The sequence below is a fragment of the Lepisma saccharinum genome, chromosome 21 (genome assembly GCF_977018435.1).
Source record: "Lepisma saccharinum chromosome 21, izLepSacc3.1, whole genome shotgun sequence".
Lineage (NCBI taxonomy): Eukaryota > Metazoa > Arthropoda > Insecta > Zygentoma > Lepismatidae > Lepisma > Lepisma saccharinum.
In genome coordinates, this window is record NC_139249.1 from 62944177 (window position 1) to 63232534 (window position 288358).

The 288358-nt window shown below is 37.5% G+C and overlaps 2 protein-coding genes across 4 annotated transcripts; both read left to right on the forward strand.

Moving 5' to 3' along the window:
- Nucleotides 1-13057: 13057 nt before the first annotated feature.
- Nucleotides 13058-132108, forward strand: LOC146004036 (uncharacterized). 2 transcript variants are annotated; one of them, XM_083142615.1, is made up of 4 exons: nucleotides 13058-13290; nucleotides 99353-99611; nucleotides 114149-114214; nucleotides 129348-129434. In XM_083142615.1, the coding sequence occupies exons 1-3, from the start codon at nucleotides 13280-13282 to the stop codon at nucleotides 114164-114166; spliced, it is 288 nt and encodes a 95-aa protein (XP_082998741.1). In that variant the 5' UTR covers nucleotides 13058-13279; the 3' UTR covers nucleotides 114167-114214; nucleotides 129348-129434. The 2 variants fall into 2 exon arrangements, with proteins under 2 accessions (XP_082998741.1, XP_082998740.1); XM_083142614.1 differs by lacking the exon at nucleotides 114149-114214 and having other exon boundaries at nucleotides 129348-132108.
- Nucleotides 132109-167359: 35251 nt separating this feature from the next.
- LOC146004349 (uncharacterized) lies at nucleotides 167360-257079 on the forward strand. Of its 2 annotated transcripts, none has more exons than XM_083143137.1 (3): nucleotides 167360-167499; nucleotides 244336-244623; nucleotides 254321-257079. In XM_083143137.1, the coding sequence occupies exons 1-3, from the start codon at nucleotides 167467-167469 to the stop codon at nucleotides 254522-254524; spliced, it is 525 nt and encodes a 174-aa protein (XP_082999263.1). In that variant the 5' UTR covers nucleotides 167360-167466; the 3' UTR covers nucleotides 254525-257079. The 2 variants fall into 2 exon arrangements, with proteins under 2 accessions (XP_082999263.1, XP_082999262.1); XM_083143136.1 differs by lacking the exon at nucleotides 167360-167499 and adding an exon at nucleotides 222142-222288.
- Nucleotides 257080-288358: the final 31279 nt, after the last annotated feature.

Here is a 288358-nt window from a genome sequence, read left to right on the forward strand (position 1 = left end):
AAAAAAAAAAAAATCTTAAAATTTCCCAGAGCACAGATCAAGTGAGGTGAGTAGTACCACATTAAGATGTAATGTACATAATAGGAGCTTTTTAAAATTTAGCTACTAAAAACTAGCTTCTCTGAGTGGAATTATCTTATGTCTGTCAAATTATTACAAAAGGTACAATTCAGTTCAAAGAATTTGGGGGTTACAATGTATTTGTGTAACCCCTTTCCTGCGCCACTGTATACTTTGTTTTATATGAGTGTAAGGTACTGCACTACTGTATTGTGATTTGCAACTTGAATCAATTAGCAAGCAGCCACAAAGTATATCTTATTGCATTATTTGTGGCAGGAGAAGACGTGGGTCTTAAATTGCAGAAATGCTTCTGGTCTGTCTATATATGCACAACATAATGTCATTACACAATTAACTGAAAACATGTATAATTTTACATGTAATGCTTAGGTAGTCATTAGTATTATTTTTTGCTTGGGAGAGATTGCTTCCCATATTATATATTTAACAGAATATTATATGTTTGTGGTTGTATTCAGTTGTTCAGCATTGTGCAGCATGTACAGAGGCGCAACCACGATTTTTTTGTCTGCGGGGGGTGGGGGGCAAGTACCAGGATAAACGTATAATACCAATAATAATAATACGTAATAATAATAAAAATAACATTAATAATGGCATTATTATTATTATTATTATTATTATTATTACTAGTGGTAGTAGTAGTAGTAGTATCTAAGACGTTATTATCCTCATAAATTATGCAAAAATGGGGTATTTTTTGAACACCGTCAATTTCACATTAGCTAATAACATAGTGGTTCGAATTCGACTTAAAACTCTAGGTCCAGTCCCAATTAACCTTACTGTGCATAAAGTGCACTAAAAACACCAACTCAATCAATCAATCAACATTAGCTAATAATGGAAAACAAGCACACAAACTGTATTTTTGAATGGCAGAAAATGAGTGATAAATGCATTCCGAAGATAATTCTTTTTGTACATATAACATGTATAACTTTCATGTACAACATATGTTTTACACATATGCAACATGGAGCGACATAAAATAAGATGATACCATAAGCAACATGCTAACACTGAATTGTGTACATATTCAAAGTATATTCAATACATATATACAACACATATTATTTAAATACATTACATTACAGAAAACAATTATATTGTAAACGAAGCGAGCAAGAATATTTTGAGATCCAATTTTTGCAATTGAAAACAATATTGATTTAATAGGGTGAAAATTATTTCACTGAACGCCGGCATTCTCTCTTTTAGAACTTTATTTTTTTCATTTAGATCTTTCGGCATCCACGGCCGACTCCCGCCGTCCCCAGTTACTGCTCTGAACTTGACGAGACTAAGAAGCGAGCGAAGCGAGCAAGAAAATTTTACGAAATGTATTTTTATTTCCATAAAATTTGAAATTGAGGGGGGTAATTGCTTCTCTGTGCCCCCCCCACAGTGCCCTTGGCCGTCAATAATTCCTCCCCCCTATTTGCCCCTAATAGGGTGCAATTAATATCACGGGGCGCCAAGGCATTCTCTCTTTCACAACTTTCTTTTCATTTAGATCATTCGGCGCCCATGGCAGACTCCCGCCGCCCCCTAGCTACGGCTCTGAACTTGACGAAAATGAGAAAAGAAGAAAATTTTACGAAATGTATTTTTATTTGGATAACATTTGAAATCAATGGGGTAATTGCTTCTCAGCAAAAAAAATGCAGCACATTTGCCATTACTATTAATTTCATAAATATATAAAATTTGCTTCTTCGAACATACGACAGCAATCTATTCCAACCCTGGATCCCTATTTTTGCAAAACAATATTGTTCCTGTTTATGGTACTTCTTCTCCAATTGTAGGTTGGAATTGATTTTCTGTGGGGTGAGATACCCAACTGAAATTCGCCCCTACCAACTGTAACTTCTCTGGATCCGCTACTGTTTTCCAGTTCCGGGATTCGAACCAGGGACCTTTTGCATCATAAAGCTGTGTGCTAACCACTCTGCAACGGAGGCTGGCACTTTGGTATTTCATAAACGTAAGTATTACTTAATAATCAAATTTCTCATTAAGCGTTTCTGTGGCGCCTATGTATGACTCGAAAAGGAACTGCAGTCTGAGACGCGTTGAAGCCTCATTGGACAAACTGCTGGTGGTTGAGCTCCCAGGTGCTCAATGAGCATTGATAGAATACTTATCGCGCTTCAAGCGATATGCTTTACATGTAAAAGAACAACTGGTTGATCGTTATGGTTGGAATCATATTTCCAAAAATGGAGGACATTTACCGATTCTTAAATATCCGCCCGGACGCCGGACAGACACCTAAAAAGGAGGACATGTTCGGATAAAAGAGGACGTCTGGTCATCCTATACAAGGTGCAAGTTGTTTCATAGAGTTTTCGGTGACTTCCGCTAGAGTTAGAACTTCCTTACTCATAGAGCACGTCTCTTATTCGACAAAGATATCCCGGTTGTAGTTTGGCGCCAATGGTGGCAAGTGAGTGGACGTTGCGAGTGTTTTTTTTTTTTTTTTTTTTTTTTTTTTTTCACTTTTTTGGTTTGAAAGTAATTATTAAGGGTTGCGTTCTAGTTGTGATTTTTACATGAAGAAGTGAAGGTAAGTTTCCGTTTTTTTTTATGTTTGAATCACTAATTATTAACATTGATTTCACGGAGTTAATGGTCACTTTCTTTTCTTCGTCCAAGGACAGGACTACATTGAAAGTAATGGCGTCACGCTGGGCTAGTTGTTACATCGTGTACGGGGCATGTTGTTACATTGTAACAACTGAGCCCATACCTTTGAATATTATTTTTTCTGTTTTTCTCTTTACAGAAGGGTGCGAACATACAAGAAAATACTAACGGAGGTTCAATAGATGATACAGTGTATGAAGAAGCAGCAAAGGATGTTAAAGAAAGGAAACTCTCTCTCAGAAAATCTGCAGATATCCATAAAGAAAATTTCATGACACTTCAGCGTTATATGAAAAGAACACAGAAATGTGAGGATGACCGTACTTAAAAAAATAGTTAGACATAGATAGGTATTTTCAGGCGATCTGGAAGAAAAATTAGAACATTATATTATTCACAGTAGCAGGAGCTACTACGGATTGACTTCCAAGTCAAACTCTTGCATATGAATATGCCGTTGCTTATGAAGTTGATTATCCTATAGGCTGGGATGATGAAGATTGGCTACTGAGTTTTCTCAAAAGACATCAAACCGCAGGGACGGCGCCAGGGGTGGACACGGGTGGGCAAGCGCCCACCCAAAAATTCCTGTGCCAACAGATTGCCCACCCAACCAAATTCAATAAGTACATATACTTGGAGATATATGAATAATTCGATATATAAGTGTATTCTGGTGTTCATAACATGTATATTTTATTTGTGAATATTATCTATGCTAGAAATATTCACATATTATCAACCCATAAAAAGCCAATTTTGTCATTAGAAAGGGGAAGTAAATACTAGAGCTATTGAAACAAAAATTGTGATAAAATGAATACTTCCATGATTAAAAGAAGCTAGTAGGCTTAGGAGGCTCAAAATTATGCAGGGTATGATCAAAATTAGATCAGAATTTAGGGTGAACTTGAGGACTGCAGCTCCGGGCCTCCACATACGTATATAAATCCTGGACTGGATATGGTTAATAAATCTACAAATAAACAAATAAAATCATCATCTTAGCCTTACTTCCTCCGGCAACACAATACATTATTTTGACTTTTTAAATATTATTATTAGAATAATTTAATCAAGAAGACTTAGATGGGCAGGCCATGTGACACAAATGGCAGAGGAAAAAATAGTTTACAGGATTCTTGTTGGGAAACCTGATGGTAAGAGACCAGCAGGAAGGCCAAGACGAGGATGGAGGGATAACGTTGAGATGGACCTAAAAGAAATCGGCAAGGATCGAAAAGATTGGATTGATCTTGCCCCGAATAGGGACAGATGGAAGGCTTCTGTTGCTGAAGCCATAAACCTTCGGGTTTAAGTATGCTAGAGAGTATAATATAGTTTGTATTTAGCTCGGCATTAAAATTCCAGAAGTGTCCCTTTTTTATTTCATTACAATTTTTATATACTTGTTATCTTCAAAATTCAAATATCAATATGGTATGCGAAATATCAACTTTATATTCATTCTACTAATAAGAAGGAATCACAATAATCACTACAATACTGCAGTGAATAAATTTTAATAAACCAGTTATGTATGGAAAAAGCTACATAATTATTCAATTTCTAATGAGTGGCTTATCCTATTTAGAAATCCTCTTTCCACACATAAATTTTGCCACATGAATCAGCCGAAAATGTCAACAGAATCTGTAGATGTAGCTGAAGTAGAGAAAAAAAGTTATGTCACGAAGTATCCGGAAGACGATTTTATTAGTTTGTTTTTAAATCCACTTTTATACTCAGATAGGCTAATCGGGACTAAATCTACAGTTTAACGTGGAACCAGTGTGCATTGTGCTTCCACCAGAGGAGGAGGGAGTCGAACACAGGACCTCTTCATTATAATGCGACAGCGTTATGCCTTTGTGGAAAAATATACAGAAAGAACTCGCACCAAACGTGGCATTTTATCACTACAGAAGATGCGTCCATTTTAGGAGGGCGATTGTCTGAGACAAATATTTGAGACTTTCGGAAAACAACATCATTGTTCACGGAATTAGCTGCCTTGATCTACTAATGAAACGCTGTGCAATTGAAACTACCATCTCAACTTTCTGAGAGGTATGAACTAATGCAACTCCATTTTTGGAAGAGTAAGTTGTGGTTGATTTGTTATATTTAACCTTTAAACCTTTCGAAAGTAACCCCTCTCTCGCCGCGGCCTTTGCGCGCGATTTTTAAATTTTTACACTTATTTCAGAAAAACGTTATATCTCTGACACTATTTGAGCAATCTACTTCGGATAACTTTTGTTTGAAAACAAAAACATCGGAGCACGCGACCGTCTACAATTCAAAAAGCCCAAGTGAGAAAAACGGGGTTGGGAGGGGCCAAGTCCCCAAATTTCAATGAAAAAATCTGACGTTCGCCCCCTCTTCTTCCGTTATTTTGGAAAAGGGCGCAAACTTTTGCATTGTTTTCAAAGAATAGATTTTTTGCAACAAAGGGAACTTAACTTCTTTCAAGTCTCTAGTCCTCATACAGGCTGAAATATGACACAATATGTCATATTAGAGAATAAATTAGTATATCTAGGAGACTATTTGAGCAATCTACTTCGGATAACTTTTGTTTGAAAGCAAAAACACCGGAGCACGCGACCGTGTACAAATCAGAAAGCCCAAGTGAGAAAAACGGGGTTAGCCTTTCGTTAGCCTAGGAATACTTCATGGACAATGAACAAAGAATTTGATTTCCGTGTGTGTTTTAAATCATTCCTAAGAAGACGTTCATTTTAATCCAAACATTCAGTGGCGGCGACTAGGAGGACCGGGAAGTGGGGGATGCAGTTCCATCGCCAAATTTTGCCACTTTTTGCCCCCGCACTATGGCCTCTTTATGCTAAGCCTTTTTTACCAAGAAAAAGTATATTGTCTTTGCCCCTCAAATGTTGGCACCCAATCGCCGCTACTGCAAACATTGAGATAGATTTCTCAGTTGTACAAACCTTGTAAGCTAAGAAAAGTGACCCCTAAGGAGTAAAAAAACTCTTTCAGTTAAAAACCCATACGATGAAAATACTATGCTCAGGAACATGCATTTAAATTACGAGAAACTTCACGATTATCTACCGTCGCACTTTCTATCATTGTCAAGTATGTGCCTTGTATTTGCAACACAAACTTAAACCTAATTCACATTTATTTCACTGTATTAACATGCATGAAAGAATGTGATTAGAATGTATGGCTGCGCATGGGTAAACACTTCCTTGAAATGATTGTGTCCATCAGAGACAAAGCGAAAGGAAATGGAACAAGATGCGAGAATAGATTAGAAAAGAATAAAAAGAAAACAAGAAAAGGGAAGGGAAAAGAAGTAAGAAGAAAATCGGGAGTGTAATAGAGAGGGGGATACATACGTCTTACATACACCATATAAACTATATATGGTCTTACATTTATACTGCCCACCCTAATCTATCAATAAGGAGCTTCTGCCCACCCGGTCGAAAATTTCTGGCGCCGCCCCTGTCAAACCGTATCCTTGCAAACACCGGAGACGAGTCTAGCCCGAGCTATGAGCTTCAATGGACACAGCGTTGGCAAGTTTTACGATAATTTGGATGATGTTTTGAAAAGACACGAATTGGAAGCACATAAAACCTGGAACATCGATGAAACAGGGGGTCACAACAGTGCAGAAACCGAGGAAAATTTTTGCGGAGAAAGGCAAGAAACAAGTTGGAAGGATGACCTCGGCGGAGAAAGGGACAAGTGTAACTATTGAGGTTGCTGTAAACGCTATTGGAAACTCAGTTTCTCCACTGTTTACTTTTTCACGCGTTCATTATAAACCTCATTTCATTACACAAGAACCATCTGGAAGCATTAGCGCATCTCATCCTAGCGGATGGATAACTGCAGCAATTTTCTTGAAATTCATGAGACATTTCCATAAACATGTCCCGTCCTCTGTTGACTCTCCAGCGCTTGTTATTTTGGACAACTACGTTTCACACTTATCAATTGCAATGTTACACTTTTGCAAAGAGAGGGGCATCATTCTTCTCTCTTTTCCGCCTCATACCTCTCACCGTCTCCAACCACTTGATCTGAGCGTTTACGGCTCTTCTGACTGGATGTCCCATATCTATTTATAACATTCCCACAATTGTTAGGGAGGTTCTTCCAAGTGCCTTGACTCCTAAAAATATAACAGCTGGTTTTCAAAACGCCGGCATCTGGCCTTTCAATCGCGATGCGTGCTGCGAACAAGATTTCCTTTCATCCGACGTGACTGACGGAAGTCAACACAAGTCTGAACCCCACGTGACCTCAGGAAGTTCCTGTCCAATGAATCAGCCATCAGCATAATTTGTTCCAACGCCTGAAAGAAACCTTGTGGACAGGAAGGGAGAGAATTCAGTCACCCCCGAAAATGTGGGGCTTTACCCTAAAGCTGGTGCAAGGAAAACTGATGACCGTAGAAGAAAATGAAAATCCCTCATCCTTACCAATACACCAGTAAAGGAACAACTGAGTAAAGAAGAAGAAGAAGCAAGCCTTCATTAAAAAGGAAAGAAGATTGCGAACGATCGAAAGAAATTTCTAGCAGATTCTGCGAAAGGCAGTAACCTAAACAAGAGGTTAAGAAAAGTACAGCATGAAATGAATTCAGACAGTGAAGATGAAGACTGCTTGTGTATGTATTATTTGCTTTCATCCGTTTTCCGAAAGTAAAAAGGGGAAAGATTGGGTACAGTCTGTAAGAAATGGGCTCACCTACGCTGTGGCGGAGATGAGCCATTTTATGTTTGCATTCACTGCACATCTGATGTGTCTTTTTCTGATAATGAAGAACAGGCTTAATAACTTTTCCAGATTGCGTTCTTCGGACAAAGTGATTTTATGAACGCACGATATTATTAACATCTAAGAAATTGAAATCTCATTGGTTTTATTTTATTTTTGATCCTTGAAAGTTGCAAGGGAAAAGGTAACAAGTGGATAAAATGTTTGCCTCTCTCTTAATCTTTATTGTTATATGTATGTTTTTACTGTATAAAACTTTGTTGTAACAACGTGTCCCGATACTGTAACAACTTGCCCCACTGTAATGGGCAAAAATGTAACGTTTACAAGTTCATAATGTAAAGCTATTCCACTGGGGAAAATATATGCTTTGCCCAAAGGTATGATGGTTTAATACTGAAAATTTAATTATTGCATGTGCAGTAGGAAGCTCATAAAAAATTCCGAAGTTGAAATTGTAACAACTAGCCCCGGTCTCCCTACGTGCAAATGTTAAAAAGTTGGTTAAAAACGGTCATAATATTTGCTTGAATAAAGTAGGGCGGGGGAGGGCAAATTATATTTTTACCTTGACAGTGAAATCTCCATATGTGGGTCATTTTACAATCGTTACACTTGCCATGAAGTTACTTTTATTTTACACTCATCTACTTTCGTATAAAGGTTTCAGATTAATAATGATAATGTCAAAGAAAATTGTTAAACTTTTTGAAAGTAATTTAATTTTAACTGTAGCTGCTGTTACTGATTGAATTAAAGAGATTGATTATATCAGCTAGAAAAGATAAGTTAATTTACAACGTCTTAGTTTCGAATATTTCATTTTTTCTGTGTGAACGTTGGTAGATTTGTTAAGTGTGCTTCTACATAAAAACGTAGTATCATAACTAAGAGTAATATGACTAGTTTTGTGGTCAGCGGCTGCACCAGAATTAATCATCTAGGGTGCTGTGGGGGTGCGGAAATTTAGGGGGCGCGATGCTGAAAATAAAGAAAACACGAAACACTCATGCAAACTTTGAAAACTGGGGGGTGGTGGGGGCAAGGACAGTTTACTTTCCCTAGGTAGATAAAATTTAGTATAATGCGGGGGCAAAAATAGCAAAAAGCAGTGGCAACTGCACCCCCAATCGCCGCCTCTGATTAACCTAAATTACTGACTGAAATGAAAGTAGGGTGTGAAGTATATAACTTTAGATTGACATCCATTTTCCAGGGAGGCTCTGCCCCCTTGCCCACACCCTGGACGTCCATGATGATATGTATTGAGTCTTACAATCCAAGAAAGTGGTCATACAATGTAAACATTCGGATACACGTTGAAGTCTTATTGAACTATGTAGTCAAATACAAAATGAAATTATCCTTGCTTTTAAAAACAATTTTTAAACCTTTTCAATGTAACTAATGGAGGTACAAAATATATAGTACATTAATATGTACCTTCCGTCTGCCACTTCAGGACAAAACGGGAAGTGCACAGCAACTTTGTCTTCGTTAAAATCTCTTCTGCCGCACTATACCAAGGAACTGTAAAATTTCTTCGTAAAGATTGGGCCTCTTCCTACCAGTTTTTGAAAAAGCCTGAAATTGTTCGTTTACTAGGAATGTTACGTGGAACAAATACACGTTACAACTCTCATTAAATACAATTTTCTGAGCACGACCTGGTGATACCCAATGTATATAGAAGATTCCTTTGAAAGCAGCTGCAATTCTTGCTTCAGTGCGAGGAAGAACAAGCAGGCGGAAAATAAACCGTGAATGAAAAGAAGAAAAAAAAAAAACATAACTCACATTAAGCTATAAGCAATTATCGAAAAGCAAACAGACCACTCAATATGTTTCAGTTGAACGTAGGGGGTACTGAAGGGAGTGTGGAAGAAAATGAAGGGGTGCGCAAGCACCCCCTCGCGCCCCCCTGGCGACGGCCATATTTGTGGTAAAAATTTCTCTGTGATTGGTACATTCTATATGTCCTGTGTGTTCATGATTTTAGACAGACATCATATCATGCATGATGTCGGTAAAAAAAAACAAAAAAAAAAAACGATTAGTTAAATAAAAATGTGCATGAATTCACACTACATTTCATCCCTTTATTAAAAAGTTATCTGCTCCAATCGTTGCCACAAAATATAACTTCAGCCTGTGTTATCTAAATTCAATATCTAAGAAGTCGAAAAGTTACTTTAAATGAAATACAATTAATTATACTCAATTATACACAATTAATTGGTTAACGAGGCGGTAAATAAATAGATTTCAATACAACGGATGATACTTATTGCAGTTTCCTTTATTATTAACATTATTTGTGGTGGATGGTGCCAGTGGGACGAACAAGCTGAGTTTTCTTCCATTCTGTTCTGTATGTAAGCGCTTCCCCGATGGCGCAGTGGTATCGGCGTCGGCTTGTAATCAAGGGGTCCCGGGTTCGATTCCCGGTGGAGGCACATAGTTGTTCGGATCCCACTTTAAACTGTAGGTCCAGTCCCGATTAGCCTTACTGTGCATAAAGTGAACTTAAAACACCAAGTCAATCTATTTTGTATGTAAAACACACTCCACGTGCACTCACTTTTTGTGACGTCACAAGTTAAGGGACGGGGCTTGACTAAGAGGTTGTTTGAGTCTTGTGCGAGAAGTGAGACACACGCCAGAAACTGCGCAGGGGTCTTCGTTATCGCACAACACTACTGCAACCTTGTGTTCTGACGTCAGACAAGGAATGCCTAAGTTGTTAGGTTAGGTCTGTTATATTTGGTTGTATTAGCTTAACCCTTAACAGGAAGTATGATTTTTTATTACATAATTGGAAGTATGTGTCTGACAGACACGGAACGCCGAAACTTTTGTTTCCTTGCAAAGTATTACATAGATTTATTCTTATAATCCAATATTATAAAATTTATTTCAAAATACATACACAACGCAAGTGCTACGTAAGAAAAAATAACTATTATTGAGAAAAACTTTTCTTTTTTTATGAAAATGCAACTTTGTTTGTCTCCTTCCGTGTTTCTCTTGTTTCAGAGTCGTCAAATCAGAGGCAGAGTAACAAAATTTAGAAACGCTTCACTGACATAGCTGATCTAAATATGGGTCTACCCATAGAATCAGTAGAAAATAGGAAAACCATATCCTCATGTCCAGACTTACAAATTGATGTAAGCATAAAAAGAGCTAAAAGTGCCTTTATTTCACATTTATGAGTTGGTCTGTAATTGCTCTTTTGATGCTCTTTGACTTTAATTCTTGTTTTCTCTAATTTTATATTTGTCCACAACAGAATATGATCAATAATGTCGTCATCAAATATTAGAGACCAAATATCTTCCATTTGAGGATTTTCACCTAAATTTCTAACAATCTTTGTCAAGCTTGGAATTCCTCGTATTATATTTTGACGAGGAACACGTCTAGTCTTTGTTGGTTCTTTAGATTCCCAAGAATATCCTTCCTTACCTTGAAAGAAAGCTGGAACGTCATTCTCTTTATTTGTCCTGCAACTTACAGACGAAATACTAGCTTCGATATTACGACAATCTTCATCATCAGTGGAAGAACCATATGTCACAAGAATGAACATGGAGTCCACATCGGAATCATCATCAGAAAATAGATCTTCCATCTCCTCTTCTAGCCCGTCTTCTTCTTCCATTTCTTCCCACATTTTTGAAACCTTGACGCAAAAATTGGGTTCACCCACTTTCGCTACATCGCTTAGTTTCCTTTTCCTAGATGTAGAAGGTCCTTCCTCCATTATAACTAAGTTCTAATCATCAACATCAATAATACTTGTGTGCAAGAAAACTCCACTACTGGAAGTATGTGTCCAAGGGACACGCAAAAAAACTTACGTTATTGGAAGTATGTGCCTCTCAGACACGGTAGGTTACAAAAAACCTCTTATCAGCTAACACACAAGCGCGACCGACAACAATGAATCACACCACCAAACTAAGAAAAAAAAAAAATGAAGGTATTGAGGAGCTCGCTTCACAGAAACATACAGGAATGCCAGCACAACGAGAAAAAAAACCATGCGTGTCTGTCAGACACATACTTCCAGTAAAGGGTTACACTGCAAGTTTATTAATTATGCTAGGGCCAGTTTTTCAATGTCCTGTTAATCTTTCTGTTAACTAATTGCCAGTTGGAGATAACAGCCAGTCTTAACCAGCACCGGGTTTTTCAATGTGAAAGTAACTGCCAGTTAACTAAACCATGGTTTGTTCTCCGAAACAGTGTGTTGGCAATTCTGAAGCACGGAAATTACTGGAAATCGATCTGCGCGCCATCTGTTAGTATAGTTTCAAACCACGTCGACTGGCACACAGCCTTGCGTTTAAATATAGAACTACAAGCACGCCGCGCTCAAAAGCACGTTATTGCATTGTGAAACGATAGGAACAATGGCTGCTTATCCATTTTGTATGCTTACGAAATAAATTAACGAAATACAGCACTACAAGTTTGGTTTTCTTCTAATAAAAGCCAATTCCACATGGGGGAAATGATGTTATGAGGCGCAAGCGCAGATACTTTCTTGTAGAAGAAGCGTGAAGAACTCGAAAGTCGAGACATTAATAATAACGGTTTGTTGATATAAACACTATTATTATTATTAATATGTAAATATTGTACATTTGACTGCATGCTTTGTACCTCTCTATGCATGTTGTTGAGCGAAAAACCTGATGTTAATAGTAAGGATGCTTTCTAAACTTCTAAAAATAGAAGGTACGAGTAAAAATAATTTTAAAATTTACTCTAATATTAATCCGAGAAGATCATTCAACAATAAAGCGTGAATTAAATGCAACACACGTAATAAATAATTGACAAGAAAAAAAATACCCGTGACCAGGACTCGAACTCGTATTACAAAACAACACGCTCCGAAAGGTGGTACCGCTAACCACTACACCAAATTACCGATTGGAGATTGTCCCGCCTAGTAGACCAGATATCGCGACCACAAATTCTCTAACACAACCTTACCAAACGAATTCTAGCAACTATGCTGCTTAATTTCCATATTTGCATGGATGTTGGTAAGCTCTGCCAAACAAGACGAGTCTTTTTCTGTACCAATTTAAAAGTTTTATGAATCATATCTTGTTTAATCTGACAGTGAAGTTGCGAGTGTGGAACTTCGATAGCTGCACGAGGCATCCATGTTGCATCGTAACTTCCAGTTAGGCTGGTAACTGCAAGAAGAAGCACCAGTAAAGATAATCGCTACCAGAGTTCCAGTTACGAGCTAACTGTACATTGAAAAACCGAAATTTTCACTAACTTCCAGTTACGTGCTAACATGAACCTTAACTGAACATTGAAAAAACGGCCCTTAGAGAACTAACCTAGCTAGTCTAACCTAACAAGTTGGGCATTTAGCCTAGAAATAAAATGAGCCTCTAGTGACGTCAGAACGCAACGTTGCAGAAGTATTGTGGGAAAAGGCAAACCCCTGCGCCCAGGGATAGCGAAGGACATACAGTAGCGCCGCAGTACCTGATAGCGGAGAACGCATGAAGTTGTCCGACCGAGTCTGAGGGAAGTAGTTTTGGTTTGCTTTTGAGAAGAAGCGAATTTGATAAGGCGCGAGGTTGTAACAGATGTGTGAGATCGACGCGAAGGACTGTTTTGCAATAACTAGTTTTTGAAGCCAACAGCGTGAGGGTGCATTGCGTTGTCAGTGTGAACTGTGTTACTTTGGATGAGTGTGAGTGTCCTGTTCTAGTGCAGCTAAGTTTGTTGTGTTTACAGCGTTATGAATACCAGGTAAGCAAAAACTTTTTCATTATTCATCATCTTGTTTTGCAAGTGAAGTAACTAGAATATTTCCATTATTTCGTGACCTTCCTCTTTGAACTTAGAAGAACAAAGTGACGGTGCTAAGATAAATGAATGAGGAGGTAGAGGGGTGACGATTGGGATATTTTCCCAGAGGAAGCATTTAGTATGCACCAAAATACCACCATGCATAGAACATTTGGGCAAAAAGCTAATTTCTTAACCAGGCGCGGAACCACGGGGAGGGCAATAGGGGCGTTCGCCCCTCCCAACTGCTAGTTTGTTCAATATATTATGCCTATATGATGCCTAATATATTTAAAGACTCAAATGTTTGATCACCAATTTTAACAGGTTCGAGAATATTTTTTAAAGTTTCATTTCAATCCACTTTATGCTCATGACTGGCTAATCGGAACAAACCTACATTTTAAATTTTGATCCGAACCACCGTGCAGTATGCCTCAAAAGGAGAGAGGGAGGAATTATGATAACTAGGGAACGGAACTTTATGTGCTAAAAAACTCAGAAATATTTTTATGTGTCATAAATGTTAAAAATATGTGATAAAAACAGGAAAATATGTGACACTAATAAAAACATTTGGTAACAAAAACAAAATACATGCATTTTAAACACCTGAAAGCAGTTTCTAAATGCTTACCTCTTAGCGAGCTATTTTCTGGAAGAGTTGCAGTGGATCACCATAGATTTTTTTCTAAATTCTCCATTGTAAATCTGTGACGATTATCTCTAAAAAGCATCTTATATTGTGAGAAAGATCACTCCACGTCACAAGAAACAATTCTTGCATATTTGAAGCACGAAATGACACTAACGCTGAAGTTTTCCAAAGCTTCCTCTTCCTCCATTTCATCTTCCAAAACACGTGCAATTTGTCACAAAGTTTGAAAACCTTGGTTTTTCCACCAAAATTCTGTACATTTAGACATTAGCACTTGTGCGTTAGATCCGGTGAGTTCTTTCAGTTTCGTTCCTACTATACGGACTTCACCCACGGAAGCTGCCAAAGTGTTCGCGGACGATTCAAGCTTTCTTATGGAATTAAAGAGAAAAGACAGGTTTGTTGAGATGTATGCAATTCGACTTTTAAGGAGGGATCCTTCAACAGTTCTTGCAGAATTTCTATAGTCTGTCTTCTTTGTCGAGATAATTTACAAGAGATACAACTTTTTCAAAGTTCTGGGCATAATATACAGCTGCATCCAACCAAGTGCCCCATCGCGTAACTACAGGTGTAAGGGGAAGGGGAACCTCAGGACATTTTTGTTTAGAAATGTCTATTCTTCTAGGTGACTCGATAAAAAATTTCTTCCCATTTGAAACCAGTTTATCGACATTGGGATAAAGAGCTCATATCTTTTCACATATTCTATGCAACTCATGAGCCACACATGTAACGTGCACCATTTTGGGGTAACTAACGGCAAGGCCTACTGCAGCTATTTTCATGTAAGCTGCAGCATCTGTCACGAGGAGAAGAACATTGTCAAATTTTATGCCTTCCGGCCACAATAGCTGCATTGCTTCGTTAAAAAGCCTTGCTATCGTTACATGTGTAGCCCCAGCCAGCTCTCTACACACTAACAAATATTTTTTCGTTGAGACAGTTTCGTCATTATTTAGCACTCCCACAATCACATTTCCCACAATTCTACCGGTGGAGTCTGTAGTTTCGTCAATACATACCCAAATATTTTGATGCGCACATTGTGAGCGAATATGTTGTAAGGTTTGCTCGTAACACCTGTGCAAATACGTTTCTCGCAACGTTGATTCGTCAGGCGGTTCGAAGTTCGTATATATCGCGATAAAGTTTCGTAAGTGAAGGTTCTTTAATTTGAACAGTGGAATATCTGCGGACACAAAAGCTCTGCACAAGTCCATTGAAAAAGCGGACAATTTTGACGGTTCTCCAGAAGTAGATGGAGTTTGTTGCCCGATAAGTGCCTGTCTGCCGCTCAAACGCGAGGAAGCAACAACATGCTTGTTGCTATCTAAATGCTGCGTAATTTGCGAACGTTGGTCAGCTGTGATAGATTTACCATACGGTTGGCAAAATAACATTTTCCCCAACAGGATCATAGGCGAGGCGCCAGAAGTCTGCCAGCGAGCGTGCTCAAAGACAAAACAAACCTAGCACTCTCGATATGAAAGAGGTGCGGAAAATATAAATTTTCCCTTCGAGGATTTCGAGGTAGCTGAAGTCAATGAGCGATTTTATGTATTTAAAATGAAAATTCGCAAAATATGTATTTACATACATAAAACTAGAAAATATGTGTTTTTATGTAAAATAAAATTTGCTGTGTTGACATATAAGGCTATGATCAGAATTTTGGCAAAAACGAGGGTCTCTATCTTATGGCAGAAAAAAACATTTTTTTACCTAAAGTTCCGTTCCATAACGACATACAATAATAACCGTCTATTCTAGGACTGCACTAAAAATATTACCCTAATCTCTAAAACATGGAAGCTAGCTTGGTTCACGTTTACAGTAGCTACTATATATAGTTTATAAAACAGTGAAAGTGTAGCTTAGCTTTTCAGGGTTCGAATCCCGGCCAGGGCATGGGTGTTCTATGTGAGCGTCCCATCATTAATTTCATCATATCATCCTTACCTTCGCGATTAGCCAAACGTTGCAGAAATTCGATGTAAAATAAACCAAATGAATGAATCAAGTGTAGCTTAGCATTACTCCTCTGTAAGGTTAGGTACCCGAGTTAAATTCGCCCCTCCCAATTGTAACTTCTGTATCCGTCACTGTTATTAACTTAGTTTGTTCTTGTTCGCTAGAAAGAGGAAAGATTTGATTTTTGATTTGATTTGATTTAGTTTATTTTACTTCGCGTTTTGTGCCTCTTAGCTAATTTGCGAAGATGGGGATGAGTGATGAAATGATGAAACTGATGAATGGACATTCACAAACAACCAAGCCCGACCAGGATTCGAACCCGGGACCCTTGGCGTCGCAGCGCGATGTGCTAACCACTTTTTTTTCTTTTTAAATTTTCTTTATTGAAATTAGCTACTACTTACACAAATTTTACATTTGGACGTCAATTTCAAAGTATCACATGTAGGAAATTTGCATACAAGGCTTTACAGGTTATCTGATCATTGTGATAATATTGTTCATTGGCATAGAATTTGAATGACAGTTTTTGTACATGAGGTTGGTTGCCAAGCACATAATAGACGTAATGTCCTATGAGAAATTGCACTGCACGTGTTCTTGTGAGAGGAAAATACTGAAACTCTGGAGTTAATAAAATGGTTCACAGTGAAGTCGTTCGGGGAGCGGCGGCATATGATTCCAAGTAACGTCTTAAGGTGTTTCCAATGTTCCACGACTGTCACACATGTCGTCAGTCGATGCACTAAGGTGTCGTCCTGTGCACATTTGGTACAATGGGAGTTGTCTGCCATAAGGTATCTCTGCAATCGTACTCTAGTGACGATAGCATCGTGTACAGTTAAGTACCATATGGAGCGCACTCGATTGGGGAGGTGGGTCGCGGCTATGTTTCTCCACACGATATTCCAGCGCACACTGGGGAATAATGGGACAATACGCTGAATATGTTTCATCCGGGTTTGCAGCATTTTTGATAGAGATTTGACTGTTATATCAGAAGGATCCACACTTGGAAGGAGCATCAACATGTAACAAATTTCCACTATGGTTGTTCGTAAATAGAGAAATTTAGTGGGTATAACACCTGGGTAAATTGGGGCACATAGTTCCACTTCATCCAGCATGGAGCGTAGCACACGAGCCGTAATGCTATCTTGATGCTGGACCATCATGGTGATATGGCGGTGCAAAAATAAGGCTTGCGCTTGTCGGTCGATACTCAGCAGGTTTAGTCCTCCAAGGCGAGTTGGTAGGCATAGTGTGTTATGAGCTACATGGAACAGGTGACCGTGCCAGAGAAAGCGTGTGATCATTCTCCGGATTCTCGCAGCCGTTTGGGTAGGCACGGGTAGTATTTGCGCCACATACCATAGTTTCGAGAGTGCATAAGTGTTGACATATTTGATTCTAGCGCTTAGTGACAGTTGGCGGAGTCGGTTGAAATGTAATACTGCTTGTATTTTGGGCACTATGGTTTGAAATGTGTGGTTGGAAGTCTCGACCAGATTTCTCGAGAAGTAGATCCCGAGTACTTTCAATACGTCCGTCACGCTCATTGGGACAGATTCTGTCCAGTTCCATGAAATTGTCCCCAAGGGTAGTATTTTTGATTTTCTCAGGTTGAGACACAAGCCTGTATTTACTCGTAATTGTTCCAAGATTTCCATTAGGTTAACATAATCCTGATGATCACGCACCGCCACTGTGACATCGTCGGCGTATGCAAAAACTCGGTAGGTCATGCCATACGCTTGTATTCCTTGTAGTCGTTGATTTATTTGGTGTAGGAAGGGACTAAGAGCTGTACAGAAGGCGAGGAGTGAAAAGGGGGCAACCTTGCCTAACAGAGCGCTGAAGAACAAACGGCGAGGATAATGTTCCATTTACACACAAATGTACCCGAGCCTGGGTGTATAGGCTCTTTATCGCTTCTACGAAGGATTCTCCGCATCCAACCTGAGTTAAATGCCGAAATAGATAATGATGATACAATGAGTCAAATGCTCCTTTGAAGTCCAGGGCTACTAGAGCTGCTTCCGAGTCAGGGGCTTCATTCATTACAGTAACGATGTCTCGTATGCTAGTGAGAACGGTAGTTATATTGCCATTAGTTCCGTGCACAAATTGATGAGGGCCTAGTAGGGTAGCTGCATAGTGTTGTAGTCGGCGCGTTAATATTCGTGCCAATATTTTATAATCGGCACATAACAAAGTGATGGGGCGAAAATGTTCAGGTGTTAAGGGATGTGTCACTTTCGGGATTAAGACCATGACCCCTGTCGAGCTTGTACGACCTAACTTCTTCTGCGCAAAACAGGCATTGAGCCACCGCATAAGCAGGTCTGCCACGGTAGGCCAAAATGTTTGAAATAATTCAATCGGTAGTCCGTCTATGCCCGGGGTTTTTCCTTTTTGAGCTTGTTGGATGGCCGCTTCCACTTCTTCCTTAGTGAACGGTTGGTTTAAGATGGCTTCATCTTCCCCTGATAGCGTGGGGATATCGGGGTATGTCACGTGTTCTTCTTCCGCCTGGGGTGCCTTAAATTGTGCTGCAAAGTGTTCATATAGGCATGCACGAATGTCCGAGGGTTGTGTGAGGCATTCGTTCCCTTGTTGCAATCTCGTTATGAGTTTCCTTTTCCCACTTCGCTGTTCTGCGCTTACATGGGCAATACTGGCTTGTTCTTGGGGGTCAATTGTTGGGAGACGACTTCTCACCACGAAACCTGCCATTCGCTCGTGGTGCATCCTTAGTAGGACCGATTGTATGCGTTTCAGTTCATGCAGGACTGGGTCGCCCCGTATGAGTTGTTCCGTCAACTCGTGGAGTACGCGATAATAGAAGTTGTATTTCTTATGGAAATCCGTGTGCATCATACGTGTGTATGCTATACAAAAATGCTTGATTGACGGCTTCAGGAACGTGTCCCACCATGTGATGATATCAGTTTGGCGCCTGCTCATATTTTCCCATCCCTTCCACTTTTGTTTGAAGGCTGTTCGAAATTGTTCATCTTGAAGAACCCGACTATTAAGTTTCCAGTATCCCCGTCCCCGAACTGCAGTTTTGGCGTCCATTGCCATGTCTAGTTGCACACTGAAGTGGTCGGTGAAGCAAGTGGGAAAAATCTTTACAGATGACACTTTGGGTAATAAGTTCGCACTTACATAGAAACGGTCTAATCGACTGGCCGAGTCTGGACGTATGAAGGTGAATCCTTCCAGTTGTGGGTGCTTGGTTTCCCAGACATCTTTTAGGTGAAAGGCCTCGACCAGGGTAGAGAGACTAAGGGATGAGTTAAACCCTGGATATTGATCTTGTCGTCGTAACACACAGTTAAAATCCCCAGCAAGGACAATATGTTGGTGGTTGCCCCCTAAAGCTGTCGCCACTTCTGTTGCATAGAAAGTGTTTCGTGCCTCGCGGGCCACTGATCCTGAAGGCGCATAGATATTACAAAACCAGATTTTACCTATTTCGACGCACGTAATTCGCCCAGAGGGATGCAGGAAAGTTTTGTTAACAGGTATACCTTGTCGTACCAAAATGGCAGTACCTGTGGCGTTGTATGTGAAATTATTATATATAGTGTAGTCGTGGCCACATGTAAAATCGTCTGTACCGACCTCTTGAAGGAAAAGAAGATCGAGAGCACTTTGCTTTATATAATCAGTCAAGGCATGGTGTTTGACTGTAGAGGATAGTTTGTTCAGATTTAGTGTCGCAAAATGATACACGGGAGCCGTCATATAACACACTAATGATATAAACAACCAAAACATTGCATGTACTTACAGGTTTCCTGAAGACTCGGTATTTAGAGTGGTCGTCATCGTGGGGTTGGGGGGTGTTTCCAAAGGGTTGGGCACAATTGGGGTCAGGGTATACTTCACTGGCGATGGTGAACGCTGTTCGTTCGTTTTCTTCGCCGGGTGGGTGTGATTCTGGTCCGTGCTACGTTGCTTCTTCCTCTTCTTCTTTCCCAGTATGGGTGAAGATGGGGTCGGCAATGATGGGGGTTCTAGAGTCAGGTCCATGTTTGTCGTCTGCGAAGAATCTGCATCTACTGGTGGTGAGTTCTCGATGGTTTCCACAGGAGTCATATGCGTGGTATGGATACTTAGCGGCATGATTGTAGTCTCGTCATTGGCAGATACTGGAACCTCCATGGGATCGACACTAGGCAAGGTGCTGTTTTCTTCGGTCGGTGTTAAAGGGACATCCTGTATTGTATCGGAACTGGCATCTACGGTTGATTCAGTTTGCGTCTTGGTTATTGGAGCTGGAAGTACTGTCCGATCATTGTGTATCACTTCTTCAGCGCTGTTGAGGTTGAATGGGGCGGGTCGCACTCTCCCTGCGTACGAGTTATCACTTGTGCGTGCTGTTGGCCTCTGGCGACTAGGGCATTGGTTAAAGAAGTGATCGACCGCGTCACAGTAGGAACACGTACGCTCTTGACCATTGTACGTGACCCAATATCGGCCGCCACTGATCGTAACATATGAAGGTATCGCACGGGACAAGTTCATCTTTACTAATTTTCTTCCGGTTCTCACTGGGTATATGTGGTCTTTCGAATACGTTTCGTCATCAAGGAATATCACCTGTCCGTAGTTAGTTAGTACAGAATATATTGCTTCATCTGACATTTCACTCGGCACGACATGCAGCCGCACTATCACATGATTTTCATCTGCCCACGTCATTATCACTTCATGTTCGCCGTCATCGTCATTATACATATACACTCCTTTCGACTCGCGTATTAACTGTTCACCCGTTACTTTAGACAATAATTTCACAAAAACACATTTTCGATAATAGTCTACTTCTATACTTACAACCTGTTCTGGTTTCAGTTTCAATTTCGTACTTATCCAGCGATGTAGTTCATTTGACGCTGGCTTATATCTCACGTCTCTAAAGTTCAATTTCAACGTGTTCACTCGCTTGATGGCCATTTTCAAGACTTCAGTTTTGTTCGACTGGACGATTACGTAATACACGCGCGCTGTCTCAACTACAAGCTACGGGAGAGAGCACCGATCCAACTTCCTCCTTCCGCGGTTCGCGCGAGACTTCTGACCACTCGGCCACAGGGTCGGGCTAGAAAGGGGGGAAAGAGACGAACTGGTCGAACGCGGTTATCCGCACACCCCCCCCTCTCCATCCCCCGCTCCCTCTGGTTCTGCTACTGGATGCACGCATTTTAACTTATTTCTTGTGGTACTTTTTCCGACTGCAGCGACCAGTGGGCAGTGGAGGCTCGTGGTCTGGTTCTATGGGTGTGCACTTTAGTCTCGCGTCCAGAAGTGTTATTTCATCCCTGTAAATTCTCGCACCCTTTTTGCGTACATAATGATGCTTAATATATTGGCAACCCAAGTTTTGATCACCTTTTACTGAAAATGAGGCTATGACAAAGTTATATTTCATGACTTTTTAACACGGATTTTTTACAAATTTCAAATGTTCAGGAAAATATCCAGCCAATCACGAGAAGAGCGATGTCATTGTGCAATATGTAATTCAGCATCGATAATCTGACAAAATCTCTCAAAACATAGAAATACCGATCTACTATATCAATACTATTGTCGATTTGCAAAATATTTCATAAAACTTCCTCCTCCGCTCCGCTGATATTATTGAACAAGGAGAATAATAACATTGGCGTACACCAAAGAAGCCGATCCAACTACCACATGGAGGAAATCAATTGTAATCTATCTAGGTGTTGTTTATTTCTAATGACAGACTGATCGAACCAAGCAAGTCAAGCTAAATCAAGAGAATAATGAATCTTAAAGAAAATTACAGTACTGACTCAGTTCACACTGCCCTGCTTCGTACTTCAGAATTTTTCCTTCCCTTCCACCGTATTCATATATTGCTGCAGTTGCTACAGGCTCAGTAACAGACACACACAATGCAAAACAGCTGGCTGATTGATGTACGCTCCCTTCGCGTTGATAATTCGGCTACTGCGCCACAGAGACAGTTTATTTTGGCCAAGATGCACTAAGCAAAGGCAATATGAGGCATGTTTAAAACACCCGTCTCGCTTTCAGTTGCCCTCCTCACCTTCCCCTTTTCTTCCCCTGACATGTTCGGGACAGAATCGGAGGGACAATATACCATCTCTACTCTGCCACACGATCTCTAATGGAATGGGTTAGCAACACTACATTTGCTAGCACACCGATCGCTGCGTTCAAGGCTTTCCTAAATGATGCGACCTCCCCTCACACGGCGCTGAAGCCAAAAGACCCAATCAGCGTCCTCTACGCGACTGCTACAACGGCGTCATAGGGAGCGAAACTAACATTGTGTTCAAGCCCCAAGCGCGGATCGGTCTACGCAGGTTGATATCACTGATGGCAGGCTTCTCCACCATCTCCCTTGCTGGAGCGGCGTGGGAACACTTGATGTTTCGAAGGAAATAGAGTTCAATAAATAAGTATAATAATAATGATTTGCATTACAGATTTATTTGAGTGTGCACTTGCGAATATGCAGAAGCCGCTACTGGCAGCGGGACACATTGCACGCTGTGCAGTAGAAAACATTTCCTGAGCCATAACGCACTTAGCGGTTGAATACACGAGGAAAAAGCGTAAAAATCACCCTATCACTTCACAGTCACCAGACTAATAAACGGGCCACACAATACAAAACAAGTACCTTTATCACTTCACAGTCTCTTGAGTTGAGTTGGTGTGTTAAGTCCACTTTATACACAGTAACACTAATCGGGACTGGACCTACAGTTTAAAGTGGGATCCGAACCACTTGTACCTCCACCGGATATCGAACCCGGGACACCATGATTACAAGACGGCGACGCTAGCACTGCGCCATCGGATATGCCCTTCACAATATCCTGTCTACTTTCAGAACGTCCGTAAAAACCAGTTTCTAGCCCCCTTCGTAGCGGGTGTCTCAATAAAGATGTATCAGTAATGTGTGCGCATCGAAGGCGACTAGTTTGAACACCTCCTTAAAAAGAATTTCGCTTTTAAAATAATTACGGAAACTGTTGTGCACTTGCTTCACCGACACTACGATGCCGACAAACGACTGCGAGTGTATCGCTTGCCGATTTCGCGAACATTGACGCGGCGATCTATACTTCAATGGATTTCTCTTTGATTGATTGATTGATTGAGTTAGTTTATTTTACTTCGCGTTTTGTGCCTCTTGGCTAATTTCCGAAGACGGGGATGAGTGATGAAATGATGAATGGACATTCACAAACAACCAAGCCCGACCGGGATTCGAACCCGGGACCCTTGGCGTCGCAGGGATTTCTCTTTGTTTGAGCACTGTAAATATTCATGCGATACATACTTCAAGTAATGCTCCATCAGTTCCGTTTGTTTGATATTTCTCTGACGCAATATTCATCAGAAGCCAGTGCCATAGTCAAGATTCTAGAGGCTTGTGTACGAATATTTTTTCAGAGTGAGAAATTCCAGATACATACACAGGTGTAAATCGACTTGTAAATTTCTGGGTGGGCAATTGCTGACAGGGTGGGAGATGCCCGCCCTGGGTTTATCTAGGTGCCAGAAGATCAATGATATTCGGTTGATGGAAGCGATTTAAGACTAAAACTTGTTTCTTTTCAGTTTTGCGTCATGATTCGTGTTAACACACATTACGAGAACTTTGTGGGAAAATTGGCAACACTGAAATCGCCTGACTGCCATCTTTCCAGACTGTTCCTCGAATCCTATCGACCCAATATGTTAAATTCTCCAAAATCGCACTTTGGCCCCCAGATGAGAAATCGCCATATCCTTCATTCGACCAATGGTCCACCGTTGCTGATTGAAAAGATCATGTGCTTTTTGGACCTTCATACTTGTATGTGAGGTTGTAAACGCTGACAGATGTTCAGATAAAACTTTGAAATGTCATGTAGAATACCCCCCCCCCCCACTTCAAAGTTACGTATGGAAGCTGGCGCGAATTTTAAATTTGTACACTTATTTGACAAACAATGTTATAACTAGTAGACTACTTGACCAATCTACTTCGGGTAACTTTTGTTTTGCAGCTAGAACATCAGGGCATGCAACCGTGCATGAATCAAAACGCCAAAGCCAATAAGAGGGGTTGGATGGGCCGCGGCCCGCAACTTTCAATAAAAAATCATAAAAATCGGAAGTTTCCCCCCCTCTTCCCCCGCTATTTTTGGAAGGGGAGGCAAACTTTAGCCTTATTTTCAAAGAATGGTTTGACGTTTTAATTTCTACACGGTTGCATGTCCTGATGTTCTAGCTGCAAAACAAAAGTTATTCGAAGTAGATTGGTCAAATAGTCTACGAGTTATAACATTTTTTCGGTTTTGCCGATGCCTTTTGGCGCGAATTTTAAATTCGTACACTTATTTGACAAAAAATGTTATAACTCGTAGACTATTTGACCAATCTACTTCGGGTAACTTTTGTTATTCAGCTAAAACATCAGGCCAATAAACCGTACAGGAATCAAAACGCCAAAGCCAATAAGAGGGGTTGGGAAGTTTGCCCCTCTTCCCCCGATATTTTTGGAAGAGGAGGAAAACTTTAGTTTTATTTTCAAAGAATGCTCCTTTCTCAACCGAATGAAAGTCATTTCATGTTATTGGGTGCATTACATTATAGAATATGTGAAGAAACTCCCCATTTTTATGATTTTTTTTCATTGAAAGTTGGGGGCCGCGGGCCACCCAACCCCTCGTGTTGGCTTTGACGTTTTCATTTCTGCACGGTTGCATATCCTGATGTTCTAGCTGAAAAACAAAAGTTACCTGAAGTAGATTGGTCAAATAGTCTACGAGTTATAACATTTTTATCAAATAAGTGTACAAATTTAAAATTCGCGCCAAAAGGCATCGGCAAAACCGAAAAAATGTTATAACTCTAGCTGAAAAACAGAAGTTACCCGAAGTAGATTGCTTAAATAGTGTCCGAGACATAACGTTTTTTTCTGAAATAAGTGTAAAATTTAAAAATCGCGCGCAAAGCCGGCGGCCAGAGAGAGGCTACATGCGAAAACCCGCTCGGCGACTAAGAAGCCAGTGTGCCATAGTCAAGATTCTAGAGGCGTGTGTACGAATATTTTTTCAGGGTGAGAAATTCCAGATACATACACAGGTGTAAATCGACTTGTAAATTTCTGGGTGAGCAATTGCTGACAGGGTGAGAGATGCTTGCCCTGCCCTGCTCTTCCCCTAGCTGCTAGAAGCTCAATTATATTCGCACACCCTTGGCGCCGCCAAAATAAGATCCTTAGGAAAATCTTTGGAAATAAAAGGGATGAGGAGACAGGTGAGTGGAGAAGGTTACATAATTTAGAACTACATAATTTGTATTCATGTCCAGATATTGTTAGAATAATTAAATCAAGAAGACTTAGGTGGGCAGGACATGTGGCACGAATGGGAGAGGAAAGATTAGTTTACAGGATTCTTGTTGGGAAACCTGATGGTAAGAGACCTGTAGGAAGGCCAATACGAAGATGGAGGGACAACGTTGAGATGGACCTAAAGGAAATCGGTAGGGATGGAAAAGAGTATATAGATCTTGCTCAGGATAGGGAAACATGGAAGGCCTGTGTTGCTGCAGCCATGAACCTTCGGGTTTAAGAAGGCTAGAGAGTTAGTTAGTTAGTTGGCGCCGCCCCTGCCACTTGGCTAAGCAAGAGCTCAACATATTTTAGTCAGGTTCAAGCTTCTGTTTCACTCAATGGCCGAGAGATGAATCACATTGAAATATGCTTGCATTTCTACTTCGGTAAGCCTTACTTGGAACTTGTATTGTTCTCTGTAATCTTATGTAAGCAAACGCCGTGCAAGGAGGAGTCAACCGCGTCACTTACTCACCCGCTGTCGTCGCAGAAGTAGCGCCGGAAACGAATTGGAAGGGAGAATATTTTGGGAGGGGTCGCATTATAATGACTCCTAACAGGGGTGCCCATGCCCCCCAAGGCTCATGACGAACTCCCTCCCAAAACGTAGAACATCCCCCCCCCGCCGTTTATGGCGAATTAATTACTCAAATTATTTTTGTCAGACAAAATTTGCGGAAAAATATAATACCAGAGGTGCAACCACGAATTATTGTCTGGGGGTGGGGGGGGCAAGTACCAGGATAAACGTATCAATAATAATAATAATAATAACAACAACAACATTAATAATGGCTTCATTATTATTATTATTATTATTATTATTATTATTACTACTACTACCAGTAAAGCGACATAAAATAGAAAATACATATGCAACAGGCTAACACTAAATTGTGTACGTATTCAAAGCTTATTCAATACAAATATACAACACATATTATTTACATATATTACATTAGAGAAAACAAGCAGAGTGCGAGCGAAGCGAGCAAGAAAAGTTTTAGATCCAATTTTTGCAATTGGAAAGAATATTGATTAAATAGGGCGCAAATAATTTCGCTGGACGCCATGACATTCTCTCTTTTACAACTTTGTTTTAGATCATTCGGCGCCCATGGCCGAGTCCCGCCGCCTCTAGCAACAGCTCTGAACTTGACGAAAACGAGAAAAGCAGATAATGCGAGCGAAGCAAGCAAGAAAATTTTACAAAACGTATTTTTATTTGCATAAAATTTAAAATCGAAGGGGGCAATTGCTCCTCTGTACCCCCGTGCAGTTGCCCTTGGCCGTCAACGTTTGTCCCTCCTTGCTACCCTAGAATTGACTTCCGTCCAAGGTTGGGAGGGGGGAGGGCAATAAACCCTGCCTTCGCTGCGGTTGCGTCACTGTATAATACAGACATATTTAAGTAATATATGCCCCTGTGGGCACCTTTGACCCCTAATGCATATAAGCCAGGAGGGTTTGGGGCCGGAGAGAAGGCGAAAATGCAATTGATTTTCTATTTCTCTTTTTGTTACATTGCGCCGATTGTGTCAATGACGACGATGATACTATAAACATAATTATACAGGGTGACTGGTAATTAGATGTATTCCCTGAAAGGGGTTAAAGTAGAGACAATTTGCAATAAATTTGACCATATGATACCCCGTCCGAAAATTAGTAGTTTTCGAGATAATCGAGTTTCTATTGCTTTTTCTAAAAATGACAATTTTCCACATAAAAAGATGAATTGAGAAAAAACTGATAATTGTAGGGAACTTATTTAAGCGTTTTCTGATAGCTAACAAACAAGTGGTTCGTTTAGAAAAACGTTTTTTCCAAATAACAATCACATGTAAGTACCGGGTGGGTCTAAACTTACAAGTGATGATAAAAAAATGCACTCTTAGTTTACTTGGCAACGTATTAATAACAAAAATGGTATGACACGAACCGTACAAATTACTTAAATTACTTCCTTGAGTCATCAGCTATCCAACAAGGTACGAATGTTGCTAACATTCACAATTGTGTACAAGAAATAATACTTCATTCATCTTCATGTGAATGGAATCAATGAACAATACAATTAAGAACATTACACGTCTTGCTCAAAGTGGGCACCTCCGTTACGAATGCAGGCACGCAGGTTTTTACGGGTCATTTGGTCTCTTAACTCGTGATGTGATGGTGGCCTTGACGTGTTGACCAGCTGTTAATATCCTCTCCCTGAGCTCTTCTTGCGAGTTTACCGGTGCCTTGTCATGTGGCTCCAAATGTAAAAGTTGCAAGGCGTCAAATCGATCGGGGGATCGAGCTGGGCAGTCATCATGCTGATAAATCATGTCACGTCTTGTAGCTAGAGGCACATCCTCCAACAACATTGCCATCCCGTTCCGCAAAAAATGTTCATAAGTGATGCCATTTAAGATTTGGGGCAGGAAAAATGGCTCGATGAAATGATTGTTGATTACGCCCATCCATACTTCTGCCTGGGCGTGCGACAGTGGCTGGATGAAAAGTACCCAAAGAAATGGATTGGCCGAGGCGGACCGATTCCCTGGCCGGCTCGATCCCCCGATTTGCCGCCTTGCGACTTTTACATTTGGAGCCACATGACAAGGCACCGGTAAACTCGCAAGAAGAGCTCAGGGAGAGGATATTAACAGCTGGTCAACACGTCAAGGCCACCATCACATCACGAGTTAAGAGACCAAATGACCCGTAAAAACCTGCGTGCCTGCATTCGTAACGGAGGTGCCCACTTTGAGCAAGACGTGTAATGTTCTTAATTGTATTGTTCATTGATTCCATTCACATGAAGATGAATGAAGTATTATTTCTTGTACACAATTGTGAATGTTAGCAACATTCGTACCTTGTTGGATAGCTGATGACTCAAGGAAGTAATTTAAGTAATTTGTACGGTTCGTGTCATACCATTTTTGTTATTAATACGTTGCCAAGTAAACTAAGAGTGCATTTTTTTATCATCACTTGTAAGTTTAGACCCACCCGGTACTTACATGTGATTGTTATTTGGAAAAAACGTTTTTCTAAACGAACCACTTGTTTGTTAGCTATCAGAAAACGCTTAAATAAGTTCCCTACAATTATCAGTTTTTTCTCAATTCATCTTTTTATGTGGAAAATTGTCATTTTTAGAAAAAGCAATAGAAACTCGATTATCTCGAAAACTACTAATTTTCGGACGGGGTATCATATGGTCAAATTTATTGCAAATTGTCTCTACTTTAACCCCTTTCAGGGAATACATCTAATTACCAGTCACCCTGTATAGCCAGCCATACCTGATAAGACTTCTAACCTGAGACATCTAGCTTCGTACGTTACTCTTGTCATTCCAACAAGTCGGTCTTTCAGTTTCCAAGATATTGATAGTTGATATGGACGGACGGACGGACAGAGAGGTTGACGGACACTACGGGCATATAGGAGTGCCTTTTTTCCGCCACTAAACCCGCCATGAAAACCTTCATGTACAGTGGTATCCATGAGTATTACCGTGCAAATTGTCCATGACTATTTTCATTAATTTTTATCTTACATCATATGTATTTTTAAGCGATGGATTTTTATGTATACTTGTGCAAAAGTTGTCAACAGCTTGTTTTGAGTTTTCTTTTAATTTTTCAAGCTGTTATTGGGTCAAACAAAGTCCACGAACATGGCGATGGACAATTTGCAAGGTAATACTCATGGATTCCACTGTACGTAATGCATGTTCATCAAGATGCTTTTCTTTTATCTAGGAAAGCTTTACACTTGTATCAACTTTGTTAACCGCAACGAAATTGATGAAGGGACATTCACAAAGAACACCCATGCCTAAGCTGAGATTCGAACCCAGGATCCCATGCATCGTACCGCGCTGTGATAACCACTCCGATACGGTAGTCGACAGAAAACTTCATTTTACTATATTTATGAAATTAGAGGATATAAGGAACATGTATAACAGAAGAGATGTTTTACATCAAACATACTAATTTGTAACGATCATTATGGTCCGTATGTTTTACAGCATGTGAATTTGATCTCAACCCAAAATACAGTGTCTTCACAATTCGGTTTCATTTCTAGTGATGGTAATTCTTCGCCCTCTGACTGATAGCTCAAAACTGCCCCATGCCCCCCATTGTCCTAGATATTCATTGCGATGGATTTTACTAAGCAATGCCGAGTCAGTTACCTTCAACTTCTTCCTGGGTTACGCCTGTTTAAGTGTTTACGCCTTTGGTGACCCAGTAAAGCTTAGGTAATATCTGACACTACATTCCTTATTGTCGAGTTCCTGTATGGAACATGATAGCTAGTGTCTCGGATTTGAAAGTTATTTTGTATTAATGTATTTCCATTATTTGTGTATTATTACGATCTGACAAATATGAAACATTCAAAGTATTCTGTGCACATTAAGAAATTGTTTCCTAGAAAATTCAGAAACTTATTCTGGATATCTTTAAATACTATGTGAATTTTATTTTGTTGTTGGAGTAGCTAGTCTGTTACACTCCATGAACAAACACCATTTAAACTACTAACACGAAACTCACATCTGCCCTTCCTCAATTTGGCACCTTTTCGGACTTTGGTCACTGATAGATCTCACAACTTTTCTGTCTGGCCGTGAGAGACAACAATCGATGAAGACTGACGTGTAAGTATCTCAGAAAGTAGCAAATGATGCAAAATTCTCAATTTTTGTACAGTGCCTTTCACGACCGAGGTGGCAGTGCAGTGCGGCCAGCGCGCCGGGAGGTAAGAGCGCGTCTACCGACAAACTGGATGCAACATCCGCGTAATGAAATAAGCTTGTACAATTACACTGACAGTTACAATTGAAATGAGCACGTACCTTGTTACAAAAGGTGTTGGAAATTATGTCTTCCTGCATCCACCAATTTACGGTATATTTTATAGGAAATTTTCACTAACACGCATCCTCTTCCGAAATTGCTTCAATTTCTAACCTGATATTTTCTTTCAATTCTTCTAATGTATAATGTATGGTTTCAGGTTTAAAAGCTTGGTAGCTCGCCAAGCAGACGTAATGAAAATGTCTGTTTCTTGTGCAAGGCACCTAAGGAATTTTTGAGGAGTATGTTCCAATCGTGCTCCAACGTCGTCTACAGTGCCGAATCTACAAGCCCCAAAACCCCGCAGTGCGGGGGGATGGGGGGGAGAGAAAAGTAAGCCTTTAGGGGGCCCTCAGCCATTATAATAATAATAATATAATAATAATAATAATAATATCGTCTTTATTGAGAGGGCGTGTTTCGGCCTCGCGGGCCGTTCTTACAACAAACCCTTTAAAAAAACATATTACAATTGACACTTTCCACTTCTTGAAAATCTTTGTTGCAGTAGAAAGAATAAAAATAATAAAAATACAAAAAAATACAAAAAAAAGAAATTAAAAAAAAACATTCCTACTTATAATGTAAACAATTAATGTACTGAAGGTACAGAGTTAAATACCACAATTAAAATACAATTATTACAGCTAAAACTACAACCAATACCTCATTCCCATTCATTACAGAAAAGACAAAGCCAGGCACTATTGTTTGGACAGCAGATGTTTCTTTAGATTTATTTTGTATGTTGCAGGGTTAAGCTCCCCTGAGGTCAGTGGTGGGGGGAGGTCATTCCATTCTTTTATTGCGGTGACTATGAAAGAATTCCCATAGAATGTTGTTCTGTGTACAGGAATCGTGAAGTGTGTTTTTTGACGAAGGTTAATTTGTTTTCCTTTCTTCCTGTACGGAGCAATTTGATCATATAAATATCTTGGTTCCTTATTGTTCAGGATCCTGTACAATAAAGACAATGCCAAAAATGTTCTCCTATTCTTAACGTTTAACCAATTAAGTTCCTGTAAGTACGGGGATATGTGTTCTCTTCTTTTGACATTCAGTATAAATCTTATGCAACTGTTTTGAAGTTTTTGTATCTTGTAATTTAGAGCACTGTGGATGTTTATAAAAACTGGGGAAGCATAATCAATTTTTGGCATTACAAGTGTGTTGACTAGGTGAGTTTTCGTTTCTTTGCTTAGCATATGTTTTAATGGAAAAAGTGATTTCAGGTTGGCTATTGAGTTTTTAATTATATGTGTGACATGAGAACCCCATTGTAGATTCTCGTCCAATATTATGCCAAGGTTGCGTGCTGTTTCTACTTTCTTTATTTTGGAATTATTCAGTGTAGGGAGGGGGAGTTGTAATTGTTCTAACTTTTTGAGGTTACTCGTTGTGCCTAAAGTTAAAATGTAAGACTTGGATGAATTCAATTTGAGTGCATTACATTCAGACCATTTAGATATTGAATTTAGGTCCTGTTGCAATGCTTCTAGGGCCATTGCACTGTTTCTTAATGGTGTTTGTATATATATTTGTGTGTCATCCGCATACTGGTGGTATTTGCAGTGTTTTAGTGAATCATTAAAATCTTTGATGTATAGCGAAAATAGGATAGGTCCTAGAATACTTCCTTGTGGTACTCCTTGTTTGATATCAAGCCATTTAGACATGCACGATTTATTCTCATGTACTAATTTTACACATTGTTGCCTGTTCGTTAGATAAGACCGAAACCATAACAATTCCTTATTTCTTATGCCGATAGATTTCAATTTCTCTGCCAAAAGGTTGTGGTTTATGGAGTCAAATGCCTTGGTGTAATCAAGGAGTACCAGAAACGAAATTTTACCATTATCCATCCCCTTGGCTATGTCATCAACAACGCTAACTAAAGTAGTTACCGTGCTGTGCTGTTTCCTGAAGCCTGATTGATGTGGAGAATAGTGGTCATGCAACATCAGATGGTCTACTAATTGTTCTTTTACTATGCGTTCTATAACTTTAGACATAATTGGCAGTACGCTTATTGGTCTTAGATCTTTAACATCAAGGGAAACAGTGGTTTTCGGTACGGGCGTCACTACAGCCTTTTTCCAATCTTCGGGAAATACCCCTTGAGAAAGAGAGCAGTTTATGATGTGAGTTAGGCTCTTTAGGCAATGCGGGATGCAGAGTCTCAACATTTTTAGACTGATGCCATCATGACCCTTGGCATTGGAGTGTAGTTTTTTGACCTCCTTCAACACGGTAGCCTCATTAACCTTCTTCAGTTTGAAGGTTCCGCTTGTCTGCCGTGTTTTATATGACTCGATTAATTTCTCAACCTTCGTCGTGTTCGTTTGCTGACAAGCAGAATTTACAAAAAAGTCATTTATTGCATCCGCATTGAGTACACTTGAGGGTAATTTTTGGTTAAACTTATTAGTAACAACTCCCTCTCGTTTTAATGTCTGCCAAAATGCTCTAGCGTTTTTTACTTTTTCATTGAGAACCCGGTCATAATGGTGGAATTTTGCGTTTCTCACGGCTTTTTTCGCACGATTTTTAAAATATTTATAAGAGAGAAGCGCGTCTTGATCTCCGGTGTTAACATACTTCAGGTGAAAGTAATCGCGTATTTTCCAAAATTCTTTTACTTTTGCAGATATCCAAGGGGCGGGTGGTCTAGTTACTCGAAACGTTTTTACTGGAAAATGTTTGTCAGCCAACGCAATAATGTTGCTGTTCAAGAGAAAAACGGATTCGTTTACGTCGTGTTTGCTGCATATTAAGTCCCAATTAATATTTACCGCGTCTTTGTTAAACTCGCTTTCGTTAAAGTTCTTAAAGCTTCTGACTTGAACCAATTTGTTATATTTTTTGGTGCAGTTGATTCCGAACACGGCCATTGGCATAGTAGAAGGTTTGTATAGGCTATGCGTAAATAAAACAATAAACGTAGTTACTAAGGGATACGGAAACGAATACAATATATACAGGTAAAGGTAAAGATCCCCGTGCATATAGCACCGTGCCATGAAGGGAAGGCACATTTATGGTATGTTTGGGGTGAGGCAGATGTTTGCCATCTTGGAGGTGATGTAATCAGCATTACTCTCCGGCCACCTTTAGCCCCTCCAGTTCCCGTCAATTTGAGGCAGGGTGGGCCTTGGAGACGCTTTATGCGGGGACAACGCAGGAAAAAGTCCGACCTTAGGTCACCCACCCCGGGTTTTCCGCGTGCCAGTCAACCTAGAATCAAATCAGGCTAGAATTTCACGAGAAATGCAGTGGTGAAGGTTTTTTAAACCTATCCTTAATCAGAAAAAAGTTTTGACTGCATGATTGTAACAAATGTATCATTTTCCAGGTGTGAGAAAACAGTGTTACGTACATGTCACATCAATCCCTTCTCATTAAAAAAAAAAAAAAAAAAAAAAAAAAATAGTTGAATTCAATATGACGGACGTCCACTTGGAACACACCAATATGGTTCCCCCTGGGCCTAATCTGTTTCTATCCTCACCAATTTTACCCAGGCTTCCTTGCTCCCTTACTTTTTGTAAGGGATGTTGAGGTACTTTTGAACAGTGGCGCAGGAACGGGCGGGTACAGGAGTACATTGTACCTTCCCAAATTTTTGAAGGGGGTACTGTACCTCCTAAATCCGTAAATCGAGTTGTACCCCCTGTACCCCCCTTTGGTAATTTGTCAGCAGACGGAAGGTGCTACTGTTAAAATTATCTATTATCAATTCGTCTAATAAAAATGTATTATTGTTTATAAATTATAAGCATTATAGTCCTTACCACAGAAATTCAAACCATTTAATTTTAAACTTATTCTACTACATTGTGCTTGCTAGTATGTAGTAAGGAGATGAAAATTGTTTAAAATCTGTGTGGAACGATGTAATCAGATTGACACTCAGACAATTACGCTGCAGACGAATGCTGCTTTGCGGAAGGGGGGAGGGGGTACACTTTTCTAAAGAAGTGGTCGCGTCGATTCGAAGATAAGATACAAATCTTCATCACAAGAGTATATGACTGACCTAATTTTCTTTTGAATACTTAAAAGGGAATTTTCCAAAACGAAATACTTACACTAAAGAGACGAGACACTACAGACCAGACCAACTTGGGGGGTTCAATGTACTCCTCTACCTCACCCATATATTTCATAACTTTGTAAGAGGGTGTTCGGAAAACTATACTTAAACCTATACATATATTAAGAGACTTTGAAAATAGAATCCCGATTAGCTTATCTGAGCATGAAGTGAATCTAGAATAAGTTTTAATAACTTCAGAGTGGAAACCGAACAAAAAATAAGGACAAACAAGAACGAGAAGGACCTCACCACACAGGAGACGAGATAAGGCTGTGCCAATTCTCGACTCATCGCATCGCGATATCATTCCTAGGTGAAATGAAATTTTTCCTAGACATTTAATCAGGGTGCAATTTGCGATTTTATCAGAGGGGGGACTTATTTTTACCTATGTATTAGGTATACTTATAATTGGACATTAATTGCTTAAAATCTAATTGTGATATCGAATGCAACACAAACACAACGCCATTTTATGTTAAACTCTAAAATCAAATTGTAAGAAAATTATATTAGTCAGATGAATGCACGAGATAAATGAGACTCACTGCATGTTCTATTGGTAGATTTTGGATTGGATTCACAAGGTCTTTGGGAGTAAGATGTGAATATTTCATTGATTTATGTGGTTTATTTTACTTCGCATTTCTGCCACTTTTGGATAATCGGGAAGATGATGATGAGTGATGATGATATGATGAAATTGATGGACACTCAAAAATAACACCCATGGGCAGGCCAGGATTCGAACCTGGGACCTCAGGCGTCATAGCGCGCTATGCTAACCTCTCGTTTTTATTATTTCCATTTTAAATCAAACAATTACAGTAAATCTTTACAATTCTTACAGATATGTTATTCAATTATTACATTTAAAAAGTTGGCATAATGTAATTTTCTATAATCTAAAGACATTTGTTCATATTCTTGTATTAGAGTTAGTCCAAAATCCAAGCAATTATAATTTTTCCCTCAGGAAATAAAAACATTAAGTATTGTGCTATTAACCACTGAACTGATTTTTGCTTTGTACTTGGGAACAAATGAAACTGTGGTAAGGTAATGTATTTTGCTAATACTTCCTTTGGTGAAGTACGACAAATTCTACTGAGCATTGTTCTTAATTTTGACCAAGCTGTGGCTGCTTTCTGACATTCTGTTATCTTATGGGTAATCGAATCTGCTGCTTGGCAATTATAACAATTTGGAGAATTACTAAAACCGTATTTATGACATCTATCTGCCGTTAAAATTACTTGTTGAATCACTTTGTACCATATAGATAATGCCTTGTTCGTTAGATGTTTCGCCGATACATTGTTCCATATTTGTTTCCAATTACATTTTTTTTTGGATTTTCTCTTTCAATTCGAACGGTTATTATATTTGCATTAAGTTGCTCTCTGTAAATCTGTTTGACAGTAGGACTGTCATAGGTGTGTTGCACAGTGCTATAAAATGTATGAATAGCGATCTCGGTGTAAAACATTAATTCTCTGGGAATAATTTTTATATCCATTGGTGCTGTTAATGGTACATCTTTTAACAGTGTGGTTATTATTTGTTGCGTGGTGGAGTCAATTGGAGAATATATCGCTGAAAGACCGCTTTGAATGAATAAAGTTCTTGATTGTATCGCCACACTCTTTTCCCCTCTTTTCCGGGAGATATAGCTCGCTCATAGCCACGCGGAACACCGAGTCATGCCAGAGAAATTTGCCAACCTGTTGCTTTACCCTAGCTATTTGCTTCGCTGAGAAGGTCAATATCACTTTTTCGGTCACTAACCGACTATTATGTTCAATGGTGTCTCTGATATTTGTATAAAAATGTATACCTAGTATTTTTACTGACTGTGCTACACGTACACTAGTGTTATTACTAAACAAATTGTTGACTCCCAAGGGTAACAAAAACGTTTTGTTTAAATTTAGCTTTGCACCCGAGACATCTCCGCCACGGAGTCCGGCAAGGTGGTAATGTGTTTTGGATTTTCTTTGTAGATGCGAAAATCTTTATCTGTGACGCGCACATGCCTTTGCTTACATTAAAGTTTACCTTTTCACATAAACGAGAAATTGACATGTCACCCTAAAACACACGCACGTATCTGCATTTAATACCACTACATACGAAAATAGACCTTGGCCGGCTCTTCACATTGTCCACCAAAAATTGAAAAGAAGGAATAAACGTTTGAGCGTATGGCTTTCCTTGCTACTTCGGAGAGCTGAAGGATTTCGGTTTTGTAAATGAATCGAATGATATTACTTTCAGTACTTGAAGAGCGTCATTAGGTACAGCTAATTATATTACAAATAAATGATTTGTCAAATTTTTCACAAATATTTCAAAGTTAGACTTCTTACGAGTTGATTGGGAACCATCTGAACTCATTTTTATTTATTTATTTATTATTATTTTTTTAATACAACGCCCTATAGATGTCTGAGAAAATACCAAATACATGGCTTCTAAAAGGCATTGGATGTGCCACACATCTGCCATAAATTGTTTAAAGATATTTTTATGCGTAGCTATGGGACCCTTAAAATTAGAATGAACTGAACTGAAGTGGAACTTTATATAATGTAGTTTCTATATCCAGTGGGTGGGAGATGATTATACCTGGTTGGGGTGGTTCAAGATCCCCCTCACTCCTGATTTTCCGTTCCAAATAAGCCCAGAATGAGGTCCAGCCCGGAAGTTTGGCAAAATGACTCTTTTTATCTACTGCATATATTGATAAACTTTTTCCGGATATACTTTTTTTACGTTGTTTCGAATCTTTTAGAAGTCTTTTGATTTTGCCTATTTGGGACCCCACTGCCTATTTTTAATTATAATGCCTTTTTTTGCCTTTTCAATGACATTTGTCCATTTCTTTTTAAAAAATGTGTAGAATAAATTATTTTTCTTCCAAAAAACGTTGTTGGCATTTATTTTTCTTCCGTTTATTATGTGAATAATTTTCGCCTTATTAAAGTAATATTGAACTCCGGTATGTTTCAACATTGCTGAAGGAGAAAAGTGTGAAAAACAAGTATTTCATGCTGAGTTAGGATATTGCCTTTCCGTTAACATTACCTTGTGCATGATTGACTGATGAATACCTATTGCAGAACAGCTGCACAATTACGTCATCACGTCAGCTTCCGTGTCAAGAGGTCATTGACAAGAAACAGCACTAATGCCCAAGGGCCTTTCCTTTGCATGGATTCCAAAGTCAAGTTCTCTATCTTTAGTTTAGTTCCTCACTTTGGAGGGAAAGGATCGTGTAGTTGTCATCATGCCGAAATTTAGTGTGCCATTAAGTGGTAATTTACATTGTTACGTGCGTGAATTTGGTGAAACCACATTTTCGACAGACGGTACTATTCTTCTCTGCAAGATATGTGAAAAAACAATCAACCATGAGAAAAAATACTTTATATCTCAGCATGTGTCAACAGCAAAACATAAATCTGCAGCTGCTAAAATGATCGGACAGAAGAAGATATCCCTAATTTCAACAGTGGGCACTTCATCCAACAGGCAATCTCAGTTTTCTCTTGAACTGTGCAAAGCTTTCATGGAAGCAGGAATACCTTTCTGGAAAGTGGAAAACAAGTCACTGAGGAAATTCCTGGAGAAATGCACTAAAGAAACGGTGCCGTTGGAATCTTCGCTGCGGATAACATATTTAAGCGTCTGCTACGAAGAAGCTCTGCAAAGAATTCGTGCTAAAGTTGGTGGAAAAAATATCTGGATTTCAATAGATGAAACTACTGACGCTAAGGGACGCTACATAGTCAACGTCATCATAGGGACTATGGAACCAACATGCCGAGAATCCTCGTCATATCATCTCACGTCAGAACAACTAGAGAGAGCCAATGGTTCGTCAATAGCTCAGTTATTCTCCAATTCCCTACTTCTGCTCTGGCCAGATGGTGTACATCATGATGACGTGTTACTTTTTATCAGTGATGCAGCCCTATATGAAGAAGGCTGCTATAGCATTGAAAATTCTCTTCCCGAACATGCTTCATATCACATGTGTAGCCCACGCAATGCACAGAATCGCCGAAGAAGTTAAAGTGTTGCACCCAGAAGTGGACAGGTTGATTTCGAATACAAAGAAGATATTTCGGAAAACTCCCTCTCGAACCCGAAAATTTCAGGAAGTTGCGCCTGAGCTTAGTTTATCTCCGCAACTAGTCTTGACGAGATGGGGAACCTGGATATCAGCAGCTATATATTATGCTAACAACCTTGAACAAATCAATGAGGTGATTGATGATGCTCTTCCAGAAAATGAAGCGGCTTCAATTCGTGAAGTGGAAAAACTCCTGAGCTATTCAGAACTGAAGAATGAACTGTCGTTTATTTTTGCACATAATGGTGCATTGCCAGAGACAATTACAAAGCTAGAAAAAAGAGGTGAGACTTATAGCATCCATGAAAATCTTCGAGGAATCTATGCAGCACATGATGGAAGTGCCAGGAGAAAAGGAGTCAGCTGTTGTGGAAAAGTGCAAACGGGTAGTGAGTGCAAATGAGGACCTGAAACAATTGAAAACAATTTGTGATATTCTAAAAGGTGAAAATGCTGTTACCGAAATGAGTCCAGCTACATTAGCTTGTTTTATGTATGCTCCAATAACTTCTGTCGAAGTAGAAAGATAATTTTCTATTATGAAAAACATTCTCTCTGACAGACGACTGTCAATGAATGTTGAGAACTTAAAAAAACACCTTGTAGTTATGTCAATCAAGACGGAGAAAATTGAAATGCTCTTCCCAACTTAGATTTTAACATGTTGCCAGAAATTATAGATAAAAGTAAGCGACTTCCAAATGTGCCTTTTTTTTTTTGTTTATTTTGCCTTTTTTCATTTTTTGTGCCTATTTTCCACATTATAAGTGCCTTTTTGCCTGCCTATTTTAACGAAAACAAATGCCTGAACTTTCGGGCTCTAGTTTCAGAATTGTTATCTGATTTTAAAATTTGTTGAAAAATATTTATGCAAATTTTGCATTAAATAACAGGACATTCGTGTGTGCTGTTCTAAAATAGAATATTTCTCATGGTTTCACATTATACTTAGGTATCAAGGACGTTTTTGTGGGGTTCCAGGGGGTCCGGACCCCTTCCCCCCGAAAGACTTACCAAGTAGTAAAAGTAAATTATCAAAATATAATTGTTTAGCATTTGTTATACACAATTTCCATCAATGCCAATGCCATGCTTGAACAGCGTAACAATTAAAAGTAAGGGTGCGGCAGAAATATCTCCCGGATTTCATTTGTGAATAACAAAGCAACGATAGATGTTATGCAAAACTTTATTGCACAGTTGGAGAGAACAAGGTTTACCATTTTGTTGCACATTTGCAAAGAACAAAATGTTCCAATTATTTTTTGTCAAAATTGCCACATGTCACCATTTTGTGTGACATAGTTGACTTTGTTTTAAAATGATATTGTCCAAATGCCGATCTGCACAGTGTACGTATTTCTGAAGTCTCGCCCTGAAGTTCTGCATTACCCTCCTAGTCATGTCTGGTCGGTATTGCCGCTCTTTCCTGTCTGATACCATCTTTCAGATCATTGGCTGTCCTCGGCCTTTCTTGGTAAACTTTAGCCTTCAGGTACTCCCAAAGAAAGAAGTCGCAGGATGCGAGCTCGGGGGCTCGAGTTGGCCATGGAAGGTCACTTCGAAGTGAGATCAGACGCCCTGGAAACATTTCACGTAGCACGTTCATCGATACGCGTGCTGTGGCACCATCCTGTTGGAACCACACAGCCAATTTGCCACGTTCGTTCGATTGCGACTGCAGGAAGTTGCGTAACATCAATACATAACGGTCAGATGTTACATTAACTGCGTACCCTCTTCCTCAAAAAAGTTGTCTCGGTACATATGGGAAACAAAATGGTAATCTTTGTTCTTTCCAACTGTGAAATAAAATTTTTGCATAACATCTATCGTTGCTTTGTTATTCACGAATGAAATCCGGGAGTTATTTCTGCTGCACCTGTATACTCGATGGTTTTCTCCGCTGAACTTATTGGAAGGATAGGAATTTGGCTCATACGGCTTTGAAGGGTTTCAAAGATTTATGATAATGTCCATAAAATATTGATCAGCAACTTCACTTTTCGTTAATTGAATCTAACTCCTTTTTTTGTTATTCAATAAATATTCAATTATTTTTCTATTTGACATTAAATCCCTTGCCAGGGCAGTTGTGTTTGAATCTTGGTGATCTTAACTACACGTACGCTAGATAATGAATACTTGCTGTTATATTTCTATTCTTTTACTATCTTTTACCTATTCATGTAATACTAACAATACAATATTAATTAATATACATATTTAATTAATTAATATATTAATTTAATTAAATATAATTATCCTAATTATTATTATTGCAACACTTGATTGGACTTCCCCGAAATGTATTTCTAGGTACGCACCTGTGAAGTAGTATATGTGTATGGAAGGCTGAATTTTGTACCCCCCAAATGAAAAACGTTCTTGCGCCACTGCTTTTGAATCACCCTGTAAGACATTATATGTGACTTTGTCAACATGAGTTCAAGAATTTCACACTATATACAGGGGGGTTCAAAAAAATGTACTCACTGTTTGATAGTCCATATCTTCTGACAAAATTGACTTGACAATTTTTGGCACTGAGAGAGAGTTATATTAGATGTTCAAAATGACCACCAGCAACTTGTAAACAACTCCGATGGCGCCGAACTGCAGACCGTACTACTGTCGTCAGTGTATCTCGCGTAATGGCAGAACATGATACTATTATTTTTTTCACGTAGCTCGTTGAGTGTAGTTGGTTTTTGGCGATACACGTCATTCTTGACGGTCCTCTACAGGTAGAAGTCCAGTGGTCTCAAATCAGGGGACCGAGGTGGGTACTCAATAGCACCGCGTCGACCTATCCACCGTCCGGGGAGAGTGTCATCCAGGTACGACCTGACATCGCGATGGTAGTGAGGCGGGGCTCCATCTTGCTGCAGGTAAAACAGTTCATCTCCAAACAGGGTTCGGATGGCTGGCAAAATCCTTGACTGAGGTTTATCAAGATACACCTCACCGGTTACGGTACCCTTGAAGAAGAAGGGACCAATCAAACCACGCAATGACAGACCACACCACACGTTAAGCCCCGATAGATTGACTGCCTTCTCCACATAAACGTGAGGATTGACGGGCGACCAGTAGACACAATTGTGGCGGTTCACAGTACCGTTAAGTTTGAATTACACCTCGTCAGACCACACAACTGTCCCTGCATTTCGCGAACCATGTGCTCAAACCATTCGCAGTATTCGACCCTACGATCCGGATCGTCCTCGTTGATCGCGTCTAGCAGTCTTGGAATGTACACTTTCCACTGTGCACCCTTCAGAAAGCCTTACGTTTGACCGGCTCACCCCACTTTCGCGTGCTCCCTGGTTCACTGATTTTTGCGATGATCGGGTGAAATATTGCAACACCGCAGCACTGGACTGGACTGTTCATTGTCGGATGGATCTTGCCTTGTGCAGATCATGAACAGTTCCGTTGGATTCGAACTTATCACGAATACGGGCTATTGTTCGACGTGTTGGAGGCCATGTTCCAAACTCATTCTGCCACTGCCGTTGAATCTCTTGAATGTTCTCGTACTTCCAGAACCATTTCAATAAAGCCTTGCGTTCCACAAGAGATAATCGTACGCAGCCATTGTTGCTACTCGACTGTCTTCCGCTGTACTGGCGTCACCGCTCCAACACTCGCGCATGCGCGGCGAAAATTGCCAGCGCTACCTACCGGTGACAAATTAAACAGTTACACTACACGTCCGCATGAGATTCAAATTCAAATTCTTTCAAATTCAAATTCTTTATTTACGTGGGCGAGGTTCAGCCTGAGGCTGTTCTGCCACCTAACCCGTGCCATCGATTACATTTAAATTTACATTTCTTATGTTGTTACAGTATTAATACAGTGTACAATAAACTGTATGATTTAGTTACAAAATCTATTGATAAAATAATAGTAATAATTGTATGAATAAAATGATACAAAAATTGTGAAAGACAACTACATAAAAATAAAATAAAATGAATGAAAAATAAGTAAAAATAATAACATGTAGACAAAATACATAACATAAACATACAAGTTACATCATAGTATTTGAACACAATCTCTGCTCTGCCAAAAGAAAATTCTTTACTTCATTTCGGAAAGATTCTATTTTAGATATGCTCGACATGGTCTTAGGTAGGGCACTCCATATTTTTGCAGCAAAATATGAAAACGACGACTGATATGCCTGTGTGTTGCAGAGTGGAAGGTTAAATTTGAAATTATTTCTTGTATGGTGGCTGTGAATACTGGTGCGAGGGATCAACATGTCTGCCAGATACGACGGCTTGCCAGATGTAATAATTTTATGTATAGTGCGTATAAGTCTGTTTGTTTCGAAATTGTTGCATTACAAACAGTGAGTACATTTTTTTGGAAACCCTCTGTATATATCCATTAGAGGTAGGGTGAGGGGCAAGATTTGTAATTCCGGCACTGGTCGTCTAGTTTCTCCTAAGTAAGAAAAGGCAGTTTTACCCTTCGCTTCTAATCAAGAACAGACTCTGTGTGAAACAAGAACATCTGGGGATTCTGCTGCAAAACGCATTCTTTCCTACAAGAATTCTAATGACGTAAGAGTCGTACATAAAAAGTCGTTGTTTTTAATTGCTCGTATAGCGTGCCATTATTATGCTGCAGAAAAGCAATTGCTAAGTTTTTAGAGCAACATGAATAATTTTCATTGTCCCATCGTCTAGCTATGAGGGCTAGAGAATTGATAGACAACAATAGAATTACTTTTAATGCTGCACCACCTTTGGAAACATTTCGCGCTCTAATAACGAAATTATCTGTTTAAGGGCATGCGATACAGTCTCCACGGGAGTTTCTCAAGCTCTTCCGTCCGTGACAGTGTGCCAACTTAGCTCTCTTGGAGCCAGATCTGGCTCTTTCTTGCACTCGTTCGACTGGGAACTAGGATGCCCGTCCCCGTGCCCCACTATGATGCCATCACTGTTTCCTGCACACATAGACCAACTTTTGTCATAATTATACATTTTGCACGTGACGTGATATTGATATATTGGCTGCGTCGCCTCATTCCCTCTTATCACCCCAGCTACTTCTTTATAGTGCCGTGTTTGATGTGAAATTGACATAACATTTTTATCAGGAAATTCTTTATTTCCGATTTCATACCACCATCGGTGGATTATTGAGATGGGCGACGCCGCCGGATCTAGATGTTGAAAACTAAGAATAAAATGTCATCAATTTGACAACTAACATTACCCTAGGAAGCACTTTATCCAGCCTTATCAACCTAAAATATCGAAAATGATTTATCATATGGGTCATTTCGGGATGCGAGGAACAGGAAACGTCATGTACCGAGTTGAAAGACGACATCTATTTTCACGTGGTGACCCCCCTCCCACTCCAGAGGAAGTATCTAAGGGTAACTTCATCACTTGAAAAGTCTTGAATGGGAACAAGGGTCAAGTACATACCGTATGCTTTCCTTCTTCCCTTGCAAAGCATGCCTCTGCCAAGTGTAAATTTCTCCGTAGCGTATTTTGACTATGTTGTCCTTTTTTTAAAAAAAATCATAGTGTCCTATACTTCACCATCCCCCCCCAACCTAGCCTACACCTCGGCCTGAATTACTGAGACAGAAATAAAATTATATGTGTGTGTGTAATTGTATGTGTGAAATATATAATTTTAGATTGACATACATTTTCCAGTAAGGAGCGTACCACCCTAGCTTATCTCTTTCAATATATTTTTATGAAAGTTCATTTTCTGCCTCTTTAGGCTAATCGTAACGGTGAGGATGAACACCGGAAGTCGAAATTAATGAAGGTAAAAACTAAGAGAGGAACACCTATGCCCAGGACGAGACTTCAACCCAACCTTTCGCAGGCAGGGTTCTTAAAGGTCCAGGAATTTTAAATAAATTCAATTCCATTCCAGGAGAGAAAATCAGCAAGCGTAAATGGTTTCTGGACCGTAAAGAACCTTTTTACCTGTAAAGTATTTCAATTTTGTCCAGATACCATTTTTCTGGATGAACTTTTAAATACGGTCCAGGAACTTTTTCTGGATGAACTTAAATACGGTCCAGGAATATTTTTTCCGGATGAATTTAAATACTGTGCAGGAACCCTTTTTCAATGAAACAATATGCAACTTGTACCGAATTTTAATGGTCCTGTTGCGGAACCTAATAGAATCCAATACAATGTATGGGTTCCTGGACCTGCTTTCAGCAGCGAGTGAGATGAAGATATCACTTAACATGATGGCGACGCTGCGGTGTGAATAGCTTCCGGTCATTCATAACGTAACACGATATCACATAATCATTTGGAAAGAAACAGTTCTCAGCTCGAGATTCTAGAAACATGATAAGGTTAAATAATATGGTATGCGACAAATGCCGATGTTCGCAGGAAGCTTCAATAGGCATTAAACACCCTTGTGATGTTCTTCCAGAGCCAAAGTCCAGAAGAAGAATGCAAAGCGTTCGATGCGGGTGACCTTGAGTGTAGCACTTCCCCACAATAGCATTCACTTTCATTATAGCGGGCCCGCATCATGTGTTGCTAATGCACTTGTCGTGTAACTACAGCTGTCGTTCCTAGTAACACGTACTATATCACAACTTTGGAAAGAGTCTACAGCAGGGTGGATAAAAATCATGTTTTTTTATTTAAAAAATCATTTATGATGTTTTTAAAATTTAAATAGATTTTTTGAAGAAAAAAAACACGCTTAAAATTGCTTGTATGGTTTTTGGCACCATATATAGATATATTTTTATAGAAAGGCATTTTCTAGTAAATTGGCCTTTAAAATATTTGAACAGTTTGATTAAAGCAAATTAAAATTATATGTAAATATACCTAATATACATATTTTCTGTTTCTGATACTACACATATAAACCTACTAGGGAAATGTTTGTTGAACGTGTTAATGAAACTATAATAATTTCAGTAACTTTTCTTCCAGTGTAAATAAAACATTCTGGATGTAGCTACTATATAATTGTAACTTAAAATATTTCTTATAGTCTTTGTAGCTGAATTTTGTCATTTTCGTTAACGATAGATTGCAAAATATCAGCTGCCATGTTTATTTACAGTATAATGATAATTACACTAATTACTGTTTAACATTATTGGTATTTTGTATATTATTCTACACAAAATGCTTGTTAGTTTTGCCTATAAAAAATATTGAATTTTAAATGAAGGTAAATTTAAGTGTGTTTACAGTTTCCTTCTTTCGTATGAGCTTCACCCCATCAGTACATACGATATTTTGTTTCCTTTCTTAGAGCCTAATAAACACCATTAAATTATTATGAGATTAATGTACTTCCACCAAAAGTTATTCTGATATCTACAAAATCCTTATGTACATTATTCTCTAAGTTCTTTCCTTAAAATGATTTAAGGACGCCAGGGGTCCCGGGTTCGAATCCCGACCTGGGCATGGATGTGAGTGTCCATTCATCAATTTTATCATATCATCACTCATCCCCATCTTCGCAAATTGGCCAAAAGTGGCATAAAACCAAATTAAAATAAAGCAAATCAATCAATCAATCAATCTTTAATTGATTTAAATGATTTTTTTTTACAAAAACACCTGCTTTAAATCTTGATTTAAATGGCGATTAAAGCCAACCTGATTTAATGTAGGATATTTAGGAAGGGGGGGGGTTAAAGTATGCCAGGGACGTGGTGCTGATTACATCACCCCCACCTTCGGCCATGATCAAGGAAGTGTGGAGCTCTAACTTCACACCCCCTATACGCCTTCATGGCGTCGCGCAAAGCACAAGACAGCACTTTATTTTGTAATAAATATAAATATACGAAGACTTATATTATGTACCAGTAACGTAAGCAAAGGACATGTTAGTCTTCACAAAATATGTTATTATAATTAATGATCGATTTGTGTAATTTGGTTGCAAGAAAATTTTTTGCAGTTACTTTTGAAGTATGGGTAACTGTAACTGAGTTACTTTTTAAAACGAGTAACTGTAACTGTTACTTTTTTAAGCAAGTAGCTGTAACTATAACTAGTTACCTTTTTAAAAGTATCTTTCCGAATACTGCGTATTAGTGACGAAAAATTCCTTGATTGCCTATGTTTAAGAGGCGCGTTTTTGTTTATAATAGTATGTTGTTGTTCAAACCGCTTCAGTTTTGAAATATGAAGTGTAATCGTTGATTATCAGCACTTTAGTTACTAATTATCATATTTCACGGATGTGGATATATGGGTTGTATAAATTCCAGGGGCAAAAACACAAACGAAGACTGAACCATTTAATGCCACTTGAAAGAGTCTCCTGTACATCAACAACGGTATTAAGTGTTATCCATCAATCAAATTATTTTAATTTTCAAATTATTGCTTATAATCAGTACCTGAGAAAATATCAATACGGTCAATAAATGCTCTTAGTAACATCACGAAATCATAAACGACATCTGCAAGGGTGTCTTGTCCTTCGTCACAGCCAACGCATCTGCATAGTTGAGAACACGGAAGGTTTACAGGGAATCAGTAGGAAAATGATAGAATTGATCTCTTGTGAAGCTTGAAAGACTAGGAGGACAAGTTGCATCAAGGAATCGAACACTCAAACGCCCACTTTATGCTACTCGCTCTTAAACTCCATAAAGCTCAGCCTACGGAGCTCACAACTGAGCTCGAACGTCGAGAGGATCGGATCCTTGCTGGAAAATCACTTGCACATTTATCGACATAGCCGCACTTCAAAACTTCCACCCATGCCTTCCTGTCTGGTGGTAGTGTTAGCCATTTCGGTTTCCATTCGCCGTCTTTAACAAGCGTGGGTAGTTCTGGAGACTTTTCAAGGGCTCGATCCCATACCTGGATAGCCTGGTGGGCCACACTCTTGTACAGGAAGTGTGTTCAATTTATCTTCCTTTTTAACTCTTCAGGAATCGTTGACGTTCCCCGATCGTTCTGAGCTATGATGTAGCGCTCCTTCTTACATGGAAAGTATTCTCACCAGGTGGTGCCATTAGTAAGAACTGGAACGTATGTGCCAGTTCATCAAAGGTGCTCTAGACGAAATAAGCGACTATTTTCGGGACTAGACAGAATTTTCTCGAGACGAAACGAGATGAGAATTACGAAAGTCCCATCTTGTGGGCAACGCTAGCTGAAAGTGGTGCGGCACCCACTTATGGCACGCAGAGCTGAGATATTACCGCACTTTGACTGACCTCTATGTTTGTCCATTTTCGTGTCATCCAGATACGAAATTTTAGCTAGTTCGTTTGTCACTATCAAACGTTCACATCCAAGCTTCTAAGCAAAACGGATGGCAAGGCCGATCACTACTGTGTTCATTGCTCGGAGTGTACTTTTCTAGAATATGCAGGCAACACAATCTAATGCGTGCAGGAATATCAGAGTGTCTGCTGTTCCTGAGAGCACGGTCAAAGTCAATCAGTGTTTGGCTCCACAGTGGCGTTCCCTTAATATGCGCACGTAGATACAACGATTCGAGTAGACTGACGCTAAAGAGGAAGTTGAGAGAAAATTTATTTCATTTCCTCATCCACACGAAGGAACTGAAGCAAATTTTGGAGAACAAGCCTTTGCTCTCCTACACCCCTTCGAATTGTCTTTCCTCTTTTGCTGTTGTGAGGCTCGTGGTGCGATACATGTCAAAAACCACGTCTACTAGTCGAACTGACTTGAACTGCGATGTATGTCAGATGCAAACAAAGTTAATTACTGCCGCATCATCTATGGCAAGCATATCTACTCGTATTTCAGGGTGATAAATAATTTTTTTCTAACAATTCCTCTAGACATGGAAACAAATCGGACTTAGCTCCAAAGCTGCATCCATTTACCGGCAAAGGAGGCCATTCGTCACATAACCGAGATCAAATTCTATCATGTTTTACGGGGAAGAGCTGCTCCTTTTCGCGCGATTTTGTTCTCACAGGAGGACGACTGAAGAGAAGAAGATTGCTTTGTTAAGTAAGTTATCGAATAGCATAGTTCGATGTATTAGATACTCTTGGAAGAAATTACTGCATTTATTCCGTCCAAGTTTCTCGGTGTCTCTTGCAGACTGAGCAACAGCTATCTGCCACTATTCGTGTGTCGGTTTTCTAATTCCACTCGTAGGCGACACGTAGGATTTGACATGCTTCACAAAAGATGCTTGTTTGCTGCATTAATCTTCGTGGTGCCGATTCTTCTCGGTCTCTTCAGTTCAGGTACCTTGAGTGCAGCGAAGAATTCTTCGACGACCGACACTATTTCTGGACCTGTAACCATCCACCTATACTACGTCTAAGGAGTCTGGGGAGCAACGCCGCACATAACGGTAGAGAAGGGAAGAAAGCGAGCGGGTGGAGCTAAGCAGTACTTACTACTGCTGATAGCTGCAGCTCTGTTGTCCCCTCCCTGTAATCTCTTTCCCTGTCACGAGTTCGTTGGTCGAACCCTCTCGGGTCACTACTTGTGCAGAGGACTAGTTTTCGTTCGCTTGCTCCACAGACCCTTGAGACAGAGTAGAAGTAGATGCGCTGGGTTCTCCGTCAATCCTCCAGTCCCCTTAACTAACACACTGTTTTGTTCGTGAGGCTCTCTAGGTTTTTTGCACTGTAAATTTTCCTTCATAAAGCAACCACAAACAAAAGAACCTTCTGCCAGAAGCCTTCGCGCATCTTCCCCTCCATCCCTTCAGCTCGGCCAACGGGGAAACCTGATCCAGTCTGCCCTCCGAAAAAAAATCACGAGATTTCAAAAATTCAATTTGCAAGTATTTTCACTCTGTGTCACTTTTAATGTTCTGCTTCGCTTTTCTGTAAGGTGCTTTATCTCACGCCGCACTTGTTCGTTTATAGGACTACCAAGATTGTGGGTGGATTAGGCTCCTCCTTCGACAGAAAACCAGGAAAATGGAAAAAATGGACATTAGAAGTCTGTAAAGTGTATGTTGTACACAAGGTGTGGGTTCTGTCAAAGTTTATAGTCATTTTCTCCCTGATAGGTACAATGATAAAGCGATAAACAAATATAATGAGTAGTTATGTTCCCGGATATGGGTCGATAAATCAATTGATTGGAAAAGATCGATGAAAGATCAATTGATGATAAAGGGCAGTGGACAAGCAAGCATTGTTTGTGTTTTGGAGGAAGGCCAGAAATGGGCGGGGTTTGAGATATGGGGATGTGTTTTGATTGGGTTTTGGGGTATGGGGAGATGGTGGCGTGGGATGGTGAGTGAGAGTGTTGCCCGAGAAAGGTGAAAGGTTACAGATGAAAGTTTGAAATGACGAAATCAGGATGTGAGTGTGGGACTATTGGATGATATGGAAGTGGGGTAGAACAAAGGAGGTATTGTGGACGGTGTAAAGGTTGGAGATAAAGTTCGTTGTATGTTTCCGGGAAATGTTTGTGCGTGTTTATCAATAGTGGCGTCATTGCATGTGTGGTCGGTATAGGGTAACGACCGTATAGGGTAACGACCGATGGAGGGAGAAGTGAAAAAGGAAAAAGTTGTGGAGAAACAGGGAGTAAATAAAGTAAATAGAAAAAAAGTACAATTTGCGTTAGAGGATAGTGTATATAGTATTCCGGGGTGGGAAGAGGATAGGAGGGGTACGTGGGCGTTGGACGCTTTGCGCGAGAGGATGCGCAGAGAAAATAGGTGCGTGATAAACAGGGAGGATGAGGTATATAAGGACGATTGATCTGTTTATGTTTACATCACAGTGAGCACCCTGTGTGACCATCGTCTTCTTCCAGAGATCCAGAGACTACCTTTCAGAGTCGATTTCGAAGTGATTTACCAGGTATATAACGGTATCCGGAGGTAAGTATAAAATGGGTATAGTATCGTGGATGATGAAATTTATTGGAGGAATGATCGGGATGACTTCATCTCCTGATCGATCAGAGAAACCGGTAACTAGACAGAATTCTCGTCCGTTACCGACTCCTCCACAATCACCACGATCATCGATACGGTCAGGAATGTTATCGAAAAAAGAGACATATGTGAATGTCCCTAAATATTTTACGGAGAATGAATTTCGAAAGTTGTGGGAAGAAAAGAACGCTGCCCAACACGGGTACGAAAAAATTAAACGTTATAGAAAGAACAGTATCGATGATGCTGGTGAATTGTCGAGGAAGAGAAAACGTGATATGTAGAATGTAAAGTGTAATCCTATGTATGGGTATACAGAGTGTTCTCCCGAAAAGACTGTGTATCAGACATATCCTGTAACAGTTAATAGATCAAAGAAATTTAAAAGTTGTAAATCGGAAATATTTGGACATCAGAATACAAAATTGATTATTTTTGACGCCCCTGTAAGGTTCAGAGAATCCTTTTTAATTACCGTCTACAATCAAAATTTAGTGTCTGAAACGTTTTTGGAAGTTGAAAATAACGGTTTTCCGATCAGTATGCGTTTTATTAATAATCGCAGAGCCGGTTTATGTGAGACACACTATCTGTTCGAAAGAGCACCTGTATACGGGCATTTGTCGTACGATATATGGACGAGTCGTGTAGCTAGTGAAATAGCGACACACAGATACAATGCAGGACCTTTTATTTTAGTATCAGGGCTTTCCTCATTGGATTGCATCTGTATAGAAACAGAATCGGAATTAAATTCGGAGTATTTAGATACATCTGAGTTACATGCTCCTCCACGTTGCCGGGCAACAAAATATATCATCATGGCAAATGAAAGACTGAATTGCGACCGTACCGATGTCGAATTGACACGGTACGAAAATTTGGAAGATCTGCTGAATAACGAAATTCCTCAATTATATAGGGTCGGCTGCCACGGTAAGTATATGATGGTAGATTATTGCGATGTTGCAACGTTAATGCAGATATTTCGGAGAGAGTACCGAGAATCTGTATTAACACTGCGGGAGATATTCCGGTGGTTTCGATACAGTGTGTCCCCTGAGGACCTGATAGGTGAAATATTAGGAGTAAAAGGCCCTACATTGGATCTGGAAGAATTATCGGATTATTGTTACAATCCATTACGACGAGATGATGTAAGAAATAAATATTTTTTTATTTCTAGCCTTCACAAAGTAGAAGAAAAATTTACCAGAACTTTGACCCCACCTCCCCGTGAATTCCCTAACATCATCGAGGAGACCGATACATCAGAAGTGGAAGACGTGTAAAAATAAAAGGTAAGAAAAAATATTACCTATATTTATTGATAGATTATAAATCGCCGTCCTCTTCCTCCGTGATATCTATAATTGAAGGCGTAACAGGAGGAGACGGTGACGCCACAGCAGGAGAAGGTGGCGTAGCAACAGGGGACGGTGGCGTAGCAACACGAGGGACCGGCACAACGGCGGGAGGAACAGGCACAGCGGCAGGAGGGGGTGGCACAGCAGCAGGAGGAGGTGGTGCAACAGCACCATTCCGGACGAGTTCCAGGAGAGGCTCCGGCACCAACCCGAAGAACTGAACGCCTCGTTCTTCGTGAATACGACGGAGCCTGAAAAAAAGAAGGGAGTTAGAATAATAATATTTCATATTCACACATAAATCGGAAATTGTATAGATAGGGGTGATGATGTAATAGATATAATTGAAAAAATATATTACCTTTCCTGGATCTCGCCGATCTCTGCCTCCAACTCTCTCCTAAACTCTTCCCGCCTGGCTATGAATCCGTTGTTCGCGGTAACGGCACGTTGGAGTGTTTAAACCAAACGGTGTCCGATACCCTCTAATTCAGCGCCTAAACGGTCACCAGTTGTCTGCGCCTCCACATCGACTCCTGCCACTCTATCCGTGTACCGGCGAAATGCCCTCTGCATGTTTTGGATTTCTTCCTGCACATCGGCGTTAGCCATATACAGAAGGAAGGCCTCTAAAAGAGCCAACCCCCGATTGTTCTAAAACAAAAATGTATAACTGTAATCAAGGTGTACGTGCGATATATCTAACATATTTTCTTTATATTTTCAGATATGGCATCCCTACCATTTGAATTCAATGTATTGCATGGGAATCTTAAAGATGCAGAACATTCCGGGGAACGAAGGAATCTGTGGAGCAAGGTCCAAGCTCGCCAAGTGGAGAGACAGATCGCATGCTACATAGATTTCTGCGAGGAGAACGGGTTAGCAGAGAACCTGATGAAGAACCTGGAGGAGGTCTGCCGTGATATGGAAGTCCAAATCGACACGCTCACTAAAATGTTTAGTTACATATCAGAAAAAAAGAACACGTCCCCAGTATTTGGGGATTTTTTGGAAAATGTAAAACAGGCACAGTATGTGCCATCTCATTTATCCCTTCGTGTATGTTTCGAAATGATGGAGGTTTTCAAAAATATTAGAAAACAAAAAACTGAGGAGACAAAAAAGAACGATGAAAAGGAGATGGAGAGTAAAATGTCAGAACTTCTAAAGAAAAGAAAATTGGACAAATAAATACTAACACCACTAATACACTAACACTTTTGTCCGATTTTCGTTTGTCTACACCCGAAAAATTAAATGAGAAAGTGTATAGGTGATTTAGTAAATGAAATGTATATATTTTAAAATATAACTAGATGGATATGAAATGTTTGTAATAAAATATAATCAGAAAATATGTTATTTTTATATTAATATGAAATACCTGTATGTTAATTACGTTTTTCTCATAATACATTGGTGACATAGCTGTTTTATAATCAGAGTTCCGGATCTGCTATTCCATAAAAATGGTTCGAATCCGATTTTACTATGGTGACATGTCTCATAATTAAGGTCCCGGGTTCGACACCTGGTAAAAATACACAGTAATTCGAACTCTTGATTTTGATTGGTTGTTTAAAGTCCACTTTATGCACATTAAGGCTAATCGGAACTAGACCTACAGTTTAAAGTGGGATCCGAAATGTGCCTCCACCGGGAATCGAATCCGGGGTCCTTGATTACAAGACGATGACGTTACCACTGTGTCATCGGGGAGGTCTAACAATTCGAACCCCGGTGTAAACTGGAGGTCTAGTTGTGATTAGTCTCTTTACATAAAATAAGTTAGAAACAGACAAACATGCAAATTACTTACCAAGTTTCCGTTCTCCATTTCTGTTCTGTTGCAGACGGTAAAATGTGAAGAAAGACTGCTATAAATATTCCATATATTGGCGGTATAGTTTGATCCAAATTTTGTAACATCCTCCGTGTATCATTTAAAGGTTAGCGGTCAAATTATAATTGGGAATCGGAAAACATATTTTACAAGTCGTTTTGACATTCTAAAGGTTATAGAGGTTACGTAGCAATTAGTGGGAAACATATTTCACAAGCTGTTTTGACGTTCTCTGAAAGTATCTCTATGTATCATTCTAAAGGTTAGAGGTTACGTAGCAATTAACAGTCTCGAGAAGAATTCCACAGTGATTCTCTGTTACATTTGAGAGTATTGAGAAATAATGAAGGAGTCGATAAACTCTCGAGTCTTTTTCATTCTCCGGTGTTTATAAATTCTGTGTTTCAATATGTCGGTAGATGTAATGTTTAAAAGTTAAGGATGAAATTGTAATCAACAGTTTTGAGATGAGGTTAAAGGTTTACAAGAAGAATAAACCCTAAGGAGGTTATTTGTGGTCGCTCTTTTACGAAACTACACAGAACAGACATTTTAAAAATATGGAACCGGGTTTTGTGTCAAATGATGTTTATTGAAAACCAGGGCCGGCCCGGGCCCCCTAGGAAATGATGAATAACGATTCCTGAAGTTATCACTGCATGTTAAAACCAGGGCCGGTCCGGACCCTTAGGAAATGGTGAATAGCCATCGTAACGTTATTTCTGTATGTATATCGAAAACCAGGGCCGGCCCGGACCCCTAGGAAATGATGAATAACGATTGGTGAAGTTATCACTGCATGTTGAAAACCAGGGCCGGTCCGGACCCTTTGGGAAATGGTTAATAACCATCGTAATGTTATTTCTGTATGTATATCGAAAACCAGGGCCGGCCCGGGCCCCCTAGGAAATGATGAATAACGATTGGTGAAGTTTTCACTGCAAGTTGAAAACCAGGGCCAGTCCGGGCCCTAGGAAATGATGAATAACGTTTGGTGAAGTTATTACTGTATGTTAAAACCAGGGCCGGCCCGGGCCCCTTGAAAAATGGTGAATAACCATCGTAACGTTATTTCTGTATGTATATCGAAAACCAGGGCCAGCCCGGGCCCCTAGGAAATGATGAATAACGTTTGGTGAAGTTATTACTGTATGTTAAAACCAGGGCCGGCCCGGGCCCTTGAAAAATGGTGAATGACCTTTGACCCCAAACTTTGATTTTTTGAACTTTTTTTTTTAATTTTTTTTTTGATTTTTTTTTAAACTTTTTTTTGGAACTTTTTTTTTTTGAACCTTTTTTTTAATTTTTTTTTTTATTTTTTTTTTTTTGAATTTTTTTTTTTTGAATTTTTGGCAAATTTCCAAATCGTTATATCTCCGTGCCTAATTGAGATAGAAGGATGATCGATAGGTCGTTGAACTCGGAATGAAGTCCTCTTTCTATTGGAAAAGGTTTCATCATTCTAGGATCAACAGTTTCCTACTTCCTTTATTACCAATCGAAGACTCCCCTTCCGACCACTCTACTAAAAGGTCTCGATGTGCAGATTCCGAATCTGTAACGGTTTTCAGGCTAACTCAATCAGCAACACGACTATGTCCCTTTGAAATGTTTAGGTTTTCTGAAATTTTGCCAAGTTTTAGGTTATCAGGCAATTCGACCTCTACAATTATTGTTCTATTTATTAGAAATATCTTTTCATTATCGAAGACTTTAACCTTGTTTATAGATAAGAACCAGGAAACCATTACACATTTCTAGAAAGTTTACAATACAACCAGGAAACCGTTAGATAAATCATTAAAACAAAAGGGGTCGTAGATACCGGAAAGATTGTTACTTATTTCCTGGAAACCTATAAATCAGACAGTAAAACCGTTAGAATCAGTATTGTGATGCTGAGGTATATAACATAGACACCCTCTTTCGTGAGTAGTTTCTGGAATACTATTATCCTCCTATCATGGACTTACAGTTATCTGCTGACGAATTGTTAGTGTTATATCGTAACGGGTATTACAAAACAGCTGACCATTTACGAAAACTGCTGGCGTACATTGCACAAAGGATAATTGAAGGAGAGACTGTCTCTTTAGTTGAAGAGTATGATCAATTACTACGGGCAGTAACAACAACAACAACAACAACACCCGAACTTTTCGGAAAAGGAGTATCATCGCCACCGAATATTCACACATCCGATACTGCATCATCTCAAGGAACTTCAAGGAATGCCGTATCCAGACCAGACCCGGAACCTCTACCTGGACCGTCTTGGAGAGAGGACCCCTTACCGACAGTTGAACAGTCACCTCAGAATATTTCTGAATCACATAGAAGAGGTAAGAAAAGAAAACGTGATACAATACCTCGTGAACACATAGGAAATAGATTGTTACACAATATTCAGGAACGTGAATACCCTAAATTTCGTTCCAAGGGACAACGTGTGGAATTCAGTTTCTCACATCCTCCAGAAAATGTTGACCCTCACAGTTGGATTCGTCAAGGTGTTGAAAACCTTCTCACCTATGTGAAAAAGAATGCTAAGGACGGAGATAAAATAGGTTTAACACTATCTAACATATCCGACCCAAATGTAAAAGATATTTATATCGGATGGCATAGAAGTGATCAGTTACATAGTGATATGGTATGGACTGTTATGCATAAAATACTACAAAGTGCAAAAACATTTTCAAGTACAGACCGTCTAATTTTACGGGCTGACCGTGTTGATATACCTGTCGGAGGAGGAGGAGACGGTAAGCGTGCCTATTGTTTACCAAATTATATCCTAAGTACACTGAAGAGAAGTGTTGTCAGTGTACCAAATAGAAAAAACCTCTTTGTTTAGCTGAAGCTCTGGTTATAGGGAAAGCCCATGTAGATAAAGATCCATCGTATACACAATATAAAAGAAATAGAAATCTTCTTAGACCTGTTTTTGAACTAATGCGAAAGGCAGGTGTAAATCTAACAGACAATACGTGTGTCGGAAGTGGAATTCCTGAACTCAAAAAATTTCAACAAGTTCTTACAGAATATAAAATCACTGTGTACAATAACCTTCGTGATGTTAAAGATATTCTTTTTGAAGGAGAGGTTGAGAATGTCTCCAAATACATATATCTTCTATACGACAGTACTCGGCAGCATTACGATGTTATTGTGAACCGTGTTGGAGCTTTTGCAGCAAAACAGGAATGCCAGGGATGTAACGAACTTATATTTTGTAAACCACATATTCATCAGTGCAAACAAATGTGTTCCATGTGCCGCGCAATCCCTCCATGCGTACCTGAAACAGGAGTTTATAAAACATGTCAAACATGTCACAGAATTTTCAAAAATGAGAAATGTTTTACAAATCATGTTTCTACACTATTTCGAAACGGTACAGTATGTAGTGAAATCCAACAGTGTCCTCGATGTTTTAGAATTGTTCTCACAAATAATTCGTATGAGAAAGTACATAGGTGTAACATGAAATACTGTACTGTCTGTAACTGTGTGAAACCTATAAATCATATGTGTTACATGTCCATTCCAAAAGCTAAACAGAATTCGAAATTTCTATTTGTGTTTTATGATTTCGAATGTTATACTGATATTCCGTACTGCGATAAAAAAAAACTTTTCTTCATGTTCCGAATCTAATCGTGGTACAAACAGCCTGCCATGCATGTCATAACGAAGAGGATTTAACAGTTTCGTGTTCTGTCTGTGGTACAAGACAGTTTATATACTGGGATGATCCTGTAGAAACATTTCTCTCCTATCTCGAACTGCAACATAAGTTTTCCAATATAACTATTTGTGCACACAATGCACGAGGTTATGATTGCACATTTATATTGAGAAAAATGTTGGAAAAAGGGATGAAACCTCGTATAATCTTGGATGGAACCAAAATCATCAGTATGACGTACCAAAATCTCTACTTTATCGACAGTCTTAATTATGTTTCAAACGAATCTTGCAGGGTTTTCAAAACTGTTCGGTCTTCCAGTGCAGAAAGGATATTATCCGCATTTGTGGAACACATACAAAAATCGAAATTACATAGGACCTACACCTCCTCCTTCTGCATACGGATATGAATATATGAAAACAATTGAAGATCAGACAAATTTCATGTCTTGGTATGATACTGAATGCAAAAAAAATATGCCTTTCAACAACAAAGCAGAACTACTCCAATATTGTATTAAAGATGTTACTTTGTTAAGACAAGGATGTCTGAAACTGAGACAGAATTTTCTGGATATATGTAAAATAGATATTTTTAGGAATTGTATCACTATAGCATCAGCGTGTTCATTAATTTACAGACATAAATTTATGCCCGCTAACACTATAGGAATAATTCCTAAAGGAGGTTACCATCATGCAGATAAAATGTCAAAATTTGCGTTGAAATGGTTGACCTATGTTGAAGAACAAAATCACATAATACTTCTCCACGGCGGACGTACTCGTGAAAAATATGTTTTAGGAGGACGTTATAAAGTAGATGGATATCACGAGGAGACAAATACATTGTACGAAGCGCTTGGTTGCTTCTGGCACGGCTGCAGACGATGCATATCAACAAACAGGGATATGTATCCTAAAGATATCACGGAAGATGAAAACACCCAGGAAAATGACGGTCAAACCAATAGTGACATGCTAAACACTGCAGCTTTTAGATACGAAACAACATGTCGTAAACTTGCAGCTTTACGTTCTGAAGGTTACCATGTTGTCACAATGTGGGAATGCGATTTTGATAGAATATTAAAAACTGATCCTGAACTCGATAGACATCTATCTACACACCCTATTGTCTGCTGTATTCCTTTAAATCCGAGAGATGCCTTATATGGCGGAAGAGTTGAAACAGTCAGAACTTATTACAGAATCAAGGAAAATGAGAAATTACAATACAACGATTTTACAAGTTTGTACCCTTATGTGAACAAATATTGTACCTATCCTGTAAACCATCCTACCATATTTTTAGGAAATTCTATTCCTCCAGTCGATGAAGTTTTAAACATGGAATGACTTGTTAAATGTACAATTCTACCCCCTACAACCCTTCTCCACCCTGTTTTACCCTCCAAAATAAATGGAAAACTGATGTTTGTATTATGTAAAGAATGTGCTATCACACTAAAATGTGAAGGTATTTGTGAACATTCAGATAAACAGCGTGCACTTTCAGGAACTTGGGTTATCGCAGAAGTACGTAAAGCTTGCAGTTTAGGTTACAGAATATTGGAGATGTCGGAAGTGTGGAAATATGAAACATCTATGTACAATCCTGTTACACAAACTGGAGGACTGTTTGCTGAGTATGTCAACACATTTTTGAAAATAAAACAGGAAGCCAGTGGGTGGCCTACTTGGTGTCAAAACAGAATGGATAAAGAAAAATACCTACAGGACTATTTTGATAAAGAGGGGATTCTATTGGAGGAAGACAATATTGAGATCAATCCTGGAAAACGTACTTTGGCTAAACTTTGTCTTAATTCTTTATGGGGCAAATTTTGTCAACGAGATAACCTTTCCCAAACATCTATTATCAAGGAGTCGAAAGATTTCCTCGATAAAATGACCGATCCTAATATAATTATCGGAGGAGTTATATTTATCAATCAGGATACTGTTATAGTAAACTGGAAATATGTTGAAGAGGCAATCACCCTGAACAGAAAAGTAAACGTTCCTATTGCAGCTTTTACGACATGTCATGCTCGTTTGAAACTGTATGAACTTCTTGAAAAATTGGATGACAGGGTATGTTATTGTGACACAGATTCGGTGATTTACATAGATAGTCCTGAAATGGAATATCATCCCCGAACAGGTGATAAATTAGGGGATCTCACCGATGAATTAAGTGATTTCGGTCCCGATGCAATTTGTGAAGAGTTTGTCTCAACAGGACCAAAAAGTTACAGTATGAAAATTAAAAAACCTCTTTCTGAACCCCAATATATCTGTAAAGTTAAAGGGATCACTTTAAACACTTCCACATCAAAATTGGTCAACTTTGATACTATGTGTGATATGATGAACAATGAAAAATCTGACGTTACAGTAGAAAATATCTTTAGAATTAGAAGAACAAAACAGTTTCAAGTTATCAGTACAAATGAAAAGAAATTGTTTCAGCCAGTATTAATGAAACGTTTTTTTGACCACCGACATTTATCATTTCCTTTCGGATACCGTACAGATTAGGTTATAAATATGTCTGTAATCCTAATCTGTAATAGGTATTGTAATAGGTTTTAGGTCCAAAGTTCAAATTTTGTTTCAGTATTTTTTATATTGTATACTTGTATTATATAATCTTGTACAAAATAAATATAAAATGTAGTAATAGTCTGGTAAACCGTCATTTTCTTTCAAGTTCCTGGATACAAATCTGTAAAATTTTTGCTTAATATAAAATGTTTCCTAAACTTATCCATCCTTTTACAATGATGGTTTGTGGAGCATCAGGAAGTGGAAAAACTACTTTTGTAACAAAACTTGTCAATTCTATTTTTTCTTTTGTCGAAAAACCTGTTAAAAAATAGTGTGGTGTTACGATCAGGAAAATAGTATCCCAAAAAATATTGGTGATGTGGAATATCATAAAGGAATTGTTAATTGGCAATCATGGAACGGAAAAACTCCTACCCTTATAGTGCTAGATGATCTTATGATGGTTGCTGAAGGAGAAAAAGTTGCAGATCTTTTTACGAAAGGTAGTCACCACAAAAATATTTAAGTTGTTTTTATAACACAGAATCTTTTTCACCAAGGAAAAAATTGTAGAGATATTTCTTTGAACGTAAAACATTTTGTTATATTTAAAAATCCACGAGATATGAACCAATTTACTGTTTTTGCACGACAACTTCAACCTCATCGCATGAAGGAACTTGAAAAAGTATATATAGATGCAACAATAGAACCTCACAGTTATTTGTATATTGATCTTTCCCAGTCAACACCGGATCCTTTACGTTATCAAACAGATATTTTTAATACAGATCATTCAACCATATATCTTCCTCAGGAATGCCTGAAACCTCGAGATGAAGAAAACGAGGAAGAGACGTACCAACTTACGTTCTAAACAGAATATTTCTTTTAAAACACATTCACCTTTTTGCACATATTGAAAAATTCCCCAACAAAAGTTCGTAAAACATTATTGAAAAGTGCTCCCAAAAAAACAATCCGTTTTATCAGTGAATGTTGTCTGAATGTTTTAAAAGGCAATATAAAACTTCGTCCGTCTGTAAAGCATCGTCTAACACCTTACAAAACTGTTTTACGTAGACTTGTAAAACCTAAAGTAAATATCGAGAAACGAAGAAAAATTCTTGTTCAAAAAGGAGGGTTTCTACCCCTACTTTTAGGATCTCTATTATCAGGTCTTCTCGGAACTCTCATTCCACATTAAAAATGACACCTGTTTACAAAAAAATGATTGTTCTTTCACCAGAACAATTGACACGTATTCGCGGTTCCGAACAGTCTATAAATCAAAAATTATCTGTTCTGGATAAAAAAATGAACGAAATTTTTAAAATGAAAAATATACCAGATGACCAAAAATGGCGTCTTTATAGAAAAGAATTGGATGAGTATTTATGGTTGAGTCGAAAATCGAAAGAACCATCAGAGATTCCTATTATCCAGGATAATGGTGATTCTAGTATTTCACCAGGATCAACATATTTTCCTCCAAACCTGGTAGAAACATTACCACGTAATACAAGACAGCAGTTAGAAAATATTATTGATGAGTATCAATCTACAGCCCAACGTCTAATCGAAAAAGATCAGGAAAAAACGCTTCCGGAACCGAGATCTTTAAATTTTTCATCGTCATCATCACCAACGGAGATTCCTGGTCCGTCTCGTAAACGAAAACCTGCGAAAAAAAAGAAGAAAAATGTTGTCTTACGTGTTTCCAGAAAAACTTCACCATTTTTGAGAACACCTGATGCATACAAACTCGTTCCTTTAAGAAAAAGTCGTAGACAGAGAGACCAATCATGGGAGTCCCTAAAGTAAAACATGATAAAATTCTTGCTAGAATATATTACGATCCTCAACACAGAGCCTCATTTTCATCTGTGGATCGTATATGGAAAGCTGTAAGAGATAGGAATATATCTCGTGATACAGTAAAAAATTGGTTAATGCACCAGGAAACATACACTCTCCACAAAAGTGCACGAAAAAGGTTTCCTCGAAACCATTACAATGTATGGAACATAGATATGCTCTGGGAAGCCGATCTTAACGATATGACATCGATACAAAAACATAACGACGGATTTAAATATCTCCTAACAGTGATCGATGTATTTTCAAAATATGCTTATGCATTACCCCTAAAAAATAAAACAAGTAATTCTGTAACCGAAGCTTTCAGAACCATTTTTGAACAAAGCAAAAGAAAACCTGCCACATTACAGACAGATCAAGGAACAGAATTTACGAATTCTGTGTTCCAGAATTTTCTGAAAAATGAACAAGTAGACTTTTCGATCGCAATTAACCACCCTGTAAAAGCAAGTATAGTGGAACGTTTTAACCGAACGTTAAAAGAACGAATGTGGAAATATTTTACAGCAAAACAGACAAGACGTTACATAGATATTTTACCTCAACTTCTTGAAGGTTACAATACTGCGATCCATCGTTCCATAGGAATGGCACCTCAAGATGTAAACGAAACTAATGTTTACACAGTGTGGAAACATCTCAATAGACACAACAACCGTATCTCACACACAATTTCAGATTTGAAAGTTGGGGACATTGTGCGAATTTCTGTTGTTAAAGGACATTTCGAAAAAGGATACGAACAATCGTGGTCACGAGAACTTTTTAAGATTCATTCCGTTGTTCAACGGCAGCCTGTACCTGTTTACATATTGGACGACTTAAATGGTGAACCTGTAAAAGGAACATTTTACAAACAGGAGGTTCAGAAAGTATATTCGAATCCTGACGAAGAGTATAAAATTGATAAAATTTTAAAAACACGAGGTAAAGGTAAAAATTTAGAATACCTTGTTCGTTGGCTGGGTTATCCCTCCAGTTTTGATTCATAGATCAAGGCATCATCGCTAAAACCGATAGCAAACAACTAAACCTCAATATATATCGAAATATATCACCATTTCGAATCAGTGAGTTCTTCTTGTTCAGTCAGAATGGATGATAATTTCTATATCTACCTCCCATCGTCTTCATCAGAAAAATATTTTTCAAACAACACATTAACTCATTTTACTGTAAAATTGGCAAAACGTATCGATCTGCCTCCAGATTTGTGGGAAGTCGGTTTAGCAGAATTATGTCATTCAACTCTTTATGATAACGTTCTGGAAACAGATTCAGGACAACTAACATTTCCTGTTCGAACATACACAAATGTTGACGACTTGATTTCGTCGATCGTAACTTCCCTTCCCGATAATCGAGAAATACGAAAATCTGTGCTTTACAAATTCTGGCATCTTCTGGCTAACCCGCAATGGAGTTCATTCGAGTCATCTGTTTCTACAGATAACACACTATATATTAACGATCAACCGTTTTATTTTCTTGCAGCTACTTATACAATAGATGATCTTATTTTTTTCCTGAAAACCAACCCTGCAAATGTAGCTATTCCTACTCATCTTCGATTCTATTTTAAAGCTGCCGTATATAAACACTTGTCCGAAACAGGAATGCTCGACCCTGAACCCGATGCCTCTGTAGACAATACAATAACACCGATAGATTTAACAGACGACTATGCTAAATTTCGATATGATATATTAAAATCTATCTACTCTTCGCACGTAATATCTAATAACGTTGTCGATAAAAATCCTTACATATTTGTATATTCAGATATTGTAAAACAACAGTTGGTCGGTGAAGAAATGATACGTCTTTTACGTCTTACTCGAAAACAATGTTCAGAAGTAGATACCACATGTACGATACCTGTAGCTCATCACACATTCAATCCGATTCACTATGTTTCTCTGGATAAAAGTTATTTTGAAACAATAGAAATTACTTTGAACGATCAAAAAGGAAACTTTTTTCCTTTAAGAAACGGTTCCGTTCCTACTATCGCTGTTTTACATTTTCGTAAAAAAACAAAATCCTTTTAAAAAACCGACATAACACTATTTTCTCAGTCTATATTGGTAAACGAATGAGTCATCATGAATTCGCAAGCAGAATATTACACAACCCAAATACATGGAGGAATCGGACCCATTTTTCGTTCTAACAGAATTCAGAAAGGAAGAGGATTAGGTTCTCTTTTTGCTGGACTTTTCAGAATGGTGAAACCTCTTCTCTGGAGTGGTGCAAAAGCTATCGGAAAAGAAGCTTTAAAAACTGGTGCTAATATTGTTACAGATATTGCAACAAGTCAGCAAACCCCGAAAACTATTGTTCGTCAGCGAATACGTGAAGCTGGTCAGAATCTTAAAACTAGAGCACAACAAAAAATCGATTCTCTGACAGGTTCGGGTATAAGAAGAAGAATTGCAAGAAAAAATACCCATTCGGTGTTAAAACGTTCAGGTACCCGTGCTAGAACCTCGAGAATCAAGAAAAAACGTACATCCGTAAAACGTCGAAAAACATCATCGAAATCTAGGAAAACACGTAAAAGAAAAATCAGACAAAATATCAAAGTCAGAGATATTTTTACATCATGATACAAAACAGCACCTGGGTAATTTCACAGTTCGACCTTTTTCAGAAAAAACATACTATTCCGTACAAACCTATTGCTTCCTTCGATAACCAGAATGTAACTTCGTTTCTCGAACCTGTCTATCTTCGCTTACAGCTGAAGATGATTAAACAAGATGGAAGTCGTATGAGAACTCTACCGTCCGATAAAAAATCGATTCTCTGACAGGTTCGGGTATAAGAAGAAGAATTACAAGAAAAAATACTCATTCGATGTTAAAACATTCAGGTACCCGTGTTAGAACCTCGAGGATCAGAAAAATCAAAAAGAATATCAAAGTCAAAAATATTTTTACACAATGATGCAGGACAACACGTGTATGATTTCACAGTTCGATCTTTTTCGGAAAAAACCTATTCAACAAAATGTCGAAAAAACCTACACTGTTACCTACAAACCTATTGCATCCATCGATAACCAGAACGTGATACCATTTCTCATACCTGCAACAGCAACAGATTTTCTGGATCTTGCATCTGTTTATCTTCGTTTACAGGTGGAGATGGTCAAACAAGATGGGAGTCGTATGAGTGCTTTGCCGACCGATAATGCAGCCACAAAAAATTGTGGGGTAGTAAATTATCTCCTCAATACTATATTTTCACAATGTAACGTTGCTATCAACGGTATATCTGTAACAAATGCTGACAACAATTATGCATACAAATCGATTTTTGAGGTACTTCTCAATTACGGTACTGATGCTGCAAATACACATCTTACTAATGCTTTATGGTACCTGGACACACCTGGAAACCAAGATAAAATCACAACCAATAACGAAGGTTTTACCACCCGAAAATTTTTTTTCCAGTACGTTCCGTCATCAGGAAATCCTATGGAAGTAACAGCCGAAATTGAACTTATGGGAAAACTCCACATAGATTTTTTCAATCAGCCTAAATATCTACTCAATGGTGTGGAAGTACGTATCGAACTTATCAAGTCACGTGATGCTTTTTATATCTGGGGAGATCAAGATTCACCTAGCGTACAAATAAAAATTTTAAAAGCTGCTCTCGAAATAAATCACGTCATTCCTACTCCTAGCACCAGTTTGGCTATAGACAGAGCACTTTCTTACGCTCCTGCACATTATCCGTTCACAAGAAGTATTATCAAGGCATACTCTTACGTTGCAGGAACGCAACAGATTTCTATCGACAATGCTTTTCAAGGTCCTTTTCCGAATGTTATTCTTTTTACTATGGTATCCACCGCCAGCTTTCTCGGAGACAGTAAAAAAAATCCGTTCGACTTTAGAAGTTTTAACCTATCTTCTTTCCATCTTGTAAAAAATGGAGAGCTCACACCTTCTGAACCTTTACGAATCAGTACAGGAGGAAATGGTGGTTTAGTAACACGTGCCTACCAAACTCTCTTTTCCGGCACAGGTATCCATCACAATAATTATGGACATCAGATAACAAGGAAGATGTTTGAAAACGGATCATTTTTTCTAATTTACGACATTACACCAGATTTTTCAGGAAACGATACGCACATCAGTCTACAGGAACAAGGTACCTTAGGAGTAGAAATGCAGTTTTCTCCACAACTGTCGGAAAATGTTACCTGTCTTCTCTATGCTGAATTCGAAGTGGCCTTGGATGTGAAAAAAGACAGAGGTGTTATCCTTCACTAATAAACCTAACAATTTTACTCTATAAATTTGGTGTGTTCCTGTTTTCTGCCACAGAAACCTACCTGTATCTTAATAGAAAAAGACTACCGTGTTTGTGTACTTTATTATAAACGTATCCGACATGAACACATCACAGATCAGACATATTTTATCTCACAACTGTTCCACCAAAACAATTTTTTGTGGTGTTTACCCGAGAGATCTTCTGCCTCGAACGTTCTCCACCCCTGCTTTGATAATCGCAAACACGGATACTACCGATTCCGAAGGAACACACTGGGTTGCTTTCTATTTCGACAAAAACAATAAGGCAGAATATTTTGATTCATACGGTTTCCACCCCTATTACCTAGAATTCATAACATTCTTGAACCGTCATTCCTCTATCTGGACTCACAATAATACCCCCTTACAAGGAATATTTGCTACAACTTGCGGACATTACTGTTGTGTATATGCTTATTATAAAGCACATCACGTCACAACCAGGGATTTCATCCGGATATTCCCACCGGGTGTCAGTAAAGATGAATATATTTTACACCGTTTTCGTCAGATCTTCAAATGTTTACCGCATTCAAAGTGTCCTAAAGGAGCACAAGTGTGTCGTTCCATCAAACCAGTTCGGGAGTGTATAAGGTGATTTCTATATAAAATATGTATGATGATTCTGCTCACTCTCAGTATCATCTTGACACCTTTAGTGAAAACATCATGGACCCGGTCAAAAATTCTACAATGGAAAAACATGATCAGCTTCTAGACCGTATTACTCATAAGGATGGTGTTTCTAGATGCAGAAAACGTAGACGTCTGCCCCCTACCAAAATTGAGATTCCTGTTATAAAAACTGAACCGATCGAGAGTGAACCGGATGTGACAAAGGATTGTGATTTCATAAAAATACGTCAAGAAAACAGTTCTTCCCAAAATAAAACCGAATGTTCGGAACTGCACAACATAGATGTCTGTTTGGATCTTTATCTTGCAAATATATACTTTCTGAACACCGAAAAAACCAAATATGTAGCAGTAGGATTCGAAAAACAAACACCTTTCAATCTGGTATGGGAGTTTTCGCAACAAGGAAGATTACCGGTACGAATTAATTCTTCACAGATTAGAGAATTGTGTGTTTTGAAATCTGATGTACTTGATTACATCGAAACAGGTCGACGATTTAATTATCTCGTCACAGGGAATATTACTGTCAGTGCTGTAAATTTTTTCGGAAAACGTTGTATTTCCATGTATCAACATTCCTCACCGGATGCTTTTATTTTTACACCCCCGGAACTACATTTATTTTTTTGTGAACTTTTCACACCCTTAAGAAAATTAACGAACGAGCGTTATCATAAATTACAACCACATATACAGACTTTTGTGCATTGTATCGAAAAGAATATGTTTTCAGAAAGAAAAGAAGTACCGGAAAACCTGATAAGCCATTTTCACGTTCTCTGGTACAACGAATTGATGATTGAAATATATCTTCAACACAATCTTGGACATTCATTGTTATTATAAATAACTTTATTATCCATTATGTATTTTTACTGTAAATGTATATCTTTATATGTATATTATTAAATTGTAAATAAAACATTTGAAAAAAGGTTAAACAGTTTTTTATTTTTCTCTATTACAGTAGAAATGGTACATTTTCCAAACATTTTCAACTGCACAGGTTTTGTTCACATTTTTTGATTCACTATGTTCTCTACATTTCTTTTTCTCTACCGAAAGTTTCACACTCTCCAATTTTGGACACCCAAATTCTTCAATATTATCTACGGTTAACGTACTCATACGTTTTTCTCCGATACATTTTTCCAACCATTTAGTTTTTTCAGTACCTTTAACATACACATTTTCATTTACAAGTACAGAATATAAAAGATCTCCTAACTTCTCATACGGTACCCAACCATTTTCCCAGGAGAGTCCGTGTTTGTTTGCACGGAGCCAATAATTCACACGACGATATTTTTCACTTAACAAATGTAGACCGTATGGAGGTTTTACTAAATAATCAAATGTACATTCAAAAGGAGACTTCAATATTCCGACTTCTTTCCACACAAATTCACCGTCTTTTCCTCGTAAACCTTGAACGTCCAAAAAACATACATCCATTGTTCAACAGGTAAAAACTGTCAATGTATTTTTAATAAATCCACGACATATAGCACACTTATCGAGTTGTGAGGCACAGGATCGACAACTGACAAAATGTCTGCACGGGAGAAACACTATATCGCAAACATTCAAAAAACAGATTTTACAAATCATTACAGAATCTGCATTTTTTTCAATAACTTTTTTTGCAGACTTTTCTCTATTAGCACAATATTTACATTCGACCTTATAATGTAGTAATGCAACACTTTGTATAAAACTACAATGGGGCACTGCTGCCAGATGTCTTATAACAGGACAATCTTCCGGTGTCCAATCACAAAAGCCATAAAAACAATATGAACACAGTACTCTATCACCGTGGCCTGAATAGTAACATCCTGCAGTCACTAACTCTTCAGGTGTCTGTTGTAATCCTACAGGCCACTTTTCGTAAGTTTTGTATCGAGAATCGACTGATAGGTAGTTATTACAATGCCCCGAAAATCGGTAGCAGGGGTAACTGAACACTTTCATAAATCAGCCAAAGAAAAACAATCTGATACAATAGGTGATGGGGTTCCAGGTATTGGTGATAACGGTACCGGCACAGTATCTTCTACATCACTATCGAACAGGGCTCTGGAAAAACCAAGACGATTCGAAGATACCGCTGGAAAACAGGGATGTCCTTCTAATTTACGTAGTAGAGAACGGTTGCAGGTAGTACACCACAAAATAGTTTTGTTCACTAACACGGCAAGCCACTCTTTCACTCTTTGTTTTAAAGCTTCAGCAACCTCATCTTCATCCTTCCTCTGAATGAGTTCACACGAACATTTGTGACTGGGAAATCCTGTTCTCCCATCCGTAAACTTTTTTCTTTCCACTATCTCCTTCAACGTCTCGCAGGAATGATGGACCGCTTCTCCCGATCTATTGAACAGGTAACATCCGCACCATGGAGCTTCACGTAGTGCTACGTACATAAACGGGAACTGTTTCAACACTCGCTGTACAGCCTCACGATCGGTATCGATATCGCCGCAGGATTCTATGACTTCCCAAAACTCTTCGTAACTTATCTCGTAGAAATTCAGAGCTTTCTCCGGAAACGTTATGTAATACTCTGCCATTGTGACACACTCTCGTTCTTTTTATACCGTCTACATATATATATACCCTTCTTCCTATTACGTCATTTTCCTTAAACATGTCCAAATAAATACTTTTTGTATTCTTAAATTAATACAACGATCTTTGAATCAAATGAGTCAGCAACATTTTCCCGGCTTCTCAAAGACAGGTTGTCGACCTCTATACTGAATGCGTCATTAAATTCGAAAACCTAAATCAACCTCTGTACCGAAAAACAAACATAATAAAATAAAAAACAACAGTAAAACATTCCCATCCATTATCTATAACCTTTTAACCTCTATCTCAAACTCCACACATTTTTGGAACCCTGCCAAATAATAACAATGTCTGCTTGTTCACTCGAACATTAACCCGAGCCGGGAATTTCCGGTCACGTGACTTTCACGTGATTTTGGCGGGAAATTCTCAGAATCGACCCGAATCAACAATTTCCTATCACGTGATTTTCACGTGATTCACACAACATTTTCTAAACCTCAACCTCTTATCTATAACCTTTCACCTTTCTCAGACAACATTTTAATCATCATTCAACTGACTCAGTAATTTCCTGTTGAAATCAAGCTCGGGAATTTCACGTTCCGGGGTCAAAAAACTCTTCAACCAATCAAAACTCAAAACACCTATGACGTCATCATCTCCTCATCCAAACAACCAATCAAAATCCATCCCCATATCTCAAACCCCGCCCATTTCTGGCCTTCCTCCAAAACACAAACAATGCTTGCTTGTCCACTGCCCTTTATCATCAATTGATCTTTCATCGATCTTTTCCAATCAATTGATTTATCGACCCATATCCGGGAACATAACTACTTAATGACTTCGATTTCAACATGATTCAAATCAGATGTAATTAATGCTATTACTATAGAGCTCACCAGGCGTTGATGCAATCCATTATTCTCATTGTGATACTACAAAGACGTTATTAGTTATCGATGACATCAAGACAAGAATCTGCAGGTTTCATATCGCTGCTTGGTTATAAAAAAAAACGACGCACGGTTTTAGAAGCGATATCGGGCGGAGCCACGCAGAGGGTGTGCGTGGCGACCAACCAATGGCAGGAGTGCAACGTTGTACAGTTAGGAAACTGCGGAGCGCGAGTTAAACGCCGTGTTCTGCATTTTTCTTGCGCGCAAGAATTTTTCATAAAACTCCCCACTTTAAGGTTCATTATAAGATGGGGCACGACATTTTGAACCTGACTGTCCAAGTCCCATGAAATTCCGTCGCCTACAGCCGGAGTTATCGTTTCTCGAAGAAACACGGGAAACAACACGTCTCTGCACACACACGCAATAACCCTTTCGTTTTCCTTCCGTGTTCCGTCTGTTGTTTTTTCGTTACCACAGTGTTGACCCCTATGAGTTGTTGTGTCTTGGTAAAGCTATGGGTGTCAAATTCGGCTGAATATGCACAATGACCTTTCATTGTCTTGTGTGTTCACAAACATTGCGAGTCTGGGTCAGTTTTGAGTTCAGCGTTTTCATAACAAGGGCTGTGTAAGATAATTTTACTCGTACGGCGTGAAGAACAGCTGTGAGAGGATTCAATACAGCCCTTATTGATTGATTTATTTTACTTCGCTTTTTCTGCAACTTTTGGCTAATTTACGAAGATGGGGATGAGTGATGATATGATGAAATTGATGAATGGACACTCACAAATATCCATGCACGGGTCTGGATTCGAACCCTGGCGTCGTAGCGCGATGTGCAATACAGCCCTTATGCTCGATATTTGTGTAATAGTGTGTGTGTTGCGTGAGTGTTATTTGATAATGTCGCGCCTGCGCCATTGTGGAGTGGTTAGCATATCGCTCTACGACGCCAGGAGTCCCGGGTTCGAATCCTGGCCTGGACATGGATGTTTATGAACGTCCCTTCATCAATTTCAGTATATCATCACTCATTCCCATCTTCGCAATTAGCCAAAAGTGACAGAAAAGCAATGTAAAATAAAGCAAATCACATCAAATTAATAATGTCACTCTCGAAACCTAGAACGTACCAGTAGTACAGGCACCAAGGGTAAATACTCTTATTACGTTCACAAGACAGAAATCGTAGTTTTAAAGCTTATTCTTACTTCAAGGAATTGGCGTTGGTTAGACGTGCATGCTCAAACAGTGTTTTCTCAGAGTCGAGAACTTACGGCTAAAGCGTGTGGTGTATGTGTGCATACTGTGTTGAGCATTATAAAACAGGGTAAAGTATCTACCACAGAAATCGACGAACCCCTATTCAAATCTCCTGGGAAACATGCCAGAAAACAGGAACGAGAGCGATGATGATGACCTTGCAGTTCCTCTAAAATAAATCCGTACCTTCAAACTTCTTTCAGGTACGAGTTTCTTTTATATGCTGCAGTGATATGATACAATCCTGTGTAGAATTCTTCACTATATATTTCATTGTACTCAAATATCACGTGCACGCATAATGCCCATAAAAAGCAGAATATTGGACACAGCGAATTATCTGTGTTTCCCTTCCGCTAGCAGTTGGTTTGGCAACAGCGCGACACCACTGGCTGCGTATTGGCTGAACTCATGTTCCTTCTAAAAGCGTACGCCGTTTCTGACATCTCGGACACGATGCCCATTAAATATACACAATATTACACTTCGTCTAGAACCCAAAAAAGGTCACTTTAAAATGCATTTTTTTTTTGCCACTTTCCAGGTTTTAGGTCATTTTCCCCGATTTTCGGTATTTTCCGTCATTTTTCGCAATATTCGGTGTATTGTTTCGTCATATTTTATCAATTCTTTCATTTCGGTAATATTCTTGGGTCTTTTTACCAAGGTGAACATAGGCAAATATATATCTCGCAGGATTGCAATTTACGAGCAAAATAAATGCTGAACTGTTGACAGTCTTTGTTGTGTCGGGAGAAACCACCAGGTGTCCTTCTGGGGCAAACTCAGATTTAAGTTCAGGTAAGGAGAGGCTGGAAGTAATTAAATTGTTTTAAAATTATTCGGTTGTTTCCTTTGGAAATCCTGGTTGCATATTTTAATTGAATATGCATGTGGTATCATTTGGTGCTTTTTTTAAAAGCAAGATTGTATTTTGTTTAATTTCCTTTTCATTTCAATTTTTAACCTGAAAATAAATTTAATGGTCATTTTTTGCATTTTTTACGTCATTTTCTCCCATTTTTTAGGACATTCTATAGGTCATATAGATACCTATATTTTTTAGGTCATCAACTTTCGCTCCGTAGTTATAACGTTATTATTTTTCTATAGGGTCCTTCGCTGAAGAAACCTCAATGAAAATGGCCTAAAACAACCTTTTATTTATTGTTAAAATTTCAACTATGCAGATATAACTGTCGTACGACGCAGGCAAATCATAGGTTATCAAAATTCAATAATCGTCCCTGCAATTTAGGGAATCAGCATTTACCTGTTATCAGACGTCCTTGATATAAGTATTAATTACTTTTATGGAGTCTCCTGCATTATTTTCCGTGACGACAATATGAAGAAGTGACGATAGTATCATAATGTAGCCCATATGATGTATTGAGGATCCCTATGGCGGCCATTTTGAAAATGCTCCCTCACCCACCTCTTATGGGGTGCCACCAACCTTCAAAACGAACGTTTGATATGATGTTACTAATTTATATCACAAAAATGCACAATTCAGCAAATATCTGCACATATTACCCTAACTATAAATGGTTCTGTCTTTGTTTGTGTTTTGCCCCTGGAATTTATACAACCCATATATCCACATGCGTGAAATATGATAATTAGTAACTAAAGTGCTGATAATTAACGATTACACTTCAGACTTCAAAACTGAAGCGGTTTGAACAACAACATGTTGTTATAAACAATCTTGAAAAACGTGCCCCTTAAACATAGGCAATCAAGGTATTTTTCGTCACTAATACGCATTTATAATGCTTTCGTAGGCCTTGTTGGAAAGTTTTCCTTTCATTTGACCAATAACAAAGATAAATCTTCAAACAGGACCAATAAAAGTTAATTTAATTTGTGTCAAGAGATATACTAATAAAACGTCCGCCATTACTGACCAACAGGGTATTTTAAATGCCTCCAATCTTTAAAACGATATTAAGACGGATATTAAACTACAATATAAGTTTCATGCTTTTATCACTAAAATGCACGATTTTACACATATCCGCCGTACTAAATCCACAATGAAACCAATTATAACGTAATCATTGTATTTGAATGTCATGTATATAATATCTTCACTGCATATGCTTGTACCTATTTTGAAAATCATTGTTAATTATAATCTAATGTACTGACATGATTCATTCCATACCATCTGTGGAAGAACAACCACTGGACAATGGTCAACGAAATGAAATAAATCGTATCATGTCATAACATACGAACTGATGAAATTGGTGAAAAGACAAGCACAAAGAAACATGCCTTAACCCCAAATCTTAACTACAACCCACTGGCTTTGCAAAACACTATGTTAATTACTCCATCACAGACTTTGCATTATGTATTGTTGTGATAATAGTGATGTCACGTGCCAGTTTCGACGACACAATGAATGTTGCAAGGAGGATGGTTTCTCGGAATCGACAAGAGATGGCAGCACGCTATGTAAAGAGGAGTGAAGGAAATTATAAAAAACTTAGAGCGGAGAAGAGGGATTATATATATTATAGTAAATTGAGAAATATATAAAAGAAGAATTCAAATACTATAATAGAAGTAAATAGAATGATGTATATAGTAATTTAAAAGAATTAAGAATATAGCCGCATATGAAACGTTTAGGAAATTTATTAAGCGAGCAAATGAATTCAGAAATGTATCTCAATTTCTTTTTGATTCTCTGACGAGGAGAACATCGTCAGCTTTTGCATTTGTCCGTTCCCCGGTGGCGCTGTGGTCAATTAGACGCCCCGAAGCACTTTACGGTTGCGCTTCTTATTTAGTCGCACTGGGCCATTGGCAGCGCTTGTTATTAGCGATCCTGGTTATTCCCCTTTGGTCGTTACATAGGAGGTGGCGCTAGTGTCAGTTTAGTCGACCCTACTCCTTTATATAAGTATAGCTTGTATCGTTTGCCAAAGAAACGGGGAAGGGAAAGAAAACATATATAGGGCATAAAGAAAAGGAAGCGAGACGATGCAACTAGATTTCTTATATATAGAAGAAATAATAAAAGAAGTCTTTTCAATAATCAAAGAAGAAGAAGCTTATTTCTATAATCAAAAGAAGAAGAAGCCTATTCGATAATCAAAAGGAAAAGAAGAAGAAGCCTTTTCCATAATCAAAGAAGAAAAGAAGAAGAAGCCTTTTCCATAATCAAAGAAGAAAAGAAGAAGAAGCCTTTTCCATAATTAAAGAAGAAGAAGAAGCTTATTTCCATAATCAAAATAAGAAAAGAAGAAGAAGCCTTTTACATAATCAAAGAAGAAGAAGCCTATTCTATAATCAAGAGAGAAAAGAAGAAGAAGCCTTTCCATAATTACGAAGAGAAAGAAGAAGATTTCCTTTCAAGAAGAATGTAACCGATGTAAATTTTCGATATATTTCAATGTCGCTGTATATTTTTCTCTGTATTTTGTATAGTTCTCAGAATATAGATCCGCATTTAACTATATCCTCTTGGCTATAAAACGCTTTCTTATTTGGAATTCTCAAACAAAGAACCTATCCCCTGAGATTAAGATATCTGTAGCCGTGGTAAATAACATGTAAGTACGTACCCACAAGGGGCGTAGCATTAGTGGCGACCAACGTTGCGGCTAGCAGAATTGTGACTAAGAAAGCGAAAAAGAAAGAAAGCCAAAATGGAGGAAGAAAATAAAATTGAAGGCGAGAACAGAGAAACTATAATGGAGGAAATGGAAGACAGAAAGGAAATATTAAACTGTTGTGGAAAAGAGGGAAATAAGGAAGAAACTATCCTATGCAGCTCATGCAAAGAAATGAAACATTGGCTATGTGAGAAGATAAGAAGAGAATAGTACATAGGAATAAGTGAAAGAGGAGATTACGTATGCAAAAATTGCAAGGAAGAAAGGATAAATGAAAAGGAAGAGAAGAAAAGGGAAAAGGAATAAGATAAAATGAAGGAAAAACTAAAGAAGACAGAAGAGGTGAACATGATAGAAATGTTCCAGAAGTTATCGATGCAGATAGAAGAAAGTAATAAAAAGAATAGCAGAGAAGCAAAAGAAAATAGCAGAAGATTAGAAAGAGAATTAAAATCACAGATGGAAGAGAATAACAGAGAAGCAAAAGATAATAATAGAAGACTCGAAGAAAATATAGATGAAAGTAGTAGGAAGGCGGATGAAAACAATAGAAAGATGGAAGAAAAGCTGGAAGAAAATATTAGAAAATTAGAGGAGAAGTTTGATGAGAATAATACAAAGTTAGAAGAAAAATTAGAAGAAAGTAATAAAAAGATGGAAGAAAGGTTCGAGGAAAGCAGCAAGAAATTGGAAGCCGTGAGGACCGAAACCCATGAGATGTTCTTGAGATTGAATGAAACGTGTGAAGGAAATAGAAAGTCGCTGGAAAACAAGATAGAAGAAACAACGTTGTTAATCGAGAGTACAAGTTTAGATATAAATAGAAGAATAGAAGAGGAGGTTTCGAATCTCAGAGAGGAAAATAAACAAAGAAACGAATATTTGGAGAGAAAGTTGGTCGAAAGTAAATCTCAAATAGAATTAGCCGTTTCAAGAATAGAAGAAAACGAAAGCAAGATAGAGGAAGCTAAGCTCCTGATAGAAGATAGAAGTTTGGAAATTAATAATAGAATGGAAAGGGAAGTTCTAAAACTCAGAGAAGAAAACTCACATGGATTTCTAGAAGCTGAAGAAAAAATTCTGAGTATAGAAAAGGAGATTGTGGAAAATCGAGCCAAAATGAGTGCAGCAGATAAGAGAGGAAAGGAAATGGATAGAAAAATAAACGGAACAGTATCCAGGATGGATAAGACAGAGAAGAGAATCGAAGAAGTGGAAAAAAGATTATGGAATATATTAGTAAAAGAAAGGAACGATAGATCCAGCTTTCGATGCAGCGAGGAAGAGACTTATATCAAAAAAGAGATAAAAGAAGAAAGCTCTAGCGATGAGTCTACAACAGAAGAAGAAAGGAAAAAAGATTTTTTCGAAAAGAACTCACCAAAGGAGAAAGAGAAAGTGGAAAAGTAGTGAAGAAGGCAGCAACAATGAGAAATTTTTAGATACGCTAGAAGAAGAATACAAAGGCTGTGAAAGATATAAATCAAGGATACCTAGACCACAGGAATTACAGCATATGCCTAAATTTAATGGAAATATATCAGAGAAATGCCCAAGGAAATTCCTGAAGGAGCTTACCACGAACATACGTTTAATGAGAATCCCAGATCACATGACTCTTAGTCTCATTGACACGTGTTTCGAACAGTCAGCAGCCGGGTGGTACCAATTAAACCAACACAAATTCAAAGACTTTCGAGAATTCAGTAGAAAGTTTTTAGATTACTATTGTAGCAAAGACATCAAGGAAAGGCAATTGGAAGCCCTAAAACGAAAACACATCGACTGGTCGAAAATTGAAAGTTTGGAGGAACATACATGGGAAACTTTGAGAAGCTTTAAGAATTTGAAAGAAGGATGCAGTGAAGAGGAATTAGTAAAAAAGAAAAAAAAAGGTAAAGTGCTCCCCTGTGCATAGCACCACGCCATGAAGGCGTATAGGGGGTGTGGGGGTAACGCCACACACTTTCTTGATCCGGTCGTGAGTGGGGATGATGTGATCAGCATCACGCCCCTGACCGCCTTTACCCCCCAGGGTTTGCCCCAGGTACCCATGTTATTCGACGCTGGGTGGGCGCCGGGGCCGCTTCCATCGTTAGAAAAGTTCCCGGATTTGAACCGGCCGGGGATCGAACCCGGGACCTTTAGCATGGTAGTCAGACGCGTTACCGACTGAGCCACCGCGGCCAGAGGAATTAGTGAAACAAGTAATCCAAACGCTACCAGTAAGAATCCAAAGAGCCATAGCAGCGGTGAAAATAAAGAAAGTGGATGACTTAATAGAATACCTAAGGACAGAAGATATGTTGAAGAAAACTCTTGGGATAGAGAGAGGAATGACAGGGATGGTCGACCTTATTCAAAGAGACGTTATGATGACGAAGACAATAGGAACAGGCAAAAGTTCCGAAGACAAGAGCTCGAAGTTAGAAATCTGGATTTGAGAGGTCAGGACCAGGATAGAGGAAGAGGAACCAACTTGAGAAATATGAACGATTACGTCAGGAATCAAGAGTTTGTTGGAGATGGAAGGTACCAGGGATATGATAGGACCTATAGAGGCCGAAATAGGTTCCAAAGATATGGCAGAAGGGGAAGTCCTAGATGGAGAGAGGAAAGAGAAGAAAGACAGCAGAATGGACGAGCATCCAATGATGAAACTGAGAGAAGAAATATATCTCAGGACGAAGAGAGAAACGAGGCAATGGAGTTAACAAGAAGCTATTGTAATGATGTAAGGTTCCAAGAAAGATCGCACGGAGGAGAACATTTGGAGAACGCCCAAAGTAATCGAGCGTCAAACATGTAATGCTCTTGCAGCAATCCCCAAGTGTGAGAGCTAATGAAAGGGAACATGAAATGAGGGGAGAAACAATAGAGAAACCCAGCGACAGTCTAGAATTATGTTTAGTAGGAGAACCAGACTTTGGAAGACTAAAACCGGGGAGAACGTTTTATGTTAAAGCTAAAATAATAGAACTGGAAGTTAAATGTTTGGTAGATTGTGGAAGCGTAGTGGAAGTCATGAGTTACGAATGCTGGAAGAAAATAAGAGAGAAGTACCCGCAAGCTAGATTAGATACATGCGAGAAAGACAGGATTAGATTGGGGTCATGGCAGCCGGCAAGGATGAATACAAGATACAGGGATCGATAAAAATCATGATGAATATTCAAGGTGAAAATTTCTCAGTAAATTTCTTAGTGGTGAAAGGATTACGGTGTGAGATTATTTTAGGAGTGTCTTTCCTAGAAAAATATGATGGACACATTCATGTCAAAGAGAGAAGGCTAAATGTTGAATTGGAAGAGTCGTGTAGACTTGATATTCCTATGGAGACAATGTGTGACGAGTCAACAAAAGAAATGTGTGTTCGAAAACAAGGTCTTGTGGTTAATAAAAGGGACGTTATGTATAAAGAAAGTGAATACGACGAAGATAAACTTAGAGAAATAAAGAGAAAAGAAAATGAATATGTGGCGTCCGTTAAAGAAATACAAGATAAAGTGAGCGAATGCACAGAAATCTCTGAAAACGAGAGAAGAGAATTGAGAGAAGTACTCGTCAAGCATAGGAACCTATTTAGCCAGCGACCTGGACTTACGGATGTGTATTCATATAAAATAGAGGTCGACACAAATCAGCCCATAGTATCTAGGCAATATTCTATACCGTTCACAAAGAGGAAAGCTGTTGAAGAAGAACTACAGAAATGGCTGGAATGGGATATCATTGAAGATTCAAATAGTATTCACATAAGCCCCATGCACGTAGTGGATAAGCCAAACGGAGGCGTGAGACCTGTTTTGGACCTGAGAGAGCTAAATAAGCATGTATTACTACCACGAAATCAAGTAGAAAAAATTAATGAGCTGTTGCATTCATTTGCGGGAAGTAAGTACTTCACATCTTTTGATTTAACGCTAGGATACTTCCAGGTGGAGATTGAAGAAAGATCTAGAAAATACACAGCATTTAGGTATGGGTCCAGGTTATTCCAATTTAGGAGACTACCTTATGGACTAAATTCATCGGTGTCGGCGTTTACAACGGCACTAAACAGAATATTTGGTCTGGAAACAAAGTCATGGTTAGTAATATACGTAGATGATATGTGTATACATTCAAAGGACTGGATGGATCATATAAGCAAAATAGACTGGGTTTTATGTAAATTGAAAGAAGCAGGACTTACAGTCAAGTTAGAGAAATGTTATTTTGCAAAGAAAGAAATCAAGTTCCTAGGGCATATAGTGTCTGGAGGAAACGTAAGACTTTGTAGCGATAAAAATGAGGCTATAAAATGTTTTCCAAAGCCTACAACCAGGAAACAATTGCAAAGATTCCTAGGGATATGCAATTGGAGGAGCAAATTTATTAGGAATTTCGTTTCAAAAGCCAAGCCTTTATACGATCTTTTGAGAAAGGATGTGAAATGGAAATGGGCACAAGAGGAGGAAAAGGCTTTTAATGTATTAAAAGAAGACCTGACATTTAGTCCAGCTATAGGCCAGCCAGATTTTAATAGACTTTTCATCATAGGAACAGACGCATCGAATATAGGTCTAGGGGCCTATCTCTTCCAGAACACAGAGGATGGAGAAGATGTTGTAATTCAATATGCGAGTCGTGCACTGAAGGCGTTCGAAAGGGCGTATACCATTAGCGAACTGGAATGTTTGGCCATCATATTCGGTATTGAAAAGTTTGCAGTTTACGTGAAAGGAAGAAAATTCAAAATTCTTTGCGACCATAAGAGTCTTATATGGTTAAACTCTGCAAGGCAATGGAATCCTCGCTTGACAAGATGGGCATTACTTCTCCAGGAATACAGTTTCGAAGTAGTGGATATTAAAGGAAAGGACAATAAAATTGCAGATGCCCTAAGTAGATCTCCTTTACATATGACACAGGAACCAGAGGAAGTGGTGAAGCTATCCATAAATGCCATCATGGATGAAGAACTCGGGAACATATCCAGACAAGAATGGATAGAAAGCATGAAGAAAGACGAAGAATTAAGCGTCATTCTAAATGTTTTGAATGGAGATAGAAATGAAAACGAAAAGAAAATGAGAAGAGCGAAGATAGAAGGAAAATATGTAATTAAGGAAGGAATGATTTTTAGAGTAAGCATAGAGAAATCCAATCAAGTGCAACTTTGCGTACCTGGAGCACTAATTAAAAAAGTACTCGCAGAAGTGCATGAGAAGTCTGGACATTTCGGGATTGATAAAACATTGAGACTTGCCCGGAGGTTTTTCTTCTGGAAATGTATGAAGAGAGACGTAGTGGATCATGTAAGAAATTGTATGTTATGTATAAAAACTAAACCTTCAAAATTAAAGATGGAAAGAGAAGAGTTACACGTAACTGCAAAAAATCCTCTAGATATGATATCTATTGATCTGATTGGACCTCTGCCAAGATCGCGAGGATTTATATATATTCTCACATGCGTCGACGTGTGCAGTAAGTTTGTAATATGTTATAACCTGAAGAAGGCTACAGCAAAGGAAATAGTAAAATATTTAGAAGAAGGATTTGTCAAACACTATTTAGTTCCATTAAAAATTCTAACGGATAATGGTACACAATTTGTATCGGAATACTTTAAGGATTCAATGAAGTTTAAAGGAATTAAGATGATAAACGTTACTAGGTATCATCCAAGTTCGAACCCGATAGAGAGATATAACGGGGAAATAGTAAGAATTCTAAGAATGTTATGTCATGACAATCATACGAAGTGGTCTACAGCAGTTAACAGAGCCATACGATGGATAAATAACTCTATATCTGAGGAAACAAAGAAGAGTGCCGCTGAATTGTTTCTGGGATATATGGAAGAACCCGGAATCTTCAAGGAATTTGATTGGCCGAGGGAAGTAACATCCAAAGAAGAAACTAAGGAAGTATTACAAGACATATACATTAAGAGAATGAAGATAATGAACAAGAAAGCAGAGAATGGTATGAAAATAAAACTAAAAAAGGGAGACTTAGTATTTTGCAAAACACACCCAATGAGCAAAGCATCAGAGAAAGCAATCAAGAAATTGTTCTTCATGTATGAAGGTCCATACGAAGTCATGAATTTGTTTCGGAACACAGCGGTAGTAAAGCATACAGAAACAAAGATAGAGAGAAGGGAGAACCTGGAGAATATCAGGAGGTACAACTGCACGAAGGAAGTAAAAAAGAGCTTAGTTAATGAATAATAGAAACAGTAAGAGAAGTCACATAGAACGAGGGAAAAATTTATAAATTTACAAATGAACTTTCGAATATATAAATTTTTCATCCTCAAGGAGGGGGATATTGTGTCACGTGCCAGTTTCGACGACACAATGAATGTTGCAAGGAGGAATGGTTTCTCGGAATCGACAAGAGATGGCAGCACGCTATGTAAAGAGGAGTGAAGGAAATTATAAAAAACTTAGAGCGGAGAAGAGGGATTATATATATTATAGTAAATTGAGAAATATATAAAAGAAGAGTTCAAATACTATAATAGAAGTAAATAGAATGATGTATATAGTAATTTAAAAGAATTAAGAATATATCCGCATATGAAACGTTTAGGAAATTTATTAAGCGAGCAAATGAATTAAGAAATGTATCTCAATTTCTTTTTGATTCTCTGACGAGGAGAACATCGTCAGCTTTTGCATTTGTCCGTTCCCGGTGGCGCTGTGGTCAATTAGACGCCCCGAAGCACTTTACGGTTGCGCTTCTTATTTAGTCGCACTGGGCCATTGGCAGCGCTTGTTATTAGCGATCCTGGTTATTCCCCTTTGGTCGTTACATAGGAGGTGGCGCTAGTGTCAGTTTAGTTGACCCTACTCCTTTATATAAGTATAGCTTGTATCGTTTGCCAAAGAAACGGGGAAGGGAAAGAAAACATATATAGGGCATAAAGAAAAGGAAGCGAGACGACGCAACTAGATTTCTTATATATAGAAGAAATAATAAAAGAAGTCTTTTCAATAATCAAAGAAGAAGAAGCTTATTTCTATAATCAAAAGAAGAAGAAGCCTATTCGATAATCAAAAGGAAAAGAAGAAGAAGCCTTTTCCATAATCAAAGAAGAAAAGAAGAAGAAGCCTTTTCCATAATTAAAGAAGAAGAAGAAGCTTATTTCCATAATCAAAAGAAGAAAAGAAGAAGAAGCCTTTTACATAATCAAAGAAGAAGAAGCCTATTCTATAATCAAGAGAGAAAAGAAGAAGAAGCCTTTCCATAATTACGAAGAGAAAGAAGAAGATTTCCTTTCAAGAAGAATGTAACCGATGTAAATTTTCGATATATTTCAATGTCGCTGTATATTTTTCTCTGTATTTTGTATAGTTCTCAGAATATAGATCCGCATTTAACTATATCCTCTTGGCTATAAAACGCTTTCTTATTTGGAATTCTCAAACAAAGAACCTATCCCCTGAGATTAAGATATCTGTAGCCGTGGTAAATAACATGTAAGTACGTACCCACAAGGGGCGTAGCAGTGATAATGATGATGGTGGTGCTGCTGGTGATGATGATTATGGTAGTTACTAATGTAATCATGGTGGTATTTGAGGGAGCTGAGGGGAATACCCCCTCTGGTTTTGGCATCCCCTCTCTCACATTTTTTTTTACTTTTGGAGGAATTATATATATAATTTATTAATATTCTGTTGATTCGTGGCAGTTCCTTAAATCCTCTCCCTCCCTGCTGTATTTTTTTCAAAAATCTACTGAATGTACGTAATGTAATTTAATTTACTATTGATTGTACAGTTCGAAAAACACTAGTGTAGCAAACACAAAGCACTCCACCAAGTACATGGTGATTAGAAGAGGCAGGTTGCACTACATTTTAAGGTTTGTCTCCCCTAAGTCGTGGAGCACAATCCCAAATGTGATGTCACGGTTGTCATGGCAAACAACGTAACAAAGCTACCTTGGTGTACAGGGATATAGCTATGCAAGCTAATGCTCTGCAGTCGAGGGCATGCGCTGGATAACAGACAACAGACTACAATGCACAAATGTGTTTCTTTCAATACTAATATACATGATCATCATCAGAAACAGATTGTTGAAATGTATCTGATTCTAATATAGGAGATAAATCAGAAGTAAATGAAGTCCACACAGAAGAACCTTTAGTTCCAGAACCTAACTTGATTGAAGTTAAGGGTGCTATTAAAAGGCTAAAGAATAACAAAGCACCTGGCATTGATTTAATACCAGCTGAGTTAATTAAATATGGTGGAAATTCATTAATATGTCAAATTCATCAATTAATTTGTTTAATATGGAATAAAGAAGAAATCCCTCAACAGTGGAAAGAATCCATAATTGTTCCTGTGTTTAAAAAAGGTGATAAAATGAACTGCAATAATTACCGTGGAATTTCTCTACTCTCAACAACATATAAAATATTATCTAACATTATTTTAACAAGACTAACGCCATATGCTAATGAAATTATAGGTGATTATCAATGTGGATTTAAACGTAACAGATCAAATTTTTCACATCAGACAGACACTTGAAAAAAAGTGGGAATATAATCAAAATGTCCATCAGCTATTCATTGATTTCAAAAAAGCATATGATTCGGTCAAAAGAGATAAATTATATAATATATTAGTAGAGTTTGGAATACCTAAGAAGCTTGTTAGTATGATAAAAATATGCACCAGTGAAACAGAAAGTAAAATTCGTGTGGGTATTAATATGTCTGACAAATTTACAATTCATGATGGGTTAAAACAAGGAGATGCATTATCTCCTTTGCTCTTTAATTTTGCCTTAGAATATGCTGTCAGGAAGGTAAAAGAAACTAAAGAAGGACTAAAATTAAATGGTGTGACTCAGTTGTTAGCATATGCAGATGATGTAGACTTACTGGGGGATGATGTGAATACAATTAAGAATAATGCTAAAATATTTTTCAAAACTGCTAAAGAGATAGGTTTCGAAGTTAACAAAGAGAAAACTAAATATATGCTTACAGGCCGAAACCAAGTGTTAGGTAATAATCAAAATCTAATTATTGATAACAACTTGTTTGAACCAGTTTCCAAATTCAAATACTTAGGAGTAATATTAACAAATGAAAATTATATTAAAGAGGAAATAAAAAGTAGGCTTAATTCAGGAAATGCATGTTACTTCTCTCTTCATAAACTTTTGTCTTCTCGTTTAATATCTAAGAAACTAAAAGTTAAAATATACAAAACAGTAATTTTGCCTGTAGTATTATATGGATGTGAAACTTGGTCCCTTACATTGAGAGAGGAACATAAATTGAGAGTATTTGAAAATAAGATCCTTAGGAAAATCTTTGGACCTAAAAGGGATGAGGAGACAGGTGAGTGGAGAAGGTTACATAATTTAGAACTACATAATTTGTATTCATGTCCAGATATTATTAGAATAATTATATCAAGAAGACTTAGGTGGGCAGGCCATGTGGCACGAATGGGAGAGGAAAGAGGAGTTTACAGGATTCTTGTTTGGAAACCTGATGGTAAGAGACCTGTAGGAAGGCCAAGACGAAGATGGAGGGACAACGTTGAGATGGACCTAAGGGAAATCGGTAGGGATGGAAAAGAGTATATAGAACTTGCTCAAGATAGGGACAGATGGAAGGCCTGTGTTGCTGCAGCCATGAACCTTCGGGTTTAAGAAGGCTAGGGAGTTAGTTAGTTAGTTCTAATTGGGGCATTCAAGAATAAGATAAAATGATGGGTCTGTATTTTTACAGGGTGACGCATCTACCAATGTCAGTTAGCAACCCTGTCGAAACAAAGCCTGTCGCATGCGCAGAAGCCTCTTATCCTTAGGCAGCATTAAGTCTGGCAAGTGGCAATCAGTCTGGCATGGAATGTTCACCTGTTCAGACACGAATCTTGGCAGTGAAGCCGTTCATCCAAACGATTTAAAAACACTTTATTATTAAATACATGGAAATAATTTAATTTGTTACTTTTACATATACATCAAATATTTATAAAGTAGCAAAATTATTCCTTTACTAACTGATTAAAGATGTCAATAAATTACAAAATAGTTGAGATACTTATTTAGTTTTATTATTTATTGATTGAAATGAAATTGGTTGTGTTTAGTTTATATTTCGAAAGCAATTAGATTTCATACTTTTATTTGTTTTGCATTCTTGTTTTATTTTTTTTGTGTACATATTGTTATTGGTGTTAATGATCTCGTAGCGATAGTATGTACGAGGGGAGTTCAACAATTATTGTCCCTAACATAGAAGGAATGATTCGAAACGACTGATATTTTTTATGTGTCATGTATAAGTCTTTGAATGATTACACACAAAATTTCAGCTATGTAGGGTCTATAATGTTAATGTTATGTTATGTTTTTCAGGACAAGGTGAGCCCTGACTGAGAAAATGGAATGAGAGCTGTCATTAACTACCGCTGTTCACAGACAAATTTGGATATTGTTTAAGAGAAACCCGGGTAACTTTCTTGGCAATTGTATGACCGTAGATGAAACCTGGGTACACCATTATGACCCTGAATCAAAACAACAGCGCATTCAGTGGCGGCACCATGATTCTCCGCCCCCCAAGAAATTCAAGACAATGCCATCAGCTGACAAGCTTATGACCACCATTTTTTGGGATGCCAAGGGAGTATTGTTAATTGACTACCACCAGCACCAAAAGACGATCACAGGTGACTGACTATTATTCGCAATTCGAGTCCAAACGTGAGGGATGCAATCAAGGAGAAACGCGTCACAGGACAGTGTTGCAGCTGCAGGACAATGCTCCAGCCCACAGAAGTCATCTTACAGCCGCCACTGTTGCTGCTGCTGGAATTGAACTAATCGAGCACCCTCCCTACTCTTCAGATCTTGCCCCGAGTGACTTTCATTTTCCAAGGCTTAAGCAGTACTTAATGACGGCTCTCACTTCCGATTTTTCCATTTTCTCAGTCAGGGCTCACCTTGTCCTGAAAAATGTAACATAACATTAACATTATAGACCCTATATAGCTGAAATTTTGTGTGTAATCATTCAGAGTTATACAGGACACATAAAATAATCAGTTGTTTCGGATCATTTCTTCTATGTTAGGGACAATAATTGTTGAACTCCCCTCGTATTTCAATATTATCCTTAGTAAAGTATATTTGAAGTCAAAACTAATTACTTATTTTTTGTTGTTATAACAAATCTCTCCCCTCCCGGAAATTTGTGGGGGGGGGATTTTTGGAATTAAGGATTTGGAATTGGATTTAAGGAACTGCCACGAATCAACAGAATATTAATAAATTATATATATAATTCCTCCAAAAGTAAAAAAAATGTGAGAGAGGGGATGCCAAAACCAGAGGGGGTATTCCCCTCAGCTCCCTCAAATACCACCATGATTACATTAGTAACTACCATAATCATCATCACCAGCAGCACCAGCATCATCATTATCACTATTATCACAACAATACAGGATGCAAAGTCTGTGGTGGAGTAATTAACATAGTGTTTTGCAAAGCCAGTGGGTTGTAGTTAAGATTTGGGGTTAAGGCATGTTTCTTTGTGCTTGTCTTTTCACCAATTTCATCAGTTCGTATGTTATGACATGATACGATTTATTTCATTTCGTTGACCATTGTCCAGTGGTTGTTCTTCCACAGATGGTATGGAATGAATCATGTCAGTACATTAGATTATAATTAACAATGATTTTCAAAATAGGTACAAGCATATGCAGTGAAGATATTATATACATGACATTCAAATACAATGATTACGTTATAATTGGTTTCATTGTGGATTTAGTACGGCGGATATGTGTAAAATCGTGCATTTTAGTGATAAAAGCATGAAACTTATATTGTAGTTTAATATCCGTCTTAATATCGTTTTAAAGATTGGAGGCATTTAAAATACCCTGTTGGTCAGTAATGGCGGACGTTTTATTAGTATATCTCTTGACACAAATTAAATTAACTTTTATTGGTCCTGTTTGAAGATTTATCTTTGTTATTGGTCAAATGAAAGGAAAACTTTCCAACAAGGCCTACGAAAGCATTATAAATGCGTATTAGTGACGAAAAATACCTTGATTGCCTATGTTTAAGGGGCACGTTTTTCAAGATTGTTTATAACAACATGTTGTTGTTCAAACCGCTTCAGTTTTGAAGTCTGAAGTGTAATCGTTAATTATCAGCACTTTAGTTACTAATTATCATATTTCACGCATGTGGATATATGGGTTGTATAAATTCCAGGGGCAAAACACAAACAAAGACAGAACCATTTATAGTTAGGGTAATATGTGCAGATATTTGCTGAATTGTGCATTTTTGTGATATAAATTAGTAACATCATATCAAACGTTCGTTTTGAAGGTTGGTGGCACCCCATAAGAGGTGGGTGAGGGAGCATTTTCAAAATGGCCGCCATAGGGATCCTCAATACATCATATGGGCTACATTATGATACTATCGTCACTTCTTCATATTGTCGTCACGGAAAATAATGCAGGAGACTCCATAAAAGTAATTAATACTTATATCAAGGACGTCTGATAACAGGTAAATGCTGATTCCCTAAATTGCAGGGACGATTATTGAATTTTGATAACCTATGATTTGCCTGCGTCGTACGACAGTTATATCTGCATAGTTGAAATTTTAACAATAAATAAAAGGTTGTTTTAGGCCATTTTCATTGAGGTTTCTTCAGCGAAGGACCCTATAGAAAAATAATAACGTTATAACTACGGAGCGAAAGTTGATGACCTAAAAAATATAGGTATCTATATGACCTATAGAATGTCCTAAAAAATGGGAGAAAATGACGTAAAAAATGCAAAAAATGACCATTAAATTTATTTTCAGGTTAAAAATTGAAATGAAAAGGAAATTAAACAAAATACAATCTTGCTTTTAAAAAAAGCACCAAATGATACCACATGCATATTCAATTAAAATATGCAACCAGGATTTCCAAAGGAAACAACCGAATAATTTTAAAACAATTTAATTACTTCCAGCCTCTCCTTACCTGAACTTAAATCTGAGTTTGCCCCAGAAGGACACCTGGTGGTTTCTCCCGACACAACAAAGACTGTCAACAGTTCAGCATTTATTTTGCTCGTAAATTGCAATCCTGCGAGATATATATTTGCCTATGTTCACCTTGGTAAAAAGACCCAAGAATATTACCGAAATGAAAGAATTGATAAAATATGACGAAACAATACACCGAATATTGCGAAAAATGACGGAAAATACCGAAAATCGGGGAAAATGACCTAAAACCTGGAAAGTGGCAAAAAAAAAATGCATTTTAAAGTGACCTTTTTTGGGTTCTAGACGAAGTGTAATATTGTGTATATTTAATGGGCATCGTGTCCGAGATGTCAGAAACGGCGTACGCTTTTAGAAGGAACATGAGTTCAGCCAATACGCAGCCAGTGGTGTCGCGCTGTTGCCAAACCAACTGCTAGCGGAAGGGAAACACAGATAATTCGCTGTGTCCAATATTCTGCTTTTTATGGGCATTATGCGTGCACGTGATATTTGAGTACAATGAAATATATAGTGAAGAATTCTACACAGGATTGTATCATATCACTGCAGCATATAAAAGAAACTCGTACCTGAAAGAAGTTTGAAGGTACGGATTTATTTTAGAGGAACTGCAAGGTCATCATCATCGCTCTCGTTCCTGTTTTCTGGCATGTTTCCCAGGAGATTTGAATAGGGGTTCGTCGATTTCTGTGGTAGATACTTTACCCTGTTTTATAATGCTCAACACAGTATGCACACATACACCACACGCTTTAGCCGTAAGTTCTCGACTCTGAGAAAACACTGTTTGAGCATGCACGTCTAACCAACGCCAATTCCTTGAAGTAAGAATAAGCTTTAAAACTACGATTTCTGTCTTGTGAACGTAATAAGAGTATTTACCCTTGGTGCCTGTACTACTGGTACGTTCTAGGTTTCGAGAGTGACATTATTAATTTGATGTGATTTGCTTTATTTTACATTGCTTTTCTGTCACTTTTGGCTAATTGCGAAGATGGGAATGAGTGATGATATACTGAAATTGATGAAGGGACGTTCATAAACATCCATGTCCAGGCCAGGATTCGAACCCGGGACTCCTGGCGTCGTAGAGCGATATGCTAACCACTCCACAATGGCGCAGGCGCGACATTATCAAATAACACTCACGCAACACACACACTATTACACAAATATCGAGCATAAGGGCTGTATTGCACATCGCGCTACGACGCCAGGGTTCGAATCCAGACCCGTGCATGGATATTTGTGAGTGTCCATTCATCAATTTCATCATATCATCACTCATCCCCATCTTCGTAAATTAGCCAAAAGTTGCAGAAAAAGCGAAGTAAAATAAATCAATCAATAAGGGCTGTATTGAATCCTCTCACAGCTGTTCTTCACGCCGTACGAGTAAAATTATCTTACACAGCCCTTGTTATGAAAACGCTGAACTCAAAACTGACCCAGACTCGCAATGTTTGTGAACACACAAGACAATGAAAGGTCATTGTGCATATTCAGCCGAATTTGACACCCATAGCTTTACTAAGACACAACAACTCATAGGGGTCAACACTGTGGTAACGAAAAAACAACAGACGGAACACGGAAGGAAAACGAAAGGGTTATTGCGTGTGTGTGCAGAGACGTGTTGTTTCCCGTGTTTCTTCGAGAAACGATAACTCCGGCTGTAGGCGACGGAATTTCATGGGACTTGGACAGTCAGGTTCAAAATGTCGTGCCCCATCTTATAATGAACCTTAAAGTGGGGAGTTTTATGAAAAAGTCTTGCGCGCAAGAAAAATGCAGAACACGGCGTTTAACTCGCGCTCCGCAGTTTCCTAACTGTACAACGTTGCACTCCTGCCATTGGTTGGTCGCCACGCACACCCTCTGCGTGGCTCCGCCCGATATCGCTTCTAAAACCGTGCGTCGTTTTTTTATATAACCAAGCAGCGATATGAAACCTGCAGATTCTTGTCTTGATGTCATCGATAACTAATAACGTCTTTGAAGTATCACAATGAGAATAATGGATTGCATCAACGCCTGGTGAGCTCTATAGTAATAGCATTAATTACATCTGATTTGAATCATGTTGAAATCGAAGTCATTATATTTGTTTATCGCTTTATCATTGTACCTATCAGGGAGAAAATGACTATAAACTTTGACAGAACCCACACTTTGCGTACAACATACACTTTACTGACTTCTAATGTCCATTTTTTCCATTTTCCTGGTTTTCTGTCGAAGGAGGAGCCTAATCCACCCACAATCTTGGTAGTCCGATAAACGAACAAGTGCGGCGTGAGATGAAGCACCTTACAGAAAAGCGAAGCAGAACATTAAAAGTGACACAGAGTGAAAATACTTGCAAATTGAATTTTTGAAATCTCGTGATTTTTTTCGGAGGGCAGACTGGATCAGGTTTCCCCGTTGGCCGAGCTGAAGGGATGGAGGGGAAGATGCGCGAAGGCTTCTGGCAGAAGGTTCTTTTGTTTGTGGTTGCTTTATGAAGGAAAATTTACAGTGCAAAAAAACCTAGAGAGCCTCACGAACAAAACAGTGTGTTAGTTAAGGGGACTGGAGGATTGACGGAGAACCCAGCGCATCTACTTCTACTCTGTCTCAAGAGTCTGTGGAGCAAGCGAACGAAAACTAGTCCTCTGCACAAGTAGTGACCCGAGAGGGTTCGACCAACGAACTCGTGACAGGGAAAGAGATTACAGGGAGGGGACAACAGAGCTGCAGCTATCAGCAGTAGTAAGTACTGCTTAGCTCCACCCGCTCGCTTTCTTCCCTTCTCTACCGTTATGTGCGGCGTTGCTCCCCAGACTCCTTAGACGTAGTATAGGTGGATGGTTACAGGTCCAGAAATAGTGCCGGTCGTCGAAGAATTCTTCGCTGCACTCAAGGTACCTGAACTGAAGAGACCGAGAAGAATCGGCACCACGAAGATTAATGCAGCAAACAAGCATCTTTTGTGAAGCATGTCAAATCCTACGTGTCGCCTACGAGTGGAATTAGAAAACCGACACACGAATAGTGGCAGATAGCTGTTGCTCAGTCTGCAAGAGACACCGAAAAACTTGGACGGAATAAATGCAGTAATTTCTTCCAAGAGTATCTAATACATCGAACTATGCTATTCGATAATTTACTTAACAAAGCAATCTTCTTCTCTTCAGTCGTCCTCCTGTGAGAACAAAATCGCGCGAAAAGGAGCAGCTCATCCCCGTAAAACATGATGGAATGTGATCTCGGTTATGTATATTACTTGCCAAGTGACGAATGACCTCCTTTGCCGGTAAATGGATGCAGCTTTGGAGCTAAGTCCGATTTGTTTCCATGTCTAGAGGAATTGCTAGAAGAAATTTACTTATCACCCTGAAATACGAGTAGATATGCTTGCCATAGATGGTGAGGCAGTAATTAACTTTGTTTGCATCTGACATACATCGCAGTTCAAGTCAGTTCGACTAGTAGACGTGGTTTTTGACATGTATCGCACCACGAGCCTCACAACAGCAAAAGAGGAAAGACAATTCGAAGGGGTGTAGGAGAGCAAAGGCTTGTTCTCCAAAATTTGCTTCAGTTCCTTCGTGTGGATGAGGAAATGAAATAAATTTTCTCTCAACTTCCTCTTTAGCGTCAGTCTACTCGAATCGTTGTATCTACGTGCGCATATTAAGGGAACGCCACTGTGGAGCCAAACACTGATTGACTTTGACCGTGCTCTCAGGAACAGCAGACACTCTGATATTCCTGCACGCATTAGATTGTGTTGCCTGCATATTCTAGAAAAGTACACTCCGAGCAATGAACACAGTAGTGATCGGCCTTGCCATCCGTTTTGCTTAGAAGCTTGGATGTGAACGTTTGATAGTGACAAACGAACTAGCTAAAATTTCGTATCTGGATGACACGAAAATGGACAAACATAGAGGTCAGTCAAAGTGCGGTAATATCTCAGCTCTGCGTGCCATAAGTGGGTGCCGCACCACTTTCAGCTAGCGTTGCCCACAAGATGGGACTTTCGTAATTCTCATCTCGTTTCGTCTCGAGAAAATTCTGTCTAGTCCCGAAAATAGTCGCTTATTTCGTCTAGAGCACCTTTGATGAGCTGGCACATACGTTCCAGTTCTTGCTAATGGCACCACCTGCTGAGAATACTTTCCATGTAAGAAGGAGCGCTACATCATAGCTCAGAACGATCGGGGAATGTCAACGATTCCTGAAGAGTTAAAAAGGAAGATAAATTGAACACACTTCCTGTACAAGAGTGTGGCCCACCAGGCTATCCAGGTATGGGATCGAGCCCTTGAAAAGTCTCCAGAACTACCCACGCTTGTTAAAGACGGCGAATGAAAGCCGAAATGGCTAACACTACCACCAGACAGGGAGGCATGGGTGGAAGTTTTGAAGTGCGGCTATGTCGATAAATGTGCAAGTGATTTTCCAGCAAGGATCCGATCCTCTCGACGTTCGAGCTCAGTTGTGAGCTCCGTAGGCTGAGCTTTATGGAGTTTAAGAGCGAGTAGCATAAAGTGGTCGTTTGCGTGTTCAATTCCTTGATGCAACTTGTCCTCCTAGTCTTTCAAGCTTCACAAGAGATCAATTCTATCATTTTCCTACTGATTCCCTGTAAACCTTCCGTGTTCTCAACTATGCAGATGCGTTGGCTGTGACGAAGGACAAGACACCCTTTGCAGATGTCATTTATGATTTCGTGATGTTACTAAGAGCATTTATTGACCGTATTGATATTTTCTCAGGTACTGATTATAAGCAATAATTTAAAAATTAAAATAATTTGATTGATGGATAACATTTAATATCGTTGTTGATGTACAGGAGACTTTTTCAAGTGGCATTAAATGGTTCAGTCTTCGTTTGTGTTTTTGCCCCTGGAATTTATACAACCCATATATCCACATCCGTGAAATACGATAATTAGTAACTAAATTGCTGATAATCAACGATTACACTTCATACTTCAAAACTGAAGCGCTTTGAACAATAACATGCCATTATAATCAATCTTGAAAAACGCGCCCCTTAAACAAAGGCAATCAAGAAATTTTTCGTCACTAATACGCAGTGTTCGGAAAGTTACTTTTAAAATGGTAACTAGTTACAGTTACTTGCTTAAAAAAGTAACAGTTACAGTTACAGTTACTCGTTTTAAAAAGTAACTCCGTTACAGTTACACATACTTCAAAAGTAACTGTAAGTTACTTTTACAGTTACTTTCTGCTGAAAATTTTCTCCAACCAAATTACACAAATCGATCATTAATTGTAATAACATATTTTGTGAAGACTAACATGTCTTTTACTTATGTTACTGGTACATAATATAAGTCTTCGTATATTTATATTTATTACAAAATAAAGTGCTCTCCTGTGCTTTCCGCGACGCCATGAAGGCGTATAGGGGGTGTGGAGTTAGAGCTCCACACTTTCTTGATCATAGCCGAAGGTGGGGGTGATGTAATCAGCACCACGTCCCTGGCATCCTTTAACCCCTCCCCCTCCTAAATTTCCTACAGATACCCACTTTATAGGACGCTGGGTGAGCGCTGGAACCGCTTCAACAGGTGGAAAAATATCTCGGTTCTCCCCCACCAAGGATCGAACCCGGGGTATCTCGCATGGTAGTCAGGCACCCAAACGACTTTTTTTTTTAACTGAATACCCTATGCGGTAGTTTCCCCCGTTATCCATATCTTCTCAATTTTCACGTATGTCAATTTTCTGTTTTCTGTATTCTCATTGGAACAAACACAAACATCCATGTCCGAAACCAACCAGAATCCGGGACTCCTGACGTATAGTGCGTTGTGCTACCCACTCTGCCACGGAGGTTGGCCTGAGCTATTGCGACTTAAACATTTGTATTTATTATCATTGTTGTTCTTAAGGAATGTCCATTGGAGTGGGGGGATTGTAGAAACTGTATAGAAAGAGATAGAGATATCACTCAAGTAGAATATATTCTAAGAAGGGAGGTCTGTTTCGCATAAAGGGCGTGTCAGAGAGAAATAAATTTTGTTGTATAATTTGAAGTGTTTATGAACCAATGATAAAAATTATAATGTGGTAGCCTATAAGTGTGCATTATCAATGAAGGTGAAAATGGCATTTTAAATTTACCCCTTCAGTTCTCTCTGAGAGGATTACATAAACAAGCAATAATGATGGCTAGGGTCTTCATAATTCGTTAGTTTGCCAATTGAGTTTTGTAATTCACTGTTGTATCAATAATAATGGTGAGATCTGTCGTATCTGTTATTTCAAGAAAACGGTTCTCATTTAAATCTTAAACGAATAGCACTTACCAAAATATATTACTATTTTCAAAATGTCCAGAAATGCTGAATAATCGTAAATAAGCGAATTCTAAGCGGAAATATTTTTACTTTCATTTTTAAATTATCAGGAACTCGGATAAACGAAATCACCTGGAAACAATTGGATTCTTTTCCATTCATATGCGCAATTGCTATCTCTCGTCTTCTTCAGTTTCGTTCATACTACCAGTATCGTTGAATTATTTCATGAAAACACTGAAATATTGCAGTACGTCCCTATTCAGCTTAATCCGATATTATAGCAAAGGAAGAAACTATCGGATGCTGCTTACAGAAGGGGGAAGTTATTAGGTAACTGAGGAACAAACTACAGAAACAAGAGACACTGAAAACGGCAAACTGTCAGCAATAGGAAGGAATTCTCCTCCTAGAAGCTTATCTTCCCGCTTCTGGGAAATCCACCCCTCTTCCGAGGTGTGTATATCGCTTTGGAATTCAGGTCTACCAAACGAGAGATGAAACATACGATAAACCTTGAAATTCCTGGCACCTGGCTGGAGCCTGCCGACTGACCACCGCCAGGAGACAAATTTACTACAACTACTTTCTCTTTTCCTCTTCATCTATTGTTTGCAAGAATTAATGTATCAAAGATGGGCTTTTATGTCACAGCAGGAACTAAATTACAGCTCACTTTGAGTTCTAAATCGCCAATAATTTATAACACTTACATAGCAATTTAAGTGTCGCAAAGTAACTGTAGAAGTAACTGTTAAAACGTTACTTCTATCGTACAAAAGTAACTCAGTTACAGTTACTCACTTTTAAAAGTAACTAGTTACAGTTACATTTTCTCAAAAAAGTAACTGTTACTTGTAGCCCTCCCCGATGGCACAGTGGTAGCGTCATCCCCTTGTAATCAAGGGGTCGATACCCGGTAGAGGTACATAGTGGTTCGGATTCCACTTCAAACTGTCGGTCCAGTCCCAATTAGCCTTTCTGTGCATAAAGGCAACAGTCTAAAGTGTGATCCAAACGGAAACTGTTTCTAAGGACGTGAACAAAAGGTCATTTTCACCCTTACAAAGGGCAAAGTGAGCGATATTTAAATTTGGTCAGCTTTTTGGGACGATTTCATGGGGTGTCGTAATCGGGCATTTTTTGCCTCCGAGGCTTCCTTCATGGAGAACATTTATGTCAGTGAGTCAGTCAGTGGTGGGATTGGGGCTATATATATATATATATTGGATATATGAAATTATCTCGACTTGAGAAAATTATTTATTATTATTATTATTATTAAAACAGCTATTTTCCAAAGGAAAATAGTATCAAGGTTAAGGGTAGAATGTTATGTTTTGCAGGATAATACACAGGTTGCATTGCACACTAATGAAGTGTATTCTGAGTATGTAAATATTAATTATATTGTTTCTTCATCAATACTGAATACTGTTTATATTTATTTACATTTTTTAGACTTAAGATCGCTCAACAAGATTGATGTCTACTTAAACATTCTGCCAAACTGAAACATAGGTATTTAATTCTTGCTGGGCCATATCCTACATAAACATATAGTGTCATTGGTAAAGCAAGTATCACAACTTATAATATATATCATATTTCTGATGGAAGTCTATTTTTTCTGTGTTATCCAGATATTGTTTTTGGAATTAATAAGGTAAAAAGGAGAATGAGAAGTATATGAATTGGTTTTGGATGGTAGCAAAAGGGGGAAAAAGTCTTATCTTTGATTACACAAAAAAACACTGTGGGTATATGTTTTGTTGTTACTATAAGGAAGACGGGAGCAGCGTGATCCCCCTTCCTACGCAACACATTTTTTTGGATAAGTATATTGAAACTGTGCACAGATGGAGCCACATTTTCTTATCTTATGTTAATATATTTTCTTCAAAATTTTCCATGTTGAAAATAAAGAGGAATTACGTAAAATTTAACGTTATGTTTGGCAAAATATATATTTTTTTACAGTTTCAAACTCTACAGAAATATATTGAACTAACTAACTCTCTAGCCTTCTTAAACCTGAAGGTTCATGGCTGCAGCAACACAGGCCTTCCACCTGTGCCTATCCTGAGCAAGATCTATATACTCTTTTCCATCCTTACCGATTTCCTTTAGGTCCATCTCAACGTTCTCCCTCCATCTTCGTCTTGGCCTTCCTACAGGTCTCTTACCATCAGGTTTCCCAACAAGAATCCTGTAAACTCCTCTTTCCTCTCCCATTTGTGCCACAGGGGCTGCCCACCTAAGTCTTCTTGATTTAATTATTCTAATAATATCTGAACATGAATACAAATTATGTACAGTAGTTCTAAATTATGTAACCTTCTCCACTCACCTGTCTCCTCATCCCTTTTAGGTAAATTATATTTTCCTAAGGATCTTATATTCAAACACTCTCAATTTATGTTCCCCTTTCAATGTAAGGGACCAAGTATCGCATCCATATAATAATACAGGCAAAATTACTGTTTTGTTTATTTTAACTTTTAGTTTCTTAGATATTAAACGTGAAGACAAAAGTTTATGAAGAGAAAAGTAACATGCATTTCCTGAATTAAGCCTGCTTTTCGTTTACTCTTTAATATCATTTTAATTTGTTAGTATTACTCCTAAGTATTTGAATTTGGAAACTGGTTCAAACAAGTTGTTATCAATAATTAGATTTTGATTATTACCTAACGCTAAATACGTATATTGAAAACAAGATGAATTTAATTTTTTTAATTAAAAACTAAAATATATTGACTTCACTGCAGACACAATAAAGTAACATGATTTGCTCTGGCCCACTCGATTACATCAAGATTTTTTGTGTGGCTTAGATGACCATCTAAAATGAGAAGAACAGGATCGTTTTCTGTTGGTTTGACATGACTGAGGAAGTGATCAAACCAAATTGTGAATATATACATGTTCATCCAGCCAGATGTGTTACATGTAAATGCAGTTCTTGGTGGTGCTTCATCCTTTAATTCAGCCTTCATACGCTGCTGCCTGGTAAAGTTGGTCATGTGTGGAATGAGGTATCCAGCAGCTGACATGCATATGACTGCGGTACTTGACTCACCACGATCTGCAGATACAGTGCGGCCTACCTGTTTTTTCTCCACTGCTGCTAACACATCAGAGTTTCGAGAAGGAACTGTGCCAATTGACGTTTCGTCTACATTAAAGAGTTGGTGTGGTGGAAATGGCCTACCATTGATCTAATTTGCATTTTTAAGAAGTTATTTTTAACGAAAATGAACAATAATCGAATTTGAACGGTGGGAATAATATAGTGGGGCAAAGTGATCCCCTACAGGGACCGGTTTGTCCCAACTCCTTGCTGGCAATTGTCAGCCATTATAACAGCCAAAGAGCTCATTTAAGTAGAAGTGTTACCATTCTAATCAGTGGTGATTTATTCATTTTAGTTTTTTTGACTTTTAACCACTGTTATTTTTTAAAAGAGATTTACCTCGTTTCAGAGGCTGAATCTGCCTCCGTCTTCAGGGTAGCGTGTAGTCTGTTAGGTCACATAAATGGTTGCCTAGGAGGATTATTCTTGGTGGCCTAGGCTTCACCGTGTTACCATGTTTATTAAAGCTTGACCAATGCTCTTTCATAATAAATTTTAACCAGTACATTTAGTCAGCAATGCAATAAACAAAATTAAATCACGTAAACTGTTTACCTTAGATCAGACATTCCAAATGTGAGTTTTTGTTCAGAGCGACTTAGTAATAACAAAACGGAAACCATATCTGTAGTACATTCGTTTTGGCTGCTGTGCAGTTCACATGTTTCACATCAAAAAACTTCACCATTCAGTTCACATTTCAAGGGGGATCACCTTACCCCAGGGGATCACGCTATCCCGGTTTCCCCTAATGCCATGATGGATAATTTATTCCAGTATTGATTATAGAAAATAAGTGTAACACACCTCCATATTACTAAAATAATAAAAATATACAGTAATGTAACTTCTTTAATCACAAAAAATAGCTGCCTTGATGGCCAAGTGTGTTGAGTAGTCAATTACAATCTACCCACTGAAGTTTCAGTCTTGGCTGGGAATACATATACTTGTGTGATTCCCTTTATCATATTCATATAATCAGGGTGTGAATTCCTGAAGGGACAGGGAGGAATTCCCCCATCAATAATGTTGGCCTCAAAATCCACCCCCACCAAAAATTCTGTGGGGGAGAGTTTTTTTACAACAACAAAAGATGAGCAATTACTTTTGACTTCAAATATTCTACACCAAGGATAGTATCAAAAACATCCTCACAGTGGTGTGGTTGTGACTGTTGAAATGTTTTTCTCCCTCTCTCTTTCTCTTTCTCCCCCCTCTCTCTCTCACACACGCACACTCTTTCAAGAGATCATTAACAGATGTACACCATTAAAAATATGTGCACAATAAAAGTAAAAGATCATAATGGAGATGCATTACTTGAATAAACTTGGACACTTGGAACATAGTTGGACACTTTGAGTAATTATAGCAAAGAAAACTAAATCTTAATTACTTTTATTCTACCTTTTTGTGAATTTATGTGCAAATAGAGTTATGTGTTAGGCCAGAAATAAAGAGGAAGGTGTGAAAATAAATTTCATTCAAAATTTGTTACCAAATATGACATTATTTAAATTTTAAGGAATCTCAGGTTTAATTTGGGAGGATGAAATATGTAATTACTTTGATTCTTCAGTATTTTCTTCCCCAAAATAAAATTAAAATTGGAAAAGTTTCACAATGCAAGAAATATATTTGGGTCTTGATTTATCTACTAGTTACTAGTAGCAATAATTTATTCTTTCTTTCCATAAAGAATATGAAAAATATGTCCATGTATACAAATCACTATTTATGTTTTTATTCATATTCCAGAATGTCTCCATGTTCAAAGTTGAAGTATGCATTGGAACCATATCTTGATGGTATTGCTGTTGTCATTGGATTTCTGACAATATGCATGTTGGCCTTAGGCTTGGCCAACTCTTTAAGTACACACCCAGTGACAGAAAACAACACTGTGCTTTTTGCAGTTGCTCTTGGATTAGTAGTTCTAGTGATCTTCATATTTGTGGTTTGTCGAATGATAGCAAACTGCCAAAAAAACAGGATGCATCAGAGACCGGAAACTGAGGTGAGCTTGATACAGTAAATTCAACTGGACTTTTTTCTTGTGTATCTTTCCTAATTTTATCTTTGTAAAGCTATCACTAAGATATTTTAATTACTAGGATATCTGCCATTATTTGAATTGCCTTAATCCTGCATTAGGTACATAATTTTTTGTAACATATTTAGACATGTGGGTGATGCCTGTCACCCAACACTTTAACTATCTTTAAAGTATGGCATACACTGTGAACTACACTGCACATGTGTGCTGAAAGTTGTTTCTCTGTCCTTGTTCTAATTTCAAGTGCGTACACTTCTAAGCAATGAAGCTTAATATTGAGTGGCAGTTATCTACTATTGGGCTAAATACATAACAACCAAAGCAGTGTCATGTTCACTTTCATCACTTACACACACCTGTGTGTACTTATCTTCTTTATTAACCCACCTCCGTATAACATCTGAATCTGCTGTGTGCCCTATCTATCAATGCCTTGACATTTTTCTTGTTACATATTTAGTTGCATGGTTGACATGGTTGCACCCACACATGCAACTGATGTGGACTTTATAATATTACATCACTGAAAAGTGCAGCCAAATTACACAGCTGAGGTAAAGAGTAAAGTTCCCCATGCATATAGCACTGTGCCATGAAGGCACATTCTCGATCTCGGCCATTTTGGAGGTGATGTGATCAGTGCCATGCTCCAGCCACCAGCAACCTCAGGGTTGCCCTAAGGTTTGAGATTGATTTGAGACTGGGTGAGCCCCAGAGCAGCTTTATGCAGGGACAAAGCCGGTAATAGTCCAACCCACATCTTAGATCACCCACATCAGAAATCAAACCTGGGTCTCCTGCATGGCAGTCAGACACTCTACCAACTACAGAGCAGAAGGAATTACTTGGCAGTGACGTCATCTCTCCCACCCACGGACGACAAGGTGATGTGCAAACCAATCACAATCATTCCAAGAGGGGTGATGCAGGCGTGCAAAACCCCCAGACTGCTACATTAGTCTAACAAACCGCAGCTACGAACGAGGGATTGCAGGCTATTTTGTTTCTTTGTTAGGGAGTTTTTTTTTTGCTGGTTTTGTCATTGTACAATGAGCAGTGGCATAAAGAAAGGTAAGCCCTTGCACAGCGATGCAAGAGAAATAGTTTTCAATGTGTATAGGTACTTTGATTACGATGAAAACAAAACTGCAGATGTTCACAGAATGTCCATGGCGACAGGTGTCAGTGAAAGGTCTGTGTGGAGAATTTTGAAGGAGAAAGACAAAAGTGTTGTGAGTGCGAGCGGGAAACCTTTTTCAACGGTGGGCAAAAACCGACCGAACGTCCAGCAACGTGTCACAAATCTGGATTCTTTTGATGAAGCAGTCATACACCGAACAATCCATGATTTATAAAAGAAAGGCATTGTTTTCACCATACATAAACTGATGAAGGAACTGTAAGAAAATATTAATTTTAAGGGTTCGCGTTGGTCGTTGTATATGATCATAAGAAAATTAGGATTCAGATTTAAAAAGCATACTGTAAGCAGCAGGAAGCTAGTCCTTGAACGAAACAGCATCATTGCGTTATGGGCAGCGATCATTTTTGCATGAAAGTACAGAACTGCGCAGAGCAAACCGCCAGTCTTTCATTTACATGGATGAAAGATTCATGAACACACACCACACTGTCCTCAAAGTTTGGCTGGACTCCAAAGATTCGGGGAGGGGGTGGGAGTAAAAGTGCCAACAGGAAAGGGTATCAGGTTTATTATTGTGCATGCCAATGGTGAAAGTGGATTTGTAGAGGGGGCGAAGATAGTGTTCCTTTCAAAAACAGCTTCTGAGGACTATCATGGGGAGATGAACACTAACAATTTTATGATGTGGTTCGAAGAACAGCTTCTTCCCAATCTGCCCCCAAACTCTGTTATTGTGTGTGACAATGCTCCGTATCACAACAAGCTAGTGGAAAAAATCCCAACATCAAACAGCAGGAAGGATGAAATGAAGTCGTGGCTGTCATCTCACAATATACTGCATACAGAAGGTTTGCTGAAAGCCGAATTATATGAAATAATTAAAATAAACAAACATAAAATAAACATCTAGCAGTGCTAACATTAAATTGAAAATTGGTAGTTTGCACCGCGATCCTTACTGCCGTACTCTTACTTGTGCCATGGTTCCTTTCATAGTAGTTGGCAACGCTGACTTAGCAGGGAGTAACGTTACTGCCAGGTTATTCCTTCCCGGCTGTAGACTGACATGGTTCTTAGCTGACTTTAGAACAAAGATAAAGAAAGAATGTCCAGTTACACAAAAGCACACAAGTGCAGATACAGTTCACAGTACTGTAATCTCGCAATGAATATGGATGGGTGGCACTGATTATCCAAGCACCTAATGCAGGGTTAAAGAAAGTACTTTGCTTTGAAGCATATGCATATAGATTGTTATTTTATTATTTAAATAATAACTTGTGTAGAAAATCTAATATAAATCTACTCATATTAGAAAAATACATTGTTATTGGGTGTCAACCACCACATGCTATCTTCTTCCATTATTTCTGAACTCCCCATATTAATCTTAAGTAGACTGTTCAAACGAACATATCAGTTTTACAATTTCACATTTATATAATAAAAGTATTTAGCAGATCAGGTTCAGCTACAAGTTGTTTTACAACCTAACCCTTTTCAGATAATAGGTAATAAAGACATAGAAATAACATTAAAGTTAAACAAACAATGAAGACATGAACCTACTTTTAAGCATATGCAAAATAGCAATAATATCATACTATAGTACAATATTATAATAGGTGCTAAATTACTTGGATGTGATGTCCATTTTCTTCTAGCATTTATCATTCTCACCCCCGCAAGAGGTGGAAATGAATTTGACAGTCTAGGGGAAGCATTGGGCACCCACAGAAATTTTTCTAAAGAGGATGAAAATCATAATTTCAGTTCTGATGTGGCATATACCTGCATTGAAAATTGTCTTATGCCAAATTTATAATTCATAGTAAAACAGATTTGTTGTAAGAGAGGGGATATGCGTGTGTGTGTGTGTGGGGTGTGTGTGTGTGTGTGTGTGTGTGTGTGTGTATAGTGAGAGGGAGAGAGAGGGGGAAGAAATAAATTAATGAAGAGAGAAAGCGAAAAGAAAGAAGAGGTAGCGGGAGATGGGGAGAGAATAATGAAGAAAACAAGTCAGAAAATGGAGGAGATAAGATAGTAATAGAAATAATCAACAAGAGGAAGTGTCAGCAAGCACACATTAAATGCAAAGATCATAAGATAGAAAAATTTGCACCATTGTTAGGCTTCTTGTTTAGTCATTCTCACATTTTGAATCCTTGTATAAGAATAGATGAATGAACTAAATTTTTGGGTGTGTTGGCACATGTGCCCATTCAACCTTTAAAGTATACAAGAAAAATCCTCTTACCTAAACAGTGTGAGAGGCCCTTTCTTCTCGAAAAGCTAGAAACATTTGTTTTTACAGACACTGTCATCATCTTCCAACATGGAAAACAAACAGTTGTGAAGATTAAAACATTACATACACAACACAATGGAGGGTCCAGTCCTTGCAGCAATTGAGCATGTGTCCACTTCGAAGCTCAGTTAAAATGACCTCTTCTCGATGGAAGGGACTGTACAAGGAATGCCTTGCACCAATGATTGACTTGATAGCATGAAACTTGTTCCCCACTTCTTCATCCCACTCTTCCTGCCAAGTATCAAGAAGGGAGAAACAAAACAGGTCCCTGATTGGCAAAAGGTGGACCAGAACATTGTTGTCTGCATCAGCAGACTTGGCGACAGCATCACAGAGTTGATGAACTGCTATTGATAGTTCATTATTTTTTTAATGATAATTTAATTTCAATACTGGCTCTAACAATTTATTGAACAAGAAAATGACTAATATACTTAGGGGAAGAGGGACAAATATGAAATAGGGGTACAAATATGGAATACCATTATATCTCGCCTGGTAAGTGCTGCACTCTAGCAAGAACTACGTGAAATGCTGGGCAGTGTTCCTCACCACCACAGGAAGCAATTAGTTTGCATCTCGAGGTTGAACAGGGAAGGTTAGAACGATTATTGTGGTTCCCGCCCAAAGTGAAAAGTTTGGAGGTAAGTACCTTTTTGCCTTGCGCTTCTTATTAGTACACAGAATGAAAATACATGGTATACAGTTTTGTAGCATATCAATCAGGCTTTATTCTGGTATTTTGCGTATATTGTTGAGGTGAGTTTGAATACACTTTTGGCCCTCGATACTCGAAGGTAACAGTGGCTCAAATATGGAATAGTAGTATTCCATATTTATACCCTATTTATGAACAAAAATTATTAACGTGGAAGCAATGAGTTTGTTGTTCCTAAAAGTTTCTCAAACGAATCGGATTTGCATCGTACATTGTCAATTGTATTAGAAATTCCAGTACCTTAAACTGTACATAGGATTTCATGGCAAAAATAGTGTCTTCTCTCTCCGCTGGAAGGAAAGCGGATTGGTATGTTTGTTTCTTGTGTGTGTGTTCATTGTTAGCCAAAATAATGATTTACAGTCCTTCGCGCAGCGCACTACAACTGGCTTCATTGCCAATCCTACTGTAACCAACACTCATGTCCTTGCTTTGAAAGGGAAACAACAAGTAGGAGCAATCAGTTCTGCAGAGCAGGGATCACTTGTTACAATTGTAACATGCATGAGTGCAAGTGGGATCTTTGTACCTCCAATGATAATTTTCCCTCAAGAAAACATGAACAGCCAGCTAATGAGGGGAGCTACACCAGGATTTATTGCTGCTTGCCATTCCTCAGGGTGGATACAGAGTAATCTGTTTACCATCTGGTTCCATCATTTCATAGAGAAGGTACAACCATCAGCTGAGTCACCAGTCCTCCTAATTTTAGATGGACATTACACCCATTCGAGAAATTTGGCTCGCGACAACAATGTGTGCATGTTATTTCTACCTCCGCACTCCACTCACAAGATGCAGCCCTTGGACAGGACATTCATGAGTCCTTTGAAAGCGTACTACAGCGAGGAATTGCGTATTTGGATGAGGCTGAATGTTCGGCCACTGACAAACATGGACATCGCCGAACTCTTTGGTAAGGCATACTTCAAATGCCAGACCGGTGAGATTGCTGTGAATGGGTTTCGTGTGGCAGGACTGTACCCAGTGATTTCCAATGTTTTTACAGATGCAGATTTCCTTGCATGTAGTCAAGGAGACCACAACTAGAACACAACTGATTTCACCACACATGACGTCACCCTAGAGACAGTAGCTGGCAATAGATTTGCATCTGGATCCAAACCCGAAGATGGAACAGGACCTTCTGCTAGAAGTGAAGTGGCCACCCCATGGGACATCTCACCTATTCCTGCAACAATTAAGAAGAGGCAAGGAAGTAGGGGAAGGAAAGCAGGGACCTCTCATATCCTGACTTCATCACCATATAAGACTTCCATTGAAATGTCCACTGCTGTTAAGAAAAAGCCTGTTAAAAACAATGGAAAAAAGGGGAAATCGCAATTACCAAAAGACTGCGAATCATCAGACTCGACAACAACGGCATATTCAGCATGCGAGATGACTCTTCTGATCTCAGTATGTCAGATGGCAGAACACCAATTTGTGATGATGCTGAATGTCTTTTCTGTTCTGGACAATTTTCTGATGATAAGCATGGAGAAGAATGGGTTAAGTGCAAAATGTGTGATATGTGAGCTCATACTGAATGTGCAGGATATGATAATGGACTTTACATTTGCGATTTTTCTAAGTAGGTAAATAGTGCCATCATAATCATAGTGATACAGACATGTACAGTTTAGAAACTTTCTCATATTTGTGACTTTATAGTGTTAATTTATTTCATGTTTTCACTACAATTGTGTTTAATGTGTATATATGTTCATTTTCTGCACAATGTTGTCAGTATTCCATATTTGTACCCCATTTTCTTTTGGAGCAATCATGTCAACTTTTAGGAGAATGTTATTTGCAAATACTTACTATAATGTTACGTAGTCTAAACCTTATATTCTATTAAAGAACTAATTAAGGAAGAAGAGGGTAGTTTCTCACATAAATTCTTCAAAAAATGTGCCATTGAATGGTCAAAAACAAAATGGTATTCCATATTTGTCCCCCTTCATCTACATATTATTAAACGTATTAAAAATTCACGAACAATAACAGTGAACCTACAGGGAAAGATATTTATGGGTGAAGAAATGAAAAAGTCTTTGTATAGCTTAAAATATTTCAATGTTTTGCTCCACTAAATGCTAATGATGATGATGATGATGATAAGTGTTTCTTTCAGGTACCTTTCTATCGCCCCGCCCCCCCCCCCTCCCCCGGACAAAATTGTACAACAAACCAAAGTATAAAACTTTTCTGCTACCGTTGTTTCCCTCGCATCGGACCGCATTACTTTGTGTGGCGAATATTTTTGCCTTTATATTTCCCTCTGTAAATATTAACGCCCACACTTATCCAATCTTACAGAAGAAACAGAATAAAACTGGCAACCACACTAGCCTTATCTCCTCTCTCTCCCATCTCGAATGCGCAGTAGTGCTTTCCACACCAAAAGCGCCAACTCGTTGTCATCAAAGCCGACGTGGTATTTTCTTTATAATTGATTCACTGACACAACAGAATATTTGGAAATGATAAGAAAATCGATTGTTGAGTCAAAGGTGGACTGACTGAAAAGTGTTGAGTTAAAAAAAAATATTTATGTGATTGTTAGAATCTAGCCACCACATTGCTTTTTTGCACCTTCGAGAATGTAAATGTTACAGACAAGTGGTGGTATACAAAAGACAAGATGCATTTGAGCTGCATTGCAGTTGTAATAGTGGAATATTACAGTTCTTTGCTGCACGACAAAAGAAGAATGAAGAGAACATTAGACTCTTACTTTACTGTTTCAGCGGCATGACCTAGCAAGAAATCGCGGGAAGTTGTAGGCACGTCTCCTTCAACACAGTCTACCGTGGGATCTTCCAGTTCCAACCTGCATCCTTCGAAATCATCAGGTGCAAGAGAAGAACATCATCACTACAGCAAACAGTGGGAAGAAAATTACAGTTGGCTGTAGTATAGTGAAGAAAAAGGAGGTGTGTTTTGTAAACTATGCCAAAATTTCATGAAGAATATTGCAAAATTTCTGCAAAGGACAGGTGGCATGTTCATAACTGCTCCTTTTACATCTTTCAGAAAAGCTTTGGGGGAAAATGGGAAATAAGAGAAACATGAACACTCTTCAGCTTATACTGTAAGTGTACAAATGAAAAACCTCAAACAGGCTATGAAGAAACCCGTTTATGCTCAAGTTGTTCAACAGAATGAAATTGAAAGAGTGTTAAACAGAAAATGTTTCAAAATACTTTGCGGGGGTTTGTACTTTTTGGTGAAGGAAGAAGTAGCTTTCACTACTAAATATGAAAGCATCATTGAAAGTATTTTGGATGTAATGAGTGATGAATTTAAGGTGTGGAGAGAAGCTCTAAGTGATAGATCGAATTACAGCAGCAAGGATACAGCATGTGATTTGCTGGTGTGTTTGGGCGAAGTATTGAGGGAGAAACTGAAGAAAACGTTGGAAAACAAGAAGTTCTCCATTTTGGCAGATGAAAGTGTCTCTTTGAGAAATGAAACGGAGTTAAGTATAATGTTCAGAGTTGTTGAAGATAAGGTCCCGGTGGAAAAGTTTTTGTTAATAGTCAAAATTCCTAATGGAAGGGCAGAAACTATTGCAAATACTATTGACAAAGAGCTTGCTGCTCTTGATCTAACATACGATGATATTGTTGCTTTCGGATTTGATGGTGTCTCAAATATGGCTGGGAATGTTGGAGGTGTGAGAAAGAAGCTTTCGGAAGAGGCTCACAAAGAGATTCTGTATATGCACTGTAGAGCACATACTTTGTCCCTTGCAGCGGCTTCCTGCAAGAATAAAAACGAAAAGGTAAAAATATTTTTTCATGTTTTGAAAGACATTTACAAGCTGTTTAGCAAGTCGCCTAAAAAGGAAAATATTTTGCAGGATATTCAGGCAATAATCAATGACCCAGTTATCAAGATTCCAGAATGTATGGAAGTCAGATGGCTATCGCACTACAGAATAGTCAACTCTGTCTCCAGAAGCTTGAAGTCAGTTTTGATGGGTTGTGACCATATCCACAATGAAGGGGCGGAGGCATGTTGCTGGATATCAGAAATGAAAGTTTCATTATTACCTGCAATGTGATGAATGAAATCCTCAGTGCACTTTCGATCCTCAGCAACGCTTTGCAAAAGAAGGATTTGAGTCTGGCCAAAGTCATCCCTCTAATTACTTCAACCAAATTGCATTTGCCGGATAGGTGTTAACACATCAACAGTGATCTGCAAAAAAGTATTCAGACCAAACTGAAGAATATCTGGCCTGAAGCGCACCTGGTTGCTGATGGAGATGCTAGGAAAACTTTCTGTGGGATTAAGGAATATGCGGAAAGTGTAATTGAAGAAATGGAAAACAGGTTCAACATTCAATCTATTGATACCATGAGATTTGCAAGCCAATTTGAAACCTTTCAGTCAGTAGTAAACTTGCAAGACACCGAAGTCGAAAGGTTTTGTGCTAATTTTCCCATGCTTAAAATGGAAGGCATTCTTGCTGACCTCAAGTCCTACAAATTTTTTGTCAAGTCCGATGCTTGATAATGAATTATATACAGAAGCTGACAGTCCATTGTTGAAAATCTTAGAAGCTGACGTGGGATATTGCGAGTTGAAAAAACTCTGTGCACTCCTTGTCCTAGTTAGTATCCTATTCATAGCACTGAAAGACTTTTCTACACTGGCTGTCGTTACGGGAATGGTTAGGACAAGAACTAGAATGCTACCAGAAACTGTAATGCATTGCATGATAATAAGCATTGAGGGACCTAAGATTCCAACTGATGATTTTCTGGAGAAAACAGTAGATTTAAATGGCACAAAGAAAGCTCGCAGGATAAGATTGCTGTAAATTCTTCATGTCATCTTAAGCTTTGCATGATGTGTTCTATTGAGTTTAATAATTGTAATATTTTTCCTGGTTCACCATTGTGGAATTTGTTCTGGATGATAAAATGTAAAAGTAGGAGGTGATGTTTTGTAATTTACTGTTTACTATTGTAATGCTAATTTCACAAGATAATATATTTATAAATGTTAGACAACAGGCTAATAAAAAGAAATAGAGACGTATAAAAAGAAAAACCTATGTCCTTCCACATTGAATTACTAAGTATACTTAGGTCACCGCATCCTACTTTATTTTTGTTACTGTACATCATTTACCACCTGTAACGCTCAGCATCAAGTTCATTAATGAACCACGAACAACCACGGGCAATCCTGAATGTTAAACGCACATATGTTGTATTTTGCATTGAGATTCACAATGCCCTCTCGGTTATCTGGAATGCCCCATCCCACCTGGAGCAAATTTTCTGAAAGAAACACTGATGATGATGATGTGTAATTGGGCCTCTCCAATGGTAATGTCATAACGCTGGCACCTTGTAATCAAGGGGGGTCCTGATTCCAATCCCAGATCCAACTTGAAACTTCCATTCCTCATTAACCTATCTGTGCATAAAATGGAATGGACTTAAAACTAACTAACTTTGGCAAATAATGCATTTATCTCCTCTCAAAAAGAGTGCTAATTTCCCATCTGAATCTAGAAATGGATGGCAACCCTACACCCCCAATGCAAAAGTTTAATTTATGCAGTGGGGAAACAGTTGAAATAGGAGTCATATTTTCCCTAGGTATACCACTGGTTAGTACATCTGTTCAGCTTGAAGAGATAAAGAAAGTAGTTCACTTGATGATGAGAGAAAAGATGACCTGTTCAAACAATCGGGAACACTAGTAATTTTATTATAGTAATAGTAATATTTAATTAAGTTGTATGAAAATTGTTTTTTTTTTTACAAAGTGAAATATCCCAAGTAACCACACCGTTGGACCAACTGCAGTTTTTACCTGGGAAAGGTTGGCTTTTTACGTTGGTTGGCAAATTGAAGTTGGTCTTACGTTGGGCCAACGGTTGTTGCCAACATTCGCTCAACATGGAAAATAGAGTCAAAATCAGTTTTAAAAACTACTTTCAAATGGTAAGACAACTTTCAAGAGTATGCTGTAAATTCCACGTAGATTGTAAAATAAGTGACATGTAACAGTGTTTTTCTTCGAATATTTCAGTCACTGTACATACTGCAAATATAATATTTTGTTAATGAAAGTAGAAGTTATTCTTAACTTGTAGTCAGTCACCAATCCTTTGTCAGCTGCCATGGATGAAAGATATGTTGGGAATTTCTTATTATTTGTCTCTTGAGCTGTAGCAGAACAAGTCTTACAGGTATTCTTGTGAAAGTGGTTCAACAATGTTACAGACTAAATTCCATGAAAGGTGGAAAATTAAGTAAACTCTACAAAGTGTTTTGTGCTACCACTTTAAGGTACCTTGAAATCAATGGTGCCATGTGAATTAGAAAGTGCTCTGTATTTTTTTATATTTTACACAAATAATTTGTAACTATAGTTTATATTTGGCCTCACAATAAATTATATATATCAGAAAACAAATCTATCCAGACTGTAGTTTTCAACACATTGACCCAATGTAAAAACCACATTGGCCCAACATAAATACGATAGATTGGAACCATGGCCAGAATTACCATTGCTCAATGGGTCTTACGTTTTGCCAACCATTTTCAGTACGGTTGATCCAACCACTTTTGGTTACTTGGGATATATGTCTCATTCTTATTTTCCTGGAGAACAATAATTACGTTGTACAGTAGGGATGTTTGATGAAGTTAAAAGAAAAATAGTTGATCAATTAATTAAATTTATTCCTGCGAAATTTACCAAGATATTTTCTTTAGATCAATCCATTACATTTTGTTTAAAATTGTTGTAATTGAGGAGTCATTTGATATGCATGTACAAAATTAGTTTGTAACAATGAGGTTCCGCACCATGGCCATGTGGTTTAAGAAGCCATGTTTGATTCTCCTGTGGCGGAAATGTAATAACTTTTCTCCCAAGATCGGCCTATGTATGGGACCAGTGGCCACCCACCATCGTGAAGAAATTAGGAAGCTACGAATGTGTAGCCTAACGCAGTCATGGAAACCTACAACAACAACTTGGGGTTTCTGTAACTGGTTGGGTGATCTTCTACCTTAGCAGAGGAGTAAGGCCAGCAGCCAATAGGTAGACCTTGGCCCTCACAGGCTGCTGTGACACAGGCTTATAACAATGAAACTGTCAGTTTCACGAGCTATTTGCATAAATGCATTATTACCAAACTTTTAATCCAGCATAAAAAACACCCTATAGTTTCTTGGATACCGAGAAGGGACACAGACCTATTATGTAAGGCTTCACACAGTCTTAGGCTAAAAATAAGTATTAATATAGTGTATATCAGTTTTATTTCTGTCAAGCTTAATTAATAGATAAATGTGTATTTAAATCATGATCTCAATTTGTAGAGAAGAGGTGGGTACTGACAGACACTTGAGCAAAATGGTTATTTACGTAATGTAAGATATTTAATGTATCATAATGAAATTCCATTGAACTTCTGAGAACATTTACTGTATGAATACACAAGAAACATCAAGTAAAAGACATGGATATAAACAATGTGTAGTAAAAGTGAATTTATGATGGGGATCCAGGGTAGGGTAAGTAGCCTTGGGCACATTTCATGGTCAAGACACAAGTCAAGCAAGATAAATGTCATGTAACCAGCAGTTACATTTACAACAATAAATATAGTTTTCTTCAAAAGGTTCACAGCAAACTATAGTTTTCTCATCTGAAGAGCTGATTCAGTAGAGATTCCTTTTCTTGTCTTTTCCTTTGATTGAGCCCATGCAAGATGCACATATTTTAGGGATTTTCCATGGCTTGTTGCTTGAAGCTTTTCTACAAAGATACTTGATAAGAGCTTAAGGTTTTTTCCCCCTTCTTTTGCGGGATGTTCTCCTCTTGTTGCTTGCATCTGTCATAGGTGATATTGACATATTTCACCAATTAAAGTGCAATATGATATTAAACACTGTCCTCGCTTGTACAAGTTTTTGTGTATGAAGGTCCACTTATTAAAAAAAACAACAATGAAGTAACCATATGTCTTATCTGTGTGGTGTAAACTCTTCATAAATGTAAAAATGCACTGACCTTACCATATAGTACCTAGAGGATTTAGATTAGGTTTCATGGTCTGGACTCTGGATTCTCTAGTAGAGGGGAACTTGACAAGGGTACTCGAGGTGCTCTACTAAGTGGAAAATACTTGAATCACCTACTGTAAGGGGTGACTCTTCCCTAGCTTCTGTGGTCCATTATCATATCTCTTTCGGTGTTTTAGTTCCTCAAAGGTATTGCATTTAGAAAATTAAAGGGCTATTTAAGAAAAGCAGCTCTCACATTTGTTACTAGTCATTATTTTTTATTAATTACAAAAAGCACTAAAGACTTTGTTATGTTGCTGAGTTAAGATCAGTCGTTTTCAGCAATTCAGATTTGAAAAGTAAATTAATGCCTGCCTGATTGCATTTCTTTTAATTGTTGAAGACTCTTTGTTGCAAAGATGTAGCAGAAAACGTAGCTCCAAACACATATTGCACTCTACTGCAGGACTCTCTACCACACACATGAATAATCAAATTGAACCCCCAAAATTACTTTTTCAAGAATCTAGTGTCATTTCAGATCTTTGTATTGTAATATTACAAATAATTGCCAATATGATCGTTGAAGGTTCATGTTGCATACATACTTACAATAAATAATAATAATAAAAAAAAACTTTTGATTTAAAACCATTTACTTGTCTAGTTGTATCGTCCTATCTTTCTGTTTGGTGTTGCATGAAAGCATATTTCCTTCTCATTTCACCTAAATGTTATATATTTAATATCATGAGGTAACCATTTGTGGTTAATTATTTAAGTTATATATTTTAAATGTCTAGTAGTTCATTATCATGTAGTCTCCAGCATTCAAACACCCATGTAACCTCTTCCCTTTTAAGAAAAATACAGTGCTTTTCATGGTCGAGTTGGCCATGAACTGGCAGTTAGCACCCTGGGAAGTAAGAGTGTATCTGCTGTAATTTAGACCCACAGATGTACGCTGACATTGGCATTGGATACGTCAGTGCTTCAGTATCTAGATAGCTGGTGTCCAGTTTGCACATGTTTGTGAAGTGTTAAGGTGTTAAAAAGTGTTTTAGATTGTTTTGTTTTACTTTACGTATTACTGGTGCTTTTCTGCAGTCTAATACTATTGCACTATACGTACAATTTAAAACAAAAATGTATGACTCTTACATCATTAAGAATTCTTGTAGGAAAGTTAGAATGTGTTTTGCATCATAATCCCCAGATGTTCCTGTTTTACATAGAGACAGTGTTCGAAAACTTGTGAACAAATTTAGGGCAACAGGGTCTGTTCTTGATAAGAAGCGAAGAGTGAAGTGGCATGTGCTTACAGAAGAGAAAATAGACTACGTTGGAGCAGGATTTGAACATACTCCTCAAAAATCCCTCTGGCACCTTGCACAAGAAACAGATGCCCATGGGGTCTGCATGGTAAGCTACCAAGCTTTTAAACTTAAAGCCATACATTAGAAGAATTGATAGAAAATATCAGGAGAAAAATTGAAGCAATTTTGGTAGGTTTTAGTGAAAATTACCTATAAAGATGCTGTAAATGTGTGGATGCAGGAGGACATCATTTCCAACACCTCTTGTAAAAGGTATGTGCTCATTTTAATTGTAACTGTCAATGTAATTGTACAAGCTTATTTCATTACATAGCTAGCGGTTTCAGTTACGCAGATGTTGCATCCAGTTTGCCAGCAGACACACTCTTAGTTCCCGGTGCACTAGCTGCTGCTTCATGGCCAACTCGACCATGAAAAGCACTGTATAAATAAACTGATATTACAATTACATTTTCAGAATATGTAATTTTCCTTCCTCACGCATGTGTTGACTAAGTAGTTCAAATCTACCTTCAAATTATATATTTCATAGAGAGTAGTTAATAAACAAATCCAGTATTTTTTGTAGATAAAGTAATAATCAAAGTATATTGAAACCATGTATCAAATGTAAACACAATTTAATTCTGAAAACAATGGAATGTTGACAACAATGCAATTACAAGCAGATGTGAGTTGTTCAGGAAAAAAATGTGCATTGGCATTTCAAATGCAAAAGAACAAATTATCATAAACAGTTTTGTTTGTATTATTTTCAGACAATTCATGTCAATGTGGTAAACATTTATTTGTTTCAGTGAACATTCCATCATCCATATTATTCATTTAAACTGCCCCTAAAAAGAAAATAAAGTTGAATTATATCTGTTTCATTCAAAGCTTTTCCATAGCCACATTTTTATAGCTTGAATTTAGGCACGTATTATTATTTCAGGATGCGTCTATGATTTAAGATCCAAAAGAAAACTTGGTTTCATGTCGTGGACTGCACAACTTTCAGGTTAGCAAATCTATTTTCATTATAATACATGAGCAAACAGTAAAAAATGCTCTTAGGAAAGCTGAAGCTGAGATGAAATTACAGGATGAATAGGTTTGGCTACACCAGTGTCGTACGCAAGGGGGGGGGGGTACGGGGTTTAAACCCACCTCTTGAGCTTGTGAAATGTTAAGAAAAATGCTGTGGAAAAAATAATTAAATGGCCAACTTACCACAGTCAAAGATCTAGGACAATACTATTACTATTACTACTACTACTACTACTACTAATACTAATAATAATAATAATAATAATAATAATAATTTGAATTATTATATCCAATTATATCCATGCAGCACGAAGAAAAGCACAGCATTCGAAACACATGCGTCTTTCAGAGAGAAAGCTTTGAAAATTAACAAGTATTCTTGAAAATAAAATATGAGGGCAACTATGATTTAAAAGAGAGAAAGCTTGTTTTGTATCTCAGTTGCAACAATGTTCAATACACTGGCGTATGCAGGATTTTTTTTTTCGGGATGGGCTGGAATAGTAAATGTGGATAGCACATGCCTTCGTTTTAGAGGGCAGGATGCATAATAAAATATTTCGTATTTTTGGAGCTTTTCAGTCTACTATAATTGTATTCAAAGACAAAAATGGTAATCGGGACTCACTTTAAAAGAGGTTTCGCATTTACACATTTTGATTTTTTAAAGTTCTTAACGGATTTTTATTTGAAAATTCTGATTTTCTCAAAATTTTGGTAGGGGCTTTAACCCCATCAGCCACCCCTCTATGTTCAATGAACATGTATTATTTTGTGTGAACAATGAGAATTAACTAAAGAAAATTCTTGGTTCGTTGTAAGCGGCTAATTTATAGACAAAGGCTAGGCGGACAAGAACAGTCACCAGTCCACCTTCCCATTGTTTACCGCAGCATGTTTGAATGTCTCTCTTTTAAAATGTCTCACCTTGTTGACTAGACAATTATTCAAAGAACAATAAGCTTAACTATTGTAAAATGTTTTGTTGGCAAGAACAGAGAGACAAGCCAGATGTGAATTATCGGGAACATTTATGAGGAGAAGAAACCGGAAAAATTCCAACCAATTCTGGGAGTCGAACCCAGATCTCCCGCATGGTTGTCAGATGCTATACCGACCAGACTACCGCAGCTCCTTGGATGAGTTCCATACTTTAATTATTTTAATATATTTTCTTGTTTTTATGGATTTTCTTCACACTTAAAATGTCTCACCTCGTCTCATCTCGTTGACCAGACAATTATTTCGTAACAAAGAAACAAAAAAATGCTCCCAGAATTTGATAAAAATCGAATGACTAGAAAGTGATATTGTTCTGTTGCTTTTGTAAATACTATATTTATGTAGATCTCGAGTACTTAATAGTAGTAGTGGTATTAGTAGTATTATTATTAGTAATTCAGCTAATTAATTCATTATAAGTATTATTAATTAATTGTGATTATTATTATTTAATTAAAGTATAATAAAACAATAGTAATGTGAATTTGGAGAAAGTTTTAGAAATAACCTCCCCCCTTGATAAAATCCCGCGTACGCTACTGGGCTACACATGATTACAACAATGCAATAGCATCCAGACCACTTTAGGAACACAAGACAAAGTAATAGAAACTAGAATAAAACATACTATGGTCAACTTTATCTCACCCAACTTTGAATAAATTAAATTTATATTATGTCTAAATATATATAGTACATTTATGTCTTTTTTTTCATTTCCATATCATTTCAGCTCTATCCTTTCTACTACAATGGTTAGCATTTTGATATCTAGCTTCTAAAGTCATGGTTTTGGTTTGATTATGTCACTGCTAATCATTTTTCAAGTAAAATATAAATTTTATGATGTACAATAGTATCTGAGAATGACCATAAAAAGTAAACCCAAATTTGTGTAAAAATCTTGTGTTCAGAAAAATGAAATGAACAAGACACTACAAATAATAATAATTAACAAATACAATAACAAAAACTAGAACAATAAAAATGAAGGCAACATAGATGCCATCAGAGTCTGCTAAGATCCCTTGCGGCAACAACACATCTCTATGTAGAGATGAGTTAGCCTGTTTCTATAATGATCTCCTTCGTGATTAATAAAAACTTGAGTTTTGTCTTCATTTGGGTCATAAATAATTGTGGAAGATGGAAAGTATCTGCAAATGCTATACTATGCACTATTAAAAGGCATTACAATTTAATTCACTTGGAAAAGGAAATTTAGTGAAATATTAAAACAAAATGTAATTTCTTTCATTGAGATCGCTCGGCATCCATGATCGATTGATTGACTTGCTTTATTTTACTTCGCTTTGTGTGCCACTTTCAGCTAATTTGTAAGATGGGAATGAATGATGATATGATGAAATTGATGAATGGATACTCACAAATATCCATCCCCTGGCCAGGATTCGAACCTGGAACCCCTGGTGTCGTAGTGCGATGTGCTGACCACTCTGACATGGAGGCTAGCATGCGTCCATGGCCCACTCTTGCCACTTCCTAGCTACAGCTCTGAACTTGACGAGACTGAGAAAAGCAGGCATTGCAAGCGAAACAAGCAAGACAGTTTTACAAAATGTATTTTTATTTGCATAAATTTTGAAATTGATGGGAGCAATTGCTCCTCTGTGCCCCCCTGCAGGTTCCCTTATCAGTCAATGTTTTTCCCGCCCCTAATAGGGTGCAAATAATATCACGGGCTGCCAAGACATCCTCTCTTTCACAATTTTTTTTTCATTTAGATCATGCGGCACCCATGGCTGACTCCCGCCGCCCCTAGCTATGGCTCTGAACTTGATGAGACTTGAGAAATGCAGGCATTGCAAGTGACGCAAGCAAGAAAATTTTACGATATGTATTTTTATTTGCATAAAATGTGAAATTAAGGGGGGTAATTGCTCCTCTGTGCCCACTGCAGGTGCCATTAGCCATCAACATTTGCGCTTTGTAGAATTGACTTCCGTCGAAGGTTGGGGCACATCCTCTGACATAAGCTCGTATGCTATCAGAGATTGGAATGATGATTAAGAATGATGGTTTGCAGAAATTGAAAGGAGCTGCATATGCACAGGCTGAGATTAAAATCCAGATCATTTGGTGGAGACATCATGAGTCAACCAATGAGTGCTCTTGACCATGAGACAGCTGCATTGCATTTTTGGATATTTTTCACTTCTATTCCATGAAACATGTTCATGTAAATGCCCACATACAGAGCACCAGCTCACAAGGACCCAGTCTGCATGAGAGGTAGAACCCAAATGAATGGGAGAAGCAGTTTACTTACTCATGGATGACAGCCAATTTTTCATAGCTCTATATACATATTTTTTACACAGTTTTTATGCACTTAAATACAGCATATGCCTAACTGTAGTTATCTGAAATGGCCAGTGGGGAAGCCCTACTAAAAATTCTTTTTACCATTTTCAGTAGATCGATAGGTGCTTTGAAACACCTACTGTTTCCAGTATATGAACTGAAAACAGTACTTCTAATGTTTTCTACTGTTTTCAGTAGCTGAACTGTACTGGTAATGTTTTCTACTATTTTTGGTAGTCCAACTGTGTCTACTGTCTTAAGTAGTTGAACTGGACTCTTAATGTTTTCAGTAATATAATTGTACAACTAACATCTTTCATTGTGTTCAGTATATTGCTATGTGAAAACAGTACTATTATTATCAGTAATGAGAAAAATCTTATCTTCAACTATAAATGTTATGGAAAATCATATAAACAACTATTATAAATGTATGGTAAAGCTTGTGGAATTTGCTATTTTGGAATGCTTTGACACAACAAAAAATCAAATATAGTGAACACGTTTTTTAAGTGTGTAGCTTCATTGTGGTTAACACACTTGTAGGAAATTGAAAAACATACTGTTTTAAGCATACATTGACTTCTATTAACTTATTCATTAAGATATATCTGACCTCAGTAGAATTAATTAGGAAAACAGTAGAAATTCAGTTCATGTACTGTTTTTTCAATCCACTACTAAATCACTGAAAATGTGGTGTCAAGAATTAAACTATATATTCCTGGAGTCAATAAATGATTTTATAATATAATGTAACAAGTATTATTATTCACATTTTTTTTCAGTACATCATCCCTAATATTGGTGTACAGTAGTTGTACAGTAGACCTACAATTGGATTTCAGTAGATTTCACAGTACATTGTAGAAGGCATTTGAAAACAGTATAAATTTGCTGGGGGGGGGGAGTAGACCCCCTCTTTGCAGCCAAGCAATAAATAAATATTTACCTCGAATATGAATTTTCATGTAGAATTTTATAGCATGACAATTGTGACTGCTTCCACAAATTTTCCATGCCCCTTTACCTCACTACACACTTTGGGCTTGTGAAGTTACTGTTATCTAAGTAACAAAGTTTTTAAAAACAATGTACCTGTTTTCTAATTTACAATTTCAAATGTTTAGCTAAGAAGTAATGCATTTTACTAGTTATTAATTTCAACAAAGGAAATTCACTTAATATAAAACATACATAGAGTAGCTATCAATCCATACTAGCAAATGTTTCATACTTCCTTTTGAAACTTCCTTTTCAAGTATATTTGAGTTGATTTATATTTAAGTTGCATTGAAATCACATCAGCCATCTATGCTTCCAAGAGAATATAACCTTTACTGAGATGAAAAATGTAATTTATTTTTATTCTCTCACATAGCATTCATCCCATGTGAAAAACAAATATCGAAATGGATGATATTCAGCAATCAACTTCACCCACAATTCATTGCACAATATTTCAGACAAATAGATCAGATCCCATATTGACAACATGCTGAGCAAGCATTGTGCCTATTATTATTGTGATCATATGCAGAATGTATACGTTTTTTCAAAGCCCCTGTAAAAAGTGTGTAAAGTGGTTAAATAGAAATGGTTTCACTGTAAGAACACTTCTCATTCTCTTTCCTTAACAAACGTGTATCTACTTGCGCCCAATTTCTTCCCAGAGTACACAGCGTGATGATCTCAAGGAGAGTTTAATCCATTGATTGGGACCATTCTTATCCACTTACTAATCACTGTCAGACAGTCTCACATGTATTAAATATTCAGAATAAAAAAAATATATACATAACATGAATCTTATGCATGATTATCACATAACATAAGTAATAATAATAATAATACATGAACTAGTTTATGCACATGCTAACTAACTAACTAACTAAATCTCTAGCCTTCTTAAACCAAAAGGTTTATGACTGCAACATCTGTCCCTATCCTGGGCAAGATCAATCGAATGTTTTCTACCCATACTGATTTATTTTAGGTCCATCTCAAAGTTATCCCTCCATCTTTCTCTTGACCTTCCTACAGGTCTCTTACCATCAGGTTTCCCAACAAGAATCCTGTAATCTCTTCTTTCCTCTCCCATTCGCGCAACATGGCCTGCCCAAATAAATCTTCTTGATGTAATTATTCTAATGATATCTGGACATTAATACAAATTATGTAGTTCTAAATTATGAACCTTCTCCACTCACTTGTCGCCTCTTTCCTTTTAGGTCTAAATGTTTTTCTAAGAATTTGATTTTCAAATACTCTTTTTTTATGTTCATCTTTTAACGTAAGGGACTAAGTTTTACACCATATAATATTACAGGCAAAATTACTGTTTTGTGTATTTTAACTTAGTTTCTTAGATATTATATGAGAAGATAAACGTATATGAAGAGAAAAGTAACGTGCATTTCCTGAATTAAGTCTGGTTTTTATTTCTTCTTTAATATAATTTCCATTTGTTAATATTACTCCTAAGTACTTGAATTTGGAAACTGATTCAAAGGAGTTGTCATCAATAATTAGATTTTGATTATTATCTAACACTTGGTTTCGGCCGGTAAGCATATATTTAGTTTTATCTTTACTAACTTCCAAACCTATCTTTTTAGTTGCTTTTTAAAATTTTTTAGCATTATTCTTAATTGTATTTATATCACCCCCTAGTAAGTCTATATCATCTGTGTATGCCGAGTCAGACCATTAAATTTTAATCCTTCATTAGTTTATTTTATCTTTCTTGCAACATATTCTAAAGCAAAATTAAAGAGGAATGGAGATAATGCATCTTGTTGTTTTAACCCATCATGAATTGCAAATATGTCAGACATATTAATACCCACATGAATTTGACTTTCTCTTTCATTATTGTACACTTTTGTCATATTAACAAGCTTCTTAGGCATTCCAAACTCGATTAATATATTATACAATTTATCTCTTTTAGCCAAATCATATGCTTACATTTAAATCCACATTGATAATTCACCTATAATTTCATTAGCATATGGGGTTAATGTTGTTAAAGGAATGTTATGTAATATTTTACATGATGTTAAAGTGAGAGAAATTCCATGGTAATTATTGCAGTACGTTTTATCACCTTTTTTAAAGATAGGAACAATGATGGATTCTTTCCACTGTTGAGGAATTTCTTCTTTATTCCACGTTAAACAAATTAATTTATGAATTTCACATATTAACAAATTCCCACCATGTTTAATTAACTCAGCTGGTATTAAATCAATGCCAGGTGCTTTATTATTCTTTAGCCTTTAAATAGCATCTTTAATTTCAGTCAAGTTAAATCCTGGAACTAAAGGTTCTACTGTGTGTACTTCATTTCTGCTAATGTATCTCCTAAATGAACATTTAGGTCATTAAAGTAGTTATGCCATCACTTGGATCAGACAAAAATTCACAGATTTTATCTTTTATCAAGCTTACTTTAGGTTGCCAACCCTTTCTAATTCATTTACACCTTTATATAAATCTCTGAAATTTTTATTTTTGCTGTTTGTTTCAATTTCGTTAATTTTGCTTCTCAAGTAATCTCTTTTTATACTTCTAAACAAGTTGTTAACCTTTTGCTTTATTTTGTTATAATAAAGGATTATAATGATTTCCATCCTTTTATATTATTTTTCTTGTCTGCTTTTGCTCTTTCTGCTCAATCTACTCTGCTATGTATCAGGAGGAAACCTTCATCTATCTCTTCTATTCCTTTACCCCATTTATGCCTCTAACATTCAATGTTCCAAAAGTCTTTGTACCAAGTCCTCTCCAGTTCGTCTGCCTTGTAGTCTGTCCGGCTACCTCTCTTTTGTTCTTTTAATAATTTAAAATTCGAATGTATGGGGATTGGCCTACAGGATCCTATCCCAGTGGAGGGGCTGCCTCCTCTTTGCCTCTGCACTTGCACGGAGCATTATATGTTGGTGCTCCTGCTCTTGTTCTATTTTACGGAGTGAGCCTCATTACTAACTCCAACCCTCCTCCTTTTTCATTCGGGCTTGGGTCCGACTATGGCAGAATTATATTTATATTCATGTAGTAGAAATCTATTGTCTGAAAGTGCACTAGGACTAAACATTGATGAACCCCATTAATACATGTTTTTCCGATATCCCCATTTCTCACACACTTTTTGATATTTCCTGCTATTTACCTTTTCAGTTTTTGGTGAAACTAGAAATTCCATTCGTGGGAAATTTTCCTGCTGGAAACAGCTCAGTTTCTACGTTTAGCACAGACATAATGAACATCAGGGTATTGACAAGAGAGTTATGATAAATCAAGGAGACACTAGCCAAGGGAACAGCAAAAGATCTGGGTTGAGGGTGTAGTGGATAAATGATGTAACACTGTGGAAACTGTCCAGAAAAGATTAGTTTGGCTGCTCAGTGAGCACACTTGAGAAACAGTTTTCCTTCTCCCTTGACAAGGGATTTAACCCATAACGATCATGGTGCCAGATTTTAACACAAAGGGCATCGCATGGTCCCGTGGACCAGCAAATTGAATTTACTATTTCCAAGAGTTATCAAAACACTTGCAAACTTTTTCACAAATTTTCATGTATTTTGGAGCTTCTTTATGGAATTATGATAAAATTTTATCCACTAATTCCTTTATTGCCGTTTTTATTACTAAATTTATCTAACGGTACAAGAATCTGCAGCATATTCGTAAACGGCTTTATAAATACATTGTCATGTGACATAAGATTCAAAAAATGCTTTCGTTGGTCTATTATCACAGAACATGCATGCATTTACCCAAAAAGAACAAAATCACATAAAAAAATCACACACACACAATTTCTGTTCTGAAACTTCACTTTCGCCGCCAACTTCTTCAAGTGTGGCAAGGACATTTCCACTAAATGACAGATTGTCAACTCTGATTCTTGCATCAGGTTCCATGCGAAAAGACTTAGGCAAAGGGTGTTGCATGGTCCGTGCCTATTGCTTCAAAACTAAAACACAACAAGCAAAGTGGCGCTGGGGGGTTATGTGATATTCCATAATATGAAGCTACCGAAAAGGAGAGGGAAGTGCATGTTATTGGTTCCAAGAACGAGATCGTTGTTCTAGGCCGAAGGGACCACGCCATGCTCATAATGGGTTTCCCAGGCTAGAGATAGCATCTCTTGCATTCATGGGCAAAATGGTTGGAAATACTCACACACTGGAAGCAAAGAAATGCAGGAATCAAAGATTGGATTTGAAGGAATATCATGAAAAAAAAAATAGAAAAAAAATTAAAAATCACAGCCATGTCACCTCTGATTGCCTAGAGTACCCAGAGTATATGCTGCTGGTATAAGGTTTTTGGTACTATATTTTGCATAGATTTTTCAACCAAAAATGCAGGCTTGACCAGGACTAGAACCCAGGCCTCTGGCATACTGTGCCATTGCTCCACCATCAAGCTATAGGTCTGCCCTGGCTTCACCTGATTTTTCGCTCTTGCTGTTTTACCTGTGTGGAATCATCTCTGCAAGTGTTACTGTAACAGGATATGTTGCCTTTGAAACACTGTAGACGTTGATGTTGCCTCGTTCCTCCCAGTATAGAGATATAATTTTTTTAAAGCCAGGTTGGCTCGGTAGCTCAGTGGGTGAGCAATGGCACGGTATGCCAGAGACCCAGGTTTGAGTCCTGGTCGATCCTGAATTTTTTTGCTGAAAAATCTATGTAGTACATATCTTGTGTGTGCCTATTTTTTTAAAAAAAAGAATACAATATTTTTGTATTGTAATGCACTCATTTATACACATTTCCTCAGAATGATGTCATAGTGAACAAGGAATTATATTGCAAATTGTTATCAAAGATAGTGGCAGTAGGTTTGAAAACAAAATCCATTAAATTTTAAAGAGGTTGATCTTTTTCTACAACAATAGCTGTCCCCATGCTATTACCAACAGTGTGAAGAATGCTAGAAGTACTTGAACATTTTTGGTAGCCAAGATGTGTTCCTTTACAAACCTTCATATGATGGGCTTATGAAATATCTAGCCAAACAGGTATTTAAGGGAATGAGGAAATGTTATCATGAGAGTTGGTAGTTGACTACATTGTCTGCACACCACACTTGAAGTATTCTATTCCAATGCAAGGCACGTTTGAAAATCCACGGGCCAGGGTAACTCTCGAGTTAGGATCATTTTCCATTGCACCAATCTAAAATATATTGGTTCATTCCACAGTCACGTATGTGACAAACATACTTTTGCATATTGACACTAAAAATGGCAATCTTGGTGACAAATGAAGTATTGAGATAAAACCTATTTTATTGCATAAATTAGAATGTTATTAACTGTATATAATATCAGAGAAAGATTAGATTAAATGTTTGACTCTTTCAATTGCTATTTTTATTATGATCATGTACGTATGTGACAAATAATAGAAATTTCATTTCACATATATTTCTTCTAAATTCTGTGAATTATACAAAATAACATGCATTTTGAAATATTTTGCAAACTACTAAAGGACTAACAAATAAATATCACTTAGCAGAATTAACAGATTCCTATTTGCATTTTTTTTAATGTAGTAAAATTGTACCAGTCATTCATGTATGTGACAGGCGATCAGGTCCGAGACATTGTATGAGAATACATAGATTTTGGTTACCTGGCAAACTTTTGGTATTAATTTTACTTAACTGAGATAGGAAATACCATGATTTCATGATTGTTAATTATGGGAGTAGGTAATCTTTGAATTAGATCATCCAAGTGTATGGTGCCTACATCATTTTCTTTATATGTATGAAGTTATGTTCAGACTGTTTCTTAATAAAAACTACACTAGCATCAGACATATGCACTGCAGACACTTGTTCAAAACATTGTTCCATGTTTCATTTCTTCATCTTTTCACAGCAGGAAAGCACCAGGTGAAATATTTGAAATGCATATTGTAGCAGATGATGACCGAAGATTCAATACTGCTTGCACTACTTTGACGATCTCAGCATGACTCTTTATCCTTACAGTAACAAAACCTCTTGTATCAGGGTGTTCAATGACTTCACTGCTAAATGAACCAACATGATCTCTGGAACAGGGATGCCAAATTCCTTCTTAATTCCTGGAACTTCTTTCCTGAGATTCCACTCAGTTTGGACTTGATCTATACCTTTTAACATCACTAAAATAAGAATTATGCTCACATTTTGAACAACTTTGCAGTTGCTGCAGCTCATGTCATGACACCTACATACACTCGAGACTTGCACTGCACTGCACCAAATACCATCAACAACCCTTTCCAAAGGAAAGTTGCGGAATATTTTGATTTAAAACACAAAAATCGCTCTTGTGATCATGTAGACAAGGTAAGATATGAACTTATTTTTAAATTTACTCCAGATTATCAATTTCGGTATATAAACTTGAAACCTGAGAACTTCAATGATTTGCAAAATGAAGGCAAACATGGACTGCTTTGATCTGTCTTTTGTATGACTAACAATATGATAACATTGTGTCTTTTGCTTGTTTCAGAAAGAGCAGCAGTTAATAAGGCCCCACACTGTCTACTCCAAAGTGCTGATTATATTTCAGATTGTTATTCATGTGAATAATTCATGGCAAAATCAACAGTATTGCTCTTTGCATGTCAGATTGAAAGGCCGGAGTTGGAATTCTTCTTTATTGGTCACTAGGTGTACCTTTATTTTGAACATATTTTCTAATGCCATCTCCTTTGTAATCAAGGGGTCCTGAGTTCGATACACAATGGAGGCACATTGCACAGTGGTTAAGATTCCATTTTAAACTGTAGGTCCAGTCCTGGTTAGCCTATGTGTGCAATAAGTGGACTTAAAGCAACAATTCATTCAATCAATTCAATCTCATGCCATTTTGAAATATAGTCATTTCATCATGCATATCTGGAAGAGTACTTACAACGTCCAAACAGTATAAAAACACTATTACTCATACCTGTTAATATCACTATTGTCACTGCCAGTGTTAAATAGAAAATAAAATACACTATTCTAGTCATTAATATCTGCATAATAACAGTGCCACATACATGTCTCAGGTCACATGCATGACCATCATAAATTGTAATCTTAATTAAAATTTTAATTAATTTGTTTGCATATTTTGACAACCCTATATCATTGCGCTTTGCACAAAGTATTTGGAGATTTACATTTGAACTATGTAGTACATAGTGTGTGGGGGGGGGGGACCTGTTAACGATCAGTGATGACACCAGACTGAAATAATTGGGGGGACCCCACAGATTCCGGAGTCAAATTCTAAGGGGGCTAACTGATAGCAGCTAAAATGTATTTACATAATATTTTACTCATATTTTACATTCAGACACAAAGGTAAATCACTATGTAAGATACCGTATTTGGTTCCTTCACACACAAAAGTACTTTTAGGCATGAATGTTTTAGGCCAAACAAAACACAATGAATATATATTTTTCTTAAGCTATTATTTAATGGAATAATATCACAGACTTACTATTGAGATTACAAAATACACCTTAAAAACGACATTCACTCTCAACTTTGGATATGCACATTAATACTGCTTGTATTTCAAAGTAAGGAGTGTGAATGCTCTTTTGCTGAAGTGAGAAAATAAACCAAAGTAAGAACGTCTGCTCATACAGAGCAGAGGACCAATTTTGATCTTTGTAATTCTTAACATTTAAGAATTTCTCTCTTGCTCTCGGATATTTGCAGACATAAGGACAGACATAACGATGAAATGGATGAGACAACCTCATCAACACCCGGTACTGGAATAAGGAACTAACAAACAGAAAATAAATTTGTCTGCTCTTTATATGTTGAACGTCCTCCTACTTATAAAAATTCATCTTTCACACTTGTTAGACCTATTTCTAAAAATAGTGATACGATTTAGAGATGCTAAATAATCCAGACAGATCTACAGCTCCCAACTAATGATTTTAGAACTGATCGTAATAAACTAATCTTGCGATTTTAATAAAGTAAGAGGTGCACTTAGTGGCCGTGGTGGCTCAGTTGGTAACGCATCTTGACTACCACGCTCAAGGTCCCGGGTTCGATCCCCAGCTGGTTCAAATCCAGGAACTTTTCTAACGTTGGAAGCAGCCCCGGCGCCCACCCAGCGTCGAATGACATGGGCACATGGGGGAAACCCTGGGGGGTAAAGGCAGTCAGGGGCGTGATGCTGATCACAGCACCCCCACTCATGACCGGATCAAGAAAGTGTGGGGCGTTACCCCCGCACCCTCTATACGCCTTCATGGTGTGGTGCTAAGCACAGGGGAGCACTTTACCTTTTTTAAGAGGTGCACTTGAACATTATAATGACCTTGCCCCAATGGAAATTTTATAGTGGAAAATATTACGGTAGGAAACTTTTAGTTTTCCTTATTTTCAGTCGAAATGTGTCTACCATACTATAAAAATCTGGGGAGGGGCTACAAGGGGGGCTGAGCTCAGTTTTGGGCGGCTTCAGCATTCCTAGCCCCCCCCCTCCCCGTCCCTGTTAATGATCATGTTTGTGACTCCCGAAAACATCTACACTAATATCGGATAAACAGAACACTCAGAATGATCCTAAAGTTTTGTAATGGTGTATTATCGTAGAGAATGTATTCAAAATGCAAAATAAGTATTTAAGTGCAGAATAGATGGAATAGGGTATCACTAACTGGGTCATATTTCAATAGAAGATTTGTGAACAGCTATAAAACATTTGAAATATGCAATTTATACCAACATTTGAACTTCTGGAGCTAAAATAAAGTTCACTACCAAAAAGATCACATATTTTTAAAGAGAATAAAGAGCTTGCCACTATAATTCAATGAAACAAAAATTTGGCACATTTGTTTCAAATTCTGTGGAATGAGTCTATAGCAGACCTCATGAATCACGAAACCACGGCTTTTAATCAAGGGGTACCGGACCGGGTTCGATACCCGGTAGAGGCACATAGTGGTTCGGATCCCACTTTAAACTGTAGGTCCAGTCCCAATTAGCCTTACTGTGCATAAAGTGGACTTAAAACACCAACTCAACTCAACAAAACCTTGGCTTTACTTCAGGATAGTAACTTGCCTCAAAGCAAGTGCCTAAATGTCATACAGATGGAAACACTTGATTGGTTACCTGGTTCAAGAACGGGTGGTTCTATTTGTGGTATGACTGAATAACAGAAAAGAAGGAGAAAGGGTGGAGGTAATGGGGCATTGGTATCTCTGTATACAGTGACAAGGGAGAAAATTTCAAACACGTGATAAAGGCAGGGAAACATATTTGCATGAATAGATTTTGATATATTATTGCAGCTTATCTTAGTTAGTAGTTTTACAAATGTTTGTATTATATGCATCTACCTTCACGTAGTTTTCATTATCGTTTTATGGCTATACTGTTCCACTTTCTCTGGCTAGTGGAGGGATGTTTGTATTGCACATGCAATTCTATAAACTGTATACTGCAGAATGTGCACAGTAAATTAACATCAAAGTATGTATATTTAATAACAGACTATATATTTCTCACTTTTATGTACACTACTTCCCATTTTAAATTTATTTAGTTTTGAAATTCTGAAGTGATACATTACTAGTTGCAGATGGCAGCCATTATTACTGTTTTTACTCACCAATCTCGGAGGGTAAAGTTGACCCTTATTTTACTCTAAGCTTACCCGACGTATCTGTTGGTGCAACAGATATTCAGCCAATTCATGGGTAAACTGTGAAAAAAGGACTAGTTTTTTTGCACTCCACTAAAAATGTTATTATAAATGAAAGTGCAATATATACTATTCATATATGAAAAGGGAAACATTAATATGAAATTTAAATTATTAATTATTATTTTTAAAAAATATAGTCCTTTTTAATGTCTTTTTTTTAAGGTAAAATACAGCGAATAATCTTACCATCCATTTCAATAAAATCTTCCTTGAAACAGCTTACCACATTCCATAACTTGCTGCCAGTTGTACCTGGCTTTGCCATTTCACTGAGACTTTACACTGTCACACAGTTAAGTTAAAACTATTGTAAAAAGAATCAAAATAAGAGTCTAAGTCTAGCAGAGAAGTACACTTTCAACCCAACAGGCATGCCATTTACTCATAGAGGGAAGGTAAGTTAGATGGCGCTTGTTCTTTCTTATCTCTAAAATGCACCAAATAGACAATTGTTGAATGTTTTGGTCAGGGGAAAAACAATTGTACATAATATTTAATATCTTGTCAATAAAGGCACGAAGGAACATGTTTTTTTAAGAAGGGGAAAAAAGGAATGTAGGCTGAAAAACTAGTCAATAAAGGGACCAGAAAGTATAATGTTTTAAAAAAAGGAAAAAAAGGAAATGTGAGGTGAAAAAGGATAAGAAAAGGGAAGTGAAAATCAAAATCTTGTTGGTGGAAGATAATTATCAGCACTGTTGTTATTTATTCCATGATCAGTGTTGTAATATAAAATAGGATTTCCCTTTAAAATCCAGTCTCTACTTATGATGTTGACAACATGAGGTGTAAAATTTTATCTTTTTTTATATAAATGCATCATTGTTTTAATAAGCCGCCACATTTATCTTTTTCATGGACCAACTTTGACATTTATTGGTGAATTTTGATGAAGTTCAAGTTATCAGTTGCCTTTATTACTTTTTGGTCTAAATACTATGTAGTTCTTGTCTATAAAATTATAACCTTTGTTTTTTCAATGCTTGTGCTACACTACAGCTATGTTGTTTCCTATCTCTAGGAACAGTCAACAGTTACATACAGTGCTAAAGCTACAATGACAGATGAAAGCCCACATCGAAGAAATAAATCAGATGAAGATCATGTGGAAATTTATGAAGAGGAAGAAATAATGAATGTTTGCATTTCTGCTAAACGAACTGTGACAGGTCGGGTGCAAGCTGATGTAGTTCCTGCTCCTCCCAAGAAATGGTAGTGTTTCTACAAGTTACATGCTAAGGAACCAATCCAACGAGTCTGAAATTGCATTGTAAACATTTTGTTCATATTTTATTACTTTTACGTATCATTTTACTAATGACAGTAATGTGGCATAGTACTTCAGAGAAAAATGTTTTAACTGTTAAACTAAAAACTGGAAAATGGATGAAGTAGGTATGTTGAATAAGTAATACAATAGTAGTGAGCTGCTTTTGAATACCAATTTTAAATTCTGTTGAGCCACAATCACTCATTATTTCTATACTTGAATTTTTATATATATATATATATACAGTTAACAAAGTGTGTGGAAAAAACTGATAAAAATTGAACCAGTTACATTCGATAAAGCAACTTTAATTTATGATTTCAAAATATTTTTAATCAAGGTGATCCAAAATTGATTCGCAACCTTTCCTTAAATTTCTCTTTAAACTGGCATAACGAGTGCTCGAAGTAAGGGTGTGCTGCAGAGGGGGAATCCTCACAGCTAAGAAAGTTTACACAAAACCCCTTGAACTGTCTCATTGTCATCATGTTAAACATGGGAGCATCCTCTCAGCTAGCCCTCAGGCTTAAGGAAACATACACCATTGCTCATGACAGGTGTGAAATTGGTCAACTGGAATTATTTAAACCATAGTTGTTTTTAATATATGCACAAAAGATGTAGTTTAAACTTGTGTATTTTAAGTAGTACAAGTATTCATCATGAGCAGCTTACATAATTTTTTTATTTCCTGCACCATAACATATTCATGCATCTGCTTTTGCTAATGCAGGTATTTTTGTACACATAGTATGACTATTTACACATTGTTTTGCTTCTTTGCTTTATTTTCTCTGATATATGAATTTAATACTAATATATATAACATATATATTAGTGTTTTATATTGATACACAATTTGTTAAACATTTCACAAAAGTGAAATTTACACCTGAATGTAGTTTTCCTGTAAAAAGTAATCATAAGAAGCTATTGAGAACTTTAAAATTCCTTTCATATTACATAATTGTATATTTATTCAATGAATTGGAGGCACTGAAGATACATTTTTCCTTATGGTGATGGGTCATTGCATTTGCCATAGGATGATAAAACAACACTAGTGTGTGTCCTGGCTGATAATTCGCATTGCAACTTTCATCCAGAATATATTGGATACATGATAGTGGGATAAATTCTTCAATTACTACAAAAAAGAGAAGTACGAGCTATCCTTTATCCAACATATACTTTTCTTTACAATCATTTCATTCTTGTAGTGGATGGAGAATAATGCACATGAAGCACACGGACATTACCAGCTGGGAATGAATTAATTTGAAAGTAAACATGCAAAGAAAATCAAGATATACAATTTTAAAATATTGATCGATATTTCCTGTGTTGTCTTATTTATTAGTTTATGTGCGAACACACACATAGACATAAATGAACACTGTTTTTCCAAAACTATACATTTAATTTATTATTAATACTATATATGAAGCATGAAGAACTTGCATTGTGAGTACAATATCCGATATGAATCAGGTGTTAAAAGGAAGATAAAATTAAATTATTTTTTAATCAATTTTTATTTTTCATGTAAAAAAATGCAAAAGTTTTAATTAGCATCTATTCATAGTCTACCTTTTATGCACACAATTTTATTTTATTTATGTGATTAATTCTTTCTATGTAGTTTACAATTCCAGAAATCTCATTTGATACGTGTGGGGGAGGCAGGAGGGGTCATGGATAACATATGAATTCCATCAAATTGATTTTAGTCACATTTCTTTCTATCGTATTTATAAGAAATTTCCAAGAAAATAAGAATAACCATGGAATTTTTAAAATTATTTTTCCTATTAGTTAGGAACAGTACTTCAATTAAATGAAGTAACTTTATAGATAAAATATACGCATTTGGATACTAAACAAACTGTCTCAGAGTTCTGAATGAGAAGGTAAATTGATTTATTACAGATGCATGACAGGTTGATGTTTCAAAATGACTGATAACAATTTGTTTCAGAAATCAAGCACAGTTATTTATGCAACAATATATGCATATGTTGATAAGAGGGTATAATCTACCTGAATTTCAAGGTGGTTTGTACTGCAGAGCCAGCCTTTTTAATTGCTCACTTAAGTTGTATTTGTGATGACTTATTTGCTGACAAATGCTACTCATTATCGATTTTATGCTGACAAGTTTGAACTTTACATATGCAGTTGAAGAGCAATTGTGCAAAGAAGTGTCATGCTAGACAATGTTTGTAAGACTTGATCAACCAAGGCATTGCAGCCAAACAATTCTCACCTCAGTTAATCCATATAATCTTTTTATTTGTTGTCATATTTTGATTTTTTGGTGTGTATTCCTATATATGTAACACATGAGTTTCGTTGCATACTCTCAAGTGCCTTAATCTGGGTGTTCCTTCAAATTGTCACCATTGTACAAAGACAGGTAAGTGCCATTTGATTCTGTGATATTGAGCTAGATATTAGATATATTTTTGAACATATCATGTATTGTATACTTGATGTCATAAGTAGAATGCTGTTACAGAAAATGTTTACAAATAATACCATGAGTATTATTTCATGAATTTATTTTTTATGTATATGATGTGTATGCAAATAAAACATCAATCTGTAATTATTTTAAAATGATCCAAATCCTTATTTTTCCAAATATAGCTTAATGAATCATAAAAGGAGCAAGAATGTGGTGTAAAAAGAATTTCATAGAAGTGTTGTCATTATTATTATTATTATTATTGTTCAAATTTTGTTTTAAGTTCACATTATACTCAAATAAGCTATTAGAGACTGAACTTACAGTCATTGTTACCATATTTTGTGAAGTGAAAGAGGTTTTTTTTTCCCCCTTTCTGATGAGAGCCCCAATTTTATATGCATTGACCCAGCATCGCAAAAAGAAGAAATAAAGAGCTCCGGTCTTCAAAGACAGAAATCAGCAGTGATGGGACTCGATGTGCTGACCATGCATCACCAAATGAAAATGCCACTGTGGCACGCTGTGCCCATTAGAGGGCTGTTGCACCATGGAGTTTAGTATAGTTAATGTGTGTATTACATTTCTATGAAAACATGCTTATATTTTATTAAAATTTTGTAATAAGTTACCTTTGCAGTACCTTCTTACAGATAAATACAACTATTCATAAAATATATTAAAACTCGATTTGAGTTGGTGCCGACAATCACTCAGGCTTTTGGCCAATATAAAATATTTAAAAAAGAACTGTATTTGTATTTAAGTTCATCTGTAAATTTACCTTTTTGTTTTGGCATTTTTATTTTCTAATGAAACTATAAAAGTTGAAAACAATACAGTACATACAATTGATAACTCTGCCATTTGTGTTTTTTATGTCTATGACTCAGTCAATATCAACAAATATTATTGAATTTTAAATACAGGGTACACACAAATGAATGGTGCGGTTACAAATGCCAATAAAAATTTTATTTTTCAACTTACATGGTTGCAGCAAACACTGTTAAGGGCAAAAACTGTCCCACAACACATATCAACGCGGTAATCAAACTCGTTCCAGACACGGTGTAACATGTCCACTGTAATGTCCTGCACTGCATGCATTATCTGATCACGAAGTTGCTAGATGGAAGTTGGCATTGGTTGTGCATAAACCTTGTCTTTAATTAGCTCCCAATTCCCTGCTCGCTCTTGCCACTGACTTGCGAGAACTTTGCTGAAATGCCTGATGCACTCTCTCCACATTTTCAGCAGTCACATGAGGTTGACCAGAACTTTTCCCTTTATGTCTTCCCGACCTGCGACGCCATCTTGCAAACTAGGCACACAAGCTAACAGGATCCGCAGTGAGCATGATAAGCTTTAAAAACTGGGACAGTTTCTGCCTCTAACAGTGTTTGCTGCAACTACATAAGTTGGAAAACAAATTTTTTATTCACATTTATAACCTCACCATTCATTTGTGTTTGACCTGTATGTTATTTTTTACTACATTTGGACTAATGGGTTTCCTGACAACATGATTGAGAGATATCTGTATATTCTGCTTTATGGATAATGGAATTGAAGTGGTGGGTATATATGTAGTTATCCACATTATGTACACTTCTCCAATTGTTTTCTAACCACCCTGAAATATTTCTAAGTTCAAAAATCGTTAACGTGGCAGCATAGCTCTTGAGCACCAGCAGAGGGTAGCCAACTTTACTATAGGTCCCTTTACTAGATGAGAATCACTGTGGTAAAAGATTTAAATGATTTAGAAATATTTCAGGGCAGTCAGGTAACAAATGGAGAAGTGTACAAAATAATGAACAATAACATCCAGGCACAACATGTAGAAGAACAATTACACATATGTGTTTCTGCGGATTACCTCGTGTAATCACTGATCCTCACCTTCGAAATTAGCCAGAAGTGGCAGAAAAGCAAAGTAAGATAAACTAAATCAATCTATCAATCAAACACACCTGTTCCTATCTCCGATATATACCCCAAAGGGGGTATATTTTTCTGTAAGCAACACAAAATCGAACATTAGAAATAAATCACCTATCAGGAGAATGTGTCAACTATACAATAGGTGCTCTGAAAGGGAATCAAAATTAAACATATTTTACATCAACAAGCTATTTAAACTGTGGAAGAATAAAATTCATATTGAAAATACATCTGAACACATGGCTGGCTTTCAAAGCCAATATTTTCACTGAAATGAGACTTACTTGTTATAATATGATGTGATCCAAATATGTGCTAATTTAGTACCTTTTACATATAAAATGTTTCTGAATTTGAAATATGTTTTATATTTTAACTTAAGGCAAGCAACCTAACCACACTAAATGAGCATTGCAAGTGTTAGATAGGCCTACATTCTGATTAAGGCACCGCGGAAAATCTTGAAACACTAAAGGCTCCATGAAACGAAAAAGTTTGGGAACCCCTGCTCTAGGATATAAATTAACTACAGGTTCTAGGCACTTTATCACCTAGGTTAGTGCTATTCTTCATGTACTACTTTTATATTGAATGCTGTAATTAGGTTCACACCTGTCATATTCTGTTCAATACATAAGTAATTTATGGGAGCTAAGTATACCTGAATAACAAGATGAATGAAAGGTATTGGCCAATCCATGACAAAGTGATCCTACCACAGCAAAAAGTAAAATTAGTACAAATACTATTTAAACACCATTAAACTTAAGCTTTAGCTTAGTTCAGGACACTAAATAGTTACTTATTTGATATTTACATGTCCTTGAATGGCTTTAAGAATACAGATTAACAAAGAGAAGTGGAAAATGTGATAAAGGTTGTCTTACTTACATTAAGACTTTAGTATATAAGCAATGCTTAATAAATTTGTAATTTCACAAATAAATTTTGTTATTATTAAAATTTATGAGTTGAGGAGGTTCTTTTCCCCTTTTATATTGTTCTGTTAAAGTATTAGGTGAGTAATATGGTATTAAATGGAGTTAATTAATGAGGTATTCACATAGGTCACACCCGGAATTTTGAGTGGTCACACCCGGAACTTTTTTTAAAAATAATAATAACAGTAAAAATAAAAATGTTTTCGCTGGAATAAAAGACTTGAGATGAAAGGTTACAATCTATATTTCCCCCCAAAAATTTGATGGATAAAAGATTCAAGTTGTGTGGTGGTAGGTGAGTCAATCCCGGATCTCCAGTTATTCTTGAATTGCCAAATAACAACCATGTTCACAGAGCTCACTCTTCAGGACAGTACCAATGTCATCATTTTTAAGCTATAATGATGTTATGGATGAGCACCGACATAACATGAATATTTGTAAAAGTGTTTGGTAGTGACTAGTTCATTCTAATGTAGTTCCAAGTAACAGTTATTTTTTTAGAAATTGTAAGTGTAACTACCTACATTTAAACTAAGTAGTTGTAGCTGTAGCAGAGTTACTTCTTTGCAATAGAAATAACATAATCGACAGTGACGTTTACAGTAATTTTATGACACTTAAATTATTAACTTCAAAATTTCGACCATGAGGAGAGAGCTAACTTTCACTACTCTCTTTTCAACCCAACTATGTGCTAAGGTGAAATTATTGGCACTGTTTACAATTGCTTTATCAAGTTCAAGAAAGGAAGAAAAATCATTCAAGATGAATCATCTCCATCACCACTCAGAACTGTCAGAACTCCATCAAACCTTTAAAAAATTACAAGAACTAGTAATGTCAGACAGAAGTTTGAAAATATCTATAGTAGCAGAGACATTGGGCTTTCCAAGATCGACAATTCATTTGATGGTGACTGAAGACTAGATGATGAGAAAAGTGTCCACACAATGGGTGTCAAAGTTGCTCACTACACTTCAAAAGCAAGATCGCGTCGACATTTTAATTGAAAATTTGGAATTAGTGAAAAGTCAGAAAAAAAAATCTGTCTAACCTAGTGACAAAGAGACGAAACATAAGAACTCTTCATCTCCCAAGAAGGCAAAAGTTAAAAAATCAACACTGAAGCTGTTGTTGACTATTTTTGGGGACTACAAAGGCCAACTGGTTACCAAGTTCTATCCCGGTAATATCACAATTAATGGTGCATCGTATGCAGAAACTTGAACCAAACTGTGTCAAGTCATTTACAAGAAAAGGAAGGACTACAGACAGATATTGGGTGAATGTGTTGCATGGCAGTACATCACCACACACGTCTCGCATTGCCAGGGGTGCTGTAGATGAATGGATGTTCAGAATAACGAAACACGTCCATTATTCACCAGACCTGGCCCCCAGTGATACTTATCTGTTTCGACATTTCCCAAGTAACCACCATCGTTGATGGGCCAACGTCAGTTTTTACATAGGAAAGGTTGGCTTTTTACGTTGGTTGGCAAATTGATGTTGGTCTTACGTTGGGCCAACGGTGGTTGCCAACGTTTGCCCAACCATGGAAACGTGAGTCAAAATCAGTTTTATAAACAACTTTTTAATGCTAAGACAACTTTAAGGAGAATGCTGAAAATTCTAGAGTGTAAAATAAGTGACATGTTACAGTGTTTCTTTTCGAATATTTCAGTCATAGAACATACTGGAAATATAATATATTTTTAATGAAAGTAGAAGCTATTTTTAACTTGCAGCCACTCACCAGTCCTTTGTCAGCCACCATGGATGAAAAATGTGTTGAGAATTGCTTATTGTTTGTCTCTTTTGCTGTAGTAGAACAAGAACATTCTTACAGGTATTATTGTGAAGGTTGAGCAATGTTATATGCAGACTAAATTCCATGAAAGATGGAAAATGAAGTAAACTCTAGAATGTTTTTGTGCTACCACTTGAAGGTATGGTGCCTTGAAAACAGTGATACCATGTGACTGAGAAAGTGCTGTGTACTTTTTTTTCATAAATAACTTGAACTATTGTTTACATTTGGTCTCACAATAAATTATGTATATATCAGAAAACAAACCTATCCATTCTTTAGTTTTCAGTACGTTGGGCCAACCTAAAACCATACGTTGGTCCAACGTTGGAACCACGGCCAAAATTACCATTGGCCAACGGTATGTTTTTGCGTTGGGCCAACTGTTGGCCAACCATTTTCAGTACGATTGGCCCAACGTTCGGCCAACCACTTTTGGTTACTTGGGTTGAAATTTGAGTTATTACATAAACAGATAGAAAGAAGCATGAATTCGTTATCTGGCTTAAGACCACTAGCATTTGTATAAACAACGTTGTCCTAGCAAAAGAAATTCATATCAAGTTTTTTAATGGATTATTTATGAATAACAAAAAGGTTGTTGTTGATGAAAAGCAAAGTCCCTGACCAATATATTTGTGTGTATTGGTAGTGATACGCAAAAATTTTCAGCTGCATATTCACAATCTAATCCTTACCTCTGTGAACGTTCTGTGCAAAAATAAATCAGCTTCCTATTACACAACAGCAATAAGTATTTTGCTTATTTCATTTTAGACTTGGTTAGTCTTTCGGAGGGGGTTTGGTGTCCAGACCCCCCCGGACCTTCCCTTAAATACATCCTTGATGAGTTGGTAAATTATGTAAATAGCGTAACTTGGGCCTAACTTTTTTTCAATGGTGTCAGAATCGAACTCGGGGCCCAGTGGCGCAGGAACGGAGGAAGGGTACAGGGGTACATTGTACCCCCCAAATTTTTGAAGAGGGGTACTGTACCCCCTAAATTCGTAAATCACGTTGTACCCCCTGTAGTCCCTCCCCCCTTTTGGTAATTTGACAGCAGACTCAAGGTGTTACTTTTAAAAGAACCAATTTTCAATTCACTCAATAAAGAAAGTGTATATTGTTTATAACTTATAAGCATTATCTTCCTTACCACAGAAATTCAAACCATTGTAAACTTATTCTACTACATTGTGCTTACTACTAGTTAGTTCATTGACTTATGTTCTCAGAAACATCTTTTAGGGGATGAAAAAATTGTTTTAAATGTGTGTGGAACGATGGAATCAGATTTGTTCTCAGAAAATCCTTTGCTTAAGGGGGGTGGTACACTTTTCTAAAGAAGTGGTCACATCGATTGGATTGACTTAGTGTCTTAAGTCCACTTTATGCACAGTAAGGCTAATCGGAACTGGACCTACAGTTTAAAGTGGAATCCGAACCACTATGAGCCTCCACCGGGAATCGAACCCGGGACCCCTTGATTACAAAGCGACGATGCTATCACTGCGCCATCAGGCTAATCGCAAAGATGAGGATGAGTGAAGATATGATGAAATTGATGGACACTCATAAATAACACCCATGCCCAAGCCGGGATTCGAACCTGGGACCTCTGACGTCATAGCGAACCAAGCCAAACCCCTCCGCCACGGAGGCTGGTGAGGTGGAAATGTGTATTGGATTTTCTTTGTAGATGCGAAAATCTTTAACTGTGACGCACACATGCTTTTGCTTATATTAAAGTTTTCCTTTTCACATACACCAGAAATTGACATGTCACCCAAAAACACACCTGCATTTAATACCAAAGAAACCTTAGCCGGCTCTTCATATTGTCCACCAACGATTGAAAAGAAAAAAACAACTTTTGAGCGTATGGCTTTCCTTGCTTCCTCTGAGATCTGAAGGATTTCGGGTTTGTATATGTATTGATAATACTGTCAGTGCTTGAAGAGTGTCATTAGCTACATCTACTATAACAAATAAATGCTTTGTCAAATGTTTCACAAATACTTCAAAGTTAGACGGGTACCATCTCAACTCAGTTTTTTCTTCCTTTTTAATACAACGCCCTATAGATATCAGAAAATACCAAATACATGGCTTCTAAAAGGCATTAGATGTGGTACACATCTGCCATAAATTGTTTAAAGATAATTTTATGCGTAGCTATGGGACATTAATATTAGAATGAACTGAACTGAAGCGAAACTATATAAATATGATACATTCAATAATTTGGTATCTGTATCCAGATGATTATTCCTGGTTGTGGTGGTTCAAGATCCTCCTCACCTCCTTTAATCTCAACCTGCATTAAAATGAATAGATGTGTCTTGGTTCGCAATTTCACATTTCGAACTCCTGATTTTCCGTTCCGTTAAATTCAAATAAGCCCGGAACGAGGTCCACAGTTTTATGTGTTTCAGAATTGCTATCTAGTTTTAAAATGTGGTTTTTAAAATAAACATGAATTATAAAAACAAAAAAAATATTTATGCAAATATTGCATTAAGCAACAGGACATTCGTGTATAATGTTCTAAAATAAAACATTTCTCATGACTTCACATTTTTTTTGGTACCAAGGTTATTTAGGGAGGTCCAGGGAGTACGGACCCCTCCCTCGAAAGACGTACCAAGTAGTAATGGTAAATAATCAAAATATAATTGTTTAGCATTTGTTACATAATCCATGGTTATTTCCACTGAACTTATTGGAAGGCAAAGAATTTGGCTCATAAGGCTTTGATGGTTCCAAAGATTTATAAGGATTTCATTAAAGAAGGAGAGAACGAAAAAGAAGGATGCAAGAGAAATTTGATGTAAGCAAGTTGAAAAATAACAGAAATATTGCAAGACAATATAAAGAGGAGATAGAAAGAAAGATAGAAGAATTCTCGAACAGAGGAGAAACATCAGGCGAAGAACAATGGAACATAACTAACTAACTCTCTAGCCATCTTAAACCCGAAGGTTCATGGCTGCAGCAACACAGGCCTTCCATCTGTCCCTGTCTTGAGCAAGATCTATATACTCTTTTCCATCCGTACCGATTTCCTTTAGGTCTATCTCAACGTTGTCCCTCCATCTTCGTCTTGGCCTTCCTACAGGTTTCTTACCATCAGGTTTCCCAACAAGAATCCTGTGAACTCCTCTTTCCTCTCCCATTCGTGCTACATGGCCTGCCCACCTAAGTATTCTTGATTTAATTATTCTAATAATATCTAAATATGAATACAAATTATGTAGTTCTAAATTATGTAACCTTCTCCACTCACCTGTCTCCTCATCCCTTTTAGGTCCAAATATTTCCCTAAGGATCTTATTTTCAAATACTCTCAATTTATGTTCCTCTTTCATTGTAAGGGACCAAGTTTCACACCCATATAATACTACAGGCAAAATTACTGTTTTGTATATTTTAACTTTTAGTTTCTTAGATATTACACGAGAAGACAAAAGTTTATGAAGAGAGAAGTAACATGCATTTCCTGAATTAAGCCTACTCTTTATTTCCTCTTTAATATAATTTTCATTTGTTAATATTACTCCTAAGTATTTGAATTTGGAAACTGGTTCAAACGAGTTGTTATCAGTAATTAGATTTTGATTATTACCTAACACTTGCTTTCAGGCCGGTAAGCATATATTTAGTTTTATCTTTGTTAACTTCCAAACCTATCTCTTGAGCAGTTTTGAAAAATATTTTAGCATTATTCATAATTGTATTTATATCATCCCCTAATAAGTCTACATCATCTGCATATGCTAACAACTGAGTCACACCATTTAATTTTAGTCCTTCGTTAGTTTCTTTTACCTTCCTAACAGCATATTCTAAGGCAAAATTAATGAGCAATGGAGATAATGCATCTCTTTGTTTTAACCCATCATGAATTGTAAATTTGTCAGACACATTAATACCCACACGAATTTTACTTTCTGCTTCACTAGTGCATACTTTTATCATACTAACAAACTTCTTACGTATTCCAAACTCTACTAATATATTATATAATTTATCTCTTTTGACCGAATCATATGCTTCTTTAAAATCAATGAATATCTGATGGACATTTTGATTATATTCCCACTTTTTTTCAAGTGTCTGTCTAATGTGAAAAATTTGATCTGTAGTTGATCTGTTACGTTTAAATCCACATTGGTAATCACCTATAATTTCATTAGCATATGAGGTTAGTCTTGTTAAAAGAATGTTAGACAATATTTTATATGTTGTTGAGAGTAGAGAAATTCCACGGTAATTATTGCAGTTTATTTTATCACCATTTTTAAACACAGGAACAATTATGGATTCTTTCCACTGTTGAGGGATTTCTTCTTTATTCCATATGAAACAAATTAATTTATGAATTTGACATATTAATGAATTTCCACCATATTTAATTAACTCAGCTGGTATTAAATCAATGCAAGGTGCTTTGTTATTCTTTAGCCTTTTAATAGCATCTTTAGCTTCAGTCAAGTTAGGTTCTGGAACCAAAGGTTCTGCTGTGTGGACTTCATTTACTTCTGATTTATCTCCTACATGAACATTAAAAAGGTCATTAAAGTAGTTCTTCCATCTATTTAGAATATCGCTTGGGTCAGCTAGAAAATCACCATCTTTATCTTTTATCAAGTTTACTTTAGGTTGCCACCCCTTTCTAAATTCATTTATACCTTTATATAAATCGGTGATTTTTTTGTTTTTGCTGTTTGTTTCAATTTCGTTAATTTTGCTTTTCAAGTAATCTCTTTTTTTACTTCTAAACATGGGGTTAACTTCTCGCTTTATTCTATTATAATTGCTTAGATTTGTATCATCAGAGTTATTTAACTACCTAAGTCTAGCCTGGACTTAAATTAACTTAATTTACTAATGTAAACTTGAAAAAAGATAAAGATGGCGAACAATGGAACATACTTAAAGAATTTGTAACGTGTACAGCAGATGAAGTTGTTGGATATGAAAGCAGAGAATCAGGAATGTATGGTATGATGAAGAATGGCAAACAGTGACCAAAGAAAGAAACGAGGCAAGACAAAAAATGTTAATGAGAAGAACACGAAGTTCAATGTAAACCTTCAGGGAGAAATGAAGAATGGCTAAGAAAGTGTACCGCCAAATGAAAAGATTCTATGAAAATAACCAAATACAAGAAATTGAGGAGCTTGCAAGGAATAAGTAAACCAGAAAAATGTACCAAAGAACTGGCGAAATAAAAGAAGGGTACCAACCACGACTCGCATTGTGTAAAACTAAAGATGGGGATTTAGTCGGAGGAATACAAGGAATTCTAAAGCGATGGGCAGAGTATTTTAGAGAACTGCTGAATACACCAACAGTACAAGAGATGGAAGATATGGAGGAAATAATATTTTATGGACCTTTGCCACGTATACCAGAACCTAGCTACGAGGAAGTCCTGGAAGCCATAAAAGAAATGAAGAATAATAGGACCCCAGGAGAAGACAAAATTAAAGCAGAACTTTTAAAGTATGCCGGAGAGAGGATAGTAAGAAAAATATATGAATTGATACAGAGAATCTGGGAAAGGGAAGAGATGCCAGAAGACTGGGCAATGGGTGTTATTTGTCCCATTCATAAATCAAATGATAAAACTGATTGTAGAAACTATAGAGGAATATCGCTGCTATGTGTTCCATACAAAGTCCTGTCAAGAATATTAGCTAGGAGAATAAAACCTTACAAGTGAAGAAATTTTAGAGGACTATCAGTGTGGCTTCAGGAAAGATAGATCAACCACAGACTACATTTTCTCAATGAGGTGTATACTCTAATCACTTTACACCAAATGTTTATAGACTACCAGAAAGGATATGGCAGCATGTGGAGAAAAGCTTTTTTTAACATAATGCAAGAATTCGGTATACCACGAAAGCTAGTCAAGTGAAGGTAGGAGGCGAATATACTGAAGAATTTGAAATATCAGGAGGTGTGAGACAGGGAGATGTACTCTCAACTCAGTTATTCAACCTGGTCTTGGAAAAAAACCATACAAGGGATAAAAATAAACAGAGGAGGAAATATATTCAACAGAATGAAACCATATCTTGCTTATGCAGATGACGTATGTCTAACAAGCAGAACTGAGATAGGAATCAAGGAAAGGTTTGTACAACTAGAGAATGAAGCAGAAATAGTGGGGCTTGCAGTCAACAAGGAAAAAACAAAGTACATGATAAACACGCGGGAGAAGAGCAAATATCAAGATGTTAAAAGGTATACAAATAAACAACAGGAAATTTGAAAGAGTTGAGAAGTTTAAATATCTTGGAACAATCTTAACAGATAATAATAATGTAAGTGCAGAGATAAAAACAGAATACCTGCAGGCAATAGATGCTATTTTATCCTCTTGAAGTTATTCAGATCAAAGAGCATATCTAAACATCTCAAAATAAGGCTCTACAAGACTATAATAAAACCCACAGTTACATATGGAGCAGAAGCATGGTGTCTAACAGCACAAGATGAGAAAAACCTACTCGTATGGGAACGAAAAGTCCTAAGGAAAATATATGGACCAGTGAATGAAAGAGGACTCTGGCATATAAGAACAAAGAACTCCAGGACCTATATCAGCAGCCAGATATTGTGAATGAAATCAAGAGGATGCGACTAAGATGGTTAGGACATGTGGAAAGGATGGAGGGAAGGAGGTGTGTGAGAAAATTAATGTATGAAAGACCAGAGGGAAGAAGAAGGGTAGGAAGACAAAGGAAGAGGTGGCTGCAGGAGGATGAGGAAGATCTACGGAAGCTGGGAGTGAGAGGATTGAGGAAGAAAGCAAGAGATAGACCCGTATGGCAATCCATTGTGGAGGAGGCCAAGGCCCTACAGGGGCTGTAGAGCCATAGGGTAAGGTAAGGTAAGGAAGTTCTTTCCCCGCCATCAATAATCGAACTGTCTGATCGATCATTTTTTGTTTACTCAGGAATAACCCCCATAAGAGTGAGGTTTGGAAGTGTTAAGTTAATATAAGAGATAATAATAAGTCAATGATGTAAATCCCACACATAAATAACACACAAACCACAAAAAAACAGTTCACTGCAGTAAATGAAATGTCCGCTACATCCATATATTCCAATAATGTACAACAAGTAGATCAATTTTGTTCACGTTGTGGTCTGTCTTGTTGCTGCAGCGCCTGAACAATTAGTATTTTGTATAAATTCAGACGAAGACGTTAATGCAGCACCTTGCGAACTGTTGAGCATGGGATGTTCAGCTCTCGTGACGCTCTGCGAACTGACTTGGACAGCTTCTCTCGATGGCCTCCCTGATCATCTCTACCGTTTCATCACATGTAGGTTTTCTGCCAGAACCTGACTGTCAGTTAAAACTAGAGGTGTGCGGGGTCCCGAAAAGTCGGGACCGGGATCGGGAAAAAAAAACTTCTGGAAATGACTTCCCGACTTTCCGGGATCCCGAGCAGTCGGGAAATACCGAACGGTCATTTTAAAAAGTTGTAAATTCTCGACGTTTTCTGCATTGCAAGTGTCTGGAACTTATCGGAAATTGTTTTTATTTCAGAAATCCAAAATCAATCACTTAAGTTGAAAATGACGTGTAGGATTCGAGATTTTGAGAGCTTCGGGAAATTTCGAACATTTCCCGTCCCGAATGCCGGGATTAAAGAAATTTCCAGTCCCGATCCCATCCCGACCAAAAAAAGTCAGTCTCGCACACCCCTAGTTAAAACTCCCAGTGGCTAGGAACTTGTCATACCAAGCCTTAATTATCTTTACGCCTGGTGGCTACCGTTCAAACACACGTCCGAAATGTCTTGGGACTGAAATTGGCTATTTCGTTTACCCTTACCACTGTGCTCTCTCTTGTGCTGCCTCTCTGCCTCTTCTCTCATTCTTTTCATGGGCAGTCACTGTGGAAAGTCCGTAGCAGGTAAATAGAGCAGCTGGCATGTACCCCAGCGCCACGAGGGTGATGATAGAAAATGTAGGCGAACTACAACTATCAATCTTAGTAGCTTGCTGCAAGGGCGAATTAAAGGCTCGAGGGGGCGAATCTTCTTCTCCTGTGCCCCTCACAAGGGTTCTTTACAGTGTCGGATCTCCAAGCCGCAAAACCCCGCAGTGGGGGGGGGGGGGGGGGGCGGAGGCAAGTAAGCCTTAAGGGGCACCCCTCAGCCATTGGCATAGTAGAGGGTTCGTATATGCGTATGTAAAAAATAAGCGTAGTTACACAGGGGTACAGAAAGGAATACAATATATACAGGTAAAGATAAAGTTCCCTGTGCACATTAGGGTATGTGGGCCCCACATATTTTCGATATCAGCCATCTTGGAGGTGATGTGATAAGCACCACGCTACGGCTGCCTTTTCCCCCCCCCTCCTCCTGGGTACTGTTTGATTTGAATCTGGGTGGACCCTACAGCCGCTTTATGCGGGAACAGAGTCGGAAAAATTCCGACCTTAGATAATCCACCCGGGCTTTCCCTCGCGCTAGTCAGACTAGAATCAAATCAGGCTGGAGTTTCACGAGAAATGCACTGGTGAAGGTTTTCTTCAACCTATCTTTAATCAGGTAAAAGTTACGACTGCATGATTGTAACAAATGTATCATTTTTCAAGTGTCCCATTTTTTAAAAAATTAGTTTAATTCAATATGGTGGTCACCAATATCGCGGGCGTCCGCTTGGAACACACCAATGTGTTTCCCCCTAAGCCTAACCTGTTTCTGCCGCTTGGAACACACCAACGTGGTTCCCCCCAAACCTAACCTGTTTCTATCATGACTAATGTACTTGTAATGTACTTGTTATAGGGGGTGTTAAGGGACTTTCGAAGCACCCTCTAGGCCCTTTATATGTGACTTGCACTTGGTCAACATGAGAACCAGATTAACACACACACACACACACATAAATTATATATGTGTATTTGTATACATATATTTATAAATAAATAAATATATAATATATACGTGTATATATATATATATATATATATATATATATATATATATATATATACACATATATATATTTTCAAAAGTGTACCAGCGACGTTAGTTTTAATCTCGTGCACCCAATACCAATACACTATACAATGGAAGATATCACAAACATGAGCATGCCCAGGATTTTGGAAAGGGCGTTCTCTCCCAGAAATACTGGGTCACCAACCCCCTTTAGCACCCAACTGATCACAAAACTGAAGACTATTCACGACGTCACTACTTTTATAGTGGAACACGACTATTACATTTCTTTTCCGGCTTTTTTTACTGTTTGCTTGATTTCCCTCACTTTCGAACTGCGGCTTCTGTAGAACGAACAGTTTCGAATATTCAGCCAATAAAATGTTATCTGCGGAATAGTGCTTCCTCGGAAAAGATAAACAAACATATCCGTTTTGAACAATGAGCCCAGGCAAACGGAACATCTAAAGGTTGAACACGCTGTGAAACACTTTGCTCATGCCAAAACACACAAGCGAATGTTTTAGTTTTTCAAATATTTTTTACTCTGAATTTAATATCGTTATTTATTTCCTGTACCTTGATTGTCAATTATGTGTTAAATAATAATAATAATAATAATAATAATAATAATAATAATAATAATAATAATAATAATAATAATAACCTGTGGCTTTACAGCCCCAGAAGGGCCTTGCCCTATCTCCCGGCTGCCAGTCTCCGTCCCACAATCCTACCTAGAGGTGTGGAGATCTTCAACCGGTAATGGGGTCAGCACGTCGAACCCCCGGCCATTATAGATTTCCGAGACCGGGTTACGCTACTCACTCGTAGCTCCCCAATTTCCTCACGATGGTGGGTTGCCACCAGTCCTATACACAGGTCGAAAACCCAGAGACTGAACCCGCAGTCGAAGTCAAGTTTACCAGTTTAGTAAAGGAATTAGTTTGATGCTTTATAAATATCTGATATACTATAAGAAGGTAACACATGAATTCCTTTCTATGTTCTTAATAATAATGCATTTTTAAATACTTAGTAATTTGTATTGAACTTTGAAGAATAGAAAGAGTTTACTTATTAAACAAGTACTGTATTACCCATGAAGCCTCTGAATTGAAGGCAATAATCCCAAGCGTCTTCCTCATTTCTCGTGACACAAGCCACTGTGCAAGTAGCACGTACTCACCTGTTGTTTCGCGAATCTGGTGCTAATAATAAAAGGGACACCTGCGGAAAAGGAAATAAAGTGATTCTTCTTCGGCCATGACCCGACTTATCCGTAATTCCCCGCACCTGATGGTAATCTGCGCGCCAAATGCAGCTATTTTTGGACTTGGTTGGAAGGTGGCAACACGATGTCAGTCGTCCGAGCGATCCAACGGACGTTGCTGTGTCATTCCCCCTGCTGAACACCTGGCGTCTGTCTTAATGCAATTATTAGCTTGTTGATCACGATATGAAATACGAAATGCCTTTGTTATGTCCTCAGCACTGCGAGGCAGGGGCTCCTACAAGGGTCATGGACAGAGAGGAAGAGCAAGTACTGAAGAACATCTCTTCTGCAAAACTTTTTCTAATTCTAATGCAAATGACAATTTTAGATTGTTCACTCATAAGATAGGGTAAAATCCACTTAGCACGGGCGAAAATTTGATCTTAACCTCCCTTGGGTGTACCCCTTGTTAATACACCCCTATCACATTCCTGTTCTGACACCCACCCGCAACAACTTAAGCCTGAATCACACGGAACTGGATTTCTAGTAGGAATGCCCAGCGGTGCCCACAGGGGGGATTATGGCGCAGGATGCGCCATCGATATTTTTGTGGGGTATTTTTCCCCTTCAACTCAACATTTATATCTAAACATTTTACATCTTAAATGCACCAAATTCAATCCATTACATGAAGAGAAGAAAGTGTTTAAGGGTTTTATCGAAGGAGGGGGGAGGAGAAATATCTAACTCTTACATATTAGGCCATAATTGACACGTGGGTTCTGGGGGGATTCTGAATTAAAATTTGTGGATGACTGTATCCAACTCTAGGTCTTAGATTATGGCTGCTGTTTTAGTATTGAGCATTAAATCGAGGGGAGATCCAATTCTTGTGTATTACTATTGTCTTAAACTATTGCGGAGATTCTGGTGTGGAGACTGAGAATTAATTTTTTGGAGGAGGCAATATACACTCTTCAATATCAACAGTAAGTCTAAAATTGGCATGGAAATTTTGGTGGTTGGATTGAGTTTTAAATTTAAAGGGGGAGATAGGAAGCTCTTGATAAAGTGCTAAATATTAGGTTGTCAAGGGATTTCTGTAGTGGAGTGAGAGTTCGAACATTAAATTTTGGAGACTGTATTTAGCGATATAGTATTCACACGTTTTCGATCCCGAACGTACCAAAAGAGAAGCTGGAAAAGATTAAATATCTCGGGATCCTAAGAAAGTATTGACACTCCATTAAATTAATATTCTTGAAATTAATGTAAAAATGTAAAAATTTTCTTGCTCGCAATAATTTGTTACGAAAATGCGTGTTTGACGCTTTACTGAGGTGAATTTGAAATTTTATACTATAGCTGCATTACAAGACAAGCGATTTTCATTAATAACATCATTTCTTAAAATATAATGCTTAGTGTTGGTATACTGCTTAATTTAAAGCAGGTGCGTCGTATTGTATTATCGCCCTAAGTGTCAGAATTTCAAGCTAAGGTTCTGTAATGTCTCAGAAACAATAATTGCATCGGTCATACTGCTGGAGCATGTTATTTGGTTTGAATTTTCTATCTTTATCTTAAGGTGTGTAAACATTTGAGTTAAATACTCAAACTATAAAATAAACACTATTTATATGCATATTTACATAATTTAATTTACTACATTTAACCAATCAAGTTTTTTCGAAAATCGAACAATTGAAAAATATGGACAATTTAACATGGTATTTCATTCAAATAGACATAAATTATTCTGTATTCATCCAAACGATTTTGGAGAGATTATGATGAACGATTTTAGGGGCGCACTTGAGTGATGGGCACCCTTGTTTAGGGAGGAGGGGTAGATCAAGTATAGTGTTCAGTAATGCTATGAAAAAGTTACTTTCGGTAGACACGCTGTCGTAATTAAATATTTTGTGGAGATTACGATATGATTTGGGGGGACGCATGACATGATTTGGGGGGGGGGGATGGGCACCCCTGGGAATACCCTAGTTGGCGCTGGACTGGCTATCCATTTGCTAGTTTTCGAATCTCACGATACTTGTTACACCTTACTTGTCGATAGTCTTTTGTTCCCATAAGACATTGAGCAGAGCAGACAATCTCTGTAAAGAATAAAGATGGACGAGCAATTTGAAGAATGTTGTAGGAGAAATACTGCTTTGTGCTTTTATTAAAAATTATAAAGGAAAAGTATGGACTAGAGATTTGCTCATGGTAATCAATGCGTACCAAACAAGTTTTTTAATTAACTCTGGTATGCATGTTCATACATGAAATTCGCAGGATTCAACCATTTTTTTTAAAAAAATCATACATTTAATTTAATACACTTGTAATAATAAGGATTGTCATTTTCGGCTAATCATATTTGTCACGTACACATCTCATCGCTTTGCATAAATACCTAAATATTAATGAACTGAACACGAATGCAGTACATGGGCCTCCCGATGGCGCAGTGGTAGCGTCGTCGGCTTGTAATCAACGGATCCCGGGTTCGATACCCGATGGAGGCACATAGTAGTTCGAATTCCACTTTAAACTGTAGGTCCAGTCCCGATTAGCCTTACAGTGCATAAAGTGGACTTAAAACACCAAATTAATCAATAGTACACTGCACGTCATCTCTTTTGTTTTTTTTATCGAGAAACTAATTAAAAACAGCCAATACTCGGAAACCACAGACAAAAAACTACCCTTTGCAAACTTTGCTCTCATTGACTGTTCCACAGAACCCAGTCGAGGAAAGCCAGGAGCAATTAGAACATGCCCTATTCCTCCAAACAAGTCAAGCATTCAGCCAGGCAGCCATCACATCTGGGCAGGTAGCCAGTTCAGCACCAACTAACTTGATATCCAGTTCCGTCTGATTCGGCCTTTGCAAGTCAGTTTCCCAACTAAAACCTTCTTCTTGCCTATGACATCTTTAGCAGACAAAACCCCAGAAAATGACGTGTTCAGCATTATCCACCTCAATGTCATTGCCAGGACGTGTGCGTCTCATTAAGATACTAGGAATTTCCCAATAGGTAGACGCAATAGCAGTTGCTGGGAAGCTACTCGCAAAGGTACTTATTTTCCGTTTGTAATTGACCTTCTAGTATGTATAATTAAATATATGCCAAACAACTAAAATTAGTACCGTGATAAGGATGTTTGTTGTTTTGTGATAATCTGAATATATAATCTTGGGTTTGAGACTATATATTTTTTATGATTGCACAGATTTACTCATTTTCTCTACTACTGAAAGCCCTAATCCATATGTTGATGAATCAGCTAAATGTTCTTGATTATGTTCATAAACGTGTAAACATTAATTACAGTTACGAAAATAAAGAAAGTTACCCAAAAACTAGAGGTATTCATTTTATTTATTTAATGGAATTTCCAGTAGAGCATAAGTCATTTTAACCGAAAGGAAATAATAGTTAAACAGTTGCCTAGTGTTAAAAAGCAAATCAAAACTGTATCAAAATTAAACAAAGCTCTGTTTCACAATATCATTACTTAGGTACATTTTCTTGTAGTTTGGTTATAAGAGTCGAATAAGAGCGGAATACATCTACAGATTGGTTTGAGATGTTGCTAAAGTTGCTAGCCTATGGAGTAAAGAACGTTGTATGAGCGGGAGTCTGGTAGTTGCAGTGTGGAAAATTGCCTTGTTCCGTGTTTTATGTCCAGGCACTCTGAGGTAAAGCTCATCGATTGGATTCTACATCACTGGGGTATTAATGTGTAAGTTTTTAAACAGATCTCTCTTTGGTAGGTGAGATGAAAAAGCTGAGAACACCGTCGATCTTGGAGATATGAGAATGGACAACCATGTTCCACATGAGTTAACAGCATTAGAGAATGGAGGACACAAATGTTTAAAGTACGAGGGCAAATCGAAATGTCTTTGCCCCAATTTCTTTCAGCCGAGATAATAAACACGCATGAAAATCAAAATGTAGGAATTGTTCTATGAACCTTGCACTATTTTTCCACATAGTCACCACAGCGGTTCAGGCATTTGCCCCATCACATCACTAGTTTGGAGATGCTGCTGTTTTGGAATTCGACCGGTTGATCATGGAACCACCGGACAACGGTCTTCGCTTCGTCGTCGCAAACGAACCTCTGTCCTGCTAGGAACTTCTTCGGTGGACTGAACACGAGGAAATCGCTGGGGTCGAGGTCTGGCTATACAGTGCTTGCTTCAGAATCTCCCATTCGAATGACTGAAGTCTGTCCATGGTCCTGTTTGCCACGCGGACAATGTTTTCCGTGTTGAGCGAGGACTCACAACACAACAACCGTACACTTCCCAAAGCCTCATACGTCGGCTGCATTTTCCTATGAATCTCGATGGGCGTTCGTCCCTTGCTAGAAAACGAATAGCACTTGCTGCTCATACGACGTGGACGTGTTGAGTACTACAGCCATCATGGAGCAGCCGAAAGTTAACGCTCGACCGTTCCAAGAAAAACCTATTGATTGAATGTATCTCTCGGTTTCTCAATCACACTAATATTTTGGCTGAAAAAAAGCCTTTTCGATTTGCACTCGTATATGGAAAGTGCCTTCCGGTTATTGATTTCGGTGAATTACAGTATGCCTAAAGCATAATACCCATTGCCTCTTTTTGTGATGATTGCGAAAGAAAGTTTCGAGTCGATAAGGATACGAAGAACTCGGTGTAGTGCTTCTTTCATTAGAGGGAGATCATAAGTGTACATTACCTTCAAGAATATTTTGTTAAAAAGAAATTGTGATGTAAGAGTATCTTCAAGGGTTTATGGTGAGTTTCCATTGTTTGCACCAATCAGAGAATTGATGCCATTTTGGAGAAAATACTGTCTGATGACTCGACTCCTTTATTTCTCTTATAAGCTTACAGTCATCAGCGAACATTAGAATTGTGCTTGGGATTGGGGAAATTGGAGAGGTGTGTGAGATCATCCAGATATGAGACAAATAGTCTATGGACCAAGTGGTATAATTTTGAGGTACTATTTTTCCTATATGTCACAGTTATATGGGTGTGTAAGGATAGTAAAAAAAAAAACTATGATGGCCATCTCAAAGTGTAGCTAATAGAAATGGCGGATAATTCAGATGGCGGATATGGACTTTTTAATAAACGACTATATCTCTGAAATCCAATGCTCCGATTTCAATGTTCTTTCTTCTAAATGGAAGCTTCAAATGTGGTCTATATTAAATGTTATTTTAAGTTTTTCGATATGAGCAACCTTTAATTAGTAAATCACGGATTAGCAAAACAAATTTCGAATATTTTACTAATATATTTATGTTTATCATTAATTTACTAATAATCTAAACATCGGAGAAGAAAATGTTCCAAACAAAAATTGTAGCGTAAAAGCATATCTTTAATTTGACATATTACACTTGTTGGTTTTGACCTCAGAATTAATATAAAACAATTAATTATGTAGAGTGTGCAGCCAATGCTTCTAGCCGGATGTGCCTATAGTCCTATTTAATTACACTTATCATAACTGGTCTTGACTATTTAACAATATGTTATTGTTAAATGCATATTATAACATTTAATAACAATAATAACAACAATAATTATTATCACTATTATTAGTGCCGGTGGTAGTAGTGGTAGTTGTTATAATACTAACTAACCATGAAGTTTGTTTGTTATCGGTTTCAATGGAAGAACGTTATTGGTTGATTGAAATTAAATTTTTGGGATCTTCAGCACTTAGGCTATTTGCACCCATCAGATTATACACGGCCAAGCCCCGTACCATAGATGAAAATCAACATGTCTCTCGGAGAGCTAAAATCTCCTTCCTAAGGTTAAACACTGACGCTGTAAAGGGGCATTCAGCACGTATACGAACAGAACACAGGGCAACACACAACCCTAAAGAGAATTATACTGGCCGTAGGTCCAGACGCCTCGTTCGCCTGCAAGACTGCAGTTGCAGGGGTGTAATACGTGGGAGTGAGGTTACATTTGGGTGTGTTCAGAAGCGGTCACGCCTTTCACCCCGGAAGAACATTAGAACATACTCGTACTGTTTCCAGCCGAAATGTCTGCTTTCAGAATTAAATTTATAGAACTATATTAAATGTGGGGAATTAGCATCGCCTAATGAAGTGCATCCACCAAAACACTGACATTCTTAGCTTTGTACAACGCTGCCGTGAGCAGAAAGTTTAAAGGAATAATAAGAAAAAAGAAATACGCATGATTTGTAGGATGAATTATATTAGCGATTGTAAAATTTTATCGCGTTTGTCGAACAAATTTGACTAAAATCAAGGCCTTAAGGAGACCAGAAGCAATTATAAAAGTCCTTGTTCATCTGCTCAGCATGTTTTTCTTCCAGACAGCTCTTGCTTGACCAATCTATAGGTATTACCTTCTCAGGCTACTCAGTCCATCTCAAATAATTCCCAGCTTGACATATATTTGGACATTTCAAAAGCCTTCGAAAGAATTAACCATAAATTACAATCCAGATTTCACATCCATGGCAAACTTCAATCTTTGCTAAAAGACTATCTGCATGCACGAGAGCAGCGTGTTATCCTTTCTGGTGCCTCTTCCAGCTTTCTACCCGTCTTGTCCGGTGTCCTCCAGGGGAGTGTCTTAGGCCCACTTTTGTTCCTTCTGTACATGGATGATCTGCCCGACACACTGTCTTCTCTTCCCATAAATGTACTTATCTTTGCCGATGACTGTAAACTCTTCATAGAAATTTCATCTGAACGCGATTCACTAATCCTACAACAAGCTGTTACAGAACTACTTTTGTGCTGTCGTCAGTGAAAACTTGAATTGAATCCTCAGAAATGCTCCTGCCTCACCATTTCCTTAAAAAGGAACAAAGTGCGCTCTTTTTATACTCTCGAAAACAGTCCCATCAAAAAGGTTTTCTCTCAAAAAGATTTTGGTGTTATCATCGACGAAAAGCTAAACTTCAATGATCACGTTACATATACTACTAAACGAGCCATGCGTCTCCTTGGTATTCTGTACAGGTTCCCTGAAATCCAAAACCAATGAGCCATTAGCATATTTTTCAAATCCTTTATCTCTCCCATTCTTGAATACTGCTCCCTCATCTGGACTATGGCTTCTAAAACTAATCTTTCCAGGATTGATTCTGTCCTCAGCCTATTCCTCGCCATTGCTCACCATAGAATAACTTCTCTCAGACACGTCCATAAAACAGATATTATGTCTATTTTGAACATCCAGTCAACACACATTCGTCACGAACTAGCAGATATGAAATTTTTGCATAAAAAAATTAATGGCAAAATTAAAACGGAATTCCTTGTCAACCAATTTCATCTACGAGTACCCGCACGGCCAACCCGCAACGTAAAGCTCTTTCACATTCCCCTACAAGGCTCTCTATTTCAGCGGTCTCTTTGCCATAGGCTTATATAATAATCTGTCTGTAAATGTTCATATTTTCTTGTCAGAACGTAGTTTCCGACAATCACTAAGAATGTAGCTACATGTAACAATTTCTTCCTTTTCGTCTGCCATCTTTAATTGTCTTGTTTTGTTGTTGTTATTTTTCTTTTTTTCTTGTTGCTACAGTTTCAGTATAAAATGGTATTTCGGTACTGTATCTGAAACTTTAAGTAAATAAATAAAGTTTTTTACTATCCTTACACACCCATATAACTGTGATATAAAGGAAAATTAGTACTCCCAAATTATACCGAATTCTTGGCTGGCCAATACACAGAGGGCCAAGAAAACTTCCTTGTGGCACAACGGACATAACAGGAAGACAATTAGAATAACTTCCAGGAAGTAAAACCAGTTGTCTGTTTCTTATAAATTATTTTATTATTTTAACGTATTTCCAGGTTTGTTAAATATGTTAACCAATTTAGCTATGTAGTAAGTAATTGTGATCCACTGATTGATTGGCTTGCTTCATTTTACTTCGCTTTTTGTGCCACTTTTGGCTAATTGGCGAAGATGCCCATAGATGCAAACATCCATGCCCAGGATTCGAATCCGGGACCCCTGGCTTCGTAGCACGATGCGGTAACCACTCCGCCACGGTGGCCGGCGTGATCCATTGAGTCAAAAGCTCTGGACAGATCAAATTACACGACATCAAACTTACTGCTATTATTAACAGCGTTCATAGCATAGTATCGAACTAATATTAAAGCAAACGATACTGTAAAAGGACATGGCCCAGAAGGAGAGGAGGACTTCATTACGCAGGTCTCTCGTTTCACATTCATGAGGGTGGTATTTACGTAATTTACCTTCATGGTAATGTAAACGCTGCATATTATGTTACTCAGAAAGGTTCAAAAAGGTGTTATTGGGAGATGCCACCCAAAAGTTTTGTTCGTGCATAGATAGCAAGATTTCGGGTCATATCGTTTAGACCTGTTCCACTAATCACCCCAGCATTTGCTGATATTAGGGTTGTATTGCAAAATGTGTGGAGTACATAAGAACGGAAATCACTAACTTTTCAGAAGACAGGACCATTTTTTGTACTGGCATAACCATGCAAAAAATGATATTTAAGTAAATAAATGTCAGCATTTTATTGCAACTTGCAGTCATAGTAAATCGTCTTATAACGATGTTTGTACCTTGGTAGTAGACTTTGATGACGACATCACGATATTTCATATTTAGTTCTCTAGTCGATTTCAAATACCATTCCGCAAGCACTGAGCCAGGGGAAGGGCTAAGGTGACTGAAACCCCCCTCCCCCAAAAAACTACAATCTAATTTAAATGTTATTCTTAATGTTAATAATATAAATAAAGTTATAACCACAGTGAAAACTGCATTACATCGAAAAAAGTATAATGTATAATAGAAGAACCAGGTTATATTTTTAAATTCTACGAATTAATCCAAAGAATAAATGATCCACAGTTTCCAAAACTTATAGTTTTCTTTGTGAGAGGTCACAGAATATAAACTTTATGAGTAAAATTTACCACAAACTGTTAAAGCATTTTTTGAACGATTGTGTAAAAGTTATTAACAAAATACAATAACTATGATTTTCAGTACACTAACTGTACAAAATATAAGAAAGATAATGGACAACAATTGTGTTAGATATTCACTGATACGGTGGATCGATTAGCAAAATCTCTCCATTCATGTAATAATAACAATACATTTGGATTGAAATTGATATATTGTTAATAACTTTTATTATTGTAAAATAACAATAATTATTATTGTCATTATTATCTGTACTAATCAAGTGTTATCAATTACCTGACCCTCTCTACAAATATTTCTGGTGACGCCAGTGCTGATATGGAATGAGCCCCCTGAAATAAAATTCTGCCTACGGGCCTGATTCAACGTGTCTGTTTTCTACTCTAGATGTATAAATTTTGGAAACCAAGTAAATAACAGAAAAGTTTCTTTTACTATACTTTCTCGTTGAAGAACAGTACATTTTGAAATGTTATTTATCAAGCTGAAGTGAAGGGGTTAGAAATAACTTCATTATCAAACACTTATTTGAAAATTTTAACTCGTTCATAATATCATAGTGTTTCACGTGGTCTTGTTACTAGATTTATGTTTCTATAGCAAATGCAATTTTTACAAACTCTGTACTACGGAACATGCACAATGAATATCTTACCACAGTATATATTTCTCACTTTTTATATGCATAGGTTGAGTTAATTACTTTCCTTTAACATTTATTTACTTTGAAAATCTGAAGTAATACATATCTTGCAGGTTGCAAGTGACAGTGATTACTGCACTGCGTGAATATTAATTCTGCTTTTATTCTTAGATATCGAAGGGTAAACTTGGTTCTTGTTTTAACTCCGTTTTATCCGCCGTTTCTGTTGGTGTAACAGCTATTCAGCAGATTCGTGTGTTAACTATGAGTTTATTCTTAACTAACGTTGCTGCAAACAGGCATGACAGATGAGGTGCATATATAAGAGAATGGTAAGTAGGTAACGGGTTTACAAAGGAATATCATACTCTTATTGTTGTTAGAAATACATGTTCAGAAATAATTGTTTATTAAATAAGCAAAGGCAGTCTCGGATAACAATTCAGAGACCTGCAGTTCTGCATTCTCACAAAAAAGTGTAATTTAATTAACTAATCGAGACCTCGGGTTAGAAGTTTTCTCACAAATGAAAAATGAAAATAACAGTTTGATCAAATAATCCGAAATTTGATGTCAGTGGCCAATAATAACTAACTAACTAACTAACTCCCTAGCCTTCTTAAACCCGAAGGTTCATGGCTGCAGCAATACAGGCCTTCCATCTTTCCCTATCTTGAGCAAGTTCTGTATACTCTTTTCCATCCCTACCGATTTCCATTAGGTCCATCTCAACGTTGTCCCTCCATCTTCGTCTTGGCCTTCCTACAGGTCTCTTACCATCAGGTTTCCCAACAAGAATCCTGTAAACTCCTCTTTCCTCTCCCATTCGTGCCACATGGCCTGCCCACCTAAGTCTTCTTGATTTAATTATTCTAATAATATCTGGACATGAATACAAATTATGTAGTTCTAAATTATGTAACCTTCTCCACTCCCCTGTCTCCTCATCCCTTTTAGGTCCAGATATTTTCCTAAGGATCTTATTTTCAAATACTCTCAATTTCTGTTCCTCTTTCAATGTAAGGGACCAAGTTTCACACCCATATAATACTACAGGCCAAATTACTGTTTTGTATATTTTAACTTTTAGTTTCTTAGATATTAAACGAGAAGACAAAAGTTTATGAAGAGAGAAGTAACATGCATTTCCTGAATTAAGCCTACTTTTTATTTCCTCTTTAATATAATTTCCAATAATAATAATAACAATAATAATAATAACACTGATATGATTAATGACCAAACAGGTTATTTGCTGCACAAGTAAGACACATTCGAAAAACTTCTTAATTTTTTAAATACACCAGGCTGGTGCAAAACATAGGGAAATTAGGGAAAACATTAGAAAACACAGAAAATATACGAATAAGAAGTTAAGTCAAAAACTGACGGGCAAACTAGAAGTAAGATAATGGTACATCATAAGCATGTACTACGTACACATTATTTTCCAATTTTTGCACTTTTATACACATTACAGGAAAATTGCCTTTTTTTTTGTATGTTGTAAAAAATATATTTTTGGCTCAGACGCAGGATATTCGACAAAAACACGGGATGCGCAATATTGCCACATCCGAACGTCGCATCATTTTAGTAGTGGAAACTAACGGGAAAAATTGCCTAACCCGTGAAAAATTGTAACACAAAGGATTTGTGTGCCAGATTGTGCGGAATGCTGTAGTGAATAATATATTAAAAATCTATCATCCAAATGTTTGGGGAAAATCCGCCATCTTGGAAAATGGCGGCAAAAAATAACCTTAAAAATTAAAAATATATAATATCTCGAACACGGTGCATTGTACACAAAAAGTAAAGATAATCAAAAAGAAAGACCAGAAAATTTAACAAATTATGTTTTTTGTTTGATAGAGCTACCACAAATCTTAATTGAATTAGAAAGATTAAAATATTTTCTTTAATTTTTAGAATTAGCGTTAAACTTGGTTTTCGACACAGGAAACAGCAAATATGTAAGAAACTATGTAATTTATGTTTTAAAGTCAGTGAACCAAATTCATAGCTCATGATTTCCTCTAGAAATTGGTTTTTGTTTCGTGCCTCTAGAGTCAGGACTTGAGGAGATATGTAGTTTAATGCAGAGTCATGTGTTTCCCTAAATTTAAGTATTTACCCAGCCTTCAGAGGACTATCTGAGTTCTCATATATATTTGTCATTGTTAATTCATCCATCCTTATCATAGTATGACCCCTTGTGTCTCTGGTTATGGCTTTTTCGGATTGATTTGATTATGGACAATCACAAACATATATGCCCTGCAGCAAATAATCAAAAAAGGTGATCATCCAGGGAAACCAGCGATTTCTTTATTTCCGGATACGCATTAAATTCACATTACACTATATTTGTGGGAAATGAAATGAAACATCAACACATTTGATCAGCCAATATTTATGAACGCACTCTGTATCATAACCAATGAGAACTCAGATAGTTGTCTGAAGCAGCCCATATTAAGCCTGGATGGTCTTCATATCAAGATGAGTTTCTCGAGATGTGTTGATTATCTGATGGGAGATTCAGGCCTTCAACAAATCCTTGAGATCATTTATGGAGGTAATACTGTTAAACCTATGATAAGCTGTGAACACCGGAAAAGCTCCTCACTTCCAAGTAGTACACCTTGGACTGCATTTTGAAGACTAGCGAGGCTCTGGCGTCCGGACTCTCAGTCAGTATAATCCTCTGTGGGGCTCTTGTTGTTGTCCATATTGTCCCTTCATCCATCTCACCATATCATCATCAGTCCTCATCTTCATCATTAGCCAAAAGTGGCAGAATACCGAAAGCAAATCAAATCAATTAGAAAAATCCATAGCCAGTGGCACAAGGGGTCATTTCATAGTTTATGCAGCACTCTTCACGCTACTACAAGAAGCAAAGTGCATTGCAAATGAACATATTTCTGAGATACGTTCAATAATCGTTTGCCTGCTTAATTAAGAAGTTGACGCTATCAAGCTCCTTGATGTGCTGAACATTTTCTATATGCATTTGGTTCAACTCTGAAAGATAACAGGATACTGCTGCTCTGTGGCTGCAATACATTAGGATGCTCGATATTCTTCGGAATTTCATTAAATCTACACCACGGAGAACATTGCGACGATACACCACTTCAGAAACCATAAACATAACCACTACATTCTGAAGGTACGAAATGTTTTCACCTTTTCACGTAGTATTTCAGATATACACTGCAGTCGTTGTTTCACAACAAAATCTTCTTTACTAGTCACAAAAGGAAAAAAATGAACCGGTATTGACAAAACTACCACTTCAGCGCCATATGCACACAGGAGTTTGAACATGACAGACTTTTATTTTCTGTTATTTACTTAAATTCCTTTAATCGCAACAAAATTATAGGTATTCCAGGTTATAGTGAAACAATTTTTCACCAAACAATCTTTCATATCAGAAAATTTCTTCCTTACCGAATCTATATTAGTGGTAGGGTTGTGTTTGGGAATTTGGGCCTATTCCTTAACATGGCTTTAGAACCCTTGTAATGAATATCTCCGTAGATTCCAGAATAATTACCGTTCTTTGCCAAATGAGTATTACAATAGGTTCAGTACGTATAAGTGTCCAAGTTAATCGGTTTCCGTGGCGGAGTGGTTAGCACAGGCTAGGACATGGAAGTTTGTGTTTGTTCGTAAAGAGAAAAGCCGAAAATATGTAACAATTGATATGTATGACAGTTGAAGAAAGTGTGAATAGATTCAAAAGAAGTTGGATAAGCATGAGCTTCGTGAGGGAAAATCCTAGGTTGCTTCCCTGCATCTCGAAAATATTTTTTCCTACCAAATGGGTGCTACATAGTGTATTTTATTGTCGTCACACCAATTGCAGCCTGAAACCAGTGGCGCAACCACGAATTTCTGTCTGGGGGGTAAGTACCAGGATAAACGTACCAATAATAATAATAATAATAATAATAATAATAATAATAATAATAATAATAACAACAACAACAACAACAATAATAATTACATTATTATTATTATTATTAGTGATAGTAGTAATAGTACTAGTATCAAAAACGTTATTATCCTCATAAATTACGCAAAGACGAGGTAGAAGTAGGTGCTAAAGCATTTGTTTGGAACAAACGATTTGAAATATATTCATCACCGTCATCAGTCTAATAATGGAAAACAAGCACACAAACTGTATTTTTGAATGGCGGGAAATGAATGGTAAATGCATTCCGTAGATATTATTTCTTGTACATATAACATGTATAACTTTTACGTCTTACACATATGCAACATCCGCCAGGGGTCCCAGGTTCGAATCCCGGCCTGGGCATGGATTTTTTTGAGTGCATATTCATAAATTTCATCACATAATCACTCAACCCCATCTTCGCAAATTAGCCAAAAGTGGCACAAGATGCGAAGTAAAATAAAGCAAATCAACACATATGCAACATGTTAACATTAATCGTGTACGTATTGAAAGTTTATTCAATACATATATACAACACATATTATTTAAATACATTACATTACAGAAAACAACCATATTGCGAGCGAAGCGAGCATGAAAATTTTTAGATCCAATTTTTGCAATTTGAAACAATATTGATTTAATAGGGCACAAATAATTTCACTGGACGTCATGGCATTCTCTCTTATACAACTTTTTTTTCATTCAGATCGCTCGGCATCCAGCGCCGACTCCCGCTGCCCCATAGCTAAGGGTCCGAACTTGACGAAACCTAGAAAAGTGGGCTTTGCGAGCGAAGAAGAAAATTTTACGAAATGTATTTTAATTTTAAAATTTGAAATCGAACGGGGCAATTTCTACTCTGCGTGCCCTTGCAGGTGCCCTTGGCCGTCAATGTTTGCACCCCCTTTCCCCCCTTCTATTTGCCCCTAATAGGGCGCAAATAATATGACGGGGTGCCAAGACATTCTCTCTTTCACAACGTTTTTCCATTTAGATCATTCAGCGCACATGGTTGACTAGAGCCGCCACATAGGTACGGCTCAGAACTTGACGAAACTGAGAAAAAGGAGGCCTGGCGAGCGAAACGAGCAAGAAAATTTTACGAAATGTTCTTTTATTTTCATAAAATTTGAAATCAAAGGGGGCAATGCTCCTCTCTGCCCCCCTGCAGGTGTCCTTAGCCGTCAATGTTTGCCCCCCTTGGCCCCCTTAGATTTGACTTCCTTCGAAGGTTGGAGGGGCAATGCCCCATGCCCCCTGTGGTTGCGCCACTGCCTGAAACTTTGTTTTTGTTTGCGTTGCAGAAGGAAAATATTTCTTGAAACTATTACTCGTTCAGAGAATGTGACTGTTACTCGAGACTACTTGTTTTGTTTTTTTTAGTTTCTGATAAGCCTCGATATTTACAACAAGTGCTGAAATTAAAAATTGTTTTGTTATAAAACACACTGTTAATATTCTCAAGAAGAAAACCACTGAAATTAAATACTTAAGTTGTGAGTAACATCAGCAGATGTTATTGCGTCATTCACGCGCCACTCTCCTCGTTTTATATATAGATGGATTGTAGATATAGTAGATACAAGTAACCGACTGGATGAACTCTCGCACCATAAGAATAATTTTGAGATGGTGAGAAAAGAAGCTTGGTCCAAGTTGTAAAGTCAAGACGTACCCAGGTTGTAGATGTTATTATTAGAAACAAACAGCATTACTCAGTAACTACAATTATTTACCTAAAAATCACTGATATTGCACTTAGGAAAGAGCTGTCAAGTATGTGTGTTGGATAATTAACTGTTTGAATTATTGAAAAGAAACATACATATAGTACTTTATTTTTACATTTTTGATGGTGATATTTCCTCATTTCTCTTTTCTTTGGTGGCGCTGCGACCTTCATTTCCATCCCACTCCTTCCCTTCTCCCTTTGTTACATCTGTAGGTCTGTTTCCTCAATATCTTTCTTACAAATTTCTTTCCCTTTTTTCATGTACATTAACACCTTTCTCAATTTTAGTAACCTGTAAGTACAACGAGAACATACATCCCCATCAACACATAATTTCAGATTTGACCCTTCTAAGAAAATTTTCTAAATGTGCTCATGCTCCTGAAATCAAAGAAAAAAGGCTATATCAAATCGACATGGTCACTATCGTCCAGATATACACACAACGATTAAACATAATTAACTAATTCGAACATGCGTAGTGTGTTCTGATTTTATTCCATGAGCAAAGCCAACGGTGGATGAAACTTATTAGGTTTCCATGAAGTCCTCTTTATGGAGAGTCAAACCGAGAGTGATCTCATAGTAAATGTGGTGTGGAAGTTACTAACGTCATTTTAACAGCAAACGAAGCTGGGCCCTTATGTCCGCAGTGTGACAAATGGAATTGCCAGTGACGGCAATTGTATGCCAAAACCGGGGAAGGGCAAGGACAGTTTACTTTATTTTGATATAGAAGGCTTACTATTAAGAGGTGCAAAAGGTTCGAACAAAGTGAGGGGGAAACTGCCTCCTCTAATCTCCGCCACTGGTTACTACGTTTTTGTGTATGGGATGGAGGAGGAGTGATTACAAGAAAATTAGTGACGCATCTTGGTTGTCCTCCCCACATATGAGGTGACGTGGACAATCGTGACGATGGAGAAGAACGATGACCAGACAGATATAAATCCGCATCCAGCGTTTTAAAATATTAGAAGCAAGATTACTTATTGGTAACGTTAGTGGTGGATATTTCAAAGTTATACATAAGGTTGAGATAAAATTTTCTGTTCAAAATAAACATCAATAACCTATTTGAAGAGGTGAGGTATAGAGATATTCCCCCTCCGGTTGCTTATTTTTCACACTTCAGGCGAAACTCTCTCTCTCTCTCTCTCTCTCTCTCTCTCTCTCTCTCTCTCTGTATAAATATGTGTGTGTGTGTGTGTGTGTGTGTCTGTGTATGTAAAACATTCCGATGCTGCATGTGTAGGCACTGGTACTGTGTAGACCTTATATATTTGACTTGACTTGACTTGGTTTATCTTACATCGCTTTTCTTCGCTTTTGCCTAACTGCGAATACGATAATGAGTGGTTAAATTGATGAAGAGACACTTACAAAGAACGCCCAGGAACAGTCCGAAATTTGAATCCGGGGACTCGAGTGGTACCGGGTTCGATACCCGATGAATGCACACAATGGTTTGGATCCTACTATAAACTGTAGGTCCAGTCCTGATTAGCCTTACTGTGCATAAAGTGGACTTAAAACATCAAATCAATCAATCAATCAATCAAAAACCATCCACATTATTCTACGCAGGTAACGTCTCGGATAACTTATCGTATGAATTGGTTTTCGGTGAATTCGACGTCACGTTCCATGGAATGTTTGTTTCCTTGTTACAAACTATGTGAATGAAAACTTCCTCCTGTCCGTTGCCTTTGCGGGAGTGGCTTTCAACTGCCAAGGTCAAGTATTCAACAGTCACGTGTTCAGGTGAACTCTTCAATCTAGCTGTTCTTCTATGGGAAAGAGGAGCTTAAATGATTGAATTTGCCTTGGGATAAACTGACAGACTGCAAGGGACCATGTCGTGGTTTAGACCCCTATAAGGATCAGAATTTTTATATCTTTATTTATGAAACATTCATACAAACCAAATGTATTTATTTACTATGAAACATCATCAGACAAACTAAGCGAATATGTTCGCGATCACTTATGATACTATATAAGTCATATGTTTCCTTCACAGTCATTAGAAAATATTCGGTTTCGAAAGCCATAAAGCAGCTACGCATCATAAGCGTTGATCAGCCGACAACGACTTATCTACTGACGTCACGATAAATGTTCTCGTTGTTAGGTTAGGCATGCTAGGGTTTAGGGTTCTGAGCACATTACACAGTGGTTCGGATTCCGCTTTAAACTGTAGGTCCAGTCTCGATTAGCCTTCATATGCATATAGTAGCAAATTCCAGTTACCCATCTTACTCTTGAAGTTCATTTACTGCACACATAGTCTAATCCGGACTGGACCTACAGTTTAAAGTGGAATCGAAACCACTGTGTAATCGTAATGTATCTCCGCCGGGTATCGAATTCAGGACCCCTTCATTACAAGGTGACGACTGTTACCACTACGCCATCGGGGAGGGGGAGGTATGCACTTGAGTTGATGAATTTACTTATTTTACTTCACTTTCCTGCCACAATGGCTAATTGCGAAGATGAGGATGAGTGATGAATGATGAATGATGATGAAGGGACAATCACAAATGACACACATACCAAGGTCAGGATTCAAACCTGGGACGCCGGCCTCCGTGGCAAAGTGATTAGCACATCTCCCTACGACTACAGAGGTCTTGGGTTCGAGTCCAGGGCTGGTCCTGGCTGTTTGTCTCTTCATGCATGCATGCCAAATCGCATGCCAACATACGCAACCTTCCACAACAACATTCCATCACCCCCTTCTACACTCACTTCACAGCACCATATATGTCATTGAATCTAAACAACTCTTCTGGATCCCAGAATATTTATGGGGTATTCCATTGATCTTTTAATATTCTAGTGTAGTTGAGGGAGAAATGTAACAGTTATAGGAGAAATTAATTGTTTTCTGGTGTGACGGGTGGAACACAATACAAAACACAAGTAAATGAAAAATATTAAATAAACTAACAATATGAAAAATACCTTCCACTTTCTAACTAAATTATGTATATTACTTGATTTTTTATCCAAAATACAATTTTAGATTGTTCACTCACAAGATAGGATAAAGTTACAGCAGTGCATTTAATTTAAAACAATTGAGGTTCAGGGATACTTTCACGTGGAATGCCCCTCAATAAATGGGTAACCAAGCACTAAAATATCATTAAATCAAAATAGACGCTTCATTACAATAACAATCTATAGACACTTATCTTTATTACACTCTCAATATATTAAGACTAATAAGCTCACGCACAAGGCCTGTTCTGGGCACCAGAATGGGTCTACACTATGTACTACTTCGATCACCTTTATATTATGTATTATATATGTTTCGTTTGCTAGTATATTACATATAGTTGTATATTACAAATAATAAATAAAAAAATATGAACATTAAAAGACGAGGGTTTGGTTTGGTTTGAGTTGGTATTTTAAGTCCACTTTATGCACAGTAAGGCTATTCGGGACTGGACCTACAGTTTAAAGTGGAATCCGAACCACTATGTTCTTCCACTGGGTATCGAACCCGGGACCCCTTGATTTAAAAGACGAGGGAACCGATTAAATTCAAACAACTGACGTCCTGGTTAGTAACGTAACTAACAAACTCTGCGCCCCCCCCCCCCCGAAATTTCAGTTGTGCGCTTTTCTTTTGATTTGATTTAGTTTATTTTACTTCGCGTTTTGTGCCTCTTGGCTAATTTGCGAAGATGGGGATGAGTGATGAAATGATGAAATTGATGAATGGACATTCACAAACAACCAAGCCCGACCGGGATTCGAACCCGGGACCCTTGGCGTCGCGGCGCGATGTGCTAACCACTCGGCCACAGGGTCGGGCTTGTGCGCTTTTCTTTCTACAGCCTACATTAATTAGATGTATACAAATATGAAAATACATAGTCTACATGTAATTTGAATCAATGTAAAAACTGGTACGAAAGGTTAATACAACAAAATCTGAAAAAAAAAAGAAGAAGTTGTCATTAGAATGGTGCCCACGGACCATAGATAGGTATAGAGAACATCAAAACAGACAACTTGTCTGAGTAACATTCTTATCGTTGGTGCGTCGTTTCGGCGCTGCAGTCGTTCAAAAGAGCCCGGTTTGCGGCCTGCATGATGGCAACTCAACATCACATCATTTCTTTGCGGTGAAAGAATGCACAGCAATGTTGCAAGGAACACAATTTTTCTGAAAAATAACAAAATTACCAACCACATTATAGCGACGGACGCGTCAAGTAGACCAACGGCAAGTGAACCATTGATACGAGAAATGGTAGTAAATGAAGGTATTGAAAAGCAAGTGGTAATATCGGATTTTGTCTTTTGGCCTTCATGTCAAATTATTTGAAAATCTCGTTGCAAGGTTGAAAGTCAACGTTGCCAGAGCATTTTCTTGCCTGTCGTCTACATGTCGATGACATGAACTATACAGCTCATTAAGGTATTCTTCTAATCTGGTAATTCACTTTCTACTTTTCTAGTGATTAATTATCATTCTTACTGCGCCCCCGAAGACCGTATGCCCCCCTCCCGCACCGCGGGGGTTGCGAGAGTGCTATTTACGCCACTGGTCCTGATTTATTTAAAGCACATATCCCTCGAATGTATGCGGGTGGAGGTTCTTCCCTTTTGTTTGTTTGAGTTGGTGTTTTAAATCCACTTTATGCACAGTAAGGCTAATCGGGACTGGACCTACAGGTTCCCGAAGTAAAGTAAAATAAACCAAATCAATCAATGGAACCTGGGACCTCTGGCGTCGTGGGGCCCGTTTTGCTAGCCACTCTGTCACAGAGGTCGGCTTTTGCACTTGAATGTAACTTGAAGTTGAGACAAAAGCATGAGCAAATAACTTGAAGAGCGAAAATGCTTTAAGCACACAAACGATAATTAATTGAATACTCTTTTTGAGGAGGGGGCGGGTGATCGTAACGTGACAGGAAAAGCCATGGTAAAAGCGCTTCCGCGAGGAAAGAGCAGAAGTCTGACAACGCCGCCTTCACAAGGAAAGTAGAGGAGATCTCACCGGTGCGAGCCGCAGAAAGTGACGAGCTGGCCGTCGGAGAAGGTGTGCGTGTGTGTGAGTGTGAGTAGCGCTGTGCGTTCGCTCCGTGTCGCTGTGCGTTCACGTATAGTTTGTTAGTCCGTCCCATGTCCGAACACGAAGAGAGCTCGACGTACAAGGTGAGTCCGACCATCCAAAATCTTTAATTCGGTGGGTGTGTACTTGGTGTTTGTGAGTGACAGTTCGATTTGGCATATCTTAAGTGTTTAATGGGCGAGGAAACTACAAGAATTCATCACACCCAGTGGGTGATTTATTTATTGATTTGCTTTATTTTACTTCGCTTTTTGTGCCACTTTTGGCTAATTTGCGAAGATGGCGATGAGTGATAACATGATGAAATTTATGAATGTACACTCGCAAACATCCTTGCCCAGGCCGGGATTCGAACCCGGGATCCCTGGCGTCGTAGCGCCCAAGTGGTTGACAACTAATTTAAACTAATTGTATATTTGTCAATAAGCCTGTCCTATGCATAATGGAACTATTACTCCTTACTGAGATTTTGTTCTAAGCCCACATTATGCACAGTTAGGTTAATCGGAATTGGACAACAATCCGAAGAATTATGTGCTCCAACCGGGTATCGAAAGCTAGACCTTTTTATTACAAGGCGACGACAGCACGACGAGGCACTTAACTCATTATGATGATACCATATTTCAAGGGTGCATATTAATTTATGTTTAGGGTTTTAAAAAGCAGGAAAAGTATTTACGAGTAGCATTGTTGCGATCTGACCATTTATCAGGCTGCGGTCTTACTGAGGTTGAGATCAGCTGATCTCTGGTATATCTATGTTCTGACCTTCGTCTACTCTCTCATGAAAATGACGGTTCCTCTTCGTGTTGAGACTCATTGCTTTTTTGCTTTTAGGTGTACTAGCTAAATAGTGTTCCCCTGAGATCAAGTGCGCCCGCAGGACTTTTTCCCAGGGCAGCAGGGTTACATAAACTTTTATTATTGCTATTATTATGTTATCCTGCATAGAGGGGTTTAATACGATATAGTCTCGATTAATGCATTTATGCTCAACTTTGTTTTATTCTTGTACTAGGTGATTGCCCGGCGTTGCTCGGGTATTAATTTTTACCAATTTTCTATTAGACAGGAAAATAATGAATTCTTACTATAGTGTAAAATGAACATGGAGTTGAACGGCATTGGGAGTGTCACTATTCATCTTAGCGATCCCGAAGACTATGGATTCCACACTAATATCGGTCGTTTTCGATTATTTTTACATGTCACCCCCTTCCCACCCCCACCCCTCTAGGAGTGCCAGGGGTGTCATACCCCCACAGTATTTCTTTCAAGATTGCAAGTGATATGTGAACCAAGTTTGGTTGAAATCGCTCCAGGCGTTTTAGAGTTATGCCGGAGCAAACACACACACACATGTACACACATACATCGATTTTTACGTAGATTGGCTGGAACATAATTGCTGGAACACATTTTCCTTCGTTATAATATAATGCTATCTATACTTTGTATAATATTTAGTCATCCCTTTTGGGAACTACAAGTGTCACAGTGCCCCTCTCGCTAAATCCGCGAATGCACGTGTATGTTGAAAATCTTTGCTGTACCTTAAAATAGCACCACCATTCAAGAAAAAAGAACCTTGCCACAGGTACATAATCGTTAAAAATTACTTTTCGGCAGATTCATATTTTGTTGTACTTTTCCCTCAAGCAGTGGTTCTTAAAGTATGCGCCGCGGTTGGCTTACAGGGGTGTCGCGAAATGTTCCAATATTTTCACTGAAATTCAATCAATGATATGATTTTAAATTTCCGCTCCCCCCAAAAAAACAAAACAAAAAAACACTTTTCGATTCTACAATACAAAATCGGGGTTTCCATTTAAAATTTCACAGTTGCCCCCGCCCCACCCCCAGGGGGCGGAGGTAGGGTATCAAGTGTGATATCATTGAATAGCTTTCTTTCACTTATTAAACACGTTTTTTTTTTTCGTTTTCCGATTAGATGTGTATTTCTCACGATTTGTGACCGTTCCGGGACGTTTGGACCACCCGGTATATTTTTGCCAGTGACGATATGTCGGGCGAGAGCTTTAGCAAGGGACTGTAGGAAATGAATTTTACTATCCCTTGAAATTGTTCTACATCCGCCACTGATAGTGAGCGAATCAGAGCGGAATTGTGAATTCGTTAGGAACGCGACTCGGAAGTTGGCGAAAGTCGTATTTTTAGCTGAGCCTTCAAGACATTGCTGAACGTAATGGTAGCCCGTTTCCCTTGAAGAACCAGAAAACCTTTCCAACATTTTTTGCCGTTTTGTGTTTAGATTGGTCATTCATTCACACAGTGGCGTGCCCAAGGGGGGTTTGGCGGGGGTTATAACCCCGCCCCCTTTGGCCCAGTATTCCTAAAAGAAGAACGTCAAAGGTAGGAAAATATGAGGGCTGACTACCAAGACAAAGTATACGTAACCCCCCTCTTTCGAAAATCCTGGGCACGCAACTGCATTTACAGTATGTATTTTGCAGTTCTTTATTGCACACAAAGCTTTAATAGTTCAAACGCTCAAATGTCGAGCTGTGCCGAATTAACTTGTAAACGAAAAGTATTTCTTCTATGTTCCCGTTCAGTGTGCGTTATTTCGTGGTTCCTTACGTCTCAAAAGTTTAGAATCTCGCTATTATTTCACTCAAAGTTTGCTATTGTGACCAGGACTTTGCTGATTTTACCTATTTTCCATATGAATTAATGGAAACATTACTGAGATCTGTGACTGACAATCATTACTCGCTTAGATGGTGATGATTTATGTTATAAACATTTTAAAAACTTGAAAATTTCGTAACTAGTAAGGGGGCAATTTTGAAATCGATTGGATAATTAATGAATGTTAAGAAATTGTTAATGAATATGTTTCCTCGGACCTTCCTTCATCCACCTCTTGGATATCACGCTGGCCTGTAATTGTGCAAGAGAAATCAATCAGTCTTTAGAAGATATCAACATAATATCTTCAATGACTTGATAAGAAACATTGGTCTCTTCAAATCAAATAGCTCTCAGTTTTTTAAATTACTTAAAAGTTGCCAACATTTGTAGCCAATAAGAAAAGCAATATTCCCTAAAATCGCTATTTTCAAGATATACTATACGTTTCATTTCGTCGTCTTGCACTCTCGAGAACACAGATCAAGTTAAGTAATCAGAATCATACTATAGTAGAATAGATTTACGGTAGACAAAATAAACTATTAGCATTAGCTATTAAAATCTAGATTCTTTACAAGGCAGATTCTTCCGCGTTTCAGATTATTTGAGGGAGGTTCAGGGGTACGATTCGGATCAAGGATGATACCGCACTCCTAAAAAGGATGGGGGGCAATGTACGCGTACTTACACCTCGATCGTACGCCACTGAATCCATGCAGGATAACGTTTGTTATATCAAAATATATCTTATCAATTATAACCTCTTTCATGATAGATTTTTAATCTGATAAAATAGTAACACGTAGGACACAAGTTGATATTTGAAGGGCTCGGGTTTAAAACATGGTAAGAGACATTTTGGTCATTTTTTAGTTACAAAGTAAAATGTGATATTCTTCCATTTTCGAGTCAAATTGCTATATCGTACAATTTGCATTGGACTCAGTGTGAAGCCTTCCGAAATTGGTAAACACAACATGAAAACAAATTATCTACAGTATAGCTTATAATAACATTATTTCTTAATGAACTGTGAAATAACCAAACTGTAACTTACCATGTTTTACACCTGACCCTTCATTTGTCAGTATGTTTGCAATTGGGTTATTTAAAGTTGTTCCCAAAGAATAGGTGACAGAGCAAACACGGTGAGAAACCAATCTGTGATCCAGCAACGAACCTAAACCCTTACAAGACGAAGTCGTGAGTTGAACATTCAACGCGCTCGGCTACCGAATAAGCAAACATCCTGCTTCTAGATATTTGGAAAACTTGTAAAAGTTAGTTGCCTTTCGAGGAAAAACTATGGCGCAACGATTGTAATACCGGATCCAATCGTGACTGCCTCAGTGTACTTGGGAGTCAAGAAAACAGTGAGGGACATGCGTGGCGTTGTGAAACGTAGCTAAGTTACAATCGTGGAAGAGTACGAGTAGAAGGACAAGCGTGATACATCCGAAGTGATCATAAGAAGTATCCAGAAATTATGAAGGTACAAGTGTTTACATACATATTTCAAAACTAGTCATTCATTTATTGTGCTAAATTGCAACAATTATCCTTAGTCTAATCATAATTTTTGTAACACTTGTGTGTGACTTAGAAAGATATTGACAATAAGAGTAATGCATGAAGAGATGTTCCACTAAAGGAATGTTTTTGAAGAAATGATACGTTGCGCTGAGTGAGGGGAGGGGAGGAATATCTACCAATAAGCTTTGTAAAAGTATTGCACATTCGTCAGATAAACGGAAACAACTGCAGAGTATGTAGAATAACATACATAATTTCATGTTATTAACACCCTGCACGCACTATTCGGTAATTGTGTTACTTATATGGGTTTGAAGAATAAATTGCCCATACATTGGAAATCAGTAGCCGCAATTGGGTGACAAAAGTGAAGAGAGGGACAAGGACAGTTTACTTTTTCTTGGTAGACAAAGCTTAGCATTAAGAGGTCATGCTGCGGGGGCAAAATGTGGCAAAAGTGTAAGGGAGCAACTGCTTTGTCCCCCACAGCCCTATTTACCGTCGTCACTGTTGGAAATGAATAAATTATGTGTAGTAGTTTTGATCATATATGTATATATGTAAATTAGTCTCCGAACCACAGAGAGGGGAAATAAAAGAGGGGGCAAAGAACATTAGTGCCACGGAAGTTTCATCAAAGCTTTTGCCCCTCCTCCCACTAATCAGAGGGTCTGCACACTCCTATGGAAGCAAGAACGTATAGGATGCAGATAAGAATTGCGAAGATACGTTGAATTTTACTCTACTCTCTACGATTGATTGATTGATTGATTTGGTGTTTTAAGTCCACTTTATGCACAGTAAGGCTAATCGGGACTGGACCTACAGTTTAAAGTGGAATCCGAACCACTTGTGCCTCCACCGGGTATCGAACCCGGGACCCCTTGATTACAAGGCAGCGACGCTACCACTGCGCCATCGGGGAGGCCCTTACTCTCTACGAAGAAACGCAGTTTTATTTAAATCCTAATTAGAGATCTCTGCTCTAGTAATTTCACGTTGTAAGATCTACGCATGGACTTTGGTATGGTCATTAGTAATTATATTCTTGAGAGTAATTATCCGGCACGAAAAGATTTTCACTGATAGCTGTATGAGTAATGTTCTACAGCGTTAAGTTATTTTGAGTTATGAATGTATTATTTTTAAAAATTCAGTAAGGAAGTTTAGAATAGACATATTTCAATTCCTTGTTAGGTGCCTGTCTTCAATTTTCTTTTAGTTAAGGGGATTGTGCCCGTATTGCCTGACTGGCAAAAATAGCCTGTGTGCTGATGTGTTCATAATATAATAATCAATCTTTTATAATCCTATAACATTTAATTTTACAATACTAATATCCAAATTAACATCCAGGCCAAATCTCGAAGGAGAAAATGCCAATTAGGCAGACAACTTGGATCAAGTTGATCAATTGCATGTTGTTGCACTGACTTCCAGCGTATGATGAGAAGAATGCAAGAAAACAAGAAAAGTTGTGGGAAATAACTTGCGTGGCTTGTAATACTACAAATTGCAAAGATTATTTCACATCATGCCTGTCAATAAATGCAAACATGCACGCACGCAGAGCATGCTTCACGAATGTGTTGCATATTTTGGCTGGAAATATCAAGTTGGGAAGACAAGAATAGAGGCTAAAATTCAGGTGGATGTGGCAGTTGTGTAGTTTACAGTTTACGCATACATTTAATACCATGTACACGCATTCATGCAATTTAGAATCCTTTGAAATCCAACTCCAATATATGTGACGCAAGCATCCTTTTATGTCCACAGAGACCATGTATGTGTGGATAGAGAATTAGACTCCGTATCCTGTATGCTACTTGTCCAAATTTGTTTGTTTTAAGTTTACTTGGCGCGCAGATAGGCTAATCTGGACTGAATCTACCCGGGATAGAATCTGAACCCCTTCATTACAAGCCGTATACTACGCCATGAGAAAAACGTTCGTGAATAGTGTTTTTTAAACGTGGATGCAATTCTCGTTACACGGAGAGTTTTAGCATTATATAGGGTGTTCCGTATAGGACGCCGAATTAGAAAATTAAATAAAAATATGGAAAATATCATGAAAATAGTTATATTTCACATATATGTAAGCAATAACATCTCCCATTTAGATATGAAAGACAATGTCAGGCATATGTCTACCGCTACTGAGTCTGCATGCATTTATACGCTCCACAAAAATATTGATAACCCTGTCGCAGATGTCTGTCCCGATGCCTCCAATCATCCGTATGATTTCCGCCTTCAGTTCCAAAAGAGTTCGTGGTTTGTTGGTGTACACCTGTGATTTCACAAACCCCAATAAGAAGAAATCACAGGGTGTAAGATCACATGACCGGCCGGCCATTCCTGGTATTCGTCGAACACGTTGCTCAATCGTAAACACACCAAACGATTCAAAACAATTGAGGCTACATTAATCGTCAGGATAACAGATACCAACATTGGTAAGAACAGGTCTGCCAACCTCGAAACAAAAAAATAGCACTCGATTCAAATTCGGCGTCCTATACGGAACACCCTTTATAATTTATAATAGAATATATAGCTTGGCCATTCACGGCTCATTTATCGAAAAGATTTACTTTCCGAAAAAAATTCAAGGAATATAAAGTACCACTCAGAATAAATATTTTCGTATTATTTTATATCGAAACGTAAAAAATATATACACTCACACTGTAAAACAGAAGATATGCAGATTCTTGAGGGAATTTGTTAAATAGAACTTGATTCAAACATTATGAATACAGACTAATAAGAAGATAGGTTGTTTTGATAGGTTAGAAAAACTCCACAAAATCTCCGTACCTAGGCTGTTTCTCGGCTTAGATGAACGTACAGGCAAGTACTCACCCATACAGGGAGGCATAGAGTGTGGAACCAAATAGCAAAGTTATAAACACCACTTTTCCTAATGCAAAACGTGTTCCCACGTTTCGTTGAATGTTCTTCGTAATGTGTGGATCCAGAGAAGCTGCGGTGATTATGCTTTTCCGAAGATGATAGACTTCAAAATTTTCTATACAGCAAAGTCCGTGGGATGGAGGTGGAGCGACCGTCTACAGGGCTCTTTCTCCCAATCTAGCGCCGAGAAACATGTCATATGTCGCGAAATTTTAAAGCAATTTTCGAACTCTACTTTGGCTTATTAATCTTTCCGGATATCTCCTTGTACTCGGGCCCTTCTTACCTCTCGTCCACCCGGTAGTGCCGTAACTCACGTGTAATCAGAAAACAATACGTCCATTGGTTCTATACTTTGTGGCAATCGTACATAGCACAAGGGACACTGATTATTGATGTACAGCTGAACCTCGATTTTATGTTTTTCAGGGGACCGAGGTGAAAATTCTAATAAGAAAATGTAAAATTCGGATACTTAAAATCAGGTTTCCACTATATACATATGTATATGCGTAAACACATACCCCGAGAGAGAGAGAGAGAGAGAGAGAGAGAGAGAGAGAGAGGGAGGGAGGGAGAGTCTACTACGCCTATGTAACGGCTATCAAGAAGCTCAACCAAACCGGGTTTACCGACACAAACAAATCACCCCCACCCTTTCTCTTTTTCTTTCTTTTTCTTTCTCTCTCTCTCTCTCTCTCTCTCCCACCCTCTTTCTTTCTTTCTCTTACTTCCCCTTGGATCCATATATACCGTGCGTCCAATTTCTTGCAAGGCCGAGAGATCGGGAGAAGTGTGGCGGGCGGCGCTAGCGGAGATGCCGACATTTTTGACCAGTAACGTTCCGCTTAAATTTACCCTCGAAAGCGTTTTGCTTCGCTCGGAATCGTTTGGAGGTTTCGAATGTGCAACACTGTATCAAGATTACGTTGCAGACTAAACAGTTAAAAGTCAATTGTTTTCGTGAGCATTGTTTGCAATCTGAACGCCCCGAGCTTGAGTTGTTTTTTCCTTCGCGACTACAGGTGCCCTGGACAGAGCTGCGAATGGAGGGAGGAACAGACTTTGAACCTGAGCGTGTTAATTTCGTACTTTGTGAAAGAGTGTGGTTTTTGGTTACTTGCCATGCTACTTCTTTGTGTAATTGCAGTGTGTGTGTGTTGTGTGTAAGTGAGGCGATTGAAATGCCAGCCGCAAAGTTCTCGTTCGAACAAAGAATTTTTATGTATGACACTTCGTGAAAACAGACTCGTGTCGAGACGTGTGTAGGCAATTTGCACAGAAATTCCCTGGCGTTTCACCTCCAGGTAGAGAGACGGTTAGACGTCTTCTCCTTACATTACGAGAAACTGGGTCGTTAAATTTTAGAACCCCTAAGCAAAAACGACGGATTCTAACCGAAGAAAAACTCGACGAAATTGGAGCAGCGTTAGAACGCTCTCCAAACAAATCTCTACGCCGTGTTTCACAGGAGGTGGGTGTGTCAAAATCATCAGCACATACAGCCACTAAGCTACTAAAATTAAAACCGTACAGGTTATAACACAGGTTAGTGCTCGTTTTGTAATATAAATATCTGCATGCTAGAGATATGGCCATAAAAATACGTGGGATGTTACTGGTCGAAAATGTCTTCATCTCCGCTAGCACCGCCTGCCACACTTCTCCCGATCTCTCGGCCTCGCAAGGAATTGGACGCACTGTATATCAGCGTGGTATATGAAAAATAGTTTCTAGTTGGAGTTTTCCAGCAACTACTCTGGAAACATCAGGATATTATACATCACCCCAAGCACAAAAAATTAGCAAGCAGAAGGGAGATTCAGAAGCCAAAGGGGGAACTCTTCCACCTCGCCCCTTTATTTATGAGTGGTAAATCGCAACGTAGAAGGAAAATCCTGGATGATCCACTAGCAGATGATTAAGAATGATTTCAGTGAATAATCATGACAGAAGGAGGTGCGGCAGAGTTCTCGCTTATTGTCCCCACCACAGTTTCTTCCTCACGTCGCTTTTGTACCAACTGGGTTTATCGTGGGATATGATGATATGCAGGATTCGATCGTAGTACTCTGGTCTCATAGCGCGTTATGATAACCAGTATGGCACCAGAGATGGGCTAATTACTCGAATCTATCGTGATCTAGCGGTTCGGAAATTAAAAAAAGTTAACAAAAATAATCAAAATTCTTTGTGCTTAACACCAGTAGGCCAAGGAGCAGTCCTTTGCTTGGAAATGATCACGCAGCAGTTTTTGTTATCCTATTTATTGCGTTTCCATTCGCACCTTCAGGCTTTCCGGACACGTAGGATCCTGCGTACACAAGGCAGGGCGTGTTTAATTACATTCAAGCCGTGACACCACATTCGCAAGTTCCTTTGAGTTGGCGATGGGCAGATAACGGCAGCAGAAGATAACGTATCAAGGATATCAACTAGCATTTTCTGGCGCAGTCCAATATTCTTTCAGGCTGAACGTAAGGCCTTCACCTTTCGCGCTTGGTTTGTCATTCATCAATCAATGCATTGTTCTCAAGATATTTGTTTTGTGTTCAGTTAATTACTTTCCATTCTTACTATAGATTTCTGCCGCTAAGTTCTCCTCGCCAGTCGGAAGTAAAAGTTGTTCTTCCAAATCATTCAAACATATAAAAGAGCCACCTTGTGGCTCAGGAATTTTGAGTGATGGACACTCTATCCCGCCATTGAAAGTTCCGGGTTGGAATCAGAGCCTAAGCATGTTCTGTTGTGCTCCTTCATCAATTTCATCCAATGATCATTCATCTTCATCGGTGCGATTAGGCAAAGGAGTCAGAAAAGAGACGTAAAACGAGATAGTCGCTGCACTTTTTGACTCTCTCTGCACTCGCACGTCTATACCCTGTACCAGCTAACTGTAGACCAGGCGAACGAGAACAAGTCTCTGCGCAAGTTGTGACACGAGACGGCTCCACCAATGAACAGTGAGAGACAGGGGGGGGCGACTGGAGTCACCCGAGTTCTCGCTTCGTTCTGTAAGCGTTGCAAACTTTTGAAAGCGACAATACCGTACGAACATGGAAACGGACCGTATTTTTGTCTCCAGGTCCGTACGCTTGGTTTAAGAATTTTTTAGAGAATATTAGTGATAAAAGTACAAATTTTGATAAGTCGTACATTTAGCGTACGGACTAAGATCTAGAGCGTACGTCCGTACATGACATGACATTTCTGTACATGTACAGTCAGGGCTGTACGGTTGGCAACGCTGCGCTGTCACCACTCGATTTCCCTCCTCCTCCTCGACCGCTATGCGCGGCCCTGCTCCACAGTTACCTGGAACAGGGTATAGTTGGCTACACGGTGCAACACCGACTCGTCTACTTCCTTGATTTGGTGTCAAGTAGTGTATTTGGTGTCTCCACCGTTTGCACCACGGTGTAATGTGTGATGTATGGTCACGTGATGCGTGCTAACTAATCAAATGAACGCTTAAAGCAGCAGTCGGGCATTTGTTGAATCGTCTACTTGGTTGAACGTCATTTCCTTGCACCAGCCGGGCACCGGGATACACCTGCGCTTATAAGCGCCGACTCCATGTGGCTTGAGGGGGGGGGGGGGGCTCGAGACCCCCAAATAATTTTGCTTAAGAGGATCTAATGTATTAATTTGCTTCTCTTGTAAAGTTTACTCTCAACTGTGCCACATGAACTTAAACTTAAAAACACATTTGAAATGTTCTAGACCATCAACTTTGGGGGCTGAGACCGCTAAACCATCAACTTTGGGGGGCTATGACCGGAGACAGCAAAACACATGACTTATTACTACATATTAAGTATATAATTATTATTACTATTATACTTATATTAATCAGAGACATAATGAATTTAGCCAACAACTTGTTAAAGACTATTTGGGAATTCCCTAAAATAATGCAAATATTTAGGAATATTTTTGATGTGAATGAGAAGGCTGGCCATACTGGACTGCGACCACTTTGCCCTCGTCGGTGGACGTTGAGAGCCTCCAGTATGCAACAGATCTTAAGGAACCATGAAAACCTTCTCATTTTTTTTGAGAAATTTTCTGAAGATTCTACTGACGCAGCATGAAAATGTGCTGGATACCTGGAGACAATGCTTCACTTCAAGACATTTTTCTTTCTCTCCCTCTACTGCCATGTGATGGGTCCAATAGAAGAGGTAAACTGTAAGATTCGGTCTCCACGCATTTGTGCTACAGAAGTGGAATCAAAACTAAAATACGTGACTGACATCTTTCAAGATAAGCGAATGGGTTTTGAACAGTTCTGGCATTAATGCACAGAGGGCAAACCCAGCCTCGTTTATGAGCCAGAATTGCCCCGGCAACGTCACGTCCCTAACAGACTTGAAAATCCTGATGTTGTCAAACCTCACAAGTTCTACACTCCAAAAGAGTATTATAAATCAATATACTGACGTGTGAGACAGTAAAATCATGCGTTAAAACAACACAAGAATCTACAGGACTACAAAAAGTAACAGCCGTAGAGAAAGAATGCATCTCAGCTGTGAACAGTTGCACAACAAACTTTCAGCAAACGCGAGAATTCTTTCGCCAAGATTTGGATGCCGATAGGCTCTCCTTACACATGTCCATGCTTGGTGCTATCGCCAAACAGAAGAAAGTGGTTCTAACTACCATGCGTGACATAAGGAAGTTTCGTTTGGAAGACAGCACCCTCCAGGAGCTTCTGCCTGAAGTTGCCAAATTCATGATGGTTCTCCGCACTGTGCCAGTGACGACAGCCAAAGTCAAAAGGCCATTCAGTTCTATTCGCCGACTAAAGACATAATTATTTGAGATCTACAATGGGGCAGAAGAGACTAAGCAGCTTAGCGGTAGTCCACATACATCAAACTGTGCTTGATAATTTGGACCTGAGACCGTTAATGAGTTCATAAAAAAATAACCCAGTGCGTAGAGCAACTTTTGCTTTATTTTAAAATCATGTTCATATGTTTTTGTTGTGTATGTCACTTTACATCTTAGTGTACATGCTATTTTTTTATTATTGCAAAATTCAATTTTAAAAGTAAAATATTGTAGCAAGAACAAAAAAGTAAATCTATTTTCCTGCGATTTGTGTTAGCATTTATGTAAATATTTAAATAAAACTGTTAAATATTCGTTTATGTGTACGTCAACACTAAGGTTATTTTCAACCCGTCACATGTCTGTTGCGGACATTAAAACATTCCCATACTCTCGTCGGGACTCGAACCCGAGACCTTTGGATGAAAGCGAGTTGAGTCGACCACCCAACACGCTCGGCTACCGAGGCCGGCATAAAACTGTTAGGTTGGCCTCGTAATGTAAATACATACTTTTCAATAAAAATCTTAATTATCTAAAAAAAAAAAACAAATGAGCAGACACAAAAGACATAAAGAGACTTTGAAACATTTTCTAAACGTTTTTCATGTTACATTTCATTTACATGAGGAATATAATAGCAGCTTAAAAACTCCTATACGAAGACGTAATTTTTATTTTTAAAAAAGGGAGGGAGTGAGTCATTCATTCATTTATTTCAGTGATAAGAGCCCCCCCCCCCATAATTTTGACAAGTCGGCGCCCCTACCTGCCCTAGTGTCAAAAAGTGCAGCGAACTAATACAAATACAGATGCATGTTTTATTTGAAAGTGAAACTACACTGTGCAAGGTCAATGTACCAATTTTCTATTATTAGCTCAAGTACAGTCACAGACACTTCTGGATTGTAACGATCGTAATGACTTTCAATTTAGTTCTTACAACCTAGAAGTGTCTGTGACTGAACAATGCATTTGAAACAGTGGTTGTGCTCTACATGACTGGACGACAGATGAAATCTTGTCATCCAAATCTTGTGATCCAATTAAATATTTCCTATTTCATCTTTTCAATATTGCTAACCAGTATAGTAGCATGTTAAGTCCAATTGTTAACATCATTGGTATTTCTGGATCAGACAAATTGTGATCACTCCAAACTGAAGCCCAGGGTGATTAACATTTTACAGTGCCAACGCTGAACACATTCTTACAAGATCAAAACGTCATATCTTCAATATACAGGGTGGCTCAAAAAGTCACTTAACACCCTCGGTACAAAGCTACTGCAGCGCGCAACATGGAAATGGTGATGAACAATCGTTATCAGGTCAAGGGGGACCCACATTGACGCCACTCGCGTGGTCGGCAGCCATCTTGATGTCTGCCATCTTGAATTCAACTTCAGAATTTTAAATGGGAATGAGGTGATATGATATATCAAATCAGGCTAGAATTTCACGAGAAATGCAATGGTGAAGGTGTTTTCGACGTATCTTTAACCAATAAAAGGTTATGACTGAATTCTTGTACCAATTTGCTCCTTTTCGAGGTGTTAGAAAAATGCCTTAAAATTTATTTAGCGCATCGGTAATGCATCGAGATCAAAGTGATGTCTAGGGAGAGAAGTTCGCATGCCATTGCATACGATTTTAATCTGATACATCCACGAAGAGCTGCGCATTATGAATAGTTGTCGCGAACAATTTACAGTGTGACGCTTCCCTTGAATTAAAAGTTCTTCACAGTGACAAGGCTAATGTTTATGTTCATAAGGAAGTTCATAAACAGAATACGCGACCCTTGTCATCTGATAACTAACTTTGGACAGAAACTGCTTCACAACGTTCCCATAGTGTTCTGGTGTTCCTCCCTATTGAAAAAAAAAACTCTGTAAAAAGTACCTTCTTCCATAAGAAAGGATGAAAAAACCTGTTTATTTAACAAATCCAAGTAGCCCTAAGGTTAAGGTTCCGTTGATGGAAAATTGACTAACCAGTCGTGTTCCACACAGCACGCCACACCATTAACTTACCATCACTAACCATTCAGCTTTGATCTGTCGAAAATGGGTTATCAGATAAAAAGCATCGAATATTCTGTTTATGAACTTCCTTATGAACGTTAACATTAGCCTTGTCACTGTGAAGCACTTTTCATTTAACGGAAGCATCACACTGTAATTGTTCGCGACAACCATTCATAATGCACAGCTCTTCATGGATGTATCCGACTAAAATCTTGTGCAATGGCATGCAAACTTCTCTCCCTAGACGTCACTTTGATCTAGATGCGTTACCGATGCGCTAAACAAATTTTAAGGCATTTTTTTAACATCTCGAAAAGGAGCAAATTGGTACAAGAATTCAGTCATAACTTTTTACTGGTTAAAGATACGTCGAAAAAACCTTCACCATTGCATTTCTCGTGAAATTCTAGCCTGATCTGTTATATCATATCACCCCCTTCCCATTTAAAATTCTGAAGTTGAATTCAAGATGGCGGACATCAAGATGGCCGCCGACCACGCGGGTGGCGTCAATATGGTTCCCCCTTGACCTGCTAACGATTGGTCATCACCATTTCCATGTTGCGCGCTGCAGTTGGCTTGTACCGGGGGTGTTAAGTGACTTTTTGAACCACCCTGTATATAAAGCCCCAATCCCACCACTAACTGACTGACTCACTGACATAAATGTTCTCCATGAAGGAAGCCCCGGAGGCGAAATATGCCCGATTACGACCCCCCATGAAATCGTCCCAAATGACCGAGGAAATTAAAAAATCGCTCAATCGGCCCTTCTTTAAGGGTGAAAATGCCCTTTTTTCACGTCCTTAGCAACCGTTGCCACGGGCATTTTTTGCAGCACACTTTGTTTCCTTCAATTCTTAATTGTCGAGATACATTATATTTCTCACAGATCAATAGCACACAGATGAATGAACTCATGGTTTTCAAAAGGTGCCTGAAACAAGGGTGACATCTACATAATAAGGAGTTTCAGATATACAATTACGTATATATTGTTATACTCAATGCGTAAATATCTACATCGTGCTTGTTGTAACTAAATGTTTAGGGGGTATAATGACATGTAATTCCTTAGAGCTTGCCGTGCCTGTTGTTGACCATGGAAACGGACGTTGCTAGGGAACTTAAAGAAAGTTTATTTTCACCCCGAAAACTACTGTAAGGTAATTATGCTAGACTTTTCGAATTTCAAAATACGAGCGTCAGAATTTATTACAGAGTCAAGGTAGGAATTTGAGGGGAATGACGGAAAACAGTTATTATCCAATTACGTTAAAAAATGTGACAATGACAAAATACGTAAATATTGCATTTTCAATTTAGTCGCTATTCAATTCTTTTATGCAAAACATCCAACTACTTATCTTGATACGGTTATTACTTACTCAGTTCATTATGAAGAAAATAGACAATAATAGTTAGAATATTTGTACCTTATTAAAGCTCATACACACATAAAGTTACTTTCTAAACTTTTCAAACTTATACATATGTTCCCCATCATCCAATACAACATGCAGACATTTTCAAAGTCATTAAGATCTATGAAGAACCCCATCTATAAGATGATTGCGCCCAGAACGTGGCCGAAGGTCACGGATGCGAGCGTACAAGACGTGGCCAAAGGCCACGTCGAAAGTACGCAAGTCTTAAATATATGGTTTACTATAATTATGTTAAAAGAAAGACATAAAAATTATGAATGTTTATAAAACAATTAAATTATTCAAGTTACATTGTTATGTATTTTGTACTTTCGATATGCAAGTGTTCTCTTAAATAATCCATTAATGGTAGCATAGTAAGTTAAAGCTACCATATTTTCAGAACTTGAAATCGGGATGTTTTTACTGCTCTATTCCTATGTCGCAATGCACGACCGCATGGGCGTAGGCTACACATAAATGATACAGATGTCATTAATTAATCAAAATAAACAAATGTTATTACGGACAATATGTAATGGAACAAGAACAAAAGCATATTACTGGAAATGAAGAAAACAGATTAATATCCCGAAATTAGAATATGGAAATGTAAATGAAAAATTTAGAGAGCAATATTTTTACAAACTGTTCATGCAGTTTAATTCCAGAATTTATTCGTCATGTTTGAACAAATTAAAACTAGATGTAAAATAAACGATTGTTAGTAATGAATACACGGTACTTACATAATGACAGAGTTATGTTCATCATCTGATTTGCCAAACCTTGCACAGCAGTAAAACACACATCAATTCACAGATATTTCTCAGAGTTATGGATTTTCTTCAGCAGGCCTTTGTTGTCGCACAGCAATTTGTAAAAGTTCACACAAGTGAGATCGAAGTTCAATCAACAATGTTTTGTGGAAAATGTTCGTTTGTATATTTATTATGATTGAGTAAACACTAGAAAATTAAAGAAAAAAAATGGCTTGACAAGAAATCGGGACATGTTTGACAAAAATGTTTTACTCACAGCACGCTACCACGCCAATGGTCCCGGGTTCGAACCCGGCCTGGACATGGGCGTTCTTTCTGAATGTCCCTTCATCAGTTTCATCACATCATTACTCATCTTCATCTTTGCGATTACGCAAAAGTTGCAGAAAAAACGAAGTAAACCAATTCAATCAATGTTTATATACACTAACATTGTATTTTGAAATAGCCTAGTGTTGTAGGCTATTTAAACCCAGTTTAAAGGAATACGAGAGATTTTGCGTATCTGCAGATCCTATGGCAAGGTGGAATGATCAAGATCGCGTGGGAGAACTCAACTACTCATGCCCCTCAAATTTTTATTCAAAATCTTTCACCGTTTCCACTTCTCGTCTTTGGAACTCACTGCCCCTCGAAATCCGGAACTCATCTTCAGCATATGTCTTTAAGACACAATTAAAACATTTCTTATTGGGCACAAATAGTTAGCACCTTAGTGCAAGGTTAGTGAAAAATTGAACACAGTTACCAAGTACGTATAAGGGGGGTTCCAGGTTGTCCGGACTCCCCCCAAAGATTTATCAAGTATTAAAATTAAATAATGAAAAATTTATTTGTTTAGCCGTTGTTATATAATTTCCTCTGAACTTATTGTAAGACAAGGATTATATTGGGATCATACGGCTTTGAAGGACAGAAAGGACTTATTTAGGGAATCCGGACCCCCCCCCCCTCCACACACACACCCGGAAGACTTATTAAGTACGAAAATTAAATAATGAAAATACTCGTTTAGCATTTGTTGTATAATTGTTTCAATAAAGCCATATATTTCACAAGAGTTTTCTGAAAGACTGAGGAAGATCCTAAAGTCAAGTCTCACAAGTGTCACACCAGTCACAATTACAAAAAATGTATTTTCTGTAGCTGAAAATTGAGATAGGGAGAAATATTCTGAAATTAAATAACTTTCATCAAGAAAAATGAAATTAAATGTATTGATACAGTTATTATCTGAAGGAGCTAAGAAAATAATTTTAAAAGGAATGTAAATTTGTCTGAATGTCACACCCGTCTTTCAATCAACAGTTCATATCAGTAGTTCTTTATACATCCACCAGTGTCTCTTAATGGTTTCACCCACACTGAAAATTACATTGAACTATAGAACATACTCATGATGCAGCTGATGCCTTTGGTGCAACTCCAACCTGATGTCCAGCCCTCTATAACCACATTTCTTGCAGATTGAGCAACAGACCGAGGCACACGAAACATGCTTGCAAGCGATGCGAAGTGGGCGCTTGGAATAGTACGTATCCTTCCGTATCATAGTGGTTGGTGAAAGAGGAAACCAGAGCAATTGCATTGAGTACAATGGACTGATAGCATTGATGGAAAAACCGACTTCGTCATCCGTTAGGTTGACGATACGTGGCCTAGATAATGAGCAGGGAACGAATTTATATGTAAACACATATTTTTGTATGAATCTGAAATCAGTTATAAATATTTTGTAATATATTTGCGCATCATGGCATGTAGACTCGAAAAATTGTTTTTTATTTTCCATATTTGTACATATATTAAGTTTTGACTCATATTTTATATATTTTAGTTATTTTTACATATTATTTCCATATTTCAGAACATTTCTCAACATATATTCCATCGCAATAACTACATGTTCCCGTGTGACCGAAAGATTTGATGAATTTCTTGCGAATAACAAAGTCCGAAGCGACGTTAAACAAACGAAAGTTTACGACTTTTTTTATACCGTCCAATTGCATTAATTCCAAGTTTTCTGTCATCCGAACAATATATATATATATTATTTTACACTTCCCAATTGTTTGCTTTTCTATTGTAAAACATTGAAATTCCTGTTTATTTACAATTGTTGTCAACAATGGCGAATGAGGGCTCAAGCATCGGCTCCTGGTTGTTGCAAACGTTTTTTGGCAACGTTGGAAGAGAGTCCCAACTCGAGCAGCTCATTGCTAACCCCACCCTCTTTACTAGTTTCGCGCCCGACAGCAGCGCCAGAAGCAATGATTTTGTGGCTCACGGAGGGGATTCGCTTCTGGTTTCTCTTCAAGACAGTCACGGTAATAGTTGCAATGCCGAGGCTGTCTTTTATGTAGCTCGTTTAGTGTCTTATATTATTAAAACGGTAAATTCTTACAGTTTTAAGTCCATATTTAATTCCATATTTTGGTGAAAATAACTAAATATGTATGTTTATATTTAGCACATTTTTACTACACATAAATCCGTTCCCTGATAATAAGCAACATCAGATGCTGGAGTTGGTAATGTGCTGTGCAGCGTTTGCCTACATTCCCACCAACTTCTCCTTAGGAGGGATATTGAGACGAGACTAAACTTGGCAGTCACGTCTAGCCTCGAATTGTAAATGCTTATCTCGTTCTCGACTTTGTCTCGAATTATAAATATCGAATCTCGGGTTTCAAAAGATATAGTACAGAATACACTCGCCGAATTTTCAGCCCTAAGTGAGCGAAGGGAACGTTGGTGATGCAACCAGCTGATTGCTTGTAATCCTGTCCCTGTTTTGCCAAAATTTGCGACGTTCTTCAACACGTCGCTGTCAACTTTATCACAATCAAACTCCCATTCATTGATCGGAACTTGAAATCAGAACCATCTTTTCGGTCATCGAGGCTGCTAGTTTACACGGTTTATATGTGGACGCTGTAAGCCACAGAAAAGAGTATTTTCCAACAGAGTTTCAAATCGAAATTCGGTTTTAAATATTGTTGGTTCATATCAACTGGAAGTTAACGTTACTTTCATCATTTAACTAAAAGGGAAAACAAGTGGCAGATGCGCGTGAGAAAATTTTATTTCACCACACAAACACACATAAAAAGTTTATGTGTACGGTACTCAACAGGATTTTTTTTCTATAAATGTCAGAAAGAGTACGGACTCCTTCTAACGCTGTAGTTTGTTATCCTGGCTACTTTACCAAAAGACTAGCGACATAATTTTGTACAAATAAAACAACACCAACTGTGTATTATGTTAATGTTTTGTTATGCAGGTTTCACAAATTATATTGCTTACATAGATGATAGATTTTAGTTATACAGGGTAAGTAAGAGTAAGTGAAAATGATGTTACCGATATCAATAATTTATTATTTAGCTATATTTTGTATCAATTTCTATGATGGTATTAACACTTGTAAAGACAGTGAATACTAGTTGTGCTTACATCTACTATATAAAATACTTAAAATATATATTATTGAAATCAGGAACCATTATTTTGGACTTACCCTGTGTATGTGGGGAGGAGGATAGGCTGAGACTCACATCTTGGTTGGAAATAAAAAAAATTGAAATCCAACACAATCAGGAAACGAACTCAGTTTCAAAATATTTTTTGCTAGATAAATATGGTATCGTAAGCAGTGGCGCAACCACAGGGGGACAGGGGGGAATTGCCCCCCACAACCTTGGTCGGAAATGACTTCTAGGGGGCAAGGGGGGCTAACATTGACGGCCAACTGTACCTGAAGGGGACAATTACCGCCCAGAACTTCAAATTTTAAGCAAATTAAAATACTTTTCGTATAATATTCTTGCTCGTTTCGCTCGCAATACCTGCTTTTCTTAGTCTTATCAAATTCAGAACCATAGGTAGGGGATGGCGGGAGACGGCTCAGGGCACCGAACGATATAAATGAAAAAAAGTTGTAAAATTGATTGATTGATTTGTGTTTTTTTATGTCTACTTTATGCACAGAAAGGTTAATTGAGACTGGGCCTATAGGTTACAGTGGGTTCGGAACCACTATGTGCCTCCACCAGGTATCGAAACCCGGGACCCCTTGATCACAAAGCGACGATGTTACCACTACACCATCGGGAGGCACAAAAGTTGTAAATAATATAATGCAATGGCGTTCCGTGAAATTATTTGCGCCCTATTAAATTAATATTAATCACCAGACAGAGAAATAAGACTTGTCTTCATTGATTTTGTTTTAAATGCATGAACAATTGTTTGGAGGAAAGGGAGCGTGCACATTGATAGACAATTTATGTAATTTTTGCTCTTAGTTTATTGTGAGATGGATGAATTCGATGTGTAATGTATTTAAATAATATATGCTGTATATAATATGTATTAAAGAAACTTTGAATACGTACACAATTTAGTGTAAACGTCACTCCACTTTGCATATATTTGAAACATATATCGTGCATGAAAGTTATGTTAATGTAAAAAAGAATTATACTTGGAATTCATTTATCAAGCATTTTCTGTCTTTCAAAAATAGTTTATGTGCTTGTTTTCCGTTATTAATGTGAAATTCAACGTGTTAAAAAAATGATTCGAATCGTTTGTTCGAATACAAATGCTTTAGCACAAACTTCTACCCCATTTTGCGTATTTTACGAGGATAATAACGTATTTGATACTACCACTAGTAATTGTAATAATAATGTTGGTACTGGGTTCGAATCCAGGCTTGGGCATGGATGTGTGCGAGTATCCATTCATCATTTTCATCATGCCATCACTCATCCCCATCGCAAATTAGCCAAAAGTAGCACATGAAGCGAAATAAAATAAAGCAAATCAATAATAAAAATAATAATAATAATGTTATAAGAACATTATTAGTAACATTATTATTATTAACATTATTTTTATTTACATTTTTATTATTATTATTATTATTATTATTATTATTATTATTATTATTATTATTATTATTATTATTGGTACGTTTATCCTGGTACTTGCGCCCCTAGACAAAAATTCGTGGTTGCGCTTCTGATCGTAAGCAAAGAAATTACAAATGTCGAAGCAGTTGCTACAGTACTTGATAATGTTAATCTTGACGAACTCAAAAGCTATTATATAATTCCTACATTCTTCTCTGAATAAATTTCCATTTGTGTTACATAATAGTGCATGTAGCGGTACGTATTACATTTACACCGTATGACGTATTATCTAGTACAGTTATAACCTTGAGCTTCAGTGTGACCATAACATTCTAATGAAAATCTCTTTTTTTTTGAACGAATCGTTAACAAACTCCCGGAACGTCTCGAGTAAATCTGTCTGGCTTCCTAAGATATAATTCATAGTACCGTTATTTTTGGTTCTGTATGTCTGTCAATGGTATAAATTCTATTGAGCCTTAACACCAATAGTCTTATGGGGGAAGTATTTTTTTTCTACGACTACACGTACATATCCAGACGACCTACAAAATATATGCGATCCAACCTTCATCACTTGTTCGTACAATAAATGACGCAAAATTCGCACATTATCCTATATCCAAGTGGGAAATTAATATTAATTGATTGATTGAATTGTGTTTTAAGTCCACTTTATGCACAGTATGGGTAATCGGGACTGGACCTACAGTTTAAAGTGAGATTCGAACGACTTGTGCCTCCACCGGGTATTCAGCCCAGGACCCGTTGATTACAAGGCTACGTCGTTACCACTGCGCCATCGTGGAGGCCCGGATTGAATTGATTGAAAAATAAGATCAGAATTTCTTTTCGGGTTGGGACCATAATTCCAAACAAAGAAACTGTGTTGGAAGATTCTTAGGGGCATACAGCACTGTTATCACAGCTTACGATGACTACACGTGAAATGAGTGAAATTCACGAGAAATATTAAAAATAATTTATAACACTAATTTCTCATTACTTTGTTGCTTAAATATGTGTGAAATATGGTTGCATGTCATTTTATCCAGTTATAAGAAAATTAGGACAGTAGCTAATGAAGGTTTTCCGTGTTTTCGCGATTGTAACAATTTAAGCCTGCCACGTCGTACAACTTTTGTACATGGCTCTGTTACAATTCCTGGTATTGCATGAAAACAAGAGCTAATCAACAAAGGCGAATTATATGTTTTTTTAAAATTCAACACCTCAAAATCTGTAACAAACGGTCGTTTCGTTTCTGTAAAAAATACATTACAGAGTAGTGTACAGTGTAATTCAGTGCAATTTAGCAAAATTTCGGGAGGGGCGCGGGTCCGGTAGTCACATGATTAGGTCGTGTATACTACTGTATTTTTCTTTTTTCTTTTTACTCGCTTTCCTGTCACTTTGATTAAATCGTGACGATGAGGCTGAAGTGGCGATTACTGAAATTTGTGAATGCACACACAGAAAGGAGAACCCGTGCACCATGCCGAAGCCATGACCCAAACGGTGAACTCTCCGTAGTGAGATTGGGAATAGACCAAGACTATTAGAAGGAAGGCTGGGGCCATACCTGATCACGTGGTCCTTGACGTCAGGCATGACGTCACGGGCGGACAGATCGCTCCGCGCCACGGTTTCGCAGCGGAATCAATGCAGAAATTATGAACAAAAAAGAGCCGTCATTATGCCCAGAAGCTAGCTGGGACTGAATATACAGGTTCGCTTAGGATCCAAGATATTGTATGTCTTCAGAATTGGATTATACAGCTATTAACATATGTATTGAATCGGTAGTTTTTAGGTCGTCACATTTCTCTCTGAAACCTAAAGTTTCATGTAAAATTGAAGTTAATATGCCTGGTCATGCGTTTTGTTAAATAAAGGCAGAAAGCCAAAATTATGGATAAGTTGAATATGTAAAAGAAAACAACCTCATCTATTGCTCTCTTTTAGGAGTGAGAGAGGAGCTGTTTTCACTTAACTTCTTCAAATTTGGTAACTTTGCTTCGACTATTGATATTTATTTCATCATTAATTTTCCTTATTCAGATTACAGTTGTGAGTCTTATGAATCTTTGAACTACACAGGGAGGAATGTTCAGTGGGATGTCGAACAGGGGTGCCCACAGGCGGGTATGTGAAAGCTGGTTGCGTCCACTTAACTTGGGGGGGGGGGGGGCGATTGTGATGAAAATTTGATTGAATAAATAATAGAACAATGGAGGACGGAAGTTGAACTACGTTGTCATTTAAGCATCACTCATATATAAATAGCAAGTTGTGTATTTCCAAGGGAATTATAACAGTTACTGTGTATTATTAGTGTTGTTAACGAGACTAGACACGAGAAGAGATGGAATTTTCACGCGACGAGACATACCAGTGTCGCCTCTCGGCAACACGGTATATCTATTTGAGGTGCACAATATCCAGCTATTTATTACATATTAAACCTTAAAATTTTATCACGAATTCTGATGTGGAATTACCCTTGGTTGGGGAAGTTTCCAACTCTATAGTAAGGAAATTGAGCACTAGGATGGGAGATAGCCAAGTCTTGAGTATTAATTACTGTTGCGCTTAGACTGTTGTGGGAATTTTGGTGTAACGATTGAGAATTAAATTATTTGGAGGAGGTCGAGATTTAACTCTTCAATACCAACAGTGAACCTAAAATTGACATAGGAATTTTGGTGGGGCAGGATATTAAATTGGGGGTATATGCTTGCAGTTTTTATCTTACTATACTCATGAGAGCCTTTATTATAAATTACAATATTATTATAAATTAAAATCTTATTATTTTTTATTCTAATAATTGTAACCCAATTGAAGTGTATGGTAACCTGATGTTGTGTAATGAGACTACTGGTATCGCAATCCACTAACAAGTCTCGTTAGATGCGATGTGTTCAGTTATATATTGTCACCCGCTGTTTTTATTTTTTCATCGGAGATTACGACACGTCGCAACACCTCACTGAAGGCATTATAAACTGCAGCACCCCACAACCCACCAGGGTGCGAAATCATTGAAAACTGGTGAGGGAGAGAAACTTCTTAACCTAAAACCCCCCTCCCCACAAACATATGTGTGAATTATACGATGTACATATTTTTCAATGTTATTAAAAGTAAAAATAAATTACTCAATTAAAATAATTATTATGATTATTAATTAGAAATTAATTTGTTACTTTCATACATATCAGATAGTGTAATGCAGCTAATTCCTTTACTAACCGGTTAAAGATGTTAATAAATTATGGCAGTTGAAGTGGTTTTATTATGTGTAAGTTTTTGTTTAGTTTGTGCACTATATTAATATAAATCAATTAGATTTCATAGTTATTATTGTTTTGCATTCTTGTTTTACTTTTATTGTGTGTATTGATGTAGATTTGTTAGTGATCTCTTGAGAGAGAAAGCATTCAACACTCACAGCCACACTAATTTGTGTGTGTTTTCGATATTATTCGTAGTAAAGTATATTTGAAATTAAAAGGGATTGCTTATCTTTTCTTTGTTATAACAAAAACTGTCCCCCCCGGGAAATTTTTGGTGGGGGGATTTTTGAGGCCAAGATTATTGGTGGGGGGAAATCCCCCTCGTCCACTCCAGGATTTCGCACCCTGAACCCAACAATCCAGAAATACAAGAAAAAAGGAGCGAAAAGAACAAAACAGATCAGCCTTTCCACGTTTCTTTCCGTATGGGGTAAAGACTCAGCTGGGTTTTGTCCGCCCATGACGTCACACCCGCGGTAGTCGCGAAAAGAGGCGTGTCTGACCCCAGCCTTTCCTTCTAGTAGTCTTGGGAATAGACCCCTCAACGCGGTCGGCCACCGAGGCGGCTGGTTTAAGCAATTATATGAGATTCACGTCTGCACAAATATTTAGGGTAATTAGGTTATCTCCATGCCTTTTGGTTAATTTTGTTGGCGAACCAACCATAGTTGAAGCATTAATTATGATAAATTATCAGAAATGTACATCGAAGCATGTTTGTTTCCACCAAGAACATACATCACCAACTCACGTGATAATTGATAAGAACAACTTCGTGGTGTGAAGGTGAGCGAAAGTGTCTTGATATTGTTGTGAAAACGAGAACGAGTGGCGTCATCACACAAATATAAGTGGAGCAAAATTAGCTGCAAAACATTTATGTAAAATGCAGTGACCAGGAAAGAACCATGTTTTTATATATTTTAAACTTCACGACTTAAATTTCCTCCTAACTTTCAAGGATTGTTTTGAAGGTTTGTAAAAGTTATTAACAAAATATATGCATGTCAATACATTAACGATACGAAAAAAATCATTAAAATGTTCACTCATCCAATGTAACGAGTAAAAGAATCTTCCCATAAATTGGCAATATCGTAATATTTGTATTGTTATTATGTTATAATTATAATGCTTATTAGATTTTTATTATTATTTCTACCGTTAATTTTATATCAACGGCTTGACTAGACCCCAAAATTAAATTTCTGGCAATGTCCATGTCGCAGACTTTTGCTTACATGTTAATCCTGAAACAAATCTCACGATATAAATAGTTCCTACGGAATTTTTTGTTTTAGGAATCACACAGTTCCAAACTGACAAATCATACTTGTCCTTCAAACTTCTTTCTGGTAACATTAAGACACTAAAACAGAACTAAGGAATGCCGACGATCTGTTCGTGATTCGAATGAGGTTAGGCAACTTGTGTTGAAAGGCTAGTTTATTGCTGAGGCATGTCATGCGGTGGAACGTGCAGGCGAGAAATGCACAAAGCATTGAAACTACGTAATGAAGAAGGAAGCTTCCTGCTTGGAAGGAAGAATTTCTTGCAAATAGACTACATGGATCAATGCACATTTCTTTCTATCTCTTTAGGAATCTAACATTAGGTATTATTCATATTAGTCTTATGTGTCCCGCACCTTAGCCATGCGGTCTAAAGCTTTGACGCCCACTGAGACGCGGAGAAACACGAATACAACCGGCAACAGAATTTCTCTTGTCTGCTTCTATTGAAATCAAATTGTGTAACGCCCACTACAGGGAAACGCGCGTGTAATGATCCCGAGTTGGCCATTACTTCGCTGTGTCATATTATTATTTAACAAATATTATTATATTATGGCTAGTATATTTTCTCATGTTTATTATAGTTTTACTTATTTTTACAGTTAATAATTCATATATATGTTCGTAAATATTTTATTAATGCCTTCAGCTGATTTTCCAATATGGCCGCCTTTATAATCGTTAACCTTATAATCAGTATATCTAAATGTATAAATAGCGGCAAGATTAAGTAAATTTAATATACCCAACAACAATAGTTGATTCGTTTCTAATTGTTCTAAGGATTGTCATAAGTTTCATTTTGGTCAGTGAATTGAAGCGGAAGTTATTAATTTTTAAGTTAAATTCCTTATATTTATTTGTATTTCATGTTTTGGGCAGACGCTATTCTATTCCGCATTATTTCAAATAGCATTGTTGATTTGTTTAAATTATTTTGCCAAGTAGAAGATCACGCGTTCCTGCTTGCATTGTTGCTAAAATTTCACTGTGCCACATGAATGTATATTTCTAATATTTTACTGTTCAAACATATCCAATTTCTGGTAATGAAAAATGATTGTGTCTGGTATCACTGTGTCAGTGGGAAGGTGTAACCGTTTCCCCAGAGAACGGTTAAGTGTCTTTCGGAGAGATCTCGCGAAGCAAGAGCTGCTTCGCGTTGCGGAAGTTTCGCGTACGTATCTTGCACTGAAAACGGTCGGAATTGTCCGTTTTAGGTTGTATTACGTGGTGTACGAGCGTGTTTGCGATTCTAATAAACCCACATTAGAATAGGCTGCGGTTTTTTATTTCAAAAGTCGTAATACTTAGTACAAAGCAGGAACAGAAGAACATCCACGAGGCCGTCACGGAACATCACCAATGGATCAAAGGGGAAGGAACGTAGTATCTCAGCCCGAAACCCGGAGATGTCCATATCATGTTCTGCTGAGCTTACAAGGTAAGTGTACTTGTGCAGTGCAAAGCTACGGGACGTAGCACGCGGAACCGAAGCACAGATTTTCCGGCTAGAAGTCTGCAGATTATCTTAAGGGTTATCACCCACTGAGACGCCGGAAGCGAAATGTTCCGTTCTGTTCCCGCGCTTCCTGCCTCTCAGAGGGCTTCAAGCCTAGGGCGTCACACTTTGGGCTCCAGCTACGGAACGCGCGCTGGTTCGATTCATTGATTTGCTTTATTTTACTTCGCCATTTGTGCCGGTTTTGGCTAATTTTCGAAGATGGGGATGAGTGATGACATGATGAAATTGATGAACAGACGTGCCCAAGCCGGGACCACTGGCGTCGTAGCTCGATGTGCTAACCACTCCTCCACGGGGGCCAGCGCGCGCTTGTTCGAGTCTTCTGTGGGAAGCGTAACAACTTTCCTCCTGAGATTTAGGCCTGTGTATGGTTCCGGTGGCTACCCACCGTTGTGAGGAAATTGGGGAGCGACGAATGAGTAGCGCGATCCGGTCATGAAAGCCTAAAAAAACGACAGGGTTCGTCGTGCTGACCACACGTCACCCCCGTAACTGGTTGGATGATCTCCCATCTCGGCAGGTGGGAGTAAGGCCGGCGTTGGTAGGTGGTCCCGGGCCCTCAATAGGCTGTTGCGCCATGGGTTATTATTAGCTATTATTATCACAAGTCTACATGCAACTTGTACTGTAACCTAAACTATTATGAAATGAAAGCATAAAAAAGGACCTGTGTTTGTAATGGATGTGTTCTGGATATAGTTACACTCGTGTGCAAAAGTGAATATCTTAGTCATATTTCTCATATTTTGATGTAATTCACTGCTCGTATTATTTAATGTTGCAATATGCTCATGAAAATGGAATACTGTTCGAAAACAAGTTTCCTGACACTTATTCGCAGTAGTGATTGTACAGAGACGAGACTGACGGTCTGTGAGCCATTGGTCTGGTTCCGTCCGCTCTTTGGTAAGATAGAGGAAAACTTACGTAAACCAAATTTACTTTACCACGCTACTTTTTTTCAGACATACAAAGCAGTACCTTGGATATCTACCTGATTATTGCAGAAACATCGCGTATTTTGTTCATAATGATTAGTAAGTCAGGCCAATAGTATCATTTGTGAAAGTTTGGTGCTTGGTTACATATATATTCAGGATATAAAGTCGTTTTTCGAGGGCTTGTAGCGTCGAAACTTGGCGTCGAAGAAAAATGTTTATTAAGAAAAAGGTGTTGCCCTGATGGTCTCTATATGCGGGAAGACGGTGTGAATGACGTTTGCACTGTATATTTCGCGAATCCAGTTCAGACAGACTAATGTTTACAAATCGAGACAGCTATTTACTTGTATTTTTGTTTCATTTATCGCCGCTTTTCTTCCACTTTTGTCTAATCGCGACGAAGAGGATAAATGATGATTAGATGAAATTGATGAAGGAACGGTCACAAAGATCAACAATTTCCAGGCCAGGACCCGAACACGGAAACTTCGGTGGCAAGATCGAAAATCGACCACTTAACGTGCTCGAACAGCGAGACAGCCTTCAAAACAGATATTTACAACTCGAAACGAGACAGACACACTGCCAAGTCTCGTCTCGTCTACTCTCAACACCATCTCTAACCCGGACTATCAGTTTTCAAGTGGAATGTGAACCAATGTTGAAAATCGAAACAAAAGACCTATCTGTTATACTACGTGGATCCCACTTTAAACTGTAGATCCAGTCCCGATTAGCCTTACTGTGCATAAAGTGGACTTAAAACACCAAATCAATCAATCAATCAATGTTATACTATGAGGGACAGACAAATAAAAAACATTAATTTGTTCTAGTTTTTTATCTAGTGGTTTATTGCATTTTAGTATATATACGATCATTGCTGATCCACATATATTTGCATGTCTCGAGTTAATGCCTGTACCTAGGTATATCTCTAACTAACTAACTAACTAACTCTCTAACCTTCCTAAACCCGAAGGTTCATGGCTGCAGCAACACAGGCCTTACATCTGTCCCTATCTTGAGCAAGATCTATATACTCTTTTTCCATCCTTACCGATTTCCTTTAGGTCCATCTCAACGTTCTCCCTCCATCTTCGTCTTGGCCTTCCTACAGGTCTCTTACCATCAGGTTTCCCAACAAGAATCCTGTAAACTCCTCTTTCCTCTCCCATTCGTGCCACATGGCCTGCCCACCTAAGTCTTCTTGATTTAATTATTCTAATAATATCTGGACATGAATACAAATTATGTAGTTCTAAATTATGTAACCTTCTCCACTCACCTGTCTCCTCATCCCTTTTAGGTCCAAATATTTTCCGAAGGATCTTATTTTCAAATACTCTCAATTTATGTTCCTCTTTCAATGTAAGGGACCAAGTTTCACACCCATATAATACTACAGGCAAAATTACTGTTTTGTATATTTTAACTTTTATTTTCTTAGATATTAAACTAGAAGACAAAAGTTTTTGAAGAGAGAAGTAACACGCATTTCCTGAATTAAGCCTACTTTTTATTTCCTCTTTAATATAATTTTCATTTGTTAGTATTACTCCTAAGTATTTGAATTTGGAAACTGGTTTAAACGAGTTGTTATCAATAATTAGATTTGGATTATTACCTAACACTTGGTTTCGGCCTGTAAGCATATATTTAGTTTTCTCTTTGTTTTATATACCTAGGTATATCTCAGGAAGAAGAATCTTTGAGATGCACGCGCAGTCACTTACGACCCATTGCGAAGGTTTTCCCATCCATCTACCTGCAAACTGAAGCCATTATCCTCGATTTGTAAACTTGCTGACGTGGTAATCATGCACAGAGATATTGAATTTTCATTTGCCGCGGAATGCCTATAAGTTTTAGGCTTCCATACAGCAAGAAAGCACTGCCTTTCACTGATGCAAGTATGAGAAGGAGGCGCCATTTTATAAAATGACGAAAATGGTGTTGTGAAGCTCACTTGATCAGTGTTGCACCCTTCAGGTCGTTTTGTATATAGCAATTGATACCTTATGTAAATTTGACCTGTATACAGTCTTTCATATTATTCTTATCGGACTTTTAACATGTCCGTTTGATTCTCCCTCCTATTATTACCAAAAGAGGGAGACAGACTCTGTCTCACACGTTCCATACTTTTACTTCATCACTGTTACCATCTCTGTGGACCAGTGAGTGGTTGGTACACTTTCTCTGCACTGAAAGTTCTGGATTCGAGTCCCAGCTTGCGCATGCGTGTTTCTTCATCAATTTCATCCGTCTACCCTCTAGAGGCAAAAAAGAAAGGCAAAGTAAGAAAATATTTCATAACACACGTGACATGTGATTTTGTTTACGTCACTGGACATAACTTCTTGGCAGCAGCAGATTTCGAAGGGACGATGACAAGATGGAGGAGTAAGGCGTCGTAGTCTTTCCTGAGGAGACATACCATCGTTTATTTGGACATTCTCAGTTGGTCCGCAACTGGATTTGAACTCGTAACTTCTCGTGTACTCTATAATAGTCTACCTCTTTTCATTCGTTGGGAATTTGCACAGTACGTAAAGGAATGCAAGTACATAACTTGCAAATCAGTTGTATTCTTTGTTGTTTTCCTGTTATCGAATCGTCACAAGAAATTGAAGGGAGCTGGTTTTTAGTTCAAAGAGATCGTGGTAGAAAATAGAAGCAGAAGCCATTTGGGAAATCCACCATTTCCAGTTGTACGGCATTCCTGTTTTCATTGAACGGAAGAGGAAATTCTTTGTTAAAATCGTTGAATGCCTTTTATAAACTTGTCTAGTTGAAACCTTGGTAACGTGATTCGTGTTTTTTTTTTTTTAAACAGTGAAAAAAAAATATAGTTGGCGTTTCGATAGCTAAGAATGTGGGTGACATTTCCTATTAAAAGTTGCAACGAACGCACTGGTTTACCTTGAGTTTTTAATTCACTTCTTCTCTGTAGTCAGAACAAATTTCGCGTAATTATAGAATCATTAAAGCACACGCTAAAATTCCTGCTATGTGTACTTTTCATTTGAATAGAAGATTGTATCCCAATATACAGGGTTATTTCAAATTTTCTTCCCGATTTCAGACACATGTAAATGTGTTTAATGGAACTCGGATACAAAAAGTTTATACTGTGTAATCTAAAGAGCAACTCCTAAAGTTTTATTTCATTACCTCACAAGTGTTCAATGTGAGCCACCTTGGTAACTCGACATACATCTGGCCTGTAGTCGAGTTGCTTTTTGTATCTGAGTTCCATTAAACGGTATTGACATAAGTTTGAAATCGGAAAGATCATTTGTAATAAACCTGTATATATGGTATACATTCAGATATAAATTCAACCTTTGTCAGAAAAGTTCCAGGACTGAGCTCGTAAATAATAATTTATTCAATGGTCCTAGGTTTTGTCAAAATAGGCCCATCGGCTATCTATACACAGCTGCCACCTGGAGGTCATGGAAGCAAGCAGGGAAAGCTTCATCTAGGATCCTTCTCAGCACATCTGTCACAAAACCGTTTGGATTGCTACCAATATCTCCATGACACTTCCCTTTCAGCGGTGTTTACACACGAGGGGAGAAAAAAAAATCACACGGTAACTGGTCGGGTAAATATGGGGGATGTGGTAGAGCAGAGATACGATGCTTTGCCAGATATTCCTGTATTGATAAAGCAGTATGTGGCCTTGCATTGTCGTGCAATAAGAACCACTGCCCAGATGCCGACAAATCAGGACGGCGCCGCAGAATTGCTTGACGCAAATGTTTCAGGACGTCAATATAAAGGTTTTTGTTTATCGTTTGTCCTTCAGGCAGATATTCGTGGTGCACCAAACCTTTAGCATCAAAAAGTGGGATCAACATTGTCTTTGGATCATTTTGCACTGAATCTCTGCCCTTCCGAAACCTTTTGTGCCATTCAAAGATACGGCTCCTCGATAATGCCTTGTCACCAAATGCTTGCTGCATCATATTCCATGTTTCACTAGGAGTTTCCCAGCTCAACAGAAAACTTAATATTAACTCTCTGCTCGGAATGCACGTCCATCACGACACTTGTGTAACTTCCAACTAAATGCGCCAACAAGCCAAACAGTGGGCTGCTAAGCACAGCCCTGCCACCTAGTGTGTTTACATGGAAACACTTCCATGGTCATTTCTATTCAGAACACATATCAGGTGACTGAATAACACCCATTTCTTGTGTTTTAATATCACAGGTAAAGAATTAAAAAATCAGTCCTGGAACTTTTCTGACAAAGGTTGTTTAATAAGTATACACCATTGTTAGACTTCTCCTTACCGTGCACTGGGTTGTTATATATATGGTTCTTTTCATGCATGTATTTGTGCCTATCTACGTGGCGGATTTTTTAGTACAGTACCGCGGTACGATGCTAGGGGTCCCGGGTTCGAATCCTGGCATAGGCATGGTGTTCTTCATGAGTGTTCCTTCATCAATTTCATCATATTATCACTCATCCTCATCTTCTCGATTAGCCAAAAGTAGCATAAAAGAGAAGTAAAATAAACGAAATCGATCAAGTATATATTTGGCTATGGTCTACTTTTGTCCGTTAATGGAAATTCCTTCTATTGACACTTGCATGTCTTATAAACAGGTCCGTACCCAGGGGAGGGGCCATGAGGGCCATGCTCGCCCTCGAACTATGAAATATTTAAATGTGAACCTATTAAAAAGCTACGAAAATAACATCCACAATTTTTCAAATTAGTAAAAATTTCAATATCCTCCTAACATACATCAATGTGTTTCTTGCGTAGGGAGCAGGCTCTAGAAGTCTGAAGAAGGCAATATTGAGTAGTTTTAGCAAGGCTACCAGAAGTGTCGGCGAATGGAAGGGGGACGTGGAGACGCGGTTGCCCCTTCACTTTTTTCCACTTTTGCCCCTGCACTATGGCCTCTTAATGCTAAGCCTTGTCTACAATGGAAAAGCAAATTGTCCTTGCCCCCCGCCCCACACACACAGTTTTGGAACCCAGTCGCCACTAATTGCTACCAGACTAAAATATTTCAATTTTTTTGTTAACTCACATTTAGAGTTCTTTATTATAATAATAATGGCTCATACGCATAATTGAATTTATAAATATTTTTATTTTCCAAACCCAGAATAATCATGGTTGTTCAATGCTTCTGGTATAAGAATATTAAAGGAAATTTGAAAAGACTTTTAATTTGCTGAACACAGAACTAATCGAATACTTCTGACTTGAATGCAAACCTGCACAGCCTTTGTCTGTAAGCGGCTGTGGGGCTGATTGTTGGGATGAGACGGGGGGGGGGGGAAGGAGGGGGTTCGGCGAGTTGATTTTTTTCTCTTACTTTTTACCATAATGTTGCAACTCTACAATTGTACGTCTAGCTCTACCTGTAATATTACCATACCATTGGCAGTCACATCTGATACTCCAACAGCATTTCACCGACCACCAGGGGTGCCCACAGGGAGGATTCATGACGCACCTGCGTCATGAGAACTTTTGGGAGGGACAAAATTTTATATAGTTTAGCTATCAATTCTACATATCTTCACACAGAAATAGGGGGGATTGTTTCGTTTGACTTGTTATCGATTTTTAGTTATGGTTATTATGTAGTTTTTTTTTTCCTTTAGTCTCTTAATTTCAACTGTAATGAAAGGTTTCGAATGCCATGCACCTTTCGATTGTTGGCATCTCTACCAGTGGTAAACAATGTCTGATGTTTTCTTTGTGGTAGTTGCGAGTCGGCTCGGAACTTCCGACATGTGGGCTTCGGTTTTAGTGTTGGATGGTTTCAGGCACGATTTGTTTCGCTTGTATGTGTTCCTGTGCTACGACTGACTGGATAATTGTAAAATACTGTCAGTTTTCGATGTCTAAAGATTATGAAAATCTTGGAAATTTTTTTTTAAAGATGAAATCAAATTATCAACATTCAAACAAAAATCAATTACTGTATGTTTATCCAAACTATATTTATGTGTGTGTGTAGGGGGGGGGGGTTGGGATGAACATTTCTTTTGGGGGGATGGGCACCCCTGCCAACCACCGTGGGGCAGAGTGGTTAGCACAGCGCGATACGACACCAGAGGTTCCGGGTTCGAATCCCAGCCTGAGCGTAGGTGTTCTTTGTGAGTGTACTCCTTCATCAATTTCATCATATCTTCCATCATCCTCATCATCGCGATGAGACAAATTTGTCAGAATAGCAATGCAAAATAACATAATTCAATCAACCTCACAGCATTTCTGATCTTCTCTTTGATCCAGATTTTCGGATCTACCCTCTCCTCCCCTTTAAAAAGATCCTGGATACGGACCTTATAGATGCATGTACAAAATATAGATGAATGACTAACTAACTCCATAGCCTTCTTAAACCCGAAGGTTCATGGCTGCAGCAACACAGGCCTTCCATTTTTCCCTATCTTGAGCAAGTTCTATATACTCTTTTCTATCCCTACCTATTTCCCTTAGGTCCATCTCAACGTTGTCCCTCCATCTTCGTCTTGGCCTTCCTACAGGTCTCTTACCATCAGGTTTCCCAACAAGAATCCTGTAAACTCCTCTTTCCTCTCCCATTCGTGCCACGTGCCCTGCCCACCTAAGTCTTCTTGATTTAATTATTCTAGCAAGACTAATATAAGTATGAAGCTTATTGATCATTATTATTTATTAATAGAAAGCAAGAATTAAATAAAATTTAAAACAAAAAAATAATTTCAACTTTTTTTTAAATCTCTCTACATATATTCTTGGAACTGGCACCTCCCTCAAAATAATCCTGGGTACGGATCTGCTTATAAACATGTGTCATTTATATGAGGACAATCTGTGATGTTAACAATATAAGCCAAAATTGAGGTCAAATTCACATTTACCTATCGTTATAGGGTTGAAGAGTAATTTTCTGCCCTTGAGACGTTCGACATGGAAATGCTTGTACCGTTTCTGTGGACCAATTTCCTCACACACTGAGCTGAGCGAGCTGTCGTCTTTCTTATCGTCTCGCATACGTTAATTCACCTTCAGCGACTCGTAGAATGAATAGACATTCCCACCTTACATCTCTACGCTCTCTGAGGTTTTGCAACTGTTTCGCTTCAGCTCCTACGCAAAACACGAACACACATGGTTGTTTCGACCTTTCAACTTTATCCTTCAATCTATTTTCTCATTGTATTTCCGTCCCTTTGTCTCTCTGCTGCGGTATGACCTTCGTTGCCATGGCATCCATCTATCGCTAACTTCATTCCTAAACCTTGCAATAAAGCTTCGATTATATCATAAAAATATTTCACTATTTTTATACGTTCTTGTGCAAAAATGGATTACTGAATACCAGAGCGAAATACTATATTCCAAGAAACACCGGACGTAGACAGATATTTTATTTTGTTCTTGAAAGTAATAGCTGTCGACAGAGTACGCCAACCAATGTCCAAGTTACCTAGCAGCGCACACTAAGCGGTCAACATTGCACTGATTCAAACGTGTGTTAATTTCATTTGGTTCGATTTTTGTTATTTAGCGTCGTTTTTCTTCCACTTCTGGCGAATCGCGACAATGAGTATGAGTAATGATTTCATGAAATTGATGCCCAGGCCGGGATGCAAACCGTGGTGACTCCTGGCGTCGTACCGGGATGCGCTAACCCCTCCGCCACAGAGGTCGGCTGCTTCAAAAGTTCACTGTCTAAATTATACACACACAAACACACGCGCGCGCGCACGTATATATATATATATATATATATATATATATATATATCAGTAGCGAAGCGTAGTCTTACGAAGGAGGCAAGCAATGTTTCAGTACAACAAAACATGTAGTACAATGGCACGCCAAGAGGGGGATTAAAGGTTTATAGCCTCATTGGCCCGGTCGCTGGATTTGTCAAAATATCATAATAAAGTGACGGTTCTAAAAATAAACCATATGATCCTCAAACGTCACATTTACTTTCGAAATTCCAGATAACGTTATTCGTATGGTAGTAAACGACTTACATATGCGAACTTTCCGCATACGACTAAAGGGGTACGTAATTTCTTATTTATTTATTAGTACCTTTATTTGTTCATAATTTTTTAATGTGGGCAAACGGTGACCAAACGGATTTAGGTAAAATAACTCATTTATTTAATTTACACTGCGTGATTGTAATTTAGGATTTGTGGGCACCCTAAAAATCGCATTCGGAGTCAAACATTAAAATAAAAAGTTAAACACAAACTTTAAAAATTTCATTTCAAACCAAAGAAACACATGCATAGACGATGTACTCACCACAATAAATTCCAAACTCCCTTGCATATATAGGAAATTTCCCGCTATCGAACAATTCAACAAATCTTAGGGCCTCAAGGTTCTCAAAACGTGAAGACACTCCCATGCTCTTTCCACAACTGGAAAGCATCCACGCAAGATCACTTTGGAAATCTCTGAAACGACCGAAAGTGATACCAACCTATTTCCTTAATTTTATCCCTCATGGGAAGGAAAGATATATCAGTATGGAGATAGAAATTAAGTGGTGGAATCAGAATCATTACAGCAGAAAGAGTATATACATAATATTAATATTTAAGTAATAAAGTGTCATACAGAGGCGGGGCCGGGGCCAGGGCCGGGGCCGGGGCCGGGGCCGGGGCCGGGGGAGGGTTAGCCCCCCTTTGGCCCAGTATTCCAAAAAAAGGAAAGTCAAAGGCAGGAAAAGATGACAAAATGAGGAGATTACTACAAAAAATCCTGGGAGCACCACTTGTGTCATAATAATAAAACTTAAAACATGTTCTTGTGTTCATAATGTGTACAATGTATACGATTTAATTGTGCTGTGTAAATATCAGTAGAGAGTTCTTTTTAGATAGCTTTATTTTCACCCCAAGTTTTATTCAAAAGCAGTCAATTTATTGAATGTGGTTGTAAAATTTGTGAAACAGCTCACTTGAATTAGGTGTAAATAATTTGGCAGTTGCAAACACTGGTGCGGTCAACACTTTCGACGTAATTTGAGCTGGACCGAGCTGGACACATGGTGCAGACCAAGGTCCGTCGAATCTTCCCTCCCTCCCTGGGGAAACTCTTCACGGGGGTGCAGACATTTCACTTCCTGGAGACACAAACCCCCGCCCTTTACCATCTCGCTCGAACTCCCAATATCCATTTTTTTACGCGTTTTACAATTCGCGAAATCTAAAATAAATTGTAATATAAAATTATATATATATATATATATATATATATATATATATATATATATATGGAATTTAGAACAATGATAATAACTTATTTTAGTTATTTTATGACTAAGAATTATTTTTATATTCGCGATCTTGTTTACGTGTTCATGAAGACACAAATTCTCTACTCGTAGTTTTTGGTGGTAATATATCCTTCTGCTTTCGGTTGAGCTCGGCTATTTTCGGGAATCACGCAAGCTCAGCAAGCAGAGCTTTTGGTATAAGCGTTGTGGACGGGTTCCACTCGAATTTCACGCTTCGCCATGTGACTACTTCGGGTGCGTTATTTTCCCGCAGAGCAGCCGCAAGCATTGAGGCTGGTGCTTGCTACAGATCTGCTGAGGGAGTTTGCGGCCGTAATTTTTCGCGAAATCGAGTGCGATGGAAACGAAATAAGGCTAAAACATTAAGTACATTAAATGATATTCGAATAATGCAAGCAGTGCTTGCATTGCTTGTACTATATCTTCGCCTCTGATATATATATATATATATATATATATATATATATATATATATATATTGATGCACTCACTGGATCTTCGCTGTTACGTGGGATCTTACCGTGAATTCAGTAGGACCCAGATGATAGAGCAGGAGGTTTCAGGTCCCCCTACAATCCCCTTATCAACCCCTAGCAAGTGTGGTGGAAGGAAGCACGGGATGTTGAGTGCTGCCCAACTCACCTCTCGGTCAGTCAGTCCGGCGTTGACGTCCTGTTTCGGTCTCGTGCTGGGTATCCTTGTCTGTGATGCCCACAATCTTCCGTTCGTGACGTCCGGCAAAAGAAGTAAGCCCGACAGTTCTTCCGTATACTGTGGCGTTACAGGCTGACTGGGTGCTGGCGGCTGACTCTTCGCGGAGTATTGGCCTTTCGCTTCGTGCCCGATACAATGGCACGATTGGAAACGGCGACATAGACTGGGTCGCGGCGAAAGATGGCTGTCCGGGTGTTGCGACGGGGTTCCCTACGGAACTCGCTGCGACGAAGATGACGAGCGCCGACCTCGCGGTGTCAAACAGGCGGCTAACCGCGTCAGCCCAGTGAACAAAGCTGGCTGCTGTGGTGTAAGGCAGAGTAGCGGTTGCCCCCGGGTCTTCTTCGACGCTCGTCGCAGCGTTCTCAAACGGCAGACCTCTTTTGTAACTTCTATTCTCGGTGCTAGCTTCTGCGTTCAACAGATCCCTTATCCAAATTTGCTGGCCTATTTAGCGCCGGTTGCTCTGCTACGTTTCTGCTTATTAATCGTTCCGGGTCGGCGACTGTTTACTTGTTTATTTCAGCCGTCTGACCCGGCAGTGAATTAGGAATGCTGTACGTTTCCTACGTCACTGCTGATCTTGCAAAGGACTGTTATTTGTTACGACTGACCGAGTTCTGATGGATGGCTTGGAAATTATGAGTTTTATGATGGCTCCCTTGTTTCATTCCACAAAATATATATATACACAATACACACACACACACACACACACACACACACACACACACACACACGTATATAACTGATACCAACAATAAAAGTTTCAAGTTAATATATTGTGTTTAATCACATAGTATTTCATGGGTGGAGTGTGTAGGTATAAGTAAAGTAATAACTAACAAGTAGACAGTGTCAAACATCTTCTGTATAAGCTGAATATAGGTGTCACGTGCTGGGTTATTTTCACACACTTCTTGTCAGTTCATGCAGTTATTTGTTGCTAGTTTAGTATGCCACAAAATTACTCTTACACAAAATGTCTCGAGTCACACAAGTATTAGAGTAACAGCAGTTTTCTTCCCCCACAGCTAGTATTTCTCCCATACCTTCCCCAGTTGGCCGGTTACAGAGCTGGGACTATTTCAATTAACAGGAAGAAGAAACAAATGCATTCTAAAATAGCTGAATGTTTACAGAAAGTTGTTTATGCTAGGGATGGTCATTTTCGAAAAAAAAAAAAAATTGGATTTTCGAAAATGAAATTTTATCATTTTTCGAAAAAAATTGTCGTACTTCCTGCTTCGTTTTTGAATGATTCGAAAAAGAGTGTCATGTCTACTAAGGAATGCTGCCGATTAAAGGTGATATGATACAATTTACTTCACGATACTCAAGCATATGACAGCGAGATGCAGTTTTTGCCTGAAGATATTAATTATATGGGTAAACCAGTGGCGTCTCGTGGCCTCAAATTTGGCCGGGGCTTATTTTTTAAAGAATTTAAAATATAATGACAATTCACATGAATTACAAAAAAACGGGTATTTATCTTCTTCTAAACTACAAAACTGGACTTATTTTTTTTAAAGAATTTAAAATATAATGACAATTCACATGATTACAAAAGAAACAGGTATTGTTGTGAAACATACCTTTCTACGAACGTTGACTCCTGTTCTTCTGCTCAGCAAATTTTGTTATTACTTTTTCGTTGAAGCCCTCTATGTTTGAAATGTATTCTATCTCTATTGTAAGCAAGTGTCAAGGCATTTGGTCTGTCTTGTCCCATTGCATTTCTTAAGCAGGTTTTAATACGCTTGAATGTGCTGAAACATCGTTCAGATTCAGCTGTGGCCACTGGAGTTATTAAAACTATGTTTGTCATTTTTACTGTTCCTGAAAAGGTACCCTCTAAATAATTTTAAATAAAAAATGAATGCAATCTACTGATAGAGTTTTATGTTTTTCAACTCTTCACTGCAATAAAGAATACTAAGTTCCCTCTTTAGTTTTCCCTCTTCTATGAAGGGATAATAAATCTGGGAAGATGCCTCTGTTTAAAGATTGTTCTCTTTCATTATGTCCTCGTAGAGCAAGTTCATGTCGACCACAGAATTTTAAGCAATCGATAATTCTATTTAATATATACCTATTTTTCCGGACAAATTCATTGTATCTTGTAATTGACAGCCTATGTCCTTCATCAATTTGTGTTCGAACATCAACCCTGCCAAACTCACTGAAACATAGCGAATGAAAGCCACCAAAACACTACCGTACAACACGCCGAGATCGAACGCGACGCAACGAAAGTAGCCCCGAATCAGCACTCAAATCCATTGCACTCTTACCTCCTCTCTCTGCTAGCATGTGACCTTCACTGTAGCGTAGGTGGGTGTAGGCCACGCCTTCCTTTGCGACGCGCCCCGGAAGACGATAATTGACATCAATGCCGCTAGGAGCGCTGTCGTATCCATTGCAAAAGACGATGAATTTACGTGGGTAAAAATCGCCTTTTAAAAGAAGGTGTGATAGTTATGCGTTATGGTGATTGATAATTCCGTGAATACGTCCGTTTTTCTTTAGGGGCTAAGCCCCGGAAGCCCCAAGGGACGAGACGCCACTGGGGTAAACCCGACATCACAAAAGGAAACTTTGAAACTGAATTCGATTTTCAGATTCTTTTTTTTTGGAAGAAAAGTTACTTTTTCTGTTTCTCGAAAAAAATTAGTTTTCGAGAAACAGAGAAACTATCCACAATCGAACATTTTCCAGTCATATTCAGCATATTTGTTCCTTTTCAGGATAGCTATAAACTAGGGATGGCCAATCTTTTCCGAAAAATTCAAAATCGAAAAAGACATTTTTCGGAAACGAAAAAGGAAGTACGAAAATCTTTTCGAAAACGAAAAACGAAGTACGAAAATGTTTTCGACAAACGGTAAACGAAATTTGTTTTAGAAAAGGGGAAAAAATCGATTTTTTGTCGTTCGGAAAACGAGAAACGATTTTTTTTTTAAAAAACGAAACATTTTATCTTGAAACAAAATAAACGCACAATTTCTGGAGGTAAGAAAAACGATTTTTTTTTCGAGAAACTAACGTTTTTTCCAAAAAAACTAAAACTAAAAATATTTTCTGAAATATTTAGAATTTCATGTTATGAAAACGATTATTTTTTTTCGAAAAACGAAACATTTTCTCAAGAAAAAAACGAACAGTTTTTGTGGGTACGAAAAACAATTTCTTTTTTTCGAGAGACGAGAAACAACTTTTCTTCCAAGAAAACCTGAAAATCGAAATATTTTCTGAAATATTTTTAAATTCATGTTATGAAAATCGATTTTTGTTAGAGAAACTGAAAAAAATAGAAAATTGAATTTTCTGGAGTATTAAGAAATTCATGTTATGAAAACGCTAATTTAATTACTATGCTCATAATATGAATTTCTAAGTACGTATTTCAGTACAGCGCTACGACGCCAGAGGTCACAGGTTCAAATCCCTGTACGTTCATGGATGTTCTTTGTGAGTGCCATTTCATCATGTTATCACGCATCCTCATCCTCGCGATTATCCAATTGATTAATTGATTTTCTTTAATTTACTTCGTTCTTCCGCTACTTTTGGCTAATCGCGAAGATGAGGATGAATGGTGATAAAATTAAATGGACGAGAGGACAGCCATAAACACACAAGAGCAGCACATAACACGGGCCCCGCAGAGGATTATATTGGTCGTAAGTCCAGACGCCAGAGCCTCGCTAGTCTGCAAAATGCAGTCCAGGGTGTACTACGTGGAAGGGATGTTGGCAAAGGGTCACCCCTTACACTCTGCGATTAGCCAAAAGTGGCGGAAAAGTGAAGTAAAAATGAACCAAATCAATCAATCAGTCTAAATATTTTTAGAACGTATTTTAGGAACGTATCTCTCTTACCAAAACAAATGCCAAATCACGAAAATCTTAGCAATTGATAATAAAGGTGAATGCTATCACCAGGCAACGAATTTATTTGTAGTAAAAGAGTGCAAAATATAAATACATATTTAGTTATTTTCACCAAAATATGGAGTTAAATATGAACTTAAATGCTACTCGACTTGGGACTCTCTTCCAAAATTGCCAAAAATAATGGTTGCAACAACCAGGAGTCGATGCTTGAGTCCTCATTCTCTATTGTTGACAACAATTGTAAATATACGGGAATTTCAAGTGTTTTACAATAGCAAAAGCAAAGAATTGGGAGGTGTAAAATAGCTCGTATATTGTTCGGATGTCAGGAAACTTGTAATTATCGCTATCGAAGGACATGAAAAGGTCGTAAACTTTCGTTTGTTTAACGTCCTTTCGGACTTTGTCAGTTATTCGCAAGAAATTCACCCAGCTCTTGCGGTCACACGGGGACATGTAGGCCTCGTTATTGCGCGAATATGGAGTAGGCTATATGTTGAGAAAAACTATATCTGAAATTTGGAAATAATATGTAATAAAATATGTAAAATATGAGCCAAAACCTAATATATGTACAAATATGGAAAATAAAAATTGAAGTTTTCGAATCTACATGCCATGATGTGCAAAGATAATATAAAATATAACTGATTTCATCTTTATATATAAATATGTATTTTCACATAAGTTCGGTCTCTGGCTATCACTATCCAATCAAGAGGATCTGAGATCCATAATCATTCATCTTATGAGCTTATCTTCCTTTAGTCCCTGTGTGTAAAGGAGAGCGATTGTAACTTAATGTTTCGTGCTGCGAACAGACAATTCACTTCACACGCGGAGCACTGTACTGACGGGAATGCTTGAAAGTTTAACTGTGTATCATTCCCATGTTATTACGCAGTTTTCTTTAGTAGAATTACTATTTTATTTTTGTAAGGGAAGAGAAAGTAAGTCTTTCCTTAAATTACGATGGTACGATGTAATTCCGAAGGAAAATGTGGAGCTATTTGAATGTGATGTTGGAAAACTAGAGTTGAAAATATTTACCATGCTCTCGTTTCGCCCTTTCACTAAACGTTAAACGTGTATCTCCAACTACCATTTCTGGCAGTCTTGTTAACTTAATTATACACTTAAAAGAGATTAATTCCCTGGACTTTATTTGTAGCTGAACATAAAGCCGCTCATTAAGGAACATTTAAGAAGATGTATTTGGGCAGGGTTGTTAAAGGTCCATACATTCTAATTGGTTCTTTTGGGTTCCGTAACAGGACAGAAACATTTTTCTCGCAAAATGTAAAATCGGTCCAAGTTGTGTATTGTTTCATTGAAAAAAGGTTCCTGGACCATGTTTAAATTTATTAGAAAAAAAAGATTCCTGGACCATATTTAAATTTATTAGGAAAAAAGGTTCCTGGACCATATTTAAATTTATTAGGAAAAAAGATTCCTGGACAATATTTAAATTTATTAGGAAAAAAGGTTCCTGGACCATATTTAAATTTATTAGGAAAAAAGATTCCTGGACAATATTTAAATTTATTAGGAAAAAAGATTCCTGGACCATATTTAAATTTATTAGGAAAAAAGATTCCTGGACAGTATTTAAATTTATTAGGAAAAAAGATTCCTGGACAATATTTAAATTTATTAGGAAAAAAGATTCCTGGACAATATTTAAATTTATTAGGAAAAAAGATTCCTGGACCATATTTAAATTTATTAGGAAAAAAGATTCCTGGACAATATTTAAATTTATTAGGAAAAAAAATTCCTGGACAATATTTAAATTTATTAGGAAAAAAGATTCCTGGACAATATTTAAATTTATTAGGAAAAAAGGTTCCTGGACCTTATTTAAATTTATTAGGAAAAAAGATTCCTGGACAATATTTAAATTTATTAGGAAAAAAGATTCCTGGACAATATTTAAATTTATTAGGAAAAAAGGTTCCTGGACCTTATTTAAATTTATTAGGAAAAAGAGATTCCTGGACAATATTTAAATTTATTAGGAAAAAAGATTCCTGGACCATATTTAAATTTATTAGGAGAAAAGATTCCTGGACAATATTTAAATTTATTAGGAAAAAAGGTTCCTGGACCATATTTAAATTTATTAGGAAAAAAGATTCCTAGACAATATTTAAATTTATTAGGAAAAAAGGTTCCTGGACCTTATTTAAATTTATTAGGAAAAAAATATTCCTGGACAATATTTAAATTTATTAGGAAAAAAGATTCCTGGACCTTATTTAAATTTATTAAAAAAAGATTCCTAGACAATATTTAAATTTATTAGGAAAAAAGGTTCCTGGACCATATTTAAATTTATTAGGAAAAAAAAGATTCCTGGACCTTATTTAAATTTATTAGGAAAAAAAGATTCCTGGACAATATTTAAATTTATTAGGAAAAAAGTTTCCTGGACCATGTTTAAATTTATTAGGAAAAAAGATTCCTGGACAATATTTAAATTTATTAGGAAAGAAGGTTCCTGGACCATATTTAAATTTATTAGGAAAAAAGATTCCTGGACAATATTTAAATTTATTAGGAAAAAAGATTCCTGGACCATATTTAAATTTATTAGGAAAAAAAGATTCCTGGACAATATTTAAATTTATTAGGAAAAAAGATTCCTGGACAATATTTAAATTTATTAGGAAAAAAGATTCCTGGACAATATTTAAATTTATTAGGAAAAAAGATTCCTGGACCATATTTAAATTTATTAGGAAAAAAGATTCCTGGACAATATTTAAATTTATTAAAAAAAAAGATTCCTGGACAATATTTAAATTTATTAGGAAAAAAGATTCCTGGACAATATTTAAATTTATTAGGAAAAAAGATTCCTGGACCATATTTAAATTTATTAGGAAAAAAGATTCCTGGACAATATTTAAATTTATTAAAAAAAAAGATTCCTGGACAATATTTAAATTTATTAGGAAAAAGATTCCTGGACAATATTTAAATTTATTAGGAAAAAAGGTTCCTGGACCTTATTTAAATTTATTAGGAAAAAAGATTCCTGGACAATATTTAAATTTATTAGGAAAAAAGATTCCTGGACAATATTTAAATTTATTAGGAAAAAAGATTCCTGGACAATATTTAAATTTATTAGGAAAAAAGGTTCCTGGACCTTATTTAAATTTATTAGGAAAAAGAGATTCCTGGACAATATTTAAATTTATTAGGAAAAAAGATTCCTGGACCATATTTAAATTTATTAGGAAAAAAGATTCCTGGACAATATTTAAATTTATTAGGAAAAAAGGTTCCTGGACCATATTTAAATTTATTAGGAAAAAAGATTCCTAGACAATATTTAAATTTATTAGGAAAAAAGGTTCCTGGACCTTATTTAAATTTATTAGGAAAAAAATATTCCTGGACAATATTTAAATTTATTAGGAAAAAAGATTACTGGACCATATTTAAATTTATTAAAAAAAAGATTCCTAGACAATATTTAAATTTATTAGGAAAAAAGGTTCCTGGACCATATTTAAATTTATTAGGAAAAAAAGATTCCTGGACAATATTTAAATTTATTAGGAAAAAAGATTCCTGGACAATATTTAAATTTATTAGGAAAAAAAGGTTCCTGGACCATATTTAAATTTATTAGGAAAAAAAAGATTCCTGGACCTTATTTAAATTTATTAGGAAAAAAAAGATTCCTGGACAATATTTAAATTTATTAGGAAAAAAGTTTCCTGGACCATGTTTAAATTTATTAGGAAAAAAGATTCCTGGACAATATTTAAATTTATTAGGAAAAAAGGTTCCTGGACCATATTTAAATTTATTAGGAAAAAAGATTCCTGGACAATATTTAAATTTATTAGGAAAAAAGATTCCTGGACAATATTTAAATTTATTAGGAAAAAAGGTTCCTGGACCATATTTAAATTTATTAGGAAAAAAAAGATTCCTGGACCTTATTTAAATTTATTAGGAAAAAAATATTCCTGGACAATATTTAAATTTATTAGGAAAAAAGGTTCCTGGACCATGTTTAAATTTATTAGGAAAAAAGATTCCTGGACAATATTTAAATTTATTAGGAAAAAAGATTCCTGGACAATATTTAAATTTATTAGGAAAAAAGGTTCCTGGACCTTATTTAAAGTCATTCCGGAGAAAGGTTCCTGGACCGTATTTAAATTGATCCGGAAAAAAGGTTCCTCGACGGAATTGAAATACTTTACAGATAAAAAGGTTCTTTACGGTCCGGAATCCAATTGCGCTGGCTGATTTTCAATCCTGGACCGGAATTGAATTTAATTATAATTCCTGGACCTTTAAAAATCCTGTATTCGGGTTCAAGGGCATAAGAAGAACGAAGATCATTGAAGGTCAAGAAAACTGCAGGAATTGCTTGTATCAGTTGTATTGAACTCGACAAAACTTTAATAATGTAAAACCAATGTAGAGGAGAACTTATGGCTTTGCCAAGATTGCCACCCACACGTCTTTTGTAACAATTGAGGGCAATAACACTGGGGGAAAGCGCATGACCTTGACACACTGTCGTCGTCATTCACTGCTGTTTCGTATGTACTCGCCAAGGGCAGAAGCCACCTCATGAATACGAAACTGTTTATTAACAGGGAAAAAGAATAATATACACTAAGATTTTCTCCGTAACCTACATTTTAAATTCTTTGTCATTGTGAGCACTTAATCGATGAATCCAACACGTGAACACTGTATATGCTAAAACCAAGGACATATTTAGGGGGAAGGGGTCCAAGGGGCCCCGACCCCCTCCAAAAGACTTACTAAACACAAAAATTAAATAATGAAAATAATGAAATAATAAAATAACTAAAATTAAATAATGTTAATACACTTGTTGTTAAATCGAGGGTTATTTATATCGGCCGATCTAATTGGAAGGCAAGGATTATATTGTGATCATACGACTTTGAATGACAATACCAGAGAAGATTTATGCAAGATTTATTACTACTTATAACGTAACATTCATAAAATATCACCAGAAACGTATATTGTCAACTGGTGTTAACATCCTTTTTTATGTTAAATAAACTAATTTCTAACTAAACTTAATTTCCTTGCCAGGGAAGTTTTTTTTACCAATTTTGTCGACCTTAACTACACGTAAGCTAGATAATGAATACATCCTACTATATCACTATTCTTATACCGTCCTTTTACCTATTCATGTAATAAAATATAATATTAATTACTTCGAATATATCAATACTATTTTAATTAATTTGATATAATTATAATTATTTTAGTTCAAATATTATTATTGTTATTGTTATTATTATTATTATTGTTTTGAGACACTTGGTTCGGATCCCCCGAAAAATATTTCTGGCTGAAACATATTGGGAAGCTACTATAAAATTAAATTTTCTATGGCCACCCACTAGCAGAAGTGGTTAGCGTGATGCTGTGTGGTAGGCAATGGTCTCAGGTTCGAATCCTGGGTAAGACTGGATGTTTCTCAGTTCCGTCGCCTATGTCAAAATTTCCTGATTCATTGACATGATCGTGATTAACCTCCTTTGGAGAAAAGCGACGTAAAATGAACCAAATAGTAATAATTCAGTAACAGGTTCGTTTTTCAAGGGAGGTGGGGGGATTCGGCTGTTCTAAGCATTCTATGAACATTCATGTTTCAGTAATTGAAGAGAAATATAAAAAAAACGACGTAAATCTAGGTACTAAATACTTTATGATAAACATTGGCATTTTACTAATGTAAACTTGCCACAACGTGTTAACCCTAGCATACCCAAGGGGAAGGGGGTCTGTTTGGCCCATCACCTCTATTTTCTCGATTTTCAACTGTGAATTTTTTTGTAAACGAATTGAAAATAAATCACATTGTTCCCTTAATTGTTCCCAATATTTCTCTATTACTTTTGTTCATAAAACATAAATGTAATGCAAATAGGAGGCAAAATGCACTTGGTGGGCTTATCAAGCACCATCTTTGAATACATCTCATTTGAGACACTCATGCCAGTGACAGTGTACAATTGGTTGGTAACAATGACTGCGCCAGGGAAAAGTGACTGGGGAGGGCGGAAGGGTGCCATAAAATATTGTTGGGGCAGTCACATTCTAAGGCCCGAAAACACTACATATATATACCTATATAATATATATAAATATATAATAATATATAATTATTATAATATATAATAATAGTTATTATTAATATTATTATTATTATTATATTCATGTACGGTGTTTTGTGTTTGTCATTTATTTAGAGGGGACGTTTACTGCCTAAATTTACTTCTTGATTACGAGTTTATCTCAATATGATTCTATTTAATAAAGTCATTAATTCTTTTTTTCTTAAGTTGCGTTGTTTCTAGTGGCCTATTTCAGTATTGGAAGACATTCATAATTTTATAATTCATCGTCTTTCTTGAGATGAAACTACTGATATAAATATTCAAGTTATGAGAATAATATAAATGTATAAATAATAGTATAAATGACGAAAAGAATGTTTCAAATAATTAATTTTCTTGCAAAATAAACATGACGTTGGAGGAAATTAGTCTTCTTAAGTAATAGAAACAACGAAAGCCACTTAGTGAAGTGTAGTTCGCCTGTAGGAAAATTCTGCTGAATGCACTGACCACTGTCCACTGCCCACCTTCGGTGCGCATACGTCCAGGACTTGACATTTCTTCTCAATAGCAAGGACAGCCAAATGAGGCAGAAGGCATCGGTTTCAAAGACGAAAAGGTTTTTTCACACGCTGCATTGGAAACTGGAATTGTTACAGAGAATACAACTAGAGTGTGAACCTTGTGAAATGCCAATTTACACTTTCCTAGGATTTCGAAGAAATCCATTAACAGGAATACTTTAGTTCCATCTTTGTAACGCTGAAGACTTTTGGGCAAAACCTGAGATTCACCTTTCAGGGAAATGTTATCACAGGAATAAAAATCTGAAAAAGGTTACAGTTTTCTCATAATTCAAGAAATATACTGACCCTGGCACACCTCCAACGTATGTTTGTGCTACACAATTACAGGCACCTATGAAGTTATTGGGAAGAAGTTCTTCGATTTTGATATGTGCGAGAAAGAGCAAACCTACACCTAATGATTAAGGAGTGGCAAATCCTAATAAGATTTATTTTACCTTCCCGCCATACAAATATTTGTCCTGTTCCATTTTCGCACAAAGTCTTTTGTTTCATCTGACATCAGTGCGAATACTTTCGCCTCTTTCACTTCCTGGCTTATTTTGCTGAGAATAAGTGTGGATATTACGCAGATTAATTTGTTTTGAATCGAATTTTTAGTGTAATTTGCATTTTAAGGTTCAAGTTCAATACATTTACTTCATTAGTATCGAAAAAAAAAATCCTTTGTTAAGGATTGCATCAGACTCATCACTTCGAAAATCAAGTCGCTGAATCGTAAGAAACCCGATGAATCCACAACAACTGACATGTAGTGTCGGTTTTTTTTGGATCACCTTTGGTCCCGGGTTCGATACCTGGTGGAGGCACTTTAAACTGCAGGTCCAGTCCTGATTAGCCTTAAAGTGCACTTAAAACACCAAATCAACCTACCAACGAAATCTTGAACCTCCTTTGGATGTCTTTTACTAATTAACGTTGTCACGATTAGAATAACTTTCCCGTACTACAGATGATGTTTTGTGGTCCTCAAAATGTTCGTGATGTTTTAAAACCATCCACATTCAACGCTTTTTTACAGATCTTAAAACTTGTTTTAAACTTAGGGTAATCACGACGATTACAGGACAGAAATGAATGAGAAATCGCCTATGCCCAGGTCGGCGCTCGAATTTTGAACGAAAGTCAAATAATATTTGTTAGTCACGTTGGGGCAGATGGGGGAGGATGGCAAGTGTTTGAAGGCGGGCGTCCCCCTGCCCCCTCTGGCGTCGTCACTAGTTAGTAATGATGGTAATTTTGGTAACTATTATAATTAATGAACAAATACATATCTATAAACAAGAAGCATTAATAAAAAATTATTATGCTTCTTGTGAGTTTTACTGAATGTGAAGACACACATGCAATACTTGATTATTATTTCTTATTAATGATAATATTTTTTATAATTATTATAATTAATTAATAAATAACTGCACATCATAATCAACAAAGTAAGCACTAATTCAATAATAAAATGGTTTCTTGAATTTTAATGATAAAAAAGTGCGGGCCTGCGAGTACCCCCTCCCCTCCCCCTCAGGTAAGTACATTACGACATGGGTACACTAGGGTTAAGCATAGAGAATTGGAGTTTTGTATAATACACAATTTTGAACCCACAATTATGTTTTCATTAAAATCATCGTATTTACATGAAAAAATAATTTTACTTTGTTCCGAAGTTTCTTTTCTAAGTCTATGTGAGACTAAAGTTACAGTTTAACTCAAGACTTGGAAATGTGTATTATTCAATAGAAACTGACGCTCGAATGAAGAAAAGGGAACACAAAATATTTTGTTGAAGGAGCTCTTCTACTTTTATAGTTTGAATATTCCACTTTTTGCTTTGGCACTTGTGGTTTGTCGTTTAATACAAAAGGCCTTGAACTAACTTGTGCGTTAAATTACCTGTTGTACGCAATCACCTGAGAAAAATCAGCCTTTTTGGACTCTCTGACACGCATTTTGCGATAGCGTTTCTTAGGTCACTGGCTCAAGAAGTTAAAATAGTGACAGCATGGCGTCATGACGCAAGCTTATGAGTGGTGTTTCACTGTTCTACACTGACCCTCAATTGTTATGAATTATTATGTCATCAACATAGAGTTCTGACAAAACACAACATTTATAGGGATTTTGAAATAATTTGTACGTGTAAAGAGAGAGAGAGATTATTCAATAAATATTAATATTTATGCCAGAATGACTGCTTCACTGGTAAGCCGGTTAGCATTACCCAATGTGAAACCATAACTTTTTGTGATTTGAAATTATCAATATGCATTATGACGTGGATGATTCTAAGCGTCACAAAAATTATTTAAATGCAATTTCTTTTTTAACTTTTAGGTCAAGTTGTCAAATTATTTGTAATATATTTTATGTTTCTACCACATTTAGAATATCTTTTTCATTCTGTAACTCTTTCCAAAACATTTTCCCCCATTGGATGGCCCCTTCAGATGGACACAGATGTTGTTGCAGCCCCCAAACCTCCCGCACCCTTACACACACACACACACTCTCTAAATCCAGATCTGGTTCGACCTTACTATAATCTAAATTCTCATGGTGTGTAGTATTGCAGTTTCCATCCAACGTGGAACTGAACAGGGTGAGTCAGAGATATGGCCACACGTTTGAAGTAAATGTAGTGTGTTACAAGGAAATGGTGGATGAAACATAATTTTTTTAAATTCAGGTAAGTGTTACGCGACCGAGCTTACGTCATTAGCAAAGTTAGCGCTGAACATGCGAGTTACCGTTGAAGCGTGGGCAATTCTACACAAGAATGATCACGAGACTGGCGAGACGTTATTTTAACGTAACATTGTTGCCATCGATTGTGGGAAGGTGGAGAAAACGACTGCTTACATCAAATTGTTGTTTAGTTTAAGTCAATTGCTCTCACGGTCATTCTGGTATGCAATTGCCCACGCTGCAACTGTAACTTGCTGCTGCATGTTCATCGCCATCTTGACTGAAATGAAAAATGAAGTTTCGAGTTTACTATACCATTCACCATTTCCCTCTACATTGTACAGTAACACACTACATTTACTTCAAACGTGTAGCCATATTTCTGACTCACCCTGTATAGCTGTTCTGTATGAGAACTGTATATCCAATCCACGTCAATTTCTGTTTGTTCGTGTTTTAATGCACACATTGCAGAGTCGTGTAAGAACTACACCAGAGCTACACATCTTAATTAAGAGAGTTGCAGAAGTTTATCTACTTGCGCTATGTCAGTCGTAGAAACGCTTGCTGGGATAAAGAGAGATTAAACCAAATATCTTCATTCAAGGTTTTGTAATGATTTTAAGCTCACTTTATGCACAGATAGGCTAATTGGGACTGCACCTACAGTTTAAAGTGGGATGCGAACCACTGTGCGCCTACAGTTGATATCGAATCTAGGACCCCCTTATTACAAGGCAACGACGTAAACCCTCAATTTCATTTACAAAGCATGTAAGAAAAACCTTCAGCACACTACACCATTGATAACTACACACGTTCTTCAGTTTACCTGTGGTATGACGTCACTGCACCCTAACTGTCGATGAAAAGGGATGTATTCCTCGCAGTTAGGCACCAGGGTGAGTAGGGGCCTGGTTTTACATCGGGTATGAATTTTCCTGTGTAAGCAATCACAGGCCTCCCAGAAAAAAATAGGATGATTTAAATACGCGGTACTCCCTAGCTTCAGCTTAGAATTGGCATGGTCCAATCGGTACTCCCTACAAGTGAGCATTAGATCAAAATCATGCTCGGAACCCTCGAGCGTTCGCCGGGAACTTGCATGTTTAGCCGTCCTTGCATAGAATGCATCAGCTACCCGACAGGCTAACTAGGATAGCTGCTAGGCTACTGACTGGTATGCCTGGATACCTGACATGATCGCCAGTTGACATCCAAAAGTTTCCCTGCTCCCCCCAAAATACACAACAATAACTACTATCGGATTAAAAATTATAGACACTCGAGTTTGGACTCGCATTAAAAATTAACCACTAAACCTACAAAAAAAACGAGTTACATTAAAATTTAGCTTATTCAATTCTGCGTTAATATATAAGCTAACCAAATTTTTTTCGAGTATGCCTTGTATTTTTCATCATCGTGACAACAAAAGAGGCATTTTTCTTTAGTTTTGAAAACGATCGCTCTCTTTGAAATTCTATAAATGAAAAACGGGTTGTCCATTGGTGATGAAATTTTAGTATGATGCAGGCACAAAGGTTTTAAACACAATTTTAAATTTTCAGATTTTCAAAACAACTTTTTCTTAGTATTAGGTAGTCCTACAAATACAATATTGGTCTTGTTCTGAAGCTCTTTGCATCTGTTTTAAAAATACATTAGCATTGTCAGTACACATTGCGAAACTGATTTTCGTACAATTTTTTATTCAAAAAGCTGTAAAGCTGTACATGAAACGTAGCAACTCGCAGTGCCATCCCGCAGTTTCTACGGTTCAACGGACATCACTGTGTGGGTGGATAGTTCAATAAACCACCCGAGCTCTGTCCCAGTTGTTTCTGGAGCAAGGCAGCGCATAGCGTCAGATAATCGGGGAGGGGAGGAGGTCGAGTGGCCAGAACCAAGCAGTACACGCTGGTCGAAGGGTGGTAACTGCTGTCGCTTTCCCCTCTCGCGTGTAGCCTCAAAGTGTAGCCGTCTCACGTCACTACTTGCGCAGAGATTTGTTTTCGTTCGCCTGCTCCAGAGATAGTTGGGACAGAGTATAGTGCCTACAGACAAACTGCTACACATATGAGATAAAACTCTTGGTCACAGCTTCCCCCCCTTCTCCCGTTGCTTATACCTGTACCTTGTTGTGGTAGGAAAATGCGGCGAACATTGCAAACCCATTTCCGTCAAGAGTTGCAATGCAGCGCTGCGAATCATGTTTTGCATGTACGCACTAGAAGCACGTGTTAATACAAACCCATTGCTTGTGCGCAAAACAAAAAAGCATTGCAATAAGGAATAAGACACGCAGGCAGCGCTTGAAGTTGAAAATGTTAGCTGGGGATGACCCTATGGTACTGCATGCAAGACTTCATTATACAAAAAGAAGAGTACGTATAGCAATGCATGCTTGAGCAATCAATAATATTTATGATGGCCACCAAGCAGAGTCCTTTCATATGAATGTGACGACAAGGCAGGTTCAAGGTCAATATAAAATTGTCTTCAAGTTTATCAGTGTATTATTATTTTAACTATAAGGTCATCATCTTCCTTTCTCTACTAATAAATACTCATAGTATTGTTGCGAGTTATATTTGATGAGTTAGTACTTTTCAGCGTAATATAAAGTATCATCTGTGAACTAACTTCTATGAATGTATTGTGACTTAATCTTACAATAAATTAGTAAAACAAGCAGAGTAGTATATATTACAGTTGTTTCTAAAGATATATTACTTTTGCGATTGTTTTTGAAATTACAGTTCCCATTGTTGATCAATCGCATAAAAATACAGAACGTTACACAAGTGTTCGACATTAAATTAGGCCTACCCCGTTCAAGACAAAATTTGTAGTGCTGACGCAAAATAAACCGAACACTATCAGTGTAAATCTTTCATGCTCGTCGTAGCTTTGACATTAATAATCATGCATCCAAATATAACCTTTGTCCTTCGTAGTACAAGTTACAGAAACGTGCTTTTCACAGGAGTAGGAATGGGCAATTAGTCTATTATCTCTACAGCTCTATCTTCTGGAAACGACCTTTGTTCACTTAAGACCAAATTCGGGGAAAGAATGAACGCTATCTCGCTGCGCCTTGTCGAAAACTAAAGCATGCGAGCGAGTGGAAGCGATAAAGCTCGCTTGAGTAACAAACAAGGCAATGGTCCAGGAGCTTTGAAGGTCTGCCACTAGCTACTTCAGCCAGTCGCCAATGGCACCGCAGGTCGTAGTGTTGTGAGCTATCAGTGTGCATAGATAGGGCCCTTCATAATGTATTCTTCCTGTAGTTCGTCCCCAATGATACAGAGACGGAAAATTTCAGTCACCACAAGCGCGCAAGTCGAGAAGAAGATTTTCGCAGCAGTAAGTTTTCTGTAATAACATTAATGTACATTGCTACTCACATAAAATGTGACCAGCCAGGGAAATAATTTGTCCCAGGCAGCAAAATTACCCTTAGTTAATGTGTTCTGGACGCTTTTTCCTCGCATAAGATTTTTAATTTATGACTGTTTGTATTCATAGTGAGTTTGGTGTTAATCTACTTGAAAATGAGGCTACCCAATTGCAACATTTGGCAATTTCATGTAAATCTAATATTTCTGCAAAACGTAATTTGAAGTTTAGGGGAATGAGGCAGTATTTAGAAAAGGAAAGATAGGCTATCTGTTATATTGGGGTTTCTTCAGAGAAAGTATTACAAAACGAGGGGTAGGCCTTCATCAGAATCAATGTCTTCCATAGAGTCAAAATGTTTTGTTGAGATGTCATCCTTCAAATTACAATTACAAAGTTTGTTAAGTTGAAAGAACTACGAATTGTTATCTTGATGCCGTATCCACATTCTACATAAACCCGTAAATTTCTCTCTTTATGAAACCCAATTTGTATCTATCAATTACTCATACAAACTGCTAGAGATGCGAATATATACTTTAGTGAGCTGAAAGATCTATCTAGCACTCTCTTACTGCGATATAATAATCCCAGTCGATAAGTCCGTCTGCTAAAACAATTGAAAGTGAAGAATCCATACAGCTTCATCCTCGATATCTCAAAAAATCAACCAAAGATGCAAACATGTGATTTGATGTACTGACAGACATACCAAAGAACTTCTTTCGGTTAAATATTTTCAATTAGAACAATTCATTGTTTATTCAAGTCAACAGTCGAACTATTCGATACCTCTTGATTACTCACAAAACGCATCTCTTGCATTTATGAAATTTCGTGGATTACATGAAGTACCAAGTTCCTCTGTAAGAGCATTTATAACGTCTTAATTGATCTGGCTGGCTGGCTCCCAGTGGGAGTCAATTGATAGTAACAAATAGTGATCCATCTACCTAACCAATAAATACAGAAATATTATATTTTTGTCGAGTGAAATGCCGATAACGTAATAATGTCACCTTACAGTAATTATCTCGATTTGATTATTTAGAAAACTATAACAAAACTTATTAAATTTTGTACAGTGCGTTCGAAAAGTCTCCGCACTCAAAGTTTGAGAATGTTTTGCTCATATTTTATTGAACTTGTCAAAGTAATGAATACATACATTTGTTAACTATATATTGAAATACACAAAAAAATATTCGTATACTAAATGTCAGTAATATTGGATGGAGATGAGTGATGATATGATGAAATTAATGAATGGACACTCACAAACATCCACGCCCAGGCCGGGAATCGAACCCGGGACCCCTGGCCTCGTAGAGCGATGTGATGACCTCTCGGTCATGGGGGCTGGCTTTCCGCGCGTTGAAATACACAGAAAGAATATTGAAACTAAATCTGAAGCAATCATCCATTGCTGTTTTAGCTTGTCCCAGGTCATCGGAAAATAGACTTCTCCATACATCTTTCATACGAGATACTCAGAATATGCTTCCAACGTAGCGATTCGCTGTGTGCGCGTAAAGCTTAACGCCCACTGAGACGCCGAGCAACGTGGCAACTGAACGCAACTGACGCATTTTCGGTGTCTCAGTGGGCGATAACCTGTAAGATAATCTGCAGACTTCTGGCACAGAAATTCCGTGCTCCGGTTCCGCGTGTTTCTCTGTAGTGGACGTTGCACCATTTGATTTCAATAGAAGCATACAACAGAAGTACTGCTGGCGCATTTCTCAGCGTTTCTCCACGTCTCAGTGGGCGATGTCCTTAAAAGGCATTGTTGACTAACTGTTATTGTAAGTCTCACACCGAGGACTATAACAACGGCACTGCTCCAAATATAACATAAACTCGTTCTTGAAGGTTATACCAATCCCCACTGATAAGCTTTCCAACTCATCCAGATGAATACCTTAGTAGCTTATTTTTAAAGTATGAGTGCGAGGACTTTTTCGAACGCACTGTACAATGATTCAAATGGTAAGTCATGAAAATTCGAATTTTGTAAAACACTTCCTACACATGTCAAAGTAGCTGAAAATATCTTAAAAGATTATTATTATTATGTTTATTATCTTCAGTATCAGTATCTTCAGTATTCTATTTAGAAACGTATATTCAAGTTTCCTATGGTCTTAATTTCTGTGTTTTTTTGTTAGTCGCTATTCTGAAATACGTACATCCACAAGTTGTATGAGATGTCTAATTGTCAACTCAATAGAAATATTCTCGTATTATGTGTAGATGTGGAAATATTTTTAATTTGGTACGATCTGATTTCTATTTGAAGCATTCAATGCAATATTGACCCATTTTTCCACGTGTCCAACATTCTTGTAAATCCTCCATCCAGTCCTCATCTTACTGGCTGCTACACAAGTACCTTTGTCTTTTCTTTTAACAGACAGTAGATTTTTATTACTGTTTTGGCACTTATGCCAAAAAAAAAAGGATCATAACTCTCTGTGGTCTAAAGCACGTATTGCATTTCTGAAGATTATTTACTTGAAAATGTTTCTAGAAATTTCCTGTTTGTGTTTCTTTTCCATTGACTTATTTGTCGCGTACGTATCTCCTGACCCTTGACAATCGCTGATAACATAGTTCTATCCTCCTTCTTCTAGTCGCCGTAAAAGCAAATGTTGACAATTTATCCGGGTTTAAATGTAATCGCAAGAGAATAATAAAGTTCTTGCCAGCATGTTACTTAAAGCAAACAGTCGATAATAACTTGGCAATTTTGCAGGATGATAAGAAAGCTTCGGAAGGTTGAACAGCATAAAAAAAGAAGTACGATTTACGCCAAGAAGAATCGCGTGTTATCAGTCTGGCGAACTTCGAAAGAGATAGTATGTGAGTCCTTTTCGGTTATGTTTTATTCAACCTTTACTTTTTGAGTGCCATTGCCTGGCCAACCCCCCCGGGCACGCCACTGTATACACCTACACATTGTGCGAATTAAGCTTTTCGATTTTGGGGGATGCCCACTCAGTGGCGTACTTGAGATTTCATTTTATGAGGTGGGATATTTTGGGTATGCAAATTGGTATATATAGAATAGAATAGAATTGTCTTTTCATTTTCTACCTAGCGAGGTTCAGCCTAGGGCTGCTCTACCACCTAACTGTTACCAGTGAGAAAACTATCCTATTGCCTTGCGGTTCTAAGAACCTAGAACATTGGGGCTGACCTAGGTCATTAAATCTTATGATAACATTTGCATTTAATTTAGAAACACTTAGTATACATACATTCTAAGAAAACCCAAACTCATGCGCAAAAGAGCTATCAAACTAGTATCACCGAAAACTTGACCGAATTTCTATTGCCAAGTTCAAATATAAAGTCGATTTAACCCACCTACAAGTTTCTTGTGAACACTTTAATACATGTAAAATATCAGCACTATGCCATGAAAACTTAAGTGGAAAACAGCCTGCTGTTGTGGTTGTCTCGACTCTGTGAGGTTGGTCGGTTACAGAATGGTGTCCTTTAATCCAAAAGGCTGCATAATTTTCGGCAGGAAAACCTTTGATGGCTGGACTATTAGTAGATAGCCTACGTGAAATTTTTAAATTGTGTTTGTTATACAGTTAGGAAATGGTAGACTGTATGCTTTCAACTCCAGTGGATGAAAACAACCCTTGTAGAGTTAAAAATAATTTACTTTTAATTTCTTTATAGACAACATAAACTGGGATCTACGACTAAAAAATTATTATGCATACCGAAGTCACTTCGCAACACTGTTATTGAGACATTACATAGTTTACCAGCTGGAGGAGCGCATTACGGGTTCACTAAAACATACAAAAATGCACTGGATAGGATTTACTTTCCATTTATGAAGAACCATATTCAGAAAATGGTCAAGGAGTGTGTAATTTGTCAGCAGAATAAGCGCATAAAAGGAGCGCCATATGGAGAACTTTTAACGTTCAATTCACAGAAACCATTCGATAGAATCGCTTTAGATTTTAGCGGACCGTATCCACCAAGTGGTTTGCTTCGCCATAAATATATACTTAGTGCAATCGATCATAGTACTCGATTTTTAATTGCTCAATCACTAGCAGATACTTCAAATAAACAGCAGCTAACTTCCTTTTTGAAAATCTAATTTTACGCTACGGATGTCCTTCTCATATAGATACGGACAGAGGTAATTCATTCACAGCTAGTTTATTTAAAGAACTATCGGAGAAATGTGGAATCCAACTTAAATTCGCACCAGCAGCTAATCACAATTTAATTGGATTATTGGAACGATCACATGCTATTTTACAGGGACTTATCAAAAACTTCGTGAACTCAAAACACACAGATTGGCTTTTATACTTGCAATCGGCCGTGTGGTCGTACAATGTTAATTACCAGGAGAATTTGAAGAACAGTCCATTTTTTCTTCTTCATGGATTTACTCCTAGATTAGTCTGGGAGAGCGGACTACAGTTAACGCCCAGTGTGAATGTAAACAACGAGATGAGATTCACGCTGGGTCTACATGTGCATGTAAGAAATACAAAGCTTACATTCAGATCAATACCCGAATACGGTCTTGAACATTTTCGATGCTTGTATTATTGTCGCAATGAAATGGGATAATAGAAAATCGACGTATTTACGACAGTGTAACAGCGTACTTGGAATCCTGGAGATAAGCCAATAGGAATAAGCTTTGTGAATGTCAGCTTAAAACCAATGAACTGGCTGCAGTTATTGGGGCTCTTTGCTCCCATTTTCCCCCTCCACTCCCCCTATACTACGCAATACTTTAGATATTTGTCATTAAACGAACTATATCTGGAGAAACGCCCTAAAACTGACGAGCGCTTGGTTTCTTAATCTACAAATATGCAACTTAGGAAGCTCCATTTATATGAGACACTCTCCCCACTTCCTTCCTACACAACACATTATGTTTTAGGGATAATTCACACCGAAGAAACACGCGACACGCAACATGCAACACGCAACATGCGACACGCAACACGCGACACGAGTGTTTCACACCGAAGAGACAAGATGCACGCGACACGCGGCAAGTGACACTAGTGTCTTTGCTCAGTTTGCATGATGGTATCGATATAATTGCATTAATAAGTTTATTAGTCACCCTAAAATAACGTAACAAGAGATATTGTTAAATGTAAATTGCATTGTAACTTGGGAGAGGCATGTTGTGCACGAGAAAACTGAGAAATAATATGCACTGACGTCAAACTGCATACGCTAAACTTTTCAGCCTAAATAAAGCGAATACCTAAACATTAGAGAAATGGTTCTCAACCTTCTTGAAACCATGTCATGGTATTTTTTTTTAAGTCAATGCCCTTAACCGAAGAATTTTCCTCGTAAATCTTTACAGTATTTAAGATTTTATGCATGAATTAACATGTACCTATGAAATTAAATATTGATAAATAAATTCTAGCATAACTATAAGAGTAAAAATAGTTTGATTACGTGTGTAGGATTGTTGACAAATATAAAAATATGGAAGACAAAGTGGTAACGTCGTCTCCTTGTAATTAAGTGATCCCGGGTTGGATAACCGGGGAGGCGCCGGGCAGATCCAATTCTGATTAGTCTATTTGTGCATAAAATGGACTTAAAAACGAAAACTCACAACTCAAATATGATATCGGGATTATGATAGTTGTCAACCAGTTTCAGCAGAACACTTCACAGCTCAGTATAGTTGATACGAGGGCACGGCATCGGGTCGCGGCCCGGCGGTTGAAAAACAATGCACTAGAGTACTTTACCATGTTTTTCAAATGAAAGCAATCAGGTAAATGGACAAAACACGGGGTCTCTTTACACGATGTTGAAGGCAAATTACAGTCGATGGATAACTGCATCAAAAAACTTGATAAAGCGAAATGAACGTTGTGTTTAAATCTTAAAACATCGTTAAAACATTGTACATATTGATACTTTATTATATCAACAAATTAGAGGATCAAACATAATGCAGGTTGGGCTCTCTTCTAGAGTTTAAATACAGCTCGTTGGAATGAAGCATTCGCTGCGCATGCGCGAACAAGAAACTGAAGCAACACGATGCACGGCATTGAGAAAACGGCACAGTCCGAGAGGCACGTAAGCGACACGCGACACGTGCATCTTGCCGTGTCTCTTCGGTTCGAAAGGTTGCATTGATTACTGAGTGTTGGCTTCCATGCGGCACGTATCTCGTGTTGCATGTCGCGTGTCGCGTGTTTCTTCGGTGTGAATTCTCCCTTAAAACTTTCATTATAAACTAGTAAAATCCTAAATATTGACGTGAAAACAGTTCTTTACACTCAATATATATTGCAATTTACTGATTGCAATATATAAATATATCAACGAGTATATATATATGTATACATGTATGGTTATTGAGGATATTGGAAACGACATGTAACGTATATTCGTGTACTACCAGTCGAGATTGATGCATACGACATGGCCCGGGGAACAGCATCCATCACGAAGGTCTCCTCAACAGTGTACTTCCTTTAAACCACATCCAGCGTCCGCGGCGGAGTTGTTATCACACTACCCTAAGACACCAGAGGTTCCGGGTTCGAATCCCGGTTTGGCTAGGGATGTTCTTGGTGAGTGTCCCTTCATTGATTGATTGATTGATTGATTTGGTGTTTAAGTTCACTTTATGCACAATAAGGCTAATTGGGACTGGACCTACAGTTTAAAGTGGGATCCGAACCACTATGTGACTCCGCCGATTACAAGTCGATGACGCTACCACTGCGCTATCGGGGAGGCCCACGAGTATCCCTTCATAAATGTCATCATATCACTCATTATCATTGCGATTATTCAAAAGCGGTAGAAGAAAGAAGTAAAATAAACCAAATGAATCTACCTTTGATTGATTGATTGAATTGTTGTTTTAAGTCCACTTTAATGCACAGTAAGGCTAATTGGGACTGGACCTACAGTTTAAGTGGAATCCGAACCACTATGTGCCTCCACCGAGTATCGAACTCTGGACCGAATCGACCTTTAAAACCACAATAACTACACTAAATTAATATGTAATGTTACTAGAAGGACAACGCTAGACACAACATGGACAATTAGACCAACAATTACTTTAATGCCCTACCATCACTACACCTATTATAGGCGTAAAAATAAAGACAATTGGACACAGTGATTAATATTTAGAACTCGTGTTCTTTTATTCTATACACCTAAGAAGACTGGTCGTTTGTTCCATTTGATCGTAGTCGGTGAACGAGTTTTAATATGGTCGGACTTTAAATCTACAAGACGTACAACTGTTTGAAAAATGCATTTTCCGCGATTGATGCACTGTGGATATATTTTTATTTCCCCACCAAAAGAACTATCGACGTAACCTGCGCACACAATGCCCTTACTCAGGTACCAATTCTTAATATATTTTATTGAAAGGTGTGACTGAGGTACTAAATCATGAGAGGAACTTCCGTTGCTTTTTGAAACTTCAGCGTTTCCATCGTGTAACTGTCACTACCTCGTGAGAAAAGCTGCTGCCTCTAACGAGATACAAAACCAATTTCACTGTTTATTTACAGTCTGTGAGGGATATTAACAATAAAAATTCCCATTATGTGTTCTCAGCAGGAAGAGGGATGCATATGGGAGCACTTCCTGTTGTGTGAATGGCTCTTTTCATGCCGTTAGGCATTGCGGTCCAACCAAGTCGCCATTCTTACTTCTGCCTCTATTTTCTCAACACTGGCAATAATTTCCGTTGGATTGTGGGAAATCTTCAGAGCTGTTCCAAGCTGCTTTGTATATTTCTGTTCTTTCTCTCTGATGACTTCTCTGCTGCTTCCGAAATTTGCCCTTTTAAACCGAAAGTAGGTTGCGTGCATGTTCTACACTTCCGAGTAACGTGTTCTGTGATACAAAATCTCTTGTAGGCAGGAACATTCAAATCCTTTTAGCAGATCAGCTTTGGAACGGAGTATGCTTACGTAAAACCAAGAATGAGCATTATTTGTTATCTCAGTCCACGAATTATCATCCAGTTGCGGAATAGTAAGGCACCATGACAAGGACACATTTTTAAGAGACGTATTTTATGCCTTGCAATCCTTCTGTGAATGAAAAGGTAGCTTCCAAGAGTGTCCGAAGAGGGGTGCCAGAGGGCGCACTTGCTCCCTCAGATGTATGAAAAAAAATCATGTAATTCGGATGGTGAAATTGTAGTGATATTTTATTTCAAAGGTCATCCCGAAATATGTCTCTACCTTAATAAATCCTAACATTGCAATGAAACTTCACACATATATAATGCGATATGTACTTATGCACACATTTTTATTTTATTTTCGGGTAACTAAATAAACAACATGAATAGCAGAGAAAAACAAAGAGCTGTAATTCAGTTCTTGCAAATAGAGAGGTTGTCACAGACCATTGACAGAATGGGGTGGTCATTAATGCACCAAACCCCTCACAGTCCTGATTTAGCCCCATCCGACATCCATTTGTTTGCTCCTCTCAAAATCAACCTTCGTGGATAGCATTTCCAGGACGTGAAAGACATTAAAATCGCTGTTAATGAAAGGGTAAAAAAACAACCTCCCACTTTTTTCCAGAGCGTATTTCGGGATTGGGTTGGACGGTAGCAGAAATGTATCGAAAGCAACGGACAATATTTTGAATATCCTTAATAGCTACCCAACATGTGTACCAATTTTCACACAAACTTTGAACTTTCATTACAATCCGATAACATTATGAGGAGTTATTAAGGTGGAGGCATTAATTTCGGGATGAACCTTTGCACAAATAATATTGTTTTCTGTGATTAACAGGCTGTAAGTTGCAACAATTAACTGACACGTGCAACAAAATAACAACAGAGCGTATTCGTAAGACAATTTAGGATCATGTTGACTGCTGTAACTAGGGGTGCGAGGGACGGGATTGGAAATATAATTTTTTTGTAATCCCAGCGTTCGGAACTGAAAGAATTCCTCATTTTCCTTCCTGGTCGGGGAATTTTCGAAATTTCCCGCCACGGTATATATATCTCGAATTCTACACACTATTTTCCCGTCAAGTGATTGTTTTCGCGCTTATGGAATCAGAACTATTAATTTAAAAAAAAATCCAGCCACTTATAGTGCAGAAAATACCAACAATTAACCACTTCTAAATACAATATTTTGGAATTTTTTGACTGTTCGGGATCTCGAAAAAAATCATTTTCCGAAGTCTGTGTCTGATTTTGCCTCTTCAGGTGCGGCCATTTTGAATTACTTCTTTTACAGTGTCCTTCGTCACGTAAAAACATGGATCAGGGGTACTATGAAGGAGAGCAGATTAGGTAGTCTCTGTTTGGTATCGGTGCATCTTGAAAAAGTATTTAGCAAAGAGCACTTCGTCAAAGAATTGGCAGATGCTTATGGAAAGGAAGGCGAATCCAGTTTCTATTTAAATAGTAGACTCAAGTTAGAATTTCTCCACAGCGCCAAAATATTTTCAATTGCATTTCAATTTTATGATTTGTAAAATAATAATAATAATAACAACGACAATAAAAGGTAAAATATAAGTTGTTTTGACTGATTGGCAAGATATTAGATCTTACTCTGCACCTCCCCGCCTGAGAAAAAAAATCATGCGAGCGCCCTTGTTTGCCTCGCAATCAATTCTTCTGCTCCCGTGATAAGTGTGACAGAAACGCTACGGAAAATAAATTGTAGAACTGATGTTAAAAAAAGAAAGAAAATTAATTGGGCTATTGTCGGAATTCCATCTTACGTTGTCAAATTACGACAACAATTACTAAACTGCTTTTGGAAAGATAACAGTAGATCGCTGCACTTTTTGACATCAGGTTTAGTGCAGGTGTATCCAGGTGTCAGGCTGGTTGAAGGAAATGACTTTCAACCAAGTAGACGGATAGCGGTGGTCAAGTTCAGAAAATTCAACAAAAGCCTGTCTGCTGCTTTAAACGTTCACTTGAATAGTTAGCACGCACCACGTGACCATTCACCACACATTACACCGCTTCAGAACGTAGTGCAAACTGTGTAGACACCAAATACACTACTTGAAACCAAATCAACGAAGTAGAAGAGTCGGTGATGCACAGTGTTACCAAGTACGTAGATGCTCAAGTGCAGAGAGAGCCAAAAAGTGCAACGAACTGGACGGAGCTAGTGCACACGAACTAATATTTTTCTCTGCGAATTGAAGCCCTCTTCGACTCCTCCTGGGGGAAAGGACGTTTAATTCTTGGTTAAAGACTGTTACGGCTTAATCAGGATGTCCTTGCTCAGAAAAACGCCTGGAGCAGAGTTCTACTAAACTTACACGTGCACCCTAAGATAGTACATAAAGCTAGCAATTTCTGTGAAGCTATTTCGTATAGAGGAAGTACAATTTCTAACCCATTGTGTCTGTTATCTTTCTTCCGGCTACGTGTCTTCTTCCATATTACAATGATAACTATTTCCATTTCCTGATTCTTATTTGTAACTTCATCAAACTATTATTCTTTGGCTCAACTGCTACATGGATATTACGTTGTGATGTGCACACAGAATATATGTTTTTTTCAATGGGGATTAGGCACACTTTACGTACATTGAGGAGATGAAGCTATTTCATGGAAAAATTCTCAGCATCAATCATTAATTAGCAAATAAATATATCATGGTTACATGTATATGATTACTAATTGTTGAACGACCTTATATCGTAGTAAACTAGTTGATTGATAGATGAGGACGGTTCCCGTTAACCCCCGAGGTAATGACCAGCTGCTGGGAAGGGGAGGACCAAGCAATGACTCATTTTTCCGTGTCGCTCTGGCGAATGTCAGATCGCTAGTTCCGAAAATGGACGAACTGCGGCTTGTTGTAAAAGAGGGAGACTTCGATTTGATTGTCATTACAGAAAGCTGGATAAAGGACGGAACACCACTATCTCTAATTAGTATACAGGGTTATGAAACGCTAACAAAAAATAGAACCAAGAAAAACTGTGGCGGAATTGTAGTTTTTCATAAATCTAACTTAACTGTTCGAACAATAGAGACGAAAGTAAATACTGAAGGCATCGAAACATTAACTTTGATTCTGAAGTACATGAATAAACAGTTTGGTGTATGTTCCATATACAGTAATGTCCCATACACAAAACTTACATTGTTCGAAGAATTAATGTCCGAAATCTATCCACTAGTTGATAATCTCTTCCTGTTAGGAGATGTAAACTGCGATTATCTCACCCCGAATAAACCAGAAACACGGCTTTTAAGATCGATTTTTGATTCATTTGGTCTAACGCAAATAGTTAATAAACCAACCCGTATCACCGAAAAAAGTAAAACGCTGCTTGACATCATAGCCGTTGACAATACAGAATTACTGTTTAAAACTGACGTCACTGTCCCAATCGGTAAATCAGATCACTGCGTTGCGTACGCTGATTTCTTGTTGCAGAAGCCGGAACCTCAAGCGAGTTACGTTTATTGTAGAAATTTTAATACCTTCAACGAAGAAAGTTTTGCAAAAGATATAACTGATGTAGATTGGTCGAAGCTTTACTCACTTGATGATGTTAATAATAAAGTGGAGTTTTTGACCTCAAATATACAAAATGTTTTTGACACGCACGCACCTCTAAAAATCGTAAAGCACAATAAGAAAAATGCACCGTGGATCACCAGTAATGTTAAATTGTTGATGAGAATCAGAGATAACGCGCTACGAAAGTTCAAACGTTCGAACAATCCAAGCGACTGGCAACAATATAAAGAACTCCGGAATTTTACAACAACTGTCATAAGACAAGAAAAGAAATGTTATCTTACCTTCAAATTTGGCGGGAAAAATTTAAACCGGAGAGAAACATGGAATGAGTTGAAACAATTGGGTATTGTTAACAATAAAAAGTCTCACGATAATACATTCTCTCTCATAAGTACCACTGAAGATTTAGATGCTGTTAATGACCATTTTGGTAAAATTTGCAATGAATCTGAAATTCCTCCTCCACTTAAGGCTCAGCAAATAAAGAATTTCGAGAACAAAACCTGTTCCACCGCTGAACAATATTTTAGCTTTACTGAGGTAACTGAAAAAGATGTTCATAGAACTATTTATAGTATACGCTCAAATAGTTTCGGAGTAGATGGTATCAGCACTAAAATGCTCAAACTTTCTTTGCCTTATATTTTATCTCCGCTAACGCACGTCATTAACTCCTCTCTTTCCAGTGGCGTCTTTCCTGAAATGTGGAAAGAAGCACGAATCCTGCCACTTCAGAAAAAGCAGATCGCCACTTCTTACAATGACTTTAGGCCTATCAGTCTTTTGCCTGTGCTATCTAAAGTACTCGAGAAAATAGTGCATTCGCAGACGTTAAACTACGTTAACACGAATAGTTTACTGCCCCCGCTGCAGTCCGGATTTCGTGAGAAACACAGCACAGCCACTGCTCTTGCTAAAGTTGTGGATGATATTCTCTATGCCATTGACAAACAGCAAGTCACTATTTTAGTACTTCTGGATCTCAGTAAGGCTTTTGACACTGTGCAGCATGATTTATTATTAGCCAAACTTAAATATTACAAGTTTTCTCCTTCAACATTAAACTGGTTTCAAACATATCTATTTAACAGACGTCAAAGGGTCGTATTACATAATTCACCATCTCACGTGTCTCAACCTATAACGCTGAAAGCAGGCGTGCCGCAAGGATCGATATTAGGCCCCCTCCTCTTCACCCTTTACACTGCAGATTTGCAGCAAGTCATAAAATTCTTCACTCCACATTTTTACGCAGACGATACCCAGTTATATTTCTCAGATCATTACGCTTCGTTGGAACATAAGCTTCAGTCACTAAATTCTGACTTGAACATCGTCAGTAACTGGTGTGTATCTAACGGTCTTAAAATAAATCCAGAAAAATCCACTTTCATAATCATTGGTTCTAATTATTCAAGATCGTTAATTAAAAATATTAAGATCGAGCTCAAAATGAACAATTTGCCCATTGTCAGGAATAACACTGCTAAAAATCTTGGTCTGATTTTTGACGAAATTTTTGATTGGACAGAACATGTAAAGACGCAATGTAGGAAAGCTTATGGAACACTTAGGAATCTGAATCGTTTCCGTGACTTCCTCCCTGCGGAATGCAAGCTAAGACTCATCCAAGCATTAATCTACCCTTTGTTCGACTATTGTGATAATGTTTACGGTCCTCAACTCTCGCAAAAGCTCAGTAAAAAAATACAAATGGTGCAAAATGCCTGCTTCCGATATATTTTTCAAGCAAAAAGATCCGATCATATTCTTCCATTCTTAAATAATAATCAGGTTCTTACCATGGCAAACAGAAGGAAGTTGCACTATCTCTGTTTTATACGCCGCATACTGACAGAAGGTAAACCGCAGTACCTGTTTGAGAAGATGCATCCCCGTAGCGAAACCCATCAGTATGTTACCCGTAAGCGGAACAACTTCGATTTACCCCATCACTCTACCACGGCCTACAAATCATCTTTCTCCTTTTCGGCTCCCAAAGCATGGAATGCATTGCCTGAAAATATCGCTAGTGTAAACAACCCTTTATATTTCAAAGGTAAAATAAAAGATCTGCTGTTAATGGAACAATGGCAGAGTCGGGGCACATACTGAAGGTATCAAGTCACTCACTAAAAGGAATTGTATTGTTGTATTATTATTACTATTGTCTTTTGTATTTCTAGTTTTTGTATGCAACTAATTCCTATGTATCTTTTTTCTTTCTTCATTTTTTAAATTTTTTTATTTGTATTATTATTATTATTATTATTATTATTATTATTTTACGTTTAGCTTACTGCTCCATAAGTTTATAATAATCTCATATGTATTATCATATTGACAAGGGTTAGGTGGCAGAGCAGCCCTTGGCTGAACCTCGCCCGCTGAATAAAGAAAATTTATTATTTATTATTATTATTATTATGTCAAATACCTAATTCTATAGTTGAATTACAATATTTACAGTCTATTTGTTGCATTATTAATTCGAGCACGCAAATGGGTCAACCAGCAAAATTTATAATGTTTGAATTTGATACATCATAGATATTCCCGGCCTCTTAATTTCATAATTGTAGCTTTAGTTGTTTCAGCGATAGGAGGCTATATAACGTTAGGCTAAATATGTAATGATTGTTGTTGTTTGTATTGTTTTGCTCCCATATACTGTTCGAGATTATTCGTGACTCAATAGGTGCGTCATGTCTTACAGTTTACGAGTAATTGGCAGATATCGATTTCGGTTGATTGTTACGTAGTTTCTACACTATCGCAACATACAGCATTAATCGAGTGTTGACTCTCGATTACTTTACTCCTACAGATACATGAACTAACCGATCGAAATACTTTGTATCCCGTTAAATTAGTAAGTTTCTGTATTCAACGTCAGAAAAATTTAGACCTTCATATTGTTTCGGACATAACGAAAGGTTAGTTTAGATCATTGCTATCCCAGTCACGTCCACGTCGCATCAAGCTATAATTTAATGGGTCTATCAAGCCATCAAACTTACTTCTAGCTTCCAAGATAAACCGATAGTTGACACAGAAGATCAGACGGACGCAACTGTTTCATAAGAGTGCTTTGCTTTCAGCTTTTTCTAATGCCTTAAATGTACGAAATTTCGAACGCAAATATTTTCACTTGCAATAACAGATGCATATGCAATTCGTGAAATATTCTGTAAATATCTGATACCCACACATATTGCAACATAGAGTACACTAAATAGCATTGCTATGTAATTGATCGTAAAGCAAAAACTTTAGGGAACGGGATATGTTCCATAAAATAGAATCATGATTCCAAAAAGCAAAGGAAATAGGAAAACTGATACAGCGTTACGTGTGTGACATTCACACATAAAATATAATTGTTATTGTTATTGATTTGGTGTTTTAAGTCCACTTTATGCACAGTAAGGCTAATCGGGACTGGACCTACAGTTTAAAGTGGGATCCGAACCACTGTGCCAAATGCCTCCACCGGATATCGAACACATAAAATATAAGGCTCTAGACATGCGATTGAATTAAAATGTTCATAATTAATTGATTTCATGAAATTATGAAGTACTTTGTGCGATGTCTGCTAACAAATGAATGAGTATGATGACATAGCCTGATGGATGAAAAGCATTAACAAACATTTGTTACGTGTGTGACGCTTTAAAAAATGTAGCAAAGTTTGGCTTTGTCTGTGAAGCATATAAGCTACAGATGCTAATGATTTTTGTTGGCGAAAGATGCAAATTTTATGCATTCACAAAACCTTAATGCAATTTAAAACAGTAAGAATTTCCAGGTTAATTTATTTTGTTATTTACATGGAGTAGGACCACTTTTTTGTGGAATGGCACTACAGATTTATAATGAAAAAATTGCACTTTACTATATTCTTATTGCTTGTACATTCTATGGCGAACGGTTCACGGTAGTGATGGTTGTGGTAACGATTTCATAAACTTTCAGTACTGAAAATAATCTCGCAGAACTCTTTAAGTTTCTCTCTTCTTACACTATCTTTATTTTTCTGATGGCTAAGGCCCGGATTTTTATGTATGTAAAATAGCGAAATTTGGGTATAAATTTGTAAAACATTAGCTGAAATATGTAAATAATATTTAAATATACTGAAATATGTAGAAATATGTAAGTATACGAAATATCTAACTAACTAACTAACTAACTCTCTAGCCTTCTTAAACCCGAAGGTTCATGGCTGCAGCAACACAGGCCTTCCATCTTTCCCTATCTTGAGCAAGATCTATATACTCTTTTCCATCCCTACCGATTTCCCTTAGGTCCATCTCAACGTTGTCCCTCCATCTTCGTCTTGGCCTTCCTACAGGTCTCTTACCATCAGGTTTCCCAACAATAATCCTGTGAACTCCTCTTTCCTCTCCCATTCGTGCCACATGGCCTGCCCACCTAATTCTTCTTGATTTATTTATTCTAATAATATCTGGACATGAATACAAATTATGTAGTTCTAAATTATGTAACCTTCTCCACTCGCCTGTTCCCTCATCCCTTTTAGGTCCAAAGATTTTCCTAAGGATCTTATTTTCAAATACTCTCAATTTATGTTCCTCTTTCAATGTAAGGGACCAAGTTTCACATCCATATAATACTACAGGCAAAATTACTGTTTTGTATATTTTAACTTTTAGTTTCTTAGATATTAAACGAGAAGACAAAAGTTTATGAAGAGAGAAGTAACATGCATTTCCTGAATTGAGCCTACTTTTTATTTCCTCTTTAATATAATTTTCATTTGTTAATATTACTCCTAAGTATTTGAATTTGGAAACTGGTTCAAACGAGTTGTTATCAATAATTAGATTTTGATTAATACCTAACACTTGGTTTCGGCCTGTAAGCATATATTTAGTTTTCTCTTTGTTAACTTCAAAACCTATCTCTTTAGCAGTTTTGAAAAATATTTTAGCATTATTAATTGTATTCACATCATCCCCCAGTAAGTCTACATCATCTGCATATGCTAACAACTGAGTCACACCATTTAATTTTAGTCCTTCTTTAGTTTCTTTTACCTTCCTAACAGCATATTCTAAGGTAAAATTAAAGAGCAATGGAGATAATGCATCTCCTTGTTTTAACCCATCATGAATTGTAAATTTGTCAGACATATTAATACCCACACGAATTTTACTTTCTGTTTCACTGGTGCATATTTTTATAATACTAACAAGCTTCTTAGGTATTCCAAACTCTACTAATATATTATATAATTTATCTCTTTTGACCGAATCATATGCTTTTTTGAAATCAATGAATAGCTGATGGACATTTTGATTATATTCCCACTTTTTTTCAAGTGTCTGTCTGATGTGAAAAATTTGATCTGTAGTTGATCTGTTACGTTTAAATCCACATTGATAATCACCTATAATTTAATTAGCATATGGTGTTAGTCTTGTTAAAACAATGTTAGACAATATTTTGTATGTTGTTGAGAGTAGAGAAATTCCACGGTAATTATTGCAGTTCATTTTATCACCTTTTTTAAACACAGGAACAATTATGGATTCTTTCCACTGTTGAGGGATTTCTTCTTTATTCCATATTACACAAATTAACTTATGAATTTGACATATTAATGAATTTCCACCATATTTAATTAACTCAGCTGGTATTAAATCAATGCCAGGTGCCTTGTTATTCTTTAGCCTTTTAATAGCATCTTTAACTTCAGTCAAGTTAGGTTCTGGAACTAAAGGTTCTGCTGTGTGGACTTCATTTACTTCTGATTTATCTCCTACATGGACATTTAAAAGGTCATTAAAGTAGTTCTTCCATCTATTTAGAATATCGCTTGGGTCAGCTAGAAAATCACCGTCTTTATCTTTTATCAAGTTTACTTTAGGTTGCCACCCCTTTCTAAACTCATTTGCACCTTTATACAGGGTGGCGCGGAGCCGACTGACACATTTGAAAGTTGGATATATTACGCATGCGCGATAATTTGAAGTGGATTGAGGGGGAAATCAGAAGAGGATAGGATGCCATTTCATATGAAGACAGCAAAAGTCATAATGAACCGTTGGAGCGTTGAACTTCGCGTTATCTGTGTTCGTAGTTATTACGAAACTACGAAACGACGTCAGTGGTTAAAGTGCAGCGATTGTTCAGAAAACAATTCATTGTTAGCCGACATGGTAACGTACAGTCACGGACACTTCTGGGTTGTAATAATCACATTGACTTTCAATGAAATTGTTACAACCCAGAAGTGTCCGTGACTGTACAGTCTCGGTATACCATATTGGCTTAGGTGAAGAAATTCGAAGAAATTGGCAGTGTATTGGATGTGAAACATGGAGCGCCAAGAACAGTGCGTACGCACGAGAACTTGCAGAGAGTGAGGGAAGCATTTGAACGTAGTCCACATTGCTCGGCACGCCAGCAGTCTCTGGTGATTCTTGAAAGACCGTGTGTTCAGAAGGAATATCACGACTCTTCAACAACTGAAAGAAGCCATTGTTGAGGAAGTAACGGCTATTGATGAGGAACTACGGAGATAACTTCCAGAAACGTCTGCAACAATGCATTGATGCCAAAGGAGGCCACCTGTCTGATGTAATTTTCAAAAAATGAACTTGTAAGTTGTTAGTAATAAAATTGCATACTTCAATGTACCATTACATACGGTTTTCCTTATTCTCCTTCCTTTCTTTCATCATCTATGAGCGTATCAAATGTGTCAGTCGGCTCCGCGCCACCCTGTATAAATCTCTGATATTTTTATTTTTGCTGTTTGTTTCAATTTCGTTAATTTTACTTTTCAAGTAATCTCTTTTTTTACTTCTAAACGTGCGGTTAACTTCTCGCTTTATTCTATTATAATTGTTTAGATTTGTATTCTATTAGATTATGACATTCATTATCAAACCATGGCTTACTTTTTCTCGGTTTATGGTATCCTATACTTTCTTTAGCTGCTGATTCTATTGCATTACGTATGTGCTCCCAATTCTTATTTACGTCTGTTTCATTTATATTTTCATCATCATTTAAATCCTGCAAAACATCAAATCTATTTGACAGTTTAATTTGGTAATCTTTCTTAATTCTTTCATCAGTAAACTTTCCTGTATCAAATTTTATAACTTTTAGATTTTGTTGCTTATGATTTATCACTGAGAGTCTTTCTCTTAATTTAGCAATTACTAAAAATGGTCACTGGCACAGTCAGCACCTCTATGCGTACGAACGTCAATTATACTAGTACGCCTTCTCTTATCAATGAGAATATGATCTATCTGATTATGAGTTTTACCATCTGGAGAAGACCAGGTATATTTATGGATATCTTTATGTTTAAAAGTGGTACTTTTCACAATTAAATTCTTTGAGGTTGCAAAAGTAATCAATCTTATACCATTATCATTACTTAATTCATGAAGACTTTCTTTACCAATCGTGGGTTTAAATGTCTCTTCTTTACCAATCTGTGCATTACAGTCACCTAACAGAATTTTCATATCATACTGAGAAAATTTATCAAAGACCTGTTCTAACTCTGTATAAAAATCATCTTTAGTATTATCATCTTTATCTTCCGTTGGTGCATGTATGTTTATTAAAATAATTTTACACCACCTACCCTGTAAAACTGCATATGATATCCTATCATTAATAAATTCTACTGTTTTAAGAGCCGAGATAATTCTATTATTTATGAAAAAGCCTGTTCCAAAATTGTGATTTTCAGTACCACCATAGAAAAAAGTATAATTTTTAGTTTTACAATTCCCTTCTCCTGGCCACCTAACTTCCTGGACAGCTACTACATCTAATTTATACTTAACTATCTCATTAACTGTACACTGAAATGCCCCAGGCCGGTAAAGACTTAGAATATTCCAGGTGCCTAATTTAATATCCTTATGCCTAATGTAGATCTTATCCTTAGTCCAGGGACCTCCCAAAGTAGTCCCCACCCGGAGATCCGAACGGGGGACTATTTTACCTCCGGAATATTTTACCTTGGGAACATCCATGGCCTTATATTGCTGTTTCTTGACATGTCTTTTTACAGTGCAGAGTTGTCAGCTCTACGCCTAACCCCCAATATGAATGGAGGAACTACTACACAAGACAAACACAAACACATTAGACAGCACAATTACTACACAAGACGAACATAAACACATTAGACAGCACAACTACTACACAAGACACACACAAACACATCACAACTATAACACAATATAAACACAAACACACCACAACTACTATACAAGACAAACACAAACAAATTAGACATCACAACTACTACGCAAGACAAAACAAACATACTAGACAGCACAACTACTACACAAACATACTAGACAGCACAACTACAACACAAGACACATACATACACACCACCGATACTACACAAGACAAACAAAAACAAATTAGACAGCATAACTACTACACAAGATAAACACAAACACACCAGACAGCACAACTACTACACAAGACAATCCCAACCACACTAGACAGCACAACTACTACACAAGAAATATCTAATATGCATATTCCTTCTCATTTCTGTGATGTTTTAGGTGTCTGGAAGTAAAAATGTAATTAAACTAAATTTATTTCTCAATATTATTATATTTTAGAGGTTTTGTTGAAATAATAAAATTAAAATACCGTGCGTCCATTTCAATCTGCAGCCGAGAGATCGGGAGAAGCGTGGCGGGCGGCGCTGACGGAGATGCCGACATTTGCGGCCTGAAATGCCCGCTTATTTTTATGGACATATGCAGACATTTATATAAATATTGCAAAACGAGCACTAACCTGTGTTATAAGAGTATGGTTTTAATTTTAGTAGCTTAGTGACTGTATGTGCCGCTGATTTTGACACGCCCACCTCTTGTGAAACACGGCGTAGAGGCTTGTTTGGAGAACGTTCTAACGCTGCACCAATATCATCGAGTTTTGCTTCGGTTAGAATCCGTCGTTTTTGCTTAGGTGTTTTAAAATTTAACGATCCAGTTTCTCGTAATTTAAGGACAAGATGTCTAACCGTATCTCTGTGTGGAGTTGAAACGCATGGGAATTTCTGTACAAATTACCTACACACGTCTCGACACGAGTTTGTTTTCACGTACGTGTCATACATAAAAAATCTTTGTTCTAACGTGAATCTTGCGGCTGGCATTCCAATCGTCTCACTGACACGTCACACAATAACACAAACAAGTAACTGCAAGTAACCAAGAATAACACTCTTGCGCACAGTACGAAATTAACACGCTCTTGGTTTACATTGCTCGCCACTATATTTACAACTCTGTCTTCATCTAGTCGCGAAGGAACAAAAAACTCGAGCTCGGATATTTCGGATTGCAAGGAAGCTCACGAAAACCATTCACTTTTATCGGTTTCGTCTGCAGTGTAATCCTGATACAGTGTTGCACATTCGAAACCTCCAAACGATTCCCATGGCCACAAAACTCTTTCAAGGATATAAACTTAAACAGGACGTTACTGGTTAAAACTATGATTAAAATGCTTTATTATCTGTGGCTCTTAACATCGTTTCTATAGCGTATTTATTTGTGTATATAAGAGCAGAACTTGGATGAATTACAGAAGAACTTTTGCGTGTTATAACACAGGTTAGTGCTCGTTTTGCAATATTTATATAAATGTCTGCATATGTCTTTAAAAATAAGCGGGTATTACAGGCCGCAAATGTCGGCATCTCCGTCAGCGCCGCCCGCCACGCTTCTCCCGATCTCTCGGCTGCAGATCGAAATGGACGCACGGTATTTTTGAATTACATTGAAAAATTCGTAATCCGATAAGCTGATAACGTGAATGGCACAGTTTTCAGTACAGTGTTGCCAGATATTTTTCACAGTGAGAGATTCATTTAAATTTCTACAATGTTGAAAAATATTCTCACTGAATGAACAAAATAGTTTGTCAGATAAAACATAAAATGTACATTTAATGCAACACTACATAATTTCTTAAATGAATAAAAAGTGCTTCTGTTTCAGTACATAACATGTTGATGTGATGCCGAGTGAACCACTACATACATATTGAAATATTTTTATTATTATTTTTTTAAATTTATTTTTGTATAAATCAAAGTTTGAATGTTTGTCCCGCAATTATGGTTTCTTACTCAATGAAAAACCACAAAGATGGCACAACTACCGGATTTTATATAAAAATATTTTATGTAGACGGGGAATATGTAATAAATCTTAATATATTTTAAAATGTGTAAACTAAAATTCACATATATGGTTCCTACTATCGTAATTCGCTGATAGGTGTAATTTTTGCTTCGCTACATACAAAGGAAAGAATATTGTAAAAGCTACTAACCTATTACATTCACTAAAGGAAAAGAATATGTGATAATATAAAATTTCGGGCTCTACTGATGGCTTATCGTTTTCTCCCACAGATGGCGCACAGATCGAAGTTCCTACTACGGCAGCCAGTAGTGGACCTGGCTGTCGTGATGCTGTCCGTCCCCCTCCTCGTGGTCCTTGGTTTGATAATGCAGAGCAATCTCCCTGCCATGGGGACGGACTTCGAGGCCAGGTGGAAGGTCCTCGGTCTGGGGCTGGCCCTCCTCTTCATCTCCTTGCTCGTCTGCTGCTACGTCATCCATCGGCTGGGCATCTGCATCTGGAGGCTCAACAATCAGGACGATGTTTTATCTCCAAGGAGATGCTCCAACTCGGCACAGGTGGGTAGAGGAAAGAGTACAGGAAGGGTTGGCATGTTTAAAACAAAAGTGTTTAAAACAACTTGTTTTAAACGTTAAAAACTCATGGCTTTGTCTTTTAGAAATGTTTAAAATCTAATGTTTTCAACATGTCTTTTTAGACTTGTTTAAAAAACATTTTGATACTTGATGTTTGATAGTCTATGGTTATTTTCGGGTTTTGTAACTTTGTCTCTTCATTCAATCCGTGTCATTTTCTTTACTGAAAATGTATATTCAATTAACAAAAAGCATATCGTGATGAATACCTGGTGGCCACGTTTAAAGCACCTGGCTATGTTTATTTTACAAGAGTTTAAATCGTTTTTAAAATCGAACACTATGTAGAAGAAACATATTTGTTCCTCACTTAACATACTGCACATGGTTGTTAATGTTAAAATTTTCTAGCATTCATGAAGTTAGTCAATGTCAAGCGTATACTTTATACTAGGAACACAGTCCTTCCTTGGATGATTAACAGATTCCTTATTAACCATTATTCTTAGAAAATAAGTCTTCCTGTCATTATGTTTTAAGTTTTATTTGTTTAAAACATGTTTTTCTCGGTTCTTGATTAAAACACTGTTTAAAAGATTTAAAACATATTTGAAACAAAAAACTGTTTTTTCGTTTCTAAAAAACACAAAGTTTGCTATCCTGAGTACGGGAAACGCCCTTGGTCCTTAAAAGTACTAACCCAGCATTCGGAGTGGCTGAGGAAGACGTGAAGAAACCGTGCAGTAGTTTGTTAGCGCACAGGATTTGTAGTAAGTCGTGGGTCGTCGTTAATCCGCAGTAGTGGGAAAGAGAACTTTGTATACAAGCTATTTCATGTGAAATCAACCAATGAAGAGGCACTTATCAACCTCACGTATTTTGATTCATTTGAAATTTTGCACACTGAAAGACCCACTTGAGGTAGGAAAATATGCAAAGTTGTAGATCTACATCTTTTATATTTCTGAAATTACAGTGGTGCAAAGTGTGCGATCTTGACATTTTTTCCAACATCTTGTTAACTTTAAATTGCAATATTTCGGCATCAGGGCACCTATAGAAGTGATTCAGACCGCGCTGGAAAGGTCTTGAAGGGTTCTTTCACATTAGATATTACATGCCTTTGTCAAGGTAAGAAACACAATTTAAGGGTGGTGTAAAGGAAACTTTGGTAGATATTGTCTTAAGAACGGGTCTTTTAATATTTTCAAAAAATTATATCATACATACATTATTAATAACTGTACGAAATTTAAAAATTGGACGCCAATAGGATCCAGAGTTATGTTAGATTTAGGTTAGGGTAGGATATGGTAGGTTAGGTAATGCATGAAAACATATTTTGATAGACAAATTCCTAGAATTCAAAAGTAGGAGTCTAACAGAAATGAAGTACAATATTGTTTGAATTAACGTACATGAAGCTGATGTTTACATTCGCAATTCTTAGAAATACAGTGTGATTCAAAATCCGGTCCATAGGCGGTAGCCGGACAATTGCGATGAACACAGTTAGAAGTGAAAGGGCGGGTGGTTAATTGCGATGATATTCTATCAAATTGAAGGGTGACTTAACACCCCGTAAACTACCTCTTACAAGAGAATTACGTGAAATATTGATATTTTCGGCTGGGAATTTGGTTCTATCAAATTTTTGAACAAAAGAGACACCTTTTGAAGTCACCCTTTTCCTCCTATGTGCGAATACCCTTCCCAACTCTCTCCTCCATTTTAATGTCACGCTTCTTCCTTTTCTGGTCTTCTGGATTACGTTCCATCCGAATGTACTTGATGTTGGGTGTCTACTGCTTGGCTCTTGAGGCAAGCCAGAACATCATGAATTTTTGAATGCGGTCTTCCAAGCCACCTACTTATTTTGTTGTTCCAACCTTCTACAGCATTATTAGTTCTGTGGTGCCTTTGGTTAAGTTAGGTCCTGATCGTCACAATTGTCCTACCATTAATTTGTAAAATGACCTTCACCGTCAAAAATCATCGCAATTGTCCGCCATCACGATTGTCCTAGATTTCCATAGGCAACTCCGTTATTGGTGCACATAACTAAAAATAGAAAGTAGGGAAAGTTATTGGAAATAAGTGAGTTTCAATCATAATTTTTCAACGTAGTTGTAAATAGTAGAAGTATTAATAGAAATAGTAGACAATGGATAGTGTCCAATTAACATTGCATGTTCACAGATAACCATGCTTGATTGATTGATTTGGTTTATTTTACTTCGCTTTTCTGCCACTTTTGGCTAATCGCGAAGACAAGGATGAGTGATGACATCATAAAATTGATGAAGGGATACTCACCTAGAACACCCATGCTCAGGCCAGAATTCGAACCCGGGACCACTGGCGTCCTAGCACTCCGACACAGAGGCCGGCTTACAAAGAATCATTTTTACTTACATTCAGAGAATAATTGTAATTAGATGATAAGGATGAAGTGACAATCAGGCACACAACTGGAAAATATGCAGAAGTGTCAATCCATACCAAATGGTCCAGCACTGGTTGCTCGACCATATTTCAAAATTTTATTTATTTATTTTTAATTTTTTTGTAACCCATATATGAAATTCAAAATAGGCATTTTTTTTCTAAAACTTGACTTCGTTTCAAGATTGAGACTATTTTTGTTTCATGACTTGCGGCATTTTTGGCCTGACAAGTTGCGACAATTACGATAACTCAGGAAAGAAAAAATATAGAAAGCTAGGGTAGAAAACCTTGTTTTCAGAACATTTCAAGCCACATTTTATATTGATTCCCTTTTTTCACCATCTCAAATGCAAAGAAAAATCATAGTTTAGGATTTTTGTTGTAGTAAGAAAGTAATGTAATATCAGGGCTATAATTTATTTCTTTAGAGGAAACATAGCTATACATTCCAAGATTTAGCGGAACATATTTGAACTATCTTACTGATTTTCTCTTTGAGTTAGAGTTCTTTGAAAATGATCGTTTTTCAGGGTTTTTTCAAATGTCAAATATTTAGTTGGTCCCCACAAGAGATATAGCAAATTTTGATAAAGTGAGAAACGAGCATTTAAAAAAAAACCCGCAAGCCTCACAATTATGCGGGCTGTGGTTCTGTTTAGACTTCCCGAATTCAGTTTCCAGAGGTTGAAATTTATCTGCTTCACAAGAATAAACTGTGAAGGTCAACAACATTTTATGTTCATGCAGCCGTCTTCACTCAAACAGGTGTTCACGGTACAAAATTAAGCAGCCTGCAAGACATATATATAGATATATACAAGTTTATGTGAGAATTCCGAAATATGGCAGTGCGTTGATGAATGATGGAATGTTTAATTTATATTTAATACGTACAATGGTAGGCAGCTTCTCCGTGAACCTTTCCGGTATTGAATAACACGTGCTATCAGTTATGTCTTCAGAAATAACGGTGAAACTATAACGCTAACGTAATTTATAAATTATTACATTTCCCACGCGAACGCGGAGTTACAATGTGAACATATCTTGGAATATTTACAAGGAAGTCATAATGAAGTGGTTAGACGAAGATAAAAATCAGTGAAGCACTTTCCTTTCCCTCTGTGTGTTCTGTAAATATTGCAGATCTAATCTACGCTGTTGTATAGGTTGGTGGGGGGATAAAGTTTGTAGAATTGCCAATAAGATAGAAAAATTTCAAACCTAACTTCTTCAAGCATTATCATTCTCCTTTATTTGGACAAACAAAACACTGTTGCAATGATAAATGTCAGAACATCACCTGTAAAGCATAGTGTGGCTTGCGAATGCCATTATCAAAGCAAAGTAAATAGATTTATCAGATATACTTCGTTTGTTCTTGTAATTTCTGCTTCTGTGAACTAAGTCGAATCCGGAGCAAGCGATGTCGCCTCCAAGAGCAGAATATAATGCAAGAGAATAAGGTTGGATTGAAACTTTCCATCAAACAACTCGATATTTTGAGTTGAAGGATCCCCCACCAAGAGACATGGCTGAGATTGCGGGTCTCCATTTAAAGTGATTTTTGAAATTTGTAGAAGTTGATAAATATGATAGGAAAAATACAAATTAAACGTTAAGGGAATTTTAGGAACAATAACGTTGATAAAAGAAACGAAGTTATTAACTAATGTAAAAATGCACTCTGTGGAGGAGACTGAGTCAAAATGCGGGATCAGATCAAAACATCAGGTTTTTTTTGTTTTTTAACATCAGGAGAATAGATGGTTCCTAGAGCTTTAAAAAATCAAAAAATGATTTTTCTGTCCACACAACGTAAACTTTATGATTAGAATTTCCCTCCCCTCACTTTCACACATTTTCTTGTCATGAATGAAGTGTGTAAATGTTAAAAGCAAAATAGAATAGCTATGCGTTTCAGTATATTAGCAGCCTGGAATGTGAAAAAAATATATACATAAAGTAAAAGAGTTTGACTAAATAATCACTCATCTGGACATAAGTATATGATTATATTAATAATAAATTACAATAAAATAATTTAATTAATGTTAATTTACAATAATTATAATAATAATTGTTATTTGATTATTTTTGTTTCTGTATTCAATTTTGTCAATTTTGTGACACCCCTACAAAAACTTTAGCAACTGCTCCTACGATCATATGATTTTCAATGAACAAAAGTTGAACAATGAACATTTAGACGCGACGATCACTCATATATGAAATTTGTTGTGTATTTTTTGTCTTCATATATGTATTTTAGACATTCTTGTATTTTATGTATGGAGGATACCAAGTTTTGAAGAAATTGGACAAAATCTTATAGTGTCTGCAATTAAGTTGACAGTGCATGATGAGACTACGTTTTTCAGGATCGGGAGTTAGTTGCAGAAATTTCAGCGTGTTTTTCAATAAGTCCCTAACAACGGCAATTTTTTCCTGATTGTACAAGAACTAAAGTTGTATGTTCATTATCGTTTTAAGCTTAGTGCAAGTGTTTTTGAGATAGTTCTTGTTTTAAGCACCAGTTATTAAAGTTTCTGTGCTTATATGGCATGTAACTATTTATAGATTTGTTCCTGTGGATCATTTAGGTAGAATTAAATGTTGTAAATGGTAGAAATTTATCCAGTGGCACTTTGTTGAAATATAGGTAGAAACCTAAGGTGGATTACGAAGAGTTAAACCAGTAATGATACCAACATTAAAAAAATAGGAGTGTGAGCAAAGTGTCAGACGGGGGTGTACAAAAATCCTCTGAAGTTCGAACGTCAATACAGAATATTTATTTATTTATTTTAACAAAGTTTCAGATTCAGTACTGAATGAACATTTTACACTGAAAGAGTAACAGCAGGAAAACAACAATAATAATAACAGAACAATAGCGTACAAGATGGCACAGAGAAAAAAATAAAGTACATTGTTAACAATTTTCTGAAACTGTGCTCTGGTAAGAATATATCAACATTTGGAAGCAGACTATTACATGAGCCAGGAAGCCTTTATAAAAGAGACCGCTGTAGAAGGGAGAGCCTTGTGGTGGGATTGTGAAAGAACTTTACGTTGCGGGTTGGCCGTGTGGGGTCTCGTAGATGGAATTTGTTAATCAGAAATTCGGATTTAATTTTGCCATTCATGATTTTATGCAAGAATGTCATGACTGCTAATTCGCGACGAGTCTGTGGTGTTTGGATATTCAAGACAGACATAATATCTGTTTTGTGAAGGTGTCTCAGAAAAGGTATTATGTGGCGAGGAAAAAGGTGAGGACAGAATCCATCCGGGAGAGATTAGTATTTGAAGCCATGGTCCAAATAGGGGGGATAAAAGATTTGAAAAATATGCTGATGGATGATTGGTTTTGGATTTCGGTGAATCTGTACAGAAGACCGAGAAGACGCATTGCTCTTTTAGTAGTGTTTGTAATGTGCTCATTAAAGTTTCGTTTTTCATCGATGATAACGCCAAGATCTTTTTTAAAGGAAAATATTTGATGGGATTATTTTCAAGAAAATGAAAAGAATTGAGTTTGTTCCTTTTTAGAGAAATGGTGAGGCAGGAGCATTTCTGGGGATTCAACTAAAGTTTACACTGACGACTCCACACAAGATTAAAGAATCGTGTTCTGATGAAATTTCTTTGAAGGGTTTAGTCATCGGCAAACAGAAGAACATTTACAGGAAGAGAAGACAGTCTGTCAGGAAGATCATCCATGTAAAGAAGAAATATTAATATTGTATATGGTACACCACTATATGTAGCTAGTCAAAATATTTCTCTGGCCTGGAAGCCAGCAGATTTTCTGGGTGGGCGTGTTCTCCTCTGGCTCCCCCTTTAGCGTCGCAACTGAATAAAACGCTTTAAGATTTACGAAGCATGCACGTTTTACTTCCTTAAGTCAGCCTTTATTACCTCCAAGATGCGTCACTGCTTGTGCTTAATGTCAGAGATAACGAGTGGCGTAGTCCCGAAGGTCCTTGCACCGGCATAAGGAGACTTTTTCATCTTCGCTGTTTGCAGAAACTATAAAATGACACCGTTGCTGAAATGACGTATGTAGGCGTAACAAACAAACGTCAAAAAAGAAAAATCTTCAAAGCTTTTAGCACATACTAACATCCTGAATTCATACAAACGTTGAGTTGACAGTTTTGCATCACAAAAGAGCCAAAACTAGACACGCCTGTATTCATGTGTGCACAGAAAAACTCTAAAACATGCAAATGTTAATGCGTGATGAACTCTTGGACATTTTCCTCAAGAGAAAATGCTCCTCGATTTCTGGTAATCTAGTCTGTAAACTTGCCTTGTACTAATACCGTATCTTCTTGAAAATGTATAAAATGGTTTTCCCCGAGTGTCGTAGGTGGGTTTATGGAAAGTTGACTGTCTTGTAAGAATCTACAGTGGAACAAAACCATTCATCATTCGGGAGAACTGTGGGTGCAGCAATGGTTTACCAGAACATCTGCAGAATTCAAATGACGCAGCGTGAACCGTTTTATGTGCGTACTAAATGTCTCTTTGAATTAAATTGAGGGAATGGCCTCGAGACGTTATTTTTCTTGGTACATCTGCATAACTCATATAAGTATGTCATTTCCGCTACAGCTATCGAAAGAACAACGTCAACTCCACTTGCCATTTTGAAAACAACTTCACATGTGGCATTGTAGTAGAATGAAGTATTCCATCTAGCCACGGCAGTCTTGTATGTGAAGATGGGGAAAATGTTTCTCTCAGCATACCTGCTTAAGTTATTTATTTCAAAACTGCAATCGTAAAAAAACGTTGTGGGTGGAAGAATTCTTTATTTAAATGTTATCAAACTGCCATTGTTATACCTTATGCAGTAGCTTGTACGGAATTTCCTTAACTTCATTTCTTCAAACCATGAACTAGACATGAACATTTAGCCTACATTTGCAAATAATAAAGGATACAAATACTATTCTACTATCCCTTGAAGATCTTAAACAAATTGGACGTATGTTTAGCAGGGTTGGCAAGGTAATTTACTCGCAGTGGCGGCGATTAAGGGTGGCGAGGGGGCAGTTGCCCCCACACTTTTCGCCAATTTTTGCCCCCGCAATATGCCAAACCTTATCTACAAAGGGAAATATACTGTCTTTGTCCCCCTAGTTTTGGAACCCAATCGCCGCCACTGTTTACTCGTTACGTTTTTACGTAAATTACGCGTAATTTACTAGTAATTCACTTCGCGTAGAAAACCAGTTTTTTACGCAGATGTAAAAAACTAAACTTCTTTCGAATCATTAATTCCTGAAGATTGTTTATACAGCCACCTCACCCTCGCTAACAGTTTTTCGAAAATAGAATTGTCCTTTCACATATTTTAAAAAAATTGATAAACCTGTTGATATATACGTCTTGCACTAGTACTTGTATTTACAACAAGACATAACGATTAACAATAATTTATTTGGGTTGGATTTCAAAGTTATAGTAACAGCTTCATGCGTATTGTACACTTGCATAGGCTAATTATGATGTGACTGTGAACATGGCAGTTTGTAAAATTCCGATACAAGATCCAATACAAATTCGGAAGCAAAGTTTTTTAGAGCCTTTTTTTGTTTTCGATCACTGCCAACTGCCATACATAACAATAACGATCGCTGAAACCATGTTTTCTTTTGATTTTTATGTTTTATTCTTATTTTTAGGTACTTTATGTTTTATACGTAGTTTACGTATTTTTTACGTGTAATTTACGTGTCATGTAGAAAACCTATTTTACGCGTAATTGCACAACCCTGACGTTTACTGTGCAACGTGACATGCTTCTTGGGTAGGGCTCATCAGAAACTGACAAATCAACTGTTCATTGATTTCAGATTATTGAACAAACTACCCAATTATGTAAGTTTATATTGCAATAAACTTGTATATTGTAAAAGGTACGAAATCATTGAAGACTGGTGGGGATGAGATATGCATATTATATGATGTATATATTTCATTCTTACATTCTTCATTTACTTTTATTGTTCATATATTTTATTGATGTAGATCTGGTAATAGTCCCCCATGAAAGAGAGAGTGAGAGAAAGCATGCATACTCACAAACATACACATAGACAGTAATTACCCTTCGTTCTTTTGTGTACATTTTCAATATTGTCGTTAGTAAAGTATATTTGAAGTCAAACCTAATTGAGTATAATTATGGTGATCGTTTGCAAAAAAAATATCCACATTCAGCTATCCAGACTTCAAGTAGAGAGAAAAGTTGCCTTCGTGTACAAATGGATCCCAGCTGAGAATGCCCAAGTCTAATTGAAGGAGCATCTCCCAAAAAGCAAAGTTGGCACTCTCCTTTCTTCTGTTTCACTCCAGGCTAGTGATACAAGCTTATCTTTTATTCTTACAACAAAAACTCCCCCCCCCAAAAAAACAAATTGGTGGGAGGGATTTTTTAGAACAAGATTTTTGGTGGGGTGAGATTTCCCCTCCCTTCCACCAGGATTGCGTACCCATTTGTGGGTATATCAACTCTTTCTTTGTCTCAATAGTCAATAGTTTTTGACAAATTAATATATTTATTTATCGATTTGTTCCATTAATGAATCGAACACATAAATGGTCTATATCAAGAATGTTTATGATTATAAAACCTAAATTTGGAGTTTTGTCTTGTTCCTAAACACACTATATTACATTTGTACATACAAGCAAGACATCATTACTGTACTAAAATATCTTATGCCCAATAATCTTCTAATGAACAAACCTATTTTTATACGTTCTACAGAGTAGAAATAGAAATATGTTTATTTTAGTGTTGTGGACAGTATATCCTTCATACAACACTAGAAATGAATTAAAGACAATAAAAGAAATAGTATACAATTATCTGTATAGTATAAAATTTAAATCAGACCAAAATTAATTTGACATGAGTTAATATTTACAATGCTTTCAATATCACATATAGAGATAAAGAGATAGCTTTAATGACCTAAATAGATTGAAAAATATAAAATATAAATTCTTATCAAACTTATTACTGACTAGAGGCGAGAAATATCTACTAGTGATAGAAATTTGGTCTCTGGCATTATACAAGGGAACTTTATGTGCTAATTAAGATCAAATTGTTTTGTTATTATGTTAACGAAATAAAGCCTTATAGAATGTGTCCTATTTATTTATTGTTAGCTATGGTGTTACAACTTATTCGCATGTTATTTTCTAGGTGTCGACTTGCGTAGGCAGCCAGATCCATCTAGTATCGAGCGCTGAACTACCTCCCAGCTATGACTCTGTGGTAGGCCCTGATCTTCCGCCACCTTACAGTTCCGTCGATATTTGTCACAACAAGACCTCCGGAGGCAAGGAGGAACACATTGTCACAATATGCCAGCCCCAGAATTCCCGTCCCAGCACCACAATCAGCTGAAATGCATCGCTGAGCGAGAATAATGCATGAAGTAAAAGAAAAGTTACAGGAGAAGTGTCGTATACTGCATATGATTGGAAACAAGTTCCAGTCAAGATGATCAGCGCGTGTGTTTTTCATTTTGTTAAGAAAGTACTGGTTTAGCAATACGTTTTATATTGTGATACGTTTGTGATAGTGAAAAATCGAGCAGTGCTTTATTTTTAAGTCGTTCCGAGAAGTGTTGTGCACATTCATCAATATACACACCCGAAAGTGTGCTGGTACGAGTTGTAAATGTTATTTTTTATCAGCGAACAGCAGTGTCAGTTCTCAAGACACTTCTAATACGACTAAATGGTACTAATAGGCCTTCACTAAGCCTCACGAGCTCAACAGATGGCCTTTAGTCTGGACTCATGAGTTCTTGTGCAGTGCACGAAGATTGGTGCTTAAGTTCCCTCAATTTTGGTACGGTTGCAACTAATCATTATGCTATCACTTAACCTTTGATTCCAGAGGACAGCTAGGTTTCGAAAGCTGTTTTTCCAGAACATATTATACTTTAGGGTCTATTGCAGAAACCTCATATCTATGTAAATTCTTATAATTTTCCAATTGTCAGATCAAAATTCAAGGAACTTTAGCCAATTGAACCCAGTTAGTTTGTGAAACTTCTGTAGACAGATCTGCGAATACTCTCTTAACCGAGTGTTACCGAGAATAATAAATACGAAATTTCCGCCACGCTAATACTACGATTGTAATACTTGGAAAAATGGAGATATTTTGGTGTGGGAGGAAATATAATCTCATGACCTCTTCAAGCACTAATGCTTGTTAAACCTTTTGATAAAATGTCATGCTGACTTCAATTTATGAAGTTAATTGTCGCATGAAAAAGTTACAGTAAAGAGGTATAATGTCATATCTTAGGTAGCGTTCTTGCACGCTAGGTGCTATTCATTTTAAAATTTCTTGAAACTAGTGGAAGGATTCAAATTAAGATGGCAAATTGTTGAGTGTTAGTGTTCCTTTTGTGTTTTCACGTTTTAAAACAAGAAGCACACAATGTGCTTCTAGGCAACACACGCGACTCAGCATCGCGGAGAATATTATGCTTGTGCAGAGAAGTTTTATGTTGTGAATGACTTATAAATAGGGCCAGGATTTGCTGGCTTTATTTTTGTGGAAAGTGTGATACATTTCCGAAATATATACATTCATGCTATGCAAAACTAATTATATTAAGATGCTTTGATTATAGTTATTCATTTCTGCGTGACTGAACATATATTAACAATTATCAGTTGTATTCAGGTTATTTTCGCTGTTTTTAAGGTTTAAAAAAACATTCTTTATACATTAGTCATTTCTGAAGTGGATTAAATTTGCACATCTTGTAATGGTTGAAGTAGAATGAAGCCTTTGTAGATACAAGTTCTTGTTGGCTGAAAATAGATTGACATTCATTTTGAAAATTTGTACAAGGTAACAATTGTACAATTGCGTGAGTTGTATGTAAGGTGTCATTGGCCTTGAAACTCGGGGTTTGTGAAACAAACTAGCAAGAAGTGGGTGAAAATACCTCTGAATATGGTATTGATATTTGCAAGGCAAAATAAATTTGCCCTTATACTTTCAAAGTTCAAACCTTTTACTCTTTATATTCTGTATTTTAGTCTTTAATAAATAGTTCACACATGAATAGCTAACTGTATGAGAAAAGTTACTAATTCGAAATGTAAATTCTTCTTAGTGCATAACTTTTATGTGTGGACATTTTGTTTCAGCGCATATTTATGGTAATTTTAGATCATGAGTGAATTTTTCATTTTGCATATTTTGATGATCGTATTTCTTATAAATCCTAGCATTGGATAGTTGAAATTCACGACAATTCCCTTGTTCCAATTGAACTCATTTTCAGTGCAGGAAGAGTTCAAAAACCTTGTGCCAGCACATTAGGCAAATCTTCCGTCCCATATTCTCTGCAAAGTGTTAATATTCTACAGACAGCTTTCTCCTTTTCAGACAGCCTGAATAACATTAGCTATCATTTGTCGAATTATGAGTCGAAACAAATGAAGATGTTGACACAGTTAACTTGCCATGCGAACCTTCACCAGCGAAATTAAAGTATACACGTATATCACCGCAATCAAATCTTCTCTGTCCTTGCCTAAGTGTTAACTATGTATGTACTTAAATATTTGTGTGTAAGCCGTTGAACTCCATCGTTCTAGAGATAATCTCTGGATTCTTAAGTAGCCACCAGGTGGCATCGGATGTTTAGAATAGTGTTCTGTACCTTCAAGAGATTGTATATTTTAGTAAAGCATCTCCGTAAGCGAATACTTCAGCAATTTAAGTGCCTGGAAACTTTAATAAGTTGTGCAATAATTCCAGAAATTGTTCTAATTCTCATTTTACTATCAGTACTGCAATAATGATGTTCTGTATTTACTAATTTTAAGACAAATGTTGTATCTACTGCTTTTGCAGAGAAAATATTGTATCCTTCATGTTTTATGAAATAATAAGAATTGTACACTAGTCATTAGAGAACAAATAAATAATGCAAAAAATACTCATTATTTCAAGTTTTTTTTTTAAGAAATACTATATTCTTGTATATTCCACGACTTTCAATATTTTGATTGTCAACATTCCTTCTCCATTTTGTTCATAGAAAAACATTCAAAATAAAGGAGTAATAATTTCACAAACCTATATTTCGTCATCCATTGTGGTGAAATTGTATTGGGGAACCAACTTTTGTTATTTGAAGTGTGTCCTCCAAATAAATGCAGCTGTCATGGACATGACAAAAGTTTCGTAATTGTCTCCTAGAATTGTACAGTCGAGGAGACTCCTGGACTGACTCTAAATACTTTCCACTGGGTCATTACAAGCCATAAGCTTCCACGAATCTACCACAATATTTATCGTGTTGTACTGTTTGTGTCTTGATACAAAGCTCGTCTCCAAACACTCTTTATACCACTTATGTATTTTTATATCTTCACAAAAAACTCTTTGAATTCCTATAAGTGACTTGTTTCAGCATTTTTTGACAAGTATGTTCACTCTCCAAAATTTTAGACAACAACAACGAAAAATGATCTGATGATTAATAACACTAGGGGACAAATTAAATATTTTATTTTGCCTCCAGAGGGAAATGAGTTGCCTCTTATGGAAACAAGTGTGCTGAATTCAAAAATAACAAAAGAAATGCTCTAACACGCAAGATTTTATTTTTACAGGTAGATTTCAGTATACATGGAAATATGAGTAACAAATGTACAGAGCCATGAAATGCATATCATGTAAGTACATGTAAATAATATAAAGTATCATTTTGTAAGGAAATTAGTAATCAACCACTAGTCAAAAGTAATTACCTTGCTACAGATAAGGAAATTTGAACAATACAAAAGCATACGTTTACTTGAGAATAGGTAAAAAATTACTACCTTTCAATTAACGTCTCTTATATTCAGTGCTACTTTCTCGTTTCGTATTCCAACAGTAATCCCCTAACATGGCTGGGTCCCATCGTCCTTGGTAACGACGTTCCATGTCAAAAATGTCCTGATAGAACCTTTCCTCCAGTTTATCACTTACATCACCTAAATTCTGCGGAAAATATTCAAGATATTCAAGATGAGAATGTAGAAGATGAATTTTTAAAGACATTTGGCAAACCCATTTCTTTGTAACACCTCAGTAGCTCTGAAACTAGAAATTCATAGTTCTCTTCTTTTTTGTTTCCCAGGAATCCATTCACCACAGCTTTGAAGAAACGCCACGCTGCCAGCTCGACGTCTTGGAGCTTTGATTAAAAAAATGGTCTTTCAGGAGTTTTCTAATTTGTGGTCCCACAAAAATACTTTCCTTCAATTTTGCTTGTTGTCTAGTTCGAGAAAAGGTCTTGGAGGTAACGAAATCCACTGCCATGTTTATTCAAGGCTTTCACGAAGTTCTTCATCAATCCTAATTTAATATGTAGTGGTGGGAGAAGAATCTTCTTTGGATCAACAAGCGCCACATATTCCACATTTTTTTCTCCAATTTGGTATTCATCCTTCATTCCCCAATCTTTAACTACAAAATGACGACTTGTGTCGCGACTGTCCCACAGGCACAAAAAGCAGCAATGTTTCGTAAAACCTCCCTGTAATCATATGAGCAAGGCAATAACCTTGAGATCAGCACAGATTTCCCATTCATACTTATTATAATTTACATCTGCTAACAAAACAGACATTGTTTCGTATGTTTCCTTCGTATTTAGAGTATGGAATAAAGGAATTGATGGTAAAACATTGCCATTATGCAGCAATACAGCTTTCATACTTAATTTTGAGGAGTCTATGAACAGTCTCCAATCGGGTACTGAATGTCGAACACCGAACTCATTCATTAAGGAAACGATATATATATACACACAGAAACACATATTTTCTTTCATTGTGAAATACTTGGAAAACTGTTCGTCACGGTTTCGATAAATGGAAATTTTCGTGTCTTTCGCAAGGAGTTTCTACTGCTGAAGCCTTGAAAAAAGATTCTCTGCTTCTTTTTTTTCCCAAATTTAAATCGCGTATAAGATCACTTAGGTCCTCCTGCATAATGAGGTGCACACCATCATCTTGTTCGTCACAATGGTATTCTACCTCGATTGATGTTGACGGTTCGTCTGAGGTATCTTCATCTGGTGCTTGCACAACCTATGTGGGTGGCGGTTTTGGAACTGGTAGTTCCTCGCTGTGGTGTACCGGTCTCTTATATATAAATTTACATAACAACTTTTCGAATTAAGTAATTCTTTCCCTTTCTTTTCCAGGTAAACATCTAGCCTTATTTTCCAATGTTCGTATACCTTATACCTTAAATTTTAATTTATTAAAAATTGACATTATGAAAAAGTTTTAAGTGTAGGAGAATTTTGAGGATTAGTTTCGCTTACTACACTACAAAACACATTAGAAACAGTCATTACTTTCACGGGGGCAAAAATCATGTTCCCTAGTGTAATTTTACTGATATTTCAAATATTTTTTTTTTCAATTTCGTAGGATGTAGCAATCACATCTTGTGATTCTAAACTTCGGTAAGATCATTTTGTATTGTAGTTTGTTTAATTCGTTGTTATACCTCTTTAGGTTAATCGCGACGATGAAGATGAGTTATACAGCCAATGACAGAGCAATCACAAAGAAACACTCATGTCTCAAACGCAGAACCTCCAGCCCCGTTAGTTCCCTGCACTTTTTGACTCTCTCTGCACTCACGAGTCTAGTTGGTTACACGGTGCAACACCGAACCGTCTACTTCGTTCATTTGGTGTCAAGTAGTGTATTTGGTGTCTGCACCGTTTGCACCACGTTCTGGAGCGGAGTACGGTCACGTGCTGCGTGCTAACTAATCAAATGAACGTTTAAAGCAGAAGACAAGCATTTGTTGAATCTTCTGAACTTGAACACCGCTATTCGTCTGCTTGGTTGAACGTCGTTTAATTGCACCAGCCTGACACCGGGATACACCTGCACTGACTGCACCTAGTGTCAAAAAGTGCAGCGAACTAAACTTTTGAAGCGTGACGACTCATGGAGCCTGATTCAATCAAAAACTACAAGCCCGACACAACTTCTGCAGTTCTGAAACGTATAATACCCGTAGCACACTCTTCTTTGAAATCTTCAGGAAATCTCACGAGTTCTGCGACAAGGACAACAGAGGACAATGAAGGACTAACGAATGCTGGATGTCGTCATGGTATTCCCGTGCTGGTGACGTAGTTGACTGCTCCAGATGTTTGTCGCAGCACCGTGTGATGCAGAAACTTCAATATCAGCTCAACTGACGCAGAAGAGAATTTAGTGTGTTTCGGCGCACGAGAAAACAGAACAAGATTATTCCCATGGAAGGCAAGAACTGTCACTGGCATAGGTTCACACGTAGCGGCTTACGTAACTCTTTAATCTTTACCTTGAGCCCGATTTGAAATAACGAAATGTTTTGCAATTAAACACAAACGTTTATCAAAATACAAATCTCTTCTTGAAGTTACTACATCATTATCACGAGAATATACTTTCATTTTTTTAAATGACTTTTATTATATATGTTGGTTACAAGTTTCTAGTTTGATTTATTTAGAACTTTCCTCTAGTTTCCTTTATGTTACTCCATATAATAGTTAAACTAGGGCAGAGCTATTTGTTGGGTGTAGTTTTATACAGGGTGGCCAGTAAGTCCCTACCCATTCGTATATCTTATGTATCTAGTGTATAGAGTTTTCTGTGTGCTGTTGCACATAATATTATGAGATGCCATGTTCATGGGCCAGTAAACCATATTTCATATCTCAATATGTTACAACAATGGTTTATACCAAAACTCGATGAACTTGGAATCAGAGATGAGGTTTGGTTTCAACAAGATGGCTCTCCGGCTTATTATGCCCTCTGTGTGCGTGACTATCTCAATGACACTTATCCTAATAAATGGATAGGTCGTGGTTCTGGAATATCCCCGGCACCTATGAAAGTCCGGACTTGACAACGAGTGATAACTCTCTTTGGGGACGAATAATGGACACTGCGTCGAAAAAACGTTATAATTCCAATGGTGGGTTGAGGGCAGCTGTTACAGCGGCATTTGGAACAATAACCCCTGCTATGTTGCGAAAAATGTCTCACAGAAAGTGGCGTCGCATAATATTATGCAGCGAGAATAAAGGACAGCACACAGATACACTGGACACACAAAATATGTGAATGGGAGGAGACGTACGGGCCACCCTGTACATTTTCATCTTATTTTTATTTTTAATTGAATTGGTTTGATTGATTTTGATTGATTCATTTAGTTTATTTTACTTCGTCTTAGTGCCACTTTGGCTAATTGCGAAGATGGGGATGAGTAATGATATGATGAAATTGATGAAGGGACACTCGCAAACACCCATGCACAGGTCGGGATTCGAAGCCGGGACCCCTGGCGTCGTAGCGCTAACCTCTCCGCCACGGAAGCCTGCTATTATTAATTGAAGATGAATCATATATTTGAAATACGATTCTAGAAAACTTAGTGGTTTGTCAAATTTTTATATTTTTTAAAAATCATAATAATGATTTGTATCAGTTTACAAATCCACGTACAAATGAAAATAGTAACAAATATTGACAAATGAAAATGATAAAATCTCAGCAAACTTAATTCTTGCAATCCATGTTAAACTCAAATTCATCTATTCTTATCCTCTTGAAATAAATCTAGAGATTAATCTACAAAATAGTAATTTTGTCGTCTGTAGTCTTATTCCAAGGGTGGGTGAGCATTAAAGTTCGTGGGACAATATCCTGCTTTAGGATATTTAGACTTAAATCGTCGAGTGTATCCTTAAGGGAAAGGGGTAATCGGCAATAGAGTTACGAGGGAAAATATCTAGCTTTAGGATGTCGATATTTTCCCGTCAGTTCTTGTACTGCACGACATCTTTCCTAATCTAGGGAAATCAGGGTCTAGTAATTCTTCAACTCACGTGAGTCTGAAATGGAAATATGAGGAATTGCAGTAACCATCGTCATAGACTAAATTATCTGAATCAATTGCCTAGTGAATCACTCTGTCCGGCAGGTAAATTTAGGAACGGATTATTTCCTCCCCCCATTTTTCCTCTACCAGATTTTAATTGAATTTAATCTTTATACATATCTTATTGCATTTTTATTTTGAATATTGCCTTCACCCGAGGAATAATCGTAAAATTCTAACTGACATTCTGTGAATTTGTGCTATCGTTCTGAGTATCTATCTCCCATCAATAAAAATCTCTACCAGGTAAAAATAGTTTTCTCTTTATTTGTCGGGGGAAGGGATGTGTGTTAACGCTTGTAAATCTCATACGTTTCACAATTTGTAATTTTCAGATTTTTAGGGGGTGGATTAGGTTGAACGATTTCAAAGAGTGTTGGAGGAGGTTGTGGCCGTACAGGCTAGCTCTTTCCCCCCTGGGCCGCTTGGTTGAAGCCGAACAATAGGCGGTTGGGGACCAAGCCATCCAGGGTTCGATGCCCGGCTGTACCTGCACGGTGCACATAAACAAATAGAAAATATTATTGAGATTGGGGAAAAGGATGGGGTTGCATATGAAATTATAGCGATTTGATTCATGGACTGTGATATGTGAATATGTATTACGTTAAGAATCTCTACATGATAATGAGAATTGCAAGTCCACACCTTAATTTCAATTCGGGTCACACTTACACCGATGTCCTGGCGCTGTGTATTGATGTCTCCATTGTCTGTCCTTAGGGAGCCTGGTTGTCCCAACTGTCCGTGCTGTCAATCACACTGCCCTCCGGTGACAATTCCTACATATATATCAGGCCGCGGAAGCACACGTCACAGTTCACATCTGTCTTCTGCACGCTGACCAGTTACATATATATACTTTTATATGTAAAAAGATACAGTTTATCTTGTAACGAAAACTATCCCGTTCATCGTAACTTAAATGTTATTTGCAATACTCTGGGCACTGACGGACACTGACTTCATAACGCAGACTCTTCATGACACCGACTTTTCTGTACTGTTCCTAGACACACAGTTGTCACCTTAAATTCTCAACACAGATTTGCAACTTCTCGACAACAGATTCTCCGGTACAAGTTCTAGACACACACTTGTCACCTGAATTCTCAACACCGATTCTTCACTTGCATTCTCAACACCGATGTCCTCTGTCTAGCTTATAGACGCACACTGAACCGCCAAAATTCACCGTTGGGTTACGGGTTTTTGTCCATGTCCACTTTCTATTGGCTGGCGTGGAGGAGGGGGTTGGTTGCAGGGAAGAATGGAAATATTGGGGAGACAAAGGGGCTTCTGGGAGAGAAAGCGTAAATATAGCCGTCGCCTTTTGTGGGCAAGGCAAATGACCTTTGCTTGGCTTCTCTGAAACTGACGGGGATTTGGAAACGTGCTGAATGTTCGATAATAATAATAAAGGTAGAAGAAAAATGATATATGTAGATATTGATAATAGTGTGCACGTATGGAAATACGGGTACAAGGTATTGGCGCTCCTTGGATTAGAGGTACCCTATTAATTGAAAGCGACAACAATAAAGAAAAATAAAGTGTTTAGGAACAATGATGTTCAGATGAAGTCGATAGTAGTAGCGCATTTGTCAACAAAGCGGTTCAGGGTGGTAACTTCGTCACCTTGAAATGAAAGGGTCCTGGGTTCGATATCCAGTAGAGGCACATTGCATAGTGGTTCGGATCCTACTTTAAACTGTAGGTCCAGTCCCGATTAGCCTTTCTGTACATATGGACTTAAAATAAAAACTCAAGCAAGCAAAACTCAAAGTGGATCAGCAGAAGATGTAACTTTAGTGTGTTTGGTTGTCATTGTAGTTCAGGGTAGCATCTTGGAAAGCAAGGTCTCGCTTGCAAACACTGGCGTGTGCAGGTTGGGAGGGAGAGTTGATGAGGAAATCGAAATTTTGTAATTCAATCAGTAAAGAACTCGGGGAAGAACCAGATGACAAATGCCAAATGCCTTTAAAATGACCACCGAATCATTTCTAGCATTGAGTAACTCTCCAAACGAAAGGTTTGAGTTGCTGTTTTAAGTCCACTTTGTGCACAGTAAGGCTAATCGGGACTGGACTTACAGTTTAAAGTGGGATCCGAACCACTTGTGCCCCCACCGGGTATCGAACCCGAGACCCCTTGATTACAAGGCAATGACGCTACCACTGCACCATGGGGGAGGCCCCCAAACGAAAGGTTAAAGGTGCTAATTATGAAATGTTTCATTGTGTATCCCGCTCTCCTGAAACGCTGACCCCCGACAAAAATCCTGTGTACGCTAGTACTTGCAGAATATATTTTAATAAGGTAGAATATTTCATGAAGTTGTTAAGAAGATGAAAGTAAAAATATGCCCCGATATTAATAATGGCTTTACCTACATAAGGGTTACCTACATATGTTGAATGGAATGGTATTGTTTTTTTTCTTCCTATTTGCAATCTCATAACTTTTATAACTATACAGGTTTATAACAGTTTCTTATTTTGTTCAAATTAATATTTCTAATTTGATTTAGGATCCTACGCGTTCTTTCGAAACTAGGTTTCATCGTTTGTTACTTTGAACTTTTCCATTCATACACTTCTCACGATTAATCTAAAAAAAAAGTCAAGTAAAAGTAAAAAAATAAAAGTTCAGTAATAATAATTGTGTTCATTATTATTTTCCAAAACACAGAATGATGAATATTACGCTGATAAAATAATGTCGATTAACTTAAGAATCTTTTGTTTTCCATGCTGTCCATAAGAATATTGCATCGTCACTCTTGCAGAAATCCATAGATATCTGTACCTACGATTGTCTCCCTCCTCTCCAGAAAAATTTAAAGCTAGCGACTCCAATGATCATCACAGTAATTAAATTAAAAAGGCTTCCGTGGATCTGCCACGTGACACGCGCAGGAGATAAAGAAGATGCTTGCAGAATCTGTGCTGGAAAATCTTAAGACTTTGGGAAGATCAAATCTGGAGGGACTATAATGAATTGGGCATAAATTGGCCAAAATGGTAAAGATTGATTTTGTCCAGTAGACCTATATCCTATTTGTTGTGGCGTCAATAATCCTCTGTGTTTAAGAATGAGAGAGTTGGTTAATAATAATCGAAACAATGTAATACATTGTAATTAAAATGTCCGTTCTTGAATTTTAACAAACGCCAATGCATAATTATTATTTGCGGTATACATCGTTAAATTTGCCACTGGTGTACCATTTCGAAACTGAACTACTAAAGGTAGCTATCCAGGTTTCCATAGCATAAGACATTCCTACATGATCACTGAGCTCAGAGTAAATTCATACATGTGTCATGATATGGAATATGATTTTTATAGGCTTGTTACTAGCAAATGTTAATAAACTTGAAGCCTACTTTTCAGCCTACTAAAAAACAATGAGAAAAAGAGAGAAATGATGATTATGATTATGTGTTTTTTATTGTGCTGGGCGAATAATTTCGTAATACTAATAACAGTAACTTTTTCGAATATTGCAAATTCTACTAAGTTACTTTCTGAAATTAGTAACTTTACATCAGTTACGCTATAAGTACCTAGTAAAGAAATTCATAATTGCTTTACAGTAACTTTTCCTTTTTGCATGGAAATAAACTTTCTTCCAAACAATTGCTTGTCTGAAAGAGCAGGACAGTTGATCACTAACAAAAATTGTGAGAAAATGTTATACTTTGATCAACAAAATTACTACTGCATGTGCCCAAGGGGATTTAAGCCTTCTAGCAAATTATCTCAGACAATCATCTTAGACGTGTCACAACTTCTTAATTCCACAGTAATCAAGGAAATTGTGGTTTGCTTAAAATAGAAATACATTTTCAAGTATACTCTATGAAATTATATTTGACAATATGAGAATTATAATTTATTGAATATTAATGAATATTAATGCTTACTTTTGCATCTTCAGTGAAATAGACAAGATATGCTCCAGAATAAAGTAACTGTAAAAGTAACCGTAGATGAGTTACTTTGTGAAATAAGTAATTGTAACTGCAGCTGAGTTGCATTTTTTTACTTCAAAATTTGTCCAGCGGAAGAGGATGATTGTTTAATGATGACGGGAATAAGGAAACAAACACGAAGGAGGGTCTGAATTGGGGACAAAATAGTTCTCAAACTTGCACGAACTTACTAGCTTTATGCATGGAGTATGACAAAATGAACAACTCATTTTGACTAGTTTGTTTCCTATTTTGTCGCAACAACTTTGTTACCACATTACTGTATTAGAGAGCATACTACTTTTAAACAGAATCATAACATATGGAGAATTTTTTAGATGGCAGGTGTAACGTGAATTCTGTTGCTAATTGGAACTTGAATGTGGAAATAACACTAACAAACTAACTAACTCTCTAGCCTTCTTAAACCCGAAGGTTTATGGTTGCAGGAACAAAATCTGTCACTATCCTGGGCAAGATCAATCCAATCTTTTCAATCCTTAACGATTTCCTTTAGGTCCATCTCAACGTTACCCTCCATTTCGTCTTGGTCGTCCTACTGGTCTCTTACCATCAGGTTTTCCAACAAGAATCCTGTAAACTCATATTTATACTCATACATATAGCACTCTCTTATGTGCCACACGGCCTGTCCACCTAAGTCCTCTTGATTTAATTATTCTAATAATATCTGGACATGAATACAAATTATTCAGTTCTAATTATGTAACCTTCTCCATTCACCTGCCTCCTCATCCTTTTTAGGTTCAAATATTTCTGTAAGGATTTTATTTTCTAAAACAAAGAATGATGAAAATTACACTGATAAAATAATATCGATTAACTTAAATATGTTTTGTTATTAAGAATGGCTTTAACAATATGAGGGATCTAACATGCTCCGGAAGTACAAGCATTCGCTTCCACACCTAACCACCAAAGATTGTATCCCGATCTGAGCATACCTATTCCTTCAATTTCATCTAATCAACATTCATCATTATCGCGATATGCGATGTGTGACAAGCCACATGTGCAGCATGTCGTGTCACTCCGGTAAGAAGGGTTTCATTCATTTCTGTAGGTTCGTTTCCAAGTGACAAGTGTCACATATCCAGTGGCGGATCCAAAAAAAAATTGAAGGTACTGATCCGAAATAGTAGAACTCTTTTGTGTAGCCGCTTGTTAAATCTCTCAACCGACAGACCCTCAACGGCAAAAAATATATATTTCTGTTCTATTTTTAAACTTCCTTCGCGACACAACTAACGAATCACAGCAGTTAAGCATTGTGTCTAGGCAAGACCTTTTTAGCTTTGATGTGTGTCGCTCTGTTTCCAGAAAGAGGCGCCAATGCCAGGTGGCATTGTGCAATGAAAACAAAACAAGTGACATTTGTTCAATGTGCAACAAATATGTTTGTGGAAAATGTGTTTCTGGTGTAGAAAAAGTACTGAAATGCAAAAAATGTAATATGTGAAATTTCATGACGGAGACTTATTTCCTTGAATAAAATGAATATTTATTGTTGTAATTAGTGCATGGAAAATAAAAATCGCTGGGTTTCATGACACTTTTGTATTTTTTTACAAAATATTTTGTTTTATTAGTAATTAGATGATTATTGGCAATATCCATTTTAAGTGGTCAAATTTTAAATACCGGTCATTTTGACCGGAGGTGGCGCTTCTAGGTAGTAAAAGATCCTGGCGCTTCTAGTGTTAATAAGGATAACAGTGCTTACTCCAACTAATGTTCTAGGGTTACCAGCCAGGTTAAATCGGCGTTAGCTTCCAAACTTGTATGGTCACAAAAGTTCCTGGGTTCAAATCAAAGCAAAAAGGGAGCAGGTACTTGAAAAGTATTCTAAGTTTCTCATTTCCTCTGCTAGCGAGATTTCCGCAAAACATCGCCCAGCTGTCTCATTGTTTGTAACCAAGTTAAACCATACGAGCTAAAAATTTCCATTTCAAGCGCAAATTATGTCTCCATTTGTAACCATAGCTTCAGCAGTTAGTTCCATTAACTATCGGTAGGTGCGCTACCTGACAAGCAGTCCAGCATGTTTCTCTTCCACACGTATAGATGGCAGTGGCAGTTTACAGCGCGAAATTGTGTCATGTGTAGCGAGAGAAAAATTGAATGTGTACAGTACATTCCACAATCATTTGTTGGAATGAATCAGTATCAGTGGCGTCTCCTGACCCTGAACTTCAGGCGTTGGCAAAGAAGGAATGTTAACCCCTCCCCCTCTCATTTCTGTGAACCAATATTACAAATTTTCTCCGTACCTTTTTGGTGTAATTTTATAAATATTTTGAAAAATATTAAATTACATAAATTATTTTAAATGAAGTAAATACTTCATTTAAAGTATTAATATATTTGAAGGGTAAGGAGAAAATTAATATACTATGTTCAATACTTCGCCATACAATCAATTTTTAAAGCACGAGTTTGCAACCAGAGGGATTGGTGGAACTCCTACCTATCACCCCTAAAAAAAACACCGTGGGCATAAGAATGACCCGTTCATTGAAAAATCGCTAAAATGCACATTTCCGGTTTTCCCCTTACCGTTCATTTATCCTTCCAAAAAGTAAATTTTGAAAAATCAACTGCTCATTACTTATAGTTACTTGAATTCCAGTCTATTCTTCTTTCTTTAGAGAGAAATGCGCTGATCACCGCCTCATAAAATTTGGATTTATCCCCTTCTCGCAGCTTAGAAAGTAATTCTTTCTGGATGGAGATAAGACTTAGATTCGTCATCCGGTTCTGAGTTTGAGTAGAGCGGCAGAATGTGTGGATCCTCTTCAGTCATGTGAACGATCTCTCGACAGATGACGTCGTGGAAGGAATTGTTGCGATCAACATTGCTAATTTATACATTTCTGTAAACTCACCCACTAGATTCGTGTCCAGTAGATAATTTACAATCTCAATTGGTGTTTTCTCTGATCCTTCAGTGGAAGCATACCAAACATAAAGTTCATTCTTCTGCAGTTTGGTTAAATTAAACACACTGCCATAAATTTCCTGCAATTTATGTACGAGATGGTGAGGAAAGTTTTATCTTTTATTCAAGTAGCCCCGTTTTGTGGGATTTAGTAAATCAAAATATTGCAATTTTTCAAATGATGCGAATCTAATTGTTATCTGGTTGCTAATATTATCAATGATTTCAAAGTAAAGCCTCCGGCAGTGGTCTTCCTGTGGTTCGTTGTTCAGTCGCCTCCTTTTCATTTCAACAACCTCTTCCTCTTCTACTGCACCAGTTATAGAATTCCATAGTGTTTCGAAATTCTCACTTTCCTTTTTCAGCTGTTGTTGAAATTCAGTTATTTTATTACTGCAGTACAAAATATCAACATTTTTAGACTCCAATATACTGAATAATACGTCTGAAAAGGCAAGAAAGTTGGATAAAGCCTTTTTTAAAAATATATTTTCGAAATCCTTCAGGAATTTAGAAAATCCTCTTGGAGTCATTGCAGTCAAATGATCGAAGTGTCCACTTTCATTAACATGCTCAAAAAACATAAGCAGTGCTTCTCTGTTGTCATTGACTGTCCACACTAGCCTAGACGTAAAATTTCATGTGGTAGGAGCTAATGACGGGAGCTTTCTGGACATGAAAGCAGAAAGTTCGTGTAACCTCTTTGGAGAATGAGGTTTAAGTGATTTAAGACCACAAAAGAACACCTTGAGCTCTTTGTTACATTCTAACGATTGTTGCAGCACCAAGTTCATGACATGAACATAACAATGCATAAAAAAAGCTTTCGGATAATTTTCCAAAACTTTACTTTGAAGGCCATTCAAATGACCACTCACTACAGAATGTCCATCGTATGTCTGGGCAATTAATTTATCCCCACACTTATATTTATGCATTATTTCAGTCACGTGACTAAAAAGAGCTCCTGCAGTTTCATCGGCGCTCATGTCATGAAATCCAAGAAATCTTTCAATAACTTTTTTCTGTGAGGCCGAAAAAAAACGTAACACTGTTGACACCTGAGATTTTTTGCTAATGTCTGATGTTTCATCGACCATGATAGCCACAAAGTCTGTGTTTTGAATTTCATTGTAGATTTCATCTCTCAGAACATCCGAAACTGAATTTATTAAATCATTTTGAATGCCTGCCGAAGTGCCTCGAAAAACTGTAGAATTTAATAAATGTTCTTTTAATGAGGGATCGAACTCGGCACTTGCAATAAGGAATTTAATGTAATTGTCCTTATTTAGAGAGGCTGCATTTTCCTCATGGCCTCGGAATGACAATTCTTGCTTTGCTAAATAGCAGACGGCGTTAATCAACCTCTTTAATATTTCCCTGTTCTTTTTTACTTTTTCAATGTGTAGCTCTATTTCAGCTTTTCGTTGAGTATCCAAAAGAACATCAATTCTAGTAGGGGTGGCAACAAAACTACTAAATTTAAAGAAACTATAAAGATGCAATTCAGACTCGCTGTGTTTTCTCACTGCAGTATTGAGATGATTCAAATCCGCATACCCTTGATAATTCCCAACACCTTTTTTAGTCTAGAATAATAAAAATGTACAACAGTAAAATTTATTCAACACATCACACCCGCAAAGCCAGTCTCAAATTTCATAGAGTTCTTTTCGAAAATGTCTCTCAAAACCTTTTCCAGCACCACTTTTTCCTTTAACACATGTTCACATCGTGAGATTCGGACATGGTCGACCATTGTCAATCACTTGTTTCTTCTCTGAATACGAAAGCGAAGAAAATGAATTATTTAAATATTTTTGCACAACACTTTCACTATTCTCCATCTTAAAATAATCACATCACTTCACACCACACGTTTAAAAAATAATGCACAACAATCACGAGCAAAACAACACGGAACGCGGGATGAATGAAAGCCAAAGCGTTGGAAACAAATACAACGCCTTGAGAAGCTAACCATAGTGGTGGGTGGCAGGGTGCGCATGCGCGGTTATCCTATGTTTTGGCAGTGGTAAGACGTTGTACTTCCTCTCCAACGCCCTGGCAGTGCGGGACTGATCTGCCTGCCTGACAACCTCTGCGCGCTGCGCCGCGTTCGAAAACTACCGGGCGCTCGAGACTGACAACTGAAGAAAAACGCTCAAAATCATAATTTATAAAAGTACAGATACTTTCTTCTTTATTTAATTTTCCTTTGGCCGTTGACACACGACTTACACACCCAGAGAAATCGCCACTGATCAGTATATGTATTAAATATACTTTATATAGAAAAATTATAAGAAAAGCAAAAGCGTTGTTTCTATAGTAAGCGAGTGTAGTTTAAATTTAATAAATTTTTTGTACCAGCAATGTAATTTACTCTAGCTACATTGTAACTTCTCTTTAATAATGTATATTTTAATAAAAATAATTTCAATCAAATTGGACTTTTACATGATAACATATGTAGGACATATAAAGAGGGCCCATTTTATTCAGCATAATGGGTTGTACTGGAATTAGTTAGCAGCTACCATATTAAATCCACCATTTCCAAGATGTCTGCCAAGATTATTTCTACATTTGGTATGCTGCTTCTTGTGCAATTATGTTCTCTCCGCCTCACGTTTCATTTCAAACAGATTAAACATAATGCGGTTTCAAATAATCTCAATACCGAAATTTTCACTTTGTGCTCATATTTGAATATTCAATATTCTATCTAAACCATATTTTTTAAAATCTCAGAGCAATAAGTTCACAAGAGATTTGTGGTATCATTCATTTAGCCCATATAATAATATAAAAACTTTCAAAGTAAGGTGACTAGTATTAGCCGCAATGGTCACTATTTTTAAGTTTCTGTCAGGATTTTTTTTAAAAACATAAAACAAAACGTATCATTTTTGCGACAATGACTGGCATTGAATTACTGCAACAATAGAACTTCTCTGCTATTACTATGAGCTATGACATTGTTAGGTATGGAAATAATTTCATTATTTCAATGTCAACAATATGCCATATTCTAATTTTCTTAAAATTGATGTTTCCCTCTGTTTACCTGGAACTAATGCCTCCACTGAACGAGTGTCTTCATACATGAATTGTTTGTGGACAAGTGACCAGTACGATCTTTCAGTACAAACTTCAAATGTATGTCGATCACGTGTGTAAACTTTCCCAAAATGTTATTGAAAAGAACGAATTACTGAAGGAGATCCATTCAAGGAAATATATCAATGAATTACTTTTAATTTGCACTGCATATCACCATATTATGTAAGAGACTTAAATAGTATTTATTTAATTAGTTTTCAAAGATAAGTATTTATGTAATGACGAAAAAGTTTTTTATATAAAATATGTGCATTGTACCATCCCGTTTTGTCCCGTTCTTTCTTCAGGAAAATATGAGAAATATCCCTTGTTGTTGTTTAAAAAGTCTAGTCACCTTACTTCAAAAGAAATTGCATGGTTTAGGACGGCCAACAGGGTTCAGTACTTTCACACATTAATTTTGGGACAACGTTTTGCATGTATAGAACTTACCAACATATATTTCAATGGGATCTAGCAGTGGCGGCGATTAGGGGGCAGTTGCCCCCCCTCCCCAGTTTTCGCCACTTTTTCCCCGTATCATATCTACAAAGGGAAATATACTGTCTTTGCCCCCTAGTTTTGGCACCTTGCCCCCGGTTTTGGGACCCAATCACCGCCACTGAGAGCTAGATACATTGAGGGTCTGGTATAGTGTTTCAATTGTGTGAAATCAGTGAAAGTATTTCAAGACGACAGACGAAGCACAGATTTTTTTCCTTGTGTTGTGCTCAAACCTTTGTAAAAGATGTATACCGGGTTGAATTTTGTATGACAGCTAAATATCTCCGAGAATAGAGGGAAAATATACAGTACTAGGCAAGGAAAATATTTGAAGCATAGCCGTATCTAGATATTTTTACAGTCCGGACGAAAGTATTATTTTATAACTATTATACCTGGTGGCCAGAATTAAAGTTACCCAACTCAGATCTCTCCGTAGCCTGTTTGAGGGATCGTAGAACTCTGAAATCTGGTGAATCCACTATGCAGACTATGGGGAAGAGGATGACGATAAAAAAAAGTTCAATTTTCCGCCACCATGATGGGTTGTACAAATAATCACGTTAAGTGATTTAGCTGAGTTATTAATTAAAAAGACATTTGTTAGTGGCTGGAAGTTGCGTGAAAATAATCTCTCGTTTATTGCAAGATTGCAAGGTAAAGGCAAATCCATAACCAATTGGAGCAGTTTACGTCATTATTACACCCCATCATGGAAGTAAAGCGTCACATTTCAACCTGGTGGCGGAAAATTGAACTATTTTTTTATCGCCATCTTCTTCCCAATGGTCTGCATAGTGGATTCACAAAATTTCAAAGTTCTACGATGCCTCAAACAGGTTACAGAGGGATCTGAGTTGGGTAACTTTAATTCTGGCCGCCCGGTACGAACGGTAACATTTTTTCTTTCGATCTCGCCAGAAAAGTTCCTGGGTCCAAATTAAAGCAAAAAGTTAGCAGGTATCTAAAAATAATTCTAAGTTTCTCGTTTACACTTTTAAATGTGAAAATGATTTCCTCTTCACAGAATTAACCTTTTTTGCAATTATAGGTTACGACTCGCGCACTTTGCAAGCCCGTAGCTAGAATTGATCTCCAGGTGGGGGGCTCACGGGTTACCAGGGGGGCTTGTAAACCAAGTCCATTTTTCTAAAGTTTAACATGAAGGTAAATGATGTGTATGTTGGAGGGGGACGGGGGACGGGGGACGGGATGACATTAAGTAAATATAAAATATAAAATTTAGAAATATCATACAAACTACAGTTTTTCCCCATATCTTCTGAAACATCTCTCGAAGTGTTAATTGACTGCTGCTGACATTATACCTTACTACACACTGCATACTACTTTTGATGACACAGATATTTATATTATACAAGAAAAAAATCATAATATTCAATCATAGTGCCTACTGTCATTCTCATACCGACCGTAGCAATAAAACTCCTCTTCGTTCTCAAAACTTTGGACCTGTTCACCTTTGATGCAGGTGTGGAAGGAATGTGGATGATTACGTCAAAGTCACATATTTCTTTCTAAAGGTGCAGGGAAGGTACAGATAAAGATACTCTAAAGTCTAGAGAATCTTCTAAATGCTTGCCGTTACTTAGACTTTTTCTCATAAACAAGATGAACGAATGTAATAGCTGCTGTTCATGTTCTGTGGTTTATTCTTCACTAAGTTGTGAGTAAAATAATACCTGCTGTCTACATTTTCACTCTTCACTGCAAACAAATTATACAAAATAGTTTTACTTAATGTCAAAGGGGCCAGACGACAGGCCCCTGCCTGGCTAAGGGTCTCCTCCGTGGAGGGTCCCGGGGCCGACGCTAATGTTCCCGGGGTCGAATCCCCATCTGGGCATGCAGTGACGTGCCCAAGGAGGGGTTATAAACCCCCCTTTTGGTCCACTATTCCTAAAAAAAAGAACATCAAATGCAGGAAAAGATGACAAAATGAGGGCTGACTACTAAAAAATGTATACTTAACCCCCTCCTTTCGAAAATCCTGGGCACGCCACTGTGGGCATGAGTGTTCTTTGTGAGTGTCCCATCCTCATTTTCGAGTTTTAGACAAAGTGGCAGAAGAGCGAAGTAAAAAATCAAACAAATCTATCTGCATTTATCAATCTAGCATGTTGAATTGTTTGAAAAGTACTATCTCGCAATCTTATGTGTGTAGGTCCGCTAAACAGTTGTCTACTTCTCAATAATATAAGCTGTCAGTTTCACAAGTTACAGTAGAAGTGCTACCTAAATGAATTCAAGAGCGACACTTAAGCAGAAAATAAATATTTAGTTCTTTCGACATCTTTACATTTGCAAACATATTAGAAATAAATGGTTTGCAAATCTTAATATTGTAGAATACCGGCCATCCGCCGGAAATTTCCACTCTGCTTCTGTAATAAATTCTCAGGTCCGTATTTTGATAATGATTTGCAATCAAGTTTGATTTCTTTTTAGTCTCAAGTGTAGAAACTTTTCGTTCATTTCCAACCGGAAACGTTGCGTGTAAAATGCTGATTGATTCATTTGTTTTATTTTGCTTCGCCTCTCTTCCACTTTTGACTAATCGCGAGGAAAGGCGAAATAGTGAAATGGATGAAGGCACAATCACAAACACAAATGGACAGAACACAACATGAGTCCACCAGGGGATTATACTGGCCATGAGTCCGGACGCCAGAGCCTCGTTAGTCTGCAAAATGCAGTCCAGGGTGTACTACGTGGAAGTGAGGTTGGCAATTGGGCTTTTCCGGAAAGGGTCACAGCTTGGGTATTCAGGCACGTAGGCATGGGGAGGGCCCAGGGGGCTCAACCCACCCCCCGATATCCTACAAATATCTAATTTAAATAGTGTATAGTGGTAATTCATTTTACTTCCTTAGCAGGATTAAACATCTTGTGTAATAAGTTGTAATGAAGGGTGATTTTTTTAAAACTCATGGTTTTCTTTGTTGTGTAAAATTTGTAAATGAAGTATTATTTCCATGCGGTTTGTGGCAAATGAATAAGGAAGGATGGGAGATTTATTGGAGTATGTTTACCGGTTTATATGCATCCCGAGTAATATCACCCACGCCTCAACAAAAACAGCAAATATTCACCAGTGTACCCTACAATAACATTGAAGTATTGAATTTTTGCTAAACTGAATTAATGAAAATGAGTTCTTTTTTTTTGTATTCACTCAAACATAAATAAAACATGAAAATTATTGCACAGACATATGACATAACATCTCACCTTTAAAGAAGATGCTGAAAGTGTCGACCTCCTTCCTGTAAACAAAGTCGAACACGCCGTCCCATGTTAAGGGCTGTCTGACATAGTGTTTCTGCGCTAATGTTCGGAATTTCAGTGATAATGTTCTGCTTCAACATTTCCAGGGATGTAGGGTTGTTTGTGTACACACGTCCCTTTAGGAAGCCCCACAGAAAGAAGTCAAGTGAAGTTAAGTCTGGAGACCTCGGAGGCCACAATCCCTTTGAAATAACCCTATTCCCAAAGAAACTTTCAATCAGTGCCATACTGTCATGCGATGTATGGCATGTAGCACCATCCTGTTGAAAATAACCCTGTGTGAGTTCAATGTTCTCCAAACTTTCAACAAATTCCATGAATACTGCCCTGTATCGCACTGTGTTCACTGTTTCATTGAAGAAGATTGGACCCACTATACGTGATGCTGAGACAGCGCACCATACCCCCAACTTTCTGTGAGTGCAACGGAATTTCGATTACACTACGTGGATTTTCAGCTGCCCTTATCCGTGTATTCTGAGAATTAACATACCCAGAGAGATGAAACCAGGCTTCATCAGTAAACCACGTTATTTTCAGAATATCTGGATTACGCACAATAAACATTAAAAACCAATTACAGTAATCTACACGTTTAACGTTATCTGGATCGTTCAAATCTTGAACAGCTGTAATTTTGTACGCCCTTAGTTTCGCAGTTTTCCCTTCCTTTTGACATGTTGAATAGCTATAGCCGGTTCTTGTGACAAACGACGGAGAGATTTCTTGAGCGACCTCAAGAGTCGAGCACTGACATCTTCCACAACACCTACCCGCGTGAATTGCAGTTCAGGAAGTAAACGATGCACGACATACAAAAATGTAATTAGTCATCGGCTTTGGCATTTAACACGTCGTTCAAGATTGTGATGTTCAAACATAATATTATCTACAATCCCTCTCGTTCACTACATGCGGATTGCATACACCCACCAAACAGAAAATGTTTGTCCATAAGTGGAAAACCACTTAGATAATCGCCAACACACATCTAGTTTGCAGCCATCTCTCTAATACTGTCCGACATATTTGTCTCTATGAGTCCCATCCAGCATAGGTCTTCTCCTCCCACGTGTATCGTTTGATACAGAACAGTAATTTCTGTGGACACCCGCTGGAGTTCCAAGAGCATACGTGACAATACAGTTCATGACCTACATGTAGAGTATTGTCATCAAGGAAGCCGACGATGTGTTTTTGTATTCGTTTATTGCAAGTAGGAGAAAACACTCGCGTGAAGGACGTAGAGTTTTCTTAGTTTATATCAAATATTTGCTGATTTGACTGTAGTTTTATCAGTAATTATAAACTAATTGTTTCATTAGTGTCCGTGGCGGGGGACCCTGTTGATCGATCCATATCTAAAAAGTATTTTCTTTATAAATGGGTAATTACAATGTCCAATGAGAATTTCTGGGAGGACTTCGCACCCCCAAACCCCTCTCTGCACTTTGTCCCAGGAATATATCCAGCATGTCTGTGCAAGTAGAGACTCGTGAGGGCTCCACCTCATGAAAGGAGAAACGTGGCTGGAGCTACCAGCCGTTTTCAGCAGCAAGCACTGCTTACTCCACCAACTCGCTTTCTCCCATTCTCTGTCTTGTGGAGCTGGCTTGGTTCACGGATTCCCGAAACGGGATGTAAAACAGGCAAAAGAACAAACTTTCGGAAACCTAAACTTTTCGCCTCCAGTTGTGGGAGTTTCAAGGGGGTCATAGGGGTGTTGCTACACGTCTGATTTTTGTCCAGTCGTACACGACACCTTTTGTTGTCAACATACACCCTTCGCTCGCATTTCAAGGAGAAGACCCATTCGCTTGCTACGCGGCGGCAACCATTAAGCATGACGTCCACTGAGACGCTGGGAAACGCGGCAAGAGAACAACAGACGTGTTTCCGGCGTCTTACTGGGCGATAACCTTTAAGATAATCTGCAAACTTCTAGCACGGAAATTCCGCTCTTCGGTTCAGCGCGTTTCCCTGTACTGGGCGTTACGCCATTTGATTTCAATAGAAGCAGCAAGATTGGTTGATTGATTTGGTGTTTTAAGTCCACTTTATGCACAGTAAGGCTAATCGGGACTGGACCTACAGCTTAAAGTGGGATCCGAACCACGGTAAATTTTCCATATCTGGAAAGCGGATTTCTTCAAATTTGCAGGAGAAATTACTTACCGAATGCAGTTTCTCTAGCATTATGGAAGTTCGGGGAAGTGTTTTCTCTCATCGTTCATTCAATTTTGCCGGTAAATCATCTATTTTTCGATATAAATGTGTGACCGATGCACGAAAGCTCTTGCATCCATTTACTTCCAGGTGGATGTAGCCTGTGTGTGATGACGTAATCCCAGTCAATCCCGGTCAGTGTTTCCAAACACGTGTTTTTGTAACTGAAGAAGGTACGTTTCCGCAAATGATTTGTGGGGCTATGTGTCAATGGTTCGTGGGGCTATGCGAGAATGGTGTGTGGGGCTACGCATATTTTTTTCGTAACCAATTTTTAACTATTGTAACCTAAACGTGACCCAACCTAACCTAACCTTACCGGAAATGGTTCGTAGGGCTATATATGAATGGTTCGTGGGGCTATGCGTCAATGGTTTATGGGGCTATGTAGGTATTTTTGGGTGCAGTGCGGTGGAAACACTGCATTCCGACTGCGGTAGTGAAACTGTGACCGCCATTTAGTGTGTTACGGAAGGGAAAAAGAAACGAACAAAGCTTACTTCATACGTCGAAAATATAGATTATTTCCGTGAAAAAAAGCGAAATGCCACCTTCAGCAATGTTTCTCAATGCAGAATACGTAAGTAGCAATATGGAAAGTGACATGAATAGCGAGTTTCAGCCGTTTTCCGGATACGGACAATTTACGTGAACCACTATGTGCCTCCACGTATCGAACCCCAGACCCATTGATTACAAGTCGACGACGGTACTACTGCGCCATCGGGGAGGCCCAGAAGCAGCAAGAGCAGTTCTGCAGCCCCGCCGGGCGCCACCTGTTTAAAAAACGACTCGAAACGAAAAAATTGAAAAAGCAGAATACCACAAGAAATTCTTCTCATCACAGCAACTGGACGAAGCTGATTGGTTCAGCGGTTCATATACCCTCCCTGCAGTGACGGCGATTAGCGGGGCGTGGGGGGCAGTTGCCCCCATGTTTTGCAACTTTTGCCCAAACACTATGCTAAACCTTATCTACGAGGGAAAGCAAACTGTCCCCCCCCCCCTTAGTTTTGGCACATTGTTTCTCTAGTTTTGGAACACAATCACTGTCACTGCTTTCGACGGAAAAGACAAAAATAGAGTTGTGAAGTTTATTCTCTCGCCGAACAGGCTTTAGTTGCGCCTATGGATTGTTAAATTAAACCAAATTCCGTTGTCTGGCAACAGTTGTGTCGAGAACCACTTCTAAATTTTGTTTGTTTTTGCTATGTAAAATTGAAAAGTAGAAATGGTCTTAAGAGTCCCGGCAGGCAACAAGGATAACGATACGGAGCATCTTCTCCGCGCCAAAGAACAAACACTGAAGAAGCACATCATAGAAATCCACATGGAGAAACGCAAGTTGAAGAAGCTGGAACAGTCACTCCTGGAGAAAGTGAAGAAGACACTGACAAGGAACTTAACAAGATTAACCCAAATAGCGGCGAAGAACCTGGTGGAGACTCGACGCCAACTCAATCATTTCCGGCTGATGGAGATGAAAGCCCTTGCCCTCAAGTCGAAGGTGACCCGTGCGGGGTGCAAGTACCGGATGTGGAAGGCCACCAAGGGAATCGTGGCAGCTGCGGGCATCGTGGACGGGCGGCTAAAGGCGGAGGCGAAGAAGGGCTTTGCGGACGCCGTCAACATTGCTGTCGACGACGCGATGAAGGTTCAGGAGAGCCAAGAAGACGATGAGGATGACGATGAAGAGATTGAGCGCGTCATAGCGAGCGCCAGAGGTGAAATGGCTTCCGAAAGAGCCCACCCCAGAACGGCGGGTGACCCTTCCCAGCCGGACTGGTTTCATGATTTGGAGGGAAGGTTGAAAAAACTGAAGAAAGACTAAATTCCTTGCTGCCAACACTTAAAAACCCTGTAGTGTAGAATGTAAGATCAATAATTTCAAATCGGCGTGTTGCAAGTAGCTAGTCATGAAAAGAGACTTATGTATATTTTAGTTCCGTTGTTAGTTGACAATGAAATGTTGCCCCTCTTGGAATTCCTCGGATGCATGTATCAAAAATGACAATCTTAACAATAAAATTCATTTCCACACTCTAACTTAACATACATATGTATGCGAGTGTAAATGTGATTAAATATAGGGTATTTTACGGTTTTAAACACCAGGTACTTTTAACTTTTTCCCGGGAGTACTAGTTTTTTTTCTCTAAAACTATCCAGGAAGGTTCGTTGACCAATTAACGACAGGTTTCGAATCACGATCTGTATTCTATCGGGGAAGCTGGAAATGTCCCATACTCTGCAAGGGCGTATTTAGGGGGCCCAGGTGGTCCGGACTACCCCCCCCCCAGAAAGGCTTACCAAGTACTAAAATTTAATCATGAAAATGGTATTTCTTGTGTAATCGGTGGCTATTTCCGCCGAACTTGTCGGAAGGCAAGGATTGTATTAGGATGGTATAGCCTTAAAGGACAAATACGCAGAAAATATTAATCAGGAACTTTACTTTTCGTCAACTGGATCCAACAATCTATTTTGTTATTCAATAAATATTTAGTTCTTTATCTATTTGATATTAATTTGCTTGCCTAGTTGATTTCATACAAATTTTGACGCCTAGATAATGAACACGTGCTGTATTCTTATAGTATTTTTATCTATTCGTGTAATAATAATACAATATTAATCAATTCACATATTTAATTAATATTTTTTTAATATAATTACAAAATTATTTAAATATATTTTAATTATATTTTAAATTAGTAGTGTAATTGGCTATACTATAAACTCGAGAAAGTATGAACCCCCCTCAGGCAGATTTGCCTACACTTAAAACTTGCTCAACATGCCCATATGAGCTTTTTGCTCAAGTGTGGAACCCCGTCTAATCCAAGATTTTTGTAAAAATGCCCTCGGGAATTTCCTGAGAAAGTATGACCCCCCTCAGATTGATTTGCCTACACTTATAAAAGGCACTTCTGTGAGATTGTTGTCCATAAATTTGTTAAAAATATGCCCCTTTTAATATTTTTTTTGCCCACACCTAAAACTAAGCCAACATGCTCATAAAACCCATACCCACCCACATACACCCACACCCACCCACACACACACATATTTACTTCCGGTCCACTTCCGGTCTACTTCCGGTCCACTTCCGGTTCACTTCCGGTCCACTTCCGGTCCACATACGTTGAACATACGTTGAAACGTTTATATAGGAACAATGGTGGAAAATATCAGAATCAGATTATCTGGATTCTCTGAGTATGACCTGTTTGCAGTTTGCAATGAAACAGAGATGCAGTGGGTGCTTAACAGTGAATTGCCTTTTCACTACCTATGCCTTAAATATATAAGCAAGTTTGAAAAAATTGTGTACAATAATTATGGCAGAATTGCTGGATATTTTGTGAATTTTTACACAGATGATTACGGGTATTATTTCATGCTCAAAGCGTTTAGGAATCACTGGTGGGGAAATTGCTACAATTTGTTTTCAGAGCATAGGATGAGGATTGATTCATATCCAAGCCTGAATTGGATGCATTACAAATTTAGAATATCTACAATTTATAATGATATTGAATTTGTCACAACAGATGCTGGCCATTTGTATAGTGGGGATGATTTTGATCCTGATTGTGTGTGGTACTCTAAACATATATACCTGAATGAGATTATAATGTATTTTACAAGACAAAAATTCAAAGATTGTGATTCTGATTGTATTGCAAAAATTCTAGGTGGGAATAATCTTAGCAGAAGATGCAATTGTGGGAAAAAATTGTGGGAAACAATTATTTAAATTAAAAATATTTTCAGACACAGCAGAAACAACAGACACAGCAGGGACAGCAGAGAGTGCAGAAATAGAGCAGAAACAGGATTGAAGGTATAGAATAAATTTTTTGTTCCCAACATATTGACTGTACAGAATAGTGAAAGCCTAGATATAAATATAACCCATAGATATTCTGTTGCTTGCAAGATGTCTGAAGATTATATTGTAAAATATATAAACAATCAGTATCTTGTCTACAGTATATATGAAACAAATGCAAGAGATTTATCAGATAATTTTAATCACAGAACTGTTTGTTTTGAAGAGAACCCATATGTCCCCACACAAATTTTGTAAGTGAGCATCATAGATGCATTGAATACAAATCAACAACTTGTCAGAATCCTGGGGAATTATGTCACAGAGATAAGCCTTGTAGATTTCAAAATTGTTGTTAAAATTTCAAATAAAGGCACAAAATGTTATGTCAACAAGATTTTCAGACCTGAGCTAAGCACATCCCTGAGCAGTGATGGGATCCTCAGGTTCTGAGACAACATTGTGAGCCCCCCTGAAAATAAGATCAATCTGTTCAAGCTCAATACCCACAAATACAATCAGTTGCTCAGGTATGTATACTCTGAGGTTGGGTACTATGATGATTTTTATGTTATGACCCTTGTAGGAACAACAAAAATATATTTTGTAGAATTTCAGGACAAAGCACCTGATAATATCATCACATATGAATACATAGAGAATATAGGATATGCATTCATCAAAAATTCCAAGACCTCAGCAGAAATATCTAATTATATGAGCTCTATCAACTATGTTGATTGTTTCTCTACAAAAATTATATACAATTCAGAATCTGTAAATGCCATTGTTTCATGCTACCTCCTTTTCAGAACAGCAAAAAATAACACCGAGAGTGTTCTTGCAGTTGAGTGCTTCATACAACTTGACAGATTGGAATATATTAAATTGAAAAAATTACCCCATCTCATATACAATATTGTTTTGGATGAAACAAGTGACACTGTAATTGTTCACTGTGTAATATCTTTGATGGGCCTTGAATCACATAAAAACAGTTTCATCTCAAAATTTGCAACAATCATAAACAATGAGGCTGTATCGGAATACATTGAGTAATGGGTTTTCATGATTCTGTTCCTTGCATATTCATGCCAGTGTGTAATTATTAAATATGCAGAATTTTTTTGACAGAAGAGCAATTTCAAAATACATCAAATCACAATCACTTATTGGGGATTTCAGGCTTAGGTTCTTGAATCTGTCCGAGCATGACCTGTTCTCTGTTGGGAATGAAACTGAAATGCAATAGGTGCTTTCAAGTGATTTTGCCTTTCACTACCTGTCCCTGAAATCCCTAATAAGATTTGAAATATCCATGTTCAATACATGCAAAAGAATTGTTGGATTTTTTGTGCATTATTCTGTAGAGTATTATTATTGGCATTGTAGATTTGCAATGTATGATGATTACTGGTACAACAATTGCAATGAGAATTGTTTTGTGTACAGAATGGACATAATTATGCCACAGAGTCTAAACTGGATCCACTATAATATCACCAACAGAATTTCTGTACCTCTACCCCTGAATCATATTGAATATGTCACCACAGATGAGGGCAATTTGTATCGACTTGAAGATTTTAAGCCAGGCATGAACAAATTTTCAAAATATACAAATTTCAGTGAGATTTGTGACCACAGATGATGGGCACTTGTTCAGTGCAGATGATTTCCACCCGGATCTTGTTGGGTATATAAAGCACAAATGCCTGAATAAGCTTGTTCTGTATTTTCTGAGGCAAAAATTCAGAAATTGCAGCAGTAAGTGCCTTGCACTGTGCCTAGACAAAACCTCTTGGAATGAAACATGCAGGTGTGGGGAACAATTATCTAAGCTCCCAATAATACATACATAGTTGCTACAGTTCCAATTTTGCAATATTGTTCAGCAAACATGTATCCCGGGCAGTGTGATTTGGAAATTACAGCATTGCATTTTTGAATGTGTCATTGTTTTAGAAGGATAACACACAGCACTTGTTGCAATGTTTTTTGAGAGAAGGAATTTGTCACAATATATACAATCGGAATCACTGTTGGAAAGGTTCAAGCTTGCATTTTCCGATTTATGTGAATATGATGTGTTTGCAGTTAGAAATGAGACAGAATTTAGGTGGGTGCTTGACAGTGACCATGAATTTGGATGCATACATCTGGGATTGTTGGGCAAGAAGGAAAAATACATATATCTGTTGCACAGGAGAATTGTTGGGCTGTTTGTAGGTTTTTATGATTGTTACAGAAAAAATTATTGGTTCACAACAAAATATTTTGAATCAATGTATTGTTTTCATATCCCATTTGACATATCTGAGAACTGGAAACATTTAAATTATGATACTTATTTGAAATCCTATGATGATTTTGAATTTGTAACCACAGATACAGGCTTGGTGTTTTCTGGTGCGGATTTTGTTAGAAGGGAAAAATATATCTCAGGGGTCATAAATGCAAATGAGATTATTCTGTATTTGCTGAGTTTGAAGATAAAATTTCATGATTTGAGATATTTTGAACCTTTAAACTGCAATTTTTTGCAATCTTCAAATCTCAACCTCAAATTCTGATCGGGAGGTACACAGAGCCATGTACAATTTCTGTTTATATCTACATGATTGCTCTCCACAATTGTGTAGGTGCACAATAGGATCAATGCTCATGCCATTTTTTGACAGAAGAGATGTTGCAAAATATATTAGATCTGAATCTCTTCTTCCTGATTTCAAAATTAGATTCTCAACACTCTCAGAGTATGATTTATTTTCAATCAATAATGAAACAGAGTTCCGCTGGGCCCTGAACAGCACACAAAAATTCAATTATCTAAACTTGAAATACAACACTGATTTTGAGTGCCACAAGTATAATTCTTGAAGGAGAATTGTGGGACAGTTTGTTGTTTTTTATTATTATATTGATTTTTCCTATTATGGAGGATGGTTTTCAAATCATGCAAGTGTGGGGAGATTCTATGATTTTGAGATTCTTCCCAATCAGAGCTCAAACTGGAAACATTTTAGATTTTTGCTGATGCATCTGGATGGGTTCCAAAAGGCAGAATTTGTTACAACAGATAGTGGAATGTTGTATAGTGGTGCAGATTTTAATCATCACCTGCAATATTTTGATGCATACAATTCTCAGATGTTGAACATGATTGAGATAAATTCAGCAAAAATTTAAAAATTGCAGCATTGGGTGCTTTAATAGGATAATAAAATCATGGAATGTATTTACAGAGTGTGAGTGCGGGAAACCACTAAGCTGCATGCCTCTGCTGTTGAGATAGCCCAGCCTAACATGTAATATTGTTTGCAGGTTGATTCAAGATGCAAACATTTTTTGAAAAAAAGGGATATTTCCAGATACATCAAATCCAAATCTCTTGTTCCTGAATTTAAATTGAGATTCTCAAAATTGTAAAGTGTATTGTGTGCTCGATGATGCTCACATAATTTGTGGAGAGGCATTTTATGGCCTGTTTCTGGTGCATAGGGTCTAGCTCCTGGTCTAGAAAATTGCAATCTAAATTATAGAGAGCAATCACACAAATATTTCCAATCAATTTTGTTTGGAAATGTTGATGACTGTGCAGAACAAGTATAAGAGAAATATTTCATGTTATATTTTCTATGGCATTTTGGGCATATTTTTGTTAGAATTCTGCTTTTATCTGGATTACAATTGTTTTGGTGCTTAACCCAATTGGGGCTGGATATATTCTTATTGCATTGATTACAATATTTTTGATTAGGCATTTTTGTTGTTGTTTATTATATAAGATTTCCTGGGGTTCAAATCAAAATTCTATGCTTAATAAAAAAATACCAGTTGGGTTCAGCAGTGTGTTTTGTATATTTAGTGTGTGTGTGTGTATGTGTGTGTTAATATTTTTGGCTTTGCTATTTATATAAAATTTCTTGGGGTCCAAATCAAAACTCTATACTTAATAAACCTATGACAGGTTGTCAAAAATTCTGTATATTAAATCAAATAGATTTGTAATTCAATTTATATAAATTTGCAATATTTTTGTGTTTAAAAAAATATGAGCAGCACTGCAACAACACACCCTTACTCTTCAACAACTCTCACAATACTGGCTGATATGCAATGCAAAATCTCTTTATATAGCCTAAGCACAGACCGCATTGAAAGCATCTGAAACAATAAGCCAATCAGAATATAACACATGTTTAATAATTTATTGCTTAATATTGGGTAATAATTTGTTGCAAAACGTGATGCAATGTAAATAAACCAGAAATAGGCCACAAGTGGACCGGAAGTATGCAAACCGGAAGTGGACCGGAAGTAGACCGGAAGTGGACCGGAAGTAAATATGTGTGTGGGTGGGTGTGGGTGTATGTGGGTGGGTGTGGGTTTTATGAGCATCTTGGCTTAGTTTTAGGTGTGGGCAAAAAAAATATTAAAAGGGGCATATTTTTAACAAATTTATGGACAACAATCTCACAGAAGTGCCTTTTATAAGTGTAGGCAAATCAATCTGAGGGGGTCATACTTTCTCAGGAAATTCCCGAGGGCATTTTTACAAAAATCTTGGATTAGACGGGGTTCCACACTTGAGCAAAAAGCTCATATGGGCATGTTGAGCAAGTTTTAAGTGTAGGCAAATCTGCCTGAGGGGGGTTCATACTTTCTCGAGTTTATAGTATAGCCAATTACACTACTTAAATTTAATCATTCACATTATTATTATTATTTCTGAGACGATTGGTTCGCCCCCTGTGAAATGTATTTCTAGATACATGCCTGATACTCTGCCATTTTGCCAAGTAAATGCTATAATGGTTCTTATAAGAGAGTTAAGTGGTTTTTAAGTACTAATTCCAGTCTTCACGCCTTTGTATTTCTATTTTAATTACAGTAGAGCGTCGATTATCCGAAGTAAGGGGGGGACATGGGTGTTCGGAAAACTGGTTTGTTCGGATAATCGAACTGTACATGTTTATTTGCCAAAAAGAAGTACTGTACAGTAAATTTATTCTTAAAAACAGGCATCTCTTTAAGTATGTATTACAAAGTAACGTACAAAGGCAACTTTAGTAGGAATATATAGTATGTGGTACAGTTTATTAAACAAAAATATGTACATATTACATACGCATTTTGCATGAACAATACACACAGTACACAAAATTAACGTTTAAAAAAATCCTTTATTTTGGTCTGTCTAAGCAAGCCTACACGCTTACGAGCAGCTAAGTCACGTACTTTTTTCATTACAGATATCTGAAAGTGAGCGAGTACACAGTTCGGTTAAGCGGTCGTTCGGTTGACCGACGTTCGGATAATCGACGCTCTACTGTATATTATATTGTTTTCGCTCCTCCCGGTTAATCATAAAGGCGAGAAGAAAATATGACCTGATAAAATAGATAGGAACACAAAAATGTTTTGGCATGCACTCGTAGTATGTATGAGAGATTTAACAGCTCAATGTTCCAGTGCGTGGCTTTAACATGTCAGGATGAGACTCACCCTGAGAAATACAGTGCAGTTAAATGATTTACTTATATCATTGTTACGTTCAGTTATTTCAGCGTTTGTTACCATGGAAGATGAAACTCTCACTTAAGGTCAAATCACACGGAACTGGATTTCCTGTAAGAATGCCCTAGTTGGCCCTGGACTGGCTACTTGGCTAGAAATGATGGCTGCCTAATCTGGCTGCTAGACTGGTTTTGACGACTAGACCGTGTTCTAAATGCAACTGGCTTTTTATTGCTAAATTCTGTGGAACAGCCACAGAGCGAATGTTTGGTAAGTCAAGATAATCTACGAGTTTGTCAAGGGCCTTTTTTTGTCTGTGGTTTCCAAGTGTTGGTTGTTCTTGTTCGCTGTTCGATAAAATAAATATTAACAGAGATGATGTGCATTAATATTTAGGAATTTATCCAAATCGATGAGATTTGTACAAGACAAACGTTAGACCAGTGTGTTAAATGTTTGACGAACAAAGTATTTATTTATTTACCAGAGAATTCCAAATACAGCTTTGGCCATTTTACATTGGAATGTAATAACAATGGAAATAAAAAAGAATAACAATGGAAGTAACAATAAAGAATAACAACATAAACTAAAATACATATATGTGATAAAGTAAATTACACGTTGTTACACAGTAGCTTTTTAAAAATTGCCTGGTTTTCAAAAATGTCAACTCGGTTTGGTAGAGTGTTTTATTTGCCGGGTAGTCTGTGGAAGAGAGAACGCTGAATGAGGCTTAATCTTGGTTTCTGATATGTGGAAAGCTGAGTGTTCCTTGTGGTGCGGGACGGTACTCGAAAGTGAATTTC

What these genes read in the sequence shown, in the direction of transcription:
- LOC146004349 (XM_083143136.1), top strand. Translation starts at nt 222,196, where the DNA reads ATGTATTCTTCCTGTAGTTCGTCCCCAATGATACAGAGACGGAAAATT. An exon ending in AGAAGAAGATTTTCGCAGCA is followed by an intron (nt 222,289 to 244,335) that starts GTAAGTTTTCTG and finishes TTTCTCCCACAG; the next exon opens with ATGGCGCACAGATCGAAGTT. An exon ending in GATGCTCCAACTCGGCACAG is followed by an intron (nt 244,624 to 254,320) that starts GTGGGTAGAGGA and finishes GTTATTTTCTAG; the next exon opens with GTGTCGACTTGCGTAGGCAG.
- LOC146004036 (XM_083142614.1), top strand. An exon ending in ATCAGAGACCGGAAACTGAG is followed by an intron (nt 99,612 to 129,347) that starts GTGAGCTTGATA and finishes TCCTATCTCTAG; the next exon opens with GAACAGTCAACAGTTACATA.